This window comes from Polypterus senegalus, chromosome 1, assembly GCF_016835505.1.
Source record: "Polypterus senegalus isolate Bchr_013 chromosome 1, ASM1683550v1, whole genome shotgun sequence".
Lineage (NCBI taxonomy): Eukaryota > Metazoa > Chordata > Cladistia > Polypteriformes > Polypteridae > Polypterus > Polypterus senegalus.
This window is the reverse complement of record NC_053154.1, coordinates 189,129,618-189,396,238: the sequence shown is the minus strand read 5'-3', so window position 1 is coordinate 189,396,238 and position 266,621 is coordinate 189,129,618. Positions and strand designations below refer to the sequence as shown.

The 266,621-nt window shown below is 39.8% G+C and overlaps 5 protein-coding genes across 15 annotated transcripts in view; 3 read left to right on the top strand and 2 right to left on the bottom strand.

Moving 5' to 3' along the window:
- The first annotated feature begins 16,865 nt into the window (after nucleotides 1–16,865).
- Nucleotides 16,866–59,541, top strand: alp3 (alkaline phosphatase 3). The gene is made up of 12 exons (XM_039770463.1): nucleotides 16,866–16,958; nucleotides 18,028–18,127; nucleotides 22,085–22,201; nucleotides 22,294–22,409; nucleotides 31,739–31,913; nucleotides 33,201–33,373; nucleotides 33,551–33,691; nucleotides 34,018–34,087; nucleotides 34,313–34,447; nucleotides 57,513–57,704; nucleotides 57,878–57,994; nucleotides 59,102–59,541. Exons 1-12 carry the CDS (start codon nucleotides 16,866–16,868, stop codon nucleotides 59,392–59,394), a joined length of 1,722 nt encoding a protein of 573 aa, XP_039626397.1. The 3' UTR covers nucleotides 59,395–59,541.
- A 29,142-nt stretch (nucleotides 59,542–88,683) lies between these two features.
- Nucleotides 88,684–143,100, top strand: zgc:165508 (uncharacterized protein LOC100101652 homolog). Of its 7 annotated transcripts, none has more exons than XM_039765237.1 (8): nucleotides 92,108–92,583; nucleotides 111,077–111,188; nucleotides 130,523–130,616; nucleotides 130,847–131,029; nucleotides 132,840–132,968; nucleotides 135,895–141,656; nucleotides 142,395–142,531; nucleotides 142,815–143,095. In XM_039765237.1, exons 3-6 carry the CDS (start codon nucleotides 130,547–130,549, stop codon nucleotides 136,365–136,367), a joined length of 855 nt encoding a protein of 284 aa, XP_039621171.1. In that variant the 5' UTR covers nucleotides 92,108–92,583; nucleotides 111,077–111,188; nucleotides 130,523–130,546; the 3' UTR covers nucleotides 136,368–141,656; nucleotides 142,395–142,531; nucleotides 142,815–143,095. The 7 variants fall into 7 exon arrangements, with proteins under 7 accessions (XP_039621181.1, XP_039621176.1, XP_039621171.1 ...); XM_039765204.1 differs by lacking the exon at nucleotides 111,077–111,188 and adding an exon at nucleotides 98,952–99,157; XM_039765247.1 differs by lacking the exons at nucleotides 92,108–92,583; nucleotides 111,077–111,188 and adding an exon at nucleotides 88,684–88,778.
- On the top strand, nucleotides 141,494–143,003 carry LOC120539933 (heat shock protein beta-7-like). Its single transcript, XM_039770340.1, has 3 exons — nucleotides 141,494–141,656; nucleotides 142,395–142,531; nucleotides 142,815–143,003. Exons 1-3 carry the CDS (start codon nucleotides 141,494–141,496, stop codon nucleotides 143,001–143,003), a joined length of 489 nt encoding a protein of 162 aa, XP_039626274.1.
- A 1,702-nt stretch (nucleotides 143,101–144,802) lies between the features above and the next one.
- clcn2c (chloride channel 2c) lies at nucleotides 144,803–241,369 on the bottom strand. Of its 5 annotated transcripts, none has more exons than XM_039765178.1 (25): nucleotides 241,145–241,369; nucleotides 204,474–204,630; nucleotides 198,464–198,595; nucleotides 195,816–195,944; nucleotides 195,514–195,647; nucleotides 194,224–194,301; nucleotides 193,939–193,962; nucleotides 193,318–193,396; nucleotides 193,075–193,200; nucleotides 192,503–192,587; nucleotides 191,849–191,950; nucleotides 191,690–191,774; nucleotides 181,065–181,220; nucleotides 164,498–164,567; nucleotides 164,303–164,413; nucleotides 163,708–163,921; nucleotides 159,220–159,353; nucleotides 158,580–158,776; nucleotides 157,836–157,941; nucleotides 157,340–157,410; nucleotides 157,119–157,181; nucleotides 152,364–152,402; nucleotides 146,690–146,794; nucleotides 145,771–145,857; nucleotides 144,803–145,438 (listed from the first exon to the last, which is right to left on the bottom strand). In XM_039765178.1, the coding sequence occupies exons 2-25, from the start codon at nucleotides 204,628–204,630 to the stop codon at nucleotides 145,244–145,246; spliced, it is 2,679 nt and encodes an 892-aa protein (XP_039621112.1). In that variant the 5' UTR covers nucleotides 241,145–241,369; the 3' UTR covers nucleotides 144,803–145,243. The 5 variants fall into 5 exon arrangements, with proteins under 5 accessions (XP_039621112.1, XP_039621094.1, XP_039621119.1 ...); XM_039765160.1 differs by lacking the exon at nucleotides 241,145–241,369 and adding an exon at nucleotides 224,207–224,343; XM_039765185.1 differs by lacking the exons at nucleotides 157,119–157,181; nucleotides 241,145–241,369 and adding an exon at nucleotides 224,207–224,343.
- A 15,032-nt stretch (nucleotides 241,370–256,401) lies between these two features.
- Nucleotides 256,402–266,621, bottom strand: part of chrd (chordin) — a 21,345-nt gene continuing 11,125 nt past the window's right edge. The window contains exons 15-22 of the mRNA XM_039765151.1: nucleotides 266,252–266,458; nucleotides 265,998–266,091; nucleotides 265,827–265,874; nucleotides 259,151–259,254; nucleotides 258,877–258,979; nucleotides 258,373–258,527; nucleotides 257,986–258,079; nucleotides 256,402–257,895 (exon numbers count right to left, since the gene is read on the bottom strand). Of these exons, the coding sequence (XP_039621085.1) occupies nucleotides 257,840–257,895; nucleotides 257,986–258,079; nucleotides 258,373–258,527; nucleotides 258,877–258,979; nucleotides 259,151–259,254; nucleotides 265,827–265,874; nucleotides 265,998–266,091; nucleotides 266,252–266,458 (861 nt within the window). The 3' untranslated portion in view covers nucleotides 256,402–257,839. The remainder of the gene's footprint in view (nucleotides 257,896–257,985; nucleotides 258,080–258,372; nucleotides 258,528–258,876; nucleotides 258,980–259,150; nucleotides 259,255–265,826; nucleotides 265,875–265,997; nucleotides 266,092–266,251; nucleotides 266,459–266,621) is intronic.

Genomic DNA, 266,621 nt, shown 5'->3' with positions numbered 1-266,621 from the left:
AGCACACAGTCATAGCAGTGGTGTTCTGAAATCTTAAATTTATCGGGTCATCCTACCACTAGAAATTGTTAGGTTTATCCTGACAAGAGTAGTATTTTGTTATGAGGGGAATTTTCAGTTTAATCTTGATAAGTATGAAAAATAATTGTTTAATGATTTTTAGCATGAAATTGTCAGTGTTAACACGAGCAGAAATTGAAAGCCAGAGGTATCAAATTTTTAATAAAAAAATAGGTTTACTTAAAACAATTTTAATTTTAGTTTACTAAATTTTAATGTAATGGTGGAACACTGGTAGTCAATTCTTTTTGGGCTGGGTGGAGGTGGAGCTACATGTAGATTGACGGCAGCCCATCCACTAGCGAATGGTGTTTGTTAATTTGAAAAGCGTTGAGAGGATTCAACTAAGGGGGAGAACATGTATCAAGTGGCACTCCACACGTCTTAAGTGCTGGTCTTTTTCTTGGGCCACATTTACAAATCTGATTTTTTTTTTTAAAAAAAAAAAGAAAAAAGATGTTAGTATGAGTTTTTGCCTTTCATTCTGGGCTTGAAGTGGGTCTGTACACAATAGTACGAAGCACTGACACATCTCCGTTTTCAGCAGTTGCTTCCCAGCAGTGTGTTTTGAGTTTGAGTAAATATCCAAGCCAAGCCAAGCACCACCACCCGACTCTTCGGTTGAATTTGTCATATTGCAAAGTGGACCGGCACCTCTCGACTGAATTCTTAAACAGAGTACCAGCACTTGTGTATATCCACTTCAGGCACTGCTATCCTAGTGTTTTTTTTTAACCCCTGAACACGGAGACTTGAAAATGCTCTCTAGGGCCGTATACTGTATTTCTGAAAATGCTTGCTCAGTGTTGCAGTGTGGAAAGATGAACATGGAGAGCTTTCCAAATGCTGACTCTGTGGTGGTAGGGTGTTGTATCATGTTAGCCATTATGGGTGCAATGAGGATTCAAGCAAAATAAGACTTTTTATTGACTAAAAAGATTACAATATACAAGTTTTTGAGGTAGCGCAGGCCCCTTTTTCAGGCAAGTTGTCATCTTGCATCTTGCCTGAAAAGCAAGCATGGTGTATTGTAATCTTTTTAGTTAGCCAGTAAAATGTGTCGTTTTGCTTGATTTTTTTCATCAAATGCAGACTAATCACAATCTGATTTGTGCTTATTACATGGTCCATCCTGCTCATTACATTTTCTCACCACCTGCTGCTCTTACCTTTTTACTTGTGCATTACTTTTTTTTTTTTTGTTTGTATTTGCTGTTGCTGTTCTCAAGGCTCTCGTGTGTAAAATGCAAGTTGTAAATGAATGTCTAGCATGGAGAACACATCCTATTCCTGTTTCCACTGATGGATTGCATGCCCGGTGTAGGCCAATGGCGACATTATCAGTTTTCAGGCATTTTAGTTTGGGTGAAGATACTTTCATAAATTATGTAAAAATGGTAGAGTGGATAAAGATTGTGTTTTAGATACTGTTTTTAAATAACATAGTAGTGACATGGCCTCCATGATGCTATAGAGCAGGGATGGATAAATTACTTTGGTGGTGGGGTGAACTGGCAACAATAAATCATATGGTGGACCATGTAAAACCTTCCATTTGCCCACGTGTAGCACTTTTCTATATTAAACTGCATTCTCCAGGTGTTTGGCCAGTTGTGAAGGTTGTTCAGGTGTTTTTTTTTTTTTATTTCTTTTGCTGTCTTCATGTCTGCCATCCCTCCAATTACAGTGTCGTCTACGAATTTGATAAGTTTAGCAACAATACCAGAATTACTGTCATTAATATAATTCAGAAAAAGTAATGAGCCAAGGTTAGACCCTAGAGCAGGGGTTCTCCGCGTCGGTCCTCAGGGCCCACTGTGACTGCAGGTTTTTGCTCCAACCAGCTTCAATTTTTAACTGGACTCCTGGGCTAATTAAGTGAACTGCGATTTGCCAGATTGTGTGTTGTGGGAAAAATATAGAAATTAGAAAACCAAGTTTGGTCAAAAAAATATATTAAGTTGTATGGGAATAATGTTGTATGGGAATAATAATATTTTTTTTTTTTCTTGTTAACAATATTTTCATCTTGATTTTCATTCTATTTTTTACCAGGTGTTCTAATTGTTTAATTCATTATTTTCTAATTAGTGGGTCTAATGCTGAAGTAGTTGAGGCCGTTCATGATTTAGTGTTGTCTGCCTGGCTGTCTGCTCTGCTGGTTGTCATTATTAAGATGCAATAAAGGGATCAAACTGCACAGAGAAAGGGCAAAATATAATTAAATCAACAAAAGGAAATTAAGCATTTAAATTTATAGCAAAAATGAAAAAATATTATAAATGTAAAACATGTTGCAGTGATTTCTTAATGTAATAAGAGAACAGAAAAAAAATGGCAGCTAATTAATTGAGATCAGTGTTGTCACTGATTAGGCATCTGGTTGGAACAAAAACCTGAAACCACAGTGGGCCCCCAGGACTGACATTGAGAATCCCAGCCCTAGAGGGACTCCACTAATGACCTCACTTCACGCGGAGCACGCTCCTCTTATCTGTACATTGTCTCCTGCCAGTTAACCAACTCGAGATCCAGTTTTGTAGGTTAACTCTGATGCCCACAGCTTCTAGTTTCAGAGTTAATCTTTGGTGTGGGACAATGGCTTTTTGAAAGTCTAGGTAAATTATGTTGTATGCTTTATTTATGTCAACTATTATGGTTGCTTCTTCAAAAAAATCTCAGACTGGATTGACAGGACCATCCTCTCATAAGTCTATGCTGGCTGCTGTTTAGAATGTTATGTTCATTTAGGTAATTTTCTAATTTTTTCCTTGTTTCCATAATGTTGCATGGCACATAAGTAAGGCTAATTGGTCTGTAATTACTAGAATCCATTTGGTATCCCTTCTTGAAGATTGGAGTCTCATTTGCAACTTTCCAGTCCTCGGGTACTTCTCCTTTCTGAAGTGATTGTTGAAATATTCCTAATAAGGTTTTATAGTTGACATTTTTCATTTCTATGCAATTGGGATTAAAAATCTATGAACTAAGAGTTTACTATTACTTCTGCATGAGGCATTCCACTTGCTTCTTCCTTTATAAATACTTGGGTGAAATTTGTTCAGTTCATTTGCAGTTTCCGTCTTATTTTCAATTTCTTCATTTTGTCTCAAGTTTCTTAAATTCTCTTATCTTTTTACTTGAGTAGTATTGAAAAAAATTGCTTGCTGTTTGTTTTGGCTTCTCTAGCAATCTTTTATTTCAGTTTCTCTTTTGATGTTTGAAATTTTTTTCTGATCTCTTGCAGTAGTTTCTGGTATTCCTCAGTGTCTGAATTACCTGGCATTTTCCTGTGTAGTGATCTTTTCAGTTTTACTTTTTAAATAATACTCCTATTTATCCATTTTTGACATTTTTTTTTTAAACTTTTTGTTTTATTGCATTTTAGAATAAACTTTTTATTCCCGAATCCGAAGATCCCTTAAGTAACACTATCTGTCATTTACAGATACAGAATTTTTGCTTTCCCATTTGATATTCTGCAGACACTTCCTCATCCCCACAATGTAAAAAAATAAATCTTGCATGTGTGGAAAAAATAACAAATGGCTAACTGTACGCAAAATAATCATTACTACTTATTTATTATTCAATAAAAATTAAGAATTTATTTTTCTTAATGTAAACATTTTTTATAACTTATTCTAAGTTAAAAAAAAAAAAAAACTATATTGTGAATTGAATACATTTAAGTTAAATTTAATGACATGGCACTTCCTCTCACATCGATTTCTTGGTCTTTACAACAACGCATTTAGCTGTAACGTTATCCATAATAACAGGTATTTTACTACGAATAAAGCACATTCATTCCGTAATGAATAACTAGTATTTCATTTCGTATAGTTACAGACGTAATAAGTAGTTGTTTTCATGAAACCTTTCCCTTCATGTGGGAAACATGGCGAGCAACGTAGCGTCTTTTTAACAACCTCCCTTGTTGGTTTGCTTTAAAAAGCAAGCACATTTCTCAGATAGTTACGTATGTTCACACACACACACATATATATATATATATATATATATATATATATATATATATATATATATATAATTATCATTTAGAGCTTTTATTTTACACAGAAAAAGAAAATGACACTTTGAGAACGACATGGCGTTTGTCCTAAACTACGACCTGTAAACAACATACAAAGACATTTGCCTAACTGTCACGGTATTATTTGACCTCATTTATTTAATTAGTGTTCTGCATAGGTAATGTATTTTCTGGTTAATTTTTAGCGATGCAAAAAAACGTGATTTCCTATTTTATTTCAGGATTTTCGCAAGTTGCTTAGTGGAAAAGGCGACCATTCATTTAACCGGACATGTTGGAGTAAATGCAGGAAGTGTTTGAAGAGCGCCATCTGCCGCAAGAATTCACTCTTTCACTCTCTATCACTCTTTACTGTTTACCTCTCATTCCTAGGACATTTGATTGAGATATTCTTTTTGTGTAAGGTTTTTTTTTTTTTATTAAAAAAAGATTTGTATTAACATTTGAATGTCAGTAATTCAGTAAAAATTATCCTCAGCCTATTTGATTTACTTTTCCTTTGAAAATATAACTAGAAAGATTTATGGAATTTTAGCATTTTAGCAAACTAGAGCAGCAAGGTAGAAAAATCTGTTTTATGAATGTCAATACAAATTAACATCAAGATAAAAATAAATCAATAAAAACACCATGGTTTTATCACATACTATCAAAATACCCGCACTTTGCAGCGGAGAAGTAGCGTGTTAAAGAAGTAATGAAAAAGAAAAGGAAACATTTTGAAAATAACGTAACATGATTGTCAATGTAATTGTTTTGTCACTGTTGTGAGTGAGGAATGTTGCTGTCATATATATACACATCCATACATATACACACACACACATATATATATATATATATATATATATATATAACACAAGTAAACACAAAATGCAGTTTTTAAATGATGGTTTTTATTATTTAGGGAGAAAAAAAAATCCAAACCTACATGGCCCTGTGTGAAAAGTAATTGCCCCTGAACCTAATAACTGGTTGGGCCACCCTTAGCAGCAATAACTGCAATCAAGCGTTTGCGATAACTTGCAATGAGTCTTTTACAGCTCTGGAGGAATTTTGGCCCACTCATCTTTGCAGAATTGTTGTAATTTAGCTTTATTTGAGGGTTTTCTAGCATGAACCGCCTTTTTAAGGTCATGCCATAGCATCTCAATGGGATTCAGGTCAGGACTTTGACTAGGCCACTCCAAAGTCTTCATTTTGTTTTTCTTCAGTCATTCAGAGGTGGATTTGCTGGTGTGTTTTGGGTCATTGTCCTGTTGCAGCACCTAAGATCGCTTCAGCTTGAGTTGACGAACAGATGGCCGACATTCTCCTTCAGGATTTTTTGGTAGACAGTAGAATTCATGGTTCCATCTATCACAGCAAGCCTTCCAGGTCCTGAAGCAGCAAAACAACCCCAGACCATCACACTACCACCACCATATTTTACTGTTGGTATGATGTTCTTTTTCTGAAATGCTGTGTTCCTTTTACGCCAGATGCAACAGGACATTTGCCTTCCAAAAAGTTCAACTTTTGTCTCATCACTCCACAAGGTATTTTCCCAATAGTCTCGGTAATCATTGATGTTTCTTAGCAAAATTGAGACGAGCCCTAATGTTCTTTTTGCTTAACAGTGGTTTGCGTCTTGGAAATCTGCCATGCAGGCCATTATTGCCCAGTCTCTTTCTTATGGTGGAGCCGTGAACACTGACCTTAATTGAGGCAAGTGAGGCCTGCAGTTCTTTAGATGTTGTCCTGGGGTCTTTTGTGACCTCTCGGATGAGTCGTTTCTGCGCTCTTGGGGTAATTTTGGTCGGACGGCCACTCCTGGGAAGGTTCACCACTGTTCCATGTTTTTGCCATTTGTGGATAATGGCTCTCACTGTGGTTCGCTGGAGTCCCAATGCTTTAGAAATGGCTTTATAACCTTTACCAGACTGATAGATCTCAATGACTTCTGTTCTCATTTGTTCCTGAATTTCTTTAGATCTTGGCGTGATGTCTAGCTTTTGAGGTGCTTTTGGTCTACTTCTCTGTGTCAGGCAGCTCCTATTTAAGTGATTTCTTGATTGAAACAGGTGTGGCAGTAATCAGGCCTGGGGTGGCTACGGAAATTGAACTCAGGTGTGATACACCACAGTTAGGTTATTTTTTAACAAGGGGGCAATTACTTTTTCACACAGGGCCAATGTAGGTTTGGATTTTTTTTCCTCCCTAAATAATAAAAACCATCATTTAAAAACTTTGACTAATGGTTAAATGTGTTTGATGATCAGAAACATTTTGTGTGACAAACATGCAAAAGAAATCGGGAAGGGGGCAAACAGTTTTTCACACCACTGTATACACACTATATATATATATATATACACACACACACATACACAGTCTTTGGGGTGCGAGCAATTGTTGCTGGGGGTGCCAGAATCCATGAAGGAAGAAAAATAAATTAAGATTTTATACAAATGTTTTTCATTTATCCATTCCTAAATAATTAAATGGGCAGGCTATTTCGTATCAGTGCAATACGCTGCTTGTTAAAACGGATGACTCCCGCTCTTATGTGCAAGTCTGCCTGGATATTATGAACTATCATATCTGTCCAAATTCTATTTAAATTTTAAATAGAAGGAATTTTTATTTAGTCGACAGAATATTATTCCGGAATAAATCAACTCAAACCTTAAATAACTTAATATTTTGCTCTCCATAAAAATATATCCTGTCTAAATTATACAAGTTAGAAATAAAGTAAACATTAAAAGAACAAACATTCAAATTTTTTTACTCTTATGTAATTTTATATAAAAAATAAACTTACATTTTAAATATCCCAAAAGATTTTGCTCTCCATAAAAATATATCCTGTCAAAATTACACAAATTCAAATATGAACATGGTGCATAAAAAAACCTGGAAATATAAATAAAATTTGTTCTTTTCAGCAATAACAAATCAAATCATTCAGTTGTCTTTGCTCTTATGTCATTTTATCAGAGCTGGACGCCTGGCATCTTTTTTTGGCAACAAGTTCGTTTGTTTGGTGTGAGGTTCTGTGTTGTGGAGATTCTCAGGATGGACTGCAGGTGCTCATCAGTGAGGCGACTCCTGTGTGCTGTTTTGTTAGTCTTCATCACTGAGAAGAGCTTCTCACACAGATATGTGCTACCAAACATGCACAAGGTTCGAGCCGCATGTAGACGGAGCTGGAGCATTTCTGCGGAATGGAGTGAATAAACTGTGCGAGCCGTGCAGTATCGTACTTTGCCTTCAGTGTGCCATTACACTGCAGCTCAATCACCTCCATCTGAATCTGCACAGGTGCAGTTTCCACATCGACGGCAAATGGGTTGCGAAACAACTCAAAATTCTTTTTTTGTTCTTCAAAGTCACCAAAGCGCCGTGCGAACTCAGTGCGCAGTGCGCCAGTTTATCAGCAAAGTGCGATTTGGGAACACCGTAGTGCCGACTTGGTTCAACATTACTTGGCAACAGGGAAAGTGGGGCAAGTTGCACTGGTGCATTTGTGTCTCCCATAAAAGTAGCTTCACTTGAAATCACTTTGTGATTTTGCACGGGTAAAAACGTCTGCTGAAGTGTCAGATTCTTCTTTAACTCTTCTGCTTTCTGTATCTTGTGCATTGCATTCAGGTCTTTCAGGTTATCTTGATGTTTTGTCTCATAGTGCCGTCTTAGATTAAATTCTGTAATTACAGCCACATTAGCTCCACAAATGAGACACACAGGTTTACCGGCAATGTCAGTAAACATATACTCAGCCTCCCATCGGTTTTTAAAGGCTCTATGTTCAGAATCACCTTTTCTCTTCGGCATCATGTGGGCTAGCTTCGCAATAACTTGCAGCATCATAAGCTAGACTTGATTAACGCGGTAAGTGTTCGGCAAGGCAGCTGAAGCGCTGCATTATGGGATCTGTAGTTTATTGTGTTACCAGCGCTTCATATCCCCGGGCCATTAATAACAATAATATATAAAATGATCTCGCGGGCCGGATGTGGCCTGCGGGCCTTGAGTTTGACACATATGGACTAAATAGAACTTGAAAAGATATATTTTTTCAAATGTGATTGCGCAATTCAGATCGAGTTGATGCGCACTACAGTACATCGAGCCCGCGTGCTATTGTGGTTTTGCCTGCGTGCCTCAATAAGTTACCCTCCCCTCGCTCTTACTTTTTTACCGTTCATCTAATGAATACACTGAGTATGGCTTTACCAAAACAATCATTGATCGCTAATAAAGTATCCATTATTCATAAAGCTTCAATTGGTGATCTGTCTTTCTGCATTAACCGCATATTTTTTTATACGTCTCAAACCAAGGGGATGCGAGGCTAAAATGAATCGGGAAGCATGCGTACATACTCAGTGCATCCCCTCTCAGGAATCGAACCTCGGACGCCGACACTAGAGGCAAAGCCTCTACTATTGCACAACTGCGTGTGGTTTGTCTATTTGAGCGTAGCAGTATAATTCGGTTTTTGTTCAGCACTCTTTGGAACTGTTGCTTTTGTCGCGACTGCATCAGTTCACGTGAGCCGCTGAATATGGTTTCATATGTCACTCGTTCGCTTCTAATTGTTTCGCTGCCTTCTTAATTATATAATGTATGTTTTCTTCAGCGGTTTTTGGAGCTCTTCCTGGTTTTCTACGTACTGCGTGATTACATGGGAGGCGTGATGATGTCACACGAAACTCCGCCCCCCACGGCTTTCGAGCTCAACTCCATTACAGTATATGCAGAAAAATAGCTTCCAGTTATGACCATTACGCATAGAATTTCGAAATGAAACCTGGCCAACTTTTGTAAGTAAGCTGTAAGGAATGAGTCTGCCAAATTTCAGCCTTCTACCTACACGGGAAGTTGGAGAATTAGTGATGAGTCAGTCAGTCAGTCAGGGCTGGCTTTGCCTTTTATTAGTATAGATACAGTCATTACTGTCCAGCGTTGCATTATTACTCTTTTTTTGAGTAATTCAAATGAAAATCGGAGTCAAATCCATTTTTGCCACTACTTATATTTAATCAAACACATTTATTTTAGGTAAATTTCAGTAAGTTAATAAATTGTTTACTTAATAGTGCAGTATATTAAATCTACTCAAAAATATTGCGTGTAATTTGTTGCCTTATTTTTTTAAGTACTATTAACGCATTTTTTTTACAGTGCATAAAGTCTGCTTTTGTCAAGTTATGTCTTCATTGTGGTGTACACTTGTTTGTTTTCAAAGATTATGTCAAATTTTACCATGTGGTAATCACCATTGCTTCAAGTGTCAGTAACGTTTGTTGTTGTTGTCCTGCATTGTTTGAAAAGATAAGATCTAGACAGGCGTCACCAAATGTTGGGCTTGACGGCTGGAGAAAAAAATAAAATCTGCAGGGATTCCAGGCCATGAGACTGCCCAGTCTGATACATACGGTATCAGTGGTGAGGATGGTCATCTTAATTTAAAAAGCAGTATATAGCACATCGACTGTGTTATTTGTCCCGATTTAAATATTAACAGTCCCGGTTCAGTATTGCAGTTCTGTGCTGCTCACATGGGAGCGTACCAGGTTACCTAGCACGTGCATTCTGTTGGGCAACATCAGCGAGCACTTTAAAAGGAGTCTCTATTTAAAAAGGTACTATAAAGGCTTAAAGGGTTCAAATAACGACAAAGTCGAGGTACTATATGCCGTTTTTAAAAATTAACATTATATGACTGTCCTTACTGCTGATCTATACTAATAAAAGGCAAAGCCCTCACTCACTCACTCACTCACTCATCACTAATTCTCCAACTTCCCGTGTAGGTAGAAAGCTGAAATTTGGCAGGCTCATTCCTTAAAGCTTACTTACAAAAGTTAGGCAGGTTTCATTTCGAAATTCTACGAGTAACGGTCATAACTGGAACATGCGTACACATATATGGCCATAGCCTGTGAGGCAGAGTTGCGCCCCTCATTGTCATGCCTCTCACGTAATTGAGTGCCTGTCCATATAAGGCTATCCGTCAGCAGCTATCCAATAGACACGCTGCCGTGAAATATTCACGGGTGAAGGACTGTGCTTATGCAAACGAAGATGAGATGGTCAGGGACAGACTAGTGTTTGGCACAAACTCAGCGAAAGTGCGAGAGAAACTTTTAAGTGCTGGGTCTTAGCTAACATTAAAGCTGTGGACATTGCAAGATCGCATGACATAGCACAAGCACAGTTGAGAAGCTTTGATGCATGGACTGACTTTGCAGGACTGGGAAAGGTAAACCCGTGCATGCAGTGTGTGATGTCTCAGATAAAGAGGAAGATGAGCTGTTTATTGATGCAGTAGGAAAGGAACAACCCTCTGACGCCGAACAAGCCTTTGTAGACATATCAATAGGAAAGCAAGGTGTAAAGCTTAAGTTTAAATTAAGTTCATAGACACGCTACCGCTAAATAATCGCAGGCAAATCCACAACTTAATACTGGGAATGCCTGTTAAACATCTTAGATTCACTAGTACCAATTTGGGTAGTAAACACTTCGATGAATGAAACCTGTTATCTTTACAACGGTTGACAAACACGGAATATAACTTGAACACAACACATTCTCCAAATACGAACCTGATTGAAAGAAATAATGATAATCAAATCCTTCATGACAGCAACACTCATAACAGTCACAAAACAATTACATTGACAATCATGTTACGTTATTTTTAAACTATTTCCTTTTCTTTTTCATAACTTCTTTAACACGCTACTTCTCCGCTGCAAAGTGCGGGTATTTTGATAGTATGTGATATAACCATGGTGTTTTTATTGATTTATTTTTTTTTATCTTGATGTTAATTTGTATTGACATTCATAAAACAGATTTTTCTACCTTGCTGCTCTAGTTTTTGGCTAACTGGTGTAGTAGCATCAGATTTTAAACTCTCCAGCGCCCTAAAAATACATTTTGCCCTGATCCAGATCTATTTAACTCTTGAAACTGTGATCAATGATTTGTTGTTTTTATATTAAAACCATTAAACAAGAGCGGGTTTCCTTTCACAATTAATATGATGGAAAATAACTCAAATTTTTGATTTTCTTTGAATTATTATAATCTCTTTAAAACAGACACTTTAAATAATGTAGGGACCAGAAGAGTTTCAGGGTTGTTGTTTCCACTACTCTAATGCTCGGAGTGACTTTTCACACGTGGTGTAGTTATCTTGATTGTCATGCGCAGTAGAAGTGCGGGTTAGTTGATCGTGCCCAAACTTGGTGTATGGACTTGTCGTAAAAATGCTCCGCACTCCGGGCCAGAGCAACGAACTATTAGACCGCATCAACAGTAGTTCTGGGTAAATACAGTGTTGAATACAGTGCAGTTAATTATTAAAAGTTTCCTTACAGATATCTTTGCCATGTACCAGTTTTTACCCACGCTGCACAGAAAAGCACAACAAGCTATTTTCTGAGTCAGGAAAGCTACCTCCGCCAACCCATGCCTTTGTAGGATGTTGGGATGACACATACATAATTCCTAAAATAAAAGCGAAATGCAAAGTAAGTCATCAGGTTACATGTTTTATATTTTTGTTACACCTGTAAAGGGGGGTCAGAATCCCATTTGGTGTTATTCTTTGACCATCAGCGACCCGTTCTACATGTTTATCAAATCGGACTCCCCTGCACATTTGATCTACCTTTGAAGAGCTGTTTTTATTTAACTAACCTACACTTATTGCAATTTCTTTTTAATTTCTGATATGTATTTTTTACTTATGTATAGCAGAATTTTTTTAAGTTGATTTTAATGAAAGTGTTTGCCTAATAAAAATATAATGAGAATGCAATGTTGAAAGATCATTACAATTAACGTTCAGTAATTCCATTTGTGAATATGACTTGCACTGGGTGGACCACGAAAAAGTTGCTCACCGCCACTGAGACGACTCACATCTCATATGTTGCCTGCCTGGTTTCCTTGCTGTCTGACCCCTGGAAACCACTTTTGCAAATGTGAGTACCAAATTTGCAGATTTTTCTCTTCACCACATAATGCAGTCGTCTCGGTGGGTCACCCACTATAAAGCATTGAATCCCACTCATTCCCGCCTTTCGCACCAGAGGATCAGAAAGACTCGTAGTACTCAGTTCGAGGGCTGGAGGAAGGGTACTAAAGTTTTATGCCTGTGTTTAATGTACTTAAGTAATTGGGGGCCATTTTGTTGTCTCACAGAGGTGTGGCCACTTATAGCAATTTTTACTGGAAGTAATTTATCAAACAAGTTCACCAGCAAAACCAACAAATTCACTACAGAGAATGATTTTTTTTTTTTGTGGGTCCCCTACAGATCAGAGCCCCGGCCTACTGCCCCAGTCAGCCCTTGCCTTGGTACAGATGATAAACCATGCCTGGTTTCTTCCAGACGGGAATGATTTCATCAGAACATAAAATCTTGCTTCTCACTCTCTGGAATTTGCTAAAAGCACCTAAAAAACTCTCGAGCAGGCTTCAAATTATATAATACCAAGAAGAGGCTTCTGTCTGGATACTCTGTCATCAGGCCAAAATTGTTGGTGTATTGTAGTGGTTTTTGTCCTTCTGGAAGTTTCTTCCATGCAGGTTCAGAGCTTAGCCAGAGTGACCAACAGGTTCAAGATTGCCTCCCTTACCAGGTCCCTTCTCACCTTGAGTGCTCATTTTGGGTGGACATCCATGTCTGGAAAGAGTCATGGTTGTTATAAACCTCTTCCATTTAAGAACTATAGAGCTCATTGTGCTCTCGGGAATCTTCAATGCTGCAGAATGGTTTTTGCTGTCCTTTGACCTCATTGCTTGTTTTTTTGACCTGTTGCACATTGTCCACTGCAGCTTCTTATATAGATAGACAGGTTCCTGCCTGTCCCAGTCATGTGCAGTCAATTACATTTACCACAGGTGAACTCCAAACAAGGTGTAGAAACATATCAATGATATGATAATTCATTTGTGTTTTTTTTTTTTAATTGCAAATATTTCTAAAATCCTGTTTTCTGTTTGTTTTCTATTGTGTTGGTTGACAAAAAAAATGAATTTAAATAGCTCTGACACAGACTACAACATAACAAACTGAGAAAAGTGAAGAGGTCTAGTTTTTGAAGGCACTGTACATTTATAAGAAATTAATGTTTTTTTGTCATAGCTTTAAATGATTAATGCTGTTTTATCATTTTTTAATTTGCTTTTTTCCTGTGGATTTTTTTCCCCTTAATTTTATTTGAATACTGATATTTAATGATTAGCAGATCAGACACAGGTTCAAAGGTCACTGAATGCTGAAGGGTAGCAGCTACTTCAGTGTTACCCACTGGTATGCCCAATATCAAGTGATCATTTAAATAAGCTACATATTAAAAAGAACAAAATAGTCTTACTACTTCTTTCGGCTGCTCCTGTTAGGGGTTGCCATAGCGGATAATCTCCTTCCATATCTTTCTGTCCTCTGCATCTTGTTCTGTTACACCCATCACCTGCATGTCCTCTCTCACCACATCCATAAACCTTCGCTTAGGCCTTCCTCTTTTCCTCTTCTCTGCCAGCTCTGTCCTTGGCGTCCTTCTCCCAAAATACTCAGCATCTCTCCTCTGCACATGTCCAAACCAACGCAATCTCGTCTCTCTGACTTTGTCTCCCAACCGTCCAACTTGAGCTGACCCTCTAATGTCCTCATTTCTAATCCTATCCATCCTTGTCACACCCAATACAAATCTTAGCATCTTTAACTCTGCCACCTCCAGCTCTGTCCCCTGCTTTCTGGTCAGTGCCACCGTCTCCAACCCATATAACATAGCTGGTCTCACTACCATCCTGTAGACCTTCCCTTTCACTCTTTCTGATACCCATCTGTCACAAATTACTCCTGACACTCTTCTCCACCCATTCCACCCTGCCTGCACTCTCTTTTTCACCTCTCTTCCATAATCCCCATTACTCTGTACTGTTGATCCCAAGTATTTAAACTCATCCACCTTCGACAACTCTACTCCCTGCATCCTCACCATTCCACTGACCTCCCTCTCATTTACACACATGTATTTTGTCTTGTTCCTACTGACCTTCATTCCTCTCCTCTCTAGAGCATACCTATACCTCTCCAGGGTCTCCTCAACCTGTTCCCTACTATCACTACAGATCACAATGTCGTCAGCAAAAATCATAGTCCATGGGGACTCTAGTCTCGTCTGTCAACCTGTCCATCACCATTGCAAATAAGAAAGGGCTCAGAGCCGACCCTTGATGTAATCCCACCTCCACCTTGAATGCATCTGTCACTCCTACCGCAGACCTCACCACAGTCACAATTCCCTCGTACATATCCTGTACAACTCTTATGTACGTCTCTGCCACTTCCAACTTCCTCATACAATACCACAGCTCCTCTCGAGGTACCCTGTCATATGCATTCTCCGGGTCCATAAAGAAGCAATGCAACTCCTTCTGGCCTTCTCTATACTTCTCCATCAACACCGTCAGTGCAAACATTGTATCTGTGGTCCTCTTTCTTTGCATGAAACCATATTGCTGCTCACTGATCATTACTCTTCCCTTCTTAACCTAGCTTCCACTACTCTTTCCCATAACTTCATGCTGTGGCTCATCAATTTTATCCCCCTGTAGTTACTACAGTTCTGCACATCCCCCTTATTGTTAAATATCAGCACCAGTACACTTCTTCGCCACTCCTCAGGCATCCTCTCACTTTCCAAGATTCCATTAAACAATCTGGTTAAAAATTCAACTGCCATCTCTTCTAAACACCTCCATGCTTCCACAGGCATGTCATCTAGACCAACAGCTTTTCCATTCTTCATCCTCTTCTTAGATGTCCTTACTTCCTCCTTGCTAATCCATTGCACTTCCTGATTCACTATCTCCACGTCCTCCAACCTTCTCTCTCTCTCTCTCTCGTTTTCTTCATTCATCATCTTCTCAAAGTACTTTTTCCATCTGCTGAACACACCCTCCTTGCTTGTGAGCACGTTTCCATCTTTATCCTTTTACACCCTAACCTGCTGCACATCTTTCCCAGCTTGGCCCCTCTGTGTAGCAAATTAGTACAGTTCCTTTTCTCCCTCCTTAGTGTCCAACCTCTCATACAACTCATTATACGCCTTTTCTTTAGCCTTTGCCACATGTCACTTCATCCTGTGCCTTATCTCCTTGTACTCTTGTCTACTTTCTGCATCTCTCTGACTATCCCACTTCTTCTTTGCCATCCTCTTCCTCTGTATGCTCTCCTTCTTTGGCCAACAGTAGCCCCGTTTCCTCCAGCTCCCTGTTGGTTAATAGTATACTGGTGGCAGTCGTTTTTAACCCGAGGCAGAAGAGAACAGATAAAGGGGGGAATGAAAGAGACAAATGGAGGTTAAGAAGGAGAGAAGGCAGGAAGCAGGGAGGAGAAAGCCAGTGCGTGAACAAGTGAAGTTGCAGCTGAACGGTGAGCCCGAGTGTTTGACCAGCTCCCTGCGAGCAGTCGGTAGTAGTTGCTCCCGCTGAGTGACTGGAAGGAGGATGACTTGCCCCATAAGGTCAGGAAGGCAGCGGGAGTTGCGACTTGGGCTGTGAAAGCCCCAGCTTCAGCGCCCTGGTCACGGTCAGGTGAAGCCCACCAGAGCCAGGGATCAGCGAGGCGAACAGACCAGCTGTACAAGGCAGAAAGAAAGGTCAGCTGCAGGTAGGGTGGCTCTCCTGGTGCATAGCCTGGACGGGAGAAGCAGGGGAGTCACCAGCAGAAAGGAACCGGGATTTGTTTTAAAAAAGACTGCTTCCAGCCATTGTTAACCTCATTTTTAAAGGATTTATTTATTGTTTTTAACCTCCATAATTTACTGCTTTTTATGGATTATTTATTTGAAGACTGTGATGCACTGCACTTTATTTGGACACTTAGTTTTGCTGCTTTAATAAAAGCACTTGGCACTTTTTGCACCATCCCCTTGTTTCATTGTTTGTGCCTCACTGTCCAGCTTATCAGTAACATTACCGACGGTGTCGGGTTCAAGAGCTTCCAAAAGGCAGATGGGGAGCATGGAGCAAGCCCGCATCGTCACATCTTCAAGAAGTTAATCTCAAAAAGGATTGGCTCTGTTTAAACTGATTGGGAATATGAACTTTCTTTACGTTAAAATCTGCAAGACAGGCCTCAAATATGATAAGAGTCAAAGAATGTGCATTGAAGAAACAGAATTGCAACCTCATTTGTTTTCACAGGGAAATGACGAGAATATAATGGAATGCATATGACCTTTGAGAGTCAGTGCTGGAGATTATTTCAGTCTCACTAAATCTGGCATCTCAGTATAAAGGGGTCTATAACATAAGTCTCCCACAAGGTTTATAATACTAATAATTCTTTGCATTTATATGCCTCTTACAATTCAGACAGGATCAGACTTTAATGATTGGACAATGGACTACTATAAGAATTTCCAGTTTAGTTAGGAAAAGGCAAGGTTAGAGCATACTGACAGATTTATGCTCTTAAAGCAGTAGGACTAAACAGAATGCAACATTTAGATGTATTGGAAAATTGCATTAGCCTTGTAAGTGATTGTCATAGTGGAAGATTACTGATGTCTGACAGGCTCTCAATCCAATGAGTTCAAACTGGATCAGCTCCTTGGGAGGTTAAGGTTTGGTAAACTTGAAATTTAAACTGCAAGATCCTAAGTTGTGGCAGGATGAGACTCTAAAAGGTTAACACCTAAGAATTGGGAGTTTGTTTTTCTCCAGAGAAATGCCTCAGGTGGTAAAGACACAGCACTCAAAATTAGCCACACAGATGGTAAAGCTGTGGGATAGTGACGTGGCAGAATTGGCCTCACAGCTGGTAAACTTTCAGCTGCCTAAAGTCCAACAGGAAGTCCTCATGCTGTCACACACTGGTGCTGACTTGCTAAGTATAGTCCAGATCCATAGCCCTTGAAGTAAAGGTGCAGATTACCAAACACTGCCTGGATCGGCTGCTTGGGAAGATCAAGCAGTTGAATTCATAGGACTACAATGTTTGGTTTGTTTTAAATTTAAACTGCAAGCCCCTGATACAATTAGACTCTTAAGTAATGATTTTACTGCCTTTGGTAAGAAGACAGAGAACAAAATTCAGACAAGGTTGGTCCTACAGAAGGTATGACTGCAGGATGAGGAGATCTGGCAAGATCATCCTTTCATCAGATAAATCCACACATCTCTAACAGGTTTCCACTCTAAAGTCAAAATCATATGGGGCTTTCATCCTCGCCAGCTTTGTATAGTTCAGATGTGCAGAGCTAGATTTAAAATTGCAAAGTACTGAGGTTTGACTGGGTTGGTTTCCTAGAAGACAAAGCTGTCGGGTGCAAAAATCTGCTAGGGTCAGCATTTCAAGAATTAAAGCTAGAGATTGATTACTGAATTCTGAAAGGATCAGATGCCAATGTACTGCAACAATTTTTGATAATTTGGTAAGGGCATCAAGCTGTAGATTGGAGAGGCCTGAATGAAAAGGTCTTTCACAATGCAAATCTCACAGGATCATCTGCCAAGATGGTAATGTTCCGGAATAAAGAACCCTAACAGCATCAGCCTCCAAAATAGCCATGTTGTGGAACACTAAGATTTGAAACATATTTTCCAGATACATAGGAAGAGAGAGGAGAGGTTGGAAGCATTTATTGATGCAGCGTGTTGCCACAACCACCATATGACGAACCACCACCTATATAACTCTAAAAAGAAATGAATACAATTCTGACACCCTTTCAGGATCCATCTCCTAGGTCATATTGCTGTGGGACATTGAATCTGAAAAGAAACATGTCATCAAAATATTTAACCCTATTAGTAAAGCTGTAGATTATCAAGGTCTGAATAAACTGATGCCTCAGAAAGTAAAGTTGATAGATACCAACATCTGACAGGATCAACCTAACAGAAGGCAAAGTTCTACATTAAAATGTTTGATAAGATCATATCCCGTACTTGCAATGTCATATTGCTATGCGACATCTATCGTGACCAGCTATGTAGAATCAAGATACTGTATGTAACCTAAGACATTAAATTGCAGGTTCTCATGGAAAGCAAAACTATTAGATACCCAGATATGACCGGATTAGCTTCCACTGTTAATACAGTAAACGTGGAGGAAGCTGACCTTTGACAGGATCAGTCTCATAGCGGGAAATGTTGCTGGAAGCAGATCTGATAAAATCAGACAAATTTATTGGATATCTGTCTAGCTCTGAGTTTAAGGTAGAAACACACCTAGAGGACTAGAATTAGATGAAGTAAGCATTCTAGGTGGTAAAGATACAGAAGACTCAATATGGAAAGGAAATGTCTTCCAGATCGCAGTCTAATGTCAGATTCAATGAGACTCTCAGAGTGCCCAATGACTACAGCAGGGGATCTTAAACATTTTAATCGGGGTATCCAAGTTTGAAGACTTGTACCATAATGGAACACAAGAAGAGGATTATTACCATAATGGCAGCAGATCCATACACAGATAAATAACCGTGTCTATATAATAAAAACAGTAAATGTTTTTGTTTCTACTCAATCATATATTTCACATGAACAAAAGTCTAAAAGCTAACAACTTTATTTACACAGAAAAATAAAGATGGAGTCTCATGAAAATGTCTAACTAAATATCGACACTAACACAACATAAATAATTAATTAAATAAATGAATAACATCAATCAATCTATTCCTCTCCTTCAGCACCTTGATGCAGTTCATCTGGTTAAGCTCCGCGTTATATGGAGTAGGGTGAAGCAATCAGTGATGCTTCTGAATTTGACCTTCCACCAGGTGGTGAGTGGGTACCTGCTTTAGAGATTGGCATGAGTGTAGCTCAGGTCTGAAGACAACCATTTGGCCTGCCTATGTCAAGCTAATAAGTCCCTTTTCTTGAAGCAGCTGTAAATCCGGAAAGTTGGTGGTTTGCATCCCATTACTGCCAGAAGGGATTCTACTCTGTTGGACCCATTAGCATAGCCCTTAACCTGCAATTGCTCCAGGGGCGCTGTGCAATAGCTGACCTACGCAGGGACCCCAAGGGGTATGTAGTAACTACATTTCATAGTACCTGTACAATGACGAAAAGTTGAGTCATTTGCTGTACGTGTGGGGTGCTATAAAGTAGATATATCTAGCACTCACACAAACTGTTGTCAACTTGATAGGTTCCAAGCATGAAAGTCCCAAAAATACCCATAATGCCCATGGAAGGATAATAAAATATTTATTTTTTAGAAAACTAGGGGGCTTCGCTCGCCAACCTCTATGTTTGGTTTTCCGGATACACACTTTTAAGATTTTTTTTTTCTTTCAATTGTTGCTATTTCAATAGTTTCACTTTTATTTAAGAACTTTTGTAAAAACAATATTTGAATTCTTTGTAGTCCCAATATGCTGAATCTTTTAAATGAGGTCAGTTAGACATGTTTAATGACTTTGTACCGTAATTCAGGATATTTTTCTCTGTTTGGAATTTCAGCACAAACAAAACGATCTACATCATCAGCAGTTAATATTTTTTTTTGCAAAGTAACCAATAAATACATGTGAGGTAAACCCCGTTTTTGAAATTCTCTGACTTAAACTTCAAGCCTTACAATATTTACATACTTCTGACATATCAACCATGTCCAAATATATTCGATCTCTATTCGCCTTTTCATTATTTCTCCGAGTAATAATTTCTCTTTTTTAGTGCTAATGCGATGTTTACTGTCGTTTTTTTTCTGCTTTCATATTCTGTATCTTGCTCTGCATGTGTTTTGCACCTATGTTTTTTTTTTTTGAGTCTTTTGAATTTCAGTTTTCATTATCTCTAACCTGCTCTGCATGTGTTTGGCTCCCTTGTTGGGCTCATTTATGACATTTTACTTTGTTTTCTACTCTGTCTTTTATTTCTGACCTCGCTTTGTCCTGCTTTTTTTTCAATGACACCTGGTCCATGGTGATTATTTTCCCTTTTTCGAGTAATAATTTCCATTTGTTTGCACTACTGCAATCTTTGCTTTCTTTTTTTTTTTATACTTTCTAATTTTCCTACTTTCATATTCTTTCTTTCTCCACATGTGTATCGCGCCTATTTTTTTTTTTAGCCTTTCGAATTCCACTGCTTTTATGAGCGCCAACGTTTGTGAACGTCTTTATGAAGTTCTACTTTGTCTTTTACTCTGTCCTTTAAATTCTGAACCCAATTGGACATGCTTTTTTTTCAGTTCCACTTGTTCCGGGCTGATAATTACTTTCCTTATTTTCTGAATTTGCACCTAGATTATACTTTTTCTTTTTTGCTCTTTTTTCTCTCCAACGCTTTTGAGTCTCTTTTCTCCATGCTGCTTTCTTCTTTGCTTAGTCGGCGACGTTTCATCTATAACGTATTGTCCTTATACGCTTTATACGTGCTGAGAGCCCTGGATCTGTGTGTGCTCAAAGCCTTAGTTTACACGACTGAGTGTTTTGCTGCCCGTGCTCTTATTTGATATTGATTGTAAGTAGGGCGCGTCTTGCAAGAATCTCATGTTCTTCGTCATCGCGAGATGGTCCTGGGTCAATCTCTTTCGTCTCATGGGTCTTTTAAGTGTCTTTCTCTCCCAGGATTTTTTTTTTTATAATAGAGAAATAAATCAGTGAAGCTCCAAAGGCACAGCAGGGAATTCTTGAAAACATAAATTTAATCCAAGGTAAGTAAGTTGAAATCACAAATCCAGTAAATAAAATTTAAAAAATAGAACACAGAAATCAATAAATCCAAAATTCACAAATAATCAAAAGGCAAAATGCACAGCAGAATTGACCACGGCCAGAAGTGCATTCAGATTGACACACAAGGGACTGTTAATTATTCCAGCCTTTTCAGTGCTGAGGACAGTGCCTTAATGTTAATGGACAGGTGGCTCTGCCTCTTCAGGGACCCACCCACAAAGCACATGGAATATAAAAGAAGACGCACAAATACATAGGAACTAAATGATCAACAAGATTAACATAACTAACAGACATAAAAAGGAGCCAGGATAAGAACCCTGGCTGAAACATGACACAAACAATATAGTTAACAGTAGGTGAACCAAAATAATGAACACAAGAATTCCCATGATCATGTACTAAAGGTACAGTAGCAAGAACACCTGGGATAAGAAGCTGATGGAGGATGGATTCCCCTAGTAGAAAGTATTTGGCCTGCTTGTGCTGATCTAGTAACTCTCTTTGCTTGAAATGGCTGTCCACGTGCAGATAAAGGCTGTACACGCGGGGCACTATAAAGCAGCTATGTAAAGTACAGGTATATTTCCACAGTAGTTCACGGAGTGCTTACATGCTCCTTTTGTTCTGCGTTACTAATGGTGTTGATCGTTAACTAAAGTAGTTGGTGCACCTCACTTTAACTTGATTAGCACAATCGTTTTTTTGGCTCCACACAATTTACACGATGACTCATTTTTTTCCACTTTTCTCTTTGTGAAGTGCCAAGGCCATAAGCTGTAATTCTTATCTATGGGGAGAAGTCCATTTATTGTACCCTAGTAGTCCAGTTAATGATACAAAGATAGTGAATATAGCACAGGCCACTTATACGCTCTTGTCCTGCCATGGGGAGCACCAGACTGGCTGAGTTCTGTGTCTTCTTGCTGTTTGCTACCTGCTACATTCAGGCAGTTCCAGGTAATGTCAACTTATAATGAAGAGTAATCACAGGTAACCCGTTTTGTGACTGACCTTCATGGCAGTTGCTGAAATAGTATAAAAGAGAAACGTAAGTTAGGAGGATAATCCAGGTGTATGTGTCTGTCTGATATTTTGAAAAACTACAATATGCACAGTAAGCATTGGCAAAGTAGGTTATGAGACTTCAGATGAAGTTTAGATGTTATATGTCATTTTCAGTATTCTAGTAACATTAGCAACACCATGACTGCTTTTTACTGAGGCCTTCTCTCTTCTTTTTCCTAAGCAAGTGAAGAAGACCCAGGTTACTGGAGATCATGGGCACAGAGCACACTCCTCAATGCTCTTCATCTTCATCGCAATGAAAATGTGGCCAAGAATATTGTCTTCTTTCTTGGAGATGGTAATGTCAATTTCACATCTTTTCTGCTTGTGGAAGATGCCACGTGAATGGGTGGCTTTGAACTGGCACTTTGTTTTCTGCTTGCTCTCCAGGTATGGGTATCACCACTATCACAGCAGCTCGCATTCTGAAAGGCCAGTTAGAGAACAAGAATGGCGAGCAGACAGTTTTGACATTTGAGGCCTTTCCTCATGTGGCCTTGTCCAAGGTGAGTGTCCCAGCCAAACCCCCTCCGGGTGGGCACCCACTTTTCTTGGTAACAGGTGCTAAACTGTCACTGTGGGGTTTGCTGATTTTATTACGTGCCTGGTAACTTTGAAACTGTTTTGTTTTTTGTCAGAGTGCATTTCTGTTGTGTAATGTATGTGGTAAGTCTGCAATTGTCTCTTGCCACACAAGGGGGTCTTGCTTGAGCATATGCTTGTCACAACGTCATATTAGTCTAATCATTTGTGCATTTCACTTGTGCAACACGTCTGTCAAGTGGGAGTGTGTGTGTGCACACGTGTCATGTTACATGAATGCAGGATGTTACACCCCTCTGTTGTCTTGAAGTGGGTACTTGTGAGATTTCAAATTTTTGTTGTGGTGGGTGCATCCCATGGTGACTTTGCACAGGTATTCATTCGGGGTGACACCCCCTTCTTAGCCACCCACCTTCTCTGACACAACAGTAGCTTCTGAACACAAACTAAGGACCTTTGAATTCTAGCATGTCGAACATCCAGCAGTTATGTGGTAGCAGTGTTACCACAGTATGGATGTGCTGGAGCTGGAAAATTGAAAAAAAGGCAGCAGCCATGAGCCAAAGTAGTGCACCAAAAGGAAAAAAATAACAATAAAAATACTGATATAATGAAAACCTCAAATTAATCAACATACTAAAGACAGAATCAAAAAAATGAAGATGTGGACCTAAGTTGTGGACATTGAGCTTCCAAGAATAATTGAAGTGCAACTGGGGCAGCAGTTGAAGAACATGAAGGTCACTAAAAAGGATCTACAAATGATCCCTCAGGTCCCATCTATGCTGATGGACTAAATAAAGCACTTTTTAACCCTGATGACACAAATCAGTAGTCTTCTGTACCTTTATACTTCTGATCTCCTTCTACCTAGAATGGGGACAGAGGAGCTGTGCTTTTAATTCAAGGGCTAGCATGCAGTGATGTGCACAGAACGTTTGGTGGGCATTGTCTCACAAAGGGGAGAAGGGGCAATTTATGAGACAGGATTTGTTACATTTTAATCGTTGACACACAATAGTGCCTACCTTTACTTCTGTGTTTTTAATCCCACTGGGAATTTGGTACTGGCAAAATTATTTGACAAAGATTGTTGATTATTTCAGAATAACGGAAAAGCACTTCACATCTTCATTTGACTAAAATCATTCTGTGAGAACTGTGATGTGCCAGAATTTTAGAAAATACCAATAACGACAAAGTGAGCTTTCAAAATATGAGCAGACTTTGCAAACACTTCTGTTATGTCTCAGAAGTTTCCCTTATTGACAGAATCTCCACTCTCATCATGTCCTCTGGTCGCTGACTCCTGACGTTGTACCTGTATATAGTAGACACCGGAGGACAGCCATGTTCTTCCTCTCCATTTCACTGTGTTTTGCCACCTGATGTAGTGCACCCTCAATATGTGCAACTCTCACACTGCCAGCAGTACACTTGCACTTCAATCAGGGGGTTCTTAAACTTTCTTGATATGCAACCTTTTTTGTTTTTAGAATTTCTTGTGAACCAGCAACAAAAAGGTGATGTCTCAAGTGTCACTTTCTTTAACATTGAACTACATGAAGTAAAAAAACCAAATCGCCCTATTTTACTGTAGGATTTATAATAAATGTGACTAATTGGCTTTCAAATCAGCACTGACCAACTTTGCAAATACAATGCAGTGTCTCTCACTATCTCTCTTAGTGTTTTAAACCGGCCCTTGGCCACATGAAGCCTATCAGCAGGAGCAAGTCAGACAATTCTACTACTGTATATCACAAATAAAGGACTTCTTGTTATTTAACTTCTCAATCAAAATGTAACATTGCTCTACTTTCCTGTTTAATTTCTAGCCATCTCTCTCTTATAAAAACGTAAAGAATAAGATTTCTCCAAATTCCTGTTGACAAGGTTTACCTTGCCCATCCATCCATAGTCCACTGACTACTACTGCAGTCTCTGAGAGTCCAAAGTGGATTATTGTGATGTAAAAAATAGGATTATTTACAAATTACAAACTGTAGTTTTCTAAATTATAAAAGCAGCAATACACTAACCTTACTTGAACAATTTCGACAGCTGTCTTCTTTACAAATCCACTAAGCTTCTAGGAGATCAAACCACAAAGTGCAAGCAGTTCAGTGATTTCTTTACAAGAACAGCCAATCAGATACATTTAGTATCAACGACTGGTAGTTTCCTTCAGAAACTAATTAATAATAATAATCTGCAGTTCGCATACCAGGAGAAGGTGGGAGCGGAGGATGCCATCATCTATATGCTTCATCGATCCCTCACCCACCTGGACAGAGGCAGTGGTGCTGTAAGAATTATGTTTTTGGACTTCTCTAGCGCCTTCAACACCATCCAACCTCTGCTCCTTAGAGACAAGCTGACAGAGATGGGAGTAGACTCACACCTGGTGGCATGGATTGTGGACTATCTTACAGACAGACCTCAATATGTGCGTCTTGGGAACTGCAGGTCTGACATCGTGTGCAGCAATACAGGGGCGCCGCAGGGGACTGTACTTTCTCCGGTCCTGTTCAATCTATATACATCGGACTTCCAATATGACTCTCAGTCCTGCCACGTGCAAAAGTTCGCTGATGACACTGCTATTGTGGGCTGCATCAGGTGTGGGCAGGAGGAGGAGTACAGAAAGTTAATCAAAGACTTTGTTAAATGGTGTGACTCAAACCACTTATACCTTAACATCAGCAAGACCAAGGAGCTGGTGGTGGATTTTAGGAGGCCCAGGCTCCTCATGGACCCTGTGATCATCAGAGGTGACTGTGTGCAGAGGGTGCAGACCTTTAAATATCTGGGAGTGCAGCTGGATGACAAATTGGACTGGACTGCCAATACTGATGCTCTATGTAAGAAAGGTCAGAGCAGACTATACTTTCTGAGAAGGTTGGCATCCTTCAACATCTGCAGTAAGATGCTGCAGATGTTCTACCAGACGGTTGTGGCGAGTGCCCTCTTCTACGCGGTGGTGTGCTGGGGTGGCAGCATAAAGATGAAAGACGCCTCACGCCTGGACAAACTTGTTAAGAAGGCAGGCTCTATTGTAGGATTAAAGTTGGACAGTTTAACATCTGTGGCAGAGCGACGGGCATTAAGCAAACTCCTGTCAATCATGAAGAATCCACTGCATCCACTGAGCAGTGTCATCTCCAGGCAGACGAGTAGCTTTCAGTGACAGACTTTTGTCACTGTCCTGTTCCACTGACAGACTGAGGAGATCGTTCCTCCCCCACACTATGCGACTCTTCAATTCCACCCAGGGGAGTATATGCTAACATTAATTTTATTTTAATTTTTTTCATTTTTATTACTATTTAATTTAATATTGTTTCTTTGTATCAGTATACTGCTGCTGGATTATGTGAATTTCCCCTTGGGATTAATAAAGTATCTATCTATCTATCTATCTATCTAATAATGTGTATGAAGACCTGCTGACCAAGGAGCGTTCACAGATTTCTTGTATTTCTTAAAGCATGAGTGGTTTTCTCCAGAGAAATCCACTGAAGCTGGTGGTCTCCATGCTTTAATTGGTGTGTCTGTCTACATCAGTTAAACATGTTGCAGCTTCGCTTTTTTACCAGGAATTTCTCTAGCAGTGTGCTTGTTAAAAAACTAAATTACAAAAGTGATAAAAAAAAAAGTATCCCAGTGTAGTAATATGGGATGGTAAACTGTAGCCTACTTAGGTTTAAAAAGGCCTATTACTTATCACTGCTTTTTCTCCATTTCTAACACCAAACAGCATGCATTCCTAATGGGAGATAATGGCACCAGGGCCAATGAGGAGTAAGAACCACCATGACAAACCCTTTCGTTCACGTCCCTGCCAGTGTGTATACATGTTTTACTTTAGAGGTATGAAAAGACAGTTGAATCCAACTACTGTAGTAAGTAACTGGGTCAACACATTTAAGGATGGATAAAATTTGGAGGAATGTGGTAAGCCATCCCTTCTATCAACTACAGCTTTGTGGTTCAACAAAATTCCTGGTCTGCAAACTATTTAGCAGAAATTCCATTACTGGTCTCAATTTACCCCTCTACCTAGACAGAGAGATACTAGGAAATAAGGAACTCGCCAAAGTTATGTCAAGAGAGACACTCAAATGGTGACATTTTTGTCACTCAGCTATATGGATTACTTTGGAAAATCTCAGAAGGAAGTCAACCAAACTTCCATCCTGTGCACTATAGTAACTGCAATAACTGCCACTTATTTAAAGAACATCTTCGCCCAAATACTATTAAATAATGCAAAAGAGAGTAGTGGAACTTAATATTAAATATTAAAGTAGAACATGCAAAATGCTGAGCAGTGCAACAAATATATGAACAATTATATAAACAAATATGCAGGGATATTAGAGAGCAGTTCAATGCACTAAATTACAATAAGTTTGGAGTCTTTGTTTAAATTTCCAGAAAAGGAGGCAGGTGTAGATTGGGAAAGTTCATCTCATTGCAGTAGCTAATCCAGAGATGCTCTACAGAGACTGTACATTATATCATTAAAATATTTCAATTTTCTGATTAACCATTTCAATTTGCCTACTGCTCTTAGGGTGGTACTCCGAAGAATGATGTATTTGATTACCTAATTTGGGACATGAAAACTGCCCAATATTGTGAATGATTATGTTCTTAATTTTATTACTTGGTTTTGGAGAGCATTTTCTCGTAGCTTTATTTGCTTATTATTTTTTTTTGGGTCACTGTATTCACTTTTAATACAGTCATATGCAAATTTATGGAGGATTGAGTTAATGTGATTAGTACTTATGGCTGACTGCCATATAAAGCCAATAGGGTCATAATGTTCTAGAAATTGCCAAAACCATCCGCAGTAATAAATCTTTCGTCATTATTATTAATATTTCACATGGTCTCATGTTTTGTGACACTTGAAGGGCTTTTTAATGTTTGTTTTGATTGGCTCCATTCCACATGGCTAATACATTCAGCCCGCACTGCTTTTCCTTACACCAGTGTTTCTCTATCCCAATTTTTTGCCTTTTTAAGTTCATTTACACCCCACTAGCAGTTGCGTAAATGAGCATGAATGGGGGTCCCACTTGGTGAAACAAGCTCATTTAGAAATGGAGAAACATCCCACAGCACTACTGATCACTGACCCATCAGTGGCAACCTGGATCATGATTTAGTGGTTGAAAAACACTTGCATAGGCGACCCACTGCAACCCACTCATAAACTAATCATGGCAACCCGCAACCTACTGGTGGAAAGTGGTGGAGAACCACTGCGTTACTTGGACACAGTGAACGGATGCCAAGACTCGACGATCGATTTGTGCCACTTCATACCAGCAGTTAAAGTATCCATTACTGGTGACCCACACTTGGCCAATAGAGCCTTAGACTGCAATGACCTGTTCAGTTTGCGACCAAAATATGGCCAATTTGACATAAGGCCAGATGGCCAGTCCCAATCAGAGCCATTCATCAACACATGGCTAACTAATTTTGTTTTAACCTCATTAAAAATTATTTACATTTTTTTTATGCCATTTCTTTTTTCTGTGAATGCCTCCATTTTTTCATGCAGTTGCCACAACATTGCTGTGGAAAACAAGTGGGAAGTGCATAGTGCATGATGTTACCAATGCAATGGTATAAAGGTCAGTGCCGTGCTCATCCTGATCATTCGAGATTGCAGATTCTAAAAAAAACTTGGCATGAGTTTCATTGTTCTTTTGCTTTGTTTCCAGAATTATTTGGCTTCATTTTCCCAAATACAATTTTGGTTTAGTATTTTGACCTCATTACTTGTTTGGTTCAGTTGACACTCTGCTTATGAACTTTGGCCCATTATTTCAACTACATTTTCCTCTTCTTGTCCCTATACAAACAAAAGCTACTTCACTGCATACAAAGCAGAACACCAGAATCAAAGAGTAAGTTGAAGACCAAGGTCTGAGGTAATTTAGTAAATCCATTGAATGTACAAATTTCTCTACAAAATGACAACAAACTCACTGGCATTGGGAAACTTCTTGAAAGGAATAAATTGTGGACTGAGAAGTGTGCTGCTAAGATCAGCGTACCTCTTACAACAATGGTAGTATATTCTTGTGAGAAAAGCCCATGTTTTCTCTGTCTTTAAGGATTACAGTACATGCGATCACCTTTCCAGATCACACATTTGACACTTTTGAAGGTATCTGGACTGTAGTCACTACCAAAACAATATCTTCAATATTATCTAAGGTGATGGCAAACTTTTCAGAAAATATGGTACCAAAGCAATCTTTTCAAAAGTCTCAAGTCTCTGAACATGACCAATTAATATGGAGATTACGTTGCTTAACCTGAGGAAACAATAAAATTAAACGAGGGGTAAAGCTCTTAATTACAAAAAATTATTTAATTAATTTAAATTAATATTCCTTATTTGAATGTGTGATTGGTGGCGCAGTGGGTAGCACTGCTGCCTCGCAGTTAGGAGACACGGAAAATTATCTCTGGCGGGACTTGAAATTATCTAAATTATCTAAGCTAAACCCACCGAAATATAAATCATATATAACAAGGTAAATGCAGCAAAGAAGAAAACAAACTTATTATGAATAACACTGTCATTACAAAAGGGATCAAATGTCACAGAAGCATAAACAGTCTGGGTGATTGCAAAAGGTGGATAGATATCCCCAGCACCTTAGATCTTCATTTAATTGGAGGGAAAAATCAGTTTGGGAACTTTGTCATACAACATTGTGGACTAAACTACCCGTTCAAGTGAAATAAAATGACAGTATCCAATAAGTCTTAAAAATTCAGAAAGTCAGAATGAGCTCTTTTGCCCTGTTACTTTAAAAGCAGGGCAGCACGGTGGCACAGTAAGGAGTCCTCCCTGCGTGGAGTTTGCATGTTCTCCCCGTGTCTGCGTGGGTTTCCTCCGGGTGCTCCAGTTTCCTCCCACAGTCCAAAGACATGCAGGTTAGGTGCGTTGGCGATCCTAGATTGTCCCTAGTGTGTGGGTGTGTGTGCCCTGCGGTGGGCTGGCACCCTGCCCGGGGTTTGTTTCCTGCCTTGCACCCTGTGTTGGCTGGGATTGGCTCCAGCTGCCCCCCATGACCCTGTAGTTAGGATATAGCGGGTTGGATAATGGATGGATGGATGAATGTGTAAGAGAGGTATGGTAAATTCTAATAATCCATTTCCAATGGGATCCCCATCAACAGAAAAGCACTTCAGGGTAAATTGCAATGAGATTCTGGATACCTTCATTTGAATGAGAAGCATGAAACTAATGAAAACTTTCACTTCCCTGCTTTCATGGTGTTATTTTTGTTTTGTGCTATGCTTATATGTTTTCTGCAATATCATTTTTTTTTTGTTTTTGTGTGTACCATCATTTTGTGATAGCATTTCTATAATACAACGAATAGCTGTTATGGGATGTGGTTTTACTGGTGCAAAAACATATATACCAATAGCACAGTATTCTGCTTGTCCACAATTGTGGGTGTTTTTTCTGTGGTTTGGTTATTTGGCAATTAGTAAGTTTCGGTATGGCCTTTTATTAGTTTTTGACGCAATTTTATTAAATCATTTTCTGATTATTAAATAAAATCTCCTACTATTTTCCACCATGGTGTAACAGGGTTGGCTTTTCCATTTTCTGCAGCTTAGGTTAATGCTGCCACCATATGTCTGGGTCTCCCACAATATAAAGACCATTTCTCTAAAATTCATCTTCTACCTTCTTTTATAGTCAACTTGGTTTTATCCATTTCCATGGGTAACAGAACATCTTTTGGCTCTTTGACAAGTTTGGGAGTAATAGGCCAGGTCAGCTTGCTTTCTAACTTATATCTGTACAGTCTTGCCTCCAGTTTTACCGTTAAATGGACTGTTATAACAAGCACATTATGACTGGCAAGGTCATTGTTGAGTTCCCCTGAAACCCCTTTTTGAAGAGGGAAAAGAAAATGGACTCCATCCAACCCACATTGGTGGTGTAGATTTTGATTCTTAACTGTGTAGTCAGTAATGCACATGCTACCCTGGCACCATTTATTAATGGCTACACCTCAGGCTGATCAAACATGTCTCCACATTTCGAAGAAATTCCTCCAAACTAAAACAGTAGGGGTTCAGGGAATCATAGAGGTTCATTGCAAAGGCTTCTTGCTTAAGAGAAAAATAATAAATGGCACACCAGATCAGTCTGTTTGATATCTCTGTGGCTGCTGGTTCAAGACAAACCTACATTGATTCAAGAAATCTCTTCACCTTTTATGGTCTCCTACAAACCAGCTGGGATGAGGAATAGTAGGTTCTTTTGAACAGCCACTAGACTAAGGAATATAGTTTGTGAGATTAATCTCTGCTGAAAATTCATAAACTCTAGTACCATTTGTAGAAGTAATGCTATGTGATTCATATCCCATTTTTGTAGGGCTCCTTGAACTTTATGATCCTCCCTGATCTAAAAAAAAAAAAAAAAGCTCTCTTCCTCTCGGGGTTTTTATTGGTCCATGTTAATATTCAGCCTGAGCTGGAAATATGTAAGCCACAATGCCAAAACTGTTAACAAGGGGTTTGAGAAGGGAGCATAGACCTAACCAAAATGTGGTCTGAGGCAGAAACACCCTGATAAACACCAAGATGCAAAAACCCAAAACTTTAAGCAAAAGTCGTAGTCAATTTTCCTATAAGTTCTAAATAATTTAGACCTATCCACACAAACTGCAAAAATGTCTTTTTTAACAAGAAAAATGAACAGTAGTGCAGCCCTGCCATCATCTTAAATAGTGGCCCTATGATGAACTGAATTCACATAAGAGTAACCAGACATCATTACTAACAAACATTTGGCTGCAGTGGAGAAAACCCTAAATGACAGTGGCCTAAAACTGTGCACATGATAGCAATATGTGAATATATTGCTATGAGAATGTGAAGCAAATAGTGGCAGCAGCTTAAGCGATGTCTCACCAGTAACATGTGTGCATTTGCCTGTAGCATGACATATGAATGACGGGTAAGTATGTTTAACCTATGTGTGTCTGTCGTGTGGTGAGTGTGACTCATGTATCACATGTGGCTGATGTGCTTGTCTGCCTATGGGTGAGAATGTCTTTTTCTGTCACATATTTCAAACATTTTCTAGGTAAAGGCTGGTTGTTTCTTATGCCCCACACATGGGTGAACATTAGTTCATTATGTATTTGAGTGAGTTAACTGATAATTAGCATGTGGACATATGTAACAGAGGCATTTTGTGATAATGTGCTGTACATTTTCATTCAAGACATATAACACAGATTTCCAAATCTCGGACAGTGCAAGTACTGCCACAGCAATTCTTTGCGGTGTGAAGACAAACATGAACATCGTGGGCATCAGTGCAGCAGGGCGCAATGGGGTCTGTCGCTCACAGAGGGGCAATGAGATCACATCCATCCTCAAATGGGCCAAAGATGAAGGTGAGATAGACACTTCCCTTGGTTGTTTGTTGTCTGGTATTTGTTAATGGCCAGACTTCACTTTCATCACATCACCTCTCCATTCAGTTCTGATGTATCATGATCTTAGACTGAAGAGAATTACTCATGTCTGGTGAGTGTGTGTGTCTCTTTCTGCTGGAATAACCTTATAGACATAGACATCCTTATAGAACTCATCACTGCCCTGAATGAAACCTAGCCATTTATGATAAGTTCAGGAACAACCTGGAATTTACCTTTCACGCATGATAGACCCACAACCTTTGAGTATTTTTGGAAAAATACTGGTACCACCTGTCTATTACCACTTGATTCACTTCATAGCTTTTCCAGTTAGCACTTGGCACACCAAACCAACCTTGGAGTGGAGTGGTCAGTCTATTACAGGGCCTATGCACAAAGGGCTACTTTAGAGCTACTTTTTTACTACAAACAAAATATTACTCAAGTTAAATTAGTATCTCTCAAAGCAAAGACAGATATTCAAATTGTTTGTTAAGAAGATAATAAAAAATGGCAGCCAGAAGGGTGACCAATAATAGCCTTTATTAGAAAGTGCACTATTTTTGTCAGGTGGTCAGACCACTGGAAGTAAACAACAATCTTGTCTTGCCTAGCTTCCAATTGCCTGCATAGAAAGAAATGAAAAGTTGATATTGGGAAACATCACAAAGACCTTACCTTGATAGTGACCAGAACCAAAGGGCAAGATAACCATCTGTGTTTTCTAACTATCCATCACTGATGATAAATTGCTCATGGACCTTCCCTCTCTGTTTCCATATTGATCCACCTCCTAGATCAGGATCAAATCCTGCTAATAAGATGGGAACCGAAGGTACATGAAATGCTAGCATCATGTCTATTGAACCCTTTTTCTATTTATTATAAGGCAGAATGTTCAAATTAAAACAGCTATATCTTAGTAAGCTTTATATGCAAGACTTTAACCCAGGATTAAAGACAAAATAAAAACTATTCACTACTAGCTCTGACAGAGATGATTGTTCTTGGGGATGATTGCTTCTTTATAGACTGACATGTGGAACACCATGATCTCAAGAAAGAAGGTATTCTAACTGAAGTGTTGACGTAAATCCAACACTATACTGCATATCCTAGACTAAGGGATTAGAGGAGTTGGCCTAACTGCTGCTGAGACCCCCTGCTCTCTCTGTCTCTCTAACTTTGTGTACATCCACTTGTCGTTGGACCTTTCGAGGTTGTTCCGACTGCTACACATACATATTTTGGTGTTTTCTGTAGGAAAGTCAGTTGGAATTGTGACTACAACACGAGTCCAGCATGGCACACCAGCTGCTGCCTATGCACACAGTGCCAGCAGGAAGTGGTACTCAGACTCGGATATGCCCAGCAGTGCCAAGAAGGATGGCTGCAAGGACATTGCATACCAGCTCGTTTTCAACATGGACATTGATGTGAGTTTAGGGTTTTGAAGAGCAACTGGTGAGGTAGGACAAACTCAACGAATTCTGATTTTCCACAGCACAGTGTAGTGTGGTTAGTACTTTTGTAAGGTGTGTGGAATGGTACAAATTCTTGCGATTTTACATTAAGTTGGAAGGGAAACTTTACATTCTTGTCCTGTCTTTTAGGTGGTCATTGGAGGTGGTCGTAAATACATGACGCCCAGAGGCACTAGAGATCCTGAATATCCAAATGATCTGAAATCTCGTGGGAAGAGGGATGACAAGCTGGATCTCATAGCAGAATGGCAGAAGAGAAGAGCAGGACAGGTAGGTACAACAGGAACCATTAACCTTTAAACACTGAGAGGCATAGTGAAGTATAGGGCACAAGGAAGAAGGCCCCAAATTGCTGTTGCATCAGCGTCTAAGTGTAGAGGAGAGGGCATTGACAACTGGGACATCGTAAGGAAGTTTGTCTCTGGGAACACTGGTAACAGGTGGAGGAGGATCCTTATCCTTTGAGAACACTGGGAGATGGGAGGACAGACTTTTGTCTCTTGGTTAAACTGGAATGGAGATATCAGGAACATAATATAAACCAGCATATGAAGCCTTTAACAGGGGTAATGTAGGTTATGTTGATATATACACAGGCAGCTTACTATGTGTGGAACAAGGAGGATTTTGACCGTGTGGATGTCAATGGCACAGATGCTCTCCTTGGTAAGTGGCACCCCTATGAGCGACACCATGAAATGCCTGTGAGTACACATGTTTCCTAATAGCTTATAGCTGCCTGTTTCATTTTACTCTAACTGGCAAAGAATACTATGCTTCACCCCCCTCATGAAGGTCTCTATCCTACGAATGACCTGCCTATGCTGCTTCAAGAAAAGGATCTACATTAAAAGTTAAACATGCACAAGAATGCTGTCCTGTTTCTTTCAGCCCTGTTTGAACCTGGAGACTTGAGGTATGAACTGGAGAGGGATTCCACCATGGACCCATCCCTCCCAGAGATGACAAAGAAGGCCATTTCCATCCTTCAGAAAAATCCCAAGGGCTTCTTCTTGCTGGTTGAAGGTAAGGATTCACAAAAGCATAATTTCATATAGTGCCGGAATGTATGCTGAGGAGTAGTAATTAGATATTTTCAGTGGTAATTTCTGGGCTCCACCTTCTCCACCCCCTGGAGAAACTCCTGGGTTTACCCACACAGGGAAGCTGTACAGACTCCATGTAAACAGTTTCCAGGGTTGAATTAGAATGTAAGTCTTTGTAACTATGAAGCAAGCAGTGCCTCCATAATGTCTGGGAGTTTGGCTCTTTTCTTTTTGGTATTCAAAGGAAATAATTTAGTTTTCATATTTGGTTTCCAAGGCCAAAGTCTGGAGTTTCATCTAAATAAGTCATTAAGACAGTTGTGCAAGAACTGGAAAAATGATGAAGTCTGAAAGTGAGGCTAAAAGATTGATAGCAATAAAAAGATTTTTGAGAAGTTAGCATCAATTTAACTCAGATTAAGGACACAGTCAGGAACATTTCATAGGCCAATGTCCATCTTCTGGTAAGGTTTAGTTCTTTAATATAAAACCATTCTTCAAACCCTTGTTACATTGTACCATTTTATCATTATGATCATCCCTTTCCAAAGGTTTATCCTCAATGATTTTATTAATATCTTTTGTAGAGATAGCATATCAGGTTATCATGTACTATTTCCTTATTCCCGTCATCTATAATCACTAGGATATGACAACTGATTTATCCCCATGCACTTTAATGCCATATGAGAGAACACCAAATATAGCTGTTAATGGATTAGAAGAGATTGTGATACCAACACTATCTGAGAAGTATGTTAAGACGTTTCTCCAAAATTATATTAGTTTAGTGCATTACCAAAATATATGGCCTGGTGATGCTAGAGCTAGATGGCAGCACTTGCAGGTTGGGTTTTGCCCTGGATACATTTTGGACAATTTTAAATGGGATAAATGTGATTGATTGAAAGAGCTTTAGTTGAATTATGGAATGCTTGGCTCATATAGAGCTGGAATTTAATCTATGGAAAGCTGAGTTCTGCTCCTTTTCTAAGATGCCCACTGTTCCATAAGATCATTGAAGAATAAGTTGTTTGAAATATTTTTGTATATAACTGAAATGTTGTCTGAGTCTTCATCATGACTAACTGGTATCACCTATGGGTGTAAGATGTGGATAGTTGAGTAGGATTCCTTTAACAAAACTACTCATTTCTATGTAGGAAAAAAGTGTGTAGCTAGAAAATTAAATGTAAGGTGTAGTTGTTCATAAGATGCAAATAATTTGTCTATATAAAGATCTCTGTGTTTTAATCCCTAGTATTTCCATAAGTTAAACACTGAGTAAGTTTGAGAAAGTGGAAAAAAGTGATTATCATGTGTAGGAGCAACAGAAAAGAGCTTCTCTGCTTAGAGATGCATCCTGCATTGGTTCCAAGTAATTGCTGGACGACTGGATTGCTGGTAAACTGATGATAGTCTGTATTCAATGGAGTACAGAGCAGGGCATATTATGAAGAGCTAAACCAAGATTTGTTTTCCACTATAAGCCAGGCTGTTGTAAATTCATGAATTTTTGAAAATTTCCAAGATTGTACTGTCTGTATACAGTATTTAAAACATTGAAAATTAGGTAGTGTTTTGCTACCTTATGGTCTTAATCTTTGTAGGGTCAGCTTTTGCATATATGACTGTTTTGAATTTCAGATGAATGATATCATGGTTGAGTCTAATCTCATTTAGAATCATTTTCTGTTGCATATAGGAATACACTAAAATATATATAGAGGCTTGGGGGGATGTTCATATTGGCTGTATTAATTCTCCCTGCTAAAGTGAGATTAAGGGTGGAAAATTTGTTAAAATCCTGTGTAATTTTTCCCACAGTACTTCCAGAATTGTATTGTAAAATATATCTCTTAATATTTACATGTAATGATTATCCCCAGATATTTAAACTGTTTTGATGATGTGAATGAATAGCTACCTAATCTGGTATGATTAAGTAAAGATTTAATTGGGAAAAGCATGCAGTGAATGAAATTAATTTTGACTCAGGAGATCTTATGAGATTCTCCCAATATGTTTGAGACTAATGGTAGACATCATTGTGACTCTGATATATAAAGCACTATATTGTCTGCATACATTTTCTGGTCAGGTCCTTCTCTAATAATCCTCCTTATCCCTGGTTTATACAGGAGAAACCGATACTGGACACCCTTGTCAAGCACCACGTGCTAATTTCAAATAATCTGTTTTTGTGTTATTACCATGGATTGAGGCTTCTAGACTAGAATAAAGTAATTTAATCCATGTGGGTCTGTAAATCTCAATAGTGAACCCATTTGGTTCTATCCAAGTCATTTACTGCATTAGAGATTCTAAGACTTCTCTTGAGTCAGATTTTGTGGGTGAGTACATCAAAAGGTACCATAGGTCTGAAGCAGAGTGGCTGCCTTTAATAAATGCCGTTTGGTCTTGTAATATTACTGAGGCAAACACTTACTCAATCCTTCTAGCTATGATTTTTTGCTAGTATTGTAGCACTGTTATTCAAGAATAAAACTTGACTTTTTTTTTTGGAGAAATGATAAAATTCTATTTTATCTAGCTTTTATAAACATTGTTAATAATAGTGGAATGTAGTTAAAAAATCTTTATTAAATTCCACCTGGTAGCCATCTGGGCCTGTAGCTTTCCCACTTTGGAGTGAGTTTATGGTATTCCATAATTTTAAAGGTGTTAAAGGTTTACCAACTGCACTACGATAATATCGAGCTGTTGTATTTTGTCTCGTCTTCTTTACACTGAGAGGACTGTAGATAGATAGACAGAACTTCATGTAAGGAATTACAGTACTCCTTAAAAGTGAAATTTACTTCTTTATCATCCTTGGTTTTACTTCCAATTGCATTGGTAATTTGCTTATGGATTTCTTCAGCTACAATTTTAACCCTCTCTCTGTGTTCATAATTCAGCTATTGTGATTTACAAATAAGCTGTTTTGTTTCTCTTGTTGTCAGGGGACTGAATTCTGATTGTAGGGCCGGTGTTTTCATATAGAGGACCTCATTAGGAGATCTGGCATATTCATGATCCACGTATCTATTCTGGAAATCTCCATAATCAGGTCTGGTGCTTTCCTAGTGTCTTTTTCTTGTGAGAGAGATATGAAACATTAGTAATTTTCTAATCTTAGCACACTCATTTGGGGTCATTCAAAAAAAAAATATCTCTTTAAAGCCCCTCCACTGGCCCTAGCATGAAGATGCCACTTGTTTCCTCAGCTGACCTGCCCACACTCTACAGATACCTGCAAAGGTACTAACTAATAGATGACCAGCACTGTTGTTCCTTAATGCTATTTGAAACAAATGTTGCTGTTGTGAGACTGAAATATACATAGCATTATTGGTCACTAGAGAGGAGGGAGTTCTCTTTTAATTTTATTGGCTAAGATGGCTATACTTTGCTCTCAGAATCTATTGTCCAAGTTCACATTCTGCAGCTCTGAGTGTGGACACACACCTAAGAGGCGTCCTGTCCAAGGGAAATTTTTACTGTTGCCAGCTGCTATTAAATAATTAAATTCTCTTGGAGAGAATCTTTAGGTGGGATCCAGTGTCAGGTAAACTTTCAACTTAAGTCTGATGATATTCTGAGTCTGTCAACTAATCTAAACATTATTTCTTGTAATGTCAAGGCCTTGAAATCTGGCCCTTGTTTTGTGTTAGACCCTTTTGATCAACATCATATGGCTATAGCCCTAATTCAAGAACTGTGCTTGGTAACTGCTGATGTTCATTGTTGTCAAAACAAATCTATTGTGGCTTCTTCGTCAATTGTCACTTGGTTATTGACTTACTCGCCACCCTGGTTCAAGATATCCCAGGAATCTTATCAGTCCCTGCTGCTTTGTTGTTGTTCGTCTATGTGTTGTTTTTTCTTACTTTGTCACAACAGAGCAATAATTACCTCCATAGATAGCGCTGTCATTTCTTACCATTTTTGAACATCATTCCACATGCATCATTGATAAATATAAAGCCAAGCTCATTTCCATACTCAGGTTTTTCTTCAGAACACATGATGTCTCAAGCAGTTGGACTCATTTCTGCAAAGGGTCTGGCTGCAGATCTTAAGCAATAGCATTTGCCAAACGTTTGTACAAGGTACGTTTCAAAGTATAACATTGTCTGATGGAAAGATTATAGTATATGTGTTAAACTTTGAACACACGGTGGCACAGTGCCTAATAACAAAGGGACTGCAGTTCTGTATATGCGCATTGAGAAAAATCAATGGATGGATATGTTTAATTCAGCCATCGTGCCACAGGAATAATCCTAGAACATGAGAGTATTTTTAGGTTTGAATCTGTGATGTTCTCTCACACAAATATTATAGAATATTTAAACTGTGAGTACTTTTACATTCTGGGTGATTAACGTGATAGTCACACTATGTGTGCGTCTAAAGTTTCCCCAATGGCGCAAATGTATAAATAGCAATCAGTTACTGATGTTGTCCGATCTGTGATTTAGGATGTTAAGCTTTATTAGTGAAATGCAGCTCCATTTTATTAATTTGTTTGATTGTCTATCGATTATGTTACGACATTGTGTTTACATTCGCATATCCATTTATTTAGTAAAATCTTGTTTTAGTCTCATAGACCCACAGAATGGAACATTTTTTAAGATATGCTGTGCCAAAAATGTAGGCTTCACAAATGCTCATGCTAAGAAGAAAGTGATGTCAGGTTTGTTGGTGATTTCTGCAAAGGGTTGTTGCTAATAAGTGAATCCCCAAGGCGTTATTTGTGGTCCCCTTGTTATGAGGCACTGTGGTACCGTGCTTCCCCAGTTAAACACATACACTATCATATTTCCATGAGACAGTATTAGACTTTGAAACTTACCTTGTTATGTTCGATGGCTTAAGCTGTTTTTAATACACAATCTATAAAAGATCGGCAAATGCTGTAATGAAATTTAAAAATAAAAAAATGATGGTGTACATGTTTTATTAAAGATCAGGCAATTTAAAAAAAAAAAAAAGGTCATTGAAGGGCAATGAACATCAACTTCATTTCCATTTCTAACCAAAGGTGGACCTACCAAACCTACATATCTATCACTGTTAACCATAGGCCCCTGAATGATATCACTGGGGTCCTGTGGCTAAAGGAGCCACAGTTTTATCATCCACAGCCACATGGATTAATAGAAAGCAAATTGTCATGTGCTTATGCCTGTTCTCATAAGCAAATCTCCAACCAAAACCATTTCCTGTCCATTTTTAAGTGTCACAACTTTCAGTCATTGCTGTTATCACAAGCTCCCAGCTTAGTCCTCTAACGTTTTGAAGACAAAGTTAGATCCCTACTTGAGTTCATTTCAGAATAGTCCTTCCAATTTGAAATCATAGATGCTTTTGTCAAACAGATGGGTATTGAGGTCTAATCATTCTCCTTTCAAAGATGCTTAATGAATTCGATTTGGACAATTCCCTCCATTAGCTGGCCAAAGAGGACTTGGAGGTACTGACAAAGCCATATATGTCATGAATGTTTTGAGGTGTTATTTCATTGTCATCAAGTCTCCTATAGTCCTTAACCATGACTTTCTTGTTACCCGTTTTCATGAGATATGGCCAGGAATCTTTACATTTAATGGAAGGTACCAGTTAGTCATTCAGTCTTTTCCTCCACAGATCATTCTTCAGATTATTTCAGCTTCTGTGGACTCACTGCCTTTGTTCCTCAGTGGAGTTTGCCAGTTTTTCAGTAAGGTTTTAGTGAATAGATGTTATTTATTTTGATACACCAGACCATTGACAGGGCTTTGTCTGTATTTACTGTTTCAAAATCTAGCTTCATAGACAGGAAAGAATACGATAAATGAGTCACTTTCTCATTTATCTTCTATAGTTTCAATTCTTTTTATATTAGACAAACCCACATGTGGATACACATTTTCAGATATGACGTATTTACAATGAACCATCACAAAATAGCTACTTTAAAAAAATATTTAAATATAGTGAGTTTAGTAATGTTAAAAAAATCAGGTCAGTCGAAACTCTCAAAATATTTGGAAAAGGGGCATGATTACGTAACACGGCTCAGAAAGATGCATGGTGTACAAGTGACTTCAAGAACACGGAGTACCTTGGTAGGGGAGAAGAAAAACAGCAAATGTCTCACATGGCTTTAGAGTTCTAGAAATCTGTTCCTACATGTCTGTAAGTAAATCTGGCATCTCCACTCTCTCCGCAGTTTGTAGCCCTTGAATTCAAGGTGCTGAACTTGGTAACACTTTAGAGTCTTGAATTACTAATTACCAAATTAATAATTATACGCTGCATTGTAGGACTGCACCCTGAATTCACAGCATATATTGAAGTCTTTCCAGCACTAAAGACTCTTAATTAGGATGTAAGTAGTACTAGGGTGTTGTACCGTGTTAGCCATTATGAATGTAGTGAGAAGTCATGCAAAATGACACCTTTTATTGGCTAACTACGTAGAAAGATTTCAATATGCAAACTTTCCAGGCAACTCAAACCAACTTGCCTGAAGAAGGGGCATAAGTTGCCTCAAAAGCTTGCATATTTTAATCTTTTTAGGATGTAAGTAAATTTACATATAATAAGTGTAGCTATAGGTAGCTGGCAATGTTAGAAGAGGAAAACTAAATTGTAATTGATAGAGATCTCTGTGGAAAAAAAATCCTCATTGGGCAACTGGTTTTTGGCATAAATCAAAGATCGCTGCTGTAAGCCAACTAGACGATTGTCTTGTGTATGACTTTGGTGCAACCATATGAAGTTCTGGAGCTGTGTAAGTCTTCAAGCACGGGGATAACCTAGTAAAAGTGACAATGATGGAAAGAATCACTTTGGGATATTCAAGTATGGAAATGGAACAAGAAAAGTTTAATAATGAGAGATTACAATAGCTGTACAACAGTGCAAAAAAAAAAAACCATTAAGACATCATAAAAGCATCACACATAACTGTCACATAAGTATGATATACTGAAATCTGATTTAAAAGATGTGACTAACGGCGCCTCTCTAATATTAGCAGGAAGATGATTCACAACTTGGGGGGCTTTTAACCAGGACCACCTTAACATATGAGTGCAATGGGCACTTGTCATGGGCCCCAGGAGCACAAGGGCCCACAATGTTTCTGATGCCTATGTATGTTTCTGTTTTGCTATCAAAACAGGGGCCCCAGTGCACCACATTTCCCCCTGGGGCCTATAATGCTGTTAAGACAGCCCTGTTTTTAACTAAAACCTTTGCCCTTATACAGAATTTTTATCTATTCTGACTCTTTTCAGAAGGACTGTACCTTGTGATCACAGTGGAAGCAAATCATTCTCTGTATGACTGAACTACTGTAGCCAATTCAGAATTAGCAGGAGTGTAGCCTGTTCTGGCAGCATCATGTAAAGAGTAGAAAAGCAGCTCTGCTACCTATCCTAACCTCCATGTTTTCCAGGAGAAAAGCACACTGGTACAGGGGAAGCATGCAAATTTCACAAATTTATAAACGCTGTAAGGTAAATAAGGCAAAGGTGTTCCTACCTTAATATGGCAGAAAGTGAATTTGAAAACTGACTTTTGATTAAGTTTAGAATTCATATAGAGCTTTCAGAAATGATCATTTATGGTTGTATGTTCTAGTATTTTAATTAACTTTAGAAATGTAAAATAGCTGAAGGTATAAAAAATAATGGTAACTTGCTTGATATGAATAAATTAAGTAGTGTTTTCATATTGTTCATATTAAGTAACCTGCTTTATTTTGTAAATCTTGTTAAGCAGGAAAACCCTTGAAGTGAGGCGACTAAAGGTTAAAGCTTGTCAGTGATAATACCTTACTTCCATATGCCCGACTAAAGTTCAGACTTTCACAATTAAGTGTTGTTAGTTTTATTGTCTTATTTGAATGTCTGCCTACTGCTTTGATGTCCTTTTTTCCAGCGATATTTGTTGTTTTCACTCATCCACTGCCAGAACTCATTAAAGTAACTTGTACTAAAAGGCCAGGAGTCATAAAGTTTAATGAAATCTGAAAATAATAAATCTTTGTAAATCTTTACTGATGAAACATAACATCTAACATACATACACCAAGACATTTTATCATATCTATTTATATATTAATTTTGTATTGATTACATTCTCAATTATTAAGTTATAATCAGTGATGAAAGCAACCACTTTATGTTCTTTCATATGGTTAAACTTATTTGGTGTGTGGTAGTGTAATTGTTCTTTGTCTTTTTCTGAATCTAGGTATGGATGTGTAATTGGCATGTGCTATTATATGATTTGTACGTGTTTAGCATTTCTGAGTGTTTGTTATAATATGTACTGATCAGCAGGATTGATTATACTTTTGAGACGACTATGGCATTAGGTGCATGCCAGTGATATTTTTGGTACAAACGGTCTGGTGATTGTTGTTCTCATGAGTGCCCCCCATCTTGGGCTCGCTCCTTTCTTGTGCTGGTTGGTGCCAGCAAAGGCTTCCAACTCTCTGTGTCCCTAAACTGAAACTTTAGGTGATGGAACAATGGATGGACGGCTTTAATTGTTCATTCTTTTACTGTAGGTTACAGCCTACTGTAGGTTTGCCTACACATCAATAAATTCTGTCATTTTCCATCCAGTTTAGTACAGGTATTGATTCTAATATATTTAATTAGAGTCTCCCATAGTTGTTTTCCACCTAAAGGTTTGTGTTATGACCTGCCTTACAATTATGATTTTTTGTTTTGAATGTTCTTTGAAGAATAAGGTTTTGAGGACCAAGGAATCTATTGGTTACGTTAATATGTATTTCATTGTGTTTTTAATTATATTAAAAAAACTAATTATATTCTCCTGCAACACTTGGTGTTTTATTATTTTTGTTGGCATTTTGAGACATTTTTGTTAATGTTTGCTGCGCTGTTTCTAGGCAAGATTACTAGGAATATAGATAGATAGATAGATAGATACTTTATTAATCCCAAGGGGAAATTCACATAATCCAGCAGCAATATACTGATACAAAGAAACAATATTAAATTATAGATAGATACTTTTTTAATCCCAAGGGGAAATTCACATAATATGGGATGTGTGACAGTATAAGGTGAGCATTATATGCTTCCTGGTTGTCCGAGATTGCAGATTCTTCCTACAAAAACTATTCTATTACTAAAAACTAGAACTATGCATTCCTGTTAGTGGTTACTGGTTAAAGAATATCTTTCAGTTTCCTTACTATAATTAATGTCTTGTTGATTTGGCTCTGATTGTTTGTTCCTTACTTAGCTACTGTTATTCTTCTACATTGGTTCTTGGTTCATGATATAACCTTTCCAGTTACGACTCCAGGCTTATATTGATTTTTGTGGCTCCTTCTGATTCCCTTTCCATTCTAAACAGTTGATAGAGAGTGCAGCTGGTTAGTACAGTTTGTTTTTTTGTACAACAGAATTGCAATGCTGACTTGAACTGAGAACATTTAAATCAGAGGTTCCTAAGCTTTTTTGGTTTGTAACCTCATTTTGAAATCTGAGCTTTTTTGTAACCCCAACTGTTTGAAATATTGACATTCACTTCCTATTCAATACATTGTTTAATGCTTTTTTTTTGTTTTGTTTTTTAAATATCTTCTCATGAATCCATTTGCATATCAGGTGACCCCAATTGGGTGGCAACTCCAAGGATGGGAAACACTCATTTATATATTTTTACACCATAAAGAAATGTAATCATGATGTTCTCTTTTAACATCAGCATGTATTATCCTACATTTGTATTAACTGTGTGTAGAAAATAGACGGTTGGTATTTTAAAAGTAATGCATTTTTTTGCTGTTTGTAATGGAATCCATTTTTCAACCTTGGTATTGTGGCTATTAGGTGAGAGAATGCTAATGCAGTATTATAAAGTTCATGTTTTGTCAGTGATAAGTGGACTATTTGTCAATCTGTCTGTTTGGAGTTAAGCAAGCAATGCATATACACTGAAATCTTTCAATGGTGTTATTACATCTCTTAGTGTATTAGTAATTGTTATGAACTGCACTAACACGAATGCCAAAAAGGGAAGAAAACAGTCAAGAAACTCATTTTAATAGTTAAAGTGTTTTGCCACAACAGAAAAGTGGGAAAATATTTTAAAAAAACACACAAAAACCTAGAGTTGAGAAGTAAAAATGTCAAAGAACAAACAAGGGTCAAAAGCCAAAAAGATTACAAATCAAAAAATACCAATTCAAACAAAAAATCAGAAAAAAGAAGACACCAAAGTCCTAATTCTGTAGCAACATTTCAATTACTAAGTGAACCCCACAAACTCCCAAAATTGTCTAGAAATTTGAACATCAAAGATGGCATGCCATCATTTTAAATCTTTTTGGCACAATGATTTCGCATAATTAACTTGGTTTTGTGGTTTGGGTTCATTTTAGAGTTTTATCTCATTTTCACTGAATTTTTGAAAGACTTTTTTTTTTCCTTATGTATGTTTTTTGTGGTGCTGATTCCATTTTTAATGTTCTTTTTTGTCTTGAAGTTGTGTTAATTTTGTTGCAAAGCATTCACAGTTTGTCTGATACCATTTTGTCTTTTCATGGTCACCACAATTTTATACATTTCCTGGATGATGTTGCTGGGGTGGTTGCCAGTGAAGGATGGCCAGGGGTTGTGACAATAGAAGAAAGACAACAAGAAACAGAAAAAGGTTTGGAGTAGCCATCCCGTATATTTGAAATATGCAGTTTAGGCAAAAAAAAAAAAAAATAGGTTTTTACAGACTGGAGTGCAAAATGGAACTGATTGACATAGCGAAAATGGAGGTTATATTGGTTCACTGATGTCCTTAGACTCTGTTGGGATTTCTTTCAGTCAGACTGCAGAGGAAAGAGAGTGGACACTGTCATCCCCTGGTCTGGCATGTACTGTAATTACATCCATTTGAGCCCTTTAGCTGCCTCGCATGTGCATGTGTGTGACGCCATTCATGAATGAGCTCATCGCCATACACTTCCTAGTCCTCTGAAATTGCAGATTCCACTAAAGAATTTTTGTTTCTTTGCTAAAAAATGTAATTCATTTTGCTTTGTTTTTTCTACTACCTGTTGGGCTTAGCATTTTGGAGTCTTCATTTGTTAAATCTGATTTTACGGCTTCGTCTTTGGCTTATTTTTTGACTGTTTCTTTTCTAGTCCCAAATCAAACCCAAACTGCCTTCTGCTGTACCTACACTGGACTTGGCAACAGTTAGGAGGTCTCACCTATGACAATATGATTATTTCATTTTATTTATTGTATTTATTAATTTTTATTAAAATATTAATTGCTAATTTCTGGTATGGTTTTTTTGAGATGCTGAATCTGATTTCTGCATTTTTATCACAGAAATTGTTATCAGTTATTCAAAATTATTATTCAGCATTTTCACCACTATTTTGTTTTTGTATGGGTGTTGCCTTTTTGTGTCATGATGATGACTGTTATGGTATTCAGTCCCGGAGGTTATGTGGTTTGGATGCTACAAGTACCAGTGTCAATACTGGAGTCTGAAAACACCAAAGAAAACCCTATGTTCATGTGTGTGTGTGTCACGTGTGCTATTAAGATTTCCTAGTTCTGATTTTTCTTTGACATATCCAAACTCAAATAGTGATACATGTGAGGAGTTGATACAGTTGGATTCAAGAGCAGAAGTTCACTTTCTGGATAAACCGATGTAATGTCACTGCATGCCAACTTAACTCTCACAATGAAAAGATTTCCTAAGACAGGACACAACTTCTCTCCCTAACAGCCCCCATTCCTGAGTTAAACATATGAATAAAGATTCATTCAAGACACACACATCATTCTGGTGAAAGACTTAAAGGAGTGCACTTATGAATTACAGTTATCCTACACATTTGTTCATGGAAACATCGCCTTTAATACAGTAGTACATTGACTAAGGCTCTCTGTATTATGGCACTGTTATAAAGGTACAAGAGGAGCAGAAGAACACAATTATAGCCTAACTAATGGAGTTACAAAACTGGAATGGCCAGAAAGGACCTTAAAGTGCCTAAGTGATGATGATTAATACACCTGAGGCTTGTAATCAAATTAAGGGTCTTGACTGGCCTCCATCAAATGCAATAAAATATTGGATGTCATAATTAACAGAGGAGTTTGCATGTTCTCCCCGTGTCTGCATGGGTTTCCTCCGGGCACTCCGGTTTCCTCCCACAATCCAAAGACATGCAGGTTAGGTGGATTGGCGATTCTAAATTGGCCCTAGTGTGTGCTGGGTGTGTTTGTGTGTGTCCTGCGGTGGGTTGGCACCCTGCCCAGGATTGGTTCCTGCCTTGTGCCCTGTGTTGGCTGGGATTGGCTCCAGCAGACCCCCGTGACCCTGTATTCGGATTCAGCGGGTTAGAAAATGGATGGATGGATAATTAACAGAAGACAAAAAGGACAGGCTTAAACAAACAAAAGAAACTTTTGCTTAATTCACAATTATAGAATAATTAATATATAGTTAAAACAGAACATCTCAAGAAAAACAAAAAAGCAAAATACAAAAACAGAAAAAAAAAAAAACCAAAACCCTGGCACAAGACCGTCAACAGACCATAACAGTAATCAGTATCCTAAACTGAATCACAGAGAATGAGTGGATGAAATGAACCATTGAATGATGAATATGCTTTCATCCTTTTTGTTGATTTGTGAACAGCAATTCATAGCTGACTTCAAAACATTTTTCCTTAAGATCTTCATTGTGGGAATTGGGTGATATTTTGATAGGCATAGTGGCAGGCCAACTCTCTACATTAAGCATACGTCATACTACATACTACAAAAACACAAAAGTGCTCCCCATAGTCAAACATGCTACAAATTCATATACTGTATACTGCACATAACACAGCATAATGTTCTTAAAGATGTTTAATCCAATTTGGATCACTTGGACCCAGAAGCTTTCCTCAGAGCACTGGGCACAAGGCAGAACAGAGTGCGGGACAGGGGCACCAGTCCATTGTAGGGTCCACTCATACATGCAGGGGCTAATTTGAAATTGTCAATCTTTATAACAAAACTAATTTCATATTTTTAATTTCTCTTTTTCATGCAAGTCTGAAAGATACCAAAGCTTTTTGGGAAATACTGTAATTTGAATTGAGAAATACTGTATTGTGCATTTGCCTGTGTCTGACATGCTAACTGAAGTCATCATTAATTGCATGATTTTAAGTTGTGAATATAATTATAAGAGTTTGAAGTGATCTGGCTCCAAAAATGAACAACCCTTTACTTGTCCAGTGATAATTCTGCAATCTACTGGCTTAAGCATGCTATTTATTCATCTTGTAATAACAGTAATAATGGTATTTTAATGAAGAGTCACTACTTAGGTTGTCATACTCAAGGAAAGGTCAGTTGTACGTAGCAGTCTGATGATCTCAGCATAATAGGGTCCAATTTGAGCAGTCACTTGGCAAGCCATGACATTACAATTCCCATCTTTGACTGCACTGTGGAAGGTAGACTTGTGCAACTGCACGTAGAAGAGACATATTTTGATAGTATATTTATTGGTCATTCTTCTGTTTTTCTGCAGGGAAAGGATGTACCCAAATTATAAAAAAACCAACACTACTTCAGTCACTCCTTAAAGCCTCAGCCATTAACCACTGTAAACTGACTGGGGTGATCTAATAATACTATTTTACTAAAAATGTAAATATTATGTTGCATGCTTTACTACTTCACTGGTTAAAATACAGTGGTGTGAAAAACTATTTGTCCCCTTCCTGATTTCTTATTCTTTTGCATGCTTGTCACACAAAATGTTTCTGATCATCAAACACATTTAACCATTAGTCAAATATAACACAAGTAAACACAAAAGCAGTTTTTAAATGATGGTTTTTATTATTTAGGGAGGAAAAAAATCCAAACCTACATGGCCCTGTGTGAAAAAGTAATTGCCCCCTAACCCTAATAACTGGTTGGGCCACCCTTAGCAGCAATAACTGCAATCAAGCGTTTGCGATAACTTGCAATGAGTCTTTTGCAGCACTCTGGAGGAATTTTGGCCCACTCATCTTTGCAGAATTGTTGTAATTCAGCCTTATTTGAGGGTTTTCTAGCATGAACCGCCTTTTTAAGGTCATGCCATAGCATCTCAATTGGATTCAGGTCAGGACTTTGACTAGGCCACTCCAAAGTCTTCATTTTGTTTATCTTCAGCCATTCAGAGGTAGATTTGCTGGTGTGTTTTGGGTCATTGTCCTGTTGCAGCACCCAAGATCGCTTCAGCTTGAGTTGACGAACAGATGGCCGGACATTCTCCTTCAGGATTTTTTGGTAGACAGTAGAATTCATGGTTCCATCTATCACAGCAAGCCTTCCAGGTCCTAAAGCAGCAAAACAACCCCAGACCATCACACTACCACCACCATATTTTACTGTTGGTATGATGTTCTTTTTCTGAAATGCTCTGTTCCTTTTACGCCAGATGTAACGGGACATTTACCTTCCAAAAAGTTCAACTTTTGTCTCATCAGTCCACAAGGTATTTTCCCAAAAGTCTTGGCAATCATTGAGATGTTTCTTAGCAAAATTGAGACGAGCCCTAATGTTCTTTTTGCTTAACAGTGGTTTGCGTCTTGGAAATCTGCCATGCAAGCCGTTTTTGCCCAGTCTCTTTCTTATGGTGGAGTCGTGAACACTGACCTTAATTGAGGCAAGTGAGGCCTGCAGTTCTTTAGACGTTGTCCCGGGGTCTTTTGTGACCTCTCGGATGAGTCGTCTCTGCGCTCTTGGGGTAATTTTGGTCGGCTGGCCACTCCAGGGAAGGTTCACCACTGTTCCATGTTTTTGCCATTTGTGGATAATGGCTCTCACTGTGGTTCGCTGGAGTCCCAAAGCTTTAGAAATGGCTTTATAACCTTTACCAGACTGATAGATCTCAATTACTTCTGTTCTCATTTGTTCCTGAATTTCTTTGGATCTTGGCATGGTGTCTAGCTTTTGAGGTGCTTTTGGTCTACTTCTGTGTGTCAGGCAGATCCTATTTAAGTGATTTCTTGATTGAAACAGGTGTGGCAGTAATCAGGCCTGGGGGTGGCTACGGAAATTGAACTCAGGTGTGATACACCACAGTTAGGTTATTTTTAACAAGGGGCAATTACTTTTCACACAGGGCCATGTAGGTTTGGATTTTTTCTCCTAAATAATAAAACCATCATTTAAAAACTGCATTTTGTGTTTACTTGTGTTATATTTGACTAATGGTTAAATGTGTTTGATGATCAGAAACATTTTGTGTGACAAACATGCAAAAGAATAAGAAATCAGGAAGGGGGCAAATAGTTTTTCACACCACTGTAAGTTAATCTCAGTGTATCTCAGATTCATACTTATTATAATACACTAAATGACACATAATGTATATTCAATAGATTTACCTCTTTACAATTTAATATAAATCTGTATATTAAGTTTGCATCTGGCCTGAGTGGTGCCTCTGAGGCTAGGGATCTGCACTTGCAATCAGAAGGCTGATGGTTCGAATCCTGTAAACACTAAAAGTGACTCTACTCCATTGGGCTCTTGAGCAAGGCCCTTAACCTGCAATTGCTCCTTCCTGGGTATGACGTTAATCTGCATCCAGGGAAAAACCTGGGTATTGGTGGCAGAATTGGCACTCCAGCCACCATAAAATAACTCGCACCACACTGGTTCCATTCCACCTGAACTAGTGTGGTGCTGAGATGTCACCCGTTGCATGGCTGCACTTGGGTGGCTGCAGCAATTTGCTGTGTCAGCATGAGTTCCTAACCTCTCTCTCTCTCTCTCTCCCTCTCTGGTCACTGTCTGTATGGAACTGTCACCATCTTTCTGTGTTCATGTGTTTTTATTTTCTCTATTGGTATTCAGTTTTTCCTCATTCATCCCAAAAATGTGCAGGGAATGATTGGTCATACTGGATTAATCTTCTTTGAATGACTATTCGGGAGTGTGTGTTCATTGAATGTACCCTTACAATAAAATGGTGGCACTGAGATAGGCCCTGTAATTCTACAAGGATGTTTATTATACTTAAATAATGCAATGTGAGGTAACCCAAATGAAGACATTGCCAGTGGAAGTGAAGTGGAGTGAATCTGTTATCCTGGAATCTGTAGGTTTTCCCCTGGGGTTTGGTTTCTTTCCACAGCACAAAGATGTACTGTGACTTTGACACCAAGATTCATTTCTCTTAGGTGTGCATGTGTGTGTTGGAGAGAGACTCTGTGATGACCAGGCATGTGTTTAAGTTTGGTTTCTGACTTGCTGGATGTTGCCTAACAAACTGTTTTCCAAATGTATTCATGAAAAGAGCAGCTTGGGAAAATGGACAGATGTCTTTCAACTTATAAACATCAATCAAATCATCATTCACCACTTGATTCCCTCTTTCAGTCTGCAGGGCATTGTCAACAGTATTAGTTAGACAGATAGGTAGATACTTTACTAATCCCAAAGGGAAATTCACATACTCCAGCAGCAGCATACTGATAAAGAACAATATTAAATTAAAGATTGATAACAATGAAGGTATAACAGACAGACAATTTTGTAAAATATTTAAATTTACCCCTCCACCCCGGGTGGAATTGAAGAGTCGCATAGTGTGGGGGAGGAACGATCTCTTCAGTCTGTCAGTGGAGCAGAACAGTCGCTGAAGCTGCTCCTCTGTCTGGAGATGATCCTGTTCAGTGGATACAGTGGATTTTCCATTATTGACAGGAGCCTGCTCGGTGCCCGTTGCTCTAGTTGACAGCATTTTAATCATTCAAGTCATTAGTGTTTCTGCGCCACTACAGTTCTGCTCTTCTTCAGTGCCCTTCCTGATGACCTACACTTTTATCAAGTGTCTCTGATCCTGACCCATATTGTGAAGAAGAGAATGTTCCTGTATAGTATGTTGGGTTCTGATATTCATAATCTATATCAGTGTTATGACTTTATCGACTGCACTTCACTTAATACTGAAGACATCAAACTTTATCCCAAAAACTGAATTGAACTAGACTGACATATGTATACTACATCAGCTAACAATAGTTTAAAAATCTTTTCAGCAGAAATTAATGAGAGTTCTATGGAAACAAGAAAATAAACCAATGAGCAAAAAAGTAACATCCAGTGATATAATAACAGTACTCATGTAGCATTACAGTACATTCATACAATACATGCTGTGCATTCTCAACCCCGTGTAAGTCAATTTAGGGTATTGGAGAATCAGAGCCACCTATCCCAACACCACTGGGACGTAAGGTTGGAAACAACCCTGGATATGATGTTCAGGGCACATGCACACTCACTCACATTCACTGCAAAAAACACATTCAAAAACCAGACAAAAAACTTTAAATGGGAGGAGTTTTGCTTGTATTTAGCAAAGAACTCTGCCAAAGGTGTAAGCATACTTTTCTTGACAGGGTTTCTTAAAGTAAGCTAAATAATTGTAAATACTCATTTTTGGATAAGTCAATAATTCTTACAATAAGGAAAACTGGACTTAATGTCATAATTTCAATACTTTTCACTTGGCTTAGATTTAATTTTTTGCAGTGTGGAGGCCAGTTAAAAGCTGACAATTCATCTAATTTCTATGTGTTTGGGAATTTGGAAGGAAAACCCACACAGATTCGGAGGGAGTGTGCAATGTACATGTAGCCAAAGGCTGGCTGCAGGTTATGAATTGAAGACAACAACAATAATAATAGTGTTACATGTATATAGCACCTTTAACAATGCTAATGTCATATTACAAACAAACAAAAATGAGCAGTAGAGGAAAAGAAGACAAGTTCATTGAAGAGTAAATTCTTTAAATCAGATTTGAAAGTAGAGAGGGAAGAGCAGTCATGTGGAGATCTGGGAAGAGAATTACAAAGTTTAGGGGCCATGGCACTGAAGGATCTGCCTCCCAAGCTGGAAAGCCTGGTGTGTGGAATATCAAGACAATTATGGCTAAAAGGCCCAAGAGAGCAAGAAGAGGAATAAGAGATCAAGAGTCGCTAAGGTAAAGAGAAGCATGTTTAAGCAGGACTTTGAGAGTGAGAAGCAAGACTGAACTGGTAACCAGGTGTAGCTAAAAGAGAAAGGGGGTGATGTGAGAAGAATGCATCATATAGCTTCAGAGTTCTGAATATACTGCAGCTTTTGTAAAGACTTTGCAGGAAGACCAATGAAGAGAGAAATACAGTAGTCAATATGAGAGATAATGAAAGAATGAATCAAAGTTTGTCCATTGTTACTACTGAGAACTGGGTGAAGATGAGCAATGTTACAGAAGTGAAAGAATGCAGTCTTGCTGGGAAACTTGATATGTGGCTCAGAATTAAATAATGGGTCAAATACTTCACCAAGGTGTCAGCCAGAAGGAGTAGGCTTAACAAGCACACCAACAATATAAACAGAATGTTTAGAAAGTTTAGATAGTAAGGATCAATGAGGCAGCCATGCTAAACACTGCACCACCATGCCATCCAAGAATTCCTCAAATAATAATACTGAACTCTAACAGTGCACTAGAATTACAAGAGTTCTTCCATCACTGGAATTCAAAATGATTAAAGCATTCAAGCAAGATTGAAGGATTCTTAAAAAATATAATGTTTGTTAGTCTTGTGAATCTAAATCTGAGGCCTGCTTGAGAAATATTTATTGTATATAACATCTCACTTTGAGCACTATCACAACACAAGAACATAATAATAATCCAGAGAGTTTAACGCTGATAAGAGTGTTAAACATGTCATCAAACATAAAACAGTTCCAATTTTATTTGAAATGCAGGGCAGGTTACCTGTTAATCAATACACACACACACACACACACACATATATATATATATATATATATATATATATATATATATATATATATATATATATATATATATATATATATACTGAGTATATATACTGGTATACAAGAAAGTAAGAAAGTAAAGGAACACTTTTTAATCAGAGTATAGCATCACGTCAGTGAACCTTCTGGGCTATTGATCTGGTCATTTAAGTAGCAGAGGGGGTTGTTAATCAGTTTCAGCTGCTGTGGTGTTAATGAAATTAACAACAGGTGCACTAGAGGGGCAACAATGAGATGACCCCCAAAACAGGAATAGTTTAACAGGTGGAGGCCACTGACATTTTTCCCTCCTCATCTTTTCTGACTGTTTCTTCACTAGTTTTGCATTTGGCTACAGTCAGTGTCACTACTGGTAGCATGAGGCGATACCTGGACCCTACAGAGGTTGCACAGGTAGTCCAACTTCTCCAGGATGGCACAACAATACGTGTCATTGCCAGAAGGTTTGCTGTGTCTCCCAGCACTGTCTCAAGGGCATGGAGGAGATTCCAGGACACAAGCAGTTACTTCTAGGAGAGCTGGCCAGGGCTGTAGAAGGTCCTTAACCCATCAGCAGGACCAGTATCTGCTCTTTTGGGCAAGGAGGAACAGGATGAGCACTGCCAGGGCCCTACAAAATGACCTCCAGCAGGCCACTGGTCTGAATGTCTCTGACCAAACAATCAGAATCAGACTTCATGAGGGTGGCCTGAGGTACTGACATCTCTAATGGGCCCTGTGCTCCCTGCCCAGCACCGCGGAGCTCGATTGGCATTTGCCATAGAATACCAGAATTGGCAGGTCCACCACTGGCACCCTGTGCTTTTCACAGATGAGAGCAGGTTCACCCTGAGTACATGTGACAGACGTGAAAGGGTTTGGCGAAGCTGTGGAGAATGTCATGCTGCCTGTAATATCGTTCAGCATGACCGGTTTGTTGGTGGGTCAATGATGGTCTGGTTAGGAATATCCATGGAGGAATGCACAGACCTCTACAGGTTAGACAACGGCACCTTGACTGTCATTAGGTATTGGGATGAAATCCTTGGACCCATGGTCAGACCCTATGCTGGTACAGTGGGTCCTGGGTTCCTCCTGGTGCACAACAATGCCCAGCCTCATGTGGCGAGAGTATGCAGACAGTTCCTGGGGGATGAAGGAATTGATACCATTGACTGGCCCCCACCCTCACCTGACCTAAATCCAATAGAACACGTCTGGGACATTATGTTTTGGACCATCCAACGCCGCCAGGTTGCACCTCAGACTGTCCAGGAGCTTAGTGATGCCCTGGTCCAGATCTGGGAGGAGATCCCCCCAGGACACCCTCCGTCGTCTCATTAGTAGCATGTCCCAACGTTGTCAGGCATGTATACAAGCACGTGGGGGCCATACAAAATGCTGAGTACGATTTTGAGTTGCTGCAATGAAATTTCAGCAAAATGGGCTAGCCTGCCGCATTATTTTTTCACTCTGATTTTTGGGGTGTCTTTGAATTCAGCCCTCTGTAGGTTGATAATTTTCATTTCCATCAAACAATGTGGTATCCTTTAATTCCTAACACATTACCTAGTCAATAGCAGTATAGATTTCCAGCATGATTTTTTTTCCCTATTGAGATCTGATGCGTTTTCAAAGTGTACCTTTTTAATTTTAAGTTTATAAATTGTGAACCTTGAACCCAGACACAGAGAGACACAGACTCCAAATGTCATAAAACACACACATTTATTTACAACCCAACACCACAGTGTACAAAATAGCAGCAGTAATGCTGTCTTTGGATCTCTCTTCGGCTGCCTCCACTCCTCTCTCGCAAGCTTTGTCTTCTCCCTCCCGACTCCAGCTCCTCAAATTGAATGCGGCGGACTCTTTCATACTTCACCCGGATGTGCTCCAGGTGCTTCCTGATCTTCTTCCAGCAGCACTTTGTAGTGTGGCGGAAATGCTGCCCTTGCACCCGAAAGCATTCTGGGTGTACATGGACTCTCTTCCGGCATCATTTCCTTTGTGTGGCAGAAGTACTGCCTTCCAGGGCTCCATAATTATTCGGTTATGCCCTGGCAGTGGCCTCAGGGCCCCAACAGGAATGAGCTTCCAAGCTCTGTTACTGTGGCCCCCCATACACACCAGGGAGGTCGCCCTCTTGTGTTCCAGGGAAGATACTGTTCCTGGACATCTGTCACTATACAGTATATATATATATATATATATATATATATATATATATATATATATATATGTATATATATATATATATGTATATATATATATATATGTATATATATATATATATGTATATATATATATATATATATATATATATATATATATATATATGTATATGATATGATATCATTTTAAAAGGGTTTCATGTTCCTATTTCTGTAGTTTGCAATGTTATTAAAAACTGTACCTGTCGCAGGCAGATAATAGAATACTTAAAAAACACTTGATATATGTTGCCCTACATGTACCTTCACCTTCTTTTTCTGTATTTGCTAGTGTGTGAACACCTCTGCACCAGCTCTCCCTTTCTCAAGCTTGTTTCTGTAAAGCCTGTATCTCACACTCTTTCATTATTCATGAGGCACATTTCTCACCTCCTATCCGGGTTTTATATTTGCCATCTTCGACAGTGACTCTCTGTGTCCCAGAAATTAAAGCTTAATTGCAGGTCTAGTCACTGTCTGCATAGTTGTTGAACATTTTCCCACCCCTCATCCTGCCATATTATGAAAACAATTCCCAAAGCAGACAGAACAATTATTACACTGTTCTCTGTGCCTCATATGTCTTTATTCCTCCATGTGCATCTTACACTTGCACTTCCTCTTTCGTTGTGTCACTAAAGCTAAACTAACTAATCACACCATAACAAAACTGACCAACCAGAGTGCTCAGATGGATTGGGCGCACAGATCTTAGTGTTTTATTATATAGCAGTTATGCAACCAGAGAACATAATAAGTAAGAATGTAAGAACTCTGACAGGGTGGAGACCATTCAATCCATCAAGCTTGTTTGTTTAGCTAATAGTTAATCCATCTGAATAAAAACCTGCAAATCTCAATAGAAATCTGTGCTGACCCTCTCACAATGAGGATGTGTATAATTAATCAGACATTTTGAGAGAACTGCATGCACCACTTACAAAGGTTAACTCGGAGAGATCTACAGCAATGGTTTCAACCTGAAATGTCCACAATAAAGACTATGTGGGCAGAGATTAGTGAGGACTCCACCACTGAAAGACAGGCACAATAATTACAAAAATCTTATAAAATCTGGGTTTTTCTAGGGAAATATTATGTGGACCATTAAAGCAAAAATGTAGAACTGTACAAAAATGCAAATCAACCCTTTGTTTACAGACATAATGAAGCCTTTAAAGAGAAGAACACTCTTCATCATAGTTAAATATAGTGGAGGTCCCATAATGCTGTGTGGTTGCTTTGCTACTTCTAGTTTGGGATGAATAGAACATGCTTCTGGCATCACAAAATATGAAAAGACATTTTAGGGGCTAATATCCAAAGCAGTTTTCTGAATATGGGCTTCCATGAAAAAGGTTGGGTTCTCCAGCTGGTTAATAAAGTAACTTAAAATTAAAAGTACAAAGGAATGGCTCAAGAGGAAACACTAACCTACTCTGGACACTTAGTGGTGATCCAAATTCAATTGAAATCCTCTGGGGAGATCTAAAAAACATCAGGTCACACCAATGAAGACTGAAAGACTCGTTTGCTGTGAGAGAGTAGGAGAACATTACAGACAAGCCATGCAGCTAGTTAGTGGATGTTAACACAAAGCCTTGAGAAAAGGTCACAATTACTAAACTAAACTAGTCCTTAGATAGAAATAATCTTGTCTAATGTTCTACACATAAATACAAAACTTTACATTTTTTTAAATAAAACTAATGAGTTGCATCTACCTTTCCTGTACTTTTCTTGTTTCTAAGAGTTTTGTTTAAAAATGCTAGGGTGCACTGCTGATATATTTAACCACAACTGTAAAGAGTAATTTTACTATGCGAATGTGTTGCCTTGCACTGTAAAGAGAGACAAATGACAAGTAAAGTAAAGTCTTTCTTTTCTAAATGTTCATTGTTTTCTTCCATGAGTCAATTTAAAGGTGTTGAATCCTTTCTCTTGACAGGAGGCAGAATTGACCAAGGTCATCATGCTAGCCAGGCTGCAATGGCACTGCATGAGACTGTAATGCTGGACCGTGCTGTGGAGGTGGCACTTGCACTGACCAAAGAGGAGGATACCCTCACTGTTGTTTCTGCTGACCACTCTCATGGATTTGTCTTCACTGGCTACCCATTCCGGGGAAGCAGTATCCTTGGTAAATCAAATGGGAGGACTGTATTGGACACTCTAATTTGTGTTTGCCGCCTGTTTTTTGCCATGGCACTAAGTTAATTCTAGGAGTGCAGACACTTTAGAGGTCAATGGAAGATCTGCTTGTCTTCACACGGTGGGGTCAGCAGATGACAACTCTCAATTAATTCTCTGCAGGGAAATCTCCACTGTTTGGAAGAGACAACCTGCCCTACACCACTCTACTCTATGGGAATGGTCCTGGATACAAAGTGGAGAATAACAGTCGGCCAGACATTCGCAAGATGGACACAGGTAAACTGACCTCTCAAGAAATTATGGAGGGTAGAAATTTGTCCTGGATGAGGGCACTCACTGTCAGTTCTACAGCAGTTTATGTAGAGAAAGATGATCAAGGACAAACTATGGCCATGATTTTGTGCTTTAAAAATAGCTCATTTTCTCCATTATTTGGAATCTATTCACCTCTTCCCTGGTCATTTTAAGACTAGACTGGTGTATGTTCTAAAGATTCATGCCACAAGAGTATCAACAGACATTTAACTTACTGTCGTTATGCTCTTTAGAAGTAGTAGAAGTAGTAGAAGTCGTATTCACGTAAGGGATAGAGCAAATTATTTTCTAGGGTTATAGGGTCATTATTATCACATGTACACAGTATAGCAAAATTCATACTTTCATGTGGTAATCAACATGCAACATGTTGCCAATGAACTCGAAAATTCTGTTTTCCTTACATGAAAAATCTCTGAATATTTTACAACACTATCAAAATGGGATGTGTTAAGTTTAATTTATATCATACTGAAGCTTTTTGGGCATAGTAGGAACATCTTTAGGTAAGTATTGTCTTAATGGAGACACTGACTATGGTAAAAGCTTCATCCTGGATTTCCTGCTTTATACAAATAAAAACGTGTCCACCGTCAGTTTTTGAGAGAACATGTTTTTAAACTGTGGCAACATGCAGTCTAGTGTTCCCCACACAGAAGCATCTCTTTGTCCTGTTTACCCTCAGATCTGACCCTTAGCTACTTGATGAGAGCCCAGAGGGGACTGGGCGGTCCCGTGGCCTGGAACCCCTGCAGATTTTATTTTTTTTCTCCAGCCGTCTGGAGTTTTTTTTTTCTGTTTTTTCTGTCCACCCTGGCCATCAGACCTTACTCCTTTTCTATGTTAACTAATGTTATCTTATTTTAATTTCTTATTTTGTCTTTTATTTTTCTTTTCTTCATTATGCAAAGCACTTTGAACTACTTTTTGTATGAAAATGTGCTATATAAATAAATGTTGTTGTATCTGAAAATGTCTAGTCTTGCCACTCTGATCTCTTCTATCAAATGAGGCCCTCTGCTAGTGAGGCACTATGTGTACTGAGTAGCCTTATCCTTCCTTTTGCAGGTTCCAAAGATTATGTCCAGCAGTCTGCTGTCCCAGTGGATTCGGAAACTCATGGTGGTGAGGACGTTGCCATCTTTGCCCATGGCCCAATGGCACATCTCTTTCATGGTGTTCACGAGCAGAATTACATTCCCCATGCACTAGCATATGCCGCCTGCATTGGTGAAAATAAAAACCACTGTGCTAATGTGGCAGCCCGTGGTCCAGCTAGCATAGGTGTGGCACTTGCAGCCCAACTCCTCCCTTCTCTGCTGATCGCCTTTCTGGGGTATCTGTTAGCACAGGGCTCATAATTTCATCTTTTGCTTGTATGTCATATTACACAATTTACAATATGAATGGTCCAAGTCATCCTGGCTTGTACAATGTGAGAACAGGTGATAGTTTGAAGGGGACCTCCTTTGCAACCCATTTAAATCTCATCATACTGCTTAAATGGAAACCCGTCGTCAAGTACTTTCTGAAAGTTTTTTTCGTTTTCAGTACTATAACAAAAATGTCTTCTTTTTTCTAAAACATTTGTATAAACATGTTTTTCTTCAAACATTGTCTGATCTTTTACCCCTCAAAATCATATCTTTTGCAAATGGTTGAAGGCTCCAATACCAAAGACAGTTGGAAAGTCGTCATAACAGAATGTCGACTCTATTTTTCTGCCAGCTTGTCCAGTTTGAAAAACACCCACTTAGGGCATGATGGAGAAAAGCAGCCAAATTATATGTGATTCTTTCTATTAATGCCTTTATATGCCACTTAAATTGAGTATTATTACCATGATTCTTATACAGACAAATACAATACAGCATTGAACTTTGAAAAGAATTTGAGTTTCGTTATTGAAATATTATACCCAAAAAGCTTTGAATGCTCCCTTTGTCACATACTGAAAATTCCATTGTTCCATATTTAATCAAATTTTAACCGTAACCATTCAGTAATTAGGTTCAAATTCCAGCATGGCCACATACATCCCCCCTTTGTCCCCAGGATTGCAGGCACACCTCGTGGCATTTTTTACTCCAGTGTGACTCAGTTAATTTACAGTTTACTGATAGAACTAATCTTGACTAGAGTTTAGAAAGTGGTGTGGAATTAGAGTTAAACAATCACTATATATATATATATATATATATATATATATATATATATATATATATATATATATATATATATATATATATATATATATATATATATATATCTATCATTGTGTAAATATGAATTATATATACTTACATTCTAGGAAGCTCTGCCTTAAACAGATTGTTATTTTCGTGGAACTATTACATATACATAATAGAACTAACTATACATTTCGTGTAAAGTACAATACTTTTGGATGTATGCATTTGTTTCTATTATTGGCTGTAGAATTTCTAACACGTCCGATTGTTTAACTCTTTCGATTCTATGTTGCATCGCTTCTTCGTGATCATAAATATAAACTTGACCGAATTGTGGTATCTTCTAAATTAAATTTGTAGTAGCTTTAATTGTTGTGGAACCACAGATTCTCATAGTTTCTCATAGGATATGGTCCTGAATCGTGTAAATCTACGTTTTAAGCATTGAATGATGCAAATGTGAACAGAATATTGTAGATTTGGATATTTTGCCTGTAGTGTGTTTGTGGATTTCACTTTCACCAAATAACACATCTTTTAATTTTCACGGAAACAGTAATTTTCCCTGAAGGCAACACGAATTAGACAATCTACAAGTCTCCTACTTAAACTTTAAAGCCGAACAAGATCTACATTCTTCTGTCATATCACCTATGTCCGTATATTCGATCTCTTTTTGCTGTTCCATTATTTCACTAAGTAATAATTTCCATTTGTTAGCACTAATGGGATCTTTACTATCAGTTTTCTGAGACTTTCGAATTTTATTACTTTCATAATCTCTAACCTGCTCTGCATGTGTATTGCGCCAACATTTTTGAACCTCTTTACAACGTTCTACTTTGTCTTCTACTCTTTGTCTTTTATTTCCAACCCTGCTTGGACCTATTAGGTTTTCAATTCCACTTGGTCCGAGCCGGAAAATTATCTCTCGCGGGACTTGAAATTATCTAAATTATCTAAGCTAAACCCACCGAAATATAAATATATAAAGCAAGGTAAATGCAGCCAAGAGGAAAACAAACTTATTATGAATAACACTGTCATTACAAAAGGGATCAAATGTCACAGAAACATAAACAGTCTGGGTGATTGCAAAAGGTGGATAGATATCCCCAGCACCTTAGATCTTCATTTAATTGGAGGGAAAAATCAGTTTGGGAACTTTGTCATTCAACAGCGTTGACTAAACTACCCGTTCAAGTGAAATAGAATGACAGTATCCAATAAGTCTTAAAAATTCAGAATGTCAGAATGAGCTCTTTTGCCCTGTTACTTTAAAAGCAGGGCAGCACGGTGGCACAGTAAGGAGTCCTGGGTTCGCTTCCCGGGTCCTCCCTGCGTGGAGTTTGCATGTTCTCCCCGTGTCTGTGTGGGTTTCCTCCGGGTGCTCCGGTTTCCTGCCACAGTCCAAAGACATGTACGTTAAGTGCATTGGCGATCCCAAATTGCCCCTAGTGTGTGCTTGGTATGTGGGTGTGTGTGTGAGCATGTCCTGTGGTGGGCTGGCGCCCTGCCCGGGATTTGTTCCTGCCTTGTGCCCTGTGCTGGCTGGGATTGGCTCCAGCAGACCCCCGTGACCCTGTGTTAGGATATAGCAGGTTGGAAAATGACTGACTGACTTTAAAAGCATTGGCCACAGGCAGAGCCAGTCAATCCATTAAGCAGGCCTAATCCTAGGGCATCATCATTTGAGGGTTACCATTCATAAAAGTTAAGGGTTGTGTGGTCTGGACACTGTGGCAGACAGGGTCATTAAACTCTGATTATGTTCAATGTAACCTATTGGGAGCCATTTATGAAAGCAAAACCATGCACGCTCCATACAACAAGGGTCATGCACTCCTTAAAGTCTGGACTATATAGACAAAGGGCCATCATTTGTGCTACTGAAGTGTATTCAGAACACTGAATGGGACCCCACTCACATGTCATCATATGTCGGTAAGTCTAATAGTACCGACTACCCACAACAGAGAACGAGAGGCGATGTTTGTCCAATCCATGTTGGTCTCCATGCTTCGACTGCCACTGGTCACATATATTAAAAAACAAAAAAGACTGTATTTCCATTTAGAAATAAGGCATAGTGACAGAAACATGTGTAGACATTAGTGTGTCCATCTCTTAATAAAATGCAAAATGAGTTTGATATTATGTACCATGAGACATTTTAAACACACTCACCTATTTAACTTCAGAAGACATTGTAATGTCTACATAATATATAACTTCCACACTTATTACTTTATTGGGTCAACCTGTTCTTCCCAAGTAACTAACTGCACAGTCAGAGACAACATCATCCATGTAGCCAATTTAAATCATGCAGCCCGGTGTGTAAATCACAGGAGAATGTACAAGGCTGAAGATTTAATTAACTTTGAATGTGAAATGGTAATGGAGACCAGATGCTGCAGCTTTGGTGTATCACAGATGAAATCCTTTCATATATGGGAGCATCACAGGTGTGTTGAGAACGGGTCATCATTCAAAAACATCCCATCTGTAGTTGTCCTGAGGGTGAAACAGATCATTGAACAAAGGGGCCGACATGACTTGTGTAGTCAGTTATCTAACAGCTGAGTACAGCAGCATTGCTAAAAGAGGCATTTTTAATGCATATTTCATCATAGCTTATTATTTCTGGGATATGGTAGCCAAAGACAAATCTAAAAAAAACAGGTGTTTATTGCAGTGGCCTAAGCAATTAAAAGGCCAGTTTGGCTTTCAAAGTAAAAATTACTTTTTTCACAATCATAGCATGCTGTAGTTTGAAGACTTCAGCTTTATTTTGTAATGGAATCTTTTGACAGCAATTATTATCTTACCAGGGAGATGCTGCTTTAAAAAAAAAAATTAAATGAATTACTAAATACTACCTTTACATAACAAAGCAAATGTGTCTGGTCAAATCAGGATGGTTACAAAAGAAATACTTAAGTGATCTTTAAATTCAAATATCTTCAGTGAAATAAGGCTGTGAATATTTACAGATTTACAAATATGACACAGTATCATTAATGTTGCAACATTTACATACATAAACACACTCAGATATTTAAATTAAGAATAGCAGAGATATCCATAAAGTTTGTCTAAAGTGCAACTGAAACCATTGCAATGGAGGACAAGGGAACCAAGACTCCAATGAACAATGTTCTTGGTGAAAATCGACCTTGGATCAATGTCCACTGTCCTTGGAAAAGTTGAATGTTCAACTGGCCTAGTCTGGTTTACTGCCTTCTCCAACCTGGGAAACCCACAACACTGAAAAGCAAAAGCACAGATCCAAAACGTACAGTGATATAACTATAAGTGGTGGTCAAAGAATGTACAATGTTATAAGCATAATTGGAGGTACATTTAATAACCAAATGTAGAGATCCATAACTTTATAGAATTATAATCATAACTGGAGACTCATAACTTAAGGATATTAACTGTAGACAGAGGTCCATAACTGTGTGTTATTATTATCATAAACTATACATGGTGATCCAAACCTATAAGCTATAATAAGCAAAAGCAGAGGACCATAGCTGTAGAGTCTTGTAACAGTAAGTGGAAGTCAAAAATGGTTGTGTATTATAACTATAAACAAAGGTCTACAATTGTTGGAACTAACCTAAATAACTATCTTAACTGGAATAGAAATAAAAAAAACAATCTCTAAATGCAATCAGCGCTTATTTCTCCTTCTTAAACTCAAACTATTTAAAGTAGACAAGGACCTCATGTTGTCCTTTTATCGCAGTATGATCCAGTCTGTCATCACTTTCAGTTTTATTGCCTGGTTTAGTAGTCTGACAAGCCAAAATTTAAAAAAGCTCCAGCAAATGAATAAGCATGCAGCTAAAGTTATTGGGGCTGGTTTAGATGATTTGGCAAGTGTGTGTCAGAAGACAATGCTACAGAAACTGGAAATTATTTCAACTGATAACAGACATCCGTTACATGTTGTTTTATCTTGGTAGAGTAATATATATTGCTCTGCTTTCCCCTATTTTATTAATATGTAGCCTTAGAATGCCTAATCTCACAGACTTAGCACTGTATATAACTTATCCCCACCTTCCCTTCTATATCTATAACCTCAGGCAATTAGATGTAGTAAAAAGACAAGCAGGAGTTAAGTTACACATAAAATATTGTATTACTGATAATATTCATAAATAATAACAAAATGCAAAGTACATTTGAATATTGGCAACCATACAACCTGATAAAATGGTGATGTGTAATTCAGGTGGCACACAGACTTGCAGTTACTTAAAATGTCTGTAGTTAAGGTATTGTTGGTGCTCAGCTTTCAGCCACATGTCTGTTCAATATGGCTGCTGAGCTGTGCTCTTCATTGTGTTGTCTTCATCATCACAGGTTAGCAAGAGAGATGCTTCTTCATATGTGAGTCAGAGAGAAAGAGAATGTGGTTGAGCAAGTACATTTATAGATGTTCTCTCCAATTCCTAGAACCAATAGGATATCATGGTACTTGAAGGCCTCTGAGACAAGCCAATTCCAAACAGCCATACCTCAGACCAATGGGAGCAATAGTACATTTAACACCTCAACCCCCCAAGACCATATATTAAGCTAACCTGGCTTTGTGTGGGAGATCAAACTGGTTTAAGACACATCCCCCCAAATCCTGTCATAAAATTACAAAGAGACAGTCGTAAAAAGGGGGATGGGGGAAGGCAAACACGAATACCTCTCACCACTTGGTTTGCCTAAATTATAAATAAAGACATACAAAACATTTATCAAGTTATATGTAAAATCTCACATCACAACACATGTAGAACTTCAGTAAATCAGGAAGGATAGTCGCTTTGAAAACTCACACAGATCACTCAGAAATGTATTTCTTCCTAGTGCCATACAACTTTTTAAGAAGGAATATCTGAGAAAATAGGAGAGGTTTGATATGTATCCTGTAACCATTTTATGGAAATTTGCATTATCAAACTGCCTTACCTTAAACTGTCTTGCCTCTGTTTGTTGGGTTTATTTAATTCTGTCTGTTATTAGATGTAACCAAGAAGGCAAATGTCATGCTTTTTTGTTTAAACATGACTAAATAAAGAAACCTTGAAACCTATAACTGTATACAGTATAGAGTCCATAACTGTACAGAGGTATAGTCATAAGAAGAAGTTCATAACTGTACAGTGTTACAACCATAAGTGGAGGTGCATAACTACACAGTGTTAAAACATAAGTGGATATCCATTACTGCAAGGGGGTAAAAATGTGTAAGTGGAGATCCATAATCATATTGTATTTTGAACATATCCTTGCAGGTACATTAGACAAATAGACACTGCTGAATTTTTTTCCTTATGAGTCTTAACTGATGTTCATTTTTCTCCTTGGCAGTGTGCCCTTTTACTTTCAGACTCTATGTGCACAGATGAGCCACCGTCTATCTAATGTGTGCATTTAAGGCAAGTGTTTGTGAAGACTTTTCACTTAGGGCTCTCAGATCTTCCTTTTGATGGACCTATGGCACTTTATTAGGAGACAGCATGGAAATATTGAAGAATACAGTATATGTTAGTAATCACCCAAGGTGAAGTAAGTCTGATCACACTGCAATGTTAACACAAACTAGAGTAGGACATGCACTATAAATTTCAGATTTCTGTCAATACAACCGGGCTAAATTAACCGAATATATGAGCAGATTTGTTTATTCAATGGACAGCGGATACCATGACCAATCATGGTAGCATCAAGCTGAAGGCGGAAAATTCACCTGAACTGAAGATCAGTCCATCAGAAGGCTTACTTATTATTACTACTTGCGTGGTGCTGTCATCCAAGTCAACTCACAACATTTCAGAGAGATAATTTTTAAAATTTCTTTTGTTTTTCCAGTTGAGCACAGGCAGGTGAATTGACTTGCTCAAAGTTACACTGTCAGAAGCAGGATTTGAACCACCCTACCTTAGGATTTAAATGCCAAATCCTCACTATACTTCACCATAATGCCTGCTTTACTTGTGAGATAAATTTATTCCACTGTTCAATCTAACCTGCATGACTTGGGAATGTGGAAAGAAATTAGAATACCTGGGAAAAAAACTAAGGGGTTATAAAGAAATGTGCTGACTCCACTGAGGTAAGGGGACTTGAACCCATGTCTCTGTGGCTGTGTGCCCTTCTGCACTCCTAAGAAGGAAATCAGCCTGTTTAAACATCCCATTCACAGTGAGTACCACTTGAAGTCACTTTACAAAACCAAATGTCACATGACAAGACATAAAAAAGCAAACAGATGAGTTGAGTGATGCTAGATAAGAGAGAAAAAAAGCAGATCTTAGTGCAACAAATCCACAAGCATGAAGTTCACAATGCAATATCAGTAATCACCAACACAGACAGAGACAGAATCATTAGACATCTTCTTATATAATATGCTACCGTGGGTGTTTTTTTGTCTGTCCAGGGTTTTAAATCACCTGTAGCTCGCAAACTGTTTGAACTATTGTCCTGAAATTTGGTACACATATACTATGTGATGTCTACTATGGGGTTATGATTGACCTCCAAGGTTATTCCTCTTTTTATTTTTATTTTATTTTATTGTAGAATCAACTCTCAGCAGCTGCCGAGTGGCGCATGCGTATGGACACCATTTTCATTTCCTTTTTTTTTTTTTTTTACCGTGTCCTGTTCGGCTGTGAAGCAATCAGAATTGATGTCTGAATGCTGGCGACTAGCCTTACAGTTTTTCTCTCAGGTGGAGCGTTACAGCTTCTGCTGACGTCACGCCTGATACCAAAACTTTATTAAAAAATATTTTTAGATGTTTTAAGATTCGAACACGGAGACAAAAGTGAAAGAAAAAAGAGAGAGAAGGAAGAGATGGAGGTAAAGGGGGAGGGGGGGTTTCGTATAGAATAAACAATAAATGAACCAGAATCCGCTTCTAGACCTGCAGAAAGAGGGAGGGAACAAAAAACCACAAGACAAAAACATTGCTGCATCAGCTACATGAAGATATATAAAAGTAAAAATGTTTGCTGACAATCATACAGTAATTATTACTGAGGCATTTAAGGCCACCACAACCTTAGATCATGTGCTGAAGATGTCCAAGTCATACTTATGAAATCACCATGTGAGCACCTGTGTGTGTACGCACGCTTGTATGTGTAAGGTTTCTCTATAGGAGCATCCAATAGTGAGTGTGAAGGGCCACAGACCTGCCCCCAAAAACGTGCGGAAGATGGAGGGAGTTCCAAGCCCAGAGATCCAGAGGTCACCCCAGAGCGCGGAGACCCCAGGGAGGCCGTCACCAGAGAAGCCCCAACCCCCACCCGAGAGGCGCAGAGGATCACCCCGGGGGTCACAACCAGCAGCCGGCAGAGTCCCGGAGATATCAACGGCAAGCCCTCAGGCCGCCCGCAGCCGCTCCCCGAGTCGGCCGGGCCCGGAACCCAGCAGCCCGGGACCCGAGGGCGACCCACCCGCCGAGGATCCAACAGAGCCCAGGGAACCAGATCCCACCAGGCAGCCACCGGGAGCGACCAGACAGATGCTTAAGGCAGGTGGAGGGTAGGCAAAGATGTTGTAGTATTGCCAGATGTCCCAGGAGAGGGAGGAGTCCAAAACCCCACCTGACATATACAGTCACACACAAACACAGTCATACACTCCCTCCCTCATGCTCTCACATACACATACAACCCAAGACTTACAAGGATGTACGCCAGACACCCATTCACACTCCCCACACACCCTACCTAACTCTGGTCCCGGTGCTGCCGTACCTGAGGTACAGCCATTCCTGGACGTCAGAGTTAGCCCCGTTCCGCAGGGGTAATAGTGAGCAGGCACCCCATCCAACGTAGAGCAAAGCAACCCACCACTCCAGACCACAGGCAGACGGCCAGCTCCCACTCCTAGCCTCCAGCCCCGGCAGCTAACTGAGAACAGGAGTGTGATAAGACCTCTAGTCTCCCTCCGCCTGCTCTAATGTAGTGTTGGTGTGTGCTGATAAGGTGCATTTTGTGGTTGGGGGTTCAGGCAGTGCCGGCACCATGTGGCCTACACCAGCTGATGCCAACACACAGCCCCACCTCCCCCAAAACTCTCCGTGACTAGGTGCAGTTTAAAATTGGAAGTGGACACCGCACTCGGAGTGAGGCTGAAATTTCCCCACCGGATGCCATTGAGTGTGCCCACTCCCAAGGCCCCAAGTGTGCATTTGTGTGGAATTTGTTTTTGTGGAAGTGTTTAATGTGCAAATAAAATTGGGGTGTAGGCTGCCACAGGACTGCGGAAACGGGATCCATACCCGCACCCCCTGACTTACCCACACCCCAAGGCCCTATGTGCATGTTTGTGTGATGATGTGAAGGAGCAGGAGGAGGGAAATGTCTGAGGATGGGGAGGAACGGCTGAGGGGCCTGAGCCCTCCAGGGAGCCAGCTCCCCTACTGGCCCCAATAGGCACCTCCGTTCCCAAAATCCACCCGGGCACGGAGGCCCCAGCCTATCTAGCCATGGCCCAAGCAGCAGCATCACAGAGCCCCACGGAGTCTGAGGCCACCAACCCACACCACCCCAGCAGAATATTTACTCCCATCCCCACATTTACTCAACATTCAGATTAAGTAAGACATAAGACACCCAGGATAAAGCTGGATCCTCCCTCCCGGACATCCCCTCCCCATGGTGGAACTGCCGCACGTTCCGCCCTCTTCCCGCAGCGTACATGCCAGGACCCAATCCCCAAGGCCCCACCCATATCCCCATCCGGGACGGCCGCCCCAAACCCTAAGCCACCAGGCCCACACCCAGACCAACCCAGGGGCATTGCGCCACTAGGCAGCGACCGCAGCCACCGTCAAGACCCCCTAAGGCCCTACACACAACCACCAGAAGCCCACCCCGGAGGTAACCCAAGCACCACCAGAGTCGGGCAGCAGCCCCCCAGCCCAAGACCCCCCTAGTGAACCCACCCCAGGGATCCTCCAGATACTCCAAGCTCAGACTCTCCACCACATCAACCACAGCATCCCGCAGGACCATATCAATGACCCTCCATCATCGCTATGTGATGGAACCGATCAAAGGAGCCCAGAGAGATTGATTTGAAGTGGAGGCAGAGGCTGTCTCAAGTGTAATATGATCCAATAAAAGATTTCTATACTGGTTAATGCAAAGATTATCTTTGTTTTTCCAGTTTATGAGGATAGTTTTCTTAGCGATGCATATGGCAGTGAGAACCACGTGAACCAAATTTGTTTCAATCGGGACATCCTCTAGGTTCCCCAGCAAGCAAAATGAGGGGGAAGTTGGGATATCACATTTCAGACACTTTGACAGGTCTTCACATACTCTATACCAGAATCCTGGAACAGGTGGACATGACCACAGTGCGTGGATATAACTGTCAGGAATGTTGTCTGTGCAGTGTGTGCAGGTGTCAGATGGCACAAATCCCATCCTGAACATCCGATGACCTGTATAGTGTACTCTGTGTAGAATTTTGTATTGAATTAGTTGTAAATTGGGGTTTCTGATCGTTTTAAAAGTTTTTAAACAGGTTTGGGACCAGAAAGTCTGATCAAAGCTAACTAATAGATCCTCCTCCCATTTGCCTATAGGAATTGCTATTGTATCATCTATTTTGGTCAATGTTTTATATACTTTAGACAGTAATTTGGGGTGTTTGAGATTACAGAAGTCTAATACCCTTGATGGTGTTTGTAATTCTACTTTAAGCTTAAATTTTTCTTTAACTACTGATTTAATTTGGAGATATTCTAAAATCTATTCTTGTCTATCCCAAATTGGGAGACTATTCTGTTAAATGGAATGAAATCCAATCCTTCAACTATGTGTTCCATGTATAGAATTCCTTTACTTTTCCAGTATGGGAGGTTCATCATTTTATTGTTTTGCAATATGTCAGGATTATTCCAGATGGGTGTGCGTCTGCATGGAATTAGTGAAGACTCCGTCATTTTTAGATATTCCCACCATGCTGTCAGTGAGGTACTGATATTAATACTTTTAAAGCTTTCATGCTTTCTTATTTTTGAGCTAATAAACGGTAGGTCCGAAAGCTCTATAGTATTGCAAAGTGTCTGTTCTACATCTAACCAGGACTCATCCAGCGGGTTATGTTGCAACCATCTTGGTATATATTGGAGCCTGTTGGTTAAGAAATAATGATAGAAGTTGGGTAGATCCAACCCTCCTCTATCTTTGGTCTTCTGTAGTGTTTTTAAGCTAATTCGTGGAGGTTTATCCTTCCAAAGGAATTTAGTGATGGAGGAGTCCAGGGATCTAAACCAATCAGATGATGGCTTGTTTGGGATCATAGAAAATAAGTAATTGATTCTTGGTAAAACCATCATTTTAATTGTGGCAACCCTCCCCATAAGTGATATCGGTAAGGATTTCCATCTAGCAAGATCATCTTCCACTTTCTTTAATAGTGGGATGTAGTTTAGTTTAGTTAGATCTGCCAGCCTGGGAGACACATGAATGCCCAGGTATGTAATATTCCCTGATTCCAATTGTGTATTAAGGGAATTGACAAAAGAGAAATTAATTGGAAGAACTGTGGATTTTAACCAGTTTATTGAATAATCTGAAACTCTTGAAAAGGAGTTTATTAGTTCAATTGCCTGGGAGAGAGAGGATTGAGAATTCTGAAGATAAAGTAACACGTCATCTGCATAAAGACTGATTTTATGTTCTATGTTCTTACACTTTATGCCTTTAATAACTGTAGTTTGCCTGATTGCTGCTGCTAGTGGTTCAATAAAGATAGCAAATAGCGAGGGGGAGAGAGGGCATCCCTGCCTGGTCCCCCTCTGAAGACAGAAGCTATCTGATGTTTGGTCATTTGTCCTGACGCATGCTGTTGGTGAACTGTATAAAATTTTTAACCAGTTTATGAAGAAGTTTCCAAAACCAAATTTATGTAAAGTTGCAAATAAGAACTTCCAGTTAACTCTATCAAAAGCCTTTTCTGCATCGAGAGATAATATACTGGTTTCCATGTTTCTGCTATAAGAAAAGTCTATTAAGTTGAGTAATCTACGTGAATTTGTGGATGAATGTCTCCCCTTAATGAAACCAGTTTGGTCTGGATGTATTATGAAAGGGGTTACCTTCTCTAATCTTTTTGCAAGGGCTTTACAAATTATTTTCAGGTCAACATTAATAAGAGAAATTGGGCGATAGCTGGTAGGAAATATAGGATCTTTGCCTGGTTTTAACAGGAGACTAATGTTGGCTGAATTCATGTTTGGCTGTAGTCTACCATTTTCTTGTATTTCACACATCATTCTGAAGAATGTTGGCGCCAGAATGATCCAGAATTCTTTGTAGAACTCTGCTGGAAACCCATCTGGACCTGGAGCCTTCCTATTAGGCATGGAGTTAAGAGCTTCCTGAAGCTCATCTGATGTTAATGGCGAGTCCAGGACTGTAGCTTGGCTATCTGATAATTTAGGAAGTATTATCCTGTCTAGAAACTCATTGATCTCATTATCTGATGGGTTAATCTGTGGTGAGTACAAGGTTTTGTAAAAATCTCTGAAAGTGTTGTTTATTCTTTCAGGGTCATATACTATATTCCCAGTTGAGTCTTTAACAGCAGATATGGCAGTTTTCTCTTTGTTTATTTTTAACTGGTTGGCTAAAACTTGCCTGATTTATTACCGTGTTCAAAGTTTTCTATTCGTAGTCTTTGTGCTAAAATTGTGTTTTTGTCAATAATTCCTTTAAGTTCTAGTTTACTTTTACGCAATTTGTTTTGTAATTCTTCTTCTGGGGATGCCTCTAGAGACTTAATGATTTCTTCTAATTCCTGAATACGTTTGTTTTCTATTTTTTTCTTATGTGATGAGAAGGAAATTATTTTACCTCTCATCACTGCTTTCCCTGCCTCCCAGAGAACAGATGCTGATGTTCCAGGAATGTCATTGTGTTCTAAATATAAAGCCCACTCTTTTTTATAATATTCCACAAAACCTTCATCTTTAAGCAGTGACGTATTAAACCTCCAGTTTTACCTGATGGGATTGTTTTCTTATTTAACAGAGTTAAAGAAACTGGAGCATGATCGCTGACAACTATAGGGTGTATCTCAGTGTCTGAAATGTCAGCCAATAATGAGCTGCTGACTAGAAAATAGTCCAAACGTGAGTGAGAGTGATGAACATGTGAGAAAAAAGTATACTCTCTACGGCTGGGATAAAAGAACGCCATGCATCACAAAGCCCATAATCACTCATATACTGTTTGACTATATTAGTGGAATGCCAACTGCGCTGAGTCCCAGCTGTACTGAGCCTGTCTGAAGAATGATCCATCCAAAATTAAAATCTCCGCAAGTATAAGTGGACAGTCCAAGTGTTCGGAGAGTACAGAGAAAAATTATGAAAGAATGCGGGTCATCTATGTTTGGACAGTATATGCTAACAATACATAAGCTTTGATTTTGTATAGATAGTTTTAGTATTATAAATCTACCATCTGGATCTGAGACTGTGTCCAATACTTTGAAATTTGTATTTTTGTGTATTAAAATAGCTACACCTCTTTGTCTAGAGTTATAGGCGGCAGAGAACAGTGTGGGAAACTCAGATGTTTTAAGTTCATCTGCAACTGTGGCAGACCTATGAGTCTCTTGTAATAAGACAACATCTGCCTGCAGTCTTTTAAGCTGATCAAAAATCTTTAATCTCTTCTCTCTAGAGCCAGTTCCATGAACATTCCAACTGACAAACCTTAGTGTACCCATAGTTGTGTGTGTGATTAGCTAATGTATGGTGCCTTCAGGTGAGTTAGTTAAGTAAATAAATGTATAATTTAATCTGAAGAAAAAAAAAAAAAAATATATATATATATATAAATAAAAATAAAGCAATAAATAAGTAAATAAAAAAATATGCATAATAATGCTAATAACAATAATAATATTATTAATGCTGATGATAATAATAATATGAATGCTGAAAATAAATAATAATAATAATAATGCTGATAATAATACTAATGCTGATAATAATAATAATCATTCTGATAATAATACTAAAGCTGATAATAATCAGACAATAATAATAATAATAATAATAATAATCAGACAGAACCAAAAGTGTTTGTGGTTGTATGATAAAATGTAATAATTATAATCTAGTGTTTGTATGCTGTTGTGTGTGTGCTGGCGAGTGTAGGAAAGTTGTGTGATTGTGTCATGCGGATGTAAAGTTCCAGAAGCAGGTAAAAGAAGGAAAGGAAAGAGTGATAAAGGTTAAGAAAAGAAAAAAAAAAGTAAAAAGAAAAGGTGTGGGGTGGCGAGAGAACAGGTGATCCCATCATCTAAACACGGATATAGCAGCTTTTTTTTTTATATCCTGACATGCTCATACCCAGTGAATCCCGATAAGAAAATAAACTTGTGACCTGATGTTGGGCTAATAAAGCCAGTCTGTCACTCCTCGCTCCTTGTACAGCCTGTTGTTGACGTAGAGCTTGTCCACAGAAATGACAGCGGCTCCCTTCTTGGATGAATTTTTACGTATTGGGAACAGAACTCTGCGGCGATCCAAAATTTCTTTAGGAAATTGATCATTCACGCTAAAATTTTTCCCTTTGAGCTCTTTCCGTGGCTCTTAACAAAATCCTTCTGTTTAAAATGCTCAAATTTAGCCACGATGGGACGAGGTCTTCTGCTGTCTGCTCTCTTGGCTCCAAGGCGATGTACCCGGTGAAAGGTGATGTTTTTTACCGTTTCTTCGGGTATCTTCATGTGGGTCTGGAGAAAATACTTGATTGTTTGTTCGCAATCCTCTGGTTGTCCTTCCGTCTGCTCCGCAGGCTCGAACACCAGATTGTCTCTCATGCTGCGGGCCTGAAGATCCAAAACCGTCTCCTTCAGGGTCTTGTTGTCTTGGGAGATCCGTGTCCATCCCTCTGTCAGGGAAGACACAGTCTCCCGCAGAGACGCGTTTTCAGCAGCAAGCCGCTCCACCTGATCCTGGCTGAATTCCAGAGATTGTCGGAGGTTCTGGAACTCCTGGTGTAGAATTTCGAGCAGGTGGAGTCGTCCCTCAAATCCCAAAAGCCTTTTATCTATAGAATCTAATAATTCTAATATATCCTTGCGGGGAGATGAGGTCGCCTCGGGGGAATCTTGAGGACGGCTTCTCTTGGTAGCAGGTGTTTCCGTGATAGCTGCTGCTTTCTTAGGCCCCATGACAACAGACTCAAAAACTTGATCAATATAATTTTGTAAACTTTCCAAATTTTCTTCACTTACCTCCAGGTTGAGCGAGTTATACTTACCGGATTAATTGCGTTGTCAGTAAATAAATTTGGCGTAAATGTGTCTTAATTGTTTAGAATGTTCGCTAAAGAGCTGCCATCTGCTTCAAACGCTGCCGAGAATCTGTGATCTTCCTAGCCAGCGCTTCTCTCTCCCAGCATGCTCCCCTACCTCCCGCTCAAGTTTTTCCACCATTTTCATTTCCTACCACCTTCGCGGTCACTTTCCCTACCTCATTCTAATCATTTCCCTAATCATTCTTGAGGCAGATTGAAGACTTAAGTGCCAGCAGAATCGAAAAATTAAGGAAAATGTGTACTAAGTAATTGCAACACAAACACTGACTTAATCGGTTTTAACATGAAAAGATGCCGACAAAAGAAAGGAAGCAGTTTGCTAGGGTGGAGAAAAAAAGAGCTGCTCCGGAAGCAGCAAGTGAATGCTAAACGTACAAAGAAAGAGTGTGAAAACTATAAATGCTCAAGTCAAGTGTATTCACTGCACATTACTGGTGAAAATATAATGCACACATTTAGAGACCCTAAAGGTCCTTATATTCTACTCAGTTTAAAGAACATACAATCTATTGCGCTTTTTGATAGATTACAGATACTACAGCTAGATACTCTAAGTGCAGAGGAATTCAATAAATCTCTAACACTATCAGAATTACTAGACGCTATGAACTCACTTTAGAGTGGTAAAGCAACTGGTCCTGATGGTTACCCTGCTGAATTTTATAAAAAAAAATTCAATCAGGTTAGCTCCCCTCTTATTAGCAACATTTACACAAGCCAAAGACAAAACATTCTACCTCAAACTTTTCACCAAGCATTAATTACCATTGTTCCTAAGAAAAATAATGACTTATTACAATGCGCATCATACAGACCCTGCGGTGGGTTGGCACCCTGCCCAGGATTGGTTCCTGCCTTGTGCCCTGTGTTGGCTGGGATTGGCTCCAGCAGACCCCCGTGACCCTGTATTCGGATTCAGCGGGTTAGAAAATGGATGGATGGATCATACAGACCAATCTCACTTCTGAATAATGATCTTAAGATAATCTCCAAAGCCCTAGCTAGAAGGATTGAGAAAGTGTTCCCTTCAGTAATATCACAAGACCAAACCAGATTTATTAAAGGTAGACATTTGGCTTCCACTCTCCAACATCTACAGTATTTAATGTAATATAGTCAACCATAAAGTCTAATACTCTGGAGATCATATTATCTTTGGATGCTGAAAAAGCATTTGATATGGTTGAATGAGATTACCTGCTCATCACTTTGCATAAATTTGGGTTTGGCCCGAACATATGCGCATGGATCAAATTGCTGTATATGAGTCTTGAAGCTTCAGTTTGTATTAACATTATTTCAGACTACTTCAAACTAGAAAGTGGTACTAGACAAGGATGCTCTTTGTCACCTCTGCTATTTGCAATTTCCATTGAGCCATTGGCTGTTTACCTTCAAAATGCATCACAGGCAAAGGGGATTTTCAGAGAAAGACTTGAATAGAAAATATCACTATATGCAGATGATATGGTACTGTATATATCAGACCCACAAAATTCAGTGCCTGCAGCCCTAACCGTAATAGCAGAATTTCAAAACATATCTGGACTCAAAATTAATTTGAACACAAGTGTACTCTTTCTAGTGAATTCTCTAGCAAACAACATTAGATTGGACACCTTCCCTTTAATCATCGCAGATCAGTTTAAATACCCAGGTGTCAACAGAAAAGAAAATGTTGCTGTTTGCATGGGCAAAATTAAAAAATGACACGCATAGATGGTCTACTCTCCTTCTTACTTTAGCAAGGAGAATTAAGATTGTGAAGATAAATTTCCTCCCTAAGCTTCTGTTCCTATTTCAAAACACCCCCATATACATATTAAAAAAAGATTTGTTAAAGTTAGATTACATCATAACCTAATTTTTTTGGAATTCAAAAGGTGACCCTACAACACTCTAAATCAGAAGACAGCATGGCTGTTTCTAATTTTCAGTTTTATTACTGGGTGGTAAACATACAAGCAAATCCTACAGTATTTCTTGATATTCCTTGCTTTGTACACCAGTAAATACTAGGTATTGCCAATATACTAACCCATTTGTCCTTCATTCACTCAGAATATGGAACCAATGTAGGAAGCACTTTAAGTTAGAGAGTAGTTTATCTGTGGCCACTCTACATGATAACCACCTATTTCCACCCTCTAAAACTTACAGTTTTTAATGTTTGGAAAACATATGGGATTAAATCATTTAGAGATTTGTACATAAATAATGTATTTGCATCCTAAGAACAATTACACTCCAAATGTAATTTCCCATCAACACATTTTTTCCTCTATCTCCGAATTAGAAACTTTGCTAAATGAAATCTGCCCAAGTTTCCTCACCTCCCACCTATTTCTATACCAGAAGAGATATTGATCAGTTCTGGTGACTCAGACAGCATTTCTACTGTATAATATATAAAACCATTTTAAAGTCCCTTCCTTTTAAAGATCCCAGAGTACAGTGGGAAAAGGATTTCTTACTTAACATTTCAGGAAGGAGTGGAAGGCAACCACACACAGAATTCACTCTAGCTCCATTTGTGCAAAACATTAAATTATTCAACTTAAAATCTTCTATCGAGCACAGTTATCTCTTTTAAAATTTACCAAAATGTTTCCAGGGCAAGATCCAACCTGCGAATGTTGCAATCAAGTTCCAGCTTGGTCATATGTATTGGGCCTACACCAAATTAACAGCATTATGAACAAAATTTTTAAAATGCCTATCAGTAAGCCTTGGTGTCTCAATCCCTACTAACCCATTAACAGCTGTGTTTGGTGTACTCCCAGTTGGGCTTAAAATGGAGAAGGACAAACTGTAATTGCCTTCACTTCACTACTAGCACGTAGACTTGTCTTGCTCAACTAGAAGAATCCTAACTCACCTTTTTTAAGTCAGTTGGTATACTATTTGAAATGGGAAAAAATGAAATTCTCACTTAGAGAATAGAGAATCAGTGCAAAACTTTTTTAAAACCTGGCAGGAACTAATCAATAACATTTTAGAATTAGCATTTACAATGCATCCGGAAAGTATTCGCAGCGCATCACTTTTTCCACATTTTGTTATGTTACAGCCTTATAAATAACTAGCAAAATACCCGCGCTTCGCAGCGGAGAAGAAGTGTGTTAAAGAAGTAATGAAAAAGAAAAGGAAACATTTCAATAATAACGTAACATGATTGACAATGTAATTGTGTTGTCATCGTCATGAGTGTTGCTGGCATATATACTGTATATATATATATATATATATATATATATATATACACACACACATATATAAACATATATATACACATATATATACATACATATACATATATATATATATATACATATATATATATACTAGCAAAATACCCGCGCTTCGCAGCGGCGAAGTACTGCATTAAAATTTTTATTAAGAAGTAAAACTGAGGGAAAATACGCCAATAATTATTTGTTAAGGATCTCTTTGTATACCATGTTGTCAATTCAGCCCTCCGGTTGTAACATGACCAAGCTGTGCGCTGCGCTGAGCTTACTCTTTAATCGGTTTGAGTTTAATGGTTTGTTTCAATTACGACAGTATTTGCAGGATTTGTTGTGTTGAAGTGACATTCGGCATCTGTCAAGCTTTGTAAGCACACAACCAGTTTCATCAATAAAATCACATCCAGCCTTTGAGAGTTTAAACATTCATAAACATCAAAGTATCCACTACTGAAATCGTCACCTGTGAATCTAAGATGTTTAAGAGGCATTGGCGGCTGTCGAAAGGTGTAAAATATTTGGCCATTTCGGTACACTTGAAAGTGACAACCGAACAATTCACCGGCAGCCATCAACTCACATTCAGAACCATAGGGAAGGGCTTAAGCATTTCACTCTTCTAGTGCTCCTGTGTAGTATAATTATCTCCTATACCATCATCAGTGCACACCTTGAACCTGTCCCAGTCATTCAATACATAAGACACAATGTTCCTCCGGATATCAAGAGTGATCCTGATATGGCCGTGCAATATGTAACAAAGAAAATGGAAAAGGTAGGTGCCATCTCCGGGCATGGAAACCACTTGGTAAGTGACAGTTCTTTGATCGATGGTGATCACCTCGATAGACATGGTAATGGGGGTTGGAATGATAAAGCAAATGGGTACCTGAGAAATGTAAAGTAAGTCTAAAATACCTATACAATAACTATAATTGTAATAAACAAACAATACAACAGCGGAGAAGCCGTGGATTAAACAAAAAGGCTGTAGTTATCAGTAGGGAGACGTTAATTCCGTGGCGAAGCAAGGAAGGGAATGTAGAGACCGGAGCGATGGATGGTCTTATATAGGCAGGCAGCCAACAACGTGGGAGGCGTTGGGATGGGGGACCCAATGCCACATCACACGGTGGCCGAGCTGCAGGCTATGGACGTATATATGTACGTAAGTAGGATTCAGTTAGCGTTGGGAACCCGTGTACCAAATTTCTTGAAGATGGGCCCATAAGTAACAAAGACTGTTGAAAAGTTCAATATGGCGGCCAACAGTGGCATCATACCACCGAAATAAGTACGTACATTGGTTTCGGTTAGTGCAGGGAAGCCCCTACCAAATTTCGAGAAGATGGGGGCCATAAATAAGAAAGTTCAACATGGCGGACGTTGTTGACCGTTATGACCATTACGCGTAGAATTTCGAAATGAAACCTACTTCTTTTGTAAGTAAGCTGTAAGGAATGAGCCTGCCAAATTTCAGCCTTCTACCTAAACGGGAAGTTGGAGAATTAGTGATGTTGGAAAGTTCAATATGGCTTCTGACAGTGGTGTCATACCACCGAAATAAGTACGTACATTGGTTTTGGTTAACTCAGGGAAGCCACCTACCAAATTTCGTGAAGATGGGGCCGTAAATAAGAAAGTTCAACATGGCGGACGTTGTTGACCGTTATGACTGTTACGCGTAGAATTTCGAAATGAAACCTGCTTAACTTTTGTAAGTAAGCTGTAAGGTATGAGCCTGCCAAATTTCAGCCTTCTACCTACACGGGAAGTTGGAGAATTAATGATGTTGGAAAGTTCAATATGGCGGCTGACAGTGGTGTCATATCAACGAAATAAGTACGTACATCGGTTTCCGTTAAAAGTTCAATGGCAGCCGACAGTGGCATCATACCACCGAAATAAGTACCAAATTTCAGCCTTCTACCTACACGGGAAGTTGGAGAATTAGTGACGTTGGAAAGTTCAATATGTCGGCTGACAGTGGCGTCATACCACCGAAATAAGTATGTACATTGGTTTCGGTTAGTGCAGGGAAGCCGCCTACCAAATTTCGTGAAGATGGGGCCATGAATAAGAAAGTTCAATATGGCGAACATTGTTGACCGTTATGACCGTTATGCGTAGAATTTCGAAATGAAACCTGCTTAACTTTTGTAAATAAGCTGTAAGGAATGGGCCTGCCAAATTTCAGCCTTTTACCTACATGGGAAGTTGGAGAATTAGTGATGTTTGGAAAATTCAATATGACGGCCGACAGTGGCGTCATACCACCGAAATAAGTATGTACATCGGTTTTAGTTAGCGCAGGGAAGCCGCCTACCAAATTTCGTGAAGATGGGGTCAGCCTTCTACCTACACGGGAAGTTGGAAAATTGGTGACATTGGAAAGTTCAATATGGCGGCCAACAGTGGCATCATACCATCGAAATAAGTAAGTACATCGGTTTCGGTTAGCGCAGGGAAGCAAATTTCGTGAAGATGGGGCCATAAATAAGAAAGTTCAACATGGCGGAAGTTGTCGACCGTTATGACCGTTACGTGTAGAATTTTGAAATGAAACCTGCTTAACTTTTGTGAGTAAGTTGTAAGGAATAAGCCTGCCAAATTTCAGCTTTCTACCTACATGGGAAGTTGGAGAATTAGTGATGAGTCAGTCAGTCAGTCAGTGAGGGCTTTGCCTTTTATTAGTATAGATCCATCCATCCATCTATCCTCTTCCGCTTATCCGAGGTCGGGTCGCGGGGGCAGCAGCTTAAGCAGAGAGGCCCAGACTTCCCTCTCCTCGGCCACTTCTTCCAGCTCTTCCGGGAGAATCCCAAGGCATTCCCAGGCCAGCCGGGAGACATAGTCCCTCCAGCGTGTCCTGGGTCTTCCCCGGGCCTCCTCCCGGTTGGACGTGCCCGGAACACCTCACCAGGGAGGCGTCCAGGAGGCATCCTGATCAGATGCCCGAGCCACCTCATCTGACTCCTCTCGATGCGGAGGAGCAGCGGCTCTACTCTGAGCCCCTCCCGGATGACTGAGCTTCTCACCCTATCTTTAAGGGAAAGCCCAGACACCCTGCGGAGGAAACTCATTTCAGCCCTTGTATTCGCGATCTCGTTCTTTCGGTCACTACCCATAGCTCATGACCATAGGTGAGGGTAGGAGCGTAGATCGACTGGTAAATTGAGAGCTTTGCCTTACGGCTCAGCTCCTTTTTCACCACGACAGACCGATGCAGAGCCGCATCACTGCGGACGCCGCACCGATCCGCCTGTCGATCTCACGCTCCATTCTTCCCTCACTCGTGAACAAGACCCCGAGATACTTGAACTCCTCCACTTGGGGCAGGATCTCTCCCCAAACCCTGAGAGGGCACTCCACCCTTTTCCGGCTGAGGACCATGCTCTCGGATTTGGAGGTGCTGATTCTCATCCCAGCCACTTCACACTCAGCTGCGAACCGATCCAGAGAGCTGAAGATCACGGCCTGATGAAGCAAACAGGACAATATAATCTGCAAAAAGCAGTGACCCAATCCTGAGTCCACCAAACCGGACCTCTTCCACACCCTGGCTGCGCCTAGAAATTCTGTCCATAAAAGTTATGAACAGAATCGGTGACAAAGGGCAGCCCTGGCGGAGTCCAACTCTCACTGGAAACGGGCTCGACTTACTGCCGGCAATGCGGACCAAGCTCTGACACCGGTTGTACAGAGACCGAACAGCTCTCATCAGGGGGTCCGTACCCCATACTCCCAGAGCACCCCCACAGAATTCCCCGAGGGACACGGTCGAATGCCTTTTCCAAGTCCACAAAACACATGTAGACCGGTCGGGCAAACTCCCATGCACCCTCCAGGACTCTGTTAAGGGTGAAGAGCTGGTCCACTGTTCCGCGACCAGGACGGAAACCACACTGTTCCTCCTGAATCCGAGGTTCGACTATCCGACGGACCCTCCTCTCCAGAACCCCCGAATAGACTTTTTCAGGGAGGCTGAGTAGTGTGATCCCTCTATAGTTGGAACACACCCTCCGTCCCCCTTTTAAAGAGGGGGACCACCACCCCGGTCTGCCAATCCAGAGGCACTGTCCCCGATGTCCATGCGATGTTGCAGAGACGTGTCAACCAAGACAGTCCTACAACATCCAGAGCCTTAAGGAACTCCGGGCGTATCTCATCCACCCCCGGGGCCCTGCCACCAAGGAGTTTTTTGACCACCTCGGTGACTTCAGTCCCAGAGATGGGAGAGCCCACCTCAGAGTCCCCAGGCTCTGCTTCCTCATTGGAAGGCATGTTAGTGGGATTGAGGAGGTCTTCGAAGTACTCCTCCCACCGACCCTAACGTCGAAGTCGAGGTCAGCAGCACACCATCCCCACCATATACGGTGTTGACACTGCACTGCTTCCCCCTCCTGAGACGCCGGACGGTGGACCAGAATCTCCTCAAAGCCGTCCGAAAGTCGTTCTCCATGGCCTCTCCACACTCCTCCCATGCCCGAGTTTTTGCCTCAGCAACAACCGAAGCCGCGTTCGCTTGCCCTGCCGGTACCTATCAGCTGCCTCCAGAGACCCACAGGACAAAAAAGTCCTATAGGACTCCTTCTTTAGCTTGACGGCATCCCTCACTGCCGGTGTCCACCAACGGGTTCGGGATTGCCGCCACGACAGGCACCGACCACCTTGCGGCCACAGCTCCGGTCAGCCGCCTCAACAATAGAGGCACGGAACATGGCCCATTCGGACTCAATGTCCCCCACCTCCCTCGGGACGTGGTTGAAGTTCTGCCGGAGGTGGGAGTTGAAGCTACTTCTGACAGGGGACTCTGCCAGCCGTTCCCAGCAGACCCTCACAACACGTTTGGGCCTACCAGGTCTGACGGGCATCTTCCCCCACCATCGAAGCCAACTCATCACCAGGTGGTGATCAGTTGACAGCTCCACCCCTCTCTTCACCCGAGTGTCCAAGACATATGGCCGCAAGTCCGACGACACGACCACAAAGTCGATCATCGACCTGAGGCCTAGGGTGTCCTGGTGCCAAGTGCACATATGAACACCCTTATGCTTGAACATGGTGTTCGTTATGGACAATCCGTGACGAGCACAGAAGTCCAATAACAAAACACCGCTCGGGTTCAGATCGGGGCCATTCAGCCCAATCACGCCCTTCCAGATCTCACTGTCATTGCCCATGTGAGCATTGAAGTCTCCCAGCAAAACGAGGGAATCCCCAGAAGGTATGCCCTCTAGCAACCCTCCAGAGACTCCAAAAGGGTGGATACTCCAAACTGCTGTTTGACGCATATGCACAAACAACAGTCAGGACCCTTCCCCCACCCGAAGGCGGAGGGAGGCCACCCTCTCGTCCACCGGGGTAAACCCCAATGCACAGGCTCCAAGTCGGGGGGCAATAAGTATGCCCACACCTGCTCGGCGCCTCTCACCGGGGGCAACTCCAGAGTGGTAGAGAGTCCAGCCCCTCTCAAGGAGATTGGTTCCAGAGTCCAAGCTGTGCGTCGAGGTGAGTCCGACTATATCTAGCCGGAATCTCCCGGCCTCGCGCACTAGCTCAGGCTCCTTCCCCTTCAGAGAGGTGACATTCCACGTCCCAAGAGCCAGTTTCTGTAGCCGAGGATCAGACCGCCAAGGTCCCCGCCTTCGGCCACCACCCAACTCACACTGTACCCAACCTCCTTGGCCCCTCCCATAGGTGGTGAGCCCATGGGGAGGAGGACCCACGTTACCTCTTCGGGCTGTGCCTCCGATTAGTATAGATAAATTTGCAAAAACCTCAAGTAAACTTTTTTCATGTTGTCATTATGCGGTGTTGTGTGTAGAATTCTGAGGAAAAAAACGAATTTAATCCATTGTGGAATAAGGCTGTAACATAACAAAATATGGAAAAAGTGATGCGCTGTGAATACTTTCCGGATGCACTGTATATTGGAAGAAAAGACTTTTTTCTCTCTTTACTACTCTCAACAGTTTTGCTCTGGCTGTTGACCTTTCTCTGTTTTTCATGGGTGGAGGTGGATTTGTATTTATTTTTGTTAAGTTTGACTTGATTGTATAGAATGTTATATGGTTTTAAAAATTCAATAAAAGATCCCATCAAAAAAAGCAGTCCATAATCTAAATTTAAATCTTACAACTAGATAAACAAGGAGAGAATTAAAGATTGTTGATTTCAAGGGGTGAAATGGATGTCAGATTTGGATCTAGCTGGGCATGGATGTCAGTTTCAAAGGTTTTTAAAGATGTTATGGAATGGATTCCATAATGGATACAGCCATGCTTATGTGGACAACCTTCCTAAGGCCCCATATGGAGTGGTTCTGCTTTGCTTGAAGAAAGTCGGCTGGCTTCCAAAGACTGAAGTCACAGGTGGGTAGACTAGGGATATTTCTGTGTCTGATCTCCAGTTAGCCAATCTTCTGAATTCACAACTTAGAGATTTCCTTAAGGAGGCTTTGTAGTCCTGTAGTTTCCTACTGACCGCCTGAACCTCTTTTGTCACATTCATACAGTATTAAATAGATCCTCATTTCTTGTGGCACCTTGCTTGCCATGCTTCTTCATTTTAATGGCTTCATTTTAAGCCAGATGGCAGAGAGATCAACAAAATACTTTTTCAACTAAGCAGTGCAGTCCTAAAATGAAGGTTCATTGCTCCAGAGCCATTTTCATGGCATGATGAGTAAGACCTAGACTTGCCATCTCTGTAGTAAGTCTTTAGATTGTCTGAGAAATATTTTGAATGTTGTGGCTCAGCCATGCCCTAAATCTCTAGCATTCAATCTAAACGGGTGTCCCTGGATGAAAGAAAAGTTTAACTTTTAGGTTGAGCCAACATTTACTGTAACACAGCTGTATTCTGATGGGGCACAGTGCTACTGGTGGTGATCTGATTTTAGGCTGTTTTCTTAGCAATGGTTTAGAGCTTTTTATGGGGGAATACAAGGCTGGATTCTTTGAAATCTTTCCAGTCAGTATTAAAGCCAAAAGCGCTGCTCAAGCCTGCTTAGGTTGTTCTTCATGCAAAAGCAACAAGAAGAAAAGCATGTGGGCACATCCTCAGGAAACGCAGATGCTGGAGTTGTCGCCCTCGCACAAAGATGCCAGCAGCGTCTAAGTTCACCACAAATGCCCAAGAACTCCTACTCATGTTGTTTAGGGAACTGTTTGAATGCCAAGAAAAGACGGACTTGAATGACTTTTTATGATTCACATAACAAAAGACTGGCATGGAAAAATAAAAGTTTGGATCTCCTATTGTTTGGTGCCTTATTCATGCAAGAGAAAGAGCACAGCAAAAAATAAATACATAAATAAAACAAGAAAAGACATTGTGGAAGCTTTGTCTGCCATTCTCCACCTCGTTGTAGTGTAGTCTGAAATCTGGAAGGCAAAGGCATACACTTACAGTGTAGCCATGAAGGATATTTATAAATTAGCAACTAGAGTCAGCTTATCTCATTCACCTGCCTGTCCCTTTACTGCATCCACTTAATGCTGTTTCAGGGTCATTCACTGATACCTCTGTAAATTCTCACCATTTCCAGAACATCTTGGGCTCAAGGTGGTTTAACTGAAAAGGTTAAACACTTTCACAATCTACTTGTAAATCAAGGCCTTCACTCCTGCTGCGAGTCTGTTAAGCATCGAACAAGGAAAGGCTACCAGAGTCAGAGGGGATGACCAGGAGAGGAAATCTCCAGAGCAATAACTAACTCATACATGAAGGCTGGTTTCTGGGAATATCCACAAACTCAAACGATGATGTATCTAATGCGTTTTTTTTTTTTAACGTCATGTTGGTCAAAGTCAAAAGCATCACTTCTGAAAATGTGCTCCATAATGACAACTGTTACATCATGATGATGGCAACTTAAAACTGTGATGTTCATGGAAAAATTTCTAATAACTGAAAGTAATTTCTAAAGTAATAAAATGCAAAAATCAGATTCAGCACCTCAGCCAGCAATGGGAAATAACCATTAGGAAAAAAGGCTTGAACAGGTATTTAAAAAAGGACAACTATAGTGGGCTGGACTTTGTCTTTCTATTGAAATGTACAGTTCTGCTGACACAGACACCAAAAATGTGTCAAGGGTTCAACATGAAGCTTTATGACACCATCAGATTGTGCAGCTGATGTATTTTGTTTGCTTTGAAATTGAATTTCTAGACATCTCTTAAAGCTGATTCTCTATGCTGAATCCTCTGTGACTCTTGATTCGGATGTTCAACTTTCTTTTTAAGTTTAAAGTACTGTTGTGCAATTTAATGCACGTGAAATGTGCTTTGGGTAGCATGGTGGTACAGTTGTTTTCTTGTATTTTTACAGTCTTGGGTTCAAATCTTTTTGTGAATACTGTGTGGTGTTTGTACGGTCTTCCTCTTGTCTGCATATGTTTTCCTTCCACACCCCCAAGACTTTTGAATTGGGTTAACTGGTCACTCAGACTTGGCCTTGTGCGTGTGTGTTTGTGTATGTGTGCTCTGTGATTGAGCTTTCCATCCAGTGCTGGTGTCTGCACTACATCTGATTGTACCTGGAGCCCCACAACTCTGAACTGGATTACACAAGATCGATAACAGTTGAATGGATGAATATAAAATTTTGCATTTAAGTTGAACTGAAGATGTACCATATGTCCAGTCCCATTTGGAAATCCAGATACGGCTGAGATCTTCAAAATGTGAAGAGTGGAACCTCTTCTTGTTACATCCTAGGGCCTTACCTGATCGAGAAACATGAATGGAGTTCATAGAAGTAAGAAGTGAACATGAGGCTTCTCACTTTTTGTGTCTTTAGTGTAGGTGAAAGGAGTGCTACTGCACGCTAGGGTCTATAAAGGAGGGGGATGAGATTTTTAGGTTTCTGTAGCCATGACACTAATGTGTCAGACCATGGTAGTAAAGCACGAAGTGAGTTTGTTGATGATGTTAATCTACATATTCGGGGATTAATACAGTATACCATCCATCCATCCATTTTCCAACCCGCTGAATCCGAACACAGGGTCATGGGGGTCTGCTGGAATCAATCCCAGCCAACACAGGGCACAAGGCAGGAACAAATCCCGGGCAGGGCGCCAGCCCACCACAGGGCACACACACACCAAGCATAATGTAGGATCGCCAATGCACCTAACCTGCATGTCTTTGGACTGTGGGAGGAAACCCACGCAGACACGGGGAGAACATGCAAACTCCACGCAGGGAGTCCCGAGAAGCGAACCCGGGTCTCCTAACTGTGAGGCAGCAGCACTACCACCGTGCCACCCCTACAGTATACAAAATAACAAATATACATCCTTTTTCATGGGCAGTCACCAGAAAAGTAAGGTATTCTGTGCAAATGGTACAGTTAAAGGTTCTCCACTGGGCTTCTGGGTTTGTGTTTTGGTTGATAAAAATGGATATCATGGAAGAACTCTTTATGTGTTTGGAGAAAGGTAAGCCATGCAGGAGTGTAGGTATCAGCAAAGGTTTTGGCCTTAGCAAATTCTGATTAAAAAAGTAAAATGTCAAATTATGAAGCACATCTGGTCACATTTTGTTTGATCTTTTCTGTAATTCAATCATAGATATATTGTAATAAGATGGGTACAAAAGTTACCAAGAGAAGATCAAAGTCATGCTACAGTGCACGTATACCAAACAACTGGACTGAGAACACTGGAAAATCCTCAAGGTTCTTTGGTCATTTGCATTATAGTGGTGTAGCCATTAGTGCAGCTGCCAGTCTGGTCCAGTGTCCAGTTGTTAACCATGTGGGGCCACACATTCTCCCAACATCTGCTTGGATTTTCCTCCCACACTCCGAAAGACTTGCTTGTTAGGGTGGTTGGTGGTTCCAGTTTGAGTTATACGTGTGTTTGTGAGAGGATCCTACTATAGAGTGGCATCCTATCCACGGCTATTTCCAGCCTTGTGCCTGATGTTGCTAGAATAGTCTTTAACAACCTGTGACCATGAAGTGAATTAAGTGGACTTATAATGGTGTAGTATAGTATGGTGTTTCGTTATTTTACATTATAGCTCTTTTTCCACATTCTTACATGTTGATGTAGCTGCCAACTTACTCAATGTAGTGATGGCTCTTAACGTACCTATTTCATGTAACTACTTTATATCAATCAGTGCCTCCAACTCTGGTCCTCAGGTACCCTGGGGCAGTCATTTCCCCTGTGAGCCAAAGGTCGCCCCTTGCTGTTAGCTGAGCATTTTAATTTTTAATTATACATACTGTTTTGTAAATATCTCTTCAACATAATAATTCAACATTTATGTTTTTCCCCCTAATAGTATACAGCAATGAAATGAAGAACAGACAGGTAAAACTGAAGAATGAACATTTGCTTCAGCTAAATAAGCTTGACATAAAGAGAAATCTATTCAATAAAAGCGAGGAAATTCTTAATGAGCAATTTCCAGCGGATATAGCCTGTCTGCCCAAAAATACAAAATAATAAATATAAATACAAATGTAAAAAAATTAAACGCTACACACTCATGTTTAAAGTATAATGTATTTTCTTTCTAACAATTCTGGAATTTCTGGTAAGAATCTAAGACCTAGAAAAGCTGTTCCATTAAAATGACTGATTAGAAAATTGGATGAAACTGAAAATCTACGGGCACCACGATTCTTGGTGATTGCGAATTGAAATTAAAAAAGCGTAGAGGTTCCAACTTGGTACTTCTGCAGAGAGCAATCAACCACATTCGCGCAATGTACGTCTGTGCCAGAATCACCGCAAGAGGGCGCTATGAGACAGTGAACGCACAAACTAAATGCCGCTCTGAGCGGAACTCGTTTGTCTCGATCGTGTTGGGTCTACCGCTCCAAACAGAACTACAAGGCGCGGCGCTTCAGCACTGACCCAGAGACGCTGGAAACGCCGGTTTGTTGTCACTATATTGAACAGGTACTATTGGTTCTCAGCAATGGTTTAGTAAAACCCATTAGAGTGTTTGCGAGTTTTTTATCAAAAAAATGAGTGAGTGATATTTCTGAAGTGCATCAACCTGTTGGGTTGTTATTACCGTAATGTGCTCAAGTTACCGCGCTGAAAATGTAAAAGTAAAGAGCACAAACTAATGTCATTTTGGAAACTTTTTAAAATCGAGAAAATACATTAATTTTTTTCCACTTTCATTTAGATGTTTACGGTTAAAGTTGGTCTGGGCTTAACAAATTTAGAAAACCTAACTATATATCGCATACTGGTCGCAACCGTCGGTATGACTTTTCTGTTTATTAATATACGTAGACATTACTATGACTGGCAGACATTTTTTTTTTACAATTGCTGGCCCGTTCGAATGGGACCGACTGGAATTTGTAACTAATTCAACTGTAGATCTCGAACACATTAGCTGAACGCTGGGGGAAGATTTATTTTTCTTTCAGATTTTTCAGTGCGTATTTTGAAATCAAGTTTTCTATCCCAACCCCGTCTTGATCAGATCATCAGTTCGTTTACTGAACTCCCGGAGCCTGCTATTCTGCTTCATCTGGAGCAAGCCTGGGGCCAAACCTAGAAGGAGTGCCAGTTAATTGCTGGCACATATACTCAGCCATATGCTGCAAGTAATTAGAATATGACATAGAAGGTACAGTCAAGTGGTGTGTAGTTGAAAGATACTGACTAGTGTTTATCTTTAAAACTCAAGGGCGTCGGTTCTGTTTCAGGCAAGGGTGCACTTTGTTGCATATGCGAGGGGAAAATGCCCAGTTTTGACCGTCAGTACAGGTACTCATGGCAATCCGAGCAAACAACCCTACCCAGATTCTCACGATTATAACCCTGTACGATCAGAACTAAGAAAAAATCTTTTAATAGAATAAAAAGAGAGTCCTGGTTAGTTGATATATGAACAAGACACGATCAGGCCAGCTGTCTATAGGACGCTTTTATGAAATCATACATTTGATAAGTTACTGGGCCGCAAAATAGAACACATAAACATGGGCCGTTATTCAAAACCAATGTTGCTGCCAAAAGAATTTTTAACGAAAAGATAGAAGGAAAAGTTGTAATTTTGCTGAAAACCTGACATTTAAAAATAAATAAAAGATAAAATAATGATTTGAATAAGTACTTTGAAGAAGCTGTAAATACTGCGGTCGAGACTAGTAGGAGTGACCTTACAGATAGTCAAAAGGTAGCTGGTATCACCGCTACTAGCAGCTTGAGCAGCAAAGCGCAGTCCGGTAACATCGACACAGATGTGTCAATGCGGCAGGTAGCGAGGCCATCGCAGGACATAAGACACACTCGTCAACGCCAAACCCGAGCAAGGGGTCGTTTTCGGGTCTTTTATTTTATTTAGCCCTAAAATGCTCAGTTATATATTACCTTTTGCCACAGCACTTTAAAAAATGCTTTACTGAGATTTGTTATCAAAACAGAGTTGATTTCCTGAAACCGTGATTTTGTACTTATCAATTTCTTTGTTACAAAACAAAAAGGAAGGTGAAGTAAAGCTTATATAAAGTTTTGGACTATTTTCTACTTCAATCCCTGTAACTGATTTTTTATTGGCATATGTGGTGTGCCTTAAGGGTGAATATACGCATGTGTCGAGTGGGAGGGGTCTTTGGTAGAAGATAGTGACATGAGGTGATGTGAAGGGGCTTTTTGAGCTTCGATACCCTGAGCTCTGAGGGTCTTAATCCGGTTTTAAGTGCTATCTTTTCACTCCAATGCGTTCACGTAAATTTGGAATCGGTGTTTTGGGGGTAAAACGAGTTTACTTTTTGTTAGTTGATGGTTACACATACCAAGCATTTACAGACTAGGTACTGTATATTGTTATGAAAGTAAAAAAGCAAAGCGAACGCATTAAACATGTTTCACAACACAACAAACGTAATGCCTTTTCCGGCAGACCTGATATTCTGTCTAAATACAAGTGAGATAAACATCCCCTTGTCTCGTTTCAATCATTGTTGGGATGCCTCACCTGTAAATTTTCTAAAGTCTTTCTAAACTTATAACGGTAAGCCTTACAGGCCTATATGTCAAAGGGCTAATGATTCCTTCCCAGATTTTAGTTTTTTTTTTGAAACCTATCTTCCACAGTTGAAACATTTCACTCCATCACGGTTAGAGTAAACACCCTCTCTATTTTCCTGATCATTCAGATCGATTGCCTTTCTTCATGGTCTGCCGCTCGTCTTTTTATGCACAATTACAAATTCGCGTTGTTTAAATGATACCACAACAAGGATTACAACTGGATTAATTTTCCTGACTACTTTTCCTGGGAGTACACGTGCCTTTTCAATCTGGAAAAAAGAACATAACAGAGCTGGAAAAAGTCAAGAGCAACCACACTGATTCCAGGGCTACAGGGGATGAATCATAAGGAGAGATTAAAAGAGCTGAGCCTTTACAGTTTACGCAAAAGAAGATTTAGAGGAGACATGATTGAAGTGTTAGAAATTGTAAAGGGAATTAGTGGATTGAGACTGTTATTTTAAAATGAGTTCATCAGGAACACTGGGACACGGTTAGAAACGTGTTAAGGGTAAATTTCGCACCAACATTTGGAAGTTTTCACTTTACCCAGAGAACCATCGACACGTGAAATAAGCAGCCAAGCGTGGTAAAAAAACAGGATTTTATGGACTTTGAAAACTAGACTTCTTGTTCCTTTTCGGGAATACCAGCTAACTCCAGTGTTGAATTCCCAAACCGTGACTGAGGGGAGCTGTATCACCGCACATGTACTGCTGCAGAGCCCACTCTGGGCATGCGGAAGAGGCGATTCCGATGCCTGCACAGGTTCTTGGTGGCTTCCATACATACGCCTTGGAAACAACACTTCTTAATTTTTTGCCACCTCCTGTGTAAGTAGTTTTAACTCTTTATGGTAAAGTGTTGTTTTTTTCCTCAATCGCTCCTCGCCATCGTTCCTTTTTGTAATGAAACTACGTCACGTTTGAAACACTTTTATAGATTTTCGACTTACTGGTTAATTTTATTTCATCTATTATTTCGAAATTTTAATTTATTTTGTGCTTTTTTCGTGATGATAACTGTTTTTCTTTCTTTTTTTTAATGTGCACATGTCAGGTGTGACACATTAATAAATATCTGACAGCCAGAATAAACGGTATCGATGTTCCTGTTATCGGCAGTGTGCTTTTCTGACGTGGACACTGGGGAGGAGCCCAACAAAGTACTTTAAACTCGTTCGTTAAATGTCGAATAACAAAAGGCTTCGGGAAACACTCGAAAAACACATTCGTTCTTTACCTACGTCGATTGTTCGCTCTTTCGTTATTCAGTAAGATCAATCGTTTTCGGTAACGCACTCCCTGATGTCTTTTTCCCCCGTGCCTTTCTGTATAATCACTCTTCCTGATCCCGCGCCGCAAATCCCACTCAGTTGAGCAGCCTCTCGGCAGTGCTGTCCGCCGCCTGTGGTGCTGAAATCAATGGCCGGGTTTTGCCGAGGATGACGTAGCTGCAAAGCGTGGGGGACGTAATTTGGCACTCGGGCCAGAAAGAGATAGAGAAGAGAAAGGGAGGAGAAGGACTAAAAGAAACAAATAAACTGAACATTAGGTACGAAACACCGGGTAGCATCTTCTGCTCAGAAGCACGAGGATATTTTTGAAGTGCAGTACAGTGAAATATGTTAACAGTCTGGAACAAAGGTTTAGCTCTCCACAAGAAAACCCATTGATTATGGGGTGTATTGGCTCCAAGGCTACTATCGGTAAGCATCCTTCTTTCTGGTTTATCGACTTTTAGACTGAAGAGTCTCCAACCCTGCATCGTGCAATCTTATGCGGTAGTGCAAATTCATTGACAGCTAGAGATCTTGGCTATTTTCTTTCTTTTCCTGCTGGGGGGAAGGGATGGGGGATGGTGGTTAGATTTCTGTTGAGAGAAAAGGAAGCTGTGCAAAATGCAGGACAACAATGAATGTTCATATTTATAAGTCGTGCAACCAAATAGACCCTCAGTGTCTTTTTCGGCCGCGAGAGGATCAGATTTTATGCAATGTGAGGAAAGAGCTATAGTTGATCGGTACTAAATCACAGCAGAGGGGCTATACATTGTCGCTGGATCTTCTATCTTATACTCTTTTCTTAATAGCCATGCAATACAAAATGCAAACAAGCGCTTTGCACCAGTAGTTTTTTGTTGTTCTTCTTTTTCTTTTTCAAATTCTGTCAGTTGATTTGAAGCATGCAATAAGTATATTTATCAAGGATGCATCCAAAGGGGGATAAGCATACGAAGCTCCCCGCGTCCTGCGAAACACATCCAATTAATATGCGACTGTGGTTTTCTGTTGCCAAGAGACGGAATCCGATCATTGCATTCACAACGCCTCTGCTTGCTGTCAAATTATTGTAGCCATCGTTTTATCCAAACGTGAAGAATAACAATTCTTATGCCATTACATTTGTCTCTTTTCTTGGAACAATATTAACCTACCCCCTTGCTGTTAGCAGCATAGGTGGTCGCTGTGTGCTAATGGACATTCCTCCGGGGCATTCCTGACCAGGAGTCGATTGACGCATCTGTAGGTTCAAATGCCCGCAAAGCCCCGAGCTACTTAGTCTGCAAGCTGCTCGTCTCTGGCACGTTGGCCGCTTGCGTTTGATAAGAATGAAACAAATTTATCACATTAAAGCGCACGTTACTGCATATTATCGAGCTAATCTGCTGTCTTCGACTTTTTTTGGCGCTGCTTCGTCTTCCCCCTTGCAGGGAATTTGTGAAGAAATTGAAGTATTAATTGTAACGTCCATAAATAGGAGCAGATTCTAAAAAGAAAAATGACAACTAACGTTTCAGGATGAAAGGAATCTTCAGGAAAAGATTACATATTTATACTGCTACTACTGCAATATTATGCGGAATATTTGCAAATAAACACGCTGACTTTAGTGTTTTATATTAAATTAAAATGATGAACAGAGAAATAGTTTGATTGTAAACGAGTGTTAACCAAGAATATACCGTTATGCTGAGAAATACGAAGATCGAATTATATTGGAACCCTGAGCAAAAAGGCGCTATACTCATTAATGGATAGTATTCATTTTCTTTTCATTTGCCTTAATGTTAAACATAAAGTGATCAGTGTGTACATTCAGAACTCTTTTTTTTTATCACACCGTCCACCTACTTGCACAACATTCAAGTAGATGTCTCTCTCAGTTCCTCGTAAAGTTAATTGTATAAATGTACGCAGTTTAGAGACAAGACATTGTTTGAAAGTAAACAAGTGTGTATATAATATTTACCATATTTCCAATAACATTTTGTGTACCTTTATTAATGATATTGCTTTCTAAAATGTGGTGATGGATGAGCTATATAGGGTTCATTGCCAAAGTTTTTAATTATTGAGAAGAATCATAAAGTATTGTAGAGTAGAGTCATTTATTATCTAAATCAAATGACGGCACTGATGTTTGAAACAGTGGCCTTCTCAATGTCTGTCAATTAGTGGATGAGTCTCGGCAATATCTAGACCATAAAAGATTGGTTACCCTAAGCCTGTTAGCTTAATAACTTATTGGATGTTTGGAGCGGAATCCCCTTGGAGTATTCGCGCCATCGGTAGCTAATATCAAAAAGGAAAACGGGAGAATCTAGGGCTAGCATGTAGAAGATCAGGGGCTATAGGCATACATGCATTGATTGAACTTTGCACTCTGAGATCATGGGTTACATGCCCTAGATAAGTGACCAAAGACTACGAAGCTCCCAACACGACGCCACTGCCCGTATTTACAAGCGTTTGAGAATAAGATGATCCCATCCCTTCACAAAATTAAGACTACTTTTTTGATTTGTTTCAACCAACGAGATTGGTGGACTGAATGTTCTCCTCTCGATTGTCAAATTTCTTACATTCTTTCAGCTTTATACTTGCCAAACCACGGACGTGCATTATTCAACCTGTAACTTACGAAACTAATAACTCTGTTTACTGAGCACACGTGTATTTGTCCAAGAGCGCACAGACATTCTAGTAACTCTTACTTGTGAGCTCTCTAAAAGCTGCATCTGTCGAACACACATTTTGATCTTTTTTTATTTTTCTGGTCACGGAGAATGCGCTGGCCTATCATCCAAGCGGTCCCCATGCAGTGAAGTGCTGTTATTACTTTGACTTCGCCTCCATGACTCCTAGAATCGCTCGGAAAGAGGGTGCAATAAGAACGTTGTCTTGGCAACAGGGTTTGTAATTACAGTGGTCAAAGTCCTCCACGACTGCACTTGCAATTTTTTAAAGCCAATGCCAACACTGATAAAGCAGAGAAAAAAATAATAATAAGTTGAAGAAATTGGGGGACTGATGGCTATGAATTTGACATTTCAAATGTTCATTTCAGTATTTCAGGGCTAAAGCTAGGAGCGACGAGTTATCTTTACTTCCAGTTTGTTGCCTGCAGACATGGATGCATGATCTTCATGAATTGTACATTTTTTTTTCTGGATACAGATTTGAAAATGCCATTTTTTATCAGAATATCAGCAAATTTGGTGAGACACGTTCACTGGCAGTGGCAGTGAACGGGAAGAGCGACATTTGTAATGTTGGTATACTGTAATAGCCAACCTTTCATACTTGGCGCACTTGTTGCTATAACAACGGGATCCACGTACATTTCGCCGCCTACACAATATGTACGCATATTGCATCTTACAGATAGAGCTACTAAGTAACACCAAGACCATATTTAGATATGCATTTACACGCTTCCCCTGAATTTTTGACTAAATTATACAGAAATCGTTTGTTTAAAGGTTTAAATAAGCAAGGTCGCAGCTTGAGGGTGCAGAATTTCGTAAAACGCAGCTCTGCAGAGCTTCCTGAATGGCGAGTTGCCATTCATCCATCCATTTACTGAACTGTCACTTTGCATAATTTGGCATCCCTCGTCACTCACAGCTGCACTCTGCTAGCCCCGATCTTTAGTAAAAGAACTTACAGTCAAAAAGCTGGCCAAGATTCTTTGCTCCGCAAGCTGCAGGCAAACCACACCCTCCTGCTGTATAGAAAGCGATAAAACCAATTCCTTAAATTAAAAATTGCCTAGTTTCTTTTTACTTGGAAGCGATAGACAATCCTGGGTATCTGTGGAATGTCCATCTAAATCTAAATCATGCGACCTCCGCAAGACTGAAACACTCTCTGGACGGTATGCCAGTTCACTAACAATCCTCGTCCCTCATATTTTTCACCTTACGAACTGGGATTCAGGGTTGTCCATTAGACTTGATGCATGGCCAGACTAACTCCATTGTGCACTAGTCAGTATTCTCTCTTTTCAGCAAAGATTGTCCAATTTAATTGAAAAGTCACGTGCCAAACATCATTAAAACACATTCTCTTGAATATTCCATGTTATTTCTGAAGACAACATCGTTAATTGACAGCGTATGCGTAACTGGGAAAACTCTAACTGTAAATTTCCAGTGTTACGGTCTTCCTTTCTTGTCGTTGGGTCACAATGAAATTGTTATATATGCAATTTTTAAGCAGTGTGTACCTAAATGACATTATTGGGTTTTTTTTTGCAATAAAAACAACAATTGAGACCGCCACACTCCTAGATTAATCATGGATAATAATGCAGCTATGTTACAAGAGTAGCAGTGTGGTGCAGTGATTAGCTCCCGGAGCTTCGAGCGACTAGGCTTAAATCCCGGAATAGTCAAGTTACCTTCTTTGTGGAGTTTGCACGTTATCCATTTGCCCCATTTATTTACATTTTTTCCCACAAAAGGTGTGGATAAAAGTACTCTTTGCCTTGTTGCTATTACAGTTAAACATGATCGAATGTACTCCGTATCCCCGGTTCCATTCAAGATTTAAACAAGTATGTTGTGTCTGAGGTTTGATGGATGCTTTGCAGTTTATCCTCCCTAATGCCAAAAACGTCAAATGCTAGGCTGGCACTTGTGAACTGGCAGGTATGAGCCGAGAATGTGAGTAGCGAGGTTTCCACTTAGGGTTTATTCCTGGTTTCAGCGCCATGCTGCCGATATAGGCCCTGCCTCTGTTCCAGTCGATTTAATAGATTCCATAAAATTATATATATATATATATATATATATATATATATAAAGTGATAACTATATTGGATTCATATTTACCTAACGTTTGACCGTACCAAGAATTGGTATTTTTATACTGAAATGTGAACTTTTGTGGAACAACTAGTATCTGTCCGATTATTTTAGTCATCCATATATCGGTGACGTGTTGCTGCGGAGAGACCTGGAAGGCATTTTTTTTCAACCTGCCTGAAAAGACTGCAACTTACTCTTTGATCCTTTTGCTTTACCATCCAACTCTCCGTCCATTTTCCATTCTCCATTCTCTCTCTCACATGCTGGGGACTGCAGTCAAACGGTGTCACATTAAAAATGTAGGATATCTGTGAACCGTCGTGCACATGTATACTTGGTAAACAGTATAGTTTATGAGGCTGGAAACCATCCAGCTAAGGGACACTCGTGCATGAAGCTCTTCATAGAGGAAGTCAAGGGCTGGAGTGTCGGTGCGTTTGACGCTAAGTACTTTTCCGAACGATTATACGCGTAAAAAGGCGAAAACCTTATCTTCAGAACATCACATCAAGGTGTGGAATGATTGCTGCTAATTTTGCAGTCGCTGGAGAGTTTATGTAGCCGTTGGCTGAAAGGGAACGAAAAAGTGACAAGAATGGCAAAGCTCTGGTTATAGGTGGTGTTAACTAAATGACTGGAAAACACAGCCTGTCATCAGTAGGCTATAACCGCTGGAGGCCACCTTAGTTAAACTGCTACCATTTCCAAAATGTTCATTCTGTAATCTGCTATACTGTCTTTTTTATATCGTATCCTATCTCCGAGTTTGTCTGGACATTAACTGGTCTTTTAAACATCTAGAAAAAGATATATCTATGCATATTTACGAGAATAAACCGTTTTACTATCACAGCAGGACCTCAGACTGCATGCTACTCCTTCTTCGCAGATGAGATTTTGTAGTTTGCATTAATCGAACATGCGCTCGTCTCACCTAATTTGGTGGAACTCATTTCAATAATTGCATGCATGCCGCTCATTTAAATAACCTTTCCCCGCCGTTTAAAGCAATAGAGCGCGGCTGTATAGTTTTCCGAACAACGGGGACTGAGAAGCACAACGAGGAAGATTGTTTTAAACATCTTATAGTGCTGATAAACACGTTATCAGAGAAACATTTATGGACTTCGGATAATCAAAACATCACCTCAAGGTTAATAAGTACAACATAAAAACCCTGTCATAATTGTACTGTATTGTGTTTTATTACTGATTTGAAATGTTGCCGACTCGGATTATTCTGCTCTGTTCTCTTTGAAGGCCTTTGAGTGTGAAGGTTCGCTTTTTTTCCACGAGCCTGAAGCAGATTGTTGCGTAATGCAGTTAACACTTGACTGAGTATAAATCAAACGAGTACAACGAGCTCACAAAAGTATGAGCAACAGGAAGCGACAGCGTGTTTGAAGACTTAGCTGAAGACGATTAATAGGAGCTCATTTTACAGAGTAATTCAAAAGATGAATAGCACAGGTTATTAACAGAAAAAGGTAGACAATAATGTAACACCTGTACTTGCTGAGCAAACTGCACACCTTCCTTCATCCTTCTAGCTGGTTTACCTACATTGGGGTTAATAGGGAGCTGGTTCCTTAATTGCACTTCATTTACTGGGCTGTGCGGTTCATAATTGAACCATTGGTTGATAAAGAACCATTTAATTCTGGGAAAGGTTCTTTGCATATGAAATTGGGTCTTTGAGCATTGAAAATGTTGCCAGTCTTTAATGTATAGTAGGTGACCTAGCCGGATACTATTGGAGAAAGAGAACAGTTATCCTGTGTTATTGTCCTTGTAAAATTCGGAACGCATTTTTATTTCACAAATCTGTTGCCATCTATTCATGATTATTTATGGAGCCTGTTACATGCTTAAATAAATAAGGCTGTTTCTGGAACTTTCATGTGGCAGGTTCTTTGGGGGATCAAAAAATGGTTCCCTTATGCCATCACTCTGAAGATTACTTTTTTTCACCATTATTTTTAGAACTGCATCCTGAAAGCAATGGGATCAGGTAGAGAACTAACCCAGGAAGGGACTCCAGTATGCATTCACAAATGACTACCCAGTCCAATGTCAAGTCACCAATCAACCAAATAATTAGCAGAAGCCTGGGTTTGGCCCCAGGAGGTGTGATCAGCTGGATCAACTCTCACAGTCTATATAGTGCCAAATCCCAGCCAACCCAACAAGTAAGGAGCATGAGCAATCTTTTTTTTTTCATAGAAGCAAAAACCTGGGTGCACTCTTGCAGTTTATTGTTCCATTTCTAATCATGATGTTAACGTAAACTTATTTACATATAACTCTATATCATTACACTAAAATATGCAGTATTTTTCCAACCATCTATTCATTTGATACCTGCAACATGGGGCCCAGCAGGAGCCAATCCTAAAATGGGGGCCACTACACCACAGTGCAGGCCCATCCTCATACAGGTCACCAAGCAGAACTTGAGAATGTGTGTAGAACAGAAGTGCCTGGAGAAACCCCATGCAGCCAGTGAGCATGCCGTTATGTAATTAATAATTTTAGTGTATAAATCTAGTCCTGTCCTAGTGCTATATTTAACAAAAGCATGTCTGCTGGAGTGTGTGTGTGTGTGTGTGTGAGTGTGGCCTGTGGAGGACTGGCGCTCTGACCAGAACTGGCTCTTGCTTTTTGGCTCACTGTGTCAGAAAAGGCACCAGTTTTACCTACCGTGAAATGAATTGCTGATAACGGATGGTTGACTGTAGGGAAGAAGATGGGAATTTATGGGAGTACGCTTTGTAAAGCATGTATTAAAAATCAGCCTCATCTTCTGTGATACCAACATATAGTCCAAAAAAAAAATCTTAAATGCATTCATTCCTCGCACTACTCCCCTACTGAATGCTGTCACAAGGACATGTGTGGATTTTGATCTACATATAAAATGAAGCAAACTAGGGCTTAACATATTACAATTCCAGAGCTGTAAAACAGTGAAATGCCTGATTTTCTTATGGTGACTAGAGCCTTCCAGTCTATCCAGGCTACAAACTTTACAAAAAGAAAAAATACAGAAACAATTTAGTCAATATAGAAATGCTCAGATTACATTTTAAAACATCCATCGTCCAACCCGTTGAATCCAAACACAGGGCCATGGGGGGTCTGCCAGAGCCAATCCCAGCGCGCCTGGCAGGAACCAATATCGGGCAGGGCGCCAACCCACCGCAGGACCCACACACCAGAGACAACTTAGAATCGCCAATCCACCTAACCTGCATGTCTTTGGACTGTGGGAGGAAACCCACGGGGAGAACATGCAAACTCCACGCAGGGAGGACACAGGAAGCGAACCCAGGTCTCCTAACTGCGAGGCAGCAGCGCTACCACTGCGCCACCATACCACCCCATTTTAAAACGGTTGATTCAAATATGTAAATGTCCTATTATGAAAACTATGACTGAATATGCACATTCACTTTCTAAAATAATCTGAATTATAGTAAGCACACTGTACTTATACATGTACAGAAAACGTACTTTCCATAAACTGATTATCTTAATTAAATCAGATCATCCATCTATTACCTAATATTCAAAAAACAAAGTTAAAGTGGCTTCGGACAGAAACTCGCACTGAGGCACCGTGGCATTTTTTTTCCATGAAACTTCAGGAGGGGCCATACCAGACTTCTCTGAGGTAACTTACCCAACCAATGATGTCTGTCCATCTTTTGGTAATGGCTAGTGAGATGTGCAAGTTCACACAGCTTTCATGTCACAAACAAATCAATTAACCAATGGGATGCTGGTTCCTGGTGTATCTCAATTGGCATCAGATCATTGTGACATCCTCTGACGTTATCATCATCATCTGACAAAATTCAGCTGCACATTAAAATTACCAGTGTTAAATTTAAACTCTTAGAGTCAATATAACACTGGCAATTTTACTGTGTGTTTAAACAATATATATAAAAAAATGAGAGCCTCATTACTCAAGAAAATCTACTGGCTGTGAACTGCTAAAACTGAAACAGCAATGGACACGAAATGCAGACAATGCAGACTACACGACACAGACTCAAGACTCGGGGCTGTCCAGTAGCGGCACTAACTATCGCATGGGCAGGTGTTTGCTGGTCAACTGAAAAAAAAAAGCGTTTTCTCCATACATAACTATTCTTTCCACACCACGTCTTTGAAACTAGAGCATCATACTGCTGGCTTCTTTTCCACAAAGCAGAAGGAGCACATGTAGGCTTCCTTGGTGCCAATTTTATTTTTAGTATGGTCTTCCTCAGCAGTGAGTGAAAGCACCATAATGTCTTGTGAAGGATGCATTTCTGATATTGATCTTCTTTCCTTTTTTCAAATAACTATAGCTGTCTTTAGAGGAGAAAATGCTACTGAACTTTTTATATCACTTTAATGGCTTGTGCAGTATGGTGTCGGCTAGAAAGAAGCTCGACCTGAAAGTGCAAACGTGTGATTAAAAACCAGAAGGCAGTCCTCATTTTAAGATGACCTTCAAAGCCCATATCTAAACTAAACAATGCAGGCTGCACATGGCCACACACTTCCAAAGGTACAGTGAACACTGCAGGGCCAATTGGTTCATCTGGAAACAGGCTTGCGGTACCTGACATGAAGACAATTTCGCTTACTACAAGAAACATAAAAGTTCAGTTATTACATTGAGCATACAGTATGAAAGACAACTGGAAAAAAGGTTGCTGAAGAAGACAAAGCTGAGGGTTGTTAGAGACATGCTGATGACAAATTAAAATGAATGCAAGAAGCATCTTATTAATTTTACACAATATCTGGGGCTGGTCCTTAATGCACAAACACTATTGCTAAGGCATCTGAATCAAGACAGACCCTCATTCTGGATGGAACCTCAGTCTGTGACAAGGCACACCCATATTGTCACAGTTTAGAGTCTCTGATTAACTTATGATGTGGCAGGAAAACTGCAAGGCATGGAGTGGATCAGGAATGCAGACATGGTAAGAGCATATAAACTCCACCAAAACAGTTCCTACGCTAGGAGAAAATCCATCCTAATGGAACTAAAAGGCAATGCAGTAAATAACCGCACTTTATTTTTATTTCAATTTGGAAAACAACTTTGCATCCCTACGAGGACTGAAAAAAGTATAAATAAGTTCATTCAATGTAAAATTTCTCTTTCAAGCAACTTAAGAGCAGTCATTTAGTGTTGTAGCTTGAAATATTTGGTTTCAGATCTCGATCAAAGTAAAAAAAAATGTTTGTACCAAAGTAAGTTATGGTGGAGGGAATAAACGTAAAAATCCTATTTCATTTAACTTAATATTTTAGGTTGTTCATGTGCTGTGTGAGGGGCCGTTTGTATATTCTTTCGGTCGAACTTTCCAGTTTGATGGCTTTCCAACTGCCAAAAAAGAACAACAACTTAAATAGATTTGCTTCAGTAAAAAAAACAAGTGAATTGCACCCAATCACAATAAATGATTTGCCTCAACTTAAAAATTGTGGTTTTAATAAGATAAAAAGAATTATATTGGTTCAGATTGAAAATATTAAGTGTGAATCATCACATTTTTTTTTTCAGTGTATAACCTCCATTAAACTTAAAATAATTAAGGTAATGATTCACACTCAATATTTTCAATCTGAACAAATATAATTCTTTTTATCTTATTAAAACCACAATTTTTAAGTTGAGGCAAATCATTTAGAATGATTGGGTACAATTCACTTGTTTTATAGTGAAGTAAATCTATGTTTTAAGTTGTTACAATTTAAAATGGCTTATTGATCGTAACCTGTTTTTATCCTATTAGAAATATTAAGAACATAACACATTCCAATGCTGTACTTTTTACATTTATTTAAAAATCTAGTGCAAATACACAAGCATTTTGCAGTGTAAATCTTAAATATACAACAAAAACTTATTAAACGTTTCTACAGCTTTATTGAAAGTATGTTTTGTTACAAGTTCTTATACAGTTGAGAAACGGGGTTACTTACCAGAAATCCTCCGTTATAAAAGTCTGCTGCTGAAAATGACCAGACCTGGATAGCCACGTCCACTCCATTCGGGAAAGCGTCGTTCTTTTTTGGCAGTTGGAAAGCCAGCACGCTGGAAAGTTCAACCAGAAGAATACTGTATGCAAACGGCCCCTCCAACACAGCACACATACAACCTAAACTATTAGGTTAACTGAAATAGGATTTTTATGTTTATTCCTTCCACCATAACTTACTTTGGTACAAACAATTTTTTAACTTTGATCAAGATCTGAAACCAAATATTTCAAGCTACAACACTAAATGACAACTCTTAAGTCTTAAGTTGCTTGAAAGAGAAAATTTACATTGAATGAACAACATCAATGTTACACTTTTTTCAGTGTAGGGGTTAAACGATTGGTGACATTATATTGTTCCCATATGAGTGTGCAATGCAATTGGCTGGCATCCCATCTAAAAGCTGTTCCTGCCTTGTGTCTAATAGCATCCAAACAGGCTACTCCTTCCACACTACTCAGAATTAGTTTAACTGTCAATGAATTCCCTTTTACTTTTGGGGTCATCTTGTCATGGGGTCCCCTGTGAAGGGTGCTCTAAACATTAACTTTGATAACATGATGCTGCGCTCTTAAGTACTGGATATTTAGTGACATTTTACTGGGTTGTGACTGCAAGAGTTATGACTGCAAATTGTTCCCAGTTTGAGTAAATATGGGTGTATGAGTGAATGTCCTCACACTGTCAAAAATAACACTTCTGTAATGGCACTTTACTGGGATGTGTGATTCCTCATAGAATCATTGCTTGACAAAGAATCATTTCATTCTGTGGAGGGATTTTTACATATGAAATGGGTTGGTTGAGATTTGAAAAGGTTCCTAATATATATGCGGACAAAACAGAAATCTTTAATGGACAGTGAGCTACACTAATGGCACTGTGTTGTGTGGGTTCTCATAGAACTATTATTTGACAAACAACTATTTCATGTTGGGAAGGGTTATTTGTATATTAATGTGCTTCTTTGGGCTTTAGAAAAGATCTTAATATCTGGACAGAACAGGTATAGTAGACTACAGAGCAAGATGCTCATTGACCAAGAAAACATAGCCTGTTTAGTCCTTTTAAAATTATGAACCCATTGATACGTTACAAATCTGTTATCATCTATTCATGATTATTGATGGAGCCTAAGATTGATAAAAATAAGAATTCTTTATGGAACCTTCAAGTGCTTGATTCTTTTGGAAACCAAAAATGGTTCCACTATGTAATCGATCGATAGAGCCACTTTGGCACCTTTATTGATAAGAGTGTAGGATACTAACAGATCAAGAAAATCTGAACATAGCTTGCATTTCTATAAGCAGTAAAAAAATCATCATCTCTACATGCCTTCATACCTTTATCTCCAACATCCTTAAAGATATGCAGTTAGGTTAGCTGGTAACCATAAACTGGTCTCCATTTGGATGTGTGTATGAATTTTTTGTTCTCTTGGACTAAGGGCTGCCACTTGCTTGCTTTGAATTAAATGGCTTTAAGAATATGGCATGTATGATTGACTAATTCTCCAAGTGGGTTAGAAAACGGATGGACAGGCTTATATGGACTTAATGTGGAAAGCAATCTTGAGGTATAGCAAGCCATGCTACATTCATATAAACTTTGATAAATAGAATGACATTTAAATGGGTCAAAGACGTATATGTCTACGGCAGAATTATAAAAAGATTAGACTTAATACATATTCATGTTTAGATTACACTAAAATAAGTGAAAAGTCCACCCTAATTGCTTAATATAGTATGGCGCATGAAGAAGGAAGCTAAATGCACAAAATAAAGGTACCAGGGTGGTTCTTCAGAGTAATGCCATAAAAAATGCCATTTATTTATTTAGATATAACAGGCTCTATACGGTAAGTAACCATGAATAGATGTTAACAGATTTGTAAAATACCAATAAAGTCATGATTTTAAAAGAACTCTTCCAACATACAATAAGGCAGGGTAAATTCAGGCTTTCTTAAGTAGTCAGTGTCCCTTCTGGTAGTCTACCATATGTTGTAGATTTCAGGGTTTTTTTTTCTTCATATTAAGTTTTTCAAATCACAAAAAAAAAAAAATCAAATGCAGAAAACACTTTCAAGAATTGAATGGTGCTTTGTCAAACAATAATTCTACAAGGAACCACACAACCCAATAAAGAACCATAAAAAGCCATTAAAGAACCATTATATTTAAGAGTGCACCCTGAACAATTTAATATTACGGTAAAGGCAGAAATAGAAAAATGTTGCTCATAAAGCATTTCTGATAAGTAGCTGTAGATAATATAGTATAGGAAAAACAGGAAAAAAGCAAGAGCATGGTATTTGAAACACATGTATGAATCAAAAAACGGAAATTAAAAACACTACTAATCCGTACCTAACAGGCATATGAAAAGGTGTGTAAAACCAATCAGCCGCTTAAGGGCATGCTCTAAAGGCATAAAGCATACAGCACATGGTAATTATGTGTCTACAGTGTTTATCATACTTGAAAATGTACTAACAGTAAAACTTTACATATAATAATAATAATCACCTCAGCTACACCAGGGTGTGAGCCTCTGTTTATCGTCACGCTTCTTTGCTTTTCCGCTAGGTTGTTTAAGAAAGCACTAAATTGGTAGGAGATTCTTAGCCTTTGGTGGAGCGTATAATTGTACATTAAACCCATTACGAACATTTCATTCCACAGACAGAAAGTACCGTTAAACTATCATTGGCTTAGCTAGGCAAGTGGTTTCGCAGGTGCTTCCACCGTTAAAACTGAGGCACTCCAAAATGATTTTTACCTAACGGAAAAAACGACCTCATGCGAAAGCAGCAGTTTTGATATCACGCCCCTTTACCCGCCCCTTTATCTAAGCACAAACCCAGACCGATACCACGCCCCTTGTGATCAAGTTTGGCAAATCAAGTGTCCCAAATATTTTCTGCGGGTCAGTGATGTGTCAATATTCCTTTTTTTTTAAAAAATTTTATTAATTTTATTTTAATCATTCCAATTTTTACAAAAAATAGGATTGAAAACACATCAACCCAACCCCCACCCCTGAGAAAGAGAGCATGGCCAATGGAGTAAAACTTCGAGCTGGTCAAAATACATAAATTGATGAGATAAAAAGAGAAATGCAAAGAGAATTATTTCCTCAGTGCTGTAAGAGCTTATTCTAAAATATTATTGATTAGATCCTGCCAGGTTTTGAAAATGTTCTGCACAGATCCTTTAACTGAGAATTAATTTTTTTCCAATTTTAAATAGTATAAATCAGTTACCCACTGACTTAAAATAGGAGAGTTAGGATTCTTCCAGTTTAGCAAAATAAGTCTGTGTGCCAATAGTGCAGTGAAGGCAGTCACAGTTTGCTTGTCCTTCTCCACTTTAAGCCCATCTGGGAGAACACCAAACACCGCTGTTAATGGGTTAGGAGGGATTGTGACACCAAGGCTGTCTTAATGGCACTTAAAAATTTTGGTCCATTATGGTGTAAATTTGGTGTAGGCCTAAAACATGTGACTCAGTGAGGCTGGGACTTGATTGCAGCTTTTGCAGGTTGGATCTTGCCCTGGAAACATTTTGGAGAGTTTTAGGCGAGACAGATGTGCTCGATATAATTTTGAGTTGAATAATTGTATGCTTTGCGCACATGGAGCTCGAGTGAATTCTCTGCATTGCTACCTTCCACTCCTTTTCTGATATGTTGAGTGACAGATCCTTTTCCCATTGTCCTCTTGGATCTTTGAAAGGGAGGGACTGTAAAATAATTTCATATATATTGCAGAAATGCTCTCTGAGTCCTCAGAATTGAGCAATATTTTTCCAGCCTAGAGGAAGGTGCCAGATGAGGGAAATCGGGCAGGTTCTATTTGACAAAGTTTCTAATTTGAAAATAGTGAAAGAAATATGTTGCTGGAAAGTTAAATTTGGAATGTAATTGTTCATAGGATGCAAAGATGTTGTCTGTATAAAGATCTCTAAGCAATTTAATCGCAAATGTTTTCCAGATATTAAAAACTGCATATGTTTGTGAGGGAATGTGTCAATATTCCTAATTAAACAGACCGATAAAAGAAGGTCAAAGTAACGATTACGTGTGCCAATATGTAGCGGGGTCTACTGAATGTTTATTTTAATGGTAAAATAAAATGAAGTAATGGTTTATACTGTAGACTTTACATGAAAAACATTAATCGAGATGCGCGTGTGAACTATTACTACCGGTACCATTATTATCGTAGTACTGTTTTAATTAATCTAGAGTGGGCCAGAACGCGAATCGAGTTTCTAGTTACAGCCGCACCGCATCATCCAGTATCCCCTTACTCTTCACGACAACAAGCAGACAAATAAATTGGGAAAACATCGTTTTTATTAAGGCACTATTTTAGATAGTGAACTTTTTATGCCAATATCAGATCTTTCAAAAAACTAAAATGACATTGTTAATAAATAATCTTATGTTAAAATTAGTCACCAAATGCACCTGCTTAACTGTACATAATTATATTTGCTTAACTGAATGAATGAAAAATACTGTTATTTACACATCAATATATGCAGCAAAACTGAATCTGGTGACAAAATAGAGGGGATTAAGTACATGTAACATTCTTCGTTTCTGGCTGCAGTGGTCAGGATGCAAAAAAGTGAAAATTAATTGTACAAAGCTATTTTAGTGTGTAATTTTTTTTACTTGTCGATGTTTTACATAAAGGGTTTCATTATAAGCGAGCAGAAGAAGAAATGTAGACTCTAAAGGCCACGTCCTAGATCAACTCGTTAAGATTCAGAATTAAACAGTCGCCCTTCTGTGGTCCTCTTTAACACTCCTTGACGAGAAAATAATAAAGCCGCTGCACGACGATAACTTGGCGCGAGTTCATTACGTGCGAAATGAGGACTTTGGTGCCCCATGTCCTCACTTGAAAGGGCCAGTTGACACGTCTAATAAAGGATGCCTCACATTCAATAATGCGGACGATCGTTATATTAATGTTTGAACTGGGTGCTGTAATCTCATTTAAATTGAACAAATGATGAAAGCTTTGGGATGGCTCGATAGGACCCTGTTGTCTAAAGGAATGCAGAAATAGAACAGGTCGTGGAAAATACTTCTTAGGATTTTGATGACAATTTTAGCTAAATGCTGGTGGGGCTTAAAGTCAGATTGTCACTTTAAAGCAAGTAGTTCTCTCATTTTCACAATTCACCCAACAGTTTTAAGTTTTTATCTGTAAAGCCCTTAAAATGAGATGAATGCTAAATGGAAGGTTCTGCATCAACGCCCGATTTCTCGCCATCGTTGTTTTAAATAGATTGTGGGAATGGAGGGGTTGAGGGAGCGGGTGTAATGCAGTGAGTAGAAGTCCAGTTTGTTTAGAAGGTATAAACTGTATCTGTAAATAAGAAAAAAAAAAAAATATCACTAATTCAAGAAGACGTGTTGTGGTGGTCGACTTAACATTAGAGCCCGAGCCACCTTAAAAGTTATAGAAGATCTCGCTGATTTAATTCAGGTTGCAATTCATGTACAAATAAAATTGGCTTTGTCAGTAAATCAAAGTTTTATTTTCCTTTTCTTTTTTTTAACAAAAAGCAGCAGTGCAGTTGACAAAACGTGTTCTGTTTGACGGGCTGTAGTTATTGTATATAAAGAATATAGAAATGTCTAAGTACACCTTAGATAATTTAATCACTACATTCTCAGAATATTTTAGTTACGCTGGTCCCATTAGCAAAAATCTAATATTTAGTAGGTTTTCTACCAGAATATGTTTTAAGATTTTGCCTAATTTTATTCCACTTACTGTTTTGTCGTCCTGGTAGATTGGATAACAAGACATGCAGGAACCAACCCTGGATTGGGCAGCAGTCCCCTTCGTGACTGCATGTTTTACTCACTTGAACTTGCATTTCAGGAGAGCTCTCAACCTACACCAGATAGAAGCGCTAGAAGTGTTTCGAACTTTCGAGCGCGCTCACACTCGCACTCTTATAAATAAATGTAATTTAATTGCATACGTGTATACAGCGATTGCTCGACAAAGAACCTTTCTTTCTTTTTATTTTTTTTTTGTTTGTGCTTTGTAAAGATAAATTATATGTGAACAAAGCTGACATCTTTAAAGTATAGTAGGTTACCAGTATACTGACAAATCAGGAGAGAAGGAACTATATGTGGCGTATGCAACAAAAGAGTCCTAAAAACAGGAGCCCAATGACATTTCCCAAATCCGTTATCATATATTCATGGCTATTTGTGCAACCTGTTACAAATCTAAGTAAATACGGGCCTTTTTTGCAACCTTCATGTGAACGGTTCTTTTGGGAACAAAAGATGATTCCTTTTATGGCGTCGCACTGAATGACACCTTTATTTTTAGTGTGTACACCGCTTCCTCAACTTTTGCATGTTGTGTTATGTTTTGATTAAAACCGCATTCATTTCTGCGGTGGGTTGGCGCCCTGCCCGGGATTGGTTCCTTCCTTGTGCCCTGTGTTGGCTGGGATTGGCTCCAGCAGACCCCCGTGACCCTGTGTTCGGATTCAACGGGTTGGAAAATGGATGGATGGATAAGCAGTAATTTGCAAATGGACACAACAAAATTTTGCAAAATAAATTATGAGTACCATAGTCCAGCAGTATATTCCAGGTGAGACATTTTCATTGTACATTGTCCTGCCTACAATTTAATTTCTCAAAGATATTTACTTTATGTCCATTTAAGATTAGAAAATTGCAAGTGTCACAGTACTCCGTTTCAGAAAATCATTCCAACCAGGGGTAGTTCCCGCTTGTCCAGTTTGTAAAGGTTTTGGCATCGTCTCTTCACCACCCTATAATCAGAAAACTAAAGAAAAATGCTTAGAGAGCAACATGCTTGTTTCTGAACAACTAAGGTATCAGAAATGATATTCAAAGCTGTATGGGGGCGAAGCAGTGGCGAAAACCTTTTTCAGACTAAAATAGAGTTGAAAGCAATTTCTGTAACACATCTACAATTCACGACAAATGAAATGATGTTTTATGAATATTAATAACTGTGGGCGGTATGAAACGGTGCTCGTCTGATCAGCTGACGACCACTTCCACGGGGCGTAAAAGTTTTCTTACTTATGGAGAAGAGAGTGGGCGAAGAAGGGGGCGAGTTCCGATTGGTCAGGCTTATTGACCCTCTTGGCTCGTGGGTGCTTCGTAACCCTTCGCCTGAGTCCCTAGCTGCGCATTTAACTAACGAATTCTTACGGCTAAACTTCAAAAAGTGCATTTCAAAATTCTGCCTCCTGTTACTTGTTTGGCTTGAAAATCTCTCTCTCTCTCTCTCTCTCTCTCTCTCTCTCTCTCTCTCTCTCTCTCTATATCTATATATATATATATATATATATATATATATATATATATATATATATATATATATATATATATATATATATATATATATATATATATATATATATATATGTGTGTATGTGTGTACAGATACATATGTAATAATCTCCAGTTATGTATATGTAAACCAAAATCGGTGCGATTGCCGAGTATGTACAGCTCCGGTAATGTATTTGTATTTATAAAACTAAAGACAAACTCTTACAATACTTTCTAAATAAATTATTAGGTAAAATAAAAAATAGGAATAAGGAAAATTAAGTATATATTTTTATATTGAAGTTCAAAAGTTACAAAGCTTCAAGATAAACAACATTCAACAGATGTCTGGCTATGTGCCCCTAAGATTTCATTCATTCATTTTGCATGCACAGTCAGGGCTGTCTTAACACATGGGCATGCTGGGCAGTAGCCTGGGGACCCCACGAGAACTTGCTGAGTGGTTGTGTAGGTAGGGGCCACAGTGCACTGCTTTGTCCAGGGTCCTATAGTGCTGTTTGCCCTGTGCACAACAGTTATGAGTCATTTTAAAAGTGTGTGTGTTTATGTTGTCAGATGGAGGTCAAACCCCTTTGTGGTTCTGACTGAAAATATTAAGAATTTTATAGTCAAAATTCTGAAGTCACAACTCCAAAAATGAAATCTTTCTCTTGCCTTTTATTATACAGATCTGTCAAACTTTTAGAAGAACATTGCAGTGAATCATATCTCTGAACATGCTAACCACCAGGCTTCTCGGGAGAATCAACAGTGAACTTGAGAAACAAATCTTGGCTGCAGGTTTTTGTTTCACTCGTTTTCCTAGAGAGAGAAGTTCTGATCAATTCCCTGTTTAATTCTCGATGTGATGCACTGTCGGATAACTTGCCTTTATAAAATATTTACAAAGTTGATGGTGTTTAGAATCCAGTTACCCTTTTCTTTCTTTTAAGCCTAAGTTCCTTTAAACATCTTCCAGTAGTCCTGATTAAGACAGAGTTAACAGTAAAGAATTTCATTTAAAAGAAACACCCACGTTTTCCTCACATAACCCAAACATGCTGCTAAGGTGGGCACACTGATGAGTGAGACAGGACTGTGTAATGGATGGAAGGATACTGCAGGGTTATTTCCCTCCGTGTGATCTTAACTGTTTAAATTAAGGAAATTAGGGGGGAAAAAATAGAGCATCGTGTCATTAAAAAGCAAGGGCGGGATACTGTATATGTTTTCTCTCTGTGTATACCACTTACTAAATTCCTGAAAAAAGTGAAGCAATCCATTCAGTATGTTTTAATTAACACCCAAAGGGCGTAAAAACCTAGAATGAAAGTATCCAGTAGTCCTATCTATCTATCTATCTATCTATCTATCTATCTATCTATCTATCTATCTATCTATCTAGTATGTGATGCGTTGTTGCACAGCCGACCCACAGGTAGGTCGTGGTCTGTTTGAAGTTTGCTTGTTCTCCCAGTGTCTCTCTTTTTGTGTATGTTTTCTGGTTAATGCTGCTTCCACCTGTCCCACAATACGGTAGGTGTGACTGCCAGTTATTCTGAGTTTGAGTAAGATATGGATATATATGTGACTATAGTCACACTGTTAAAAATAACAGCGCTTTAAGGCACTTTACTGAGCTGTATAGTAGAACTATCGTTTAATAAGGAACCATTACATTCTCATATGAAATTGATTCTTTGAGCTTTGAAAGGGTTATGTGTACAAAACAGAAATCATTTTTATATATATATATATATATATATATATATATATATATATATATATAGTAGGACAGATGATGGTGACAGATTAAGAAAATCTGAACATAGCCTGTGTTATTGTATGCAGCAAGAGTGTTTTTAAAAAGAGGAACTCCCTGGCAGTCCACAAAACTGTCATTATCTATTTATCTTTGGAACCTATTACAGATCTAAATAAATGCAAGTCCTTTCTGAAACCTTGATATCGATGGTTCATTTGGGATTCAAAAATGAACTTGGCTCTGAAGAACCACTTTGACATTTTCAATTTTAAGAGTGGCGGGGCGAGACTGGCTGTTCTTCCTTTGCTGTCACATAGCCACTCTCCATATAAGCTTAACACTGGTTTAAATGGGTTAAAAAAAATAGATTAATATAAAAAAATCAATTGATCAATATATTGTAAAGAACCGATTGGAATAAATGTTGGAATCCAAATCCCAACACTAACCCTAAGGGGAAATGGGCATATCTAAGGACTGACGTTTGAGGGACAAGCCATGCACAACAATGAGGCAACCAAGGCGTGAGATAAGAATCAGCAGTTTGCCAGAATTTGAACTGTTGAATGCCAAGGTTTTATTGAGAGGATGGCACACGTTTTATTGCCTCACAGTCTCAAAATCCCGATCTAGTTACTACTATTGGTGTGTGGCGCTTATGCATCCTTTTAGTTCAACATCAACGGCACACTATGTTGGCTGACAGTGCTGATTTGGCCCGGGTGCGGGTGTGACGAGTACCATGATAAAGAGACAAACCCCTGTTTTGGTTTCTAATTTGCTGTCTGGATTAGGACTCCCCTGACCATAAATGGGATTATAGGGTTAATGAATGGACTGGTCTAATGGTATCCACACTGGTATGACTTACTTCAGCTCAAGCTTTGTTTAATTCAGTGGTTTGCACTTCTTCAATGCACCGGACATGGGATATTGGAGGGTAAGAAGAAATACGGAGGAAGCTTGCATGTCGTGGTAAAAAATCTTCATTTATTTTTACAGATGCACAGCTTTTATTTACTCAACAAAATACTAAGTAATTAAAATGTGGTTATCTGTATAATGTTGCAAAATCAACATTATTATTCACTGGTGGCCTTTCTGCAGTGCAGGTTTTGTTTGCTTTCATATTTAAGTCTATAAGTTGTTATTTGCAGGAATAGTTCATCTTTGATGTGCACATTCTCCAAAGAGGCCTTTACAAATACAATATGTATGCACTGGACACTTTGAACTTGGAAAAGTAAACACGTTCGGGTACAGCGAAGCCATTTGCGTAATGTAAGTAAGCCCTTCAAGGAAAGTAACAAGAAGAAGAAGAAAAGCTGAAGCTGTTTACAAAGTAGAGTGAGAACGACTGTGTGCATGTGGCTGTCTCGAGCTTCGGCCAGCACTTGTCAGATCCTGTGCTTCTAAAGCTTTAATGGCATCTGCAAGTGGAAATTACACAGAAGAGCTAAATAATGTAGACACTGAATTGCGTGTGTGAGCAGCGACTGGAAAAAATGCAATTTTTAGTAGTAGGGATTAAGAATAACAATGTTGGCAGCGTCCAAACCATTATTGATGCATCAGGAGCCTTTCATTGTGACAGGGGATTGTTCTTTCTTTCTTTCTTTCTTTGTAATGTGTCCCTCTTTACTGGATGTGGTGCACATTTAAACCTCAATGTTTAAAGCCAAACGTGTCATTTTCAGTCGGGCTCGGTTCTTGACTGTGGCGTTTCAGCTAATGCTACGATGTAGACAGTCGTCGCACAGAAGGGGCTTTCTTTAGTCTGACCCGTGCTGTAGCATTTGTGCCACCCACTTGCTTTGAGTGCAATCATCACTGCCAGACCTGTACATAGAAACCTGGGGTCAGGACAGTATATAGGACAGCGAAGTATGGAGAGGTTGGAAACGAAAATGTATTTACAATGACAATGTCGAGGGGGCGCTAGATTACTTATAGCAACGCCTGTCTCGGTTAGGTACGCTCTCAAGAGGTATGTAGGAATAAAGCCGTTTTAGCAAACTATTTATGTATGTTTGCATATATGTTATTGCATCTCATTTTAACACTCGATTTACAGGTTTGCCTCTGATAGGTATGTGTTTAAAGCTCTATTGGAAAAAGTATCTCGCAATGAAGGTGACAGTTTTTATAATTATTTTTTTTAACTAAGTCAGCTCTGTAAAACATACATGTCATTTCCATTAATAAAAATGTGACAAACCTAATGTAATCCCAAAATTCAAGGAAACTAAAGTATAACAACCATCTTTATATAGGAATCTCTACCCACAATTCCTATTTACTGAAAACTCATGTACGCAAATAATGCAATATAACTGTCCAACCAATGCACGACCACAGAGAGTTTTTTTTTTATCTTACCCGGTGAGAGATGAACTATGGAAAACTTCTTTAACAAGCCACAAGTAAATCTCAGAAGTCCTATTGCAAGCCCATACAGGAGTTGAATGTAGTTTGAATGAAATCAACCTTTACCAATGTGCTCAAGAGCTACAGTTCTGTTGAAATATCATGACAAATAGACACACTCAATGTACAAAAAAACACTTTTTCTTCTAATACTGGTAGAGTTGTACATTCAAGTAATGTGATCACTACAAAACGGCAATACTGAACTTCATCACCCCTCTTTAGTTCCAATACCTGGACTCCTACACCAGGCAGCATCGGTTAGTAGTGGTAGGCAAACTCCAGCCTCCCCTTTAAACTTTAATAAAACACTCCCGTTACCAAAAGCTATAACCCAACATTAAACACCATTAAATACCACTATTTTAAAATACAGCATACATTAAATTAACTAATTAACTGTTTAATTTAGCTGCAGCACCGCAGAGCCTCCTGGGAAGTCAGTGCCATCTGTCACTACAATATTGATTTTATTTTGGTATGTCGTGTCTTCTATGCTAGAGTTTGAGAATTATTATCATTATCACTGTTGTTATAGTTCATGTTACTTTTGGACTGTGTAGGTTATCAGACGTTAAGGTCAAACATCACTAGTAATGCAAAAATAATATAAAACAATAAAACCAGACAATCATATTGAATCCTAGTATTCATATGTCTGTATTTTTTTTTTTTTTAAATGTGCCCCTCCCCCAGATTTTCATGACCTAGGCAGCTGGCTGTAATTCATCTAATAGGTTGAGTCGTCTTTTAATAGAGCAGACAAAAAGGAAGGTCTGTGCTCCTTGGTATAAAACAGTGTGGTGGTTAGTGTGGCTGACTTACAGCTCCAATGTCTATGGCTCCATTTTGAGTCTATGTATGGTCTGATTGGAGTTGTTTTTGTGTTCATGTGCTGTGTGTTTTTTTTTTTCTTCCTGACTGTGTCCCAGTTATCCCAAAGAGATGGCACAGGGTATATTAAGTATACCTGAAGATGAACTGGTGTCCCTTCTGGAGTTAGTGCTTTGCAGACAATTGAATGGTGGAAGGCCTCCTCTCCACAAACTGGTTTCAGTACATTTCTGGATAGTTTGAAAAATATCCTTGTCCTCAAGTGCTCCAAAAGCAGTTATCTAAATAACCATTCTTGCTTCAAAAATAACTCCAGAAAGATTTATTTTTGGGTTTTTGAATGTGTGGGGTTTACCCAACAATTCTGGTTAGGATGATTGGCAACACTTCATTGGTCTGCTGTGAGTGGTATCGCATTCAGGGTTGTTTTCAGCCCTGCTAGATAAGGGGAGCCCACAAAAGGTACAGATGCTCGAAAGGTTATGTGGGGTATCCGTGTAAAGTAGCATGCCTGACCAGATTGTAGATTAAGCCCAGTATGAACACTTCTTGGAGACACTGTATCATCAAATATTGCATGATGCATGTCTGGTCGTAGTTTGGAATGCTCTTACAGAAAATGTGTTGTCTTAGGAACTAATCAATAAACAAGACAGCAAAGCCCATTAAAAAGCAACTTGAACACATATCAGCAAACAACAAAGGTTCAAAGGCATACATGCATTTCCACCATTTCCCATCAATTAGCAAGGCGTTCACTTCTTGTTCAGAGCTAGGCTTTGAGGGCAGCGACCAAAATGGAAACACATCTGAGGGCTTGTGAGTCCAGTCCAAGACTGGGCATCCAGCCAGCACAGATCTGGATGACTAAGTAACCAGTGCGTATTTATACAATTTGTAATGACGTCATCAGGGTGTCAACGTGTATTAGGATCAAGGAGCCTTCAAACAGAAATGTTAACACTCATGAGTTGCTGGGTTGCAGAAGGTACACTTTTCAAAACACTGTTTCTTAAATAGCACCTTACTGGGTTGTGTAGCTCTTTGTAGAACTATCACTTGACAAAGAACCCTTTAATTCTGGCAAGGGTTCTTTCCATATTAAATTGGTTCTTTGCCCTTTAAAAGGTTTATTTATAGAACTTGCTGCAGATCTTCAAAAAAAAATAAAGGTTCTTTTTGGAACCTTCTTGTGGATGGCATCAAAAATGGGTTCTCAGGAGAACCATGTTGGCACCTTTATTTTAATCATTCACCTGGACCGATGGGTGGTGATGTGTGGTTTAATGGTGATTTGACCTGATGTGTCTCACATTGTCTCCCTTGCTGTAGCATTTCAAACTACATTGTGGGTGAAGTGAAGTGATGCCACATCCCTGCAGATTCCTCGCTCTGGAGCACACAACAAAGTGTGCTATTCAACCGCTCTTTCATGAGGTAACCCTGGATGTGTTTGAAGAGCTTATTTTATATATACCAATGTTTTTGTACAGTTTATTTCAATTGTTGAGCTATCACACAGTATTTGAGTCTGGAAATCTTGTGAAACTTACATTAAAATATGTTCACTGATCGGCTCCACTAACCCATGACTTATGCTCTATAGGCAAATGGAATAATTGCGTAAATGCATTAATGTACAGACCGACTTGTTAGGCTACCTGGCGACTCTAAATTGACTCAGCGTGAGTGAATTGCTCTGTTATGGACTGCTGCCTTGTCTTTGGTTAGTTCTCAGCTTGAGGCCATTGCTGCTGCGATACGCATAGGCTCCCCACCGCTCTAAAGTGGATAAACGGGTTAAAATGAAAAGAAAAAGAGATAAAATGGATATTCCAATAATTTCTTAATGTGCTTATACCATACATTCCCTTCTTTGACAGTTGTGGATATGTATTCAACTCCAAAACAATAAACGTGAAAAATCCCAAATCTTTGTGGGGATGTTTCAGTGAAGAATGTCAAGTCCTAATGAAGAGTGTTATTAATCCAGTTCCCGACATGCTGCAGTACAGCGCGTGACAGTTCAATAGAGTGATGTTGGGGACTGCGGGCTGCACTTCGACCTTCCTCTGGCTAACTGCAGTTTGACATTTGTGATACTTTCAAAACACTTTGGTGTTAAAACTAAGTCTGGTTCTACTGTATATGACAAAACACTGGATTGATGCCTTTAAAAGAAGGATGTTTGCCTGCTTACAACACCAAACCTAATTTAAGCTCAATACTTCATCTGAAGATGGAGTATAGAAGAAGCCTCAGGTCCATGTCCATCTTTTGCATTTTAGCTCAGCTCTTTCTTATAGGTTAATGCACTTGTTTGTCTTGTAGTCATTGTAATTGTTTTTGGTTTATCCAACATCCCTATTTACAAACCTGCACCTAACCACCAATGTTAAATTAACTCTAATAGTGTTAATTTAAGCCTTAAAAGTGTGTATAGATGGGAAACGTGGTCCACAGGAACACTTTATATGTTAATTTTACAATGACACTAGTTCGAGGTGCCTGCGGTAGGCTGGCGCCCTGTCCAGGGTTTGTTTCCTGCCTTGCACCCTGTGTTGGCTGGGATTGGCTCCAGCACACCCCCATGACCCTGTAGTTAGGATATAGTGGGTTGGATAATGGATGGATGGATGGATAGTTCGAGGTGCAGTCGATGCTCACATGAAGTCTGCACGTTTCTCTGGATTTTAGAGAGGTGTGTTTTACAATTTTCATTGTGGGAGTGTAAGCACTCTTACAAATGCTGGTTCTTTAAAGGCACTTTACTGGATTGTCTGGTGCTTGACAAAGAATCATTGAATTCTGTACTTTTTTTTTTGGTTTTGAAAAGGCTCCTAAAATGTGTACAAAACAAAACTTTTTACTGTATATAGTACGGTAAATATCTGACACATCAGGAAAACCTGAACTTAGCTTATTTAATTGTTTGCAGCAGTGTGTCTTTAAAATCAGGAACCCATTGATATTTTACAAATCTGTTATCAGTTATTCATAGCTATTAATAAAGCCTATCATGGGTCCATAATTAAAAAAGTTCTTCTTGGTAGTTCTTTTGTTTCCTCTGCTTCATCGTACGGTTGAACTACTTTGACACTTTTATTTTTAAGAGTGCAAATGTGCCCAGGAACAGATTCACTCACCATGCAGGATGTCTTCGACCGATTCATGTATTAGGTGCAAGGCCAGTTAAAGGTCTGGATGGCATTGGCCCATCCAGATAGACAACTAGCTCACCAGATTAGAACAGGAGGAATTTCTGTTCTGTTTGGATGGGATTTAAAGTGGGGGGAAAAAGACAAAACTGAATTTTGTTGCATACAAATTAAATATAAATCATATACATCATTCAATTTATCTGGAAAAACTTTGATATAACTGGTTAGGCTACTTATTCAGCTATGGCTCCTGTATATTCTTTCCTCATCCCTTCCCAATAACCTTTTTCATTTGGTTCAGATAACATTAGGTATTGTAGTGGGACAGGTCAGTGCCTAGATGTGGTTCTTGTCAGGCAGAGCCCTTTCACTAGCTCCTTTAAAAACCAAGGATAGAACCCAAAGAAATTTGTCCTTCACTGCTACATCATGATACAAGCACAAGGAACAGCAATCTAAATCGTCAGCATCACAGCCCTCCTGCCTGGTCCCAGTCATCCACAGTAAGTGAGAAGCATGCTAGCCCACCTGATGCTCTTGTGACAGGTGTCCTGGTCACACTCACAGGAAATCTAACTTAGACACCATTAATATATCTGACTACGCAACCCAGTTTTATAAAGAGACTGGGAACTCTTGAGATTTGCAGAAAATAGCACACAGGCTTCTTTAAGTTGGGCGGTGAGTAAACACACAATGAAAGACACAACAGTAATTTCAGGAAAAGCAACAGTAACTTCTATTACACAAGACAATACAGTCAATTTAAAAAATAAATGAACATAAAAAAAATATCTAACAATATCAGGTTCGAAATTCCTTTTTTTTTTTTAAAAGAAAGCACACAGTCCACACTCTAAAAGTCCGTTAAAAACAAGAATTTAGTGGTGCAAGTCCAATTTGTACACTGTGTTACCCCAACACTTAATCGTTCAACTGTCCACAGATGTACTCTGATCACCAGACACTCGTTTCCCAACAGAAGTTTTGTCAAATCGTTGAATGCCTGTCAGCGTCTCTTCGTCGTTCCTTTTTTCCACCCTGGGCTCCTTGTATTGCTGTGTTCTAGGCACGCCTCATTTCTTGTCTGCCAGCTTTGCTCAGTCCTTTCATGCGGCTTCCCTCTCTCGCTGGACCCACAACTGGCGTCTCCTTGTGGAGCTGTCTCTTCCTCCCTGGAAATAAGTGTTGGCGTCCTTGTGCCTCACGTTGTGCCAGCCACGTACCCTTGTCAGCCTGCGAGCCCCTGTGCTCTGTCCAAGTGTCTTGGCAGCGTTCTCAGTGGACTGTCCCTCTTTTGCCTTCTTCTGCCCAGAAGCTTAAATCTCCTTCAAGTCCCTGCCATTATCAGTTCTGGACAAACAGATTAAACAATGGCACATCTAAATTTCCTGTGCTTAACAATTAATGAAAACACAAGTTAACAAAATGTATTGTTACCAACCATTAATGAGTACAGATCTGCTGATTAGCAACCAGTATTGTCAAACATGTTAATTTCCAAGTCAGGTAAATACAGAAATCCTCCAAGGAAGGAGACAGTTCTGTTATCACAACTCTGTATTGTTAGTAATCTCAACCAGCCAAAAACTTCAAAGTGGTGACTCCTTTGCAATACAGCAAATACCTACAATCTGCAGACAACCTTTTAACTTCTCACCCCCAGTCCCAATAATGGGTGCCTAATGGAACCACCCAGTGTACAAAAAATGTCCCCCTCTGACACTCTATCGTCACTAAAAGAGACACTGATGCAACCAACATTGAGTGAGCTTCTACGTAACACCAAGAATAGTAAGTCCATCAAAGTTTCAGCCAAATGGAACAAGCATTGTCAAGAGCAGTGACAGGATTCTGCTACTTTAACTTGCTCAATAGTTCAGCACCAGCTCTTATTGGCTTCTGAGTGACCTCGGTAACGTGTCAGAGAAATCCTCAGGCTATTGAAAAGCAATGAGAGGTGGCCACTTCAGGTCTAACTGCAAGCACCTTTTATTAACTTACAGTGCAGAGGTATACCAGCTACTTATTTTTTCCACTCCAACAGATTACTCTTTATTTATGTGTTTTTTTATTTAAACTCTAGCTTATCTTAAGATGGGCTGACATCTAAATAATTAACGTAGACCGCATTGTTAAAGTTTACAACACACCATCTATTGGAATGTGCTTTGTAATTCATTACAAAGTAATAAAATGCACTGCATTTGTAATTCCAACAGATGCCATTTTATTACTGCAAATGTTTGTGATGCACCATCTATTAGAATAATAAAGACAGACTCACAGATACACAGACAATTAATGTTTTATTAAGGTGCATTTAACAGCATCAACAAAAAAATGACAGTACAAATGAGTGCAAATCATGGATCAACTTCAACTAAAAATATTGTCAGGAGTACATATTAACAAGTAAAATGTGTGAAAAAGTTTAAACAGTTTAAATAAGGATACAGTTTGCATTGATCTCATCATTTCACATTCTGCCATTAACTGTAGATATACTTTTATATCCATTTTAAAATTCAGTAGCAGGATTTTTTTTTTGACCATTTCATTTTTTGTGAATATAATAACATACCAATATAATCAGTATGTTAATTTACAAATCACATTTTTTGTTTTGTTTAAAATGGGGTTGTAGTTTAGCATGCTATCTGTTTCTTTAGTGATTTTTAATCCTTGATTTGCCATATACAGTTTCTTCTATTAGGAATTTGTCATTTTTCTCATACCTCACCTTACCCACTGACCCCAGAACTCTCTGGAGAGTAGTGCCAGCTATTTGTACAGCACCCCTTGAGCAGTTGCAAGTTAAGAGCCTTCTGGCACTGCCAGGATTTGAACTGGCAACCTTCAAGTTACCAGCCCAGGTCCTTTAGCTAGAAAGCAACCACTCTTAAGCCATTATCAACATTAGCCTCTCTTTAACTTAGCTCAGAAGTTTTAAATAACCCAAATAAATGTTGAACACGTTTAGTATTACTGCACAAAATGCACATTTACCATCTGTATCATGTTAAATCACTGCACAAAAAGAGACTTCACAGGATAAATTCAATTAATTCTCCTATATGTGACCTGCTTAACCTTCAGTATTTATTGGGAATCTTTAATGTTCTTTCCAATCAACCTGTTCTTCCAAATGAAGACTTACAATGTACTGTACTTAAACAATGAGAATGTGGTCATCTTACAATTCAGACTACAAAAATTGTTTATCACACCCACAACTCAAAATGATTTAAAGCTTGCTTTTAATCCTTTGAGCATTTCTATTGGACTGTCACTGTAACTCCCGAGAGTCAGTATTTCACTAGGGATTGCTTTTTTAAAATGTATATATAAATATATACTCGGGGGCTCTGCCCCTGCTCATTTTGCTCACCAACCCCTGGGCCGGCACTACGCACTAGCCACTTTGCGGTTCAGCCGCTTGCGTGTGCGGAAGCGGATGTACAATTTAAACAGATTGTTATTTTCATGGGAATTGTTACATATGCATAATAGAACTAACTATTTTACATTTTAGTGAGTAATTAACCATATTAAAAAAATAGTAAAGCATAATAATTTGAAAGTCAATTTTGTTTCGTGTTGCATTAGAGTTATTTGTTGCGTTTATACAATTTCATCCTGTTTGGATTTCAAATTAACATGCAAATACTTTTTAAACTTACATTTTGACTGTAAAACTTCAGTACAAAAATTTTTGGAATTAATCAATATCACACTGAATTTTGATTCTGTGTTTGGACTTTCATTGTCACAATGCAAGGTATAACTGCCCATGAGTGAATTTAATTTCTTTCTCTCTATTAAATAAGTTGACTTTTTCGAATGTTTCTCTCTGTGATTTGTTAATTGTCTTTGCAAAAGTTATTCTAATGGGAAACTGTAAACGTTTTAATACGAATGGCATATAAAGATCTGCTTTGGTGTCTAATGTCTATTGATATTCATTTAACCAATTTGCCATGTAACTGATCAACAATTTTCGCATTAATTCGTTTGACTTCATCATAAATACAAAAGCAATTAGATGAAATAAATGAAAATTTAACCTCACTTTACCTTTTAATAACGTCTTTGTTTTTCACAATCGTAGATACCATCGTTCTCGGCATACAGTATGCAGCAGCCAAGTCCCGGATACGCATGCCACCTTCATACTTTTTAACAATCAATTCAAATTTACGTGAAAAAACACAAAATCATATGAAAATTCACAGAGAGTTATAGCGTGGGTTGTTCACTGAATGCTAGCAAGTGGCGTACTGATGCTCGTGGGCAGTCATGGCTTTGTCTCGAGAGAGGTAAATAAGGGTAGCGCGCAGTGTTCTAGCACATGAGCCGTATACCAAGCAAAATTTTTCGTGTCCAAACAGGATGTATACCAAGTTGGACTTATTCCAAAGTGGACGTATACCGAAGTACACCTATATATATATATACATATATATACATATACACTAGGGGGCTACGCCCCCTTCTTGCTTCGCTCGCCAAACCCCCTGCCTGCACTATGCCAGCCACTTCACATCTCTGACGCTCATGTATGTGGATTTCACTTTCACCAAACAAGAAAACTCTTAAATCTCGTGGATACACCTCTTCATTGGGAAGAAACACTACTTTTCCCGATGGCAACATGAATTAGACGATATACAAGTCTCTGACTTAAAGTTTAAAGCCTAACAATATCTATATACTTCTGTCATATCACCTATGTCCATATATTTGGTCTCTTTTCGCTGTTCCGTTATTTCACCAAGTAATAATTTCCATTCATTTGTGTTAACACGATCATTTTTTTGAGACTTTCGAATTTTAGTACTTTCATAATCTCTAACTTGCTCTGCATGTGTATCGTGCCAATGTTTTTGAACCTCTTTACAACATTCTACTTTGTGATCTACTCGTCTTTTATTTCCGGCCCTGGCATGGTTACATCTCTTGGCACAGAATCTCTCGTAGGACTTGAAATTATCTCTCTGAAAAAGTCACGTCTTGTCCCAGGATTCTATTGTATAATATATATATATATATATATATATATGTGTATATATATGTGTGTGTGTGTGTATATATATATATATATATATGTGTGTGTGTGTGTGTGTGTATATATATATATATATATATGTATATATATATGTGTATATGTGTATATATATGTCAATCTCAATTAATGTTTATTAAAAAAACTCCCAAATTATGCAATGCTTAAGCCAATTAAAAGAAAAAGTTTTATTTCTAATTGTAATATATCAATTGTTTCAAAAAGCAAATCTGCGAGGGACAAAATTTTGTCTACACATAAGGGACCACATAATCTGAATTTATTTGTGGCAACCACAACTTTCAAAGCGATTTTCTCCAGAGTGAAAACTTAATTTAGGTTCAGTGGAAACTCTATACTACCTACTTCTTAAAATATTAGATTAGGAAATGTATAACATGCTTATTCTTTGAATAATTTTGAATCCACTTAACAATAGCATTATAAGTTTCAGATTTGTATGATGAGTACTGGATGTGCCCAATCAAAACATTAAAGGAAAAAAACACTTAATCCAGTTTAGGGTTGTGCCTTTGGGAACTTGGAGCCTATCTTGGAAGAGTTGGGTGAAATGGAAGGACACTGAACCCAATAACATGGTGCCAGTTCATCAAAGGCCTGCTCACATTCACACCCAAACAGTGCCAGTTTGGCATTGACAGTTGAACTAATTGCACGTCTTTGGAATAAAGAAGGAAAATCCACACACACAACACTTGGACCCAGGATCCGCGTAGTGTTAGCTAATGGGCTACTGTGTCATCCACCTTTGGATGTATAAATGTAACTTTAACTAAAGCAATAATAATGATTATAATAATGACAACAATAATAATTATACAGTTTAATTTATTTGTCATAAAAGTTTAAATGTTTTTCATAAAAAAGGTGAACACATTATACTAAAAGAAGGCGCTTCAAAACTGAAAGATTAAAATAAATCACACTATAACATACCCTTTGTCCAGTAAATGCACTTTTTTGTAAAAAAAAAAAAAAAATATATCGAGAAGAATAAGAAAAATATAGAATGAAACAAGATGTAAGAAATTCTATATATCACACTCATAAATCCTGCGGTGGGCTGGTGCCCTACCCAGGGTTTGTTTCCTGCCCTGAGCCCTGTGTTGGCTGGGTTTGGCTCCAGCAGAGCCCCGTGACCCTGTAGTTTGGATATAGCGGGTTAGATAATGGATGGATGGTTGGGCACTCATAAATCCTAAATTGAATTTAGGCATGCAGAGGGCTGAAGCCTATCCCAACAACATCAAGGAGAAATGCGCATGAAATGGGACGCCAGTTCTTTGCCCAGCCCACTCATGCACACACTAACACTCACACTGGGCTAACTTAGAATCACATTTTGTTGCCTATAATTAGCACTAACATGACCACAAGTGAAGTTATCCTGGTGATCTTGAACTCTTGAAACATATGGCAGCAGCTCCAATGACAAGAAAAGCTCAATTTGGTGATGTTTCATGAGGAGCACTGCCAATAAGTGGTAAAAAAAAAAACCCAAATGTGGTTGGAAATGCATCCCTCTAGATCATAATGTCGGTGCATTGATTTGAGGAGCCAAAGCTAAACAGCAATGCACCCTACACTGAAAACGCATTATAAACCAGCAGTTTAATGAAGAACAGTTTATCAATACCTCTACAAGGCAGTTACCACACTCAGGTTTCAGTGCACTAACCACTCATTACAGCCAGACTTTCAATGATATTGCAAAAAGCCCAGGAAATGGAGGGCTCAGTGGTTTAAAGATGTAGTGTGGTGAGATTAATAATGCCTGCACTTTCCTTTTTGTTGAAAATATGGTTAAATATAGAGTGATGAATACAAAATCTGCCTACCGCTTGGACTGCTTGGTTTTCACAGTGAAGCATTCCTACAGTTCTGTGATTGTGCTGTGTACATTTTCTGGTATAGACTATGTGATTAAAAGGAGATGTCCACACTAATGACTATGTAACTATTCTGAAGATTACCTTTACCTTATTTGTAATATTTCTTTCTAAGAGTAAGCATCTTTCAGGGTTTCAATACTGAGTTGCATGCCAAGTGCAATAACCAACTGTTCTGATGAGCACAAAGACCAAAACATAGATCCCAGATGAGGAGCTAAAGAGGCCACAGGCCATGGGGTGGGGCAGATGGTGAATGGAGAGGGGGTGGTCTTCAATATTTTGCAGCCAAAAAGGGAACAGGCTGCTGAGATTGAAGACAAAAGTCAGGAAACAGTAAAATGAGGAGGGAAGATCTTTACTACAATATACACAACAAGGCATCTCCTGTCAGAGTTTTACCCTTTCTTGATGCCTTAACTGTAACTTGACATTAAACGTAATCATACCCCATTGCCTTATGAGTCACCAGTTCTGAATCCAGTCAAATATAAATAGAAGATTGAAGAATTACATCTAAAGCAACACTTTCCTTTAGCATCAAATGGACATGAAGTTGAATGACTTTCTCTTTGGGAAAGAGTGCCATATCCCTACACCTCTGATAGACTTGATACAACAGGTCATTGAAGCAGTTTAGGTAGCACATGTCAATGAGATAACTGTTTTTCGTATATTGATACTGTCCACTTATAGTGGTGATAGGCACACATGGGAGCAGCTGCTTCAGATGATTGAACCGTGAGAAGCCAAATTTCATATCTAGTTTAGCCCTTTGTTTAAAATGACTCTATGTCCAGTTGATTTGTTCGTCATACAGATATTCATTGAGAATAATTTTCATCTGAAGGGACTACAAAACAGGTTCCTTTAAAGTGACAAAGATGTGCAATGATCAGCACCGCTTCTACACAACCCTGGTACCAGACTTTTCCACATCATTTTACCTATTTCCTTTTTTCTACATAGTTTTGTATTTCAGTTGCTCTTCCACTTTCCAAAAAAAAAAAAAAAACGTGGTTTAACTTAATTGGTGATGCCAAATGAAGGTGTGGTGGGATCCAAAGGTTCCATATGAGCTCTTCTCACCACAACACAATAAGCATTTCAGTAGAAGGATGGAAGGGCTTCTGATGATGGCCACCAGTGTGAAAGCTAAGCTAGTTATTTAGTATCTGTCATTAACATAACTACACATGTACAAAATAAATGACGTGGCTGAAAAAGAATAGAGTTAATACAAAGTCCTAAAAAATAAGTGCTGACATTTCTGAATTTTAGACTGTCAGGCAAGAATAGAATATGTTGGTGAGTGTTATGAAAAATGCATGTAACTGACTGAAAGTACCATCTGTAAGGCTGGCAGCAGTCAATACATTGTATGAGACCATCAGTTGGCAAGAATGCCAAGTTCCTTAGATCAATGTCCAGATGTTTATACTTGTTACTTCTTCTTCTTCTTCTTTCGGCTGCTCCAGTTAGGGGTTGCCTTACTTCTGGTACTGAATTTGCTATCATGCTATCAAGCATGGAAAAACTGGTAATGCCAAACAAACATTGCCAGTTGAGTTGTCAATGTGGTCCCAGCTGCGGTGTTTGAGACATTTCCTCCCAATTCTCATTAAATCGGTTACAGGACCGAGAATATCACCCAGTTAGGCTACTTGTTGTGGTCGTGTGGATTACATTTATAATCTATAGAACCAACTCGGTTGCACTAACTCGCCATGCGCAGCCTTTATATGTCACTTTTAGACCCTTAATATCGGAAGACGAGTCTAGTGTAGGCTTAAAATTCCCTCGTATTTTTCTCCAACAATGATCCATTTCCCGAAGCTATATCTTTCTTCACAGTTTTCCTGTAGTCAGCATAGGGTGCTAGACATGAATGAACCTTGGGCGTCAGGAAAAAGCCCGCATGGCGCCTGTCTGACTTTGTCAGCCAAGCCAACAATTAGAAGCCATGTCCGCCTGACGAATGTCTGATGATGTCACAGTTGAATACAGTAAAGTATTGTCTTGATGCCGAATGAGCGCGGTGGCAAGAAACTCTTGCGTTTGCTATCCCTTGCCGAGACATCATAGACTCACGTCTCCATTTAGCACACTAATTGCGCAAGCGTTCTTCCGCAGTGTTTATTTTCCCGTGAATACTCGTCAGTGCAAGAACCGCCTGCAGGTGCCACAGGTTTGAGTTGTGACCTCCGCGGATGACTTCCTATCCGAGGACCCTCTGTGCTACGTCAGCTCTAAATCACGTCGCGTTTCCCAGGAGACTTCACTCCATGGTTACGAGTTGCTATGGAAATACACATTCGCTGTAGAATATGCTCGGACTAGACGGGACATCATGTGGGAAAGGAGAGGCCCAGGAAGAAGCCCCCAGGGCCCCGGAGGGGGGCGAAACATGGGGGTACATCGCCACGGTTAAGTAACCCAATGCGTACCGTGCATCGAGGGTCTGAAAACAGGGGAGGGTGTTGATCTATTGGTCGCGGAGGCGATACCCGTGCGGGTTCTGCTCTGCATTTGAATGCGTCATGCATCCACCTAGGGGACATGCTAGTTTGGATTGTGTCTATATGTGCCCGCTTAGGGTGCTGTTGTGGTTTTGAATGGGCCAAGAAGAAGCTATGGGTGTTTCATTTACAGTTCAGATAGAATGTCCTGGTTCCACGGTGTGCGCTGGTTTGAAGAACTGTTCTGGCTGCCAACGTATAATTAACCAGACCCGAAACGGTTATGGTTATTAGCATGCCATCTGCCCGTTCAACAAGATGTATTTGTTCGCAAATACATTGGAGGTCTTATTTAAAAAAAACATTGATGTTTCCAATGGAACGTATTTAGAGGGGAATTAAAAACATATAACCATCTAATTGGGAATCGGGTCATATTTAATTAAAACAAACAATAAAAACAATCTAACAAGATATAGAAACAAGCCCTTAAATGTATTAGTTCGGGTTCTCAATCAGGCATCTCTCTCCGCTAATATCTTACAATGTAATACAGGCATGGCTTTATTGGTACGATTAGAATGTTAAAGTCTTACTGACAGTCTCGCTAAAGTGATTACATATCTGAATGTGCCGTAAGTTTGAAAGCAGTTTATTTCCAGAGCCTTATTCATCAGTTCACTGATGATGTGCCGGTCTTTTCCGACAAATCGCTCAGTGCGCCTGTTTTGTTGTGTGGGACGTGAGCTGTTGAGAAATGATTTTAGTGTATGTCAGGATTTGCTTTTGTGGAAGTAAATGTAATACCGCAATAAATAAATAAATAAATAAACTGTTGCTTAAAGGTTTATTTTCTCGTGATTCTGCACTTTCAGCATATTAAATGCTAAATTGGTCCCAGAGGTGCTGGAGCAACATCCATCATTAAGCACGTAGCCATTTCGGGGATTCGGAGTTTTGTGTAAAGAACTGCCTGACATTCATTGTCAACTATCTCAGCATGTTCCCAGTGCTGTGGTCACCAGAAAACTCCCTGGAGCAGGTTCAAGTGCACCTTAATCAAATACTGCAGGATGTCAGATATTCTTTTGTCCACTAAGTGGGGGAAGGGGTAGACGGCAAGCTCGCCATTAGTAACAACGAGGCATGAGGGGTTTCGGCTCAGGGAGGTGGAGGACTGTATATGCAGTTAAAGATTTATGACTTGATATGGTTGTGTGCACTTTGTGAATAGCTGCTTTACATTATTAATTATACGGATCGGTCTTTGTCCAACCTGTTGTTAAAAAGCAGGGAGGAGGTACGTGCGGCCAGTACAGTCCATGCAGCTTTGCAGTTTTTATAGAACAGCGGTGGAAGATCGGGAGGCAGATCTCGATTCGGATATGATTAGCGTTGTGTGCACTGTGTTCGAACAGACGGACAGACAATCGCTTGTGAAATGATCATTAATGCTTGAAAAACAAATTGCATAAAGCTTTGACTGCACAGCGCACAGTTTTCACAAACAGTTTTCATTCACAAATTCAATCTTCAGACAGGACGTTTTTACGCGTGCAACTTAGCTGTCCAACCCACTTTGTCCAATTTTGGGGCGTGGGAGGGGGCGGAGCAAATCTCAAATAAGGCAGGGACCGTCTCAGGACTGGACGCCAATAACTCAAAGAACCTATTCATAATCCCACACACAAGATTATTTTAGAGCTGAAAATAAACATAAGCAATCTTTGGGAATGTGGGAAGAAAACCAGAATACTCAGAGAAAACCCCATATTGAATGTGCAAACTTCACATAGAAAACAACCGGCCGTGGATTCCAACCCAGAACGCAGCACTGTACCACCCTGAAAAAAACAGTCCTGACCGGAACGCTGGGTTGAAGCCAGCCTGACAAACCGAATAAATCTATGAATCCAAAAAACATCTGAATATAGCCTTCCTCTAAAGAGAACGATTATGCCCTGTAAAGTTAAGTGACTAATGTGGTGCTCATTGCCCTTGGGCGGCGCTCACAGGTTCATTCATTTAGTTAGATTAGCCTCATTAGGGCCACTGTCATGGGAACAGACTAGCATTTAAGTAGGGATGCTATTACGGCGCTGGATTGGCACTGGGCATCAGCATCATTAAGTCACATTTGCATTATTGAAAAGCCTTGTCATAGTAAAGACTGAAACTTCGAGCAAGCAACTGTCATGGTGTCAGAATGGTATCTGAGGGTGCTATCATTAAATCAAATTAGGATGCATGGTATGTCACTGCCTAAATCTTTCCAGAACAAGTTCCAATCATTCCACAACCCTGAGCTTGTTTAAGAGAGTATTATAGTGGATAAATGATTAAAACACAAAAAGTGTTATGGGCAGTTAGTTACCTCTTCTTTAGCAGTCTGGAGTCCATTAGGTCCATTAAATGTACGCTCGGCAGAAAGATGGAGCTGTCTCTGTGATGCGCTGGTCACTCTCTGCTGTCGGCTGCACAGTGACGCTTTAAACTGGCCTCTTCATTTCGCAGGTACATGTTGAAGACCCTGCTGAAATGTTACCCAAATCCAGAAGAGCACTTACCATTCAGGAGATTGCAGCGCTGGCCAGATCATCACTGCACGGTAACCCTGCCTGTTTCTGCAAATCTTCATTGCATTCTTTTCCTCATTTTCACTATAATTTGTAGGGATTTGCTGGAGGGTCGGAATGTACAGGCAAGAAATTGCGAGGGAAGGGGAGTGAAGGGCCACCTGAGTGTGTGAGGGAATTCAGTGGAGATAAGAACACCACCATCACTGACTAGATAAATCAGACCAGACTATACCTAGACATGTTGTTGTTTTTCTTCTAGGAATCTCCCAGGTTGTGAAGGACCATGTGACAAAGCCAACCGCCATGGCTCAAGGGCGGGTGGCTCACCTGATTGAGTGGAAGGGCTGGTGCAAACCCATGGACTCGCCACTGGCATTGGAAAGTGACTTCAACTCATACTCAGATTTGTCAGAAGGGGAGCAGGAGGCCCGCTTTGCAGCAGGTAACATTTTCCATACAGTGTCCAAGGTTTCTTAGACCCAGTAGGCTTTATGTAGTTATTCTGAGCAACAGTGAAGCCTGTGCAGTACGTTTAATCTTAAAAAAACACCCGTTCAAATATTTCCTAACCACATTATGAATTTTGTTTACAGCAGCAGTTTTGCACACTCTGTAAAGTCCAGTCTTGTCAGATCTCAGTATACAGTGGAGCCTGATTCTGTCAGGTACAAGAAATCTTCATCCTGCTGCATCACATTTTGAAGGCTGATTGTTAGTTTTCTAAATTTCACATTGCAGTAAATCTGAAAGTTCACGCCACCTCCCCCTCCCCTTTTGTCATATAATCCTTTAGTACTTTTTTTACCTCCACAGTTTCATCCTGTCAGATTAGGCGAACCTGCCAACCAAATCTATTGAAAATTTGATTTTAACAAATTCTAGCATCCAAAAACACTGACTCCTTGAATTTGTACCCTTGTCAGATTCCATTGTTGGAGGATCCCGTGAGATGTCAGTGTCCTGCTGCTTCACTTTAGAGTCTGAAAATATTAAAATGTTTTTTCCTGCATGCTTCAACTCCATCGATTATGCTCATCTCCGATTATAGAGTATAAATACAGCCCTACTGGTTTGTAATACATTCCTGTTAGACCTTCCTTGATCCTCTAAGGCCTTTTTGTTCTGCGTACTTTACTTTCATTGAAACCAGTCATGTTGGGTTTTTAGTATTTTACATCACTACTTTCTGTTAATCTGATTCCTTACGTCCACTGATTCTGATGTTCCCAGGTTCTAATAAAATTCATCAATGCTTGCTTGTAGTCAAGTCTACTGCATGCAGCAGTTCCATTGATTCTGTTATTTAAGAATACATGATTCTTTACCAATATTTGCTGATTCAGTTACTTCTCATTTTAATGGTGTGTTTACTTAATATGATTCCAATTCTATAACTTTTTGACATCCTATTACATTACAGGTACAGAAATCTAATCCTGTCAGGATTAGGCCACTGCATCCTCATTGTTTGAAAATATACTCCTGTCAAATTCCAGAATTTTGCAAACTTGCTTATTGTTTTTATGATTGTGATCTTTTGTATTTCTGACAAGGTCATCAACTCACCTGTCAATCCATTTTCTGAACTTCACCAGAGCTGTAAGCTATTTCAGTATCAGTGGACAACCCTGGATGAGATGATAGCCCATTGAATGGCATACTCATGCCTGCTCTCTCTTGCAACCAAATATTCAGCCGAAAATGGGGTATAGGATGAAGACCACAATGACATGCAAGTGTGAACATGCAAACTCCACACAAACAGTGAATGAGTCAGGCTCATGTAGAAGTAAGGTTGCAGTGCCAATCACTGAGCCAGCATTTCCAGAGCATAAATGTCCTCGCCAGTGTGGATGACATCTTTCCATTGCTTATCAAGTGCTGATTAGAGGCTCTCTTTCATGTTGCCACATTTAGCTGCATTAATATTTTATTTAGGAAGCTGATAAGCCATGCAGTTTGGAGAGGAAAGAGAAGTGTCTGGTGAAGGGATTCCTAGCATAATGAGACACAATCCACCCACTGCAAGTCATCAAAAAGGATTCCTTTACACTATTATTACCTTCTTTATTTATTCCAGTTATAGGCTGACTGTCAGTCAATTGTAGTTTGACTTCACAAATGAGGTGCATTTCAGGTTGGGCACTGAAACTTGAACACCAAAGCCTCTATAACACACCCTGCTATGTAAAGTTGCAGGTTCACAAAAGCTGTCTGTCTAATAATGAATGCCTTTTTTGTCTGTTTCCTAGGGGTAGCTGAGCAGTTTGCCATAGCTGAAGCAAAGCTGCGGGCATGGTCTTCGGTGGACGGTGATGACTCCAACGATGACTCGTATGATGAAGACTTCACAACCATGAGTGAAGCCACCAACTCTGCAGGTATAGTATGTGCCTGCAGGAATCCTGTGTCCCTTGTTTGCTCTCTGCCTTCCTTGCTTATCTAATGTCCTTGTCTTTCTGACCTTAAAACCAGGGAGAAGAGTGCAGTGATTGCTCTGTCTGTCTTGGGATTTGTTTTCAGAGTGTGGCAAGATGAGGGGTGGGAAGATGTTCAAAATCTATGCAGACAATGTCTAGACCTGCAAATAAGTTTTGGTTACTAGACATGAAAGGAAGCAGTGTGAACCCCTCAACCACTGTATTATCCATTATGTTCATACATCTTTTCATATTCTGAGCCAAGGGTCATAGGAGTATGCAGCAGTGGCCAACCCTGGGTTGGAAGTATGTTCATTGAAATGTGCACTCATACTCACTCCCAAGTTTGCACACAGACCAATTTAGAACCATCAATTAAACTGTCTTGCAGTAATGTGGGACAAAACTAGAGTACCTGGAAAACAATCCTGTGCTGACATAAATAGAATGTGCAAACCCTGCACAGACAGGTGCAGATTTGAACTCCGGTCCCTGGAGTTAGTTGTGAGACAGCATCTCTAAACACTGTAAATCAAGCTATCTGGCTTGAAATACTAAAAAAAAAATTGGAGTCCCCTTACCCACTTTTTCTACCAGCCTATTACCTATTCTATAGCACCACCCATTAATTATTTAAAAGCCATGTATTTAATTACAGGGTTGAACGAAGCCCCCACCTAGCACTAGGTTCATGACAGGACACATATTGCTACATTGCTGACTATAAACTGATTCAAGCAGGCAGTGCACATCTTTTAGAGGAAGAATAACACTTGCTGACATAAGGAAATAATAACCAGGCTGGCATTTGAACCCAGGACCCTGGAGCTGTGAGATGGCCCCTCTGAATACTATGCTGCTATGATACCAGCTACCTACTCTAGGAAAAAAAGAGAAAGCTGAGTCCCCCTTTTCACTTCCTCTATTAGCCTCCTGCGATTTCACTTGAGACCATTTAAGAATGTGAAAGCTCCGTTACCCACCGAGACCCCATTATAAATGACAGGTGATAACTGTGAGGTCCGAGGTCTCCGAGAAACTGTGCTTTTCTCACAAGCAGTGGCCCAGTGCCCTACTTATTGTTGCTATGCCGTCTCAGACGAGTTCAGCTCAGTTATCTGTGACGAGATGAACCAGAAGACTGGCAACCATGTGTACAAGGGACTGGGAAAGAGAGCCTGCATGTCTGCTAAAGCTTTCAATTTGCTGCCAGGCCTGTCAGAGATGGAAAGCTGTCTGCAAATCAGAACCAACAGCAGAGGCTATCCTGGAGATGTGTCCTCACTTCAGCAATACAGGAGAGAGAGAGTTCAAAACACAAAGTGTCAGGATTGGCAAGAAAACTGTGGATGCTGTAAGACTGGCAGGGTACATTGTCAAGGCAGTGTTAGTTACGACTGGGTGGGAGGAGTGTGCAGACTCTAAATGAGCCTTATATACCAACACTTGTGCACTCTGAGTGTGTGTCTCACTGGGAAGGACCATACAGTATACTTTCGAAGGTGATGGCTCCTGGAATCTGATTGAGTTTAGATGATGCAGGAATTGTTGGTTGGGATTGAATCGGTAGGAAGGCCTGTGGTTTGGCTGTCTGCACATTTAGTTGCATGGTGTGACTTTAACGGAGTGACTGATATAGGTATTAGCAGCTTCGTTTAGGACAGTTTCGTTGGATAAATGCTGCATTCATGCACTCTGGGATTATTCAGAGCTCTGAGTTGTGGCATTTCACCTTCCCACTTCAGTGTGTTCTCTATGGTTTCCGGTTGGACTATTTGGAAAGCTGTGAGATTGCTTGTTGATATGTTCCTTGGTCTACTAAAAAAATGAAAAAAAAAAAAAAAGCAATTAAAGATAAATGTAATTTTTTTGTGGAAATAAAGAGCAAAATGAAAGTATTTAATATGTATCACTTTGTCCAAATGCATTTTGACTAAAAAATGTGATTTCAGGCTAACTGGGTTGAATGTTTTATTTCAAGCAAGGTGAAAGCTCAGTGTTATGTCACAACTCAGACAATTCAGGTAGCTTTGTTTTGTCTAAACTGTATTTTCGAGTTGGTTGAGCATTCACATGATATTTCCGACTCAACCACTTGGATCTGCCGTCTGTCCGAGACCATGTGAATGCAGCATTAACCCTGGTTGGGGAGAGGGGAGATTGGATCGCCTTGATCTGTTGCATAATGTTCTGTCAATGGAGCCCAGTGGTGTGACTGGGTTATGTAAGGTAGGCAGGTCAGATGCTTGTAATAAATGTTTCTGACTTTGTTCTTTTCAGGTACATCAAGTGAGTATTGATATTAACTGAGTGGGTCTTGAAAGTAGCAGCTGAACCAAATGGAGTTTGGAGTGAATAGGTAGAATCTATTGGTGGATTTAGGCCTGTTCTAGTTGGATGCATTAAGCCACTGCTTGGTTTCTTGAAGTTATTTCAAGGGTGTAATTTTTGGTTAAGGAGACTGTTGGTGTTTAGTTGAGAATTATTTACACATAAAATATGGGGTACCAGGATAGGCATTATGGTGCTATAGCCTAACAGGATATGGCTTTGATTCTTAAGCCTGGGTACTGACTATGTTGAGTTTACAAAATTTGTTGATGATCCTGTGTTTTTTTTTTTTGCAAATATTCTTACTGCATTCAAAATACATGCGAGTTAATTTAATTGAGTAATTGTGAGTGTAAGATAAACTAGCAGAAGTTGCTTCCTGGTTTACCTTGCCTGATGCTACCAGACAATGATCTGGCTTCCCATGGCCCTGTAATGGAAAAAGTAGGTTCAGAAAACAGAGATAAACTGAAAGACTAAATGGGCCAGCCCACATCATCAACATATCTAAAATGAAACTGATCAGAATGCTGACATGGCTATTTTCTTCTTTCAGATACAGCAGGACCCTACCCTCATTACCTGAGAGACCTTCTCCATAGTCATGTGTGCCAACAACTGAGTGTACGCCAGGGATCCTGTGAACAGGACTGCGAGTCTCCACATGCGCTGTCTCCTGACACCATCTGCTCCAGCCTGTGCAGCTTGGAGGACCACCCCCTGCTCAAGGACTTGGGCTCCCCAACTGACCTAGCCACCAAGCTCTTCAGAGCCCTGCATGGAGGCGAAGAGTTGCTGTCCAAGCTGCAGCGCAGTGGGGAAAGTGCCTTCCGGAGCCTGGGACACCTGATCTGTGAGGACTCTTCGTACTCGGTGTCTTATGAGTCATGCTTCTCACCTGAGGATGAGGTGGACACGGTGTACAAAGAGGACAGCGCTTACCCTGTGAGGAGGAAGGTGTCAGACGTTGCTTCCTCAGGGGTAGTGTCTTTGGATGATGATGAGGAGGAGGAGAACGAGGCAGACTGAAGACCCAGGCCTAAACCACTGGTTCCTCTTCACATTTCAGCATGCTTTGCTTTCTTTCCTCTTGGTTTGGTATCTTGTCTCGAGGCGTCCAAACAATCTTCATTTTGTTGGTTATCCTTTTTTTTGTTTTTCCGAGCGGCTCGATTGCGCCTTTCGCACAAACCGATTGCTTGGGGTTTGGCGCACTTTAATTGCATGATGGGGTGTCGGCACGTTTGGACCCCCGCCTCCCCACTGCCCGAGATGGCATGGCTTGAGCTGCCAAATGCTGGAATGTCTCTGAACAGACAGGATCGTATCTTTTCTTTTTCCAATGACTCATCCAAAACACCACGCAAGGCTGTTCTTGCTCTAGTTTTCTACCCCCTTTGGACTTTGTGGACTTTGAACAGATGCAGTAAAAGCAGAAGTGCATTACGTCTCAGAATTTCTCTATTTTTGTATGCGTTGTCCTCATTGCTGTCCGGTGGTTTTGCACGAAGCTTGGTTAGTGTTGCTGTAGAGACTTTACTATCCAGACTGATCACCTACCTTTCTTTTGGACTCTTTAAACCAAGTGGATTGTACAGGCAGTCTGTAATTCCTTTTTTCTGTATTTCTCTCTCTCTCTATTTTATTTATTTTCTTATCACTGTGTGATACAGCCTATGGGAGAGACCTGACCCACTGCACCCCGCTGCTCCCAGTTTTGTATGATCGACTGGCTCCATCCTGTACAGACGAAGACATGGAGGGAAGCACAGAGGGCAGGCATAGTGCAAGGTGGTGGTGGGGCGCCTGCCCACGTCTTGAAAACAACCATGTCAGTTTTCTCTTACATTCCACATTTAACAGCTCAGGTGTAACTCGGTTTAAGTGGCCAGCTTTTAGGGTAGCATCTCCGGGTTAGTGAAATTTTCTACTGATCCTTTTGCTGTGGTCCACTTTATACCACCTTCCCAGTGATGTTGGGCACCTGGAGTGCCATGGAAGACAAGGGCAGCGCCCATTTGAATGTATGTCATACTGCTGCCCCTTGGGAAATGGGGCCAGTCTTGGCACAGTGGGATTACATGCCAGTCCTTTGATCCTGTGCCCTGCTGTATTTGGCATTGGTGGGTTTGTGTGGAGCTCAATGGGTTTGGAAACTCAGGTACACATAACATGCTGTGCCTTCATCTCAATGCCTTTTTTATTTTAATTGTAGATGACATTCCCATGAGTCTCTGAGGCCTACTGCTCGTCTCCCTTATGTGTCATCCTGTAAATAGTTTCCTGTGCCCTCAGACCCTGGCGTCCGCATGTTTCTTCCCGAAGAGCACCACGCATGAAAACGTTGCCGTGAATGCGCTGGACTGTAGGACCCTCTTGGCCTGGTCTGGTTGTTGGACGATGCTAGGTTATGGCATACACAATAAAAGGTATCTCGCCAATTAAACGTGTTCTGCATGCAGAATGGCGCTGTAATTCCTGATTCTGCACACTCCATCAACAGAACTGAGGAAAAAGTGTGCTAACTGAGACATAAACAGTTTGCACCAAGAAATGCAAAGGTTAGTAAAAGACTTGTGAACACAGAATTCTGCAGTATGTGTGGGAGCCGCTGTAAGCAAAGTATAATGCCAGTCAAACATCTGAGAAGAAAGGCATGCAGGTATATTTAGAAGAAACCGTCTAAACTCTACCTGCACATCCTTCCTGTCTATTGTCAGACTGGCACGAAGAAACTGCTGTAAAAGGCATTTTGTGAGCTTCTGGACTGTGTATCCCGTCTCCGGTTCTTCTTTTCATATGGTTGTTTTATGTCACTTTTCCACTAAAACAAGGCAAAAAAGAGTTCTTGTTTTATTACTATACCGTGAAAAAAGTCGCCGACGACTCAGGCTGTTCTTTTCAATTTCAGAACCCCAGGCTCGCGACCGTTTGCGGAAATGGGCTTGGCTCTCGAGTTGACTCTGTAGGTTCGGGTAGGATGTGGTAACGTAGCGCTCACTGATTGGTTTCCGTGCCTGTCCATCATAAGGACAGTCTCGAGGTGGTGCGTTTGGCGCCATTTTTAAGCAGGCGCAGGGTAGTTAATGCGAACCATCGACGGAGAGTAAATGCCAGGATTAATGGCAGCATTTGACCGACTTGGAAGTTCGGTTAGTGTGGAGAGAAATAATTGAAACAAGTCTGAAAATTAGTTATTCAAATAATTTACACTACGGTCGTTAAGTTAGTGAATGATTTCCATATTTAACGTAATTCTTATATAACTATTGTCTCCTTTAGTATTCTTCCTTGTAACTGAAATAATGGAATTGGTCCCATGCTCTTGTAATATTACTCCTTGCGATAATGGGAAAACGGCATTTTGTCCTTAGAGGTTCTCCGTCTTACTGAAAATAGTGACATTATCGGCTTTTGAACGCCCTGACGTTGTTTACGTTTTGTGGTGAGTACCCAATATTACAACGCTGGCTCAGTCGCACACTTTTTCCTTCCTAAACCTTAGGCGGAATAGGCCGGGGCCTCTCCAATGGGCGTGTTCTCCTTGGACTGCTTCACACATTGACACTCGGAGTGGTGAGATGGCTTTTCAAAGCGCGCACGAGCCGATCGGGGGACAGTGTGTTCGTGTGGCGACCTGATTAACCCGGGGCTCCGTTCAGGATATTTTGTTGAACAGTCTGTGCAGCGTCTGCTTTGTGTATTTGACAGTAAAGCTTTAACTGGTAAAGAACGTTGAATAAAATTCGGATTGTTTGCAAGACCATTACCTTGATTCTGCCTAATCTGTTGGAACCTGACCAGGTCACCCCAAAAAAAACAAACAAACAAACAAAAAAACTACAAGTGGAGCATGGCGCCCATATTTAATCAAACTTTTTCTCTTTGTTGTACATGTATATTTGTGAAATACATTCCTGACCATCTAGATGTTTTCTCTTCAATCAGTACATTCAATTAATTCCCCACTTAAACGTTCAGCGACAAAGACACTTTAGGAATAACGACCTGCTTCGAGTTTATGAGGGCTTGGGATTAGGGAGGCTTTAAAGTTTAAAACCCATTTCATTTCTTAGTGATGCTCACTTTATGTCGCGTCTTACAAAAGATACGGAAGTGCGTGTTGTCCTGTTCAAGTGCCTTTCTGTATAGGAGCTGTTTTATGCAGCGATTTTAACTAACATCGCGTGGTAGTTCGTGCAGCCCTGACTAGACGTGTGTTTGTATGTCCTTACTCTTATAGATTTAACATTCCATGCGTACCTCTGAACACCATTGTGCTGTCAGTCTGCTTTTGTGCTGCGTCGTTCACAGAGAGTACAATTAATACACACAGAATCTACATTTTTATCATGCGATTCAAATGAATCCCTCATACCAAACCTGGCTATATTTTCCTATAGTTCCAAAACGGGGTACAACTCATTATTCCAACGAGCGTGGTAGATGTAGGTTAAATCCAAGAGCTTCCCCAGCCACCTTGCATTTTACGTTAAATCGAAATTCGGATCCCCGTTGGAGGTCTATGCCCGTTGTAACGATATACATTAAATCTAATAGCTGTTTGGTTAGGGAGCAGGGTCCTGCTTGGCTTTGGGTTTAGTGCGCTTACTAAATAAAGAGGTGATTAAAAACGAGACATTTTCTTGAATTCCGGGATTCAATAAATGATAAGGAAAGCAGAGGGTTTAGAGATTGTGTGGAATTCAGGGAGCTAACCCCCTATAAGCAGACAATTCAAGCGAGATATCGGCTTTAAAAATGCAAGGCTCAGTCGCAGTATCCCCCGAATTTAGTAGTTAACACTAAGGCTTGTATATCCCTGAATCAGATGTGCGTATCTTTGTTGAGATATTTTCTTTTCAAACGTGGTTACAGCACGCACTGTCTGGGGTAGAGCAAGTCAGAAAGCAGCTAATCAGTTCTGTTGTCAGGGGTGACGTTCATATGGTGGGCGCTCTTCCGTAATACTACCGTCTCGTAACGATTTGCGAAATGTGGATAACATCTGAACCACCGTAACACATACAAACTCTTATGAGACCAGTTAGCCGTGTAAATGTTACATAATAAGAGGGATCAGCACAAGCAAGGTAGGTGGCGAATAGCGCACAGCTAGGAAGAAGATGCGCTGCCAGGAACACTTCGTATGTATCTTCAGTTATCGTAACTTGTTTCCTGGGGTGGGTACATCGGGTAAGAAGGCAGGATGACGTTTATGAACAATCGTGTTTAATGTAAGCACAGTTAATACTTCAACAGCGCATGGAACGAATAAGGTTATATTAAGAACAAATGCGTGTTGCTATGACATCTTTATGATATGTTAAGTATACCAAAGTGTAAAGGTACGGTGCAGGCACTATACAAAAGCCCACTCGCCACAGGGATCCGTCCTTTGTGGATACTTAACTGAATATGCGCTTGACCAACATGCTTTTTCAGCGTTATCTGCTACTAGCTGCCTAAAACAGTCCCACGTCTTGTGTTTCAAAAACGGTGCACGGGGATTCGAGCCTCACTTCAAGGTTATCGGCAATGTTTCCACCTGTCCGGCGTCCACTGCCATCAGAATAATGACCTGCAAGTGGGGTTTTGCCAGTTTCAGTGAGGTACGGTTTTCATTCCGAAAAACTGGGACACACTGAACCAGTAACGGACAAATTTTTGTCTCTGCCTAATTTGTGGGAGGTTTCACTTCAAACATGGCCACCCATACAGTGCCATTACTATCCAAAGATACCCTTTAACTTAAAAGAGGATCCGTGCTAATGTTAGTGGACTGACTGCTCTAAACTGAGCGCCTCAGTTACCTTTTGTGACAGTTTTAAGGCAGGTAAAATTTCAGAAACAAGTTCATTGGAACGGTTGGTGAATACAGAAATTAAATACTCCAAAAGCACTGATAGGGTCCAAATAAAAACTGAGCTGCGGGTCATGATGTCCTTTGCAGCCATTCTGATGAAGGAAAGAAAAAACAACAAAAGCTCTGCCTATTCCCTCCCCCTTACTCAAAGTTCATATCAGGGAATGTGTGCTTATCTTTTTTCCATGGATGCAGGGCTTATTTTAGGTTACTATGACACAGGGCTTCAGCAATGTGGAGAAGGGCAGCTAGTGGTGGTGGTCACTTGTCCTGCAGCTTCATCTGCAGCATGTCGTCCATTAGCTCCTACCACTCCCAGCGCTACAGCAGCTCTTTCCGCCAGGGAAGAAGCCGGTTGAGTGAGCCTGACCACGAGCCTTTCATCAATGAGAAGGACAGGAACCTGCTACGACATGGTGCTTTGCCAGCAAGGGAATCCTTTGCAAATGCAGGTGAGTGTGTGCGTGTAGTTGTGTGTTTATATGAAACGTCATATTGGCTGCACGTGCATCTCTTGAGATAGGAAACCAGTGAAATATGGCAGTTATACAGTCCACAGGGATCAGGTAGAGTTGAATTTTCCGCTAAACATGTCTGTAGGTTGGTTGCTTAAAGTCGCCGGTGGGGACTGGAACAAGGACAGGTAGCAGCTCTGGTATGTCATAGAGGGGACAGGTAAAGCTGTGTGTAAAATCTTCCCAACTAGGAACAGTCTACATAGCCTTTATGATGTCCAAAAGCCCCATTAAGATTTTCACTACCGAACACACAAAGTGCAGAAATGTCTGGGGCTATTGTTTTGTATTGTTTGCCCACCATCCCCTATTATAGGAAGTCAGCAAATGTCTGTATCAGCATGCACCTACAAAAGAAAACAGTTAAAAGGTTACTTATGCACTGAAAAAGAAAAGAACATAAGAGGCACAACATTTAGGCCATAAAGACTTTGTCATTGGAACGTTCTTTATCTGATGATGGCTTTACTGATGAAACACACCACTTCACTTTTTTCCCTTTCAGTGTGGATATAAGCTTAAATGTTTTCCCCACGCTGAATTATATCCTTGATGTCAGCAATGTATCATACAGTGTAACAGCAAAAGGGAAGGGGGTGGGTACACACAGCTAGGGGTCTTGGGAAGGCCACAGAGGAACACAGTCCCATATTTCTCTCTCCCTTTGCCTTGCAGCCCTGACGGCCCAGACTCCAGGACGCCCTATCCGCCTGGGAGACTCCTTCCAAATGTCCACGGACGTCAGCCAGTTTGAACCCCAAGAGGTGGTCGTTGTTTTTTACAACCATCACATTGTGATTCAAGCTGAGCAGGTATCTCATGGTGGGGTTGGGGATACTTGGGAGAGTGGAGAGGTCTCAACTCTGCTTGTCCTGTATAGGAGATGTCCGGCCAGCATGGCCCTCCCCCCGTAGAGGCACTGGCCTGATATCAGTGCATTTCCATTCTGTGGAGAAATGACAGGGTCTCCTCTAAAAGAAACTCTGGGATAATGAACTATAATTCCTGCCCCCTGTATTGTATGCACTATGACATAAGGGAGGAAGGCAGAAAGAGGTCTATTGGTTTTTCTCTTATGTAGTCTTTTCTCCTCAGGTAGCAGAAGATGGGACAATCAGGAACACTTTCAGTCACAAGTACCAGCTCCCAGAGGATATAGACCCAATGTCTGTGAGCTGCACCCTCACTGAAGCAGGCATGCTGGTGATCAGTGTGAGAAGAAACCCATTCCTGAGCCACAGTGAGCCACCACCCCCCCTTTACCGTTCCGAGATGCAGCTCTAGAGGTTTGGGTCCTCCTAAAAGTAAAGTAAGATGGGCTTCCAGGGATCTCCTAAACAGTGTTAAGCTTGTTGACAATAAAATGAGAGTTGAAATCCTCTGGAAAGTTGTGATTTCATGCTGATCAGCCCAAACTAAGGCTGAGGCACCAAGTTAGGGACAGGCATGTCTCTGCAAATGAAAATGCACGAAGTGTTAGATGGGTGGAAGTGTTTCAAGTTCAATTAGATTTCCACTGTGTTATGGAGCTATGGCTCTGCTCTGAGTTTTCTTATCCTCCCCATACAGCTCATATGTTTCAACTTACTGCATTTCCCTTTTGAGCTCCAGACTTGTTTATTACTCCTAGTGGGTCACTGAACTCCGTCCACTGCTCTCTGCAGGCCCAGGGCTAACTAAGGCAGGACCTCCAAGAACTCAGCTAGGCAGTATTTGTTAAAATGTTTATTTCTCCCAGATATATAAAAGTTTTTCCCTGAAAAATAATACTGCAAATCTGTTAGACAATTTATGTCCTTAGTTATTTACAGATGCTGGATTAGGCATTATTGAGCGAGGTGTCAGGGCAGAGGTGACACCACACTCACTCTGTTACAAAAATAAGGTTACTCTGCATTGAAGTCAAGTAGTGAATTAATGATTACAAAAGATGAGATGAGAGGAATTATTGCACTGATTCTGGTCATAGTAGAAATCAAAAGTGAGATGAGAAATTACTGAAAGGGGAATTTGGTTTTGTGTCACCACTTCACATTTTACACCTTTCTTTTCTCACCTCAGATCAGTAGAACAAAATAAAAGCAACATTAGACATAAAAGAAGATACTGATAATGAGACAATGTTTATCCATCTCCAAATAGCTTGCAGCCCTCCGGAATGTGCATAAGTGCCCAGGCATAGTGGGCAAACAGCCAACGGTATCCATCTTCATATGAATACCACAAGGGCCAATACTTGGTAAGGATCTAGTGACACAGAGTTGGTGGGTCCCCATCTGTGCTCACAAAAGGGGGTGCTGCCTGGCAGTGAGCGGAGTCATACTTAAACACTTACAAATGAGCACTATGCACGGCCCAGACCTGTACCCATTATTGCGTGGCACACTATCTGGTATGGTCATATCTCAAATATCTGTAGCCACACTGCCTTGCACTGATTAAGTAGTATCATGAGCCATCATGGTGCAGTGTCAAATACTAAAGACCACCACACGGCCAACACTGACACAAGTGAAGGAGGAAGGGTTGCCCCCTCGGATTATGTGATATCTTGCCTGCTGCGTAGCCCATCCTGGGGCTATGCCAAATATTCTGGGTGCAGCTTGGCTTCCACTGCACTGTGCTAAATACTGTACTGATTATGCATTAGCTACCTTTTTGGCGTGGCTTCAAACAAGCACACTGTTTAGTGTGAAATGGCCACTTGGTACGATTACAGGATGCCCCAAATGACAGGAAGCTGTTTCAGGAAAATGGGACACAATCCATGGCACATACCTGTTAGACACAAGGTAAACAGAGTTAAGAATATGTTCCTGCCTGCTTATGAAGACAACAGGCAGGCTTTCTATGTCATGTGTGGCACTGAGGCCACGGCTGGAGCTTCATGGTCCCTAACATTATCAATTCACAGTTTCAAAGATGGCAAAATAAACATTTTGTGCCACTTAGCTTATGCATGCAGATTGAAAACAGGCTGGCACATTTTCATGCGGGTTGACGGTGTCCTGCACTTAAACCTCTTACATCTCAAGGTACAGACAGGCAGAACTGATTGAAGTTAGCTAAAGGGCAGCTTTCACTTTTTTTTTTTTTTTACAGTGACTCCACATCCTCAACACCCAACCTCCTCAGTCTCGTATAATGCCCAGAGGACATGGCAGCCAATGCTTCAAACATTCATTTATCTAAGAATAATAATAATAAAAGTTTATGGCACCATATATTAGACGTGCAGGATGCTCCAGTTGACTAGGATGCAGCTGGTGTGTATATGAATACCCTTCCTAACTGCCCAGGGACTAATCTCATTGTGCATCAGTCCATTGTGTTGACTGCTTCATCACTTGTAGGCAAACGTGGACAGAAGGACCCAAAGTGGCCCCTTGCTGCAGCTGCCTTTCTCAACAACTGAAGGAATCTCCCTTTGTAAAGTAGCAACACAGGATGGATATCCACTCTGAAGTCTCTCCGCACAGTGTACTAAAGTGAGGTCAGTGCAGATTATCTTAGTGTCCTCCTTGTCATTGGGACTTTTCATCTGGTTCTGAAGGGCTGGACTCCCGGGGTAAGGACATCCTTTTATGGCGGTCCCATAGCTTATGAATCTCCGTTGTCTCAGTCTCACTGCTGCTGGTTCCACTGTCTCTAAAACTGGCCAGAGGGGGGCGCACCTTCACACCTTTCACTGTCACAGAACCTTCAATTGCTTTCCTTAACTGAAAGAAAATAAAAAAAGTTAACCTTTGGTGTACCTCCTTGGTCTGTTAAGTACTGAAGATTAGATGTAATTCACACATGAACCCTCCACACTGCAGCAGTGTTGTCCAGACTGTGAATGAGGCTCAGGCATACTGTAGTAAACTCCCTTGACCGGAGTCTACTTGTTGCTCAGTTGTTTTCTCAGACCATTTTACAGATCTTAATCATGCAGCACAGGTTGGGCGAGATAAACAACATAGACAGAAATAGTCCGTGATCCACCTCACCACCTACCACCCCATTCCTGAGCTGGAGTTCAAACCCTAGCAAATCAGCTACGGGCACCCACCTCTTTAAGTGAGACCACACCAATAAGGCGGCCAATGCTGGTGACATAAGCGTGATCCAGACCAAGAAGGGAGAAGATTGTGTGAGTCTGGGAAGACACAAGAGACAGGAAAAACACATCAGTCAGGAAGCTGTGCGGGTAAAGCTGAAATGGGTCAGTCTGGAGACCAGACTGTGGGCTAAGTGTAGTACTCTTCCAGTAACATGCAATTTTACAGGATTTGGGACTACCATTAATAAAATAAATAAATAAAAAAGTACTGTATATCCTTTTGAAACCCAAAAAATCAATCATAATATCAGATCAGACATATACGCTCCGTTCAAAAATACGACACTTAATTTTTTTTCCCCCCATCTTCTTGCCTACTCCAATCTCACCTCAGTTTCTCAGACACATGGAATTTTGTTTCAGGAGCGCAGTTACCAGGTTCTTTCGCCACTTCAATGACTTTTAAATTTTAAAACCAGCTTCATATTTTCTTCTGATCGAATGCTCCATCACAGATAAAGGATGCTCTTATGATAAAGGTATATGAGGGTGTGAAATACAAAAACACACAAAACCAGTGTAAATGTTGCTTCGGAATAGTTCAGGTATTACCGTGTGGTCACAAAGGCACAATACAAAAAAAAAAAAAAAAAAAAGACAGTGTGCTCCATGGTTACTCTCTCAGGTGGGTGTTATCATATCATAATCTCATGGACCAATAGTGTGAGTTTTCCGCATTTGACTTATTCAATCAACATTATAAAATACTGAAAACTATACGGTAAAATCAAGCCCTGACTTATCTGCAGTAGAACTTAAACATGAGTATATATGGTATATCAGTCCGCTCCTACTTAGTGAGATTTGGATGGATGTTTTATTACTTTGCTAATCTGTAATGTATGACCAAGACACTGAGCATACCCACCTTGTGCAGAGAGGTTCTTTCAACCAACTGGAAAGGCGCCGGGTCAATCTTACAGTTGTTGAAGTTCACCTGCTCCTCTAGCTGCATCTCCTCCCACTCAGCAATCTACAGGAAAGAAAGTGAATATTAGCATATTAGTCATTTCACAGGGCAGAAGACTGCTACATCAGGATCTCACAGCCTACAGTTAATGAGACTGAACCTGCAGGACACTGGAATAACTGATGTCCATTTTAGACAGTACAGGAGTGTAATGTATCCTTATCTTGATAGGCTCTCTTTCTGAAAACGTGTACTTTGAAATGAACAATCTTGGGTGTTATAGCAACACTTTGATCGCGTACAGTGATACGACTTGTAAACTGGTTATAGTGTGTGATCTCACTATGGACGTGCCTGCCTTCGTACAGTACCAGTCTCTTTTATAATGCTTCTAATATCCTCTCTTTGCTGCTTTGCTCCTTTATTCCACTGGTGAATTCCAATGTTCTCTCTTATGAAGAAAGATAGTGCCTCTGACCTCAGTTGGTGGCTCACTATCCAGGTAGACTTTAACGCTATCGGCCTCAAAGTAAGAGCTAAGACTAGGACTGTGAGCTCTTGTTGGCATTCTGTATTTTGAAACTAAACTGTGAGAAGATATCTGGCAAATCAATACATTATTATGCATTTTTAACTGCTCGTAAAAACAACCAAATCTATATTGAGACCTAAAAACCGGCTCATTATTTATGTATATACACTCAAAACCTGGTTACTGCAACAAATGAGCTCACCGGGTCAGAGTCCATCCTGATGCCACGGTGTAGCCGGGTAGGAATTGTTCCTGAAAAGGATACTCTTCCATCACTAAGCACATTTTTGCATTCACTCACCCACATCCAATTTAGTTTGTAATCAATGTAAAAATCATGTCCTTAAAGTGGAGGGAAACTGCATTATATGAAATCAAAACTTATTTGTCACATACAAATTATGTGAAGAAGCAGAAGAAAATAAAATGATAATCTCACACAAACTATTCAACTGTAGCAAAATCAGTAGTACCAATAACCAATTAGGTCGAGATAAACACTGCTGTTATTTTTGCCTGCTTAAGTGATTCTGCTACATAGAGAGATCTTCATCAACTATCTTCGTCTGCCTGGTCATTTTACTCGATTGCTGTAGATGGGTTGTTTCTACTGAAGTTGTCATGTAATGCTTCTCCTCAATAGATGTCTCTGTTATACATCAGGTGCCGTGCATTCTCTGTTTAATTATTATTATCATTACCTGATCACTTCCGATAGCATTGCAGAAATGAAGATCGAAGATAATTCCTTAGGACATTTCTTAAAAGCAATGGTTAATTCATTTCATTCTGTTGGGCCTTCTATTCTTAAATATATGTTAGATTCCTTTTGTAGCGGTATTGTATGGGGGTTGCCTTACACCTTCAGGGTCCTGGGTTCAAATCCCAGCCTGTCTGTCTGGAATTTACAGTTTCTTTCTGTGCCACCTGGGGTTTGTCCTCGCTCTTCCTGACTTGTTAACCAGAGGGGTCTGCATACCCTGCTACAGACCACCATCTTATTCAGGTTTGCTGCTTGCTCTGTGTTGGATGCTGAGGCAATTGGGTCCCAGAAATCCCAAAGAAGTGGATTCATAAAATGTAGAGATGGAGATTTTTTATCAGACCTTTGAGTATTTCTGTTGGATCCTCACACTGACTGTTTTAGTAGATTACTTCTGACAGATCCTTTCTGCGTCCATATATTTTGAAGGTTTCCTTCTAATAGATGTCATTTTCAGTGACAGTTTCTAGTGTATTACTTCTGATGGGCACTGTCTGGGAGATTTTTTTTTTTACCACTGGTAAGAATTGTTTAACAGATGCACATTGATTTATTACTTTCAAAGTATAATACTGTATGTGCTCAATTACGTATTTACTTATATTTGTTTTTGGTAGGTTGCTTTAAATCAGTTCTATCTGACTGATTACTTTTCACTGTTTCAGGACACCTCACAGCTCCAGAATCCTATATAGAAAATCTCAGTCCACCCACAGTCTGTGTGGAGTTCACAGATTCTTCTGCATCCCAAGAATAGACACTTTAAGTTGACTGGTGATGCTAAACTGAGCATGAATGAGGTCAGGGGTGTGTCTTCTGCGCTCAGGAGGAGTTTGTCCCTGCCCTACCCCAACACCACTGGGACACTCTCAGGCTCTATGTGCCCTAAAACTGAATAACTATGTCTGCACCCGTATTTATGTAGAGTCTCAGAGTAGGAAAATTGGCTTAAAAATCTCAAGAGTGATGCAAATTTGGACCTACTCTTACAAGTAGGAACAAAAACATTTTAGCAATTTTCCTAATTCAGGAAACTGCACCTAAACATCAACAGGAAATCAACAGGAGATGCCAGAAAATATCTTTCGAGCAGATATTGGCACACATATTACAGAAAACATGGGCCACAATGAACCACAATGAACTTGTAAAAAGATATTGACAGGAATAATATTCCTAACAAGTCTTGTGTGTCACTTGATTGATCCATTTACGTAAAGAAGCCATGTGCTGTCAGCCAAAATGAAAGTGTTGGTAACATTACATTTTTTGGCCACAGTGAAAATGCAGCTTTTTAATGGCAATGATTTGGGTACGTCACAGCTAATCATTTCTCAAATTTTGCAACAAACTTTGAATGCCCACTTTATATATTTCTCCTCCATTTCATGTGAGGTAGTACTGACGTAAGCTTCATTCATGCAAATTGCTGGTTTTTCTGCAGTTGCTGGTATGATTGATGGCACACACACAAAGATCATTCCCCAGAGTGTGGAGGAGCATGCATATGTGGATCTTAAGTGATATCACAGTATTAACACACAAGTGGCCATAGATGTAAACTGTAGTTAGCATATTACCCTAGGTGTGTGTGTGCGTGTGTGCCCTGCGGTAGGCTGGCGCCCTGCCCGGGGATTTGTTCCTGCCTTGCGCCCTGTGTTGGCTGGGACTGGCTCCAGCAGACCCCCGTGACCTGTGTTAGGATATAGCGGGTTGGGTAATGGATAGTTGTGACTGGATGGGTGATTGACAGCAAAATGTCACAAAAGAACACTAAGCTTTACATTCCATAAACCTCTGAAATATTTGTTTTACATTTTACAAGTATGGGAAGGTTTAAGAATGCAGGGGTAGACTCCTGAGGCATTGCATAAATACAGCTTTGCAGAAGATATAGTAAAGATGGGATCACAGAGACAGACAGTGTAGTGTGTGGCAGGGGCTCTTACCCAACTGGAACGCCTCCACGTTGAGAGGACCAGGGGAACAAGCGTGGCCACATCGCTACCTCCCCCGGGATGCTAGATGGCAACCCCCCTGGGTTGCAGTGGTGCCTCATACTCCCAAATAGCTTCACGGGAGTTGGAGTGTGGTGTAGCCCTGTTGGGACCTGCAGGCGCCGCCAGGGGGCGCTGCAGCAGGAGCTGCTAAGCCCTTTTGGGCAGTTCTTCCGCCACACCTGAAAGTGCTGCTGGAAACAAGTAATCAAGCACCTGGAGCAATTCTGGGTGCATTATATAAGGAGCCAGCAGCCACCACTCGAGGAGCCAGAGTCAGGAGGAGGAAGACGAAGCTTGACCAGAGGAGTGGAGGAGAAGGAGTATTGTTTGTGTGCTCTGCTTGGACTGTGTTGTGCCTGTGGGAACCAGGGACAGCATTTCCCTCGAGAAAAAGAAAAAATAAAACCTGTGTGCCTTGAACTTGTGTCCCATGATTGTCTGTGTCGGGTTCAGCAGGCGGTGCCAGCCTGGTGGGCCACAGCAGACACATAATGAAAACATACAAGATGGTTGAGAATATTGGAAGAGTGAATACGACTATAAACCGAGCAGGAGATGGTATGGCTAGTTTCAGTATAATCGATTCTTTAAAAGGTATTTTCTATGGCTAGAACAGAGGGAAGATGACTCTTCTGAAAGTACAGCAGGGGATCATTCTTTGTTAAATATACATGCCTGTTATTGAGCTTTATTCCTCATTCACTGTGCATATTTCTTGGCCTTTCCATCTTGATGTTCATCACAATGTTACGGTTGACTTGTTGTGAATGGCCCAAGTGCAGCGCATGACTCTAGAGTACTCCGTGAGAGTAGCATAAACCTTTTACACGAATGCATTCATGTAACTTTGAATATTATCATCATCCTCTTTGAGGTGAATCCTCTTTGTTAGTATCAGAAAACTTCAAAACATCATCAGGATTTCCAGAGAAACAACAAAATGCCTTCATGAGTGCCATTTTGCCCTTCAGGGTGCCATTAAATCGTGACGTCATTTACTTTAAAATGTGAATGCCTGCTTCTGAGACTAAGCTGTGACTAAGTGTGGGACCCTTGATAAATTCTTCTATTATTCCACTCTAGGGTCGGAAAAAAAACTTATCCAAGTCAGGTTCTTACTGCAATTCCTAGAAGTAACCCTGAGATGTTTGATATATATGAGCACTTAGCATAGTTTAAAAGTAAACCAGATATCTAGCAGATTACTCCTAACATCACTCATTTTGGTACTTCAACATGTGATGCTGTTACAGTATCAGAGTTTTCACCAAGCTCCTAGACTTGTGACCACAAGAACAACGAATACTTTATACATGGGCCATAAGTTAGTCATTGAATTTCGACAGCTTCTTCCTAACTACCCATTTACTGTATGTAGGTACCACCCTGAAATAAACTGTTGATTGAATATGTGATGACTCTTCTTTTTGTTTGACTGGGTGTAATGCTTAGAGCCAAAGATAACTTAAGAAAGAAATTGGGCTTTTAAGCTAAAGACGCTTATTACTTGGTACCTGCTCCTGCAGGTGGTGTAGCAGGGAGAGCCAACTACTTGTTACACGATTTTCAATGGATTCTCGGGGGGGAGATGCATTCTGTGCATAACTGCTGACGTGCTCTGGTAGGAGTTAGGCTGTCTTTCTCAATATTATATTGTTTCACTGCAGTGTGAATCCTCTTGTGAAATATTACTCTAAGCATTATTATTTGTAAGTAGTCTGTAGCTTTAAATGCTTTGTGTGGAGTGTGAGATCAGCTATTGCCTGTAGTAATGACTGACCTTGCCCTACATGGTGCAACTTAATTCCACTCTTTATTCACATGTTGCATGGCTGACAGGCTGAAAAAGTGTTTCAACCAATGGGATCAGTGGTCTTTATGCTGGTTATTCAGACACCTTCTGATCTATATTTGTCTGTTACAGAGTACTGATCTAAAAGCATACAGAGGCTCTGCTCTACAACAAACCCCAGTTCATCCTAACTGCAATTTTCTATGCAACGTGTATTTCTCTAGAATGCAGGTTGCATTACAATTTGCCATTTTTAAAGTATACTAAGAATGTCCTTACTAGGACAGGCAATATAAAAAATAAAGATGCAAGATTGACTACATTTGATGAATGTACTCTGGACGTTAATTTCTTAACTATGGTTCTATCTGATGAAGTCTTTCTCATCAAACCTACTGGATTAAGCACTCTGTAAAGATACGTCTCTGGGTGACTACATTTCACTGGCATTTACCTTCTGATCCCACAAGGCTAACCCTGACTAAATTTTCTTTGCGACTTGCCCACTCTTATTCGCCATTCATTCATGACATGCTGAATCTCACCTCCAACATTGTCATGTCATCCTCAACATCCACCTCATCCTGGTGAGAGAAAGAAAAATATCTTTTAGAACAAACTAAAATCAGTAAATCAAAAGACAGATAAACGGGTCTGAAAAAAAATCAACAATTAAAACTACAGTATGACAGGCATAAACAAATGGTGTGTTAAATGGCAAAAATTTGAATATTTAAAAAGCATCCTGAATGAGTACACTACACCTGGCCTCCCAAACATCACGTCTCCACATCGCCATTACTTTATAGTACTAAAAACCATTTTATCCATCGGATTACCAAATGCTCATAAAAGTCTGTCCCCATTTGTTTGGCAACATCGAGAGTTAGCAGTCTTCCTTTTAAAGTGCCAGTATAGCTTGTTCCAAAAGCAAATTACATAACACGCTCAAGTGCCACTGCAGGGGTGTGATGCAGTATTTTGAAGATTTCAGAAAGTAGAGACAAAGACAGAAAGTGTGAAAGTGATACATCGTTTGAAAACCTTCAGCAGATCTAACATGTTTCTTTGCAAAAAGCCTGGTGATTGTACTGACCCATAAAGCTGATATATAATTCATACCAAGACCTAGTAAAGCAAAACATAATTAACAAAAAAAATTCAACAAATCTGAGGGACATTCAACCTTTGAAATTAAGTCTTGACCCTCTGGCTACTGTAAACTTGACCCAGCTAATGATACATCTTGAAGACCATCCTGGAAGAGAGCTGTATGACCTGCTACAATGACCTTTGGTATAACGGTGTCACACTACAGTTGAACAAGCTGCAGCTGACAGACTGTCTACTCATCCTCCAACCTGCCTTAGGTCTTTTACAGATTTCCCCAAATGAACAATCTGTCAACACGGGCAGAGTCAGCTAAACAACAGGTAACAAGTGACAGTAATCTGGTCAATTCATTTGGAGCCCACACATCTGTCATCAGTGTTTACATACTTCAAGCCACTGCCCCTCACATGGCCACATTCTTAACAAACCCCTGATGCCACATAATTCAACATGAAACTGTTGCCTTCCTGCTTAAAACTCTGCACCCACCAACAATCAAAGTCATTAAAAACCCCTATAGGCTAACTTCGATTTTCCCTTTAAAGTCACCCCCCACTCTTGGGATATGTGCAGCTGGCCCCACATGCCTGACATGGCCAACCAGCCAATCAGTTGGTTTAGTAGGATACAGAATAGAAATATGAGCGACTGTGGGCATTATTGACTTTGACACAATTGCTTCGTAATTCAGGCTCCCTCCGTCACGCTTTCAGCTTCAGCAATCAGCAAAATGTCACATTGGTCTGTGACAGCAATTTGGATGCTTCAGTAAGCACTGGACACGCTCATGACGGCTCATTATAAAGGTGACCTTTCAGTTGCTTCCGTCTTTCTCCCTAAAATGTACAAAAACAAGTAAGGCAGACTCAACTAATAAATGTCTGTGAAGTGCTGGTCACTCTTTTGGGTAGTACAGGCTTCCGCAGGTCACACTAGAATGGTGGTAAGTAAATCACGTGTCACTTGCTGATCTAGTCAGTTTAAGAATATATAAAGATGAGAAATTCAGAAGAAGGAGGTGGTGGGTGGGGGTGGAGAGGAAGAGGAGGGAAAATGAGAGCAGGGAAAGAACGGTTGGAGAATGAGGAGAAAAAGAAGAACTGAGAGAAGAGAAGGAGACAAGGAATGAACATGGGAAAGGATAGAGAATGAAGTCACTGCCCACTCCACTGAAATGTCACTAGACTTCTCTAGATTGAGCAGATTTCTTAGGTCACCTTATTATACTAAATATTATCATGTCAACTGACCACTTGGGTCATTTTTAAAACATTGTCTATGGGGTCTTTAAATCTCAGCTGACCATTGTTTTAGCCAACCCCGCCAATCTTCCTGGCCCCCAACCCCGCAAAATGGGCAGAAGGCCAGGTCTGTTACATAAGACTAAATCAGTACACTGGCAAAAGACTACCTCCATTACAGTTGATTGGATATCACAATGTCAAATGACTATCCCAATCTCACCTAATAATGTAGGCCAGTTTAACACACTGGCAGCTAGCACATCAAGTTCCGACAGAAGTAAAAATTAAATTGCCTGCAATCTGTTGTGTCTTTGGGTAGACCGAACTAGAATTCACACCACCTCTCAGAACTGTTGATTTATTGCATGTCCAGCCTGAATAATGATGCAGAAGGATTCTCCCATTAAAATCCCATCAGGCTAATAGATGATTAGATGCTTTAGCTCTAGTGAAGAAACCTTGACTGTTACTTCGAACAAAATTTTTGTTTTTAATGAAAAAAAAATAAGTGATGCAACTGAAGAGATGTGGTGAGAATTCTCTATGGCTCTGGTGCAGCCATCCAAGTGCTAGGGATACCTGACAGAAGAGCCTGTTTTGAATGTACAAGTCAATAGCACCTACAAAAAAAAAAACAAAAAAACTTAAACTCAAAAATAAAGATGAAAGAACTTTGCCCTCTGCACAATTGAATGGCTGCAGCATTTCCTTTTACATTCTGGATACAAATCTGATGAAACAATTACTCTTAATTCCAGCTGTACTGTGCTCATTTCTGCAGATTAGTGATCATTTGGTGTCAAAGGCTAGCTTGTCAAAGTAAAAGAACGCAAGTTGTGGTACCTAATTGACTAAGAGCCAATCCAGTTGTGTCTGGTGGGCCTTGAGTGCTTGTGCCGTCATCCATACAATCGAGGTGCAAGACAGAATGACTGTGAATAGCTAGAAGTAAAATTCCTGCAGAGTATATGTTACAAAATTGTCAGAATGCAGTAACATTAAAGTGTGAGCTTAAGTGTGAGTGAATCTTCAACCTGCATACACTTCAGCCAAACTGTAAGCACACAGTACATGCATCTGTGTAAGAGCTATTCCATCTGTATAAAACTGAGCATGCCAGGGCCGACTAAAGTGCAAATATCATGCGTCTATGTAAGCTTAATTGTTTTTCTGTCTGTGTGAAAGTACAATTACGTCAGTCACATGCATGCTCACTCTCTTGTGCTTGCCCCAAAGCATGCAAATGCCCAGGAGAGTGGGTATATGACTATAACATGATGTGCGTGAACTTTTCATAAAGTGTCATTTCACCATACGGGTTTAATAAAGCAAGCTTAATATTTCAGGGTGAGCAGAAATGGGACTTCTCTCAGCGAAGAGAGGGTAAAACCTACTATAAAAGCGGCTATATCCTTGTAACCCCTGTGTGGTGTAACAGGCGACTTAAAGGGAAGCTACTAGGCCAGGCCCACTGTCAAAACGTGTGGCTGATGTAAGAAAGTTATACAGTCTTAAAAAGTGATGGCAAAAAATAAATTGTGCCTGATGAACTTTGAAATATTAGAAAGCTAGGGCTCTCCTTTCAGGCTTGGGCACCTCTAATGGTGTGAGAAGACATAAAGGGTTGTCACTGGGGATACAACTATTGCTAGAGAAACAAATGAAAGAGTGGATATTTGATTAGCACTTGAAATGTATGATCCATGACAGATAATGCAAGAAAAATATTGGAGGAGGAGGGAACAGAGATACTCAGTGTGTTAAGGTGAAAGGGAGCAAGAGGTAGATTGACATTGAATGGTTTTAAATGATATTATTGTGGATCTGCATATTGTGGAAATGGAAGAAATGGTTTAGGAGTTATAGTGAGGTAAGAATGGAGGTAGAAAGTGATGAAAGTTAGGAGTGTTAATGATTAGTGAATGAATGGTGGAAGGCATTACAAATGTAATATTGACATATGAAGTTCAGATGGTATGTTCAGAAGAAGTATTAAGAAGAAGAAGGCAACATTTGGATTTAGAAAGAAGCTGGAAGCAAAAAATGAGAGAGAGAGAGAGAGAGAGAGAGAGAGAGAGAGAGAGAGAGAGAGAGAGAGAGATGGGGAGCCAATTACTATATTATTGGTTATTAATGGAAAAAACAGTAAAATGGATATTAGGATGAACAAGGTGGAAATGAGTCTGGAAGAAGAAATGAAGTGGGGGAAAATGTTTTGAAAATGGCACATGGCTTTGGGGTGGCATGCATGAACACATTCAGGAAGGCAGGGCAGAATCCAAAAAACTCAGGACTGTTGAGGTTCAAAATCAGATTGATTACATTCTAATTAAGTTAATGGAAGGTATTATCAAAGTTTTAGAAAGAGAGTGACAGGAGTGTAGAGAAGTCCAATCACAGGAGGAGGATTCAAGGGAAGATAAATAATGATGTGGGGAACTGTGTGTGGAAGGATATGATGGAAAGATGGAAGATTGAAAAGAATGTCCTCTAGAAAAGGCAAAGATGGAGTAGACTCATCAAGGCAACTAATCCCAAGCAAAGGGAGAGCAGCATGGAAAAACAAGTGCGACGATGCCTTAACATACTACGCAGCATGTAGCAAGTGTACTGTGAATAAATCAGTGCTGCCCCAGAAAGAACTGGGTGTATTACTGTGAGCATATGAGGACACCCATTTCTTGAATGTCTGCACCCAAGGATAACAATCGGGATTGCTCGTAAGTATAAATACATTAACCAAAATACAAGGACCAGAGCACATGCCACGCTTCTTCCATTGAAATGGCCAAGGCAGCTGCAGAATGGGCACAGTACAAAAGAGATTATCAGTGATTGGGAGTGCAGTAATGGCTGAAAGATTGCTTTCAGTGGTGATGATTTTGATTCATGGATTTCATAGCAGATCCTTGCTTGCCAACTTGGGGGTCCGGTATGACTTACCACAACGGAAATCCGCACTCGTTTGGACTTCCTGTTATCAGAACCCCCTGATAGCTCATTGGTCTTTAGTTTAAAAATAAAAAATGACAGGAGGAAACAGAGAATTAAACAAAGAGAAACACATTCTGACTACAGCCTGAGATCCACAACCCCTCCCCAGCTCCCAAGTCCATACTGGGACTCTGTTCCCATAAAAAAGCGAGGTTGGGGTAGTAGCCTACCTCAGTTTGTTCTGGGGGAGGGCTGGCACAAAACAAGCTTTTCAGTGCAATGCTCGTATTGTCCATGGCTCCTGGAGTGGGACAGAGACATGGGGTGAGGGATGAGTTTGGTACACCAAGGCAAACCAGTAGAGGTGCTCACAAATGCAAATGGAAAGAAGAAGGAAGGAGGAGAGAAAAAAAAAACAAACTAAGGAATAGGAGGAATGAAAAAGAGGAAGCAATAGTGAAAGGGAATGGGAAGTAAGAAAAGGAGGGTCAGGAGAAGGGCAGAAACAGTATGAGCATTAAAAAAGTAACAAATGAGCAGAAGCAGGAATGGAACAAAAAGGGTAAAGGGAAGAGAAGGAGAATGGAAGCAAATGCTGACGAGAGAGAGAGAGAGAGAGAGAGAGAGGGAAGCACTGAGGGGAAGAAGATAACAAGGAGAGGACAGAAATGAGGCAATGTACTTCATTCTCACTAAGATTGGTCTTTAATCCTTGGTTTCACTTACCCATAGGGCTCTCTGAAGTGCTACTGCTTGGACGTTTGAGTGCTGGCTTCAAGGGCTTTTCGGGAACCAAACGGGATGGATTGAAAGTGGACTGGTCTGTGGATATCTGCATAGAGAAGAAGTATCTTTCTGAATCCTTCAAATCTATCTTTAATCTGCTCTTTTCTTTGACAGCCCTCTAAAAAGTTGTCTCAAAGACACATTTTTTCAGTTTCAATGTCACCAGTCTCCCCACAATTACAGTAAATGGTCTCAAAGACAGGATTATAACCTCTATGAGCTCTTCATAGGGAGGGACACAAAATACACAGACTTATTACACAGTATTTTCCAGTACTGTTAAGAGTAAGGTATATACAGCACTGCTCACCTTTGGACTATGTCTACAATACAATCAATGTTGTAGGTCATTTAATGATTAACTAAGAAACAAGCCTAACTCATGGATGTAATGTTAACAGTGTCTTACCATGTCATCCTAGGACCCTCAAAATATCATGAAAATTACTTACATCTTTCTGTAGTAGCTAAAATCAGACATGCCTTATCTAGCTGAAAATTTGGAACAACAAAATTAGTTATTTGGACAGAAAAGACAGAACAAGAGGAAGGGGAGCCTTGGATGGTAATGGCACCAGGGATAGGTGTCATATTTAGTGAGTTCATGTCTACTTGCATCAACATACTATATATAACCAGGCAGGCTCTGAACTCCCATCTTCTCAAGGAACATCAGAAGCTGACCTGAAAGCGGACTTCATGAGGCAAGCACTGGTTGTGCACATCATTAGAAGTGTTGCTCTGTTCTGCTAAGTGCTTCTTGGCAGCCTTTGCCTGTGCTTGTTCTCGTAGATAAGCCATTCTCTTGCGACGGCTAAGCTGATTGGTCAGCAATGCCTGGAGTTGTGAGCGCTCAATGGAACCCAGCAAAATCATAGAATCTAAAGCAAGGACAAAGGAGAAGGAGATCAGGGACAAGACCTATGTACTTCATTTCAACTGTGCTCAGAACAGGTAAGGAAACAAAAAAGCTTGGGGCACCATGTGGTCATGAAATAAACCGAGCTTCATTCCCCAGCAGAGATTAGCCCCCAGATTACACAAAGAGAGTTTCACCAATTTTCCCATCATTTGTCATTGACAGGAACTCTCCATTAAAATTCTTCATAGCATCAAGAATATAGCTTCATCCACTGTCTAGGGCTTCGAACTAGCCCTCCATAAAATACATGGATCATCTTAAACAATTTTGTATGCTACACGGACAAAAACCCACTATTACGAGACTTTGGGGATACTCATTTTCTGTACTATATAAACAGAAATTCATCCATTTTGCCATCACCATCCCACTCCTGAAGTCTCATGGACACGAGGCACTCACCTGCAGTCTCTACTAGTGCCAGGGTTTTCAGGTTGCTGGTTTGCAGGACATCATACAGGTGTCTGTAGGAGCAATTCAGGGTAATATACCTCACGTCTCTTACCATGATGTCCTCTACACGAATGTTGTATTTCCTAGGAAAAGGATTTTGGAAAATGCATTTTTGAATATATTTCATTTAAGCAGAGGTGGATGACAGACTTATCATGATATGAGTTGTTGAAGCACACAACTTCTCTCCTTTTCCCTTACCCTATTTTTACATGGTTTTCATTTATGTTCTTTAAGTCTGCCTCTATTATGCCCGTTTTCCAGTAAATCCCTCACCTTCATGTTTTCCTTCAGTTTCCTTTTTCCTAGTATTCGATATTTTACATCTCTCACTTGTACCTCATAGTAGCAGGTGTATCACCCTCATTATGTTCTTTAGTTTCTTTTCCTTATAACCCCTCTTTGTGCACATACTCACTGTTACACTCTACTGCTTCACTTAGCAATCACCCTGTCCTTGGTTCACCACTGTCATTTTCTTTGTGTCCCTCCTATCACTTCTGAGATCATCCTCCTTATGTCCCTAACTTGGGAGTTCCTTTACCCATCTACAGAATTTACCTGCATCCGTCTTGTGTCCTTCACTTTTTCAAATCTAAGCCTTGGGTCCTCCTTATATAGTGTATATATGCCCTTTATGTAATATCTCTCAGCTCATGTCCACATTTTCTCAGAGTGTTAATTCCCTTCCTCATTCTTTATAACACAATATTGCATGGACATTCAAATAAAGTCCTGCTGCACTGACTACCTCTACACCTGCAAACATGAATAGCTCTTTACCAATTGTAGGGTCCTGCCTTCATCACAAGAGTCCCAACTCTATCTGGTCATTCATTTGTCCAATAATCAGAAGGACCTCTGGCAACTGCTGAGCTATGAATCCATAGCTCATTTGTCAACCCAGTCTCTTAAACTCTCAGGGAATAGTTAACATGCCCACTCAGCAAAAGCACGAGAACTACCAGGAAAGCAAACACCTTAGGAACACCAAAAAGAATTTACTGGACTTGCTTAAACATAACTGTATACATAATTTCCAACTAGGTCTGGCCAAACTGTAAAAGCTCTAGAAGAAAAAGTTTGTCCGGTTTGTAAACATTAACTTAGTAATAAGAATGGAACCAGCTGTGAAATAATAATTTCTCTTTTTGTTTGTGCAGTGTTTCTTACCTCCAACAATAAAGCCATTTTGACATAAGTAGCTTTTTACATTATACTTAGGAAATTGTTTTAAAAACAGAAGTGTGGTAGTGCCTAGGCTTTGAAACATAGGTTATTTTAATGTAACATAGGACATACAAAACTCAATCACAGGAGATGCATAAACCAGTGTCTTTCTTCGTGACAGTCCCAAGCCCAGATAAGGAGGGTTAAATCAGGAAGGGCATCTAGTGTAAAATTTGGCCAGATCAATATGCGGACTACAATACAGATTTCCATACCAGATCGGTCATGGCCCGGGTTAACAATGACTGCCAAAGGGTGCTGATGGAAATTTGGGCTACTGTTGGCCGAAGAAGGAGAAGAAGAGGGGGTAGGCATGTCTGGAGGTAGAGGGAGAAGAGGAAGGTAAAGAGAGAGGAAGCAAGGGTAGAAACTTTGAATGTTGGCAGTATGACTGGTAAAGGACAAAGAGTTAGCGGATATGATGGAAAGAAGGAAGGTTGACATATTATGCATGCAAGAGACCGGATGAAAGGGGAGTAAGGCCAGGTGTATCAGAGGTAGGTTCAAATTGTTCTACAATGGTATGGATGGGAGGAGAAATGGGGTAGCGGCTATCCTGAAGAACAGTACGTCAAGAGTGTTTTGGAGGTGAAAAGAGCATCGGACAGAGTGATGATTATGAAACTGTAAAATTAAAGGTATGGTGATGAATGTTGTTAGCCCCACAGGTTGGCTGTGCGATGGATGAGAAAGAAGATTTCTGGAGTGAGTTGGATGAAGAGTATACTCAAGGGACAGACAGACAGACAGAGAGAGAGGAAATTGGAGTGGATTTCAATAAACATGTTGGTGAAGGGAACAGAGGAGGTGAGAAGGTGATGGGTAGGTATGGTGTAAAGGAGAAGAATGAAGAAGATCAGATGATAGTGAATTTTGCCAAAAGGATGGACATAGCTGTGGTGAATACATATTTTAAGAAAAGGGAGTAACACAGTACAAGAGTGATGTACAAGAGTGGAGGAAGACACATATAGGTAGATTATATCCTATGCAGGACGGTCATTCTGAAGGAAACTGGAGACTGCAAAGTGTTGGCAGGGGAAAGTGCAGTTAGGTAGCATACAATGGTGGTCTGTAGGATGATGCCGGATATCAAGAAGAGGAGGAGAGTGAGGACAGAGCCATGGATCAAATAGTGAAACTTGAAAAAGGAAGAGACTGTAAGGATGTGTTTAGGGAAGAGGTAAGACAGGCACTTGGTGGCAGTGTAGAGTTATTAGATAGCTGGGCAACTAAAGCAGAAGAAACCTGGTGGTGGAATGGGGAAGTGCAGGAGAGTTTACAGAGGAAGAGGTTGTTGAAGAAGAAGTAGGATAGTCAGAGAGATGCAGGAAGTAGACCAGAGTACAAGGAGAAAATGTGTAAGGTGAAGAAAGGTGTCAAAGGCTAAAGAAAATGCATATGAGGAGTTGTATGAGAGGTTGGAAAGTAGGGAGGGTGAAAAGGACTTGTACCAATTGGCTAGACAGAGGGACAGAGCTGAGAAAGATGTGCATCAGGATAGGCCGATAAAGGATAAAGATGGAAATGTACTCACAAACAAGGAGAATGTGTTGAGCAGATGGAAAGAGTACTTTCAGAGGCTGATGAATGAAGAGAGAGAGAGAGAGAGAGAAGGAAGACTGGCTGATGGGGAGATAGTGAATAAAGGTAGTGAAAAGGATTAGCAAAGAGGATGTAAGGACAGCTATGAAGATGATAAAGAATGGAAAGGCTGTTGGTCCAGATGAAGCATGAAGGTGTTTAGGAGAGATGGCAATGGAGCTTTGAACCAGATTGTTTAATACAATCTTGGAAAGTGAGAAGATGCCCAAGAAGTGAAAAAGAAATGTATTGGTACCAGTTTTTAAGAATAACAGATGTGCAGAACTATTGTAACTGCAGAGGGCTAAAATTGATGAGCCACAGCATGAAGTTATGGGAAAGAGTACTGGAAGCTAGGTTAAGAAGGGAGGTGATGATTAGTGAGCAGCAGTATGGTTTCATGCCAGGAAAGAGAAATCCAGATGTGATGTTTGCTCTGAGGTTGTTGATGGAGAAGTATGGAGAAGGCCAGAAGGAGTTACGTTGCGTCTTTGTGGACTCAGAGAAAACAAACATATGATAGGGTGCCTAGACAGAAGTTGTGGTACTGTATGAGGAAGTCAGAAGTGGCAAAGCAGTATGTTAGAGTGTTACAGGATATGTACAAGGGAAGTGTGACAGTGGTTGGGTCTGAGGTAGGAGTGACAGATGATTTCAAGATAGAGGTGGGATTACATCAGGGCTCTGAGCCCTTTCTTATTTGCAATGGTGATGGATAGGCTGAAGATGAGATTAGACAGGAATCCCTATGGACTATGATATTTGTGGATGACACTGTGATCTGTAGGAAGAGTAAGGAGCAGGTCGAGGAGACCCTGGAGAGTTGGAGATATGCTCTAGAGAGGAGAGGAAGTTCAGCAGGAACAAGACAGAATACATGTGTGTGAATGAGAGGGAGGTCAGAGGAATGGTGAGGATGCAGGGAGTAGAGCTGGCAAAGGTGGTGTAGTTTAAATACTTGGGATCAACAGTACAGAGTAATAGGGAGTGTGGAAGAGAGATGAAAAAGAGAGTGCAGGCAGGGTGGAGTGGGTGGAGAAAAGTGTCACAGGTGATTTGTGACAGACACGTACCAGCAAGAGTGAAAGGGAAGGTCTACAAGATGGTAGTGAGACCAGCTATGTTATATGGGTTTAAAGACGGTGGCACTGCCCAAGAAACAGAAGACAGAGCTAGAGGTGGAAGAGTTAAAGATGTTAAGATTTGCTTTAGGTATAAAGAGGATAGGTAGGATTAGGAACAAGTACATTAGAGGATCAGCTCAGGTTGGACATTTGGGAGGCAAAGCCAGAGAGAAGAGATGGCATTGTTTTGGACATATGCAGAGGAGAGATGCTGGGTATGTTGGGAGAAGGTTGTTAAGGATGGAGTTGCCAGATAATAGGAAAAGAGGGAAGCTTAAGAGAAGGTTTAGGGATGTGGTGAGAGGGGACATGAAGGTGGTGGGTGTAATGGAGCTAGATGCAGAGGATAGGAAGATATGGAAGAAGATGATCTACTGTAGAGACTCCTAACGAGAGCACCAAAGAAAAAAAAGAAGAATAAGGAGATACAAACATGGTTCAGAAAGAAAATTGTCTGCTAAATGCATGTTAAGGACACTGCATGTGATGAATGACTTACTCATGATGACCCCAACCTAGTTCTGGAAGGTAAGGAAGTTTTTTGATGCGGATGATGCTATCATAAAGGGATGGCTGGAGGCTCTGGGCCACAGCATTGGCAAGAATCACAGCTATCATCACGGGCAGGATATGAGAGATCTGTCCAGTTAACTCAAACACAATGACTGCTGTGGACACAGTGTGTGTCACTGCTCCAGAGAGGGCTGCAGCTCCTGTAAAAGAGAAAATGTAAGAAGTATATAGATGATGACCACTAAGGTAAATAGCTATGGGGTGATGGCTGACCTATAGCAAAGAACCTCTGTGTTACTACTTTAATAGAATATACAAAAAAGGAAGAATACAGGGGTAAAGGTTGGCCTCTGGCTTCAAAATCTTTCTACCTTTTGGCAATATAAATACATAAAATTATTAGACCAGTAAAACTTGGCCAACAATGTGTTTCACACAAGCAGCTTGACCTTTTGCACACCAGAGCATGTCTAATCTTAGTATCTTGTAGATTTAACCCTAGGAGCCTGATCTACTTAGAAACAAACTGAAGGCAACCTACACTTGACAATAAAGCACTAAAAGAGAAAACTGCAACTCACCAACCACAGCATAGCCTCCTGGCACAATACGGTAAATATTGCCATCTGCATGAATCCCATCTGGAAACCAGGCTGCCATACTCTCACCAACTAGCCGACCAAATGCTGCACCTGTACAAAAATAAAACCATGCAAGTACTTTGATTAGTATGACACAAACATATACAGAATGGATTGCAGCACAATGAAACTTACCAATCACAAATACAGGCATGAAGGCTCCACATGGGACAGGGATGGTAGTGGCCAGAGCAGACATCCAAAACTGCAGAGAGTGAGGACACTGATGTTAGGACTAAGATGAGACATGCTATTGATATATAGGTACCACCTACTATAGGTAGTTTTCCCTATAAGCCTCCTGGTTGGTGTTTTTCACTTAAATTTTGTTATAGTAGTTGGACTTGATATTAATAAATTTAGTACCTTACAGTGGAGCGAGTTTTGTCAGAGACCATTGTCCTGCAGCTTTATTTCATTATCCTGTGCAATACAATGAATGCTTACCTGCCCAAACTGGACAATTTCTTATAGCACTGCAGACTGACCCTATTAGGTGTTAACACCCTTTACATTTCCCAAATGATATTTTAAAACTAAAATTTCCAAGTGGTATTCTAGTTCAGGTAATACAGCATTTGAGCCTTTTTAGATTTTCAAAACGCACAAAAGTATCCTCTTAGATTCTGGTACCATGCTGCCTTACCTTCTTGTAGTTTGATCCTTAGATACAGTATTTCAATATCTTTTGGCTTTAATGAAAAACCTGATTATATGAGTTCTTACTCTCCTTCAAATCTACTATGAGGCTCATCCTGCCAGATTTGAATCCTTACTTCTAGTTAATGGTATCCTTTCATCTTTTATTGTCCAATGACTGCTGATCCAAAGCTGCTCATTTGTAAGCATCATTTTAAAACTAGCACCGCTCTCATAGGAAATACTCACCCCTCTCCTCTTTGGGTGTGTACCACTTTCTGAATAAAATTCAGTCTGATATTGTTCACCTACAGCTCTCTCAGTGTCAAAGTGCCATCACCTTATCTCCTACACATTATGTGCTCCAGATGAAGGGAGTTCAGGTCAGAGTCAGTACATAAAATTCTGTTCTTATGTAAAGCTATGTGAGAGATCAGCCTACTCAAGGAAGATCCTAGGTTAGTCAGTCAAACAATAGCTGGTGCAACAGCAGCAGAAAGCCTTCCAGCAAATATTTTTAAGGGGGCTGGGGGAGGGGGCGGCGGTGATGGTGCACTTCAGAAGCTTTAGGCAGCAAGACTCTGCAGCAAGTGTGCATCTCAAAGAGCAGCAAAACCTCCCACCCCTGGGATAATTTGCTGAGCATGCATTTTCTTTCTGAACCCTGCATTATGTTAGTTTGCCTCCGATCAGCATGTTATACTTAACCCCTGAGGGGCACAGGGGGTGGGGGTCCTGTAATGAAGTAACAATGCAGCAATGAATCCACACTGCAGTCTGTCACATCTAGCTGGAACAGGTGCCTTTAGTTTAAATGTCTCCCTTGCAGACCTGGAGCAGGCCATTGCTCCAGGATCTCACTCGTTTTAATCTACATCCTTATTTGCATCTCCCACATCTGTCAGTAATCATCCTTTTTGACCCTCTTAGCACCCCACTGAAATTAATAGAATCTGGAAGAAAGCCAGCCTCTTCTCTATACATCCAACTGACCCCCATGCATATTCTGCTTGTGCATTCAGCCCCCTCAAGAATATCTTGCTGTTCTGCCAACGCGTCTGTGTCACTGACACATGCCAGCATCATGATGTGTCAAACCCATCTCTATCAGGCCAGCTGGCATTTGCCAACCACAACTCTGAGGGTAGCAACCATTCCTTTTATGTTTAGTGCAGAATGGCTGTAGCTTGAACTCAATAAGCAAAAAATATTCTGTTCTCAGAAATGCCAGTCCTGCAGCCCTGCTATTAAGGGCAGAAAATCTACTGACCTCTCCTGCCCATGCTGACATGGCACAGTGACAGTATGCTAGAATGCAGGTGCTAGTTGAAATTCACCAAGGGAAAGCTGCAAATTACTGTCATTAGTCACCCATAAAGCGTCAGGCCACTAATTTGAGATTCGGCATCATGTGTCTCCACACCTGGAAACCACAGGAAATCGGCTGCCAGTGGTCATTTGAAATATGCCCGACAGCATCAATTGTTAACTTCCTCTACCAGGCACAGGGCCATTTCTGTATAGTCACACTGAAAGGGGACAGTGGGTGGTACTGCCAGCAAATCTGTGAGGCACATAATCAACAATGAATATCTGACAGGTCCAGATTAAGGAAGGTATAAATTCATTTGGGAGTCAAAAGGGTCGGGCTTGTATATCCAAAACATACTCCGATAGTAAACGGGGTAGGGGCATTATCAACTGGATAGACAAACAAGCATGTTTAATACATGTGATGCAGGATCAGGTTATACGATCAGTGCGACATGGTAAATAGTTTTTGAAAGTCTCTGCTAGTCTGATACAAAATGATCTCAAATATCTTACTTGGCTCCAGCAGACCCCCCGTGACCCTGTAGTTAGGATATAGTGGGTTGGATAATGGATGGATGGACACCACTGCCTCACTTGTGTCCACTGCCAGTTAAAATGACACACAGTTTATGAAGAAGGGGTGTTGTACACTTCTTGGTAATGCAACATACTTGACTGGGCAATTTCAAAGTGAAACCCTTAATACCCCCTCCACTAGACAATCATCTTCCAGATCAGCTGCACGAATCCACAAAGTCCTCTGTAGAAAAATGTTCAAGGTCAGTCCCCCACATGCGTACAATGTAATAAGTGGCATGCTTGCTGACAAGTGCTGACACAAGCGCCAGCCTCTCAGTAGAGCCCAGTACCTGAAGGCGACACCCTGTCAACAGCATGAGTTGCTGGGCGCCAAGTCGGCTTAATCTCTCTGACACGCCACTCCAGGAGAGTTTATCTTGACTGGAGTGACGGAGTGCAGAAACTGGCAAGCTGGAGCTTTCCCACCACTGGTAATTCTTCTGGCAATCCCATGGGAGAAATATGGCCATGGCATTGTTTAGTTCAAGATATGCCAAAAAAGTCTGTTAGCTCTGCTTCTTAATTAGAACAAATGTTCATTCTGCCCACTGGAACCATCAGTCTATGTGAGCCCTATTATTGGCAGGTTGACTCCATGCCCTGATACAAATGCCTAACTCTTATATGACAGAAATTCAAATTTTTTAATCTGACGTTTCCAAGAGGCAGGTACCTTGTGCCGCATCCACTTTGCAACTTCTGTAACGTTTGGGGTGTGTGTGTATATATATATATATATATATATATATATATATATATATATATATATATATATATATATATAGGGAAAGGTGTAGGCTCGGTTTGTAACTGTGTGTCATGCTACTTTGGTTACTAAATAATGAAATTTCAGCAGGCATGTGGTTCCAGCACTGAGAAGGGGCCACTGACAGCAAACTGTTTCAGCCCACTCAAGTGCACCACCTAGTGCTTCACATTCTCACTCTCTGCACTGTAGTTCAAGTCAGAAATACTGAGACTACAGCAAATCCAAAGAAAGTGGAGATCAGATGCTCACTTAAGTATCCCAACTGACAAACTCAAGGACTGACAAAGATATCCACACCTATAATAACAGAGAAAATGATAGATTTGCATCTACATGTACTCAAAGAATCATGCTTTTCAGCAATACAAGAACAAGAGCATGCATGTGCAATTAATTAACACATGTATCCAAAACAAAACATACATAGGCACACAATAATCATATGTGGGTAAAATCACTGAAAAGATGTAAGATTACTGAGAAAAAGAAACACACCTGGGCATAAAGAAATACAATCACACAAATATATGGTGGGCTCACATAGACACATATAGAAGTTAGCACATTATAGGTAATGATCACATATAGGAGGAACTGATAGTCTGAAATTGTGTCCTACACTGATGCTTTATCTTTAATGAATGGAAAACCTAGATTGCTCGTAACCAAAAGTAATTGGTATTGGCTAGAGCACAAAGCTGGTGTGGAATTGCAAATTTTTGCTTATTTCCAATGTATTAGTGAATGGATACTTGAAGCCCAGTTATTGCAGCCTGCTCCATTATCACTCAAGTCTGTTCCATCACAGGGCGAACCCTGGACACACTGGAAGCTGTTGTGGAAAAGAGGATGATGGCAAAATTGGATGCCACCAAGAAAAATTCCCCTCATCCCTTCCAGAAGGCCCCTCTACTACTACCCACATGCTCAATCCACATTGGTGTGTTAAGGGGGGCCTTTCCTGCTCACTGCCATGAGGTAACAAAATGCATCCTGCTGATGTATTTGTTTAGCTTATTATGAAATATCTGCACAATATGTATTCTATCTATTTATTCTATTATTTATCTGTAAATAGATGGAGTGGCTGTATTATTTGTCCTGTGGGTCTGTATCTTTACATTTTATGTTTCTGTTGCTACATGGACCTAAATTTCCCCATGGGGTTAAATAATGTTTATCTAATCTTATCTAGAATTTACTGTCCAAGCAGTAAAAAGGGGATTCTACAGAGATCTAAAGCTGAAGGTAACATGTCATTACCTAAGTTTAAACATTCCACATAAATGAGGTCAAAATGAAGTCTATCTTTTTAAAGGAGGATTTATTATATACAGTATATAGTGATGTTCTGAAATTGGTCTATTATCTTTGAGAGGCTATTTCTTTTAACAATATTAATTTTGCTGGCTGGAGTAAAATGGATGGACACTCATCTATTAATATCTTGTTTAATATTTTCCATGATCATACCAAAATTATGTTCAAGAGATACTTTTACTTTCTTGCAATAATTCTTCCCAGGTCTCGGAACTGATTTGATACAGTTACTGGGAAGTGATCTAGCGTGATCCATCCAGCACAAAATTAAAAGCACACTCTTATTCTAAAATTATTCTGAATCCAGAAATCTTATGAAATTTGCGGTGTTATTTTCTAGCCTGATTAATGCAGGCCAGGGGTGCCAGGAGGCTGCAGCGTATTTGCCTAGCAAATGTAATACAAATGGCAAAAATTAGTAAAGGTCCAAGATCCAACATAGGTCCAACATTGGCATAAAGAGGTATTGTCTTTTCCTCTTTGATCTATATAATTGCAGATTACTTTCAGAGTTGGATAGCCGAGGCTGTAACAGCAAAACTTATTGGTCTTTTGATGGGCTGCTGTTTCTTTTGTAATCAAAAGTTTAAATTCATATTTAATAGAGACAACATCTGCTTAAGAGTGCATAATTTGGCAATTGTGCACATTCCTGATGAGTTATAGGAATCTCAGTAAACAGCTCTAATGTCCTTCTAGTCTGCAATTTATTTTTATGTGAAACATGCAAGATAATTTGTCCTCTTAAATCTTGCCATAAACACTTCCTAGATTGTTCTTACAGAAATCTCTGGGGACAAATTAGGTTCTAAGAAAATAATGAACTTTACAGTATAAAGTCATCATCAGCTAGCAATAATGGATTAAGTAACCATTTGTGAGTTGGACTTCTGGTGCATAATGATAGGAGTTCCAAAATAAGTATGGTCAGATAAAACAATTACATCACAATTAATCGAGAGTAATACATTGTTATCAATATTTTTTCTTGACAAACTATGATGTACTAGCCAACCCGCGGCATAGCATACGCCGCATAATTATGTATTGATGGGTGAACACTTCCGGAAAGACACAGTTGTCCAAATGGGGTTGGTTTTGAGGATACAATTGTAGGTGAATGAAAAGATGCAACTCTGGAGAGGGCAACATACAATACAGTGTTTTACACGCTGCATACAGCGATTCACATTCGCAACAAACATGATTCTTCTTAGATGGTGCTGTTGCGTCCACCCACGCTCTCGAAGCATACACACTGCCTTGTCATGTGCCCGCTCGCAAGAGCAACCAACAGAGACCCGCCCACCAACTGTAAGACCATGGGGCACCCCTCACAAACTGTTCTAGACGGCGCATACAGCGATTCACATTTGCGACAAACAAACTGTTTTACACACTGCATACAGCGATTCACATCCGCGACATTATTTTTCCTAGATGGTCCTGTCGCATCCACCCTCGCCCTCGAAGCATACACACTGCGTGGTCATGTGTCCGGTCGAAAGAGCAACTGACAGAGACCATCCCACCAACTGTAAGGCCATGGGAAACCCCTCGGAAACTGTTTTACATGCTGCATACAGTGATTCACATCCGCGACAAACATGCCTCTTCTTAGATAGTCCTGCTGTGTCCACCCTGGTTCTCGAAGCATACACACCGCCTGGTCATGTGCCCGCTCGCAAGAGAAACTCACGGAGACCCGCCCACCAGCTGCCTGTGTGTGTGCCTCTGTCTGTCTCTGGCGCTGCCTGTGTGTGTGCGCGGCTTTCTCTCGCGCTGCCTCTGTGTGAACCAGTCAGGCACAGAGAAGGTCAGCTGCTGAGAGAGCGTCTCGACTGTTGCAGGACCTGCATTGGTGAAGCAGGTGAGACGGTAATGAAACAGAGGCACAGGGCTTATTGGTTTTTAAAGACTGCTTCCTTCATTGTGTTTTAACGAATTGTTTTAAGGATACCCCTCGCAAACCGTTTTACCCGCTGCATATAGCGATTCACTTCCGCGAGAAACATGGCTCAGAGGTGCATGTGAACTCTACGACAGACGAACATAAATGACGCCGTTTTTCCTGTGTCATCGCGTCCAAGTTGGTGGGCGTGGTTCTGCGAGTTGTCGTCGTATCCAATGGTCTTAGATTTGGTGGGTGTGGCTCCTTCCTGCGTGCGCCATGGGCGTCTTAGTGAATCCACACCCCTTTCGGCGTGCTTTCCATGGGTGTCTTGCCTTAGTGAATTATATACTGCTCAAAAGAATTAAAGGAACACTTTTTAATCAGAGTATAGCATAAAGTCAATGAAACTTATGGGATATTAATCTGGTCAGTTAAGTAGCAGAGGGGGTTGTTAATCAGTTTGAGCAGCTGTGGTGTTAATGAAATTAACAACAGATGCACTAGAGGGGCAACAATGAGATGACCCCCAAAACAGGAATGGTTTAACAGGTGGAGGCCACTGACATTTTTCCCTCCTCATCTTTTCTGACTGCTTCTTCACTAGTTTTGCATTTGGCTACAGTCAGTGTCACTACTGGTAGCATGAGGCGATACCTGGACCCTACAGAGGTTGCACAGGTAGTCCAACTTCTCCAGGATGGCACATCAATACGTGTCATTGCCAGAAGGTTTGCTGCGTCTCCCTGCACGGTCTCAAGGGCATTGAGGAGATTCTAGGAGACAAGCAGTTACTCTAGGAGAGCTGGAGAGGGCCATAGAAGGTCCATAACCCATCAGCAGGACCAGTATCTGCTCCTTTGGGCAAGGAGGAACAGGATGAGCACTGCCAGAGCCCTACAAAATGACCTCCAGCAGGCCACTGGTGTGAATATCTCTGACCAAACAACCAGAAAGACTTCATGAGGGTGACCCAAGGGCCCCATGTCCTCTAATGGGCCCTGAGCTCACTGCCCAGCAGCATGCAGCTCGATTGGCATTCGCCATAGAATGCCAGAATTGGCAGATGCACCACTGGTGCCCTGTGCTTTTTACAGATGAGAGCAGGTTCACCCTGAGCATGTGACAGAAATGAAAGGGTCTGGAGAAGCCATGGAGAACATTATGCTGCCTGTAACATCATTCAGCATGAGCAGTTTGGTGGTGGGTTAATGATTGTCTGGGGAGGCATATCCATAGAGGGTCACACAGACCGCTACAGGCTTGACAAAGGCACCTTGGCTGCCATTAGGTATCAGGATGAAATCCTTGGACCCATTGTCAGACCCTACACTGGTGCAGTAGGTCCTGGTTTCCTCCTAATGCACGACAATGCCCGGCCTCATGTGGCAAGAGTATGCAGGCAGTACCTGGAGGATGAAGGAATTGAAACAATTGAATGGCCTTCACGATCCCCTGACTTAAACCCAATAGAACATCTGTGGGACATTATGTTTCGGTCCATTAGGCGCCGCCAGGTTGCTCCTCAGACTGTACAAAAGCTCAGGGATGCCCTCATACAGATCTGGGAGGAAATGCCACAAGACACCATCCGTCGTCTCATTAGGAGCATGTCCTGACGTTGTCAAGCATGCATACATGCTCGTGGGGGCCACACAAGATACTGAAAAGCATTTTGAGTAGCAGAAATTAAGTTTTGAAAAAATGGACTAGCCTGTCACATCTTCATTTCACTCTGATTTTAGGGTGTCTACACAATTGAGCCCTCTGTAGGCAGAAAACTTTTATTTCCATTAAAAGACTTGGCATCGTTTTGTTCCTAAGACATTGCCCTGTCGTTATTTGTATAGATATCCAACTTCATATTGAGATCTGATGTATCTAATGTGTTTCTTTAAAGTGTTCCTTTAATTTTTGTGAGCAGTATATACATATATGTATATATACATATATATACACACATATATATATATATATATATATATATACACACATATATATATAAATATATATATATATACACATATATATACATATATATATATATATATATATATATACATATATATATATATATATATATATATATATATATATATATATATATATATATATATATATATATATATGTATATATATATATATATATATATTGTGACGGACAGCGGGTCCCATGCCCGGCCGGACGCCTCTGATGCATACGCCCCGGGGAGCCATCATGGACTTTGCAATACCTCCCGGGCGCTTGGGGCAGTCTCCCTGGCACTGGATTCCTCCTCAATCTCCCCCGTGGCTCCATGGGACATGGAGTCCACCACAGCAGCCCGGTTGGGAGATGGGGTGGCCGCTAGGGTGCTGCAGAGTTCCAGCCACCACACTGGGCGGTTTATCAGCCCCACCCGGAGGTGCAATTAAGACCAGCTGGTCAGGCACCTGGATCACTTCCGGTGGGGCATAAAGGGCCTGCCTCCCAGTAATCGAGGCCAGAATCGGGAGGAAGAGGACGAGGTTGCCTGGGAGGAGTGGTGGAGCAGGAAAGTGTGGGTTTGTGTTTGACTTCTTTGTGTTTGTGCTTTGGACTGTGTTTGGGCTGTGTGGCACGGGGAAGACGTGTCACACAGCTGAAGAAAAATAAATATTTGTGAGTGTGAACACGTGCCTCTGCCTATTCTATGCCGGGTCGGGCGCTATAAAGCGCTTGTTTACACTGGCGTAGTCGTGCGGATCCCGGCCCGTCCATTTGGGTCGGAACCTGCGGTTTTTACTCTTGCTGACCCGGCATAGCGAAGCGCAACAGCGCGGGGCACGGTTCTCGGCTCAGCGGCGTTGGAGAGCGCGCTCCCGACGCAGCTACAGGCAAGCAATCGGGCAGGACTGCACAGCACAGCGCACTGAAGCGCGACACGCGGCAGGAGCCGCAAGCCAGCACACGCAGTACAGCGAAGCGCGACACGCGCAGGGGCCGCAAGCAGGCAGCGCAAACCAGCGGGACTATCCAACCGGCCGCCGAGGAGCTGCTGGCGCTTTTGTCATGGGGAAGAAAAAGCCGGGCGGACACAGAGGCCAACTGGCAGACGCCGCCACGCTTAGTCCGCCGCACGGGTTGCAACCGGAGGTAGGTGACGAGTTGCGGGTATGTTTTTCCGCCTGCGGGTCATCCTACCTCCTGGACGCCGAGGGGCGAAGCACCCGGTGCGGGCAGGGGGACGAGTGTCCATGGCGTGGACGACGGAGCAAGCTCGGGGTGGCGAGGCGGAGCTGTGTTTTCCTCGGCTTGAGCCAGCGGCTGGCGGAGGAGAGCCCGGACGAAGCTTCCCAGCGCGGCCCTGCAAGTGGGGCAGGAGCGGCTCCGCGAAACAGGTAAACGGGGGGGGGACGTGTGTCAATCACCCGCCGAGGAGGATCGGCAGGCGGGGATGACGGACGCCCTTCCCTCTCCTCCAGACTACCCGAAGGGCCCTGTGGGGGATCCACAGGGTCTTCTTGGCACGCGGTCGGCGGAGGGCGACACGGAGAGCCCAAATCCACCGCCGGCCGCCACTATTAATGTTTCTTGGGCTGTAGGGGAGGTGAAGTCCGTTGTCCTCGCCCTACAGTCCCTTTTACAAGTTTTTCAGGTCCTGTCGGAGGCGAAGGAGGGGCTGGAGAAGAAGCTCGGTATCCCGTGCGGGCCCTGGCTGAATGGCTTCGTGGACGGCGGGTGGCCAGCCTCCCACCGGCAGGACAGAGCGGTGCAGGTAAGTGAAGCCGGCACCGCAGAGAAAAGGGGCGGACGCGACGGCAGCAGTGTTGCTTAGTACTGCCTGTCAGGCGGACCCGCCCACCACGAGAGGCTGCTGTGATGACTGACAGCAAGGCGGACGAGCGTGCGGGGAGGCAGCAGGTGGAAACCGGCTGCCAAACAACCCCGCCCCGACCGCTAGCGCCAGTCTTGCGGCAGTCCAAAGGGACGCAGGCGGTGCGGGTCCCTCCTTTCTCATAGGGGACTCAGACCGCCAGTGCGACCCAAAGGAAAAGGGGAACCGGAAGAGGAAACCGGAAACCCGTACATAGAGCAGTGTAGTGCCTGACGGCTGGGAGCCGAAGGAGGGCTGCACTGCAGAGGGGCGGAACCGTCACAAGCCCTCCTCGGAGGGGGCGAAGGGGCAGATGTTCCCTGCCTGCTTCCGCATGCAGAGGGGCCGTACTGGAGGGAGTCGGCGGTGTTATGACTGTGGCCGCGGTGGCCATGTCTGGCGGGCTTGTCCCGAGGGACATCGGGCAACGCCCCAGACCTGTTTATTCTGTTTTACAGGGCAGCAGGAACCAGGAATGCCGACTCCCCATCCTGGAGAAGACCGCCCTCGCGGGCAGGCCGATGAGCCCCACAAGCCTCATCTGAGGGAGGGGCCATGTGACGGACAGCCGGGTCCCATGCCCGCCGGGACGCCTCTGATGCATACGCCCCGGGGAGCCATCATGGACTTTGCAATACCTCCCGGGCGCTTGGGGCAGTCTCCTGGCACTGGATTCCTCCTCAATCTCCCCCGTGGCTCCATGGGACATGGAGTCCACCACAGCAGCCCGGTTGGGAGATGGGGTGGCCGCTAGGGGGTGCTGCAGAGTTCCAGCCACCACACTGGGCGGTTTATCAGCCCCACCCGAGGTGCAATTAAGACCAGCTGGTCAGGCACCTGGATCACTTCCGGTGGGGCATAAAGGGCCTGCCTCCCAGCAATCGAGGCCAGAATCGGGAGGAAGAGGACGAGGTTGCCTGGGAGGAGTGGTGGAGCAGGAAAGTGTGGGTTTGTGTTTGACTTCTTTGTGGTTGTGCTTTGGACTGTGTTTGGGCTGTGTGGCACGGGGAAGACGTGTCACACAGCTGAAGAAAAATAAATATTTGTGAGTGTGAACACGTGCCTCTGCCTATTCTATGCGGGTCGGGCGCTATAAAGCTTGTTTTGTTTATATATATATATATATACATATACATATATATATGTATATACATATACATATACATATATATATATATATATTGTCAGGGATGCCAGGGGCCATGACCCGGCCGGGAAGCCAGGAGGGACCACCACCCACGTACCGCGGGTGCTGCGTGCACACAGCCCCGCGGAGAGAAAAAACCCCACGGACCGCCAGGGGTCCGTTTGATGGCCATACTTCCCTGACACAGGCGGGCGGTATGCCTAGCTGGAGAGCAGCGGTCTCCAGGGATCGTGCCGTTGCTGCAGGCCGAGAAGGTTGGTCCTACCTGTACGTCAGCCTCCGACGTCGGCCACCTCCTGTGGGCCCTCTCCTCTGGCCCAATCGGGTCTCCCCCTGGCCTGTGACGAACGTTCCTTGGTCCCGCCTCTCTTCGGTCATTGGCGGGCACCCAAGACACACCGTCCAACCGCGTGCCTGTCAGGGGGAGGGACGTCCGGTCCGCGGCCATCTTGCCTCCCTTTTCTCGGCGTCGATGCCTGCCGGCAGCTCTGTTGTTGCCAGCACTCTTCGAGACGCAGCGTCTCCTTCTCCGCAGCCTTCGCGGCTGCCGCTGTGCTGCCAGCGCCCTGCAGACCGGCATGCGCCCGCCACCGACGTGAATCCGGGAGGTCCCTGCCTGAGAAAGAAAAAACACGCCCGGCCCTCCCGGGCCGGCTGCCACTAGGCAGGGGACTCACCTTCCCGGACCCGTCCAACTGAGGACACCTCCTCGGCGAGGCTTCTTCCGACGCCATGCCGTCTCGGCCTGCAGCAACGGCACGATCCCTGGAGACCGCTGCTCTCCAGCTAGGCATACCGCCCGCCCGTGTCAGGGAAGTATGGCCATCAAACGGACCCCTGGCGGTCCATGGGGTTTCTTCTCTCCGCGGGGCTGTGTGCACGCAGCACCCGCGGAACGTGGGTGGTGTCCCCTGCTGCGCCCGGCCGTCCACAACAAATTTATTTGTTGCAGGTCCCCGCCTTGCAACAGGCGGAGCATCCTGCCGACTACGCCAGATGTCAACGGCACCCGAGCACAGACAGGCAGACATCTTGTTTTTCGCAACCACCACACGTTTATTTACACTATTTACAGTTCATTGGTCGTAAAGACCCCCAAATAATGGTCACAAAGACCCAGTTCAGTGCACAAACCCCAAATCACACAAAGTCCTGGCCACAATGCCTTTCTTCGGGCCGCCTCCACTCTCCACTGCTTCGTCCTCCTTCCACCCGACTCCAGCTCTGAATGAAGGGAGACGGCCCCTTTTATAGCTGACCCGGATGAGCACCTGGTGTTCCCGGCATTCTTCGCCACGCCCAGCGTGGCGGAAGTGCCGCTGTCCTCCCGGCTGCTCTCCGGGCGGCGTTATAAATCTTCCCCCCAGCACTTCCTGGTGTGGCAGGAGTGCTGGGGAAACAAGTCCCCAAGGCATTGGGCGCCTCCTGGCGGTGACCACGGGCTCCTACAGGGAAAGGCTTCCATGCCCTTGACCCGTGGTCCCCAAAGCAACCCGGAAGGCGAACCCCACGTGATCCAGGCAGGGCTCTGACCCTCTTCCGTCCCTCCTGCCCCGGCCGGGTCATGGCCCCTGGCATCCCTGACAATATATATATATATATATATATATATATATATATATATATATATATATATATATATATATATATATATATATATATATATATATATATATGTATATGTATATATATATATGTATATATATATATATATATATGTATATATATATAGTGTGTATATATATATATATATATATATATATATATATATATATATATATATACACACAGTGAAACCTCTAGATACGAGTTTAAATTCGTTCCAGCACTGACCTGGTATAGCTAATTTCTTGTATCTAGAACAAAACTTCCCCATTGAAAATAATGGAAATCCAGTAAATCCGTTCCGCACCCCCAAAAATATCAACATAAAAATCAATTTTCCTGATAAATAATAGATACTGTAGTTTACCTTTAATTAAAATAATTAAAGTTTACCTTTAATAAATAACACTGGTAAATAAAATGGGTTACTGTGGGGAAGGAGAGTCCCCCTCTGATTCAGGAAGGCTCTCCTCTCTCTTCTTGGGAATTTTACCCCACTGGAAGCAGGTTCTGGGTCAGAATCACTTAACTTTCTTTTAGTTGCAGGTTGCTTTACTCTTACACCACGCTCATGTTTATCTACGATTTCTTTCTTAATTTCAACGGCCATGGCTTCCCTTTTTTCTTTGCAGCACTGAGGCAACAATCTTCTTGAGAGGCATCGTGGAATAATTATTTTCACGTTAAATGCAAAAAAAACAAAACAAAACAATGAAATCACAAGCGCACAAACGCGTTGATCCTCACGCTACGTGAGAACAAGGAACACTGAGTGAGCTGACGGGCGGGCAGCGTCAGCTTGGGTGAATCCCCAAGTCGAGGCGGATCGGGAAACGCGTCACGCATACCCACAGCCTGGCTCGTGGCTCTTTATGCAAGTCAATGCTCGTATTTAGATCCGAATTTTTCACTCATACTTTCTTCTTATCTTGAATTTCTCGTATACAGAGGCGATCGTATCTCGAGGTTCCACTGTGTGTGTGTGTGTGTGTGTGTATACACACAGGTAGCCCCCAGCTTACAGACATCCGACCTACGACTTACGAACGGGGCTGCGATACATACGCCTCAGTCACTGCTGCTCCGTCATCTTTGGTCTGGGGACGCTGCAAGCGGTGGCTGGAGGGGGGGGCATTTCGCGGCAAACGGTGACCCGTGGTCCATAGTCTCCCTCATGCACACAGCTATTGCTCGTGTGCAGGAGGGAGGCTTGATGGGGCAGATCTCTGCCTGTCCACTATGCCACCGCAACAACTGCTCCTGACTGTATGTGTATGTATATAAACATACATACATACACACATACATACATACATACATACACACACACACACACACACACAGGGCGGTCCATATCTAATTATGCAGATCCAGATTGTCTGGATGACTTTGATTTATGTGAGGACGATTCCAGTTTGGCGCAACGACGATTCCTCATGTCATCAGTTCGCACACTTCTCGATCGTCCGGGATTGTTTGGGTGATTTGCTATGTAATAAACTTAATAAGTTATAACGTAATGATAGCGTAATAGCATAATGTCAAATTGACTTCCGAGTAGATCACATCTCGTCTCCCTAGTCTTGCTTCCAAGATTTTTTTTTTTTTAAATAATAGAGAGACGAGAAAAGTGAGATCTTTTGAACTTTAGCGTTACCACCAATTTCTCATCACCTACTGCCAGAAATTGTGGCCAGTAAAACAACAAATAAAACCCTTTTATTTTCGACATGAGATTGACCATGCAGTTATGAATTTGGCAAGTAATTGCATGAACAGGTGGCTAGGTGGGACTGAAGACTTCAACAAGACAGGGTGGCACTGCCACCCGAAATGTCAATATTTGTCATGTTACACTGCGTTATATTATTGCTGGCAAGATACGACCATTTGGCTATTATAAGAGTATTATAAGGGTTTGTAACAGAAGAACAGCTTTTCTGTAAGCAGGTGACATAATGCCAAACTCAGTTGGTGTTTGCTCGATGATGTGACATGAAATAAAGTGATGAAGCATTTTCCACAGGTCAGATATCAAGTATTTGAACTGCTTGACAGCCTGATTGTACTAGATGTCGACGCCATTCAATTTTACATAAAAGTGATCCCATTACATAATTGTATTAAAACAAACTCACCTCCCAGGTGCCCACTGTTGTCAGACTTCATCATTCTGACACTTTACCCCTTCAGATTGCATCCTGTCAAGGATCACTTTTAATGTACTTTACCCTTTGAAAAGTCACTCCAAAGTCTGCCAGATATCACTATTTTGTGGCTTTATCATATTGAACTCTGTTCATGTCATATCTAAACTTACTCAAGCTTTACATCCTTGAAGTCTGCCCCTATCAGAGTTCTGATCCCACCCCTTTACTCTTAGGAGTTTGATCCTGGTAAGTATCAATTTCATGCCATTTTACACTTATAGAAGTCAGATGCTGTGAATATTGATAAGCTGTGTCCTTGTATTTTTGAAACATACTGTACATTTATGTCATATCTCAGTATGTGCATAACCTCAGTGGACTACTATAGTATTTGATGTCAGAAGCCAGCAGTTTTTCCTCTTGGTAAATTTTCTCATCCCATTATCAGCATCCTTAAAACATTATGACGAGGAGATTGTTTTGCAGTTATTTTTTAAATTGTTTGTTTGCCTTTCTCAGTATTCTGCATATTTACTTGCTAGTTGTTGGATTTTTATCAAATTTTGGCATTCTGCATTCATACTTCTTCAGAGTATGATCTTGTTACACCATCCTTGGCATTAAGTTTGATATTTTAGAAATTAAAATATTGGCAGCTTCAATTCCACAGATTTTGACACATCTACAGTTTTAGCTATTAGTGGTCTGATCCTGTCATCTTTCTCTGCAGAAGCTTAAACCAATCAAGGTTAATCTAAAAGCAGAACTGCATCTAGCAGCTTGACCCCTGGGAGTCAGACTCTGTCAGATCTGAGAGGACTCCCTGATGCAATGGAAGTGCAATCAATCAATCTTAATTTTATACAGTGCCTTTAATAATATGCACCTCTCACATGCTTAACAAGGTTTCAAAAATGTTTCAAATACATAAACTAAACAGTACAATGAAAACACAGCAAAGGTGAAAAAAAGAAAGCACTTTCAGTTATCAAGTGTAGCAAGGGAGTTTAACATGTAAACCTAACAGATTTCAAAAGCATATCAGAATCAGAAACTTGTGCAGAGCTATACTATAAAGCTAAAATTCACAAGGATATAATTTAATTAGTGACAGACAATGTAACTGAAAGTAACAAAAAAGAGACTAAGTAGATCTACAACATAAAACAGCAATGCATCATACAAAGAGAAGGAACAGTAGGTACAGAAGCATAAACTGTAGTCTGATATTTATTTATTTTTATTATTGTATAAGAGAACAATGGGCAGATGTGCCATAATAGATCATGTGAACAGTATAAACTTTTAATAACTCTGATTTAAATTTTTGCTAATAAAGAGTAACACTTCTTTGTATTTATTTTAACTGTAAACTTATGTAACAACATAAAATAAAAGGAACATATTCACTAGACATTCTTAATGAACATAGATACTAAAAGTCATTCATACCTTCATCAAGATGAAGACAACAAGTGTGATGAAGACATTGGCATGAGGATGTTTCCATGCCTCCGAGATACTAATATACTCAAATTCTTCAGCAATTCCCTGTCGAGCCCATGTGCGGTTATCAAAAAGAGTGACCAGCGTCTCCTTCTGGGTCAGCTGGGGAGAGAATACAGAATAGCCAATTCAAGCCAAACATATGTACAATTAAGTTATGCTTGAGCACTCCAGTCACTTAAGAAATGCACAAAAAGCGACCTGCAGTTATGTTCTATGGTTGCTACAAGTGGTTTATTTAGATATTTCACAGGTATTAAAAGGGAAGAATATATTAGTGAACATAAGGCTGGAATATAATTGGCCTTAAGTTACTGTATGCAAAAACACTTTCCCCTCACAAACCAAGTGAAAAAAGGATATTGCTAAAAAGCAAATTACAAAATACATTTTCCAGCGTTGGAATTTTAGATTATTCTTTACATTTTCAGTTGTACACATGAACAATGCAATAATGATGCAAAATGTATGCTACATGTGGGTACTTGCTTCTGTGCCCATTAGTATGGCCCTGGTCTTGCGGGGCCAGATGCAATTCTTGGACAAGAATACGCATCTGGAGACAACCTGTTAATAGTGTTGTGAATATTAGCGAAATCTGATGCTGACTGGGCTATGTCAGCTGGGTTTCTTCCTAAAGCACATGCCACCATTTTCTCCAGACCATGAACTTTAAACCGCCAGTGTTTCAGGGGAAAGAGCAAAAGACACCGAACAAAAGATTACCCAGAGAGAAAATAAAAAGCTAAAATTGCGGCTATCAATTAAGGTCAGTAGCACAAGGTAACAGAAGCCTAATTACTATACAACATAACAAGTGCTGTGACAGAAGAGACAAAAACACACACATACCACTGCAGCTACTAGGCTCCATACATTTGAGAAATATTTCTGTCACTATGACTATTTCATCACTACATCATATTAATAGCAAATAGAGTTTAAATGAGCATCACGGTCTATGAATATACTACATGTTAAAACACTTGAGACTATATTCTGGCATGTTTAAATATCCAAGACAATCATCGTAACTTACTTCGTTTAGGCATGCAGTCAAAGGTGGATGTTGTGTAGACTTGTCTGTGCTTCTACTGGTGTCATTAGGCAGATTTGTTGATACTGTTTCTTCAAACACTAAAATCTACATCTCCCTTGGTTCTTTGTTATCAACTCTCTTTACAGCAGTCCTTTTCACCTCCTTTTGACAGGGTGTGACACATTGTTTACTTGAATGCACATTTTCACAAACATAGCTGTCAATTCTTCCAGCCTTACATGAACTCCTACACTAAACTACTGAGAGCATACAGAGTACCTGCAACAACTTATTATTCACTTTTAGTAATAGTCCATTGATTTATCTGAATGCTAATGTATAATCTCATGTTACAAAAAGGTTTTTTCCCTTACTAAAAGATTGTTTATTTTTAACACACTAGGGGGCATCACATCCTGCTTGCTTCGCTCGTCAATCCTTTTCCCTACCCCTGGCCTACACTATGCGCCAGCCACTTCGCGTCTCTGCCACTTGTGTTGTGAAGAGGGGGGCTGAACGCACCACAAGGAGACGCTGTCGCTCCTCCGAAACCCCCTCTTAAATGGTGATAAAATACATTTTTTTTTTTTTAACCTCCTCTTTGCTTGATCAGCTGCTGGCTTGATGCTGCACCCAGGCTGAGTGATCTGCATCTTGTGCGGCACACTTCGGTGATATCACCTATGTCCATATATTCAGTCTCTTTTCTCTTTTACCTTTTCATCAATATCGCATTGAATTTTGATTCCGTGTTTGGAATTACATCGTGACAACACAACGTATAACTGCCCATGAGTGAATATTGTTTCTTTCTCTCTACAAGAAATGTGTCTGGCAATAGCATTCACACAAATGCGAAATTATTTGTCTTGGGGTACTTTCACCAAACAACAAATCTTTTAATTCTCACAGATACGCATCTTCACTGGGAAGAAACACTACTTTTCCCTGATGACAACACGAATTAGACAATGTACAAGTCTCCAACTTAAAGTTTAAATCCGAACAACATATTCAATCGCTTTTTGCTGTTCCATTATTTCACTGAGTAATAATTTCCATTTGTTTATGGGGACATGAAAGTGTCTCTCTGAGAAAATCACGTCTCGTCTCCTTCCAAACTTGCAAGATTTTTTTTTTTATAACAGAGAGACATTTTTATATTAAACAGGGGTCTTTTCAGTAGACTTTTCAGTTGTAGACAGTGTGGAAGGTGGCCCAGACACAGACAGGCGGACACTGAAGGTTCAATCACCAACAACACGTGTATTATACATTATTTACAGTGCACACACACAACCTAGCACTCCTGTACTAATCACCCGCAGCCCAGGCCCTCAACAATGCCTTTCTCTCTTCTGACCGCCTCCACTCCACTCCTCTCCTCTCCTCTCCTCTAGCAATCAAATGTAGGGAGGCGGCCCCTTTTATATCCACCCAGACGTGCTCCATGTGCCTCCCAATGAACTTCTGCCGTCACTCCCTGGTGTGGCAGAAGTGCTGGCTGTGCACCCGGAAGCACTCCGGGTGTCCCTGGTCTTCTTCCCTCCAGCACTTCTGGAGGGAAGAACCAGGGGTCTCCGGGCTTTCAGTTGCCCCCTGGCGGAGACCACGGGCCCCTGTAGGGTTGAGCTTCCATACTCCTTTCCCGTGGTCCCCATAGCCACCAGGGCGGTCACCCCCTCACGGTCCGGAGGAGGCGTAATCCCTCCTCCGGTCCTTCCGGGCGTCCCAGGTGAGTACTGTCCCCAACCACTTGCAACAACAGTTTATCATAATAAGTTAGCTCTTTGCATTTCCAGACCATTGCTTCAATTTTGAGCATCACCTTCATGAGATGTTGGATTGGTGTAGAAATGTGACACTCAATGAGCCGGTGAATTGTTCCCACCCAGTTTTAAGCAGAATATACTCATGGTTGTCGCCAGATGTTTATATTATACATCTGGCTTAGCAAGAACAGCATGGACACAGCAACGATATAAATGTTTCCATGAATATGTAATATGTCTAACAACAACAAGAAGAAATAAAATGTGGCAGTGTACAGACTCTACAATGTATCATAAGCATTACCAAGTATAAAACCTTTCTCAGCTGGAACTTTGTGACTGATGCTTGAACATTATCCTGAAGAATTTGTTGGATATTGGGTTTAATTCATCTTGACTTTAACAAAGGCCCCAGTCCCTGAACTAGCCACACAGCCCCACAGCATGATGGAACCTCCACCAAATTTGACAGCAGGTAGCAGGCGTTTTTCTTGGAAAGCAGTGGTGTTCTTCCACCATGCAAAGCGCTTTTTGTTATGACCAAATAACTCAATTTTTGTCTCATCAGTCCAAAGCACTTTGTTCCAAATGAATCTGTCTTGTTTAAATGAGCATTTGCATATAACAAGCCACTCTGTTTGTGGTGTGAGTGCAGAAAGAGCTTCTTTCTTATCACCCTGCCATACAGATATTCTTTGTGCAAATTGAGCTGAATTGTAGGACGATGTACAGATACACCATCTGCAGCAAGATGTTCTTGAAGGTCTTTGGAGGTGATCTGTGGGTTGTCTGTAACCACTCTCACAATCCTGCGCATATGCCGCTCCTGTATTTTTCTTGGCCTGTCAGACCTGGGTTTAACAACAACCGTGCCTGTGGCCTTCCATTTCCTGATCACATTCCTTACAGTTGAAACTGACAGTTTAAACCTCTGAGATAGCTTTTTGTGACCTTCCCCTAAACCATGATACTGAACAATCTTTGTTTTCGGATCTTTTGAGAGTTGCTTTGAAGATCCCATGCTGTCACTCTTCAAAGGAGAATCAAAGGGAAGCACAACTTGCAATTGACCACCTTAAATAAACTTTTCTCATGATTGGGCACACCTGTCTATGAAGTTCAAGGCTTAACGAGCTAATCCTAACAATTTCGTATTGTGAGTAATCAGTATTCAGCAGTTACATGCATTCAAACAGCAAAATTACAGGGTTATCCAAATTTTTGCACAGCCAGTTTTTCACATTTGATTTTATTTCATACAACTAAATACTGCTTCACTAAAACTCTTTGTTTGGAAAACACCTCAGTACTCAGATGTTCCTAGGAAACAAAAGACATACCACTGTTGTCTTTTTTGTTGAAAGTAGAGTAAATTATTATGCAGGCTGAGAGGGATTCCAAAAACTTTTTCATATGACTGTATGTGATTTCAATCATGATCACCAGCATTTACTACAGCAACAGCAAAATAAAATGGTGAAAGTCTCAAAACACATTTTTGCAAAATAAGAAGTCATTCATAAAACCCAAAATAACAGAAAAAAGCTCAGCAGATCATGACAATTGTAATGCTGATTTAAAGAGAAGAAAGGAAAAAAAAACACAAGTACATACAGTTGGAACAATTTGACTCTCACACACATCACACTATTTCAAACACAATCCATCCATACGGATGTGTGTATTGTGTGGACTGTCAATCATAAAGTTATAGAACCTTTCACAATGAGAACCAATCTAAGAAGCTTTACATTGCAAACAAGAACACAAAACATAAAACCATAAACACTCAGTCACACCCATTACAGCACAATTTATTTTACAGCTCTGTGTACATAAGAACACACAGGATGTGTCAGAAATGTGCAAATATACAAAAGGAACTACTGCATGTGGCATACTATTTCATGTACATACAATAACCACATGAATATAAAGGAAGCACTGTGTGTGTGAATGTGTGTGTATGTATGTGTGGCAGTCCAGGTTGGCTGCAGCTGCCACACTTCTTGAGCCCAGGACCATTGATAGTCATAATCAAGGATGAGCCAGGTAAATAGGATAGGTAGACTGATAATTTATTATGACAAAAATGTACAGTGAAATGTTTGATAGTATTTGGTAATAAAGGTATAAAAATTACAGGAAAATAATAAACTTAAATGCCCTTTGGTCCTAACTACATAAAGGTCAATCCCTATCTATAGTAAAGGGTGGCTGCCCCTTTGCCTACCTCACTGTACCTCCATTTATTTTCTCCTGCTCAGTCCTTACACCTTTCTCACTTCTTGTCTCTATTTCTCATTCCAACTATAATCCTTGCAAATACTACATACACCTCCTGACTACAAGTACATCTGACCTGTGGTGAGGAGGTATTGTTAAGTCCTATCCTGGAAAACTTTCAGTCATCCTATAAACCCTCTTACTAATGGCCCCAGGGAAGCAAAATGTACAGCAGATAATTCTCCTGCTGCCACTTATGGGTATGGAGGACTTCAGAAACATTTCCACTTCCAATATACTTACATTACATTGATGTTTTAGAAGTACTAATCTTTCTCCATGTTTAATATTGGGTAACTATACCCCACTGGTGGTGTACATTTATTACTGGAAGCGATAACAACAGAGTTCCTGTCACCAGGACGACTTATGTCTTGAACTCTGTCCTGTACTATAGCTGCATCATTGCAATTACAGTCCCTATTTGGTCCCATTTTACCGTATATAAAATGTATAGAAAAAATTGTGCAACATAAGACACAACTCCTCATTGCAAGGCAATATTGTCCAGAAATTTCTATAAAAACCAAACACAACTTAAAAACTATTTCTAATGTATCAGCTACCTACACTACTGCAGTCTACAACACTTTTAGGCTAGCATGATAATTGAAGCCTTTAAAAGAGAGCACAGCAACATTGTTACTAGTCCACTCCCATGTTGATCCTTCCCTTGAACTATTCAGACTTTTCTTTTGCATGATGGTGGACAGCACAGAGATCTGCTTCTGAGGAATCACAATACTTTTACAGATGAAGAGGAAACTACTAAAAATTCTATTAAATGCTGGCTCCCCGACAGAATGTGCTCATCTTTATGCTGAGCTAACACTGTGCTTGCAATGTTGGCATGACATCACAGTTTACTCTTTTTTCTAATCACTATATAGAATTTTAAAAATAAGGGGTGTAACTGCAATCAAAGGAAACACTTGGTCTCTTTTTTAAGCACCACAGTGCCCTCTTTTGGGACAAGATATGCCACAAGTGGGGTAGTACAAAGCATTACTATTATGCTCTGCTTGCTCTTCTGCCTCCTGATATTGTTGAAAGCTTGCATAAGAGGTTCTGTTTATGATAAGGTCATGTTCCAAAAAATGACCCAGAATGTCTCCTAAATACCACTGAGATGAGTGCCAGGATGATGAGTTGGTACCAGAATGATTATATTGCTATCATTACTCTACTGCTGAATGGTGAGGTGAAGGGGGTCCTTTGTGACATTTGTTTGGACTGTATTGATAACAGCCTCTTTGAGGCTCTTTAAGATAACCTGGCACAAGGGAAGTGCCTCTGTGGTTAGAGGATTGTTCTGCACCACTCATACAGCTCATAGGCGCAGCATCATGTTCCTCTTATGCAATGTTGGCAATGGGATGATTCAGCAGAGCACATAGCTGAGAGGTTTGCCCTTTATATAAGGTGAAGCACTCCAAGAGGATGTCTAAACCAGTGTTGAGTTGGTGCTGAAGCTCAAGGATACCCAAGCCATTTGGAAGGAAAGCTTAAAGTTGCAGTCCTTACTCATTTGGTCCATTGTAACTTGGCATTTGCTTGGCATAATGGCAGGACATTGTGATGGAGTCACCGGAAGCTCCTCCCAAGCAGCCTGCACATCACCTCTAAAACAACTTTGCCAGATGCTGTTGTCACAGCAATGCTTCAGTCCTAAATGAGCACAACTGTTTTCACTGTGGGCAACCTGAAAATACTGCCTGCAATCTCTCTCCAGTTAAATAAATTAAAAGACTGTCCTGGGTATGTTAGTTGTAATGCCTTTCCTTCCAAAGATATTAAAAAAAAAGATAACATTTATATAAATTGACAGGACAGTCCTACGTTTGCGATTTCGGACAGCAAGCTGTGTGCTACTCAAAGGTGATATGTGCAAAAGTTAAAATTTAGGAAGTTAGAGCAGGCAGAAATTCACTGTATACATGTGACATGAACAGTTATGAGACTATGCTTCTTCCGATTAAATTCTGAAAACATAATGTGAGAACTGCTATTTCAAATACATCCATTAGATTGATCATAACAGTCAAGCAGAATTGACTCTTTGTCAATCCACCAACCTGAAACATCACTAATGCACAAAGAAACAAACTCATCCTACCAGCTGTTGAATAATGAAACATAAAAAGCACTTTGGAGGTGAAGCCTTACTGAAACAATGAGAAGAGGTTTCACCATCAAAGTGAATTACAAAGATTGTTCTTCAAGCTGGCAGTTTTCATTCCTTTGCTCTGGAAACACTTACACCCACCCAGTATTCAGTCCCTTGCTCAATTCTTTAATGTTACTGAATAACAAATTCTACCAAAAAAATAAAATTTGCAATACTTTTTCAAAATACTAAAATTAAAAATGTTTTATGTGATATCATTTCATATTAGAAAAAAAGGAAATACACTTCTGAATAACTTTTACATCCCTCTGTTGGGGAATCTATTAAAAAGTTAACACCAGTGAAAAAGAACTGCTCAATAAGGATACAATTATCTTACAATTAGCCTCAACCAATAAATCATTAAAATAACCACCATATTTTTAGGACAAAAACTGTACAGTGTGGCACGCGGTGGGGGGTGGTGCCCAGCTGGGATGCCCAGGAGGACCAGAGGAGGGCTTGTGCCTCCTCCAGACCATGAGGAGGCGACTGCCCTGGTAGCTATGGGGACCACAGGTACAGAGCTTTGAAGCTCAGCCCTGTAACCGCCAGGGGGCACCCCAATGCCTTTGGAGCCCTGGACCTCAACACTTCCGTCATACCCGGAAGTGCTGGGGGGGGCGGGGAAGAGGATCGGGGACACCCGGAGTGCTTCCAGGTGCGGAGCCGGTACTTCTGCCACACAGGGGAGTGCCAATGGAAGATTGCCGGTAGGCACCTGGAGCACATCCGGGGGACTATAAAAGGGGCCGTCTCCCTCCATTCGATAGCTGGAGTGGACAGAGCTCGGAGGAGAGGAGTGGAGGCGGTCAAGAGAAGAGAAAGGCATTTGGTTGAGGGCCTGGACTGAGGGTGATTGGTGCTGCGGCACTGGGGTATGTGTTTCATAATTGTAAATAGTGTATAATAAACATGTGCTGGGTGATAAAATCATGTCTGTCTGTCTGTGTCCGGGCTGCCCCCCACAACAGATAATGAATCATTATGAACTTATAACATCTGTGTAAAAGATAATTAAGAAACATTCCAAAGAAGTTAGATATAAAAAGGACAGATGCAAAAAGTAATAAAAGAGGGTACAAAACAATATTTAAGTGTTTGAATGTCCACATGGACACTGTTGGTTCAATTAATCAGGAAGTGGAAGTTTTGTCCCACCTACACCTCCTAGAAAAGGCTGTCTCTCAAAATTCTTGAGTAAACAAAGAGACTTGTGAGAGAGGCAGAGAAGTCAACAATCCCTCTGAAGGAACTTCAGAGTTCATTAGCTGAGACTGGGCTAATGGGCAACTGTTAGTTATATTATGAGACCTGGATGGGTGGGGGCCGCAAAAAATGCAAGTCAAATCAAGTTGGGGAGCGTGTACTGGTACAGTGCGTTGCCGCACCCACTACATGATGAAACAACTTGGGATCCCGTTTGGCAAACCCCCAGGCAGACACACGGTCCAGTCCCACTCTCCAGAAATGACCCTCTATCTGCCGCAGCCAGGTGTTATGTTGGCGACCCCTCGGCCTGGTCCAGCCACTCGGGTCCCCAGCAATGAGAATCTTACGAGCTCGATCACCCTTGGGGAAATGTGCCACATGGCCATAGTGCCGTAACTGACGCTCCCTCACAATGTAGGTAATGTGCCTCATTCAGGACAATATGAGCAACCGCTCATTCGACATAAAGTCGAAGGTCACTGGATAGCGTCCATGTCCCGCAACCATATAGTAAGACAGGAAGCACCAGGACTCTAAATACTTGGACCTGCGTCCCTTTGCAAAGATATCGGGAGCACCACACCCCCCTTTCCAGCAACCTCATGACCCACCATGCTCTCCCAATCCGTCTACTGACTTCGTAGGAAGAGTCACCGCAGACATTAATGTCACTGCCAAGGTAAGTAAACCTCTCGACAAGGTCGACAGTCTCTCCGTAGACAGACACACTGATGATGGCTGTGCCCAAGAGGTCATTAAAGGCCTGGATCTTGGTTTTTATCCAGGACACTTACAAGCCCAGACACTTAGACTCCTCACTCAAACTCTCGAGCGCCCCAATTAGAGCCTCCATTGACTCTGTGAAGATCACAGCATCGTCATCAAAGTCAAAATCCGTGAATCTTTCTTCACTTCCACTGGACCCCATGACCTTGCCCAACACCCAATCCATACGAGCATTGAACAGAGTAGGAGCAAGAACACACCCCTGATGAACCCCATAATCAACTGGGAAAAACACAGAGGTTCTGCCTCCACTCTGCACAGCACTCACAGTACCAGTGTATAGCCCGACCACGATATCCAGCAACCCTAAGGGAATCCCGCGAACCCTCAGAATGTTCCACAGGGCAGCTCGATCAACTGAGTCATTACTCAAATGCCATTACTCAAAAAAATAAAAATGGAAAACTGCATAAGAGTGACCCATTTGCAATAGGGGAAACATTTTTGTAGCTAAAAGAGAAAAATGTAGAGTGTTTTGGTCAACATTTAAAGAGATGTGTGGTACAAATGTTGCACTGTATACACCTCATAAAACACTGCACCTATGGTGAATTATGGTACTGATAACATATGGCTGTGGGGCTATGTTTCATCAGCAGAAGCCAGATATCTGGTTAAAATAACAGGAAGAGTAGATAGTTGAAAATATAAGCAAATACTTCAAGACAATTTGTTTCACAAAACTGAGAATTGACCAAAATTTACTTTTTCAGTAGGACAAAGATTATAAAACACAAGGATAATAATGTTGAAAGTGACTGAAGGACAAAAAGTGTAATGGCCCAGTAAAAAGCCTGATCTCAGTCTGAATGAAATCTATAACACTATTTCAGAATTGTGGTGCATACGTATTATCCGAAAAATATGGAGCACGTTTTCTTGGAAGAATGGGCTAGAATCATTTCTGAAAACTGAGCAAAGTGGGCACATACTTACACCAAGGGACTTAAAGCGGTTACAGGCAAAAAACATTCTGTAAAATATTACAAACAGGATTCTGAATACTTATGCAAGCAGGATATTTCCATTTTTCCTTCAACATAAAACAAATTTCAAACTCAAAAAATGTTTAGCGCTTCTGTACTTTACACTGAAATTTAGTAATATCTTTATTTTAAGGTTTATTATTCATTAAAATTACAGAATTGGCCAAAGGACCCAAAACTTTGGAAAGATATACGTGTATGTATGTATGTTTAAAACACTTTACACATACACACTGTAAACACTCAAGACATCATCATGAAAACACATTGTCCATTTTGAGCACCCATTCAAATGTTTACAAGTGGGCTTCAGTGTCACTTACCTGGCCAGCCATGAACTGCCCAAAGCCAGGTGGAAAAGTGAGAGTGGCAATCAGCAGAGTGACCAGTGCTGGAAACAGCAGGCGTCTGATTATGAAAAATAAAAGATTATGCAGCTGGCAAGCTTCAAGGTCAGGTAACACTCAAATAGTATCTCTTACTTTTTCATCAGGAATTTATTGATGGCTTTCTGTTTCCTCATAAATTGCACAATCTTTCGGTTCAAGTAGACAAACAGAGCTCCTCCGAAACCACTGGCAATCCTGTCAAAGAGAGTGCATATGTTAAAGATACAGACACTCTCAAGTCTTAGGGTCACCAATCTAGCAGGCTACTAAGCTTTAGCTTACCTAATCATTAGCTACTTGCCAGCCACCTACTGCCCACTGACAGACCCAGGCATCAATATGCAATCAAAATGTCAACAGGCAGAAGAGAGATGATGGATTTCACACAAGGCTATTTATCTAGAAGCCAAGAAGTCTATCAGATGTGAAAATGAATAGTCTGATGATCATCCCATCAGTAAGAGAATAAGTTGGCAAGTGATTCAAACAAGTGATCCAAGTGAGAAACAATGTATGTAAATAACAGACTACTCTGAGGAGACGTTAGGGTTACCGAAATCAAATTAATTATGTTAACAGTCCAGAGATGCCTAGATTAATCTCCAATAAGTTACCAAAGACTCTCTCTAAAGGACTGACATCCATACCTATTACCTGAACTACTTCTCCAACATGTTAAAACATTCTAACATGTGGTCAGTTATGGGTGGGTAACAGAGTGGAATGGAGAGCCAAACTGGCACTTACCCAATGACAGCAAAGGCAGGGAGTTCCTGGAGATCAAAGGGAAAATCCAAGCGGAATCTTGTTTTAAAGAGAGCAGTGATGGTCTCTGCAATACACAGAGAGTGTTGGTATGAGTCTGAGACTTGAAAAACTAGGCTATAAAGAAATAAATTCAGATGGTACACTATATGTGCTGTACAGTGACCAAGCTGGTGGGTACCAAAGGAAAAAATAGGTCACATCTACACTTCCATGCTGCTCAACTAACCAATTGCAAAGCTTAAATGAGAGTAGCCCCTTGCTGAATTCTGCACCACTCCAGTAGCCAAGCTCTGAATAAGCCATAGGTAATAACAGAAGGATACAAAGGTCAAATAACCATAGTCTCTACAGTTACTACTTTTGATAGGGGAACAATTTGATATATTCTGGCAAAGTAGCTACATGTCAACTTGTATTGACAACTACATTGAAGACAATTCTATTACCTGCTTAATAGCTATGTAATAGTGAAACCAAAAATTTAGACATGCAGATCATAAGCCATATATGAACAGCTTAAGTACTATAAATGTATACTACAGCTGGCTCACCCTCATCTTTGTTCCAAACTGCCAGAACTCTGAAGATGAAGGCACTAAAGGTAGCTGCAAAGAAGCCTCGCCAGTAGTTTCTGACAGCAAAAAAGGTTGAGGTTACTTCAATACTGAACAGTACACCTGTTGAGAAACCATTGTGTGAGTCATTAAGGGAGTGGGGGAGACAAGGACTATGAAAACAGACAAATGCAGCAATTGAAAAAAGTAATGTAAAACTGTGGCCATGGTGGTGCTTACCTCCAATGGGTGCAGCAAAACAGCAGCCAACTCCCACAGCACAAGCAGCTGCCAGCATTTCAATATTGCGTGACTCATTCTGGTGAAACAGGAAAATGGTGCCCAGTCAGTAGCAGATGTGAAACAGGTCATTAACTCCCAAATCAACCATGTAAATCAGCCATGATCAGATACCAGATGGGTAAAAAGCTTCATCTGTTAGACACTTGATCACTACAGATTTGGGGAACACAGCTACAATCTGACCAGAGCTGCTTATTGCACTCTGGAACTCAGTTACTACCTGAGCACTACTTTCTGGCACTCAAGCACATGACACACAGTGACATGATAAATGGCATTACATAGTGAAAAGTCACCATAGAGTTTATTCACATCAAGAGGTTAAAATTCACAAAAAAAGTAAATAGGCCATGGCTGCCATGCCCAGTAATACTATCACATTTATCATAAAAAAAAAAAAACTGCTGCAGAGAACACCAAATAGGACCACCACAACCACCATACCAGTACACAAGCTATTTTGGTGGTACCCCATCAAAACAGCGAACCTTGGTGGAAAGTGAAGTCTGAGGGAGTCTGTGACACTCATACTGCTTCCCGGAAGAGAGGAGGTCTTACCTTATACCCTTCTCCGCTCTCCTCCTGTGGCAGCAAGTGATCCAGAAAAAAAAATGTTTTAAACTGCAGTATTAGAGCAACCTTCACCCCCTCCTTCAGCCAGCCAATCAAGTCCAAACACACACAGACATAAATATCAGTCGCTTCAACTGGGCATGGTAAGGCACAACTGGAAATGGGGCACAAACACAGACACTGAATTCTGCAAGATGCCTGGATAGAGGGGATTAGTGGAAAAGCAAGGTGGGAGGGCTTAAAAGTTGGAAAGGCAGAATGTATTTATACCTCATAAATTCCTCCAAAAAGTGACATGAACTTGCTGAGCAGTGCAGCACACAGACTGGCAATGTGCACGAATGGTCCCTACAGAAGAACAAAAAACAAAAATTACAAATAAGAATGATACCTAATGAAAGCCCCATGTTATTGGTACCTCTCACTCTTCACTTCCACCTCCACAAATATTTCAATGCCTATGTTGAAAACATATTTGCCACCCAATGACACTAGTCAGGTTCACCACTGGTGATAGAACCAAGTCATCCCACTGGAGGTAGGGATTTCTGGGATGATCCATCCTAGCAGAAAGGAGGAGGCCAATAAAGGATGCAGATCTGTTTATGTAATTATAAAAAAGTGATATCTCTTGCCTATGTTTGCCTTCAGTGCTCCTTCTCCTAGGGTCTTTAGTGCCATCATGTGTCTCAACATCTTGAATAGCGCTTCCCCCCTCAATTACATTCCTGTAGAGCCTGTTTCTCAGACTCTTTCATTTCAAGGTGCCTTGATCACCTCCTGTCTGCTTTTCAACTACTAATGGTAGACAGGCCCCTATTACCTGTTGTGAAAACAATTTGTATACTTGGGAATACTTCCTGTCTTTGGAGAAGATTCTCAGAGTACCTCCTACAACTTTTTTCAGTATACTTGTGTGTCTAAACCTGTCTTGGCCAATGCTTCATCTCTAGATCATATTCCTGTAAAGCCTGCTTCTCAGACACCTGCCTATTTCTCACCTCCGGTCTGCGTTTGACGATCACCACTGGCAGATGGGCCCCCAGTTACTGCTGTGAAAACATTGTTCATATTCTTGTGAATACTTCTATGAAGGTGATTTGGGTTGTGCCTTGTTAATATTTAACAACCCAGCTTTGCTGAATATGTTGTTTGCTTTGTTGTCATTTAAATGTAACTCCTTTTTTTGAAGAAATAATAATAAAAAAAAAAAAATGGCCACAATCAGGAATTGAACATCATAGCCCTAATGTATCATGTCATTATCCCTATCACTGATTGACCAAGGCCAAACTGACCAGATATACACACAGACAGTAGTGTTTTATTAAAAAGAACAAGACAGATGGCAAAAGTAGGACTTCCTTGAAAGATCTTCATCATTTAAAGCACCCCAGGCATGGCAGATAGTAAGTTAATGGATGGAGGGATTTAGAACAGGTTTGTTGTAAGAGCATTATTACCCTGATTTGTCTATGACTAAGGCTGTGGGTTCCTTTTAGCAGTGCAGATTATTAATTCTATGTAGGGGATAAAAAAAAATCATCATTCAGGCCTTACTTCTTTACCAAGGGGCATTCCACTGCCCAGAGCACAGGTCAATCCGATCACTTTGGCCACAAATGTTTTGAAGGTCAAGTATTCTTTGAGGACCACTCCCCGGAGGATTGTCTTCATCTCAGGAATACCGGATCCTGTACAAAAGTAGCAGCACATTGAAGAGTTACATCTGTCGAGGTACTAAGGCTCCTAGCAGAAATTAGTTTGATGTTGTCCACGTTAAGGTTGTTAAACAGAGTATGAATTATCTTTACTTCAATGGGGATGGGGGTACTCTAGGGTTCAAATTTAAAGGAACTCACCAACTGCCTGAGGTGCAAGTATTTGGGTAAAACCAGCAGAAAAGGTGATCAAAACAACAGGGTAGGTGACCCATGCCAGATACTGAAGGAAGACATTGTTGCCCAGTCCCCCATACATCCATTTCTGGGCTGGGAAAAGAGGAACAAAAAAGGAACATTCAGGAAAGTATCTGGTTTGAGGAGTTGGGTGAATTCATTAACAAGTATTTTCTACATGATGAATAGCAGGATGCAAACACAAACACAGACAGACACTAACACACCCAAGTCAACACATACTATAAATATAGTGAAAATCACAACAGTCAGGCGGTATGGCACAGTTGCCAAAGTCCATCAATTCATCCATTATCCCACCCGCTATATCCTAACTACAAGGTCACGTGGGTCTGCTGGCGCCATTCCCAGCCAACACAGGGCGCAAGGCAGGAGATAAACCCCGGGCAGGGCACCAGCCCACAGCAGGGCACGCAAACACACACACACACACACACGCGCACACACACACACGCGCGCACACACACACACGCGCACACACACACACACACACCCAGCACACAGTAGGGACAATTTAGGATCGCCAATGCACATACCCTATGTGCTTTAATCTAATCAATAAATAAACATGAAGACATATCCAAAAAGCACCTTGTTTCACATTGCAAAGTGCACACCTATACAAGGGCGAACACTGTAATAAAATAATAACTGTCACTAAGCCTATGGTCCAGTCTGTTTTGTGCTCTTCAAGGTTGTCTCTGTTTGACATGATCACTTCTGAAGTGTACATTTTGAAAAGGATTGAATGAAGGGGAAATAAAATCCTTCTCTCACTACTGACTCATAACACTCAGGTATTCAGCATCATCACACCAGGACCAGTTAATATAATTTGTATGCCTTTAAGAAACATACTGTTAAATTGATATATGAATTAATTTCAACATAACAAGAAGCACATTAATGAATATATACCCTGTTCCCATCCTTTTGTTTCCTACAATTTAATTTTTGACTAGCTCTGTATATCATGACAACTCATACCGAGAAGGCTGGCTTGTAAAATTAAAATCTATTCTACAGTGGTGTACAGTCAGACTGCAAGGCTTAGGTAAATTGGAAAAATGTTTATTCTCAGCAAGAGAAAATTACCATTTGAGTAGTGAAAAAAAAAAAAAAAGAATCCCACAAATACCTATTGAACCCAGCACAGACTGGGGGCTTCACAATCCTCTTACTCTTTCTTACCTTCATTGCCTCATCTCTCCTTCTGTTTTCTAGCCATACATCTTTCCCAGAAAAGGCCTGTCATTAACTAACTTCCTGTTCCAACCTTAATGCACACTGGTAAGTAGTTCAATGCCAGGGTGTCAAGGGGTCAGAAGCTTGCTTTAAAAGTTCTCAGTCTCCTCTTTAACTCTCTTTACCTTTCTAGATTTAAAAAGGAAAGAAACAACTGTTCTGCAGTGGTCTTTGGTTTTCAGAATACCGAGCAGAGTTCAATTCCCACTAGTGTCATCTAGAGATGAGGGAGATTATTACAGCTAGTTAAATACTCAAGCCATAAACCAAGGACCATCCCTCATTTATCCCTAATAGTTTTCCTCCCTAGATAACAACTACCTATATCTAAGCCAGTTTAAAGAGACAGAGCATTAAACAGAATTAACTTTTTCTGTAAACTCACAGTTATCATAATGGGCTTTTATTAATCAAAGCCTTGGCTGGTTATAATATGCACAATATTAATTTTCTTGAAATACATTCTTTTTAAATAGACATTTGGTACACCTTGTGTACTTACATAAAGATGAGAATTTCTCAGTTGTATTAACTCTTGCACACATAAGTGATTCTTTCATTTTACAAACCAAACCACAATTAAATACATCTAGTAGCCATTATGCATGTTAAGAGTAGGTTAAAATAGAAACATGCACAAAAGTTAAGGGAGTCAGAGGTGGGAACTGAACCATTAACCAAGACAAACTGCATTCATTTTATAAAAACACTATATTAAATACACAAGCACACATGTGTTGCACAAAAGCCTTTATTGATATGCTCCCATTAAAATGATGCAGAGGTGGAAAAAAAAATTCATCCTGAACCTTCACATTGGCAGTTGCGCAAAAAGCACAGGGAGCAGCACAGAGTATGAAACGGCTTCTTATAGTCTGGTTTTAGAAGGTGCATTTTGGTAATGGCTCACTGGCCAAAAGGCAACACAGCCAAGGTCATGAGACAGATGGGAGAGATTATTTGGGATGGTGGTGTTTTTATAAAGTGCAAGTGGAGAAGCCTTTCCATGTTAGTATGACAATTTGATTTCTAAGTAGGACCAGCAGGAAAGCTTGGATTTATTTTAGTATTTGTGTTATTTCTGATACCCATTATTGTGAGTTTTGTTATTAAAAGTAATTAAGTACCAGTTCAAGAACACATCAGTGATCGGACAAAAACACACATAATCATCCATATTTATACACCTAAACAAATCACAATGCACTCAAAAAAAATAAAAAAAATAAAAAATAAAAGACCTACACTTTCACCAAAGGACACTGAATCACTGTAACTACTAGCTGATTTCATATCACTTCCATAAATAACCAATTCATCCCAGACAATGACAGTAAGTAATTCACCTTGTAAACAGACAGCAATAGCAAAGTCCATAGCCCAGCTGACCAGGGCCATTAGCAAGCCAAGAAGAATGAGAAAGATCCAGTCTTCCCCAACCCTGGAGATTAGAAACTTCTGACATCTTACTGTGCAAACTAGAAGACAAAGAAAGTGAGTTAAACATTAATAGGAACTATTCCAAGGCAACACTTTTACCTGTATGTGAACAAAATCAAACATTAATTACTGCATCTTTTCACTTTTCAAACATCACCCTTGTGGACATGATATTTTATATTTCTCCCCACACCTTAGTCTCTCAGTTGTCACAGATCTGCAGATGTTAATCTACACCTCTTGTTCCAGTGGTCTCCTGACACTTTGCTTATGGTCAAAAGTATAATGCACCTACCCTACCAAGAATCTCTCCCATTTACGATGTCCACACAACATCAACAATGTTAGAAGATACATCAGGTGGTAAGTCATTGGCTCTTCTATAAAGGGGCGAGCACAACTATGATATACTGAATTTAATTGTACATAAATATGTTGGATGTGATATATTGTACACTTTGTTAATTGTGTGTCTTTTGTTGAAATTGTATTTTAATTGTTATAAAGAGACATGCAAGCGAGAATTTCATTGTATAACGTACATCACGTACTGTGTATATAGGACAAGCCTGACTTGATAAGACCTGTTATATTTCACTGTTGGGGGTGTGCGTGGGTGTGTGTTACTACATCAGAAGACAGAAATCATCACAGATTTGGATGCAAATGAGAGGAAAAAAAAATCATGTGTGTTGCGACATTAAGAAGAATAAGCACACATTAGTTCATAGTGTTAAGACAGACAGAGATCCAGCAGTATCCGGAAAAAGCCTGTACACACCACCATAGTACATTCCTGCAGAGCCACATTGCCAACCTACAGGCATCTCTGCATGCTGGAAAAACAGGCTCACTGAAAAGCCCTGTGCAGAAAGCAGAAGAAGAGTAACACTTCAATGAAATCCTTAACTCAGATGGGTTAGTAAACCAGTTGGAGAACGACCCTTAACAGAGTTGGATACTGTTAGGAGTGCTGCATCTTCATCTGAAAAGGTCAATAGACAAATAAGCGGTATTTCTGCTACTAATACATTTAGTCTTGTCAGATCTCAGAAGGCTGGATCATCACCACATACACACCGAACATGTCTGACTCTTTTACTTTACTTTAGTTTTATCTTCTGGGAGTCCAATCATACAAGATGAATATCATGTATCCTGTGATGTTACTAGTTTCACAAAATTAGAGATCAAGTCTTCACATCCTGCATCTTTATCATCAAGAAGACTGTTGACCATAAATCAGCAAGTAATCATTATATCTAGGAATAGTCTTTTGTACTTTAGTTCTACCTTTCCAAAATCTGACCCTGTCTTAGTTAAGTAAAATGGAGTTTTTAAATATACAACTATGACTCTGTCATTTTGTGTACCACCAGGAGACCTTAAACACTCTCAGTATCTATAAGCCTTTAATACTAGAATTGGATCCTCTTGGATGTAAGTGTTCTACAGAAAAGGTTTATCTAAGAAACAAATGGCCAGTAAGCTTAACATCCATCATGGGTAAATTAATTGAAGCAATTATAAAGGGAAATGATAGAGGATCATAAGCCTATTAGCAAATAGCATGAGGTAAACTGTGCCTCATTAATATGCTTTTGTTGGTTCGTCATAGAATTCCAGCATATGATAAGAAAGATGCATATGATATTATTTAGCTTGAATTTCAGAAGGCCTTTCATAGTGCTCCACTAAAGGAAGCTGGCATTCAGGGCACTTTGTTTAGGTGAGAACAAAACTGTCTTAAACACTGGGAGCAAAGGGTTACGGTGAGAGGAATCTTATCAAAATTAGATGACAATGAATTTTGTGTCCCTCATGGATTAGTGGTGGGGTCATAGCTCTTTTAAATATATATTAATAATCTGGACAAGAATATAAACAAGTTGGTCAAGTTTGCAAATTATACTATACTAGGAGGAAGGGCAGATTACATAGAATCAGCTGAATCATTACAGTGGGTCCTGAACAACACACAGACTATGGCAGAAGAAATGTAACATAACCAATAGTAAAATATTACATGTAGGATGTAAAAATGTTAGATTTGAAAGCACATTGGGAGGAATGAAATTTAAAATTACATCTTATGAGAAGGACCTGGCAATCATTAGGCACTTTCCTACCACAGGAATTTATTTTTGAGGAAGCAGGGACTTTTTAGAAACTCTGGAACTTTTGCAGCATTCCTACCACAGTAACTCAGGTCATTTGTAGGCACTGGCAGGTAGTTCCTGATACTTTTCTTTAGCTCCTGCTTCAAGGTACAGTATATATTTTTCATTAACCGAGAACTATCACGGGAAGAATTGTGCCGATTGGTCTGACCATAAGCACTGGCACTATCTTACAAATCTGTTAGTACTCTGAACTTTGAAGTGTTGTTGGTGAAAATGGAGTGCTGCTCTTCTCATCATATCACTTTAGATAGCCGACTCTCTGGTGTGTCGTGTTATGCACTGCATCAAGTAATAATCTCCCTCATGAAGTCACAATCACTTCAAACCAATAAAGTTTGGATGTCTCCCATTAACTCCAGATCTTGCTGCAATTTGCACTGCATCATTCTTCATAACAACGTCCCAGGTGCACCGCGCCATACTCCTCATCATAGCAATAAGTGGGGATTACTCAGTGAACTCCCGAAAGCACCTCACTTCAAACCGCATCACTCTCTTTTGCATGTCGTGTTTTGTAATAGGTTACAGTTCCTGTTGTGAGGTGGAAACACAACTCACAAAAGAGTCCTAGGGCCTACATCATACAAGAACTCATTTGTTCCTGAAAAATAAAGTTTCTGTGGTGGAAAAATTCCTACAGTTGACTCATCATTATCGTAGTCCTGACAGCGCATAGAAGCAGTGTAAAGAGCTACTACAATGTTAGGCAACATAGCATGATGTGTAGAGTACAAGTTAAAGGAGGTTATAGTTAAACTATATAAAGTAATTCACTAATGAGGCCTCATCTGGAGTAATGTATGCAACACATAGTAGCACTATTTAAAGCCCAGAAGAAGGTAATTAGGCTGATTCTGGGATTAGAAGGTATGAGTTACGTGGAAAGACAAGAGGAGCTGAACCTTTTCAGTTTAAAGTAGTAGAGCTTAAGAGAACACATGATTAAAGTGTTTAAAATTATGAAGGGGTTTAATACAGTGTATCCTACCTGTTACTTTAAAATAAAATTATTCAACAAGAACATGGGGACACATTGGAAAGTTAAGATTACATCTGGCAGAAATGTCAGTAAATTTGTCTTCACACAAAAAAAAAACAAAACATAAAGACATGGAATAAATTACCAAGTAATGGGGCTGTAGGAAGCTTGAAATCTCAATTCAGTGTCACTAAGGATAATTTAAGTGAACATGATTAGCGATCTTGTTGGGGTGAATGATTTTCTCATCAAATAACCGGATTTGTGCAAAATTTACCACACTGGAGTCACTAGTGTTCTTGTCCAGATAATTTAACCCCACTGTCCAAAACGAAAACAGCCAAAAATATGTTGGGCAATACTAAAATAGGCAAAAAAAACAATTCCTATCCACAATGACTCAAAATAAGGCAAAGTAGTCTGACACTTGCTACAGGCAAAATAGAAAAATTGCTTTACAAAGAAAATGAAAAACCATGTAAGAACAGATGAGACCATTAAAATGTAACACTAATATATAACATAGTACTGATTATCCAAAAGGCTTTGGAAACCTTAATTTTAATTTAAAAGTCTGATTTGGGATGAGTGGCTTGAGAAACTAGAAGTATTTTATATGGTTCAGTAATGTGCAACATCATTGGATGTTACACAACTAAGGAAGCTGAATTGCACTACTCAAAAAAGTTTTTGAAGTGAAGTTCAAAAAGTACTATGTTAAATAAAGTGTTTGAGTGTTTAGTAGATTAAAAGAAAAGGTCTTGTAACAGCAGTGAAAATATACTGTAAATTTCCTTATACAGTACTTTATTTAAAAAATAAAATGATTCTGAATGTAAAAACACACTAAATATTATACATACTGACTTGCTGATGTATTGGCTACTAAGTAGTCATGATGGTAGTATATCAACAACATGTTGGCAGGTCTTCCAGTTCCACTATTATTTCATGATGGTACATCACCTACCCTATAACCAAAAGTCTGGGCAAGTCTATACTTACATCTTGGTGATTTAACTTCATTTCTATACTAGTTGAGTGGTAACAGAGCTTCTCTCACATTTCAGCATCTATAGTTTAAGAACATGTACACATTACAGAACATCCAGTTCTAAGCCTCTCCCAATTATTTTCTTCAAATAAGAACTTCCTCCCACTGCTCACCATGACTAATATGATGCTGAAAACAGGTTTTAAATGCAGTGTTCCTCCCATTCCATACCTATTACTACTACTCACTATTTCTCTAAAAAAAATATTAGGTACTGCCCCATCTCATCTAATGTGCTTAACTCTAACAGAACCAAAACACAAGAGCGATGTAATTTTTAACATGGACAAAATTCAAATACAGAAGGTAAAAGTATTACTCTCACTTTTGCACTCTGCACAGTGGAGAATAATATCGGTCATACAGTATACATATTTTTTTCCTATTTGCTCAAAAACATACATATGGATCCAATTTTAAAACAGAAAAAAGCACACACCACCTGAGACACAAACTCACTTAATCACATTGTGTACATATAAAAATCAAAGCACAAAAAGGTAAAGTTTACGTAGATATTGCAGAGATAAGATGCATATATCGGACTCCATTCATAGATCACAAAATCCAGAAATTTGTACATCAAGTAAACACATATAGCCTTACCAGCTGGAAATACAGCTTGCTTATGCAACATTCAAAGAACGCTGGCCTGTAGGACATCAAGATTGTAAACTAACCTTTCTGCATCAACTCACGTTCCAATTACTGCATGTGATTCTTGCCTTGACATCTAGTGGCTGTGCATGCAACAATAATGATCAGACATTAAGGCCCAATTTCATTGAAGTTCTTTAATTTTTCTTTTAACAAAAATTGCCATGGTTTACAACAGTCATTGTTTAAGTTTACTAAAGCAGACAACTCCCAGTCCTGTTTTCGCCTTGATTTCTCATTAGAAAGCAATTCAAGTATAATAATAATTCACAATTTTCCCAGTAGATGGAGCTCTCATTCCAAAAGTATGCACCAGCACAAAACAGTATTTAGCTGGGGTGCATCAAGGGTCCACTAGGCTAATGTAACCTCACCGTCCACATCTCATGGTAGACACAAAGCCTTCAAGTACATGCATATTAGTTGTTGACAGTCTTTACTTCACCAAAAAGGAAGCAACTGATACCACTCATATACTCACTGCTCCAGCTCACTGCCAAAGTTACCAAGTGGCAGTGCCAGATGACCATCAGCAAAACACCAGGGAGAAAAAAAAAAAAACCTGTGGGCTACAATGTATTATGCCAGTGAAAAACTTTGTGGAGGCTGAGCTGCTGCCGGTCACTGAATGTGCAGGCACTGGCGTCTTGTTATCAGGATTCCCCAGCGGCAGAAAGACATATTGCAGTGTTTAATGAGAAACGGATCCTTCAGTTTCCTGCCTTTGATAACTGGACCCATAGGGGGCCATGCCCGTGGCGTAGCTTCCTGCCCACTAGGGTGGGATCATCAGATGCATATTTATTGCAAAGGATCCAAGAAGTCGGCCTGATGCCAAACAACAGCAGCCAGCCATAGTGACCAGTCAGAAAACAAAAAGCTTTGACCAATCCCTCCCAAGTGCTGCCCACATATCAGTGACTGAAGCATGTGCAAGGAACTGTGGGAGATGCACTTTGTTGGATTGCTTATGGAAATCTCTCTGCATCGGTATCCCAATACAACTAAACAGTGCTCCAAAGGCAATGATGTGCACTACTCACTTCGACATTTGGTGCAATGGCCTTTCTCGTACTCCAGCAGCTCTGCAGACCGGCTCCGATCACGCAGAGGAGTTCTCCTAAAGCTGCTTTCCTCCCTCAAACGTGCTGCCTCTTCCTTGGCGAATTCTCCCAGCTCCTGTGTGTACCTGCCATACATCTGTGAGGAAAGAAAAGGTCAGATAAACTGGGGGAGAAAGTGTCCACTCCTATCACTGGACAACACTTTACTACCAGAAGGGACGGGGAGTAAGGATTGTTATAAAAGGCTGCTTTTAAAGAGTCAGGAACAGGAAAAGTAAATGATGGAGTTGATAAAGTATAATCTATCAGTATGGATCAGTAATCATCACATAAAGAAAAAGAAATCTGTGACCAATGCTGTAATGGTTTGCAGAGAGGTCCACTCTGAGCTGTAACCACAAGCCTCCTACTGAATACTAAGTAGCAGCAGGCTGTTGCCTAGCAACAGAATCTTACTCAGGAGCCTTTATTTTTGACAGATCTTGCAAGCAAACATACAATTCTAACCCTACTTGTCTTTTCTTCATGTGCCTACAGAGTAGAAGTGTGCAGAAAATGATGGAGGGAGAAGCAGAAACTATACATTATGATCAAGGGCACTACACATAATAAGAGTTCAGGTTCTTAAGAAGATTTAAACAGTCAAAAGTCATGAAAGCGGAAACAGAATCCTATATCTGCACTGGACAGACCAACTGACAGGACAGATACTGTACCAACAATAAACAGTAGGAGTTCAATGGAATTACCATTTAGTACAAGATACCAAACACTTCATTGACTCTGTACAGAACACATTAGGACGTGTGTCTACCAACTAATTGAAACATCGGAATTATGATTCCAGACACCTCATGAATAACCAGACATACTTGTTTACCTCTCTGATCATTTGAACTGTTAAGAATGCATATCTGATCCTAAAGAGCAGGCAATGTGGACGCGCCTTAGCACAAGGGCTGCTGGGTCTCAATGTCCCATAGGAACCAGGCTGCTTTCTCAGCATTGTCCCAGAACAGCCGACACCCGATCTGAAGGCAACATGCTTATTGTAGGAGCAGTTGTGCATACAATAGCCATAGTCTAGCCTGTGGAAACACAAAAGGCCATAGGTCTGGGAGAAATGCCAGCTTTACATCTCTGGTGGACACTGAATACACAAGAGTTCGAAGTGCAGGTTACTACTGCCCTTGTATATATATATATATATATATATTATATATATATATATATATATATAAAAAAGGCAGCCAACCAGTGTGATTTGCTCAACAACAGTAAATGTAGTAAAGGCAGTCCTTACAATTTTGAACTGTAATAGGTCAAAGAGGTGCATATGTCCACAGCTGAAAAACATGATGCAGATATGAACAAAAATTAGAACAATGAAATCTAGGAATCCCTCTGCCCTACACCATGAACACAGTTTAGTATACAACTATTTAAAACTAAATAAATGCACTTAACCTACAGAGGAAGGTCCTGGCACAGTGCATTGATCAGAGTTGCATTTATTTATTTTTAACTGCAGCATGTTCATTGTTCTATTCTGAGACGCACTGTGACCACAAGGCCACCTTACTTGCATCCTTCCTTTCTTGAACCAAGACAGTGGAAGTATGAGGTTTCTTATCAAACCTCCTGACTAATCTAAGTGCAAGAAAAGACAGAATAATATATCAGGAACATAAGGAACTAATAAGACAGTTCAGTGTGGATTAATGACCAATCAAGGGCCATAATGGCTTTCCATCCACAGTCAGGCCTAATAGATATCTAAGCTAAGCTGCTGAACTGGGGTAAGCTGGTAAAGACCTCAGGCAAATGTAAGCTTTAACTGAAAAGGTGTGCCTGGTAAAGTGTTGTGATCGCTCTCTCAGGATAACCAAGTCAAACATAAAGGTTGGCTGGAAAAGATATAAGCCTTGTTTCACAGTAAGACTTCTGCAGCAATCTGGAAAAGATAAGAGAAACTACAACAATTAAAATAAAGCAACATTTGGCGTGGAGGGCTCTGTCTGGACAATTCAGTCATACAGTGAAAAGGGACAAAAATGAAAGCTAAGATAGACTGGGGAGGATTTACAAAAACATTTCAGCCAGAATAAGGGATGAAGGCACTTCTTTAGAATCCAGTGTGTCTAGAAAATGATGAGTCTGCATGCATAGTCTGTTCAAAAGAGAGAGAAAACACATGCCTTAAAATCAGTAATATGACAAAAAAAACGAGTCATGTTGCCAAATAAGGGTGTTTCTTGGAAATTAAATGAAAAGGGGCAAGGGAATAGCAGGATAAATTTTGTAATAAGGTATTGGGAGATGGATGGAGAATGGTTTTGCTCGACTTTGATGATCAAATGCAGACAAAAGCACTACCAAAACACTTGTCAAAGTATAGAAATAAAAGCTTTTCTGTCTTCTATCTGGACACACTAGACAAAAATATCAAAAAAAAAAAAAACCTTTCAATCCCCAAAAATAAAACTCCAAAAGATGTGTCAAATGATCGTCAAGTGACTGGAAATAACCAATGTATCAAGAGCAATTAAGTAGCCGAGTCCCAGAAGATTACATATCTAGAAACGTTTTCTATAAAGGGATGTTGCTTAACAATCTGCTTACCAAAGTCACAGACCACATTACTCATGTGCACTAAATTTCTAAAAAAGTAATGATACTAAACACAGTATCGGCAGAACCTACAAAGTCAATGCTGCACTCATGCAAGTAAATAACTTTCTTTGGAAGGGACCACAACAAATGACTAAAAACAACAAATAAAAATGTCTCAATGGTGATACTATAGCACCACACCAGCAGGAATAGTACTAGTTATTATAACAAAATAAAAAACACACACATACAGGCTCATGTGGACACTTTTACCTTGTTATGGAATTAGTTTGGAAAAGTATTTGTGTCAGCTTTGAAAGTTGAAATTTGGTATGTACTATGTTACCTATCAAATGAGATGTAATCGTTTAAATGCATTGTCATGCATTTTAAAAGGAGATAAAAAGATAACGAGATTAATCACTTTTAATAGTGTCCTACACAGTTCGTCAGTTCAGGAATCCATCCAGTTCACATGTAGTTGGCTCTATGTCGCAGATTAAGAATGGGGACCTCAGACGAATCTATAATTCTCTGTAAAAGACTTAGGAGATGTTGGAAGATTGGCAGTGCTAACAGTTGCAACAACAAAACTTTGAGGCAAGATTCAAATGAAGTGCCTATTTGTCCTGTCTACATTGCCGATGGCACGAGTTGCTCAATTTATTAATACCAAAATAAAATTTAGAGAGCTTATCCCAAGTTATGGAACTCCAGTACCTCAGGGTGTTGTTTACGAGAGACGCAATTGTGAGATAGACCAATGAAATGCTGCTGTGGTACATGTTTTGCAAATGTTACACCATACAAAGTTGGGGAAGAGGGAGTTTAATCCTCGGACAAAGATTTTGTCTTACTGGTTACTCTACAACCCAATTCTCATCTATGGTTATGCGCTCTAGGTAGTCACTGAAAAAAAAAAAAGGAGAGCAAGAGCATATAGGTGGCTAAAATGAGGCCCCTGTATTGGGTTGCTTAGCTCCATATTCCTAATAAGGCTAGTAGCTCAACAAATTTTGGGGGTGGGGGCCTGTTTGTTCTAAGCAGAACTTCTGCTTCTCTAAATCAGGAGGAATTAAGGTAGTTGGGACATGTAGTTAAAATACTCCCATAAAAAGTGTGTCACATATTGTCCACTGCAAGGACCCAGGACATGCCAGAGGTATTATGTTTGTTGACTGAACTGGAAATGTCTAGAAATTCCTCTGGAGGAGAAAAGGTACTGAGGCCAGGGTAATTTCATCTGTCCAGATTACCATGCTGCCACAGTGACACCCACCAGGATAAACAGAGTAAAAGTGAAGTGATGTTAAAAGACCAGCAGGTTGTTTCCTGGGCAATTCACATTAAAACTAGCCAAAAGACTTTGTTAAATGTCCAAAAGTGGACACAAAGTTCTTTGATTAGAGCAATTACCAGCAATATCTTGTAAGAACTCCGTTTCTCCAACCTGTAGGGGGCACTCTATCCTTTTCAAGGTGAAAGCCATTTCCTTGGACTTGGAGGTGCTGATCTTCATGCCATCCGCAACAGTAGGTGTAAGGTCACAGCCTAATTGAGCCAACAGGCCCACATCATCAAAAAAAAATTTTGTCCACGCTGGGACAAAATCTGCATTGTTCCCCCAAAAACAGAGGCTCAACCAACAGCCGAGCCCTCCTTTCCAGAACCCTGGCAAAGGGCTTCCCAGCGAGGCAGGGGAGTATCATTCACCTAAAGCTGAAACACACCCACACCAGCTGGTCACCTTTCAGCAGAGGAGTTGGGATCGTGTTCATAAATTAAGGGAATCAGAGATCAACAGGTGGAGCGGAGCAGTTTCTGTAGTCATGAACACATTATACCAGTCAGTAGAAGTTAAACAGGAGTGGAGTCGAAAAGCAAAGCCCTCCATTTACCAGTTGAACTATGTTCCTACCTACACCTATGGTTATAAGTTTTGGGTAGTGACTAAAAGAAATAGATCTTGGATACAAGGTCCAGAAATGAATTTCCTTCACAGCCTCAGAGATATGGTGAGAAGCATAGACGTTCAGAAAGAACTCAGAGTAGAGCTGCTGATCCTCCGCATCAAAAAGAGCGAGGTAGTTAAAGCATCTGACAAAGACACCTCCTAGACACAACCCTGGGGAGGTGTTTTGGGTAGGTTGAACTGGCAGCACACCTCGGGGCTAACCTGGGGCACGCTGGAGGAGTTATATCTCTCAGCTGGCCAAGGAATGCCTCAGCATCCCCCTGGAGAAGTTGGACCTGGTGGTGGGGACAAATGATGTCTAGGCATAATTGCTTAGACTGCTGCCCCCACAACTTGCATCAGAATAAGCGTCAGATAAGGGATGGATGGATCTTGTAAGAAAAAATTATGTTTATATATATGAACCCTGCATAAAACATCACAAGAAGCATTCCAAATTTAATAGACACTCAACTCCTGTGAAAAAAAACAACAATAATGTCAACAAAATTGGAAATTGCACCAATCCCACTGTTGGGGGAAAATGGTCTTCCCCATATAGACAGGGAGTTTTCATAAATGCAAATTACAACAAAGACACTACCATCCTAATTACTGAGAAAACAGGGGCATTCGACAACACAGAAAGACCTACACCTATCTGAAATAAAAGGGAAACCCAGTCCCATCAAAGCAATAAGACTCACAATTCCAACAAAAAGAATAGGTCACTAATTCAGGGAAAGACAAAAAAAAAAAAAAACAATGAAATCGGTGAAGCCTACCTACTCCTGAGCATCCTACTTATCCATAACAGAAGCATAATCATTTATTTGAGAAGTTTTGGCTTCAATAGCCTCAGAAGTCTTGTTCCTAGGCTACAAAGACTACCAAGTCCCCAACACTGCAATGTACTGAGAAGAAATGGAAACTGAGAAAGGTTATTGAAAAAGGTCACTATTCCCATAAAATTGTAAGACAAATGCCTAAAAAAACTTTTTCTGTATAAGAATTCAACACAGCATCTCTCTGGAGTACACTATTCTAAATTAATGGGTCTTTATCCTGGATGTAGATGTTGAAATTGACTTGGCAAGTAGATAATTCTAAAGTTTGTAGATAAATGCTCCAACTCCCAAAAAACTTTCTTTATGATTGGATGAATAAATTTGCTTCCATCTTAAGACTGCAGAGAGCTCAAGAGTATAGGCATTAGTATACTTTGTTACGTACAAGGTGATGAAACCCCTTACAGCTTATTATATAGCATGAAACTGGTGTTAGTTTGCAAGATCAAGGTGATAATGCTTTCAATTCTAGACCAACAGGAAATCTTAATACTCCAATGGACTACTAATTTTATCACTGCAACAGGTTCTTAAGACAGTTCAGTGAAAATCCCTGTTCTATTGCTAGCATAGCCTTTTTAAAAAACATCTTCTCAGAGCAGTAAATCACTTGGATGCGGGGGGCGGGGGGGTTTGAGTATGCAATGACTTGCAGAGATGCATTTTGCAGCACATCTCTCTTAGTTTATTTTTGACAGTTTGCCACCAAAACAGATTTTTTTGTATCTGTATTTAACTTATCATATGTTGAAGCCAGCAACTCTCTTTTCTCTTGTGTCTTCAGGTTGGCCTATATACCTTTAACTGTCCCTCTTTCATTAATGCAACTGTCGTAAAGGAAGCCTACACAATGGAATCCACTTTGGATAGATTCTAGAAGACATTTTGATCATTCTCAATGTATACCATGGCATGGAAAGTTAAAAGTAAATAAGGAACACACAGATGAATGTTAAATGTGATGTGATTCACCATTTTTTTTCAGGAGTGCTAGGTACACAGATTTTATTTTATTTAAACCGTGATTACATTTCAGCCATTGAATTAAACTGTCATTGTAGCAGCTCGTTCTTTTAAACTGCACCTCTCTTATACGGACACTTATGTTTTTACTATTTGTGCCTTTCCTTGGAGTAGCGATTGTCTGGTTAGTTCCTAAGGTACCACTGTGACTGCATGTTTTTGTTCCAGCCAAGTTCACTAATTAAGGGGTCAGGATTGTGTTTAATTAATTTAGATTGTTTTTAAGCTCTTTATTAGTGTGCTACTATGATATTTACATTTCAAACAAATTGTTTTTTTGTCCACATGTTTAAGAAAATCATGTTTTCTTTATAATTCGCCTTTTAATGGTGTTTTTTTTCTCAGTTAAATGTAAAAGTAGTGCAACAACTCCAAATGCTATATGAAAGGAAATGTTACTCATTCCATTTTCGGAACCCATCCATCTTCTAACTTATTTAGAAGCAAGCAGCCTATCCTAATAGAAACAAAATGTCTTTGTATGCTTATATGTATTTTTAAGTAAACAAACAATTCACTACACAAAATATACCTTGTATTTGTAATGAAAAAAAATATTGTGAATGAATTACAAAGGACAAAATAAACACATTGTCACAAAGACTTACACCAAACTAAAAAGTCAAATGTCAATGTCAAAAAGTCAAAGCAATTTTTGCATTGAAATTAATATTTTTTATTTTCAATTAATTTAATCAATCCACTTTTCTAACCAAACTCTTCTGTTTCCAAGTGTATTAGATACAAGGCAAGAACCTACCCTAGACTGGATTCGTTCACATTCCAGGGCAAGATTACTCATATACCGATACTCACTCAGATATTTTACAGTTTTTTGGCTTTTCCATTACCAGCTGGATTTAGTTTAATATATTAATTTTTACTTACGGTAATTATACAAGGGCAACCAGTTGTATAACTATACAATATGTGTAAATGTAGGAAATACTTTAATTTTGTCAATGGAACTATGGAAATTTAAGTATAAGTAAAAATCTGAGATCAGGAATGATTCTCAAGAGTTAAAAATGCTAAAAATATAAAAATCTCAAGTAATTATAAGCTGCAGGCAAAACAATAGTAATGACTTTAAAGGTTTAATTAACTTTTAGCAAATCATCTATTTTCTAAACATATTTCATTCTTGAATAGGGTTGAAGAGAATTGAAGAAGTACATGTGTGCTGAAACCAACTTTGAACATGGCAATTGTCCTGTGTAAGGCAAACTAAAAGATACTGTACATTTTCAATGCTGCATTTTTTTTTAGTTTTTATCATGTCAGTAACATATTTTTGTTTGGGTTTCATGAGGAAACTCACCTGTTATCTTAAATTTTGAGCATATACAATTACAAACATGGCAAATTACATTTTGACTAGTAATACATTAATTACCAATATCTAAAAATTGCATTACTGCTTTATTAATTATTATTTCTACAAACAATTCGTCTGATGATACAAAAATAATAAATGTTGCTCACATTGATATCCGTCAAATTAATTTTACAGAAACACTAGCTAAAGTATGCTTGGACTAGAAATTATTAGCCTAATAGTCCTTCAGACTAACAAAAATTACACTAAAAATTAGTCTATGTTAGAATGAAATTTTCAAAATTAATTCTAAACTTAACTTGAAGTCATCATACAGATTTAAGAGCAGTAGCCACTGAGTAACAAAGCTAGTGGCAGCTTTATGACTTGACTACAGACTCAAAATATATCCATTTTAACAGCCTGTGAGTAAACCTTTGCAATAGTCACATTATGACGCAAATGTGGTAGACAAATTTTCCTTATTTTCCCCAAACAGTAATAAATCTAACTAAAAAAAATGGAACAGAAACTGTATATTTGAAATAAGTTTACATTATTTATGTTCATTTATATATCTTATTCAAAAAATGCATAGCAATGATTACTATGAAGGGACAGGAAAAAGTACATAGCAAAAATAATCTATTAATGTTACTACTTAAGGGTGTTATAAACATGACAGTGAAGTTTTCCAAAAATCTGAATGGCAGTGAATCTAAATGAATGGTGGTTGATTTAAATTTTAGAAATAAGTAGTAGAAGTCTGTTATTAGGTTAAAACCACCTAGGTCTTACATAGAAGGAGTGAAGACTTAAGTAGACTACAATCTCGGGCCAATAACTTTGTAGAGGTTCAGAATTCAATGTACAGAGAACAAAGACAGCACTACAAGCCTAAAGGGTATTGAAGTGTTAAGATCAGAGAATCCTAAGCGATGAATTCTTCAAGCACTCTCAAAAACAAATCCAGTAAAACTAAAATTTTTAGTACTCACACTAATCACCAGATTAGGTCAAATAAATTAGCTCTACTAGTACTTGCAATTTCTAAAGTTTGTTTTGATGTGTATTTAACCAAATGACTGCGACATCTTAAGAGTTTTGTACTATACTGTAGGAGCAAACTTCCACAGGGCAATAATAAAGCTTAGTTATACTGTATATTTCCTATCCATCGAGAGACAGCACAGTGGTCTGTAGGAGTCCCAAATGGGTGACAAATTTCTGAAAGTGCTGGCCAAGTAGAAAAGAATAAGCACCAGAGCTGGCAAAACCGATCGTCTTCTGTTGAATTTCCAAGTGGGCAGAAGCCTTACAAAGCACTGCTTTCTTTGTATTTCTCCCTTTGCTTTGACTTACCACTCAGTGGGCAGACTCATTGCAGTAAACTGCAAACCGTGAGGCCCAGGGAGAGTTCCTCAGTGGCAGTCTTACAATGCCACACGAAAGCTGATTAGGTTGTGGGCACATTCTCACAGTAAAGCTGGCATTGCAGCCAAACAGAAACAGATTTTTCCACCCACCCATCTCCATCTCTGGTATCCGCCCCCAAACTCTTGCAATTCAGACTGCCTGAGCTTAGCAGGCATGGTGTTTATAGAAACAGTGCCTTGAAACCAGAGATAAATAACAACATTAAACACTCAAGGTGCTCAAAACTGCTGAACACAATCTCCGGCCATTTGACCACAAACACACTCTATACATCAACTGCACTTTACCAGTTAGTCCAGGCCTAGCAAGACAGCTAGAAAGAAACTGCAATACCTTGTGTTGGAGATGATTTGTTAAACTGAGACATGAAGTTTCAATATCAGTTTGTCTGCCTAAAATCTCTATTGAGTACCTCTCTCCTAGTCTTCCTATTAGGCGATTTTACTTTATTATCTAAATCAATCAATTATATCTTTTTTTTGTGGTAGTTTGTTACCAAGCTGCATCTAAAAGAAAGGCAAAAGTTGCTAGAGTAATATCACATGCTTGATGGATGCTTCATTGTGTCCTCTCACCCTGAGCATATTTTAAATTAAAGTTGCTTTGTACCTGGAACCAGATTTGCTGGCACATTTCACTTTTTTAATAGAATTTGCTGCCAAGCCTAAGTTTATGTTCAAAAGTGTTTTAACAAGGCTAGCTCAGAAGGAACCAGGTCCATTTTAGCCAAGATAATCACAGTCAAGGTTATCTTCTCATTTCCCTGGAATTCCCAATTTGTTAACACGACCCGAGAAAAGCAGTAGCCAGAAGATGGAACTGCCCTGCCTCATCCAGCTCTTTATTCCCATCACATCATGATATCATGCCAAGTTGTACATGTGAAAGAAGTAGAAACCTCATTTGCTACTGTTGTACAAGATAGCGCAGTATGAAAAAATGACAAGCCATCCAAACTAAACACAACACCTCACCTTTGGCTGAAATTTCCAATGCTTTACCACATTATCTTAAAGCCAAGGAGTTTCATTTAGCCTATTTCACAGTATTAGGTTTACCTTCAAAAATATTACATTTCACTTTCTTGTGTGTATATTCTTTTACATTGAAAAAAGTTCATTTTTCATACCTTGTATTCAACTATTACACAAGTACAGTCGACCCTTGATATACGACTGGCCTGACATGCGAACAACTTGATTTACAACCAAAATTTTTGTTTTGATTTACGACCAACATCTTGCGTTATGACCCAAATGCGTTCACGTGTATCCGCTTGTGCGATTGTAAACAAACAGCCGAGAGTGTTCGTAAGCGTCAGTCGGAGCCCAGATACATGTGTTTGTGGATGTAATTTCGGTCAGTGAAGTGATTTATCTATATATATAATTCACTAAGACCATGGCAAGCAAGGCGCATAATTGCTAAGGAAGGAAGAGAAGGTAACGAAGGTAAAGAAAGCGATTGTTAAGGGATGTTAGCTAGCGGGCTGGCGCGGCACATGATGATGTCATCAGGCTGAGTCAGCACCGGCTTGCTTTGGAATGTATTAATACAGCAGTTCATAACACGACCAGCTTTGAACTGAGTGCTCGACTACTGTCATTATTAACTTGAGAAACAGCAAACACGATCGAAACGAAGAATGAAATTGTGCGGAAATATGAGAGTGGTATTCGTGTGACCGATCTTGCTAATATGTACAGCATGTCAAAATCCACCATCTCGACAATTTTACAAAGAAAAGATTTGCATAAGGAGGCTCCTTCTAAACAATAACCACCTTCTGTTTCATTCTCCTCCTCCTCCCTTCCTGCAGCCCAAAGATGTCAAATTAAATGGTGAGTACAGTATGAAATTGTTGTTTCTGGTAAGCTAGGCACTTTTTAATAACTTTTTGGTTAGTACATTAGAACAATTATTGGTGTTTTGGTAAATTATGCACATTATACAACCCTTTTTTTATTATGAAAAAGTAAAGTAAGTGTTGCGGTGGGAGGTTCGGAGCGCATTATGGGTTTATTTCTTATGGGAAAAATAGTCTTGACTTACAACCAACTTGACTTACAACTAGCCCTCGCGAACGAATTGAGTTTGTAAGTTAAGGGTCCACTGTATAATCATTATGTGGATCTGACAACACTCCATCAACTTCTCCCTTTCAATCAGTTCCACATGTTTCACAGTTTCTACAAACTAGAGGCACTATATAAACAGCAGATAGCAACCGTGCTATCACTGTTGTTCTAAATTCAAACACCATTTTGACAGTTTGCCTTATACAATGTAGCTGATCACCTGTGATCATCTAGTCCTCTTTAATTGTACAACTTCATCCCTTATTCAGATTGTCGGTTGTGCATGATTATTTCCACTTGAATTCAAGTTGAGCCAAATCAAACCAAACACGAAAAAACTTTGTATATAGGGCAATAAAACTCATTTGGGACTACTGAACCTGGACGATTAATAACCAGAAACTTCAACATTTAATATTTCTATTAGTTACCATACATGAGTGCATTCTGTAACAGGAGCTCCAGAGACCACAGTTTAATGTCTGTGGAGTATTCTCCATGTTATACAGTTTTCCTTCCACATCCAAAAAGTTTGTGTTAGATTAAATTGTCAGTTCTAACTTTACCCAGTGCATGAGCATGCCCTACAATGGGCTGACACCTTACTGAAACAGCACTGGCTCACGGAAACCCTGACCTGGGAAAATAGGTCAAAAAATTGAGAGATTCTTCTGTTAGTGCACAGTTCCTGCACTTAGCCTAAATACAAATTCTAGCTATCTTACAGATTTTTCTCTTTTTAAATTAATGCCATAATTTTAAGCAATTCTGCTTCATAATCTTCTTCTTAATTGTCTTAATTGTCTTCTTAAAACTGCTTCTTAATTAAATGGCTAATTGGTCAAGGGCATTGTCACACAAGGGTAGAAAACAGAGTTAAAATTACAGCATGCTGACCATTTGTGTGGAGTTTACATGTCTTTGTGTGTTATTTTTCTGGGTACAGTTCCTTGTACATTTCAGGGATGTGCATTTTTGTTCACGGATGACTGCTTATGTGAATGTCCAAGTGTGCCTTCTAAAAGACAGATATCTAATTTAGACTGGTTCCTGCTCAGAGTCCAAAGTTGACAGAAAAGGCTCTGGGTTTCCTTGGCCTTTTAATAGTAACAGGGAATTTACAAAGTGGATGGATGTATATTTTTCTGTGGAAGCAGAACACAAGTTAAGAAAATCTACATGTGCTCAATGTATGACATAAAACTTAATAGATATGCAAAAATAAGTTTTTATCAAGGAATATTTTAAATGTAGAAAATCTATTATTAAGGGAACCTTATCTGCATCCTTAGAAGGCAATCTCTGCCAGGAAACTGCATACACAGAGGCGGGACTACCTGGACCATAATGTGTAGGCAATGGAAAACTGATGTTACTATACAAGTAGGTCTCCTTTGCTCAAAATTGAAAAACTACTTTTCAGCATGCATTTTCATATTTCACCTATTCCATTCCAGGATCGCCGGTAAGAGAGTGAATATTTACAAGGGTTACAAGGCAGATCCCCAAACTGAACAAGACACTATGGCATCCTTACACTGGGTCAGTTCTGAATTATCAATCAGTCTAACACAAACTTCTTGGTAGGTATGTCCAAATTGCCTGAGGAAATCCACACAAAACATGGAGAGTATGCACAAAATTCGTACAAACAGCAAATGGGCAAGGACTTGGAAACCCCCACAAGCTTTAATGTAGCAGTGCTAACCATACTACTATGGTTCCATAAAATAACTGACAGAAGCTAGAAAACACTTGAGATTTAATCTGGTAACCTATATTGTAGTGCTTCAATAGTCTGCTGCACCAGATAAAACTTAAATTCAAATTAATTTTCATTTGTTTGATTGATTCACAGGTGTTCAGATGTCTCCAGCTACTTAAGTAGACTAGTATACAGGACACTGAACAAATGCTAGGCATTTACAATCCTGCTGAGCAGACATGATTAAATTTTAAGGCTGTGTGCCTCGAATGTTAATTTGACAGTTTTGACTTCTGTATTTTTCAAAGCTTTTCCCCCAATTTACCAAAGCATCTTCATGACTGCTATTGCATTACTCATTTTTTTCAGTCCTGAGCAAATACTGTCTTATATACAAGTGAAAGGGTACTTGCCTGCCCCCTCTTTATTTATAAAGGGCAATTATTTGAGTCTGGAATAATGTAGTACACCATTCATTTTGGACAAGGTCAATGCATAATTTCACTTATTTAGTCAGCTATATTCTGGGTTTGCCTGTATTTGACAGTTTCATTTTTTTTTCCTTTTTTTAATATTACAGGTTCTGGCAATTCGTTTATCTTCTAAATTCACTTTATTTTTATTCAGCATTGTGGAAAGGTCTACAGCATAAGACACAAGCCAGGAGGTCACAACATAATGTGCACTAGTCCATCATAGGTACCCACTGTTTTAGCCAAAGTTCAAAAATTTAATATCAGTTCCTATGCTAAACACAGGAAGATTTCAGAACAAACATTAACTAAAACTCATATATCAATTTGTGAAAATGTATCAGCTTTACACAGGTGTGACTGGGAAGCTAAAACGTTCAAAATACCAGAGTTAACAAAGTACCCTTACAAAAAATATGTCTTAAAATTTGAGGAAAAAAAAAAAAAAGGGTTCTGTTTGACCATTTCTATACATACTGTATATGCAGTACCTGGGCAACAAATATGTGTTTTTTTTTTTTACTTAAGCAAATAACCTTCGCTAATCTAGAATATATTTTTGAGGTAAATTCACACTTTTAAAAACATCCAACTAATGATTCAATTTTCTTTCTCTCCCTGGCCTCCATTGTTTTATGATTATGTTTCCCCTTTACTCTCTCTCTCAACCAATCAGGTTTTCTTTGAAGCCTTTACTATTCATGAGTAACTTTGATTCTTTTTAAGCTCTGCTTTACTCTCCCTTGTATAGAAGATGGCTCATTTTTGTGAAATCCTGTCTTTTTTTGATCAGGCCCAATTTTACTTATTCTGTTTCAGCTATTCTTTTCATGGCATCACGTGCCCCAATAATAAAAAGGTTTTAGGGGGGATCCTTTATGTGCAGTGCCTCCATATTTTATATTTGGTTCTTTCTTTTAACAAGGTTCATGACTACTTTTTAAACAAGATGTAGGCACTCATTTTGAGGCCCTGCCTAACTCAGCACTTTTCTCTGACACAACGTTTTGTTTGGCCTCACAACTCTCTTTTTAAGAGAGCACCTCTTTAATTAGAACTAAGACTGTTCTCTGTGACTAGTGATAATATTAAGGAAACAAATAAAACAAAACATAGCACAAACATAGACCTATACTCAGAGTCACATCTAGTTCCTCTTTTATGGCCCACTTTATGAGATCACTGTGGACTCTGTTTACAAGTAACCAACCCAATTTTTAGTTAAAATCTCCTGCTTGAAAGTTGACACAACCCCTTATTTTACTTTAAGAGAGTCTTCTTTATAAAGGGGACTATATACATTTCATTTATGTATCTATATTTTTTAATGAGAGCCCATCAGTCTCTCATTTTATTAGGAACTAACTCCACTCTTTCAATCACTCAATCTACAATACTGAAATGACTCTTGTATTGTTTTTGAAAACAAGGAAGGAAGAGAAAGGTAAAAGTCTCAAACCAAATGTTGCCCGCTGTAAAAAAAAAAGGAAAAGATTTAATCTATTTACCCTCAGATTTGCTAATGTTTAAAACAGGTTGACACAACTAACTAAACAAATGTATGATCTTTAAGGAATTCAGTGTCTGTAAGAAAATGAAGGCGTTCAACATGATGCATGGCATGCTCAACCAACGTCAACTAAGGAAACTAACTGACTTTCTGAACCTGTGAAAAATAAATCAATTCTACTAAGGGGTAGGTGTCATTTAAGAAAAAATGTTGCAACAGGACTCTTTTCAAGTTATCAATGCAGTCATCTGTTCAGCAGCACAGTAAATCAGGACAGAAGCCAAATCAGAAAGTAAAAAATATGAAATATGCTGGCTTGTAGTTCTGATCTGCTAAACTACAGACACAGGAGTCATTTTATGATATAATATGTCATCTCTTAGATACCCAGTTTTGGAAGTGAACTTGTACTGCTTCAAAAACTAGACATTAGAAGGTGGTTGTGGAAAGGTTGCTTAAGATGCACTCCACACACTGACGAATTAAATTATAATTTTTGTCATCAAACCCCCGCCAACCCCCTCCGTTAATGTATGTCACACCTACGAAAACAGTAAAAGCAGAAAAGAGCTGGTCACTGCAGAACATCCCGCTGGGCCAGCGGCATCAGACAGGCAAACATCTTTAGAATAGTATTTGTGCTTGCACCACATAAGGAGGATGATGGAGTTTAGAAACAAGCATGCGTGGGGCAGTAGAAACTGAACACAGATCACCATGTTTAGCTGAACAACACAGATTTAAAGAAGAGTCTTAGGAACACCATACAGTTCTCAAGTTAGTTTTCTAATTTTGTTATTAGTTTCAGGGTTGCAGGGAACGGAGCCAGTGCTTGTCCCAGAATCAATGAGCATCAAGCCTAGAAAAGCAAATGAAAAAGAATGGTCTTCTTCCAGACTGACTTTGATGAAAAATGACTGCAGTCTCACAGGGCCTGGTGCTGGGGGAAGCTGGCACTTGACTTGCTAGCGTAAGACTGAGAACAAAGCTTCCTTATAGTTCAGACAGAGAGAGAGACAGAAAGAAGAAAGGCTTAGGCAGAAGACCAGTGGCCAGAACACACTAAATATTTCAATAGCCAAGTACTGTTCTGCTATTTTTTATTTTTAAAAAATATACATTTATTGCTTAGTAACAGGTTGACCAAAGCAAGCTGCGTTGCTTTTTCAAATTGGAATTGTGATTTTTGCCTTGTGATTATTAATTCAAGTATCTGCACTTTTACATATGACCTTTTTTTTGGCAACACTGCATCCACTTTTTCAAGCCTACATTTGAAACAGGCCATCAATTTGAGGAATAAATCACTTCCTTACAGTTTCAGGAGACAGTCACAAAGAGAGTATTAGGCATTATTCCAGTCTACCAGTCCATACTCATCACTGTTGTTCTTCTTTTGCTCAGGGGAAAACTTTGGACATTTGTAAAAACAGCACAAGCTACAGGAAGCAAAGTATCAGAAATGCTTACTGCCTGCCAAAACAATGCATAGCTCTCAGTAAACTTCTATTGCATCTGTAACACAACATGGGGCCTAAAACACTAAGATTCCTCAAATCTAAGCAGATCTTCAACACACAACAGGGCACTCTGACAAAAAATGAAAAACAGTTGCATAACTAATCTAGCACAGAAATATTAGGATCCACCTTGAGCAAAATACAAAACATAACATAGCATAGTTTAGGACAAACTAAAACTGACACCATAATCACCCCAATCCTGTGGTAGCCCAGTCCCACCTAGACTTGTCCCTCCATCCATTATCCAACCCGCTATATCCTAAATACAGGGTCACGGGGGTCTGCTGGATCCAATCCCAGCCAACCGCAGGGCAGACACACCCACACCCAGCACATACAAGGGACAATTTAGGATCGCCAATGCACCTACCCTGCATGCCTTTGGACTGTGGGAGGAAACCGGAGTACCCGGAGGAAGTATGCAAACTCCACGCAGGGAGGACCCAGGAAGCGAACCCAGGTATCCTTACTGCCAGGCAGCAGCGCTACCACTGCGCCACCATGCCACCCGATGGTACTTGCTGGATTTGTTAAAGTATGTGATAGATAGAAGTCTGACAAACTGTCCTAGAGATCTGGTTGTACCAACTGGAAGAAGCCAAGAAAGTGCTGCAACCAGATGGCATATTATTAATTCTTATTTATTTACAGAGTTTCACATTATTACAAACCTCTACTACAGACAGTAGATCAGGATGAAGAAAGGCAACTATTCAAAGATATTTACATGTTTAAAATGCTTCAGCATATTTATCGTTATTCAATGTTGGTCTGTTGAATTATGTCACTGGACCATATACTGTATTGTCATTCCATTGTTTTAACATTTATGCACAGATGGTCTTAACAATAAATGCTTTATGTAGTATAAAGAATGACAATAAACTGGAAATACAGAAACACAGATGGTCTGCAAATCTCAAACCATGTACCCACTTAATCTCTTACTTAGACATCAGAGCCTATACTGTCACTCTCTGTACAAGCAGTAGCTCAGTGCTTAAAAACCTTGGCAGACAGGCGTGTTACTGGAATAATCAGCTTCTTAGGACCCCAAGTCTATGACATCACCCTCAGGGCAACTGGCCCTTCACACTCAGAAGTTGTAAATTAATAATCACACCTGATACTGCACAGCAAACTTGTTTATCAGGAGACCTTATCTGCTTATTCATTCTTTTGAGAACAACTACAGAGAATGTGGGAGTGCACACATACAAAAGTGGACCCGGTCGATATTGCAGTAAAAGAATTCCAATGGCCATGACCCTGTCACAGTTATAAAACCAAGAAATTTGATCACAGGCAGAGAGGAGTGTGCAGTCACACATGAGGTTCCAGCCGACAATAGATGTTCCCGAAATTATCTGCATCATCTTTTCTCAGTAACCTTCAGAACCAGTAAATAGGAGCTACTGTAACCTTCCCTTCCTCCACAGCAAGGCAGAATTCTTAGGATCTCATTTTCATTACCTAATGGCCCGGCACCACAACAAGGCTTGACTCTTGCCTAGCCACTTCCATAATACTACTGAAATTATTATATCATACTCTCACCAGGAAATCTGTAATACTGCCTTACCTATATTACATTCAACATATCACAAGCTTCATATACTTCATGTCTCTGTTCTATACCTAAACTGTTCTTTGGTCTTCCTGCCTCATCTATATTCACACTTCCTTCTGGTTACTCTAAATTCCTTAACCTGTGTCTCAAAAATATTCTTCTGGCTACTCTTTTATGTGTCCACAAAACAGAGCTGAAGTAATCACAGGAGCAAGTATTCCCTATCTCTGTCCTATAAACTGCATTTTCCCTTCATGCCCCAAGTTTTGTGAATGTCATGTTCACAATATAATCCTCTGGTCACTCTTCTTCAGAGTCTATAATGTCTACTGTCTATGTTTACATTAAGATATACATTTTTGTTTCAATCAACAGCCACCAAAATTTACTGGTTCTCTTGCAAATAAAAGTTGTGCCCATCTCCGGCAAGTGAATCCTTGTAAGACCCCAAAAGTACAGTAGCAAGATGTATCTGCAAGTTTAGGACAGAGATCCTTCAAAAAACACATATACTATATGTGACTGAACAAATGTGGCCATTACTTTTACTTCCTTTATTTTTGGAACTTTCCTCCAAATCTCATCATTTTTGTCGACAAATCACACAGAAGTATAAATAGTAAGGGTGTGTGTGTGTGTGGGGGTGGGGGGTGAATCAAAATATTTTTAAGCAAGGACAATCATACACAATGACAATGCATACATACACACGCACGCACGCACACACACACACACACACACACACACACACACACACACACACACACACAATGTCCCTGTGAACAAAGAAGCCTTAACAAAGTTTGTAAAGTTAATTTGTGCAAGAACTGGAAGTGAGTAAGCGAAGTTCATCTTGACGTAGGGGATTTTGAAAGCTGCTGAACCCGCTGCTGTGCTTGCACACATATTTAATGCAGGCCCTTTAAAGCTGGTTTAAAAAAGATAAACCATGAAAATGTATTTTTGTGCACTCACACTTGGAGAGGCACAATAAAAACGCAATGCCTGTTACGTATCAGTTCTCTTTAGTGATCAGATAACACAAAAGAAAGTTGCAGGAAAACAACTCTTTGAAGGCGTAGTGTGCAACTAACTAAAACAAGCACCCTCTGGATGCACATGTACAATAAAAACCTTTGCAAGACCCAACGCTTCATTGCACGCCCAAGATTCTTGCAAAAGGGGTTCAAACGCCATCGACAATGCCGCACTTGTTCGTCCTCATGCCCCTAAACAACCTTCAATGGTGACCACTTAATCCGTGAATTCTTTCAGTGCTAAACTGACATATGCACTTGTCGCTACAGTTTCTGGAACCTTGGTGTTCCTTTGCGAACCAGTTCACCTGGGTTCAGTCACCATTCGTTCAGTCATTTGGAAGAAAGACTAAGATTCATACTGTCCAGATCGATGGCCACTCGAAAATCTTCCAAACCCTATGAAGCACAGTTTGATCGGAGTGTGAACCTCTGCTGTCCACTACCTTGAGTCCACTCTAAACTACTTCGTTTGGGCTTTGACCCGCTGCCATGAAAGAAACATAAAAACTGGACATTTTCCCCCAAGTCCACTTTAAACTATCTCACCGCACCACACTGAATGGCTTCCCATTGCTAAACTTCTGCAACAGCACCGAAACTGTACGGTTCGAAAAACTCACCAAAGTCTGCTCATACTGCAGCGCGCGCGCCTCCGTCCCGTCGCTTGCCCCTTCCATGGCTTCACCACTCTGTTATTCCTCGAGAACCTTACTGACGAGCTCCAGGGACCTTAGGAAAAGCGGCCGGGGACATACGATCAGAACGAAGGGGTGTGTAAGCCACGCCCCTTTGTATTTAACAGCTTAGTGTTGCCTCCCACATCGCTTCTTTCCTCGTGAAAAGGTAGTTATGTGCTAATAGCATTAATGGTTCACTATCTAGGCCCACAATATTTTGTGAGCAATAAGAACACACTTCGAGAATGCCCCCCTCTCAGTGGTACACTCCACAATCGCTTCCCCTTCGAACTGCCGCTGAGCGTTTGAAGTTTGGGATATGAAAGTTACTCCGACTGCGCGCTTTATAACTTAAATTGCCAGGTACAGAATTTGACCGCACGTCTCAGTTTGGCAGGGTGCAGGCGGTTCAGCTTATTTATTATTCAAACCGGCTTATGCCGGTGACGGGCAGAATCGAAAGAAAAATCCAAGTGACTCCGGGGCAAAGGTATCTCCGGGACAACTTGTTTTTTGGTGGCGAATATGCAAGGCGTGTGAGTTAAGCACCTTGTGCACCACCCAGTTTGTTGATGGAGCCAAAACGAGAATGAAGGTGCGTACGCTTTATGGGGTATAATGCATTATATTTGTTTCATGGTTGATACTTAACTAAAGTGCGAATGTGACACTCATTTAAACTGGCTGGCTGTGGTAGTCCTGACTACAGGAACCTAACCTGAGCAGTTGGTTTAACGCAACTAAGGAACCCATACACGTGTCAGTCAATGTAACTTTATGTTGCAATGTGTTTACATGTAACACACAACACGGTAGTTAGGTGTACTGCATTTAGGTCGCTTCATGGACCTATTCATTTACATTTGAGATTTTTGCAGTGCTGTTGCATATTTGGTGTAAAGTGCTCATCCGGGTGGGTGTGTATATATATATATATATATATATATATATATATATATATATATATATATATATATATATATATATATATATATATATATATATATAGAGAGAGAGAGAATATCTCCATCCATCCATTTTCATATATATGCAGCTGTGCTACCCTTTTTCCCAAAACAATGGGTTCTCCGTAGTCGTGCCGAGGGTTATTCGAATGTATCAAAAGTTCTATGCAAGTAACAGGGGCTAATATTATTAGTCCACTGATGGTCCTTATTGTGAAAGATGCTACATACAATCAGGCATGAGTAAAACATTAATGTCGTAGATCAATTCTTGCTTTTCCTAATGAATTGGCTTTTGTTGATAGTCAATGTAAAATACAATTTTAGAGGAAAGTGCATTCTTTTGAATGAATTAATTAATAAAAATAATGGGAATTTTCACCCTAAATCAGATTGTGTAAAACTGGTAACTTCAGTCAGATTTGAATGTAATAATTAGATATCAAATTAATCAGTAATTTTTAGAGGGCTTTAGATCAAAAGCAACATACACTGAATAGTGGTTTCCTTTACCTTACCTAAAAGCACAGCCTGTAAATATCAATGCTGTGCTTTTAGGTATCACCAGGAATTAACTCAATGTTTTGATCACTGTACAGAAAAAAGTGAAAAGAAATCTCTTGAACTATATACAGTGTCTACCTCCTGTATGTTTTGTTCATGGGGAATCTCTTTAGTGAGCGGTACAAGTGCTTAAACAGCATGCAGTTGCTTTTGGCTTGTGTTGTACACAGGGTTTGAAGTGGACTGATACAATACTGTCAGCTTTCTGTTTCTGGCTTGTGAATCGGAGTTTAACGGCACATTGAGTCTGATCTCCAAAGGGACACCTTAGTTCTCTGCAATATCTTGTGCATTTTACCACAAAGTTACCCCCCACCCCCCTGTTCTGTGAAGTTTATGTATATAAGAGCAATCAACTTAATTTGTATATATTTTATACTGCATTCCGAGGAGAAAGAAGTGGACAGAACAGGGAGTACTGCATGTTCCCAGGGAGGCCACTTGCGAACCATGTACCAAAGCAAAGTACTGGCAGCTATTTTCTTCCACTTCAAACACTAGAGAAAACAACTACAGAAGTAAAAACATTCAATTGTTGCATGAGTCATCTAAATGCACAGAATGTAAATGTCATTGCTGTTTGTAATAAGTTAAAGTAACAACACAATTCATTGTTAGCACTTTGTCTGTCTGTAGTTGTAAAAAAAAAAAAATACAACCTTGAACATGCAACTGATAAAAAACATGAAAACAAATTTCAACAATCAACCTAAAAAAGTGAAAATCATAAACATCTAATAATTGTAATAATTAATATTCAGTCTTTCTCATAATTCCTACTGATTGCCCGTTTTAATGCAAAATAATATGGTTTCCAATGTGACCCGATATTTGCGCGATAGACATATGAGTGCCGACAACATAGCGCCGATTAAAACGCGGCGTCAAAATCGCGCCGACAAAATCGCGAAAGTTTCATTAAATATGAATTACTAGTGTAAAGCATATATAATGTTTATTTTAGAAGTCAATATTATGAGACGTGGCATGCCATCAGCACGGCACGCAGATAGTCCTTAAGATCACGCCCTGCATATGTAGGAATAATTGCAGCAAGACGTCTTGATAGTTGAGCGTATTTAGACTTGCTGGCTGCCTGACTGCTGGTAATTCCGCTTTGTATACAACGCGTTATGCCAACCCTCGACTGCTGATGGCATGCCGCGAACAAATAACTCAGTTATAACCTAGCACATAATGTGTACGTAATGCGCAGGTACGCGTCCCACTCTCTTGGCCTCTCTTGCGATTTTGTTGGCGCGCATTTGTCGAAAACCAGTTAGCGGGTTTGTCGGCGCTCATTTGACCGTGGCGTGTTTGTCGGGGCTCATATGTCTATCGTGCTTTTGTTGGTGAACCCTTTCCAGTATAATAGAAACCATCAAAAAACCCATGTCACTAGGAAAAGCAGAAATTGATCAAATGTAGGAATATATTACTCATGGACAATTGTATATAGCATGTTCAAGAGTAGGCAGCTCCAGTGACCTAGTAATATTGTAATCATTTGTCTGACACCTTTATCCAAGGCGTCTTACAACATCGGAAATACAATTGGTTACATTTTATGTGTTTTTCCAATTGGAGCAGAAGCAGGTGAAATGACTTGTTCATGGACACAAAGTGTCAGTAGCAGGATTTAATTCCTCAATGTGAGAATTTGCAGTCTTATTTCAAAATGCTATGCCAATAAAATTAGCCACTGGCATAAAAAAAAAGCCTACAAATATTGTATACAGAAAGGTACTTAGTTATAGTTAAACCAAATAACCAACGGCACTATAACTGAGGCCAATTGTCCTGATGAAAATGTCTGAGTGAATCCAGGTTATACATCTAGTTGAACATGCAACACAATCAAAAGGTTATGAAATGGGTGAGCTACAGTCTGTAAAGTAAGGAGTTAGGTGACATCCCAGTAATAGAGAAGCGCTCTACTTGTAACAAAACATAGTGTTCTCCAAAGGAGTATATAGAGGTGTGAAAGTCATATCACCCAAAACATTCAATTTCTTGTAAGTGTGGAGTAAGTGTGATACACAGCGTAAGATGGCCACTTTCATCTGGGTTGGATCAAGGTGTTCATTTGTCCGGGCCATATGTTGTTAAAGTAGAGCTCACCCATGTGAATCAAGTAATGCACAACTGTCATGCTGTGCTAAAAGATCCTAAATACAGACTTATGTCCTAGTTAAATATATATTGCAGAGAAAAATTATTTGGCCACTTTCCAATTTCATTAATTTCTGCAAGTTTTTCACACTGAAGTTTTCAGATTACATCCTGCCTGAAGAAAGGGCCTCAGTTGCCTCAGAAGCTTGCATACTGTAATCAGTTCAGTTAACCAATAAAAGGTGTCAAATTGCTTGTCTCATTGTACTGTTTTAGCCATTGTTGATACAACACCCTAGTACTACTTAGTCTTCAACCAAAGTCTTACATTAAATTAAAAGGCATCTGAGTGAAGAAATTAAAAAAAAAAAAAAAAAAAGTTTTCTCATGTCATTTATGGAATGAACAAAGTTATCTAACTCCAGCTGGCACCGTGTTAAAAAGTAATCCCCCTGTCACACTGCACAACCGGTTGACCTTTAACTGCAATAACTGGAACCAAACAATTTAGCTATAATTCAATACCAACCTTTCACATCACTGGAGGAATTTTAAGCCACTCTTCCATGTAGGACTGCTGTCATTCAGAAACAGTGGTTAGGTTTTTTAGCATGAACTGCTTGTTTCTGGTTCTACCATGGCATCTATCTTAGGTTCAGGTCTAGACTTTCACTAGGCTAATGCAAAACTTTGCTTTTGCATCTTTTCAGCCTTTTGGATATAAATTTGCTTTTGTGTTTTGGATCTTTGCCTTGCTACATGATCCAGTACTCTTCAGTTTTAACTCGTGAACTGGTATATTTCTCTTTTAGCTCATGGACTTTTATTTTCCTCTTACAAATTCTGTCTACTGCAGAGCAGAATTCATGGTTCCTTCGAAAAGACAAGACATCCATGTACAGAGGATGAAAAATATCCTTGTCAGCACTGTCATAAACTGGGGCCAGATTTATGAAACTTCTGTATGCTAAAAAAGGGGCCTCAAATATATCTATGCAGCTTTCCACACAAAAGTCATTATTTATCAAAGAAACTTTGAGGGGAGAACTTCCTAATTTTATGACAACTCTGACCCATCCAAAACATTTTGGACAAATGACTGGAAAATGACTATACCCTTGCTCAAATAGGGAAATGCAGCCAAAGCATCTAAATGGCAACTCACGAATATGAGCTTTTATTATAATGTGCATTGACATGACAAAAGATGACTATCATGCACAGACTATTTTACTTCTCTTTTAAGAAGGCCAATGCTGAATTTTTGCACTAAAAACTTTTTTTTTTTTTAGTTTGTAACAGTTACCAATCATCACTCAGGGAACAGGTCAGGGATATCTCAGCCAAGCTTCACTACTGCTGTGCTAGAATCCATTAACCAACCAAAGAGGTGCCACATTAATTTTTAATATGGTGTGGGTCTACATACATAAAACATAACATGTTTTTGCCATCATAAAATGACAATTTGTATCCGTATCCAGTTTTCTTAATGTAATGGAGCAATTTGCAGCATTCATATTGCAATACAGGCACTGAGCGAGAATGAATCTGTTTTTGTTAACCATAAGCAGTCACACTCCATTAACACACAAGTCATGTGTGATGCCAAGATGAGACTGACAAATGTCGTGGCTTGTGTCAACGCATGATTCATTTATTTTGAGGCAAAGTAGCTCTAGCAGATATAATGGAACTATACATATTGGCTGACTTTTTGATAAGGTAACTCTGGCTGAAACCTTACATATTCATATGGTGTATACTATTCATTGTAACAGCAATCATGTCATTACATGTGCCAGTTGATAAGATACCCACTCAGATGTTGGCACCTTACACCTTTCCCTGACCCTAAACACTTAAAAATAATGATAATTTAGTGGCACTTTATGGTTCCTTACTGGGTTATGTGGTTCTTTGTAGAGCTGCTGCTTGACAAAGCACCATTTAATTATGGTAAGGGTTCTTTGCATGCAAATTTGGTTCTTTCTGCTTTGAGAAACGTTCTAGTATGTAGAAAAAAAACCTAACATTTTTCATGTATGGTAGGCTACCTAGCAGGACACTAACAGACTAAGATAACCTGGACTAACAAATCTGTTACTATCTGTTCAAGCATTTACTCTATAAAGCCTGTTATTTATGTAAATAAATAAATAAAGGTTCTTTCTGGAACGGTCATGTGGATAGGTCTTTTTTAAAACCAAAAATGGTTCCCTCCGTGGCTTCGCTCTGAAGAACCACTCTGGCACCTTTATTTTTAACAGTGCCGCACGCAGAGGAGTAGCGCTACAATGTTGCCCACCTTTATATTTGAGGTTGATTAACATGTTCCATATATGGTTATTTCACGGTGGCATCTGGGCAGGGTTCATGGTGTGTTCACATCCGCACATTTACTAGATGATTGTGATTTATAAAAGGTAAATTGTATAGAAATGTGACAATGTCTGTTTTTATAATTCATAATTATTCTGGTGTACATATTTTTCTGTTTTTTGACATATGCATATTTTCACTTTCAAATCCATGCAAAGCTTTATAAATGAGACCCCTGGAGTTTATTTTTAATTTTTTGCAGTTTCTCCTTTGCCCCTTCATTTTAGTGTATTGTAGAGGTCAAAAGTCAAAGTGAACTTTATTGTCATTTCAACCATATACAAGTATACAGATAGACGAAATTACGAAGCGTAGGGTCTACAATGTAACAGCATGAAGTGCAAATAATAAATTAAAAATAGAATTAAAAATACAATTTTAATTTAAAATTAAAACACAAACAAGACAAGACATTGTTCAAAGACAAGACAAGACAGAGAAGTAGCAGCAATATTGGCGTGTAGTTAGCAATAAGAACATTGATGCAATGTATGGTATTTGCAATCTAGATACATACTGTAAATATAGTCAAAATATATGTAATATAATAAATAATAGATATAAATAATACAGAAATTATCAGTGTATGATAATAGTTGTTTAAGACATGTGTAAACAGTGACAGGTCAGAATGTTTCACAGCAGAAGGATATCAGAGTGTCAAAATACTTAAAGGTCAGTACAGTATGAGATTTTCAGTTCTTTTCTACTTGCACACTTGTCTTTGCAGGAAAGAGTTTTTAGAGGTGGTTGAGGCAGTGTGGAAGATTCCAGGTGGCAGCATAGTGTTAAGGAGTCTGACAGCTTGGGGGTAAAAACTATCCTGCAGCCTGGCAGATCTGGCTTTAATGCTGCAGGATATAACTCAAGGAGTCATACTGGTTTTTTCATATGATGCATTTCTAAAGGTGTTTAAAAGAAAACGTGTGAGGCTTTGGCTGTATTTTGTAATCAAAAAAGTAATGATATTAGAAATAATATAGTACATCTCCCCAATACGGATCATCTTACACCTCGGTACTCCATTATAAACAAATTAAATTCTTTCACCAGGATAGATTTACCTGATTTATATAAAACTAGCAAAATACCTGCACTTTGCAGCAGCGAAGTAATGCCTTAAAATTTTTATTAAGAAGAAAAGTAAATCTTTTTAAACTGAGGGAAAATATACCAATAATTATTTGTCAAGGATCTCTTTGTATGCCACGTTGTCAGTTCGGCCCTCCGGTTGTAATATGACCAAGATGTGAGCTGAGCTTACTCTTGAGCATGCAACATACAGTTGGCCATGTGAAAAGCAATCTTGCCTCAAATCTCACAGCTTAGATTGCTGCTATCATAATCGGTTTGAGTTTTATGGTTTGTTTCAATTAAGTTAGTATTTGTAGGACTTGTTGTGTTGAAGTGACATTCGGCATCTGTCAAGCGTTGTAAGCATACAACCGGTTTCATCGATAACTTCGCATCTAGCTTTTGAGAGTATTTGCCCATTTTGGTACACTTGAAAGCGACAACCGAACAATTCACCGGCAGCCATCAATTCACATGCAGATGCATAGGTGAAGGGCTTAAGCATTTCACTCTTCTAGTGCTCCTGTGTAGTATAATTATCTCCTGTACCGTCATCAATCCACACCTTGAACCTGTCCCAGTCATTCAATACATAAGACACAATGTTCCTCCGGATATCAAGAGTGAGCCTGATATGGCTGTGCAATATGTAACAAAGAGAATGGAAAAGGCAGGTGCCATCTCTGGGCATGGAAACCACTCTTTAAGTGACAGTTCTTTGATCGATGGTGATCACCTCGATAGAAATGTTAATGGGGGTATGGTTGGAATGATAAAGGAAATGGGTACCTGAACATTGTAAAGTAAGTCTAAAATACCTAAACAATAACTATAATCGTAATAAATGAACAATAAAACTGCGGAGAAGCCGTGGATTAAATAAAAAGGCTGTAGTTATCAGCAGGGAAACGTGAATCCCGTGGCGAAGCAAGGAAGAGAATGTAGAGACTGGAGCGACGGACGGCCCAATGCCGCCTCACACGGTGACTGAGCTCTTTGCTATGGACGCAAATATGTACGTAAGTAGGATTCAGTTAGCATTGGGAAACCGCGTACCAAATTTCTTGAAGATGGGCCCATAAGTAACAAAGACTGTTGAAAAGTTCAATATGGCGGCTGACAGTGGCGTCATACCACCGAAATAAGTACGTACATTGGTTTAGGTTAGCGCAGGGAAGCCGCTTACCAAATTTTGTGAAGATGGGGCCATAAATAACAAAGTTTAACATGGCACACGTTGTTGACTGTTATGACCGTTATGCGTAGAATTTCGAAATGAAACCTGCTTAACTTTTGTAAGTAAGCTATAAGGAATGAGCCTGCCAAATTTCAGCCTTCTACCTACACGGGAAGTTGTAGAATTAGTGGTGAGTGAGTCAGTGAGGGCTTTGCCTTTTATTTGTATAGATAATTTCTCAACTGAGGGCCTCCACCTGCGTCCTTGACCCAATGCCAGTAAGTTTTTTAAAAGTATCGGGCATGCTAATTGATAGTATTCTTGACATAGTAAACTCGTTATTAGATATGGGGGTCTTCCCAGACTGTTTTAAGACTGCTGTAGTTAAACCCCTGCTGAAGAAAAATAATCTGGACTCCTCTGCTTTTGAACATTTTAGACCTATTTCTAACCTGCCTTTTCCTAGAGAAGGCAGTCATTATACAGCTAAATGACCACCTCAATAAACATGCTATTCTTGATAAGTTTCAGTTGGGTTTTAGAGTAAATCACAGTACAGAAACCGCACTCGTTAAAGTACTAAATGACTTGCGGGTAAATGCAGACACAGGCAGTTTATCTGTTCTCATTCTGTTAGATCTGTGTGCTGCATTTGATACCATTGATCACAATATTCTTAGAAATCGCCTTAGTCAATGGGTGGGCCTCTCTGGCAGTGTCTTAAATTGGTTTGAATCCATACTGGCTGGTAGAAAATTCTTTGTTTAGTTGCGGTAATTATACTTCAAAGACGCATGATATTCTATATGGTGTCTCACAAGGCTTTATCCTGGGTCCGTTGCTCTTTTCGATCTACATGTTTCCATTAGGTCAGATTATTTCGGGGCATAACGTGAGCTACCACAGCTATGCTTATCAATAGCGCCTGACAACCCAACACTCTTGATTCACTGACACAATGTCTTACTTTTATTTCTGAATGGATAAGCAGTAATTTTCTCAAACTAAATTAAGAGAAAACAGAAATTTTAGTGATTGGCAATAATGGATATAATGAGGGTATTAGACATAAACTTGATCCATTAGGATTAAAAGTCAAGAAGGAGGTAAAGAATTTAGGATTAACTATTGACTCTGACCTGAATTTTAAATTACATATTAATCAGATTACTAGGATAGCATTTTTACACTTAAGAAATATAGCAAAAGTTAGACCTCATAACATTGCAAGATGCTGAGAAATTAATTCACGCTTTTGTTTTCAGTCGGCTAGATTACTGTAAAGCACTCCTCTCAGGACTACCCAAAAAAGACATCAATCGATTGCAACTAGTGCAGAATGCAGCTGCTAGAATCTTTACTAGGAAAATAAAATCCAAGCACATTTTTCCAATTTTGATGTCACTACATTGGTTACTTGTGTCAGTTGGAATTGACTTTAAAATACTGCTTATGGTTTACAAAGCCTTAAATAATCTTTCTCCATCTTATATTGTGGAATGTCTTACACTTTACACTCCAAATCGTAACCTTAGATCTTCAAATGATTGTCTGCTTAGAATTCCAAGACCTAAACTTAAAAGAAGTGGTGCGGCGTCCTTCTGCTGTTATACACCTAAAATCTGGAATAGCTTGCCAATAGAAATTTGCCAGGCTAATACAGTGGAGCACTTTAAAACACTGCTGAAAACACATTATTTTAACATGGCTTTCTCATAGCTTCATCCTGATGCATCCATTATCCAACCCGCTATATCCTAACTGCCATAGCCAATCCCAGCCAACACAAGGCAGGAAACAAACCCCAGGCAGGGTACCAGCCCACTGCAGGGGACACACACACTAGGGACAATTTAGAATCACCAGCGCACTTAACCTGCATGTCTTTGGACTGTGGGAGGAAACCGGAGTACCCGACGCAGACACGGGGAGAACATACAAACTCCACGCTGGGAGGACCCGGGAAGTGAACCCAGGTCTCCTTACTGCGAGGCAGCAGTGCTACCACTGTGCCGCCCATAATCTGTATATTCAATATACAGATAATAATTATCATTATTATTCATGGTGGCTCCAAAATCTGTACTAGCCCCTAGTTTCTCTTCTGTTCTTTTTCCGGTTTTCTGTGGTGGTGATCTGCACCACCACCACCTAATCAAAGCACCGTGATGTCCCTACATTAATGGATTAAAGGCCAGAAGTCCACATGATTGTCATCATCAAGTTCTTCCATTAGAACCCTGAATACATTAAGGACTGATTGTGAGGTCATTTATGTTAGGTAGAATGCCTAGAGGGGGCCTGGCCAGTTTTGTGGCCTAGAACCCCTTCAGATTTTATTTTTTTCTCCAGCCGTCTGGGTTTTTTTTTTTTTCCCTGTCCTCCCTGGCCATCGAACCTTACTTTTATTCTATGTTAATTAGTGTTCCCTTATTATAATTCTTATTTTTTGGTCTTTTTTTCTCTCTCTTCATCATGTAAAGCACTTTGAGCTACATTATTTGTATGAAAATGTGCTATATAAATAAATGTTGTTGTAAATATGTTCTCTCAATGTGCCGCCTTGTTTTTTTATTTTTATTTTTATAAGCACCACTATCTTCAGCACATGTAGGTAGAGACACATTCATAGATTGCCAGACAAACTCATCCACAGGTCTTGCTGAGTAACAGTATTGGTGTGAGCACTTGTAAGATGGCAAAACTGAGCATTCTTTATCCAAGTTTTCTTTAAGCTTTTAAAAAACCTCTCTGGTTTTCAACTTTTTCTGCCCCTTGACTAAGCTTTACTTTTTGATCTTGGCTAGTTTATTTTTTATGATTTATTTCCTGATTCCATCTATATTCAAAATGCCTACTGCTGTGCACAGTTAATACATTCACACTACTACCACCATCATATACCCCTCTTAGTTTCATATTCTTATTATGAAATGCTGTGTTTGCTTTATGTTATGCATAATGGGACCCATGTCATATAGAAAGTTCCACTTTTCCTGCACCTGTCCTTAGAACACTCTCTCAGATAGTGTGGTCATTTTCTAAAGGGCTGCCTCACAAACAAGATGAATATTTATTTTCTTTTTCATTAGCAGGGGTTTCTACCTTGAGATTGTCCAATGATGCTCATTTTTGGCCAGTGTCTTTCAGATAGCAGAGTCATGACCACTGACTTTTCTAGAGAAAAAGAAAGTCTGCAGTTCTTTTGATGTTTTGAAAGATACTTGGTAAATTCCTGGATTATTTTATGTATTATTTTGAAGTAATTTTGACATACCAGCTAGACAATTCTCTACCTTTCTATGTGTTTTCTATTTGGAGATTATTTTCAGTGGTGTCAAAGAGCCTTAGAAATTAATTTGTAGCCCTTTTTAAAATAATAAATGTGAACATTTTAACTTCTTATAACTTATTATAACTTCTTCATAAATTTTCTTTGATTTTGGCATTATGTGCTTGTTGCATTTTTGTGCTTTCAATTTAAAGATATGGGCCCAAAAAAGTGATGTTTATATTGAGCAGGGCTAGTTGTAATCAAGCCTGGCTGTGTTCAATCAGCTGTAATTATTCCTTTAATCAAAACTGACTAGGGGGCAATTACTTTTTCACATAGAGTACATTGGTGTTGGATAAAAGTTTATTATTATTATTATTATTATTTTTTACCCAGGTGCCCTTTATATAAAATTACATTTTATTTGAAGACTTTAACATTTGTGTTAAATTACAGAAATGCAGAAAGGGCAATACATTTGTATAATATTTTACTCAAACTTGCAAGAAGAATAGAGAGGTTTAATTTTGAGTACCTATATTTTCTGAATCTAATTCTTCTTGGTTGAATTGAAATAGAGTAAAGACTCTATAATGACACTAACAGATATAGTAAGAAACATGTTTAGATGGGGCAGCAAGCTGCCAAAGCACACGCTTGAGCCCGTTAAGCTGAATCAATACTGCCATTCAACCAAAGAATATGCCTTTTGATGGTGGCTTGAAAACATAGTCCCTGAGAGATATCTTTGCAAACTAGTGGGAACATGCATGCTTCACATAGAAGGATTTCAAACAAGAAGTCAAACATATGTCTGTACAGTGACATTGTTTTTCTCCATATCCAAATGTGTTGCTTTTACTGAGTTAGTGAAGTAGACACACTAGCATTACCTGTCCTTCCATTTTTAATTGCATTTAAATTGCTGTTTATTGATACTGTACATTTATTAAACTGATTTACTTTTTAAAGCATCAGTGACATTAAAGTGCAATGATCATTTATTCATACTGAATTTAATGGAGAGGTCATGAATTATTTATATTCGAAGTGGCAGAGGCTCTGCTTGTGATGAAACTGATTGTTAACAGAAGTTCATTTGTAATCAGTGCTGCGTATGGGAAGACACAGTTTTGCAAGACATGTAAAACCATGGGAAGAAACTGGTGTTGGGGGTGTTACTATATTTCCTTCTCAATTTTTGTATATTTTAATTACTAAATGGTGTAAAAGATTACCAGGTCTACCAAACTGGAACAATATGTTCACACTGATGCAACATTTTGCTCAAGCAATTACAATATAACTTACTGCTGCTTTTAAACTAGTGTCCCACAAGTCTAACAAGAATATTTGCAGCAGCACAGGCACACTCCTCAGTTAACATGTCTGGCCTTGTCTGGGCCCTGTTTTCAGGTCTGTGTGATTTGAGAGCTGGGATTTGTTGTTCTGTCTGTTCTTATATACATTGCAACATTAATTTAGGAGCTGTGAATATAACTGGACCAGCAGTGAAGCAAGATGTACTGAAACTTGATAAGCTCATCTTAACTGCTGATAAATCACTTGACTGCTCAGTGTTTGCTGACTAAACTTTGGCATTGTTTAAAAAGTAAATTGCCCATCTTACAAGGGAAAGATAAAAACAACAATGCCCTCCGCTCCCCTTGTTAATATTTACCTGTAGTGCTTGCGTAAAAAGGGTCAGGGTTTTCTGGCAATCGTTAAAACTAGAGGGCTCTGTGTGAAAAACAATGACATGCAATTTTTCTTATAGACAGTAATTTCTCAAAAAATATGAAACGTGTTTGTGAACTATGTATTTAAACCTATTCTGGATACTGATCTAGGCCTGTTCTGACGTTTTAAAACTTGCAAGATTTTAACTACACAATTCATCCAGGTGTCTGTCTCCTAAATCTGCTTTTTCTTGTCCTGGAGCTTACACAACCAGAGCCTATCCCAATAGCACTAGGCAATAGACTAGTAGTCTATTGCAGGTCACGTTGCCGTACACGCATCCAGTCGGATTCTCTCTTGGCCAGTACAGAGTTGTCAACAATCCTATCCTCTGTGCTTGGGATGTGACAGAAACCACAATACCCAGGTAAATCCCAGCGGGAAGAAACTGGGCATGGTTTCTAACTGAGCTCTCCTAACCCGTGAAACAGCACCTTCAGCACCTTCATTGAACCTGAATCCTATAAGAGCATGTTTTAAATTAAGTTACTTTACACAGCAAACTCTCCAACATAATTCCAATAAAATACATCATTAGTATTTAATGGATTTACTGCCAGGCCATACAACACCAGGGACTATAGTCCAATGCCTAGCTTGAACCATGATCTATAAGGAGTTTGTATTTTCTCTCTGTGCACACATTTGTTTTCCCTAGATACTTTGGCTTCCTGCAATATCTCCAAGTTGTTCAGGTTAGGGTAACTGGCATTTTTTGCCATCCCAGTAGGAATGAGCAAGTGCAACCTGTGAAGGACTGGTGTACCATCCCAGACTGGTTCCTGACATGTGTCATATATGAATCGGATAGCCTCCAGGTTCATCTCAAGTCTGCAAAAAAAAAAAGTTAAAAAATGAAAGATTTTGTGCATTATTAGCCCTTACATACAGTATGCCATGGAAATTTCCTTGACTTGTTTTTATTAAGTAAAAGAAAGGTTTTTTTTGTCTGTTGAATGCTTACCCATTTTGCTTACAATTTGGTATTAAGCTTTTATATATATGCATGCATTTTTTTCTTTCTATTTTATGTCCATTTTGCTTTATTTCTTATAAATGGCCTGGGATTTTTTTTTTTCTACCTTGGTGGGAGCGGCAACATACTGTATCAGTGCATGCTCCAATCTTGTGTGTAAAGGTTGCTTATTAGGCGGCTCTTTGCAACAAATGTTTCTTCATTTATTGAACAGCATTCTTGGAGCTTTTCGAAAGTGCAACACGATGTATCGTCACCACCTGCTGGAGACAGTGCCTCACCACACAGCTTCTGTTCCAAAACAAAACTGGCTGATCTTCTACTCTTCACACACACATACAGCATAACAGCTATCAGCCAACTGGAGGCAAAATGGCCAGCATGTCAAGTCTGAAGGGTTGTATAGTATTGCATTGTTTACAGCAATTGTTTTATGTTTATTTGTGTTTATGCAGATATAATGCCTAGTGTTTTGGCTCATAGAATCACTTATTCACTTAATTGTTATCTTGGATCTTGAATCAAAAAGTTAAGTCTGTTTCTTGGTGGGAGGGAGGAGGAAATGTCATCCCATTTCTGTAAAAACAGTATTGATCTAATTTCTACTATATTCCCATTTCGTCTTCTCAAATGTACTGTTTACGTCTAATTTCAACTTTTTCTATTCAATGTTTCTCTTTCAAAATATATTCTTTTTTGCTTTATAAAGCACCTTGTGATTGTGCACTTTATGAAGGGTATTATGTAAAATGAAGAACAATTCATTGTATTACACAAAACCACTCATGTTGAAAATTCCTGCTAAACTGATCCTTGTTGCTTTTGGCGTTCAATAACAAGCAGGAGTGAGTCAAACAAAATGTCTCCAGACAGTGTTTTGAAACTTTTCAAAGATATCTGTGTCCATTCAGTCAAACAGCACTCAAAGCAACTGCCCATTAAAATTTTTTAATAGTGCCCATGTTGGCCTTTCACCTTTAACGACCAGTGGTCACCTTCATAACGGAGCCTCATAATTAGCTTTGCGTCTTTGACTCTGGTATAGTGACGCTCTGGTCACTTATAAAACAATAGTACTCCCTGAATTAGGTTTTAGTAGCGTCATGTCTGGCTTTCTTTGCCAGTAACCCATTGCATTATCTCTTCTGTGAACTCTGCAGTCTTGTCTTGTCAGTCATGTACTTTGTTTCACTTGTTATATCTGTAATAAAAAATCTCTTTGTTCAACGTTTCACCTCATCCTTGGATCAAGCTTACAACAGTACTTTGATGGTCTTCTTTTTATCAGTGTTGGGTTAGTCTTTCATGTGCCAATCCCTTAGCCCTGAGAAAAAAATTAGACCTGCACAATACTGGTGTGCTTTACAGTGACTACTTTTCATCTATATAATATTCATAGATAGAACTTTATTTGTCCCTAATAATAATTTGGCTTTTTACAGAAGCCCTTTAAATAACTAAATAATAAGCATGTAAATTCACCATCCTCAAAAATTGGCCTCGCTCCTCATGGGTAACCTATACCAATCCCCTCATTTTCCTAATCAAACACTAAAAACATAATCAAGTGGGTTACTTAAGTGGATGAATGATTGATTTGTTATTGACTGCCATATTTATGATTCTCTCTCTCTCTCTTTCTCTCTATGTCAGTCTTCATTCATTGCTGCTGTGAACCTGCTTTCCAGTAATGGCTCATTTCTGGCTCAGTCTGTCTTAGCATCCAGAGCAAAACAGAAGTAAACACAAGACAGAATGGCATTCTACTAAAAATCTTAAAAGTAAAGGTGCAAAGTGGTTCTTCAGAGAGGTGCTATGTATGGGAAAACAATGTTTGCTTCCGAAAAGAACCATCCACATGAAGATTCCAGGCCTTTAGTTTTAGATGCATAACAGGCACAGTAAATATAAATGATAACATAGTTGTGCAATACAAATGGGTTCCTGATTTTAAAAGGACTCTTGCTGCATGCATGGCGATAGGCTAGGTTCAGGAGATCTTGGTCTTTTAGTATCCCGCTACCATACTATACATTAAATATTTGTTTTCTTTACACATTAGGAACCTTTCCAAAGTCCAAAGAATCAACGTCGCATGCAAAGGATCCTTACCTGAATAACATGGAACTTCACAACGCGGTAACGTGCCATTAAGACCACATTATTTGCATGGTCGGATGTACTCATTTACACACACCCGCTCACTTTTCAGTACAAGGCCAATGTAAAGTTAGTTTTGAGAGTGCAGTGCTAATCACTGCACCACTTGTCACCAAGCTCACATCACTGATAATCTGTAATAAAAAGAATGCGACGCAAGCATCACACCATTCTAAAGTACGGTTGGCGAAATGAAGAAGTGAGATGTGGTTTAGGGTGACAAACACTTGGTAGGGGAGATGGGGTGATACTAAGCAATACGGATACCATGACAAAATGTGGCTAGGGCCGAGTTCGTGGCTTCGCTTGTCAGGAATGTACTGAGCGTGCATACCCATCTAAAATCCAGCAAGTAGACGTGCAGCATTCGGTACTACAGGATGCTTAAGGCAGCGACAGGATGTCCCGAACGTAATGAACGGGAGGTATTGGGAGAAGTGATCGATGTGACACTCACATTTCTGATGGTTCTTCTTCCTCCTCTCCAGTTACTTGGCTCCGCTGTGCTTCATTTTCCATCACATTTATTCGACAACGGAGAGAAGTTAGATTGGAGTACGCCTCCGACAAACCCAAAAATAACCTCAGAAAATGAACCGAATCGATGCGTGTCTGCAGTAGAGCTCTAAAACTGCAGTGCACAGGTTTGAAGCTTTAAAGCAGCGCAGCCCACAGTGCAAAACCCCCTTCGGGTCTACTATCCCCACTCGGAGACAATCAGCCTCCTGGCTGCCTGAGGCTCAGAGTGGGTGGGGGACATTGATCCACTGTTGCAATGCGGGAGACGTGCAGCGGCACTCTGAACCTCTGCTACGCGTTTACGAGGTCCGATACAAACGCAAATGAATGGTCCACTCCAGCGATAATATGCCACTCTTGGAGTCGCTCTGAGCAGTACTTCAAATTAGCTAGATTCATTGGAAATACTATGTATTGCACAGTATTCCGTGAAGTCCACGCAGGGTGACGCGAGTGTGCAGTCTATAACCGTTAGAGCAAATGGGAGGACAGCGCCCCCACGTGACAAAACGCAGTAACAATAAATACGCAAGCCTAATCAAAAACTATACACTTCTCCAAACTCGTCTGATATTAATCATAAACCAGAAGAAGCGAATTTTGGGAAAAGTAACCGTTTGACAGCATATCCTATTAGAATACTATCGAATCCTCAAACGGCTCTATTGATGCGATATTTGAAGGTCATACCTGGTCTTGAGTATTACACCGGCTGTTCCATTCTCATACTCCAGTAGAAGGACATCTCTGTCTTTCACAGGGCTTCCTGTGTAGCTGATGGCACGAGAAGTTACTGAGCCCTTCATTGCTGGATGATTCATGCATTGAGTCTTTCTTGACTATTGACCACACGGCTTCGAGGGGCTGTTGCTGGCAGGGATCATGTGTGAATGTGGGTGAAATATAAATTCAAACTTTTTTTTTCCAGAGCAAGCTGAAAATCCATCATGACTAAAATAACATACAGTAAATTCCGCATAACATATGTATTAAACAGCGTGTCTGATACACGAATCCTCTGGACCAGGCATGTAATATCGAATTACACCTAGCGATCCAGCCAAAGATTCAATTACTTTATTCCTCCATCGTTGAACATTTTTGATTCTGCAATACACGGAGAAGGCCACCCGAACAATTAATTCTCAATTGCACTATCCTTATTTAACAGCAGAACTTGAATCACTGAAGCATTTATGTTTCTCAATATCCAAGAGATACTCTGCTTGGACTCTGAGGCTAATCACTAAAGAATACATGCCCCTAGGGCCATGCCACTCGCGTCGATTTGCGTTAACCAGCATTTTGACGGACAAAAGAAACGTGTACACTTTTACCTAATTTTTCAGTTCAATTTAAATACGTAGAGTAGAATAGAAACAAGACAATTCGGTAACGAACGAGTTAAATAAATGGAAGGAATAAGAGAATGTCGGCGCAATGAAGACTCCCGTGTTTCTAATGTCTTTCCCACGGGCAGGAGGGCAGCTTGGCAAAACAGAAGTGGGTCCAAGTTTGCAGCAGATGAGAAATTGAACAGACAAAGGTCAGTAATCCTTCATATTTATTGTAATACCTTTATTTTAAAATGACTAACAATCAGAAATATAGTAAATTAATCTGTTAATCTGCAGCTCTAATCGGGGTATGCTAAATAAATTAGTAAATCTTCTGCCTGGATTTAAAAGCTGAAGGCAAATGGGGCATCTTATATTCAAGCAAGCAGATTCTTCCACAGCTTGGGAGCTTAGATAAAAGTTCCATCTCCCACTGTTATTTATTTACTGGAAACTGTTACCGATCTAAAATTTTCTGACACCTTCAGAAGCATGGCTATTTTGGGAACCAAATATAGTTTCTCTATGTCATCGCTATGAAGAACCACTTTGGCACCTCTATTAGAGTTAACTGGTTTCGTTAACTTTCATGTTCACCTGGTAACGTTTATTAACATGCTGGTTACGTTTACTAGCGACTCTGCATTGATGTAGGGCGCTATCCAGGTTTTTTTCAGCCTTGCACCCAGTAATTATTTGATTGGCTCCGGCACCCATGTCCTGGAACTAAATTAGAGAGGTTTGACAATGTTTGTAATAAACACAAACCCTCAATTAACTGACGCCCCAGCCAAAGATAGGTCATGCCTTGGTACTCAGTGCTGTCGGAATGGGCTCTAACTTATGGACTTGCAACGAGAATGTAAATTTATAAATGTAAAATATAAATATGTGACTTTAATTTACAATGTTCCTACAATTTACATCGGTAAACGGACTCTGGTTTAACAATTGGCTTGAAGAACAGAAGGGATGGGCAGTGGCGTCACTAGGCTTGGTGTCACCCACTGCGGTGTGTGTGTGTGTGTGTGTATGTGTGTGTGCCTTGGTTTGAAAGATGGTTGTCCCGGTGGTCCTCCATGATTTCAACCCGAAACACTATACAAATACTTTATAGTCATTCTAATGGTGTCACCTGGTGCGGTGCGCATACCCTTAGTGAGGTCACGTGGGACATGTTTCTCATTTTAGAATTCAGTAAGAAACATTGGTCATCTGCTGTAAATCATTTTCAACTCTTCCATTTCGGCTTGTTAGGATTTCCTTATTGCAAGACATTTGCCTATAAGATTACATAATTTAATTGATATGCAATTTGTGTCCGGGTTTCGTAAACTCATTCACTTTCAAATATAAAGGCGACAAAGTGATTCATCAGAACAATACAATTGATTCCAAAAAGAATCTTTATTTAGATTCGTAACAGGGTCCATAAATAGCAATACATAGATGATAACAGATTTGTAAAATATCAATGGGTTCATAATTTAAAACGAACTCCAATAATATATTCAGTAACACATGAGGTTTTCCTGATGTTAGTGTCCCATAGCCAGGCATGATGGCGTAGTGTTTAAGGCTTTGGACTTTAAGTTCAGATGTTGTAGGCTCATGGACACTGTGTGACTATGAACATGTCACCTCAACTGCTTGTACTCGAATTAGGGAAAAAATGTAATCAATTGTATCTCGAATGCTGTAAATCGTCTTGGATAAAGGCGTCAGCCAAAAAGTACAGATTTCACATTAATAATTCCGTATTGTGCACGTATTAAAACAATTTCAAAGACCAAAGAACCCGTTTAATATGCAAAGTGCCCTTCCCAGAATAGAATGTTTCTTAGAACCGTTATTTCCAAGAGTGTAATTCACGTGTTCGGTTTGTCCGTATACAACCAGCCATCCTGCCATCCATTAAATCATTTGTTGAACCCCCTTGTTCGTTTAAGAGTCATGGACAATTGTGGAATAAGGCTGGAGCCAGTCCCAGTGCTTAAGCTGCCTAGAAGATACAAAGTAAGTCACTGGCAAAATGTGTCCCAAACAACTGTCGGAACACCATTTCTTATGGATCCAAAAACGCTTCTTACCTAAGTATTCAAACAATGGGCGTGGTTTTCTACACTAAGCAGAATAGTGCAAAGAGGTGCGTCAGTGAGCAATCAAGTTAAGAAAAAAACATCATCTCTTCACTGAACTATGATAGCTTTTAGCATGCTATTATCCAGCAGACAAATTGAGCATTCCTGGGAATTACACTCGCAGAACCCACGAAAACTCGAAGAAATGCGAGACGCAATATGTACAACAGTATCTCAGATTGGTTCTTGCAATATATTTCACGCAACTATGCGGCAGCACTGATGACCAGATGCACAGAAAATAGCAGAAGAAAAAGTTTCACCTGTAAATATTTTACATTCTGTTGACGGTGGTAATAGCATAAATAGAGAATATTAACAAAAATGCGAGTCATTTATCACAAATGACTCCAATTTTACAGCCTGCTCAATAGTCGTTTTGCGATTCGAGTTAAGCAGCTTGTGTGATGCACGGAACGTACGCTAGAGGCCCACAGCGACACACGGAAGCAAGATTAAGTGCTCGCAAGGCGAAGCTTTCCGCAAATGTCAAGTCCCCACCTCTATGCAGTTGTTCCAGATTAAATAGTTTAATGAGAATAAAATAGTTTTTGCTGAGAAGCAGTCTACACCATTTGAATACTGCCGTCTCCTGAAAACCACAAACTTTATAATAAGTTGCATAGTCGAATCTATGGTAAGATGACTTTTTTCTTGTGTTTTTTTTTATTTTTTCACAGTAATCAGATTTCATGACCCGAGTTCAAGGTTTGAATGCCAATCTGATCACTTTCTGTGTGAAGTTTGCACCTTCTCCTCGAGTTTTTTCTTTTCTTTTCATGGAATGTTTATTTTTTCCTCCAACTCTTGAAAGACATGCAGATGAAATTAACTGAAGGCTGGAAATGCCCTGGTCTGAGTGATTGTAGATGCGTGACTGAGTGTTCCCAGCGGTGGACTGCTTTCCTCGAGACAAATGAACAGTTAAAAGAGATTATCTCGGCATGCATTTTAACTAAATTAACATTTTATTACGTTATAGATATTCAAGAAATTTTAATATAACTGTACAGTATATGCACACTAGCTGGACCTGCCCCGGATATATTATGGCCAATTAGCTTACTTACTGTTTAAATGTATGTGCAGAAGCGTCAGCTAATTGAAACTGGACGCAAGCTTCCTTTAATTGTAGCTGCCGGACGGACAGAAATCGCTTTACAGAATATTATATAGCCATACTGTATAATTAATAATAGGTATGTTACAGTATATCCTAAAAACATAACAAGGTGTCCTGAAGTGACATTCTAGTGAATAAGGTATCAGATGTGCATTTTAAGATACCTCGACATTAAAAACGAAAAATTTCAGGAAATCTAAACCGTGTTTTATTTTGAGATATCCGAATTGCCATTCAGGATGTTTCAAAAAGACTTCCTTTAAAATTTCATCTGGTTTCAATAGAATATTCCATTATTATAATGTATCTTGAAAAAAATTTGGGATAACTGGAATAGCACAGAAAATTACTTTAAGAAATGCACACGGAAATAAATTTTACAATATCTGGAAGTGCATTTCAGATATCTCAAAACATACCTCAAAGTGCATTCCATATATCGCCACACTGACTCAAGTTCGAGATTTAAAAAATATTCAATATTGCAGTCATTTTTTGGCTCCTTTGTAACGGGTTTCTCCTCCATTTGAGATATATTTAAATGTGTAACTAGACAGATGACATATGATTTCAAGATATCAGAAAAAGATGTTTTCACAATGATAGTCAGTTTTATTTATTTATTTGTTGTTTTCTAAAATAATTTAATATAATTTCAGAGATACCTCAAATGCAATTATTGTATCATGAATATTTTTCCAGATATCTCAACACATCTGAACTATATTCCATGATATCTCAAACCATTTTAAGACATAGCAATACATTTTGAGATTTTTTTTTTTATTAGGAATGGAAGGCCTGTTGACCAGAAATAAAACAATTTACATGCAGTAACCAGTTTTAGATACCTTAAAATTTATTAGACATCACTTTAGGATTGTTTAAATGTATTCCAGATATAATGAAAGGAAAGATTAATTCCTGACATTTTAAAATAAAGGGGAACATATTTTGAGATACATTGAAATGTGTTTCAGATATCTGAAAAGCCAAACTGCATTTTAGGATATCTAAAGCTTCCTTTCAGGTATTTGCTAAGCGATAATGTGACTTGTCATTAAATCTCAACCCTGCATTTCTGCTGATTGAATTAAGCAAACTGAACATATGAATGGACACATTCATTTTTGATCTTGTATATTGGTTGAGTGACCTGTGATTGAAATGTACTGTATGTGTAAATACTGAAGATCAATAGCTACCAGAATGTACTTAATCATTATCTTTTATTATCTTTTAATCCACAAAAATTATACAGATAATTAACTTGTATTAAGCAGGCTCAGAATATGGTTTTACAGGCTATTTTATGTCAGACTGCTGAAAATTAAGATAAGCTATATAATCTGAAAATGTATAACTCTTCAATCCAATCTAATTGAAATTTAGTCAAACCTTTAGTTGTTCATTGTACTTTTTTCAGATAGTATGGCACCAAACCCATTGATGATATTTATGATTGTAACTATGCATCACCCACAAAATCATGCATTTTTCTGTGTGGGGCTTCTTCCAACTATGTCATGTCCCTTTGAGATATTTCCGAGTGATAGAATGGGTATATACCATCACACACTGAGGGAGAGGAGGGATTTTAGAACAGTAAAGAATGTAGTACAAGTGCAACTAGCAGGGGAAGAGGTGCCAAATGGATGAAAAACATGGTAAAAATGGTTTTTGGTGTATTGGAAAATAGTCGAATATACTGCATTGTTTTTTAAAAATTAGCCCAAAAAACCTCAACCCATGAAAACCCATTTTTCCTGCAGATGATGATCAAAAATAGCCTAATTGGGCAAGAAAACTGCAGACCTGGCAACACTGTCAAGGTTTCACTTTTTTATCATTTTATTAGAGGAAAATAATATTCCATACAATGAAGCCAGACTTCTACAACAAAGGAAAAAAAAACATTCCCTACAATCAAGCTGAACTTAAGAAAACAGAATTGAAGAAGGGGGCCACTTTTTTAGTATGGAATTATTATTTTTTTTAGATGTATTCCACCTTATAGGCACTGGTGTCTGGCACCTGAAGATGTCAAGAGAGGCCTTCACTTCCTGTGACTCTGTATTAAAAGACATCCATTTGAGAATGAATGAATGGAGCTTATAAATTGTACTGTATAAGTAATCAGTTTTTCATGTTTCCTCAAACTTCATAGCCTTTGATCAAAGTTTTTATACAATTTTCTAGTTTCCCGTGCTTTTCTGATGTATTTACATCATGAATTGTCATGGAAAACTAATTAAACATCCTAAAATCAAAAGTAAAGATGCAGAAGTGTCTGTTTTCTTTATATTGCAACTACTGTGATATTTGATAGTCCATTCCTCCATTTCTTGCTTTTGTGTCTAGTTCAGGTATGTAAGGTTAGGGTTGAGTGTAAGGCAGAAACCATCTCTGGTTGGGGTGCCAGTCCACCACAGGGGCCAATCAAGCACACAACGCCATCTTTAACCTGACAATAACCTAACAAACATGTTCTTGTGATGTGAGAAACAATAGGAAGTACCCAGAAAAAAATACTTGAAATCACAGCGAGAATGTGTACACTCAATATATTAACTCAGGATTCTGTACCTATGAGACAGCACTGCATTAATCTGTCCAATAACTGACCAATTGTTAGTTTACAGGAAACACTTCCTATTACTTAATGTAATGTATATAAAAAAAATTGAAGATACTCTTTCTTGCGAACTTCTGAAAAATGTCCATATTCTTATAGTTGTCTTGAGTGTTAAACCTCATATCGATCTTTTTTATGTAAATTCTTACAGTAGTGTTAAAAAGCTGGAACTTTGTCTATCATCAGCTGTCAGGAATAAACTTTAAGACAGTGAGATTTCAATCCAATTTCAGCTAACTCGGAGTCATGGGGGCAGAGCCTATCCCAGCAGTACTGGGCATAAGCCAGTAAACAATAGGGGATCAGTGCATTGCAGGGCCCAGTTAGGTACTCATTAACACTCACACAAGGCCAGTTTTACAGTTCCCATTGAACCTAACACACACTTATCTTTGTGATGTTGGAGGAAGTGTTGCATTCCCAGAAAAATGAATATGCCATCAAAGAGAGAGTATGCAGCATTTTCAGTAGACAATGTCCAGGACTCTGAAGCTGTGAGGTGGCATCACTAATACCACCCTGCCACACCTTTGTAAAAAGTAACTTGGTAGAAAACATATTTGATCATATAAAAGACTTTGAAATAGGATCTTTTAAAGGGCACATTTGTGTCAAATTTCAGTATATTTTTTATAGCTTTAAACTTATTTTTCTGTTATCACCGCATGTTGCCACAGTTGTATGTGCTGGTGCCACAGAGACGTCCTAAATTCATATCTTATCTCTAGTTATTTTCTATGTGAATTTTGCACCTTCTTCTTATGTTCCCACATGTTTCCTTCCACATCCCAAAAGGCATACATGTTAGATTAAACTACTCTCCATTGACCCCTTTCATGAGATTGTTGGTTTGTGCACAAGTGGGCCCTGCAATAAATTTGCACCGTGTCCATTCAATGGTACTGGAGTATTCTTTAGCACTCTGTCACCCTGAATTAGTTTATGCATGTATAAGAATTGAAACTGAATTATATTCAGTTATGTCAAAATATATTGAAGGCCAATTTTGTATGTGTTTTTGTGTGCACTTTGTGTGGGGTTGGTTCATGCTTTGCATCTGATGCTACCATTTGAGCTGGTTTTTGGCAAGTCTGGTAATTGATGAAGGTTGTACAGAAAAAAAGTCTGTTCAGATGTTGCATGTCATGCTAACAGCAAATTGTTAAATAGTTCTCATGGCTAAGTGAGAATTGCTGTACTCTCAGAAGGCCTTGATCTCTTTTCAGTTCTCTGCCATAATGTTTTGATGTTTGTATAGACTAGTGTGAGCATGATGGACTGGTGTCACCAGTGGTTAGTGTTGGTTGCCTTAATGTACAGTCTCCTCATTCTATACTGTATCAAACAGTTTCAAAAGGAAGTGAATCATTTATAATCACAAATGCTAACAAATTTCTTGCATTACATCCGTTAAATAGAAACCCTTTTAAGCTCGACAAAACAGCTCTTTGACAACTGATCCATTCACTGCTCACCAATAGACTGTTTAATGTTTCATGCTGTAATTTTTAACACTCTAAGCATTCTCATCCTGTGACCATGGTGTGGCCTGTCCCTGTAATTTGATTGAATGAAATAATTTGCATTAACCTTTGCATATTTAAATATAATTTTCTAAGTGACTTGTTGCTTATTTTAAGGCAGGATGGAATCTTTTTCATCAACATTTGTCAATCTGGGGGCAAAGAGGTTTATTTTGCCTATCTTGTCTTCCTGTATTATTTTGAACAAAGACCCCAAAATAGCATCTTATGACACAGACACACTATCTCTCAGTCTCCATTCTGTCCACAATGTTCCACCACCCTCTGTTCATGCGCTATGCTTTCTTGCACCAGATGTTTAGTGCCCACCCCCATCAAATTCCTTGTCTACCCAGTATCTAATGGGATTCCCATCTCATTGTGGTGTGACACTGCCAGTTTGTTAGTAAAATAAGAGGAGTCATTTGAACAGCTGTTATTTGTTTGACAAGAATTCTTCCTTGCATTGAGTCCCATGTATGTCAGCTTTAGCTTTCCCCTCCTCCATTTTGCTGTCACACTTCTTACCTGTACTATCTAACTGCCTGTTGCTGCTGCTGATACGAATTGTTGCACTGAGGCGCATATTTATTCTTGCTTCTTTTTATGCAGCCATTTTCTTGGGCTTTGTGGATTTTATTACACTGTAGGCTGCACAATAGCTTGAGTCGTCTGATACTTAACTTGGCTAATTGGATAGACTGCTTAATTAGATATACCTGCTCATTAATGCAAATAGCCTGGTCTTACAAATAGCCAATTGTGAGGTTGTAACTCAATATATACATCCTGCAAACATATTCTGACGATTTAGTTGTTGATTGAATAAACACAAGAAAGAGCAAAATGTGTGATTTAAGCAACTTTGACTGGAGTGTGTCAGTGTTAGATATGATGTTTCCAGCATCTCATAAATGGAGGCGCACTAGGGGTTTCTATCCAGTATGTTCTGTAGAGCAGTGATTCTCAAACTCAGCCTATGTGCCTGCAGGTTGATGTTCCAACCAACTTCTGTTTTTAATTGGACTGTTAGCATAATTAAGGAAACTGTTAATTTCACATTTTCTGTTTTTTGAGATCAATGTAGATATTGTAAAACTAAGCTTGGTAAGTTTTTTTATTAGAATGTGCCAAGCATTTCTATATGTTACATGAGGAAATTTAGTGTGTTTTTTTTTTTTTCTTCTAATTGGTTTTTAAGATCTTCATTGTCATAATGATTTTCATTTCATTATCCCAGTTATTTAATCCATTATTTACACATGAGAATGTGAGTGAGTGTGATGTAGAAGAGGTTGTGGACTTTTGCCTGAGTGTCTGATCTGCTTCTTGATAATTATTATTATTAAGATACGGTTCATGGAGCAAGCTATTCAGAAAAGAGACAAACTAATTTAGGAAATAGTAAAAAAGAATTAAACATTTAAAAAAGCTATAGCAATATTACAATTTTTTCTGAATGTTTTATAAATGTAAAAATCACAATACTATGTTTTTCTAGCCTCAACAAAAGATGACAGAAAAAGAAAAACTAACACACTGCTTGTGAAACTGGTTGGAACAAAAACCTGCACCTACATGGCATCCACAGGAATGAGTTTCAGAACCGCAGCCCTAGACCAGAGGTCTTAAAGTCCATTTCTGGAGGACCATAGTGGCTACAGTCTTCATTTCAGCCACTCCTTTAATTAGTAGCCAATCACTACTGGTAATGAAACATACTTTGTTGCCGTCATTTGAATTGACTCTATTGTTCAGATTCCAATGTCTAAATTGGTTGTTTTTTCCTCAACCAATTGCTGTATAATATTAAATAGTGAGTTGCTTGAACTTCCTCCCTCCACTCAATGGCAATTGCAATGGATTCTGGTTTTTTTTTTTGTTGCAACCAATTTTATAATTAGAAGCCAGTTCTTAAAGTTAATAATACATATTACTTTATTTAATTTCATGGCTTGGCAGAGTAAAGTGTGTTCCATTAGTGGTGGCTACTAATTAAGAAAGTATCTTGAATGAAAGTCATCAGCAACTGTGGCCCTTCAAGGTCTGGGTTTGAGACCCCTGCTATAGAGTTTATATGCACCGTTGTGTTAAATAAGAAAATAATATCTGTTAGCAAAAACAACTTGTTAATGAGAAAGGTCAGTGGAGAATGGCCACAGACTTGTTCAAGATGCCAAAAAAGCCAATACTCAGATAACGCCTCTTTACATCAGTGATTTGCAGAAGAAGACATGTCAACACAACACATCAGACCTTGAAGCATCTGACTTAAAACAGAACACTGGCTTCTACTCCTGGCAGCTAAAAACAACAATATGAGGATACAATGGACACCAAAGCTGGGTGATTGAAGGTTGGAAAGATGTCACCTGGTCTGATACAGTTTAGCTTATGCTGCCACATACAAATAATGGAATGAAAATTTGGCAAAACAGCCTAAATCCATGGATCAACCCTGTGTTGTGACAAAGGTACAGAATGATGGTTGTTTTGTATTGGTGTGGGTAATTTTTTTCTTGGTGTAAATTAGGCCTACACATTGAGTGTCATTTGACTGTTCAGTATACATACACTATGCTGCTGACTATTTTCATCCTGTTATGACCACTATCTTGACTTTTACAAAGGGAAGCTTCCAGTGGGATAATGTGCCATGTTACAAACCACACATTATGTCAAGATGGTTCCATGAACATGACTATGATTTTAGTTTACCCATTTACACAATCCCCAGATCTCGGGTCATCCGATCACCATTGAGATAAGGTAGAGCAGCACATTTCACAGCATGAATGTGTGCACACACACTCTGTATAGACCAAACTCCATAAGGAACATTTCCAACACCTTGTGGAATATGTTCTTTGACCAGTCCAGGCAGTTATGGAATCAAACAGAGGTCCTATCAAGTGCTAGATAGATGTGCTTAATAAAGTGGACACTGTTATGATCTGTCTAGCCTCAAGGCTTTCTCTCCAGGAATAGGCCTCAATGGCTTTACCGAGGCCTACTATCCAAAATCACCATTAGCTCAAAAAATAGAAGCAGGATTTCAAACAGTATGGGTGCAACAAAAAGGATTTAAAAGGCTTCAACTTTAAAACTTCATATTGGGACAAAGGGGCTATGGAAACCTTTGGCCCACAATGACTAAAACAAATTTCATTAGCATAATATTTATTAAACAAATTTTTTGAAGACAAGAAAGGACAAATCTAATATCCAATCTAGTAATCAAAACCAAAGAATAATCACAGAAAGTGCTTACAATAAGACAATAAAAATCTAAAACCAAAATCCTAAAGGGAAGCTGAATGAACATAAATCTCAATCTACAAGTGTAGCTCCAAAAATCTTTCCAGGAGGGAAAAAAGTTTCAGGTTCTGGAATAACCTCATCAGGTTTGAAATGTCTTGACAAAGCATCTGTTTTGCCAATATTTTTCACCCATTTGATAGGTAGTTACAAAATTAAAATGATCTAATTCCAGACACTCTAGATGAGGTTTATTTTTTAAGGAATTTAATTGTCTTTGTATACATAAGATTTTTATGATCTATATTAAGAAGTGGAAAGCACCTGTGTTCTTGTTAGTAATTTTTTAAAAATCACATTTATGTTCTTTTCATGGGATTGTGATATTTCAAAAGCTAAATTTACAAACTTAATTTTAATATGTGTGTTTTTGTTTAACATCTTTGCTTAACAAATATTATTGTTTTAGTGTTTCACACTGCTGTTTTAAAATGTTAGTTGGTAGTTAAAGGGTTGCTGGGAAGCATTGCAGGTTTGCTGAAGTTCTCCCTGGAGGTACTATAATTCATGTTATGAGAACTTGTTTATAAATTCCAGTGCAGCACCATTACTCCTTAGTCTGAGACTACAGATTTTAGCTGTGAACAACTGTTGAATTAGAGCTTTGGGATTGATTATCTGGTAAAACCCCAAAGCTATACAAGTCTTGATTTAATTCTCAGTCTTATTATTCTGGCTCCAGTTTACTTACTTGTTTATTTTTGTGCTATTGCTAACAACTCCTGGAAATTCTTAGAACTTCTGGAAATGTTGACCTGTCATTCTAAGGAAGTATCGAGCTGTCATAAAATTGGAGTACTAGTAAGCAGTTCTTTTAGAAGTTTTAATGTCTACTGTCCCTGAAGTGTTTATTTGAATTTTTTGATGATTCTTTTTTGGTAAGGTAAATAATTTAATTAAAAATGCAAAGCCTGTAACATTATCAGTTATACTTTATGTATTCTTAAAATCTATTTAATTAATCTTTTAATTATTAGATTTGCTTTTCTAAGTACTTATTATTGTTACTGTTATTCTGACATTTTGTTTTTTGCTTTGCTGTGGTTGCCACAATTTTATATCGATTGCTACATGGCAGTGGCCAGATTATTTATTATTGCTATCTCTGTGGAACATATAGGCAACACAGAATCCACATAACACATTATGTCATTAAGTTCATCCTTTTAAAGAGAAATGCACACTGCTTCTGCCGTCCATACTGTCAGATCTGCCACAGTACAAATGCAACTGATTAATCTAGTTGAAGGCAATTGAAACAAGTGAGTGTTAGTTGCTTGCAGCATTATTTTGACTATGATTTTTGGTTTTATTACTCTGGCTTTGAAGACCTAGTCTGCTTTTTCTCTTTCTTTATACTGACCCTGGTCTGCCACAAGACTAAATTTCTATTTGTTTTTTATTTCTGGTCATTTTCCTCTTTCATTTTTCCTCCCTAAGTGTCCATTTATAAGGTTATATGAAGGTTATTTGAAAAATAATGAGCATATTGAAAATACCAAGAAATGACGGAGAAAATTCAAACTCTGAATTTTCTAGACTCCAACACATTAACAGACTAGCTTCAAACACTTCTAACATGTAGGAGACATGTGAAAAACACTAAGCATACTGCATACTGTGCTGCATATACATAAATAAGCAGTTGGTCAACATTGTTAATGGGTCAATCGTGCATGTAGAGTGCAAAATATAGTTACCATGTATTAGCCTAATGAAAAACTAAGCACACAATGTGGATGATATATTTCAGGTGGATTAAAAGATTATGTGTAAGAAAAAAATTGACAAGCACGCACTGCCCACATAGCATGCATGAATCATTTTATGAGCACATCCGTAATCAAGTATGATATATTTTCAGACATGTTCATATCAGCTTTTATCACTTTTGCACAAAGTATACAGGTATAGTTCATTCTATATAGATTGCCAGCCATTCATTTTTGGACCAAGTTAACCCAATTCAGGAACTCTTCCACAAACAACACTTGATCATACTGTAAGTGAAACCTTCATATTGTTGCATGACAATGAAATTAGGCTGCTTGCATACCTCATATAAGACTTATGACTCAGTGCTGGTCTTGGCCTGATCATGTGGGTTATCTGTCCCCTGCACCATTTTTCCAGATGTGCCAGGAGTGTTTGAATTTTTCAGGGTGTAAGAGAACCTTTCCTTTCTTTTTTTGTTATTGTTATTAATCCAGAGAGTGGTCATTTTCAGGCAGGATAAACTGGAGATATTGGTGACAACTTGGTATGTTATATGCCTTATGAGCAAGCCTCCCAGCGAGGTCTTTACTCCTCCCTGCCTTATCTTCAAGGTTGCCCTCATCCCAATCTGGAAGGAATTTTCACAGATTCCAGGCATAGCTATGGTGTCATGGAGGTGGGCAGCTGCCAAAAACACAGAGCTTAGCATATGAGCTTGTGGGACTTGGGAGGTGGGGGGAAATTGTTTTGTAGCTTCATATCTATGCAGGTAAGGTACCCCAGAGAAGAAAGAAAACCTGAAATCCAACCATTTTACCTTTTAGAATGAGTTTCTGGCACATTCATCTTCTCTGCCCCCAGCCTTTCAAGAATAATAAGATGCAAAAGCAAGTAGTTTTTAAAGCTTTTGAAAGAGCTTTTGTTTCTGCCTTGCACCCAATAGGCAGATTTGAAGCTGAATGGATAATAAAGTCAGTGCAACAAATAACTGAAATGCCACAAGTCAGACACATTGCTGCTTCTCTCCATCATATGATACCCTAGGTTTTACAGTAGCTAGACAAACATCAATGATGCTGTTGATGAGTGCAACATATATGTATCCCTCAGGGGTGCCAGTCAAAGACACTCTTCCTGACTGCTCTTCCGTCTTGATTGTTCCCAGGATGAAATGGTGCTATTCCTCCAAGTTGTTCATAAGCCTGTGTAGACCCAGGTGAACAATCATATTTATTTGTTAACTGTCCACAGCATCCAGGGTCTGTTAGCTAGTTTGAGTTTGAGTTTGAGTGCAACACTAGTACTTTATGTCACTTAGGCCAAGATAATCCTCGCTCTATACAACAGTTCAAAGTAGAAAAAAATAAGACACGGAGGCAGCCTTTTCACAAAACATTTTCATTATTCTTTCTTTACATTTGCACTCTTTTGCTTTTTCAATAAATACAAAACTTCTAAAAGAACATAAGAACATCTGAATGACATGACTGTGCAGGGCAGGGGAAGGCATGCCCACCTCCTCTCATCCATATAGAAAGCTGGGAAACTATACCTGAAGAGAAGAAAGGAATAATAGGAAATAGGTGGAGCAGCCAGTAAGTGCTCCACCTTAAGCCCCTCCCCGCTATGCTGCAGGTGGTCTTGTGGTCCCCATGACAACATCAGCCTTGCTATATAATGCTCAGCATGGGTATGTTGTAATGCAACACAAAGACCACCAGTGAGCTTTTGGGCTCCAGCGTCATAAGAACTTCCCCACCACTACCACTCTGCTTCTCCTTGCATATGAAAGGCCAATTACACAAGTGTGCAGAGTTGTTCACCAGACAGTTTTCTTGCAAGGTCAGGACCCCAACACACATTGTCCTTGTGCCTTTTCTTTCTCCCTTTCTCTTTTTCTTGGTGATATACAGTATAACAAAATGTATATTTTTAATTCTCTTGAAACATTGTCAGAGACCTACACTGCTGCCCTCTTCTTTTATAAACCCACTTGTCTCTTTCAAATCTTGCCCCTGTTGGGTCCATGAGCACTTTATTAAGTCCAGTGACCATCAAAGTCCTCACTCTTTTATGATATCTTACAGCAGCCACTTTCTTCCTACATTTCCTTTGGACCCACTCTCATCTATCTGCCTCTGTCTTCCTCTGTATTTCTTATGGAGACACTCCCCCAACTCCTTTGTTTTCTACAGATCCTTTCTCAAGCATGCCCTCCTGCCTGCCTTATGCATCCCAGATTGCTTTATTCCTACCGTTAGGTCCCCCGGCCCCCTGTGATCAGCTGTGTCCACAAGTAACTCCCCTGCCCCCATTCACACTACAATGACAGCACAAGGGCTTTCAGGTTCATTTGCACATCAAAAACGTCCATTTTTTTTCCTACAAACGAGGCAACGTTAAAAATGCAGTGAGTGCAGTGGAAACGGTGAGAATCCAAGTAGAGAAGTGAATGCATCTTTTAGTTGGGTGTGCTTTCCCGGTATCCACACTACAACTTGGAGGTTCTTGTCCAGCGTTCATTTCCTGTTGGTTCAACCTGCCATTCCATCCATGTTCCAAACTTTTATTCCAAATAAATAAATAAATAACATTTCTTCCAAAGATGAGAGTAGTCATCCTGGTCTGCTCTGAAGTCTGTGTTGTAATGCCTGCCAAGCTTGGACAGCAGATGGAGTGGGTGGATTGGATAGGTACATGCAGTCACATGCTTGCAGAAATACTAAAAGCCAAATTAAAGTGTCCTTAAGGTCAACTCTTGTCCAGCAAGTTTCTGCAGCTTTAGGTACCACTCCAGCACCTTTAATTTTTATGCATTTTTTAACATCCATTCAGGTGTCTTAAAATCCAGGAGTATACTTTTTTTCTTCTTCGTCCTCTTCATCATCCTGAGAGCCTGTGGACAGAGAGCAGAGCATTGACCTGTCTGGTCGTAGTATGTTTGCATTGATTCACACTTAATTTTCCTGTTTGCATAATACCTTACCATGGCACTCGGCGCAACACTTGTCCTCCTTTCTTATGGTTTTGCTGCATGTCAGTGATGGGCACTGTTCTTTCTGGCACTTGGTCACACCATCCTGTGAAAGACAAAAAAAAGAAACTCAATCTGGGATGGCATTAAAAATTATGAACACAATATTGAATTGAGTGTGATTAGTTTCTTAGACAATCTTAATTTTCTTTCTCCTCCCAGCTCCAGGCTGACCAAATCTCCACAATTTACCAGTGAGTTGTTTTGGTTAAGGTTACACACTAATTCCAGAACATTCTAGCCTACGTATGGCCTTGTTAGACCAGCTCTGACAGCCTATGCTGAATTAGTGTCCACTCTTAGCACTGATGTTTCACCTTAATCCTTCTTGATACTCACATCACACCAGCAAGTGACACACTTCATCTCTCCAAAAGGTGGAACCTGAGGATGCCAGCTCTCGTTGTTAAGATACCAGTTTTTGCCAAATTTGCATGCTCGTGGCCCATCAGCTTGCATCATCTCAGAGAGGTCAAAGGGCATCTTCTCTTCAGCTGGAATGTAGAACAGGTTATTATGAAACATACAATCTCTAAGCCCCCAGAACTACCATCAACCGTTAAGCACTAAAAGATCCCTGGGGCTGCCGTTTTGTCAAGATGACTTGAACAACATAAGCAGGCCAGCTCATTTTAGCTGTAAATGGAACTGGAAGAAAAGTGTGGTGCCAGCTGGCTCAAGTATGCTGGAACATAGCAATGAAATTAAGGGAAGATGCTTTTCCTAGTTACACCTCAAGTTAAACGTGATTAGATCAATATTACAGGAAATCATGAGAGCCACTTCCCATTTTTATTTTGGCCAGCCCTGTCAGGAGAAGGGAACATCAGTGACATTTCTTACCAGGACACTCTTTGCAGCAATCAGATGGGCTGCGTCTCACAGGATTACTGCAGGTCAGTCTGGGACAATTCACTTTCTCACAGTGGACTTCTCCGGTGGACCCCTGATGGGACAGGAATGATACACAGTGAGGAGTCGGACTCATCATTTAGTTGCCAATGTCAGTACTCCCTCCTCACAACACAGCATTTTCCATGGAAGCATTTCCAGTTAACTATTCAGCTGCTGGAACAATTCTAATGGAACATGGCCAGGGCCAGAAAATTAAACTTACCTTACAGGTACAGACAGCACACTTGATGTAGCCAAATGGTGGGACGAATGGGTGCCAGGTAGTGCCTGGTGCGTGGATCTTTCTGTCACCTTCAAAATAGCAGCCTGAGATTAAGAAGAAGAAAAGAAGAGAATGGTACAGGGAAAAAGCAATGAATAAGACAATTGTCAATGTATAATTTTCAGTTTATAAATATAGATATACCCAGTACAGCAAGTCACATCATCCTTCTGCTTTTTATATGTGTGTCCCTGATTTTTTTAGAGCTCCGGCAACTGCGCTTAATAAATACATCAGAACTGAAGTAACCAGAGTGTCAGCAGTGGGAAAGAAAATAATGTGTGAGTGGAGCAAGAGATGAGAGACAGAAGCAGAAAAGGGGGATGTGGTTCGGTTCGGCTGTCCATGCTATGCTCGGAACTGCAGCCAAGGGCTCAATGGGGGATTAAAACAATAAATAAAGTTGATTACTTCACTGTAGTTCTTGTTATTATTTCCTTTATCTGTTTATTATTAATTCCAGTGCTGTTTATTTAAATTGCTTATTTATCTTATTCAATTTCATAAATATTTAGCTTCACTTAATGTTTGTCACCTGTTATTTCTGGCACTTTGGCAGCCCTGTCTGTGTGTCATGCCAATAAAGCACTTTGATGATCAAAACTTAGAGAAGTCTGAGAGCATAGAGACAGGGAAGGAAATCATCTCTCTGGATTCATTTTCAAGATACAGAAGAATTAAGTTAAACAGCAACCACATGAATTGCACACACAAAAACACACACAATAGACAGCAGGCATTCTTCATTTTAATATTAGTTCAGAGTAACAATATTTTTTATAAACTGCTGTGACAGTCTGACCGGTTATCCTGTAGTGCTTTGTTTTATGTTATTTCATGTAAAGTGTTTGCAGTGTACGACTTCAGAGAAGAATATTACATGTATTTCTATTTTGAAATTTCATGCTCAGTCACTGCCTGTGCGGAGTTTTCACAGTCTCCATATTTCTATATGATTTTATTCCCCTGTCTGTCTTCCTATATACCAAATACATGTACAATAAGATTATTGGTGAATGTGAAATGACCCACCATGTGAGTATGCATTTGTGTGTTTGACCAGCAATAAGCTGTATTGGTTCAGGTCATTGCAAAATGAACAGATAAGAGCTCACTACCCACAGAGGTAGAACATATGGAAAAGAAGGATCTGCTGGGAACCTCCCAAAAACTGCCCATCTGGCAGTATGAAAAAAGGACCCAACAAAGCACTGCTTCATTTAATAATTCTAAGCACATCCCACTATAGAGAGATGGATAGAAATATAAGAAGTGGTTTACAGAACAGCAGGGAAGCAGTTATGATTGCTATTAAATGCATACAAATCCAAAGAACCTAACACAGAAATGCATCATTTCCAACTGTAAAAGAAATGTAAGAAAATTCAAACATCTGCTTTCACAAAAGTAGGCTGGCACTGTGAAATATTTAACAAACCTTGAAATGAGCACCAAGAATGAAAGATCCAGTTTTTAAACCAATATTGTAAGTGGTTTGTATCTAGTTCAGTCATTGAATATTTATTTCATATAATACCTTCATGGTGAGCATCACTGAAAAGTGGATAAGAAAGCTATATAAATGTATTAGGCAAATGAGATGATTACTTAAACACAAGGAAAACTCTATTAGAGTGTCACACTTGTTAAGTTCGCACTACAGGCCCTGGCAAGCAACAAACAGGCTGCTCTTGCATTCCTCAACTAATTACAAAATTTGAAAACAGTGCCTCAGCAAGATGTTTCCATAAAAAATTAGTAACATACTTTCTCTTAGCAATGTGAAAGCTCTTTAGGGAAGCTGGCCAATTCTCCAAGAAAAATATCACCATCAATAAATTTGAACTTGAACTACATATTATCAGAGCTGCAAACATTTTTCAAATCTTTGTTATTCACATTTATTCATGCTGGCAACTGTGTCCGACATGTTATATGATATGTGATAAGTTAAACCCAGGCTTAAACTTTGTTGTTTTTATCTGCCTAATTCAATTACAGAGCATATGTAGTAGCAGAGTATATGATTGCAATGATGGAGTCATGAAATGTGGAAAAAGAGTCTAACCCTTGATGCTGGAGGACAAAAAAATCAACTTGTACATTTGAACACTCTAGACGAGAACAGGCCATTCAGCCCAACAAAGCTCGCCAGTCCTATCCACTTGTTTCCTTCAAGAAAACATCAAATTGAGTTTTGAAAGTCCCTAACATCTTACTGTCTATCACACTACTTGGTAGCTTATTCCAAGTGTCTATCGTTCTTTGTGTAAAGAAAAACTTCCTAATGTTTGTGCGAAATTTACCCTTAACAAGTTTCCAACTGTGTCCCTGTGTTCTTGATGAACTCATTTTAAAATACAAGTCTCGATCCACTGTACTAATTCCCTTCATAATTTTAAACACTTCAATCATGTCACCTCTTAATCTTCTTTTGCTTAAACTGTAAAGGCTCAGCTCTTTTAATCTTTCCTCATAATTCAACCCCTGTAGACCTGGAATCAGCCTAGTTGCTCTTCTCTGGACCTTTTCTAGTGCTGCTATGTCCTTTTTGTAGCCTGGAGACCAAAACTGCACACAGTACTCAAGATGAGGCCTCACCAGTGCATTATAAAGGTTGAGCATAACCTCCTTGGACTTGTACTCCACAGATCGTGCTATATAACCTAACATTCTGTTAGCCTTCTTAATGGCTTCTGAACACTGTTGGGAAGTTGATAGCTTGAGTCCACTATGACTCCTAAATCCTTCTCATAAGGTGTACTCTCGATTTTCCGACCGCCCATTGTGTATTCAAACCTAATATTTTTACTTCCTATGTGTAATACTTTACATTTACTGACATTAAATTTCATCTGCCACAAATCTGCCCAAGCCTGTATGCTATCCAAGTCCTTCTGTAATGATATAACGGATTCCAAATTATCTGCTAATCCACCTATCTTGGTATCATCTGCAAACTTAACCAGCTTGTTACTTATATTCCTATCTAAATCATTTATATATATTAAAAATAGCAGCGGCCCTAGCACTGACCCCTGTGGAACACCACTCTTAACATCGGCCAGTTCTGATGAGGTTCCTCGCACCATCACCCTCTGCTTCCTGTGTCTCAGCCAATTCTGCACCCATCTAAAAACATCACCCTGAACTCCCACTTCTTTTAACTTGATGCCCAACCTCTCATGTGGCACCTTATCAAATGCTTTCTGAAAGTCCAGATAAATAATATCATAAGCTCCACTTTGATCGTATGCTTTTGTTGCAACCTCATAGAATTCCAACATGTTAGTAAAACACGACCTCCCTCTTCTGAACCCATGCTGACTGTTCAGAATAACTCCTGTCCTTGCCATGTGTTGCTCAATCTTATCCTTAATAATTCCTTCCATTAATTTTCCTGTGATGCATGTTAAGCTTACTGGCCTATAGTTGCTTGGATCTGCCCTATCACCTTTTTTATATAATGGGATGATATTTGCCATTTTCCAGTCCTTTGGAATCTCTCCAGTGCACAGTGACTTCCTAAAAATACGTGTCAAGGGTTTATATATGTACTCACTAGCCTCCTTAAGAACACGAGGATAAATATTATTTGGGCCTGGTGATTTGTTTGATATTCCTTGGGTTGTCATATCTCAATTACTAAACACTAACACAAGGATAATATTAATAATTTCTCAAACTATGTGTTGCTTATAGAAATTTCCTACATATGCATTCAGTAGTTCATTAGGCTAATTCATTGCTCTGTCTGCTTGACCTAGTGAGTTAGCAGCCTGAGCAGGCCTCCATATCTCTCTCTAGTGTGCCCTCCACAGTTAGGAGGCAACTGGAGGACATCCTCTACATATGAACAAGTCATGTCAGCAGGCTCCTCTGTCTAGAACAGTTTAGATATGTGGTTTGGACAACAGGTTACATGGCTCTGCTTTGTCTTGAAAGTAAATGCTTCTGTTAATACCAGTATGGCAGACAATATAATAAAAAGACAAAGCAAGGAGATGATTAAAGTAATGAGTAAATAAGTAAAATAAAAGTGACACTTTGATATGGCTAAAGACTTAATTCGTAGTGAATTATATGCTTCATAATACAAGAACTTAACCAAAGCCCATTAGAAAAATTAACTTTTGAATTCTGTAAAATCCAGCCTGATGCTAGTGCAACTTGGTCCTCAGCCCCAACTAGCTAACTTACATTAAGGTAGGATAGACCACTGATAGTTCAAAAGAAAAACTAAAGAAATTAAATTAATTTTAATTTGTAATAAACATGCAAAATGCATTGGATAACTTTCCTATAACTGCATATAGATTTTCTGATTGACTTAAATAAAAACACAACACCAGCAATGACAAAATCCACAGAAAATGGTCATCAAAACCATTAGCCACAGAAACACCTTGGTAGCCAAAGAGCAATTGCCGTATAGTCACTGTGAATAAGGAGAGGTCAACAATGACCCTTATTAGAAAGAAATTTTTGAATTGTATTCCTGATATTTAAAATTGATAAACTAAACAATACAGAATTTCAGGAAGAAATAGGTATTGATGCAGCATTTCAGTATGAATGTACATTGTGCAGCTTGATGAACAGCAGTTAGGGGCTTTGTCAGCCATGACTACAAAGAAGCTAGTTACAGGGAGGTGTCATATTAGTTTGCTTGGTTACTCTAAGATGGCAGGGTGTGAGTGGTGTGCCCTGTGATAGACTTGCACCCTGACCAAGGTTCACCTTGTGCCCAGTGGTGTCAGAAGAGACTGCAACTCACTGTGACTCTATACTGGATGAGTAGGTTCAAAAATGGATAAATGGATGGATTGACAGAGGTGAGAGTGATCATCCAAGTGTTTTTCTATACCTTATAATTTACCATATTCTGATTAAGGAAAATTTGTACTATACACATATTTCTTAGTCTATTCTTTACTTTTGAAAATGTATTCAACTTCATTTTCATTTTAGTTTTACAGTACATTCATGATAGTATCAGTTTTTGTTATAATTATATACCATATGATATAATTTATTTATAATGGCTTGTTGCACACTTCAAACCAAGTCATGTTTATCATCATGTGTACATAATACAATGACATGCAGTTGACAATTTGTTCTATTAAATATATATCCACATTGTTAAAAACGTTAGTTTGGGAAGACTATTAAAAATAATCTTTTGATTTATAATTAATCCTTAAATCTATATTAATAAAATTTAATCTTTATTAATTACTGCATTTTTTTATTCATATAACATATTAGTTATTGGATGGTGATCACCTTTAATAGGTCGTGGAACTTCTATACATAAATAAATACATTCTCAACCCATTTAATTCAATTCAGGGTCATGGTGGGTTCAAGAGCGTATTATTTCACCACTATGCACAAGGTAGGAAAACAGTTCTGAACAGGGCACCAATACATCACAGGGCATACCAACATACACACCCAAACTGACAATCACACAGAGGCCAATTTGGAATCACATATCAACCTAACATGCAGTCATGGAAAAAAAACATGAAACTCCATCTGAACCATGTATGGGCAAAAGATTCAAACACAGGTTCCTAGACCTATAAGCTGGTAGGAGTGCTAACTGTACCACTAAACCTCACTAAATAGCACTGATTCAGAGCACCCAAGCCCAGATGGAACAACAGTCCAGAGTCGTCAATCAATATCCTCAGGATGTGAATGGAAACCAGACTACACACAACAAACACACACTCAGATACTAGAAGAACAAGCAACCTTCATCCAGACCGTGAACAGCTAAAGAGCAGTGAGACAGCATTGCTAAGACATGGGCCCAGTGCAACATATACTGTATGTTACATTGATTTTCAATTACATTTGCCTTTTAGATGACTCCATACAGCATTCCAAGATCAGGCATGCTCTTGTCACCCAGATCTCACACTTGCTCACTGTGTATTAAGATACAGTAAAATGACAGAGGGTTATTGAGTTGGTTAAATGTTATGTAAAATTTGTAATGGTCATAATGAGCTAAAAGACTGGACATTGTAACTAGGTGACTTATAAAAGCTTATTGTTTTCAAGCAGTATCAAAATGGCCACAGAGTCAAAAACTCCATGTGACATAAAAACATTCTCAAACTATATAGATTTACTGATGATTAAATGTTATTATCATTACTAAAAGTTTTGTCATTTGTCTTCAACTGTATCTGCATGGTTTTATTTCATTGCTTAATTAAGACTGCATTGGATAGGTCTGCTTATTCTATGGATCTCTTCCTTGTAAGGCACCTTCAGTCAGATTTCTCTTGTCATGGCTGAAAACCCATCTTCAACTCCTGAAGTGTTTCCTGCCTTGTGCCCAGTTCTACTGGGATCGGCTCCAACCCTGAGTTTGGATTGAGCAAGTTGGAGAATTTTACAGATTCTCACTTTGTTTCATGTTTTCATATCACTGGTTCTCCAGGATTGTAAACTGTATAAGCAGAATGGAAAATGGATCCTGCTAGTGAAGCTTGTGTCCGCTTTACTTTTGAAGAGTTAATATAAAAGTGCAGGGTGGCCAGAGGGGAATTGTGGAGTCAGTGATAAGAGAGACAGAGATGAAGATGAGGCTCACCTGCCAGGTGCTCTTCGGACTTCTCAATTTGTTTTGTCTCCTTCTTTTCTGTAACAGAGTAGGACAGAAAGAGAAAGAAGGTGAATTGAAAGAAGAATAGAACTCTTTCAGTGTGAGATGAGTTTATCCAGCATAGCTTGTTATCTACTGAAAGTGTTTTTGCAATCTTACCTGCACAGACTGGGCAGCACTTGTCCTCAGGGTGGACCACCTGAGTGCAGTTCAATGGGGTGCAGATCACAGGGTCACAGATCACTGTCCTCTTCTGCAACACAAGGGTGATTTTTTAAAATGTATTATGTTATTTGATTGCTTATTCACAATTTACTATTGCTTATAGCCAAACCAATAAGGAACCCTCAAATTACACTGCAAGACATGTAAAGAGGAGGCACAAGTCTAGCAGCCCAAGTAGTCTGCTGTACCTGGCAGATGCAAATGGAGCACTTCCTGTCATACTGTGGAGCCCATCGGGCACCATGCCCATGATACTGGCCCTCAAAGAAACAGGAATTGGGGTCTTTCTTGATTTCCTCAGGGTCCTGATTCACTTCTTCAAATGGGCTGAAGCGAAAGTCGCTGCCTTCAGCTGGCGCCAGGGATCCAGATTCACATGGATTGGGCACGTGTATCTGCAGGTAAAGAAAGAAGTAAGCAATAGGGAACAGCAAATATGAGGAGCATCTCCTCCCACTGTATGAGAAGTTTCTTCTTAGTCTGCTGACCAAAATGATGAGAACCTTTCACCAAACCCACAACCCTTCCTCTCCCTCTGCCCCACCTCCTTAAACTTTC

Bases quoted from the DNA above. Each gene is read 5' to 3' on its own strand.
- alp3 (XM_039770463.1), top strand. From the start codon at position 16,866: ATGCCTCAGGTGGTAAAGACACAGCACTCAAAATTAGCCACACAGATG. The intron at 31,914-33,200 runs GTGAGATAGACA...TGTTTTCTGTAG, and splicing joins CAAATGGGCCAAAGATGAAG to GAAAGTCAGTTGGAATTGTG. The intron at 33,692-34,017 runs GTAGGTACAACA...ATATATACACAG, and splicing joins AGAAGAGAAGAGCAGGACAG to GCAGCTTACTATGTGTGGAA.
- zgc:165508 (XM_039765212.1), top strand. From the start codon at position 99,011: ATGCATTCACAAATGACTACCCAGTCCAATGTCAAGTCACCAATCAAC. The intron at 99,158-130,522 runs GTAAGGAGCATG...TTCATTTCGCAG, and splicing joins AATCCCAGCCAACCCAACAA to GTACATGTTGAAGACCCTGC. The intron at 131,030-132,839 runs GTAACATTTTCC...TCTGTTTCCTAG, and splicing joins GGAGGCCCGCTTTGCAGCAG to GGGTAGCTGAGCAGTTTGCC.
- LOC120539933 (XM_039770340.1), top strand. From the start codon at position 141,494: ATGTCGTCCATTAGCTCCTACCACTCCCAGCGCTACAGCAGCTCTTTC. The intron at 141,657-142,394 runs GTGAGTGTGTGC...TTTGCCTTGCAG, and splicing joins GGAATCCTTTGCAAATGCAG to CCCTGACGGCCCAGACTCCA. The intron at 142,532-142,814 runs GTATCTCATGGT...TTTTCTCCTCAG, and splicing joins TTGTGATTCAAGCTGAGCAG to GTAGCAGAAGATGGGACAAT.
- clcn2c (XM_039765160.1), bottom strand. From the start codon at position 224,263: ATGGAAGGGGCAAGCGACGGGACGGAGGCGCGCGCGCTGCAGTATGAG. The intron at 163,922-164,302 runs GTGAGTTGCAGT...TCTCTTTTACAG, and splicing joins AGGAGGCTATGCTGTGGTTG to GAGCTGCAGCCCTCTCTGGA. The intron at 146,795-152,363 runs GTGAGATTCAGC...TCTTTCCTGTAG, and splicing joins ATGACATGACAATGTTGGAG to ATTGCTGAGTGGGAGGAGAT.